The sequence below is a fragment of the Homo sapiens genome, chromosome 16, assembly GCF_000001405.40.
Source record: "Homo sapiens chromosome 16, GRCh38.p14 Primary Assembly".
NCBI classification, from domain to species: Eukaryota; Metazoa; Chordata; class Mammalia; order Primates; family Hominidae; genus Homo; species Homo sapiens.
The window spans coordinates 24,600,515-24,842,991 of NC_000016.10; the positions used below are offsets into that span (position 1 = coordinate 24,600,515).

Here is a 242,477-nt window from a genome sequence, read left to right on the forward strand (position 1 = left end):
GTTGTATGAAGCGTTCCATAAATCTCAATTAGGTCAAATTTGTTCAAGTGTTGTTCAAGTCGTCTGTATCCTTGCTTATTTTCTGTCTAGTTGTTCTATTAATTATCAAAAGAGGGATGTTGAAATATCTGCTTATAATAGTAGATTTGTCTGTTTCTCCTTGCTGTTCAATCAATTCTGCTTCCTGTATTTCAAAGCTTTCTTATTTGATGAATATGTTTTATATTTAAAGTGGGTTTCTTGTAGCATATAGTTGATTGTTGCGTTTTCATTCTATCTGACAAACTCTGTTTTTGAGTGGGGTGTTCAAGCCATTTACATTTAATGTGATTATTAATATGAAAGGGTTTAAATGATCTGTTATTTGTTCCACTTTTTTCTTTTTTTCTGCTTTCTTTTGGGTAAAGTGAATATTTTTATTATGCCATTTCATTTTTTATTGGCTTACTAGCTGTCGCTCTTGATTGCATTATTTTAGTGGTTGCTTTAGGGTTTAGAGTATACACCTTTAACCTATCACCGTCTACATTCAAGCAGTAGTATTCCACTACACGTGTACTTAGTATAAGAATCTTATAACAGTATACTTCCATTTCTTTTCTCCTGCTCTTGGTCTTTGTGCTGTTTTTTGTCAAGAAGCTTACTTTATATTATAAACCCCACAAAACATTATCATTTTTGCTTTAATTTTTTTTTTTTCCCCAGACAGAGTCTAGCTCTGTTGCCAGGCTGGAGTGCAGTGGCACGATCTCAGCTCACTGCAACCTCTGCCTCCCAGTTTCAAGCGATTCTCTTGCCTCAGCTTCCCGACTAGCTGTGATTACAGGCATGCGCTGCCATGCCCAGCTAATTTTTTTTTTTTTAAATAGAGACAGGGTTTCACCGTGTTGGCCAGGATGGTCTCGATCTCCTGACCTTGTGATCCACCCACCTCGGCCTCCCAAAGTGCTGGGATTACAGGCATGAGCCACCGCGCCTGGCCCTAAATGGTTTTTTTTTTAAGAGAGTTAAAGAATAAGAAACAAAGTCTGTATATTTACCCATACAGTTGCCATTTCTTGTGCTTGTCATTTTCTTACATAGATCTAGATCTCTGCTTAGTATCATTTTTCTCTGCCTGAACATTTTTTATGGTGTGGATTTGCTGGTGATAAATTCTTTCAACTTTTGTATGGCTAAAAAGTTTTCATTTTTCCTTCATTTTTGAAAAATGTTTTGCTAGTTACAGAATTGTAAGTTGACATTTTTCTTTCTTTTAAAAAAAAATTCTTAAGATACAGGGTCTTGCTCTGTTGCCCAGGCTGGAATGCAGTGGCACAATCATGGCTCACTGCAGCCTCAACCTCCTGGGTTCCAGCAATCCTCCTGCTTCAGCCTCTCCAATAGCTTGGATTACAGGTGCATGCCACCATGTCCAGCTAAATTTTTTTCTTTTGGTACTTTAAAGATGTTCCATTGTCCTCTCTCTTGTGTTGGTTCAAATAAAAATTTTCTGCCATCTTTATCTTTCTTCCTCTGTATGTAAAATGTTTCCCTCCATTGTTTTCTATTTTTCTTTGCTTTTTAATAAAATCTTTATTGAGATATAATTTACATACCATACAATTCAAACATTAAAGTTGTACAGTTGTATGTTGCCCAGGCTCGAGGGCAGTGGTACAATCATAGCTCATTGCAGCCTCAACCTCCTGGACTCAAGTGATCCTCCTACCTCAGTCTCCCAAGTAGCTGGGACTACATTCATGCACCATCACACCGGGCTAATTTTTTTTTTTTTTTTTTTTTTTTTTTTGTAGAGATGGGTTTTCTCTACCATGTTGTCCCGGCTGGTCTCAAACTTTTGAGTTCAAGTGATCCTCCCACCTCAGCCTCCCAAAGTGCTGGGATTACAGGCATGAGCCACTGCACCTGGCCTTTTATTATTATTTTTTTTTCTTTTGATACAGGATCTCACTCTTGTCACCCAGACTGGAATGCAGTGGCGCCAACACAGTTCACTTTCAGTCTCGAACTCCTGGGCTCAAGCAATCCTCCCACCTTAGTCTCCCGAGTAGCTGGGACTATAGGCACATGCTGCCACATCCAGGTAATTTTTAGGTTTTTTGTAGAGACAGGGGTTTTACCATGTTGCGTAGGCTGGCCTCAAACTTCTGAGTTCTAGTGATCCTCCTACCTCAGCCTCCCAAAGTGCTGAGATTACAGGCGGGAGTCACTGCGCCTGGCCAAAGTGTTTTTTGTTTTGTTTTGTTTTGTTTTTGGTTTGAGATGGAGTTTCACTCTTGTTAACCAAGCTGGAGTACAATGGCATGATCTCAGCTCACTGCAACCGCCGCCTCCCGGGTTCAAGAGATTCTCCTGCCTCTGCCTCTTGAATAGCTGGGGTTACAAGTGCGTGCCACCATGCCCGGCTAATTTTTTGTATTTTTAGTAGAAATGGGGTTTCACCATGTTAGCCAGGCTGATCTCGAACTCCTAACCTCAGGTGATCCACCTGCCTTGGCCTCCCAAAGTGCTGGGATTATAGGCATGAGCCACCGCACCTGGCCCAAAGTTTGTTTTTAAAGTTTGTTTGGCTGGACTAGAGTTGGGTTTAGTCTAGGACTATTTTGGTCCCACCACGGAGGTAAAACACTTCTGAGTATCCTACCTGATAGATGCTGTGTGAATTATGAAGCTTTGCATTCTAGGGTAATGGGCAAAAATTACTCCTGGCCATATGTGGCCCTCTAATCCTTTTGGTCAGGTCTTTTTCTAACATGCGTGTCATGATCTGTACTCCACTGAAGACTTGAGGGACATCTCTGCAGATCTTGATCTCTGTGCGGCTCTCTCCTCTCCAGTACCTGCCCTACAAACTCTGTCTTCCTTGGCCTCCCTGGACTCCCTGCTCTGTCTCCTCATCTCAGGGGGAACACCAGCCTCAGTTTGAAGTCCACCTCTCTGCACTGCAATTTGGAAACTTCCTCTAGGCAGTAATATGGGGCAATCATAGAGCTCACCTGGTTTGTTTCCCTTCTCTCATATATCCCTGCCCTTTGTTATCTGATGTCCAATGTCTTAAATACTGTTGTTGTTGTTGTTGTTGTTGTCGTTGTTGTTGTTGTTGTTGTTGTTTTGGGACAAAGTCTCTCTCTGTCGCCCAGGCTGGAGTGCAGTGGCGCAATCTCAGCTCACTGCAGCCTCCGTCTCCCGGGTTTAAGCAATTCTCCTGCCTCAGCCTCCCAAGTAGCTGGGACTGCAGGCAAAGTCACCATACATGGCTAATTTTTTGTATTTTTAATAGAGACGAGGTTTCACCAGGCTGGTCTCGAACTCCTGACCTCAAGTGATCTGCCCGCCTCAGCCTCCCAAAGTGCTGGGATTAGAGGTGTGAGCCACCATGCCCGGCCAAAACTGTTGTTTTATATATTTTATCTTGTTTGTTGTTGTTTCAGGGAAAAGAGTATACCCAGTTTCTGTTATGTCATCTTAATTGGAAGCAAAAGGCACTGCTTCTTTCTAAAAAGTTAAGCATAAAGTTTTATTAATAATCTCCATCCAATTATTTTATTATATGAAATTTATAGGAGTCTAATCCTGCACTTTCTTCTGTCTCCTAGTGCTTTGTAATTTATAACATGTTTTATAATTTTGGATTATAAACTCATCTGCAATGGGAACATAATCTGTGGGAACTCTGTGAGGTCTGGGCTTAGTGAACTTACCTCTAGATCACTTTTATATTTGCCTCTCTGAGGCTCCTCTCTTTCTATGTTATTTCTTATTTTTGGTATTCCAGGGCCATAAAAGTAATGTATGTTCAGACATCAAAACCACTTGAGAACAGGCCTTGGTTATTAATTATCATGGGAGTATTTTTTTTGCCTTGACCCAGAATTCAGGTCAAGTCACACAAGCTTCCGTGTTTCTCTGGGCTTAAAGGTGATCTTTTTTTGTTTGTTTGTTTCACCATGTATTAGTTAGGGTTCTCCAAAGAAGTAGAATCAGCATGAGAGAAAGAGATTGATTTATCCTGAGGAATTGGCTCATGCAATTATAGAGGCTCTGAAGTCTCACAAGTCTGCTCTCTGCAAGCTGGAGATCCAGGGAAACTTGGGGTGTAATTTGGTCCAAGTCTGAAAGCTTAAGAACCAGGGTAGCCAATGGTGTAAATCCCAGTCCAGAGGCTGGACAAGATGAGATGAGGTGTTCCAGCTCAAGAAGGCAGGCAGGAAGCAAAAGGGGAAATTTCCTCCTTCTTCCACCTCCTTCCTCCACCACAGATAACCCTTTTGTTCCATTGAGATTGAATGATTTCCACCCACATTGAAGTGGGCAATGTTCTCTACTGAGTCCATCCACTGAAATGTTAATCTCATCCAGAAACATTCTCACAGACACATCTAGAAATAATGTTTAATCTGGGCACCCCGTGGCTAGTCAATGTGACACATAAAATTTACCACCATGCACATTTTCACTGAGGATACAGCACTTTTAAGAGTCCCAAGCTGATGTGGAAGTTTCCACTCCCAGGCACAAGACTTTGTCTCCTGTACCTGCTTGGAGTTGCAACCCAGCCTCCCAAGGCTGCCATGTCCCTGCCAAGCACTAAATCCCCAGGGTGGATACAGCGTTAACTCGTATGCCTAGCTCTCTAGTTTTCTGGGGTTTTTTCTTCCCTTTTTAAAAATTATTATTATTAATTTTTTTAGATGGTCTCGCTGTGTCTCCCAGGTTGGAGTGCAGCGGCATGATCTCTGCTCACTGCAACCTCTGCCTTCCCCCGTTTCAAGCAATTCTCTTGCCTCAGCCTCCTGAGTAGCTGATATTACAGGCACATGCCATCACACCTGGCATTTTTGTAATTTTAGTAGAGATGGGGTTTTGCCATGTTGGCCAGGCTGGTCTCGAACTCCTGGCCTCAAGTGATCTCCCCACCTTGGCCTCCCAAAGTGCTGGGATTACAGATGTGAGCCACTGTACCTGGCCCTTTTTTTAAATTAATAACCTGTTTTTATTATACCAGTAACACCAACTCCTTGTAGGAGAACAGATGAGCCAAAAGAAGAAATAATTGTTAAAGTCTGTGTACATACTACCAGGGCAAGACTTTCTAAATAGTCAAAAACCAACAGATGTTGGCGAGGATGCGGAAAAAAGGGAACGCTCACACACTATTGGTGGGAATGCAAATCAGTACAACCTCTATGACAAACAGCATGGAGATTTCACAAAGAACGAAAAATAGAACTATCATTCTACCCAGCAATCCCACCACTGGGTATCCACCCAAAGGAAAAGAAATCGTTGTATCCAAAAGATACCTGCACTTGTATGCCTATCACAGCACAGTTCACAATAACAAAGACCTGGAATCAATCCAATGTCCATCCATGGGTGACTGGATAAAGAAAAGATGGTACATGATGGGATACCAGTCAGACATAAAAAAAGAATAAAATCATGTTTGATTTTATTTATTTATTTATTTGATTTTATGTATCCACATGGGTGGAACTGGAGGCCATTATTTTAAGTGCAAATAACTCAGAAACAGAAAGTCAAACACCACCCATTCCCACTTACAAGTGGGAGTTAAACAGTGTGTACACAGGATCATGGAGTGTGGAATAAGAGACACTGAAGACTTGAAAAGGTGGGAGGGTGGGAGGGGCTGAGGAATGAGAAATTACCTTTTGGGTACAATGTACACTATTTGGGTGATGGGCACACTAAAAGCCCAGACTGCCACTATATAATATATCCACGTGACAAAACTACACTTGTACCCCCTAAATCTACAAAAATAAAAAATCAAATACTTTTCTAAAAGAACATTTAAGGACACCTGGTTTAAGCAAGCACAATTTAGTGAACTATGTAGTTTCAGCATACTCCTGTTACTACAATTCTTGCTAATAGCAAATATATACATGATACCTAGAGTGAACAGTGCCTCTCTCCCTCTAAATGTTAGGTCATGAGAGCATTATCAAGGCTTCAAAAGGAAAACTTTCTCATACACTGTATTCTTTTTTGAGACAGAGTCTTGCTTTGTTGCCCAGGCTGGAGTGCAGTGATGCCATCTCGGCTCACTGCAGCCTCCGCGTCCCGGGTTCAAGTGATTCTTGTGCCTCAGCCTCACAAGTAACTGGGATTACGGGCATGCACCATGGCCGGCTAATTTTTATATTTTTGGTAGAGACGGGGTTTCACCATGCTGCCCAGGCTGGTCTCAAACTCGACCTCAAGTGATCCGCCCACTTTGGCCTCCCAAAGTTTTGGGATTACAGGTGTGAGTCACTGCAACTGGCTGGAAAAATTTCTCATACACTGTATTCTAAATGTCCTATTTTTCTATCGGCTCTTTTGCCTTAGAAATAGAGACACTCGTTGCATCTTCCTTTGACAACCTTTTTTGGAGGGTCCATGCTGCGCATTTGGCCTTGCCCTTTAAAGTCCAGCATTCCCAGATACTCAATATTAATGTCTCCAATTATAGCTTGTTTGTAAAGTCCATCGAGTTTTTTCAGTTCTTTATTATCTGCTTTTTTTTTTTTTTTTTTTTTTTTTTTTTTTTTTTTTTTGAGATGGAGTCTCGCTCTGTCCCCCAGGCTGGAGTGCAGTGGCACGATCTCGGCTCACTGCAACTTCTGCCTGCCGGGTTCAAGCGATTCGGCTGCCTCAGCCTCCCGTGTAGCTGGGATTACAGGCGCCCGCCACCACCTGCGGCTAATTTTTGCATTTTCAGTAGAGACGGGGTTTCGCCATGTTGGCCAAGCTCGAACTCCTGACCTCAGATGATCCACCCACCTCAGCCTCCCAAAGTGTTGGGATTACAGGCGTAAGCCACTGCGCCCGACCCCTCATCTGGTCTTGTTGGCAGCTTCCTCACGTCTTCTGCAGCCTTGTCGATCAGCCTGCAGTGCCATGGTGGTGGCGGCCGCACTGCTGCTTCTGTCCCGGCACTCCCTTCTTTCTTTCTGAGGGCTCAGCTACACACTTAAAAGAATGTTGGTTATTTTATCCAGAATTTCTTTATGATTATTTTGTCTTTCATATTTGGTCCCCCATATTGTCAGAAATGGAATGTTTCCAGTTACTTCTTTTTTGTTTTTTGTTTGTTTGTTTGTTTTGGAGAGAGGGTCTCGCTATGCTGCCCAGGCTGATCTGGAACTCCCGGGTCCAAGTGCTCCTTCTGCCTCAGTCTCCTGGAGTAGCTGGGACTATGGGCTTGCACCACTGTGCATGATTAAGATTACTTCTTAACCTATTATCATCAGACTTGCACCTCCACAGCTTTACAGATGCTGTTCTTCAAAAACCATTGGTAACTGGAGCAACTGCCAAATTCCATGGGTGCTGTTTCAGTTAGGATGAGCTCCAATCACAAGTGATGAAATACAAAAAATCAACCATAAAGATGCTTGATTTTTCTAACATAGGTGGTCCCAGGGTCAGTTTGGCAACTCACTTCTATTGAGAACTTATGTTTTTCTGTCCTTCCACTCTGCCATCCCCAGAATGTCAGTGAAGATTTTTCACCTCATCGTCACATGATGGCTGCCTCCCATGACTACATCAGAGGAGCAAAAGGTGGGCCAGGCACAGTGGCTGAGAGAGGTCTGTAAGGAAGAAGTCCTTTTTGCTTGCCACCTTTTGCTACTTTTTGCTACTTTGCTACTTTTTTTTTTTTTTTTTCATCTCATCACTTTCAAATAAACTCAGACACCTGGGTGACTTTTCTCTGCTTCAGATTTACAATAAGTCAAGTTAAAGATTTTTTTTTCTTGTTGCCTTTCTTCTCCCTACCATTGATACTAAGATCTGATGCTCACTCGAATAATCAAAGAAGTAAACAAATTGTGCAGAGTTTGTTTGTTTGTTTTTAGACAGAGTCTTGCTCTGTTGCCCAGGTTGGAGTGCAGCTGCACGATCTCAGCTCACTGCAACCTCTGCCTCCCGAGTTCAAGAGATTCTCCTGCCTCAGCCTCCTGAGTAGCTGGGATTACAGTTAGCCAAGATTGTGCCACTGCACTCCAGCCTGGGCAACAGAGCGAGACTCCGTCAAAACAAAACAAAACAAAAACACCACAATTCTTCTTTGCTCAAAAAGGCCCCCACCTGCAGAGTGCCAGCAAATCATACTATCTATCTACAAAGGAAAGCAGTCTGCACAATTTGTTTACTTGTTTGATTATTCGAGTGAGCATCAGTGCTTAGTATCAATAGTAGGGAGAAGAAAGAAAGGCAACAAGAAAAAAAAATCTTTAACTTGACTTACTGTAAATCTGAAGCAGAGAAAAGTCACCCAGGTGTCTGAGTTTATTTGAAAGTGATGAGATGCAGTTTCCTATATTGGGCAGAATAGGGGAGTGGGGCGGGAGGTAGAAGTGAAGTTCAGGTTTAGACAAATAGAGGATTCACATCTTTGCACACTTGAGTTTGTGTGACTCTGGAATTTTGCATCTGCCAGATCTGTTTATGATTCTGTTGCCTTTAACAGACGACAGGCACCTCAAGAACAGAGATGTGGCTTTATGCATTTCTTTAACATGTCTTCCCTCCCTTCCATCTTTCTCAGTGCCTAGTACGAGACCTGCAGCATGTTAGGTGCTCTACAAAAATATTTGTTTAATAAAAGATCGAGTGAATGAAAACATGAGCAAAGGAGGTTACTACAATGGGAAGAAACAAACTTAACCGATTTTTTTTTTTTTTGAGACAGAATCTTGCTCTGCAACCTCCACCTCTGGGTTCAAGCAATTCTCCTGCCTCAGCCTCTCAAGTAGCTGCGATTACAGGTGTGTGCCACCATGCCCAGCTAATTTTTTATATTTTTAGTAGAGATGGGGTTTCACCATGTTGGCCAGGCTGGTCTTAGAACTCCTGACCTCAGGTGATCCACTCACCTTGGCCTCCCAAAATGCTGGGATTACAGGTGTAAGCCACTGCACCCCGCCAAACCCAGCTGATTTTTCAGTCGATTTAACTGTATCCTCATTAAGGGAAGAAATGGAGAGATGTACATATGTATGAGAGAGAGAGACAGAGAGAGAGAGAGAGAGAGACAGAGAGAGAGAGAGACAGAGAGAGAGAGAGAGAGAGAGACAGAAGGGAAATATCTGCAGAGAGAACAGAGCTATGATCACTAAGTAGAACAGAGGCAGCCTAATCGCCTAATCAGATACCCAGTCGGGGCCCCACCTGACTCCTACTGCAGCTGGGGGGTGGAGGGACTAGAAGGTTCAGCTGGAGTGGTCTCCCCTTCTGCAGCTCCAGTCTCCCCACCTCCAACCCCCACTGCCACTGCCCCGTGAGGAGGCTTGGAAGCTGTGGGGAGGGGAGGCAGCCGAGTTGGGCTTCTAGAACGAGGCGGGATGGTGTGAGCTCAAACGCCCTGCAATTGCTGGAGCAACAGCGGCGACACTTGAGTTATTCACAAAGGCTGGAATTCAAATGAGGCTGGCACCGCTCCAAGTCGCAATAGCTTAGGAGGAGAGAGAAAGGCATATTAACTATTCATCAAGGTCTTCGCGTTGCATGGGCTCTGAGGGTTCTCCATCTGCGTCCCTCCCTCTGTCACTGACTGGGGGTAGGGGGCGGGGGGTCCCCCAGAAGCACTTTATCTGTCAGTCTGTGAGCGGGGGCTGGGGGTGGGGGACTGAAGTTAGGCAGATTTGTCTCATCACATGATGGGGGACCTGTATCATGTGATGGCTCCGGTGATGTTGGAGGCGGCATGTGACTCCCAGGGCTACGTGGGTTCAAAAACAATTTAATACAAAAACACAAGCAGGTTCCCCTCCTCTCCTTTGCCTTTGGTCTGGCTCTCCCCATCGCTGGGTTCAGTGCCTGACTGAATGGAAAACCCGTCGTCTTGCAGCCACTAACCTGTGAGCGCCGGGTACCTGGAGACCAGGCCCCTCTGCTGGGGGCCCCCAGGAGCGGTGCCCCATCATTTTGCAGCCCACTGACTCCCAGCCTGGTAAGTTACTGCACACTTTCAGCAATTATCTGCGAAGCTTTCCTCAACTGCCTCATTAGCATGCGCAGGGCACCCTCGCTGGGCCCGTTGGAAGGGAAGTGCCTGCCGGCTCTGGGGAGCTGCGGCTCTCGGGCCCTGCCAAACAGACGCAGCCTTCCTAAGGAGCAGCGCTGCGCTGGCTCTGCTGGGGTGGAAGGAGCTTCTCCTTCGCTGTCCTCCCTCTCCCTTCCCAGCCCATCTTATTCCGAGCCTCTCCTCTCTCTATCTTACTCCTCCTAACCTCTCTCACCTCTCACCTTCCCCCTTTCCACCCCCTGCCCTCAGATTTATTTATTTATTTATTTATGACAGAATCTCGCTCCGTCGCCCAGGCTGGAGTGCAGTGGCGCAATCTCGGCTCGCTGCAACCTCTGCCTTCCGGGTTCAAGCGATTCTCCTGTCTCAGCCTCCCGAATAGCTGGGATTAGAGGCGCCCACCGCCACACCCGTCTAATTTTTTTGTATTTTTAGTAGAGATGGGGTTTCACCATGTTGGCCAGGCTGGTTTCGAACTCCTGACCTCCGGTGATCTCCCCGCCTTGGCCTCCGAAAGAGCTGGGATTACAGGCATCAACCCCTGAGTCCAGCTGGATTTTCTTTTTTATTCACATACCTTTCTGTCTCCCACTGATTTTTCTTAGGAGTTCCTCTCATCCTCTAACCTCGCTTTTTAAAATTATTTTTCTGGATACCTAGATTTTTGTCCTTTCTGGCCAGAGCCTGAAAGAACAGCTTCTAAGGACTTGGTGATTGGAAATGTACCTTCTAAAAAAAATTCTTTTTTCACTAAGACAGTGTAGAATGCCCAGTTCCCGCTGTGTGTACGTGCGTGCACATATGTGTTAAAGGAGATGGATACATTGCTTGGGGCCATCAGAACTGTTTCCTGGGAGGTGGTTTCTTGGCTCCACACCCCAGCTCAGCAAGGGAATGATCAAGTGATAGGAGGCACAGTTACAGCAGTCAGGAGACAAGGCACTCGGACCCCAAACGTCTGACTCTCTGTGGGAGAAACCAGGGCTCAAAGCAGGAGCAAAAAATCTAGTGCTGGATGCGCTCGGGCATCGAGAGGCATCTCGTAGAGCTGGCTCCGAGTTTGAGGCCACACCTTTGCAGAATGAGGCAGCATGTGAGCGATTTAGTTCAATGTAATTGCAGTGGAGATGGACAGGGAGAGGACAGATTAGAATGATGTTTAAGGGATAGAAATAACAAGTCTTGCAGATATATTACATATATTAGTTGAACCATGGGGAAGCCAAATGTGAATTGTGAAATTATGGCAGTGGCTGGACACAGTGGCTCACACCTGTAATCCCAGCACTTTGGGAGGCTGAGGCAGGCAGATCACCTGAGGTCAGGAGTTCGAGACCAGCCTGGCCAACATAGAGAAAACCCCATCTCTACTAAAAATACAAACAGTAGCCAAGCATCGTGGTGCACATCTGTAATCCCAGCTACTCGAGAGGCTGAGGCACGAGAATCGCTTGAGCCCAGGAGGCAGAAGTTGCAGTGAGCCGAGATCATGCCACTTAACTCCAGCCTGGACAACAGATCAAGACTCCATCTCAATAAAATAAAATGAAATAAAATAAAGTAAAGTAAAATTAAATTAAATCATGGCAGTATCTGTAGCCCCAGAGAAAGGAGATGGTGGCTGTGTCAAAAGCTTTTGGTTCACTGTCATCTGAGCTATACCAACGTCTGTTCGGCAAGAAACTTTTAACAACGACAGAGCAGAATCCGCCGAGTGACTCGATGACAGGGTGCTATTTCTATCTCCATTTCCAAGATGGAGAAACTGAGGCAAGGAGCAGCTCATTAGGTCACTTGCTTAAGGGCACTCAGCTAATAAGTGATAGAGCTAGGATTTAAGCCCAAGCAGTTTTCTCCAGCGTCCACACAGTTAACCACCAGACAGCTTCGAAAGAAAGCTATCCAGGCTGGGCGCAGTGGCTCATATCTGTAATCCCAGCACTTTGTGGGGCCTAGGCGGCTGGATTGCTTGAACCCAGGAGTTCCAGACCAGCCTGGGCAACATGGCAAAACCTCATCTCTACAAAAAATACAAAAAAAAAAAAAAATTAGCTAGGTGTGGTGGCATGCACTTGTAGTTCCAGCTACTCAGGAGGAGGATAGCTTGAGCCCAGGAGGTCGAGGCTGCAGTGAGCCATGATTGCGCCACTGCACTCAGCCTGGGTGACAGAGTGAGACCCTGTCTCAAAGAGAAAAAAAATAGCTGTCCAACAGTTGCCATGTGACAGTTTGTGCAAGTTTGGGGCTACATTTGTGAACGAAACAGAGACACTCTATTCTCATGGGGTTTATAGTCCAGTGGGGAAGGCAGCTATTAAGTCATCACACAAGATGATATATTGTTTCAAAGTGGGGCATTTGCTAAGAAGGAAGGTAATAAGATATGATAAGAATATATAACTGAAGGCCGGGAGTGGTAGTTTACACCTGTAGTCCCAGCTACTCCAGAGACTGAGGCAGGAGAATTGCTTGGACCCAGGAAGGAGGCAGAGTTTGCAGTGAGCCGAGATCGCACCATTGCGCTCTAACCTGGGTGACAGAGTGAGACTCTGTCTCAAAAAAAAAAAAAAAAAAAAAAAAAGGAATCTATAACTGAAGACATACTTCAGTTGCGGGGGCATAAAAGTGGGGACAGAGTTGGTCAAAAGAGGCCTCTCTGATGATGCAATTTTTAAGTTGGGGTGTGAGAGAGGGGTAAGGGTCAACCAGGTGGCGTGTGTGAAGGCCTTGAGGAGGGCAAGGGCTCAAGAATGCTGGTGGACCAAACACATTGCATGTTTCAGACTGTGTTAGATGAGGCCATCCAGATTATGTGGAGCTCCAAAGCCCTGGCTAATGACTTGGATTTCATCCTGGGATCAATGAGCAACTATTAAAGCATTTTATTTTATTTTATTTTATTTTATTTTATTTTATTTTATTTTATTTTATTTTATTTTATTTTATTTTATTTTATTTTATTTTATTTTATTTACTTATTTATTTAGAGATAGAGTCTTGCTCTGTCGCCCAGGCTGGAGTGCAGTTGTTCGATCTCGGGTCACTGCAACCTCCGCCTCCCAGGTTCAAGCAATTCTCCCACCTCAGCCTCCTGAGTAGCTGGGATTACAAGTGTCTGCCACCATGCCCAGCTAATTTTCTTTTTTTTGTATTTTTAGTAGAAACGTGGTTTCGCCATGTTGGCCAGGCTAGTCTCAAAATCCTGACCTCAGGTGATCCGCCTGCCTTGGCTTCCCAAAGTGCTGGGACTACAGGCATGAACTACTGTGCCCAGCCTATTAAAGCATTTTAAGTAGGGAAGGAGCATACTTGGATTTGCAATACGAAAAAATGAACACAAGAGGTATATCAGTTTTTCTTGCATTACAGACCACCTCAAAGCTTAGTGGCTTCAAACAACCATCACTTATAACTCCTAACTCTGTGAGTTGGAAGTGGCAGCTGGGATCATCTGGGCACTGCTGCTGTCCTGGCCTGGGTTCATGGCCAGTATAGATAGTCTGCTGGCAGGTTGGTTCAGAGTTGGTTGTTCGTGGATGATCTCACCCAGGTGTCTGCTGATTGGCAGGGGCAATTGAAATTGACCAGGCCACGTGTCTCCCTAGCTAGAGGGCTAGCCCAGTCTTTCATATGACAGCTGGGTTCCAAACGCAGCAAGAGAAGGGAAGCCCCAGTACACAAGCATTGTTCAAGCATTTGCTTGCATCGTGTTTGCGAGGCCCCGTGGGCCTAGACAAGTTACGTAGTCAAGCCCAGAGTTAGAGGATGGAAAAAGATACCACTTGTTGGGTGGAGGTACAAAATATTGTGTCTCTTTTTCTCAGACTACTACATGAATTCAAAAGGCTAATAAGCTGGACACTGTCTCCCTCTAATATTGGGAGAAACTGAAAGCCAAGAGGAAATTTGAGGCCAATTTTGTGATTAGAGATACCCTCAGAACTATCATCTATCAGACTTTGCTTTTTGCTTGGAACAAGCACGGGTCTGTTTTGGATATGGATTAGAAGGTGGGTGTGGTGAAATAAGATCTCTTCTCACGGGATTTTTTTGGGAATGACTTGGAGTCTTTTGAGATTGTTCCCCGTAATGAAATTTGGGCCATATGGAACTCAATGCCTTCAGTGTTCTAGGCAAGGCAAGAGCACATGCAAAGGCCCCCAGGCAGGAAGCCTGGGGCTTATTTGGGAAACAGAAGGAAGGCAATTTAATTTAAAGTAATTGCAGTGGACCAGCACGGTGGCTTACGCCTGTAATCCCAGCACTTTGGGAGAACGAGGCAGGTGGATCAACTGAGGTCAGGAGTTCGCGACCAGCCTGGCTAACACAGTGAAACCTCGTCTCTACTAAAAATACAAAAATTAGCCAGGCATGGTGACCGGCACCTGTCAGCTACTCAGGAGGCTGAGGCAAGAGAATTGCTTGAACCCAGGAGGCGGAGGTTGCAGTGAGCTGAGATCTCCCCACTGCACTCCAGCCTGGGTGACAGAGTGAGACTCTGTCTCAAAAAAATAAATAAGTAATTTTTAAAATAAATTAATTGCAGGGGAGATGGAAAGGGAGTGGACAGATGAGAATAATGTGTAAGAGGTAGAAATAACAAGTCTTGCTGCTGGATCACATAGAGTAATTGAAGGAAAGGCACATATTAGAGAAGGCTCACAGGTTGATAATTCCATGTACTAAGATGGAAAGAAAGACTAGGAGAGGAGAAGAGTATTTTGTTGGGGGAGAGGGCAGGAAGATGTCAACCATTCCGTGCTGAGCCCAGTAGACTTGAGATCCCGTGAGACATCCAGAAAGATATACCCTAGACAGTGGGATATGCTCAAAGAGGTTTAGACTTCATATGTAAATTTGGAGACCAGCTGAGATCACTTAGAGAGTGTAAAGAGAGAAATCAAAGAGAAGTGAGACTAGAACTCCAGGCTGCCCACCATTTAGAAATCAGATAATGGAGGCATCCATGCAGGAGGTGGAAAGAGGAGGGAAATCGGAGTGTGGGCTCATGAAGCCAAGAGGGCAGAATATTTCAGGAAGGAGAAAGTGACCAACTGGGTTGAATGTTGCTGAGACGCTGAATAAAATCATCATCTTGGAGAGGGGGAATGAACATTCTAAAGTGAGCAGAGGGTTGCTGGGCAGAGTGCTTACTGAGAACCCAGAGCATGTGTTTCAAGTTGTAGCTGGGTGTACTGGCTCATGCCTGTAATCCCAGCTACTCAGGAAGCTGAGGTAAGAGGATCCCTTGAGGCCAGGAGTATGAGACAAGCCTGGGCAACATAAAAAGTAACCCACCCACCCACCCCCCAACACACATACCCCTACATGCTCTAAATTTTTTAATTTAATTAGCCAGGTATGGTAACACAAATGTAATCCCAGCACTTCAGGAGGCCAAGACAGGAGGATTACTTAAGGCCAGAAATTAGAAACAAGCCTGGGCAACGGAGCAAGACCCTATCTCTAAATTTACTTTTTAATTAGCCAGGCATAGTGGCACATGCCTGTAGTCCCAGCTACTCAGTAGACTGAGATGGGAGGATTACCTGAGCCCAGGAGTTCTAGATGAGTCTGGCCAACATGGTGAAACCTGTCTCTACTAAAAATACAAAAATTTGCCAGGCGTGGTGGTGGACACCTGTAATCCCAGCTACTCAGGAGGCTGAGGCACAAGAATCACTTGAACCCGGGAGGCAGAGGTTGCAGTGAGCTGAGGTTGCGCCACTGCACTCCAGCCTGGGAGACACAGCGAGATGCTGTCTCAAAAAAAAAAAAAAAAAAAGAAGAAGAAGAAGAAGAAAAGAAGATTGTTTAAAAGGTATTGTTGCTTAACTCCTAAATACATAAGGGAAGGTAGTTCTCTTTTGCTTATTAATTTTTTAGGAGAAAAAGGCATACAAATTTATTAATGTTCATAAACACAGAAGCCACGCAAAATATGAGATTCTGTTATTTCTATCTTGACAACAGTCAGAAAATATACTCTATATGTTTTTATTCTTTGATATTTGTTAAGAGACTCTTTTTGACCCAGCATATGGTCAGTGTGGGCAAAGCTTCCATATGCACTTGAAAATAATGTGTATGGCCAGATGCGGTGGTTCATGCCTGTAATCCCAGCACTTTGGGAGGCTGAGAGGCGGGTGGATCACCTGAGGTCAGGAGTTCGAGACCAGCCTGGTCAACATGGCGAAACCCCGTCTCTACTAAAAATGCAAAAAATTAGCTGGACATGGTAGTGCATGCTACTCAGGAGCCTGAGGCAGGAGAACCGCTTGAACCCTGATGGCAGAGGTTGCAGTGAGCCGAGATCATGCCATTGCACTCCAGCCTGGGCCACAGAGTGAGACTCCACCTCAAAAAAACAAAATGTGTATTCTGCAATTGTTGGGTATAAAATTTTATATATGTTAGGCCAAACTTGTTAATCATATTGTGCAAGTCTTCTGTAACCTTCTTGATCTTTTGTGTGTGCGCTTGTTTTCTCAGTAAGAGAGAGAAATGTGCCAAAATCTTTAACTGTAATTATAGATTTATCTATTAGTTTTTTTGAGCATCTTTTTTTTTTTTGGCAGGTTGTGGGGATGGAGTCCCACTCTGTTGCCCAGGCTGGAGTGCAGTGGTGCAATCATAGCTCACTCCAGCCTCCCACTCCTGGGCTCAGGTGATCCTCCCACATCAGCCTCCTGAGTAGCTGAGACTACAGGTGTATGTCACCACACTTGGCTAATTTTTAAAATATTTTTTGTAAAGACTGGGTCTCACTACGTTGCCCAGGCTGGTCTTGAACTCCTGGGCAATCCTCCCACCTCAACCTCCCAAAGTGCTGGGGTTACAGGCATGAGCCACCACCCCTGGCCAAGATAATTTAATAATCCTAATGCCTAGTGTGATTGTGTGATTAAGAATTATGCTTCTTTTATTGCTTCTTGGCCTTTTGACTCAGATCAAATATGAAGAAATATGCTTCTTTTATTAATTGTATTATTTATACAACAAACTTATATAGCACTTACCCTGTGTCAAGTATGTTATTACTAAAAGCTCATGTAATCCTCATAACAACCCCAGGAGGTAGGTATTGATATTATACCCATTGCAGAGATGAGGAAACTGAGGCATGGAGAGACTAAATAACTCACCCAGAGTCATGTGCCTTGTAAGTGGTCAAGCCAGGCTGTGTTATCTCTCCTCTGTTCTTCAGCTACGCCTGCTGAGAATGAAACAGTTCATATCCACGGATGAGGAGGGCATCCTATCCCCTGCACAGTTCTGGAGATGTGTAGAAGACATTTGATTTTATCTATGCCTCTTAATTTGAATTAATTTTTTTATTTTATTTTATTTATTTATTTTGAGACAGAGTCTCACTCTATCGCCCAGGCTGGAATGCAGTGGCATGATCTCAGCTCGTAACCTCTGCCTCCCAGGTCCAAGCGATTCTCGTGCCTCAGCCATCTTAGTAGCTGGAATTACAGGCGTGCGGCACCACACCCGGCTAATTTTTGTGTTTTTTTATTTGTTTATTTGTTTGTTTTGTAGAGATGGGGTTTCGCCATGTTGCCCAGACTGGGTCTTGAACTCTCAGCCTCAAGTGATCTGCCCGCATCAGCTTCCTAAAGTGCTGGGGTTACTGGCGTGAGCCACTGCGCCCAGCCCATGCTTTTTTCAAGGCTGTGACTGAGCCACCTTCTGTTAGGAGTAATTACAGAAAACATCAATTGAACACTTTGCATGTGCCAGCCACTGAGCTAGGTATTTTACCTAGTGGTATATCCTATTTTCTAAACAGTACCCTACTCCTGGTAGGCTCTCAGCAACTATTTGTCAAATAAATGTGGAATGACTTTAATCCCCATAGCTTTATGGTGTAAATATAATTATGATTCCCATTTTACCGGTGAAACAACTGAGGCCCCAAGTAGTTGACTTGCCTAGTGAATGATCTGTAGACAACAGCAGTGTGATTATATCACCCAGCAAGTACACAAGATGATCTATTAGGGTGAAGAAGGAAAACAATGGGACCTCTATTTATATGTATTCCTTATATCATTCCTTTTACTTTCCATTTCATGAATTTTTTTTTTTTTTTTTTTTTTTTTTGAGACAAGGTCTCACTCTGGCATCCCGGCTGGAGTACACTGGCGCAACCATGGCTCACTGCAGCAAGCCTCCCACCTCAGCCTCCTTGAGTAGCTGGAACCACAGGCACATGCCACCACACCTGGCTATTTTTTTTTTTTAAGTAGAGATGGGGTTTCACCATGTTAGCCAGGCTAGTCTCAAACTCCGGGCCTCAAGTGATCCACCCACCTCGGCCTCCCGAAGTGCTAGGATTACAGGTGTGAGCTACGGTTCCTGGCCAATGTTTTTGTAATATACTGAATAGTACAGTAGTTCATATATAAAAGCTATAAATAATAAGTAAATACACACATTTGCAGAGATACAGGCTTAAAATGCATACCACTGAAGTGAATTTTCGAAAGAATTTTAAAACCATTGCTCTAAACCACTACTCTGTACTTTTTCTTCAAAGAGAATGTAACAGATTGATTTATAGCTTTCTTAATTGCCATGAGAACTAAAGATACATTCTTGCTGCCTTGATTGGGCTGTTTTCTGAGTATCCATAGACAATATCCCCAGCATCGCTTGGAGTTAGTGAATTTAGAAAATTCACCTATTATCATCGTGGGTCTCACTCTCAGAGATTAAATTGGAGAAGGGAAAATAGAGAATGTATTCTCTTTGTGTCATGAATTTAAGTAGCTGCTATTATAGATGCAATAAGAATTAATTCTGTTCCCCTACTGCCTGAGAATAACATTTGAAGGTAAGAAATTGCCTGTTCATTGAGGCATAAGTCAATAAGTAGAGTCAACTAATGATAGAGCAGGGAACAATCAGATACAATGTAGTAAATTATGTTCTGTCATAGTGTAATTCTTAATAACTGAGCTGTCACTCTAGACATGTTCACATTTTTGTCTGGAGAATGGAAAGAAATAAAATTTTAGCTACATTACAGACAAGGTAAAAATCCTGGGATGTAGGTGGAAGGAAAAACTTCACAGAAAATACTCTTGCACTGGAAGATGAAGGGTGAGTGAAAGTTCATCAGGATGACAAGGAGAGGAACGTCAGAGAATGTCCCTGACACGGGGAACAAGACAGCCACGGGTACAGGGAGGAAAGGTCAGTTGTACAGGGTGTGTGTGTGAGAGACCGCAGGAGCAGATGTCAGAGAAGCTGGGCAGGAATCATGGTATGGACATTCAGAACTAGACAATAGGCCAGGTGCCGTGGCTCACACCTGTAATCTCAGCACTTTGGGAGGCCAAGGTGGGCAGATCATTTGAGCCCAGGAGTTTGAGACCAGCCTGGGCAACAAAGCAAGACCCAGGCTGTATAAAAAATTAAAAACTTAGCCAGGTGTGATGGTGCATACCTGTAGTGCCAGCTTCTTGGGAGGTTGAGGTGGGAGGATCACTTGAGCCCGGGAATTTGAGGCTGCACTGAGCTATGATTGTACCACTGCATTCCAGCCTGGGAGACAGAGCAAGACCCAGTTTCAAAAAAAAAAAGAACTATATGAGCTTAGGATCATCAGATCCCTGCTTGTCCTTGAATTATCATACTAGCTTCGTGGCATTGAGCAAGTACTTCTGCAAGCCTCAATTTCCCTATCTATAAATTCATAATAACAATCATTGTACCCACCTGTTAGGGTTATTGTGAGTTTGAAATAAGAGTATCCGTTTGCAATGCTACCTGACCACATGGGAAGGTCTCAGTAGAGGGAGGTGGTATTGTTGGTAGTGTCGTTATAATGCTAGTCAAGGAAGTAGATTATGGAATGCCTTATATACCAAGTCAAAGAGTTTAGGCTTTCTTGGGTCACTGTTTCTAAAATGTGATGTTTGTTCATAAGTGGCTCAGGCTGGGTGTTCTGGCTCAGGCCAGGAGGGGTGGCTCATGCCTGTAATTCCAGCAATTTGGGAGGCCGACGCGGGCAGATTACCTGAAATCAGGAGTTCGAGACCAGCTTGACCAATATAATGAAACCCTGTCTCTACTAAAAATGCAAAAATTAGCCGGGCGTGTTGGCGTGCCCCTGTAATTCCAGCTACTCGGGAGGCTGAGACAGGATAATCACTTGAACCGGGGAGGCAGATGTTGCAGTGAGCCGAGATCGTGCCATTGCATTCCAGCCTGGGCAAAAAGAGTGAAACTCCGGTCAGGCGCAGTGGCTCACGCCTGTAATCCCAGCACTTTGGGAGGCCGAGGCGGGTGGATCACGATGTCAAGAGATCGAGACCATCCTGGCCAACATGGTGAAACCCCGTCTCTATTAAAAATATAAAAATTAGCTGGGCATGGTGGTGGGTGCCTGTAGTCCCAGCTACTTGGGAGGCTGAGGCAGGAGAATTGCTTGAACCCAGGAGGTGGAGGTTGCAGTGAGCCGAGATCACACCATTGCACTCCAGCCTGGGTGACAGAGCAAGACGCCGTCTCAAAAAAAAAAAAAAAAAAAAAAAGTGAAACTCCATCTCAAAGAAAGAAAGAAAGAAAAATAGTATTCAAGTTGTTTAGCAGTTTCTGTTTCTATAAAAATAATTTTAAAAAAAACATGTGCTTAAGCATTTCACAAATTTGAAATAGAAGAAAGATTACCAAATACTGTTATGGTCTCAATAATGGTTCAAGGGTGCAGATGGTTCAAATTGGTCACATTCTTAACAATGTATAGTCAAAATTCAGTTACTAGAATATGGTCTTTTTTTTTTTTTTTTTTTTTTTTAGACAGAGAGACAGAGTCTCTCTCTGTCGCCCAGGCTGGAGGGCAATGGTGCGATCTCGGCTCACTGCAAACTCCGCCTCCCAGGTTCAAGCGGTTCTTGTGCCTCGGCCTCCCGAGTGGCTGGAATTCAGGCGTGCGGCACCACACCCAACTAATTTTTGTATTTTTAGTAAAGGCGGGGTTTCATCGTGTTGTCCAGGCTGGTCTCGAACTCCTGACCTCAGATGATCCACCCACCTTGGCCTCCCAAAGTGCTGGGATTACAGATGTGAGCCACCGTGCCTGGCCAACCTTTCTTAGCTAGATCATTGGTATATTATTGTTTATATGTGTAACGTGTGCATTTTTTCCTGTTACTATTATGTTATGGCTCTGATTAACAAAAATAGCTTAATCACTAAAAAGTGTTTCATTAGAGTATAAAAGCAATAGTAAAAATAGTACTACAAACACTGCGACTCGGAAGCATAATTAGTGAACAGGACTTCAGGATCTGCCAAGACAGAGCATCTGTGAATATGATGATTTCACCCCAGCAGCTGAAAGAGAAAGTGTGGATGGAAAGCAAGGCTATGAGTATCTGAAAATTGGATTTTTATTGAACAAGGGATTTATCTTCCTAGTGTCTCCAATGTATATTGTATTAGAAAACTTTATCAGATAGCTTCCTGATGCTGTAGGACATTTCACATCACTTCCAAAATAGAATAACCTGTCTGGCCAACCAGTGTTTTTTCCCGAACCAAGTACAAAAGAATATTTTTTAGTGGCCAGCCATGGTGGCTCATGTCTATAATCCCAACACTTTGAGAGGCCAAGGTGGGAGGATCTCTAGAGCCTAGGAACTCAAGACCAACATAGCAAGACTCTATCCCTAAGAAAAAAATAAAAAAAAGATAGAACATTTTCTAGTATGCAATTGATTAATTTTATTTCTAATTGCAAAGAAGGCCAGGTGCTGTGGCTCACACCTGTAATCGTGGCACTTTGGGAGGCCAAGGCAGGTGGATCACCTGAGGTCAGGAGTTCGAGACCAGCCTGGCCAACATGGTGAAACCCTGTTTCTGGTAAAAGCACAAAAATAAGCAGGGTGTGGTGGTGCGTGCCTGTAATCCCTGGGAGGCTGAGGCAGAAGAATTGCTGGAACCCAGGAGGCAGAGGTTGCAGTGAGCCGAGATCGCACTACTGCACTCCAGCCTGGGTGACAGAGAGAGACTGCATCTCAAAGAAGAAAAAATCATCATAATAATTGCAAAGAGGACAAAACAGCAAAAGCAGATGCAAGCCATGCTGTTTTCAACATGCCTCCAAAACCAGCCCCAAATTTAGGACAAACAGAACGCTAGGAGAGAAAGCAAAACTAGCCAGAAGCAAACCTGGTGACAGGGTTGTATGTGACATAGCACAAATGGCAATAACAGTTCTATTATATGGTGGAACTACCATTATTATCATGATGCCGGCCAATATTATATTTTACAGTTGAGTGAAACTACTGGCGGAAAAGGTAAGAACCAGCTCTTTTTATCTGTGCGGTACATAGGTGAATGAGAAAGACACAGTTGATCATTTCGAGTTCCAATTATCACTGAAAACCAAAATACAAAAGCAATTTTGTGTTTCACCTAACGTTGTTGTGTAAGATGGTGCAGTTTGGAAGTGTATTTGACATCATGCTAACAGAGGAACCGCTGTGCGTACAGCAAAGAAAATTTGGTGCATCAGTATCTACTGCTACAATAATGCAAAGCAACCACCCAACCCAGTCAGTTAAGTGATAAGAATTTATTTATTTATTTATTTATTTATTTATTTATTTATTTACTTATTTTATTTATTTTTTTTTTGAGACGGAGTCTCCTTCTGTCGCCCAGGCTGGAGTGCCGTGGTGCGATCTCGGCTCACTGCAAGCTCCGCCTCCCGGGCTCACGCCATTCTCCTGCCTCAGCCTGCCGAGTAGCTGGGACTACAGGCGCCCGCTGCCACGCCCAGAGAATTTTTTGTATTTTTAGTGGAGACAGGATTTCACCGTGTTAGCCAGGATGGTCTCGATCTCCTGACCTTGTGATAAGAATTTATTTGTCTCATGAGTCTGCAGATCAGGCTGGGTCATTCTTCATGTATCAGCTGGGCTCACTCAGGTGTCAGTGCTCAGATGTCGGCAGGGCCCACTACAGAATTTGTGGAGCCCAGTACAAAATGAAAACACAGGGTCCCTTATTTAAAAATTATGAAGAATTTCAAGGCTGGACATGGTGGCGCACACCTGTAATCCTAGCACTTTGGGAGGCTGAGGTGGGTGCTTGAGTCCAGGAGTTCAAGATCAGCCCGGGCAATATAGTGAGACCTCGTCTCTAAAAAAATTAAAATAAAATAAAATAAAATCAGCAGAGCATGGTGGCGTGTACCTGTAGTCCCAGCTATCGGGAGGGTAAGGTGGGAGGATTGGTTGAGCCCAGGAGTTGGAGGCTGCAGTGAGCTATGATCGCACCACTGCACTCCAGCATGGGTAAAGGAGCAAGACCCTGTCTCAAAAAAAAAAAAAAAAAAAAAAAAAAAAAGAATTTCAAGAGGATGGCAACAGCATTAGCATTAAAGCAAATGGTTCTTTTCTTAGCACTGGGCTCTATGCAATTGCAAAGGTCATGCAGTGATGAAGCCAGCACTGGCTGTAGGTCACATACGCGGCTCTGCTGCTCTTGGCTGGGTTCTTTCACCTGTCTGGGCATCAGCTGGCTGTTGGCTAGCTGGGACAACTCGGGGTAAGTCCACTCCATTCCATGGGTCACATCCGTCAGCAGGCTCGCCCACACGTTTCTTACCACACAGACAGAGGAGCAAGAGCACGCAAACCCAAATGTGCACGTGGATTCCAAATCTCTGCTCTCGTCACATTTGCTGACATCCCATTGGGTCACAGCAGGACACGTGGCCATCTCAGAGCAAAAGTGGGAGGTGCTACAGCATTATACAGCAGAGGGCATGAATACAAGGAGGGCTGAAGAAGGAGGGCCATTTTTGTCATCTACCTTCCTTGACTACTCAAAAATAGTTGCATCTGAGTGCTGAATTGCCCACTGCTTTACTTGCTAAGGACCGTTTGTTTGTTTGTTTGTTTGTTTGTTTTGAGACAGGATCCCACTCTGTTGCCCAGGCTGGAATGCACTGGTGCAATCATGGCTCACTGCAGCCTTGAACTCCCAGACCCAAGTGATCCTCCCACCTCAGCCTTCCAAGTAGCTGGAACCACAGGCACACATCACCACATCTGGCTAATTTCTTATTATATTTTTTCTAGAGGTGGGAGCTTCCCTATGTTGCCCAGGCTGGCCTCAAACTTCCGGGCTCAAGTGATCCTCCTGCCTCGGCCTCCCAAAGTGCTGGGATTACAGGCATGAGCCACTGCACTCAGCAAAGGACAGTTGTTCAACAGCATACATCCTGACCTTAAGTGCTGACGAAGTAATACAAATTGTTATCACAATCAAACATCAGTCACCGAACAGAGGTCTTTTCTGAGTGTTTTGGGAAGAAATGGTTGATGTGTGCTAAAACTGTTTTTCCACCCCAGAGCATACTAGCTCTCCCAGGGGAAGGTGCTCATGTGAATAATTGAAGGAGGTGATGAGATTTCTTTATATAATACTAATAAGGCCATAAAAGACCAGAAATCATAGACCTGCTCCCTGTCATCCTTGTCATTATCTGTTTGGTGGAGAAATGTTATCTCTATGATTTCAAGTAGTGTGTCAACACATTATGGCCAGTAGCTTGAAAAACTTGAACCCCTCATTTTAGGCCCAACATAATAGAAGATTCAGAGCTAAGGATAAAGTATCAGGAAATTGAACTGTGATGCACGAGGCTTTGTTGGCAGGCATTGACTCTTCCCTAACAGTTGATTTTCTTCATTCCATGGAGAAAGAAATCAATTATTGAGCATATTTTAAAACCCCATGCCAGGCCGGGTGCGGCAGCTCACGCCTGTAATCCCAGCACTTTGGGAGGCCAAGGCGGGCGGATCACAAGGTCAGGAGTTCGAGACCAGCCTGACCAACATGGTGAAACCCCGTCTCTACTAAAAGTATAAAAATTAGCTCGATCCCAGCACTTTGGGAGGCCGAGGCGGGTGGATCATGAGGTCAGGAGATCGAGACCATCCTGGCTAACAAGGTGAAACCCCGTCTCTACTAAAAAATACAAAAAATTAGCCGGGCGCGGTGGCGGGCGCCTGTAGTCCCAGCTACTCGGGAGGCTGAGGCAGGAGAATGGCGTGAACCCGGGAGGCGGAGCTTGCAGTGAGCCGAGATTGCGCCACTGCAGTCCGCAGTCCGGCCTGGGCGACAGAGCGAGACTCCGTCTCAAAACAAAAAAAAAAAAAAAAAAAAAAAAATTAGCTCGGGGTGGTGGCGGGCGCTTGTAATCCCAGCTACTCAGGAGGCTGAGGCAGGAGAATTGCTTGAACCTAGGAGGCGGAAGTTGCAGTGAGCCGAGATCGCACCATTACACTCTAGCCTGAGCTAGAGTGTTAAGTTTGTTTATTTTTATTCTTCCAGTACAGTGGCTCTCAGATACATATCTCTGACCCCATCTAAGAGATTCTAATTTATATGGTCTGCACTGTACTCTGGACACCAATAGTTTCTTTTCAACTTTTATTATAGATTCAGGGGTTACATGTGCAGGTTTGTTACAAAGGTATATTGCATGATGCTGAGGTTTGGAGTAAGAATGCCCTGGTAGTGAGCATAGCACACATTCAGTTTTTTTTTCTCTTGCCCCAATTCCTCCCTCTCCCATCTTGTCCTCCCCAGGGGACACCAATATTTTTTAAACCCTCTTCAGATTGCTCCAATGTGCCACCAGGTTTCAGAATCGCAAATCTAGTGGTCACTCTTGGTTTTTATTTGTTTTTAAAATGTTTTATATGTACAGAAATATAACACACACAGGAAAAAAAGAACATAAAGCAAACAAAGCTAAACATTTTTACATTGAGAAATGAAATATTGCCAGCACCCCAGAAGCTGCCCGCATGACTCATTGCAATGTATCTGAAATTTCATAACAGATATCTTTCTATGAGAATCTAGACTTATTCTGCCTCTGTAGCCTTCCTTGGAGCAATTCAAGCCATAGCATACTTTCAAGCCTTTTCCTGCTTGAACAACACTGAAATCTGATGAAATCGTAGCTCCAGATTTAAAAAATTTTTTTACATATACACATTCACATTTATGTAAAGCATATGTTTTACCAAGTTTTTTTAGATACTATTTCTTTTTTTTTTTTTTTTTTGAGACGGAGTCTCACTGTGTCGCCCAGGCTGGAATGCAGTGGCACTATCTCCGCTCACTGCAAGCTCCGCCTCCCGGGTTCACGCCATTCTCTTGCCTCAGCCTCCTGAGTAGCTGGGATTACAGGCACCCACCACCACGCCCGGCTAATTTTTTTGTACTTTTTAGTAGAGAGGGGGGTTTCACCATGTTAGCCAGGAAGGTCTCGATCTCCTGACCTCGTGATCCACCCGCCTTGGCCTCCCAAAGTGCTGGGATTACAGGCGTGAGCCACCGCGCCCAGCCTGTTTTTTTTTTTTTTTTTTAATCTACAAATTCCTTTCTCTAGGATTTGCAGTGGTGTCAGAAGCTAAAGCATCAGTCCAGATGAGAATTCCATAAAGTTCAGGAGTAAATGTATGGCCCAACCAGGTAGTTTATATTCTAGAGATGGGACCCTGTATCCTTCTTGGTAGCTAAATATTATCTGGGGTACTGCTCACCTGCCGCAGCTTCTGTGGCTAACCCGAAGTGTCCTAGCTTGGAGGGCTACACATGTGGCTGTGACCTGGAGCAGTCACTGGTGACAGCCTCTCCTTCTCCTCCCCTACATCAGCCTCGATTGTTTCGGAGGCCCTATTAAGAAAGGCTGTGCTTCACAATCCGGGTCAGCTTTCAAGTTCAGTGCCTTCCCCAAGCAAATTATTTATTCCCGTGTTCAAAAAGTAGCTCTGGGGTCTTCATCCTCAGAGCTTGATCATCCTGGAGCTACCAGGCAGAAGGGCGGCTTCTGACCCAGCTGGGGCCCTGTAAAATTAATTAATTATCTTAATGACTGCCCCGGGAGACCTCTCTCGCTCTTAATATTTGTTTACTCTGATCTTGGATTTCCCGCAGGCTTCCTTGGGAAGAACTGCCTTCCCTCAGGAGTGTTTAGCATTGAATTTCTCTACCCTGGTTCTGCCATTGATTTGACCCCTGATGTGTTCTTATAGGATTTCCTCACAACTTCTGATCTGCTAACAGGTCTCTTTCATGTTTTCTTTTCTTGCTTTTTTTTTTTTTTTTTTTTTTGACAGTCTCGCTCTGTTGCCCAGGCTGGAGGGCAGTGGCGTGATCTTGGCTCACTGCAACCTCTGCCTCCTGGGTTCAAGTGATTCTCCTGCCTCAGCCTCCTGAGTAGCTGGGATTACAGGCGCCTGCCCCCATGCCCGGCTAATTATTTGCATTTTTAGTAGAGATGGGGTTTCATCGTGTTGGCCAGGCTGGTCTCGAACTCCTGACCTCGTGATCTGCCCGCCTCGGCCTCCCAAAGTGCTGGGATTACAGGCATGAGCCACGGCACTTGGCCATCTTTCTTGTTTTCTAGCAATTTTGGATTTATATGTAAAATTTGTATGTATGTATAAATATAAAATATAGTTGATGCTTAAACAACATGGGTTTGAACTGCACAGTTTACTTATACATGGATTGTTTTCAATAAAAGTCACACTAAGGGCCAGGCTCATGCCTGTAATCCCAGCACTTTGGGAGGCCAAGGCGGGTGGATCACCTGAGGTCAGGAGTTGGAGACTAGCCTGACCAACATGGTGAAACCCCGTCTCTACTAAAAATACAAAAAATTAGCTGGGTGTGGTGGTGGGCGCCTGTAATCCCAGCTACTTGGGGGACTGAGGCAGAAGAATCGCTTGAACCTAGGAGGCGGAGGTTGCAGTGAGCTGAGATCGCTCCATTGCACTCCAGCCTGGGTGAAGGAGTGAGACTCCATCTCAAAAAAAAGAAAAAAGAAAAAAAAAAGTTATACCAAGTGTGCCTGCCTCTTCTGTCTCCCTTTCTACCTTCTCCACCTCTGCCACATCTGAGACAGCAAGAGTAACCCCTCTTCTTCCTCCTCCCCATTAACCTACTCAAACTGAAGATGACGAAGATGAAGACCTTTATGATGAACCACTTCTACTTAATGAATAGTAAATCTATTTTTATTTCCTTGTGATTTTCTTAATATTGAAGACAGTATATAATACATATAATATACAAAATACGTGTTAACCGACTGTTTATGCTATCCATAAGGCTTGCAGTCAATAGTAGTCTATTAGTAGTTCAGTTTTTGGGGAGTCAAAAGTTACATGCAGATTTTCAATGTCGGTGCCCCTAACTCCCACATTGTTCAAAGGTCCACTGTATTTTTTTTTTCTGTCATTTTCATCGGATTTGGAGTTATCATGGGAGACAGACACCCAGGCTCAAAAAATAAAATGGTGAGACTGGCATATAATGGCATTTCACAGGGAACAGCTATAACTTTAGCACCTGAATTTGAGCTTTAGTGCATAGACAAGTATATTTACAGTTACTTGTATTTTAACTAACATGCAATTTATTAAAGTTGTAAATCTAAAAACCTAGTTTTCCCGAGGCCTTTAACGTAACTCATGAATCATATTATTATACTTATAAATCTAGTATATCTTATCTAAAGTTATGTATATTTTTTATTTGTTCTTGTATCATTGCTAAATTGTAAATGTGACATAATAAATTCCCCTAAATATTTAACATCACTTAAAAGCCTGCTTAATAAATTTTCCTTCAGCTTTGTCATTTTTAACCACAATTACAAATTTGAATCTCCTAAGTGCTTCAAACATCTGACAAGGCTGACTTATAAATCCAACAAACAGAATCGCTAAGTGCTTAAACACTATTTACAAACCTAGGAAGTCTGAAATTATTTATTAATCCAGAAATTTTTAAACATTCAGTTTCAGCCTAAATAAATCAAATTCTCTTAAATATTTTTAATTAAAGTTACAAATCTTATATCAATCAAACTGTTAACTCACCATTCCGCTTAGAGCAATAGTTGTGCTTGTTGGTTTTGCTTTAAATTTGTGTCCATAAATCTCCAGTTGACCGCCCAGTACTGCCCCCTAATATATTCACTTTTCTGTTTTCCCAGGTAACTATTATTTTGGGGGGAGGAGAAAGATAGTCATTTATTAGCCTTTTTTAAAAATTTATTTTAATTGTAGTAAAATACACATAGACCGGGCACAGTGGTTCACGCCTGTAATCTCACTGCTTTGGGAGGCCGAGGCAGGTGAATTGTTTGAGTCCAGGAGTTTGAGACCAGGCTGCAAAATCCTGACTCTATAAAAAAGTACAAAAAGTAAGCTAGGTGTGCTGGTGCGTGCCTGTTATTCCCAGCTACTCAGGAGGCAGAGCCAGGAGGATCACCTGAGCCCAGGGAGATCAAGGCTGCAGTGAGCTATGATCACACCACTGCACTCCAGCCTGGGTGACAGAGTGAGACCCTGTCTCAAAAAAAAAAATGCACATAACATAATATTTGCCATCTTAACCATTTTTAAGTGTCCTACATAACTTTTCATAACTTATTCCTCCCTAATTCTCACTTACTATTTAATTGTGAATATTAGAAGCAATTAGAAAAGAATGTTATATTTTTTCTTCCCACTACCAGATCTACCAACCTAATTATACCTGGGCCAATCTAATCTGCTTTCTCTCCTTTTATAGTAGAGGAATTCTCCATAGACCTCCTTAGGCCAATTCCTGCATTCAAGCCTTGGATGTGATCCTATCTCTCACCTGCTCAGGGACTCTGCTCCTAACACCACCCCCATTCACTTCTCATCATCAACATTTCCCTCTACTGGATCATTTCCATCAGCATCTGGAAGTGCTATCTTTAAAAACACAAAGCAAGGACCAGGCACAGTGGCTAACATGTGTAATCCCAGCACTTTGGGAGGCAGAGGCAGGAGGATCATTTGAAGCCAGGAGTTAGAGACCAGCCTGGGCAACGTAGTGAGAACTTGTTTCTACAAAAACAAACAACAACAACAAAAAACATAAAACAAAGCTTTCTCTGGCTCTCCTTCTCCCTCTAGCTACTACCTCTTTATAGGAAAAATATTTTCAAAGAGCTGTCTACCTTTGCTTCCCTCCCACCTCACGTCCTATTCTCCTATTCTCTCTTTAACCCACTCGAATACAGCCCTAAGGCCTCATGCTGTAGGGAGCCCCACACTGGTCATCCTACAGCTATGCTCTCCCCTTTAGGCAAGGGATTCACAGGGCCAAACAAACATGGCTAGTCAGAAGTTGTCCCTTCACGGACTCTACTCAGAGTACCTAAAACCCTGGGATTCCCTGTCTAAATGGCCCCAAGCCAGTTCCCAGTGCCTGGGAGAGGCTGCTGCCCAGATCCAAGGGATGTGGTATGTGCCTCTCTATACCTAAGAGATGGCTGTTTGCTGGGGTGGAGGTGGGAAGGAGTGTGTTGGTGGAGCTTAGACATTCAGCCTGGAGGGTCCATGCTTGTACATACAGATGAAGGGAAGAAAGAAAAAAAAAAAAGGGACCAGCCCTCCCTGCGCCAATTCATTCTGGAGAAGAACTCTTGGAATCAGAGAATTCTAAATTTGAAACTTGCCTTCCAAACACATATGGTGAATATGCATTTGTCAAGGTAGGAGGATAACATCTATTTTATTTAGCAGCTTGCTTGGCTGATAGCATTTAGTATTTAAACATATGGTGTGTAGATCTCCACTTGTACTTTTGGCCCATGCCCTACAACTGCTTGAGAAACCTGTATGGTGAAGGCCACAGATTCTCTTCAGTTTGCCTATCCAGTGGCCAAGTCTCAGATGTCATCTTTCTCAACCCCTCAGCAACATTCGACACAACATATTACTTTCTTCTCTCGAGTTCCAGGACACCCCACTCTTGGTTTGCCCCTATTCTTTCTCAGTCCTTTTGTTTGTTCCTAATTCTCTTCCCACTTATTGTAAATATTAGAACATCCTAGGGGCTGGGTGTGGTGACTCACACCTGTAATCCCAGCACTTTGGGAAGCTGAGGTGGGTGGATCACTTGAGGTTAAGAGTTCGAGACCAGCCTGGCCAACACGGCAAAACTGCATCTCCACTAAAAATGCAAAAATTAGCCTGGCGTGGTGGCGCACGCCTGTAGTCCTAGCTGCTTGGGAGGCTGAGGCATAAGAATCACTTGAACCCAGGAGGTGGAGGTTGCAGTGAGCCAAGATTGTGCCACTGCACTCCAGCTTGGGTGACAGAGCAAGATTCCACCTCAAAAAAAAAAAACAACAAAAAAAGAAAAACAGAACATCCTAGGGTTCAGTCTTCAGACTTGGACTCCACTTAAGTTCTTTTCTTGTTTGTTTGAGTTTTTTTTTTGGAACAGGGTCTCACTCTGTTGCCCAGGCTGTAGTGCAGTGACTAGATCATAGATCACTGCAGCCACAGCCTCCTGGGCTCAAGGGATCCTCCTATCTCAGCCTCCTGAGTAGCTGGAACCACAGGTGTGCACCACCACACCCAGCTACTTTTTTTAATAGACAGGGTCCTGCTATATTGCCCAGGCTGGTCTCGAACTCCTGGGCTTAAATGATTCTCCTGCCTCTGCCTCCCAAAGTGCTGGGATTACAGGTGTGAGCCACCACGCCCAGGCTCTTTCCTTGTTTGAAAGTCTCATATCTGTAAATATCATCTACAAGCTGACAACACACTTCTCGTCTCCCATAACCAGCTACCTGCTGATCATCCCCCTGTGGTTTATTGAACAGACATCTCAAAATTTACAGGTCCAAACCAGAATTCTTGATTTCCCCTCAAAACAAACCTGTCTCCCAACCTCCAATATCTTTCCCAACTGAAGAAATTCCACCACCGTCCACCTAGTTCTTTAATCCCAAACTCTAGAAGTCTTTGATTCCTTATTGTCGCCACACCCCACACACAATCCATAGTCAAGTTCCTCTGGCCCTGCCTTCCAAACATATTGCCTGGCTATTCATTTCTCTCTGTTTACACTTTCACCATCCTCTTCCAGGCCAATATCGTTTTCACCTGGACTGGGTAAGACTCCCAACTGGCCCCTCAGCTTTCATTCATTCATACCTTCCTCACTACAGACTTTTCATCTTACAGCCACCCCCAGAGTCTTCTAAAATCATAAATCTGATCCCACGATACCCCTACTCAAAATCTACCAATGAGTTGTCTTCACATTAAAAATAAAATCTGGGGCCAGACACAGTGGCTTTCGCTGGTAATCCCAGCACTTTGGGAGGCCGAGGCGGGCAGATCACCTGAGGTCAGGAGTTCAAGACCAGCTTGGCCAACATGGTGAAACCCTGTCTCTACTAAAAATACAAAAATTAGCTGGGTGCGGTGGTGCATGCATGTAATCCCAGCTACTTAGGAGGCTGAGGCAGGAGACTCACTTGAATCTGGGAGGCGGAGGTTGCAGTGAGTCGAGATTGCGCCATTGCACTCCAGCCTGGGTGACAAGAGCAAAACTCAGTCTCGAAAAAAAAAAAAAAAAATCCAGACTTCTCAACATAGTCTGCAAGGCCCTACATCACCAGGCACTTGCTTTATTCTAGAACTTCCTCTCACTTGCTCTGTTGCAGCCACAGTGGCTGCTTTGCAGGTACTTGAACCTACCAAGCTTGCTCTGGCCTCAGAGCCTTTATATGCTCTATTTACCATATATGCAGCTGCTTGACTTATTCATGGTTTACTCCTTTGTAGGTTTAAGATCTCAGCTCAGAGTATTATCTCTTCAGAGAGGCCTTCAATTTAAAGTACAGTGCTTTGATCTAAAGTGCAATCTATCACCTTAACCAGGCTTATTTCCTTACAGCATCACTTACTTTCAAAAATTATACTCATGGTGTATTTATTTTTTTTTCTTTTTCTTTTTTTCTTGAGACAGAGTCTCACTCTGTTGCCCAGGCTGGAGTGCAGTGGTGCAATCTCGGCTCACTGCAATCTCCACCTCCCGGGTTCAAGCGATGCTCCTGCCTCTGCCTCCCAAGTAGCTGGGATTACAGGCGTGTGCCACCACACCCAGCTAATTTTTGTATTGTTAGTAGAGTTGGGGTTTCACCATATTGGCCAGGCAGACCTCGAACTCCTGACCTCGTGACCCACCCACCTCGGCTTCCCAAAGTGCTGGGATTACAGGCGTGAGCCACTGTGCCCGGCTTTTATTTCTTTCCTTGTTTGTTTTCTGTGCCTCCACACACACACATTCCTCCCAATAGAATTTAAGCTCCATTAAGGTATAGAATTTATCTCTCTTTTTTTTTTTTTCGAGACGAAGTCTCGCTTTGATGCCCAGCCTGGAGTGCAGTGGCATGGTCTCAGCTCCCTGCAACCTCTGCCTCCCGGTTCCAGGGATTCTCATGTCAGCCTCCTGAGTAGCTGGGATTACAGTCATGCACCACCACACCTGGCTAATTTTTGTATCTTTATTAGAGACATGGTTTTGCCATGTTGACCAGGCTGGTCTCTTGAACTCCTGGCCTCAAGTGATCCTCCCGCTTCAGCCCCCCAAAGTGCTAGCATGACAGGCGTGAGCCACTGGGCCAGACCAAATTTATCTTTTTTATCACTGTATATGCCCAGTGCCTAAATAGTGTGATCATTTGATCAATAAATTTCAAAATTGGGCTGGGCGCAGTGGTTCAGGCCTGTAATCCCAGCACTTTGGGAGGTTTGCTTGAGCTCAGGAGTTGAAGGCCAGCCTAAACTACATGGCAAAACCCCATCTCTACAAAAAAATACAAAACAGATAGCCAGGCATGGTGGTGCATGCCCGTAGTCCCAGCTACTTGGGAGGCTGAGGCAGGTGGATCCTTTAAGCCCAGGAGGCAGAGGTTGCAGTGAGCCGAGATCATGCCACTACACTCCAGCCTGGGCGACAGAGAGAGACCCTGTCTCAGATAAATAAATAAATAAATGCACATTGAATATACCAGATTCTCTTAAGTGTTTCACACACCTTAAATATTGTAACATGCAAAATCTACACATTATCACTAGGACTATAAAAACGAATTGCTGAACCTAATACAAGAGTATTAATATACCACAGGTATGACTTATTCGGCCATCGTCTCTATATTTGTTTTTACACTTTTCTGTGTTTGTCACATCGCTTCCCTACTAAGAAAACAGAATTGTTATCCCAGGTCAGCTGAGGTTACAAGTCCAGGAACTTCATTCGGGGATTCCAGATTACAACAAGGGATCCAGAATGTGCTCTCCAGGGTGGGGCAGCATCAGCCCCCACCTTACCAATCTTAGCCCTTTCTCATGGTTCAGTGGCACCTGGCCTGTCCATGGAAGATATCAAGCCTGTGTCTTGCCCTAGAATTTAATGTAAATTTCACAATGTAAGAATCATTTACATTTCACATTTAGCAAGTTGGAAAAAAAATCTTATTCTCCATACACTTTTTTCTTTCTTCATTTGTTTTGTTGTTGTTGAGACAGGGTCTTGCTATGTTGCCCAGGCTGGTCTTGAACTCCTGCCTCAGCCTCCCAGAGCACTGGGATTACAGAAGTGAGTCACCTTTCTTTCTTTTTCTTTCTTTCTTTTCTTTCTTTCTTTCTTTCTTTATTTCTTTTCTTTCTTTTTCTTTCTTTTTCTTTTCTTTCCTTCTTTCCTTCCTTCCTTCCTTCCTTCTTTCCTTCCTTCCTTCTTTCTTTCTTTGTAATGCTGGAACTCTATACCCTTCATCTGGATTGTTTTACTTCTTATTCATAAGATTCTGCACGTTTATTTATTTATTTACTTATATATTTATTTGTTTATTTTTGGAGACCTGTCACCCAGGCTTGAGTGCAGTGGCTCGATCTTGGCTCACTGCAACCTCTGCCTCCCAGGTTCAAGCCATTCTTCCGCCTCAGCCTCCTGAGTAGCTGAGATTACAGGAGCCCACCACCACGCCCAGCTAATTTTTGTATTTTTAGTACAGACAGGGTTTCACCATGTTGGCCAGGCTGGTCTCAAACTCCTGACCTCAAGTAATTCGCCTGCCTTGGCCTCCCAAAGTGCTGGGATTGCAGGCACGAGCCACCACACCTGGCCAGATTCTGCACCTTTTTAAAAAATTTTACTTTCTCAATTGTCTCAGCACCCATCATAGACATCACATTTGTTGGTATTCAGGGAAAACAATTACCATTTGTGTATCTGTAAACTCCCAGAACTCTCTTATTATTTCTGAGAGTTTTTGCATAATTCTCTGAGGTTTTACACAAAGAAAGATGATTTTGTCACCTTGTTGCCAGTAGCTGTACCTTATATTTTGGTCTCCATGGTTTTTTGTTTTATTTTTGCCTGAGCTTCCAGAAACATCATCAAATGATAGCAGTAGCTCACATCCTGCATTTTATTTCTGACTTTAAAGAGACAATGCTGGTGTTTTATTGTTAAGGATGATGCCGTTGATCTGAGATTCTTTTATCATCCATTCCTTAATTCATTACATATTTATTGGTACCCATCCAAGTGCATTGGATTTGGCAATATGCAGGGCACTGATCGCCTTGGGGAAAGCAGTTCCAATGGCAGGGTGCCAGCAAAAGCCAGATTGCAGTGGTTTGCAGGGAGGCATGTGACGGAAACCGTCTTCTTTACTGCCTGCCAAGGATTTTCATCAGGAATGTGTGCTGGATTCTTTCTTAATGCCTTTTCAGCATTTATTAGTAACATTGTGGGTTGTTTTTTATACTTGACCTATTGGAATGATTTAACATATTAATATATTTTCATTCATTCATTCAAGAATTACCTAAGTGCCTATGATAAGCCAGACACTCTTCTATTATTGTAATGTTAGATTTGTGATTTTATAAAATATTGTAGGACTTTGTGATTTTTTTTTTTTTTTTGAGACAGGATCTTGCTCTGTTACTCAGGCTGGATTGCAGTGGGATGATCACAGCTCCCTGCAGCCTCAAACTCCTGGGCTCAAGAGATCCTCCCATCTTATGCTCTCGAGTATTTAGGACTACAGGCACATGCCACTGCGCCTGGTTTATTTTTTAACTTTTTTTTGACAGGGTCTCACTATGTTGTCCAGGGTGGTCTTGAATTCCTGGCCTCAAGTGATCTTCTCACCTCAGCTGAGATTACAGGTAGAGCCACTAAGCCTGGCTCTTTGTTTTATTTTTATATCAATTCATAAATATTGAACTGTTTTGACAGTAGTAAGATAAATTTGACTCAGTTATGGCATTTTGTTCCTTAATTTTTAATTACTAAATCAATGGATGCTTATTATTAAAAATTCAAGATGCAAAAGCATGTAAATCCAGAAAGTTCAGATATTCCCTATTAATAGATATTTCTGAACCTTTTTAACTTTTAATTGTCATAAGCTTGAAAAAGTTATTTGTAAGCATTTTATGTAGAATTTTCACATCTATATTCATGGCTGTGGTATAGATATTACAGTAAGAGAGCCATACCTGGGGCCCCATCAGATTGGCCTCTCCTGCTAAATGACACTTTGTTGCAGGGGTTTTTTTTGTTTGTTTTTCTTTTTGTTTTTGAGACAGGGTCTCACTCCCTGGCCCAGGCTAGAGTGTAGTGGTGGGATGATGGCTGACTGCAACCTCAACCTCCCAGGCTCAGGTGATCCTCCCGTCTCAGCCTCCCTAGTAGCTGGGACTTCAGGTGCATACCACCATACCTGGCTAGTTTTAAAATTTTTTGTAGAGATGGGGTTTCACCATGTTGCTCAGGCTGGTCTCGAACTCCTGGCCTCAAGCGATCTGCCCATCCCAGTCTCCCAAAGTGCTGGGATTACAAGCGTGAGCCATCGTGCCCAGCCTGTTGCAGTTCTTGACCCATCTGTGGTCTGGGCAGCCTGGCGTTCCCTCCACCCATGGGCATGCTGGATGCCATGCGGAGGTCACTGAGGTTTACTTGTTCAAAGAGTACGAGCATTGATCTGACTATGACTCCATAGTTCTAGGCAAGGGGAAAATAATACAATAAATAGATTAAATGTACAATATATTAGATGGTGATCAGACCTATGGAGGGAAAGTAAGGAAGGAGGAAGGGAAATGTTATTGGAAGTGAGGGAACCACAGTTACTGTGGGAAGGAAGGTCCCATGTGGGGAGGTGCAGAGCTTTCTTAAAAGAGGACTCAGGCAGCAGTGAGAATGAGGGCGCCACAACCACACAACACAATACCAAGGAATCTCACAAATATCACATCCAATGAAAGAAGCAAGGCACGTAGAGTACATTCCATATGATGCCATTTTTTAATTTATTTATTATTTATTTATTTTTGAGATGGAGTCTGGCTCTGTTGCCCAGGCTGGAGTGCAGTGGCCTGATCTTGGCTCACTGCACCCTCCACCTCCTGGTTCAAGCGATTCTCCTGTCTCAGCCTCTCAAGTATCTGGGACTACCAGCTCGCGCCACCACACCCAGCTAACTTTTGTATTTTTAGTAGAGACAGGGCTTTACCATGTTGGCCAGGCTGGTCTCAAACTCCTGACCTCAAGTGATCCACCCGCCTCAGTCTCCCAAAGTGCTGGCATTACAGGCGTGAGCCACCATGCCTGACTGTGATGCCATTTATACAAAGTACAAAAACAGGCAGCAAAAATCAGTATAGCGGCCAGGCGCAGTGGCTCGCCACTATAATCCCAGCATTTTGGGAGGCCGAGGCAGGAGGATCACTTAAGCCTAGGAGTCCAAGACCAGCCTGGGTGACATAGTGAGACCCCATCTCTACCAAAAATACAAAAATTAGCCCAGCGTGATGGCACATGCCTGTAGTCTCAGCCACTCATGAGGCTGAGGTGGGAGGATTGCTTGAACCTGGGAGGTTCTTTTGAAGTGAGCTGAGATCACACCACTGCACTCCAACCTGGGTGACAAAGCAAGACCCTGTCTCAAAAAACAGAAACAGGATGGGCACGGTGGCTCATGACTGTAATCCCAGGACTTTGGGAGGCCGAGGCAGGCGGATCGCTTGAGGCCAGGAGTTCAAGACCAGCCTGGCCAACATGGTGAAACCCTGTCTTTACTAAAAATACAAAAAGTAGCTGGGTGTGGTGGCATGTGCCGGTAGTCCCAGCTACTCGGGAGGCTGAGGCAGGAGAATCACTTGAACCCAGGAGGCGGAGGTTGCAGTGAGCTGAGACCGCACCATTGCACTCCAGCCTGGGCAACAGAGCAAGGTTGTCTCAAAAAAAAAAACAAAAAACAAAAAACAAAACCTCAGATGAATCCCTGTAATCTCTAAATGGTGTTGTATTTAGTCTCCCTTAAACTGACTGCCTTGGGAAAACTAAAGCAATAACTATTTCTACTGTCATTTTCCTGTTTTAAAAAATCATTTCTGTCTCCCCTCTGGTTATATAAGAATAATAAACTCAGCAGACATCAAAATACTGTTAGGACTTAGGAGGTCAAGTAAAACAAGGATAGAAATCTGTTGCCATTGGATTGGGCAACATGTAAGATCTTGATGATGTTGGTGCAAATACCTTCACTGGGGTGGAGGCAACTGATCCCAGAGTGCAGAGATTTTGGAGAAATAGGATATGAGGAACTGGAAACAGTCAATCCTCACAAATATTTCAAGTACTTTGACTCTTAAAGTTAAGAGAGGACGTACATAGGGTTGATAATTGTTTAAGTGTTTGTGTGAATGTTTGTCATAGAAGATGAGAAAGACGGCTGCGTGTGGTAGCTCATGCCTGTGATTCCAAAACTTTAGGAGGCCGAGGCAGGAGAATTATGTGAAGCCAGGAGTTCGAGGCCAGCCTGGATGACATATCAAAAAACTTGTCTCTATAAAAAATTTAAAAAAAGAAAATTAGCCAGGCATAGTGGCACACACCTGTAATCCCAGCCACTTAGGAAGCTGACGTAGGAGGATCTCTTGAACCCAGGAGTTGGAGGCTGCAGTGAGCTATGATCACACCACTGCACTCCAACCTGGGCAACAGAGCAAGACCCTCTCTCAAAAAACATGAGAAAGACTAAGATATGAGTATGTGCTAAAGGAGAAAATCAGTAGACAGAAATAGATTCATTCACTGATTTCTGCTTTCAATCTTTTCATCATTCACTTATTCACCAACTACTTACTAAATACCTGTTGTACCAGCCGCTTTTTTTGTTTTCTTTCTGAGACAGGGTCTCGCTCTATCGCCCAGGCTTGAGTACATGGTGTGATCATAGCTCACTGTAGCCTCCATCTCCTTGGACTCACTCAAGTGATCCTCCTGCCTTAGCCTCCTGAGTAGCTGGGACTTACAGACATGCACCACCACATTTGGTTAATTTTTGTTTGTTTGTCTGTTTTTTGTAGAAATGAGGCTTCACTATGTTGCCCAGACTGGTCTCAAACTCCTGAGCTCAAACAGTCCTCCCACTTCGGCTTCCCAAAGCTCTGGGATCACATGCATAAGCCATGGCACTTGGCCCAGTCACTGTTTTTTTGACAGTGATAATAGAGAAATGATAGGTGCAATCTCATGTAATTTATGGTCTAACTGAGAAGAGAGAAGTTGCAGACATAGATGAGAGCAAGAATGATAGTTGGGTGGGGGAGTCTTGAATAAAAGTACAAGATAATAGACCAGCCAGCCAGGCATAGTGGCTCACGCCTATAATCCCAGCACTTTGGGAGGCCAAGGCAGGTGGATCCCTAGAGCTCAGGACTTCAAGACCAGCCTGAGCAACATAGGGAGACTCTGCCTCTGCAAAAAATACAAAAATTAGCTGGGCATGGTGGTGTGCACTTCTAGTCCTAGCTACTCAGGAGGCTGAGACAGGAGGATCACTTGAGCCTGGGAGGCCAAGGCTGCAGTGGGCTGTGATTGCACAGCTGCACTCCAACCTGGGTGACAAAGTAAAATCCTGTCCAAAAAAAAAGAAAGAAAAAAAAAAAAGGAAGAAAAAGAAGGGCATGAGGCTGGTCACAGTGGCTCACACCTGTAATCCCAGCACTTTGGGAAGCTGAGGCGGGTGGATTGCTTGAGCTCAGGAGTTCGAGACCAGCCTGGGCAACATGGCAAAGCCCCATCTCTACCAAAAATACAAAAAATTATCTGGGCATGGTGGTGCACGCCTTTGGTCCCAGCTACTTGGGAGGCTGTGGCAGGAGGATCGCCTGAGCCCGGGAGGCGGAAGTTGCAGTGAACCAAGATCAAGCCACTGCACTCTGGCCTGGGCGACAAAAAAAAAAAAAAGAAAGAAAAAAAAGAAAGGGATGAAATTAAAGTTTGTGCCCAGGAGTTGCACATGGGTTTGTGTCTCATAGGCAAATAGGCATCACTGGTTGTGTCTGGGAGGGGAATGAAGTAAAAAGTGGAGAATCACTAATCTAATGCAACCTCTTCCTTTCTCAGGTGTGAAAACTGAGGCCCGGAGAGGTGATGTGATTTGCCTAAAGTCATGCAACTAGTGGCAGAGCCAGGCCTAGACGCCAGGTGTCCTGGCTCTCAAGACATTCCGCTGCCCGAGGAATGGAACAGGTAGTATCACTCACACTGGGGGCCATGGGTCAGTCCATTCAGCCCAGAGCTGCCTGAGGTTCCAACTAAGGAAACCAGAGGAAACATCCACTCAAAATTCTGACAAGTTGAACGGGGTTGAAATCAGAACTGGGCAAGAGAAAGGGGGCAAGGTTTGAAACTCAGACCTCACGATCCTGGGACAGAGGCCAATGTACCATCACCCCACGTCACCTTCTGAAGGTGGATTGAGCTCTGGCCCTATCATGTCCATCTCTAAACAGCTTGGTGGTGAGTCCTCTTCCAGCCATTCTGCGACCCATGCTCTTTCTGATATGATTCACAGTGTTAGGAAAATCAATGGCCACTTGCAGAGGATGTGTGGGAGGATGGAGAAGAAGGGACACGGGGAGACCAGTTAGGAGGCCTTTGGAGAGATCCAGGAGGAAAATGAAGAGGAAGAGCTGGTAGGAGGGGTCTGCTGGATCCGTATGGCATCACCTGGGTTAGTGGTTGGTAAAGTTGGTCAGCAGTGATGGTGGAAAAGCTAGAGTAGAAATGAAATCTGCATCAAAGTGGGAAGGAAAAGAGTTTCTGCTTTTATATATGTCTACTTGCTATTTCTACTGAAGGATGTTCTTAAGCCCAGTATTGATAAAACAAAATCTACCTTTGGTACTACAAGTAAGATATACCCTATGAATTATTTGTAAACATGAGTACTAGTCATTGGTAATGTGTATTAACCCCTCTGAATATTCTGGGTTATGGTTTCTTTTTCATTCATTCGATGATTTTTTATTGAGCATCTACCATGTACCATGCATTGGTCTGGGCATTTGGAATACATCAAGTGAATTAAACAAACAAATGCCATTGAACTCCTAAAACTCAATCAGTGGCAGGTGGCCAGAGAAGCTAGTCTTTGGGAAAAACAATGGGAGAAAAAGCTAAGGAGAAAATTCTCAATTGACACGGTATTAATCAAAGTAAAAGCTGGAAAGATGTATATTGATAGGTTGGGTTTGACTGGATCCCATGGGGAAGGATTTTTCCAGGCAGGGAGAGCTGAGATAGCAGACTGATCATTTCAGAGGATCTACCTGAATCAGTGGCTATGATCGTGTGTCTCCTGACAGGACCAGATTCCTGGGGGTAAACGGCAACAAAAGAGGCTCCATAGGGAGGGGCTCTCAGCAAAGGCGGTGTGAGGAGGCTCAGATCTGGAACAGTTAAGCAGGTCATCAGACTCCAAGAAACTGAGCAATGTTGTCCGAAGGTTATCCAAAGTGGTGGTGTGGGGAGAAAGCCATGGAAAATCTGAGAGCATCTGACGCCTGTCGAGTTGTCAGGCAGGGATTGAGTAGTGGTCAGTGGGCGGAAAGCAGGGCTGTGGTCACTAAGCTGAGGTTCAAGGGACATTTCCAGCCTCTGGGAGGAGTAGGTTATATCCCATGCAAGGCATCAAATAGGGACAAAGGCACAGGAGGGGAAAAGGAAAATGACCTCAGAAGTAGAGGATAAGGAATAGCTTAAGAACAGAATCAGGCCGAGCGCAGTGGCTCACACCTGTAATCCCAGCACTTTGGGAGGCCGAGGTGGGAGGATCACTTGAGCCCAGGAGTTCCAGACCAGCCTCGCCAACATGGCGAAACCCAGTCTCTACTAAAAATACAAAAAAATTAGCCAGGCATGGTGGCACGTGCCTGTAATTCCAGCTACCTGGGAGGCTGAGGCAGGAGAATCTCTTGAACCCGGAAGGTGGAGGTTGCGGTGAGCTGAGATAGTGCCACTGCACTACAGCCGGGCGACACAGTGAGACTCCATCTCACTGGCTTGAGGCCAGGTGTTCAAGACCAGCCTAGGCAATGTAGTGAGACCCTGTCTCTACAAAAAATTTTTAAACTTAGCTGGGCATGGTTGTGTGTGTCTGTAATCCCAGCTACTTGGGAGATTGAGGTGGAAGGATGGCTGGAGCCCAGGAGTTCAAGGCTGCAATGAGCTATGATTGCTCCACTGCACTCCAGCCTAGGCAACAGAGTGAGACCCTGTATCTTTAATATATATATAACATATATATTATATATATATTATATATATATATTTTATATATATATATAAAATATATATATATAAAATATATATATATAAAAAATCCATCCCATTCATGGGAACCCCATGGCCTGGGCTATAGAGGAAGTAGGATGCTGAGACAGGAAACAGGCAGGGCCCATCATTCCTGCCCCATGCAGAAGGAAGGAAGGAAGAAATCATGCCTATTGCTTCTTTCCTTTTGTCATCAGGAATCCCCAGGAGTGCCGTGACACTGAGGTTTCCAGAGGGTGCTTTTTCTTTAATTAACCCAGGTATTCATTCCAAAACTCAGAGAATGGTTTTCTTAGGGCGGCGGATTAGGGCAGGCATAGGGTCCTAACCTATGTCTTAATCTTTTGCTTTATGTGGTTTCTTTCAGCTGTGACCACCCCGATCCACCATTCATTCTTAATCCAGACACCTCTTTGTACAGCTCACTCTCCACTGCACGCTCTATTTTCTTCCATCTTCCTGGCTTCCAGCCGTACTGCTTATTCTTCTGTTCGGAGGCTAACCTAACCCATCAGACTTGAGGCTTGGCCCCGTCTTCCCTTGAGTCAACATCTTCCTCTAATAATACTTCTGTAGTGGACATTCTATCTGATTCTGTACTGTCCCTTCCACCACCCCTCCCCGCCGCCCCATTAGTAGCAACAATACAGTGGGGAAGAATTTACAAGTCTAGGCCACACACGGACACTGATCCTATGCCGAATTTGACTTCCAAATAATGTTTCTGTCTCTGCACCACTTACTCCAGAATCTAAGTCCTGGGAGGAAGGATCTAATTGCTCAGCTTCACAGCTAACTTCTTGAACTTGGCTCCTTCAGCTTCCATAGTGGATGATGAGATGAGAGGGGCGACAAGTGACTTAGACAGCCCTCTTGTCAGACCTAATCACAGTACATAATTCTCCCAGCAGGAACACTGGTGCAAATAAGAGGGCAGGCAATTCTAGATCATCGCTGGGTTTTGTTTGTTTTGTTTCTTATCTTTAATTTTTTTTTTTTTTTTTTTTTTTGAGACAGAGTCTCGCTCTGTCGCCCAGGCTGGAGTGCAGTGGCGCGATCTTGGCTCACTGCAAGCTCTGCCTTCCGGATTCACGCCATTCTCCTCCCTCAACCTCCCCAGTAGCTGGGACTACAGGCGCCCGCCACCACGCCCAGCTAATTTTTTTTTGTATTTTTAGTAGAGACAGGGTTTCACCGTGTTAGCTTGTTTTGTTTTTTGAGACAGGGTCTCACTCTGTCCACCAGGCTGGAGTGCAGTGGTGCAATCACAGCTCACTGCATCCTTAACCTCCTGGGCTCAAGTAATCCTCCCGCCCCGGCCAAGAAGAAGCTGGGACTACAGGTGCATACTGCCACACCCAGCTAATTTTTAAATATTTTGTAGAGATAGGGTTTCACTACGTTGCCCAGGCTGGTCTTAAACTCCTAGGCTCAAGCGATCCTCCCGCATCAGCCTCCAAAGTAGCTAGGACTACAGGTTCATGACACTACACCAGGCTAATTTGGTTTTTTTTTGTGGGTTTTTTTTGTTTGTTTTTTGTAGAGTCAAGGTCTCACTATGCTGCCCAGGCTGGTCTCAAACTCCTAGTCTCAAGCAATCTGCCTGCCTTGGCCTCCCAAACTGCTGGGATTACAGGCATGAGCCACCACACCCAGCCCATCACTATTGAATAGAATAATAACACAAACCACACACGTAATTGTAAATATTCTAGTTGCCACACTTTTAAAAGGTAAAAAGAAACAGATGAAATTAATTTTAACATTACAATTTATTGAACCTAACATTTCTAAAATATCTTCATGTCAACCTGAAATCAATATAAAAATTTGTAATGAGATATATTCCTTACTTCCTGTTGTTATTCTAAATCTTTGACATCCAGGGTGTATTTTACACTTACAGTACAGCTGTCATTGAAAACATTTGATCTGTATTTATAGTTACAGTTGAAAAAGTAGAACAGCATATGCAGGTTGTTCCAAAGATACTTAAATATTTTCCAAGTATCAAAAAATCACTTTCCTGTATTATTCACTTCCACATTGGTGAAGCTAGTTCATCTTTATTGGAATAGTGGTTTGACTTTGAAGCAAAAGCATATCAGTTTTAAAACTACTTCTGTCCAGGCTGGGCACAGTGGCTCATGCCTATAATCCCAGCACTTTAGGAGGCTGAGGCGGATGGATCATTTGAGGTCAGGAGTTCAAGACCAGCCTGGCCAACATGGTGAAACCCCATCTCTATTAAAAATACAAAAATTAGTCCGGTGGTAGTGGTGCATGCCTGTAATCCCAGCTACTCAGGAAGCTTGAGCCTGGGAGGCAGAGGTTGCAGTGAGCCAAGATCACGCCACTGCACTCCAGCCTGGGCAACAGAGTGAGACCCTGTCTCAAAAAAAAAACAAAAAACAAAAAACAAAAACCTACTTCTGTCCGAGTTATAGCAATTCACCAATCCTCATGTCAACTCAGTATTAACATGGAATGTAAAAGGATGCTGTATAAATTGAAAAGTAACTCTAAAGTTTGTCAATATCAACAATATTCTTCAAATTTTTCTTGTAAGTTTTGCAGATAATTTACATAATACTGGTGATTACCATTAAAAATATTTTGCAGCCAGGCGCGGTGGCTCATGCCTGTAATCCCAGCACTTTGGGAGGCCGAGGTGGGGAAGATCACTTGAGCTCAGGAGTTCGAGACCAACCTGGGAAACATGACAAGACCCTGTATCTACAAAAAAAAAAAAAAAAAAAAAAAAAAAAAAAAATTAGCAGGCCATGATGGTGCGTGCATCTGTAGTCCCAGCTACTTGAGGGGCTGAGGTGGGAGGATCACTTGAGTCTGGGAGGCAGAGGTTGCCGTGAGCCAAGATAATGCCACTGCACTTCAGCCTGGGCAACAGAGCAAAACCCTGTCTTAAAAAATATATATTTTGCATATTGATTCATGTTAAAAATATGCAGAATCATTACTATTGATTTGTATTATGAAATGTTTTCATTTCAATGTAAATTCTTATACTTTTCCAGCTAGGTCACAGGTTTTTCTTTCTTTAGAGCTTGGAATTTATCTCATTTCATATACACTATGATATTGCTGAGAAAACTTAAGTCACACTGCCATGTTTATCTTTGATTATTAAATATTTGGCAAGCATTCCCTTTGTTTCAAGAAAATCTTGAATTGGAATTGACAGTACAGTAAATCTTTGTAAAACTCTTCCATGACTCAACCAATGAACATTGGCGAAGACCCAAGATCACCCCATTCATTGCCTTCTATTTCTTTCAAAAATCCCATGCACTGGTGGTGATTCACAGCATTTGTATGTATACACTGAACAGTTTTAACAACTGTACCCATGACACTTTCCATGGAGCCTGCTTCCAAAAGCAGCACAAATATTTTCAGTATTTATCATACAGTGGGATGAAGCAATAAGGGAAACATCAGTCTCTTGTTTTGAAACTCCAATAAAACCAGATTTTTGACCAAACATAGCTGGAGGACCATCTGGCATGATAGAAACTAATTTTTTCATATCTAAGTGAAATTTTTTTGGTCAGATGTAAAAGATGTTTTTAAAATCTATGCTACACTTTGGTAAGCCATGAATTGACAAGGTTTTTTCATAAATTTGGAAGACCTTTTTGAATAAATATACCCAGGCTATTAGTTGGGTGGTATCTCATGGCATGACTCAGCTAAATTGTGCAATTTTCCAAAATTTGAATCCATTTAGCTTTAATACGTTCTTTCATTCTATGGGCAATTGTTTGGTGGCTTAATTGCAGATTATTCACTTTCTGTAAAATCTTTATTTTTATTTATTTATTCATTTATTTTGAGACAGAGTTTCCCTCTATTTCCCAGGCTGGAGTGTGGTGGTGCGGATTGACCCCACTCCAGTTTTGACCTCCTGGGCTCAGTGATCCTCCCACCTCAGCCTCCTCCCCAGTAGCTGGGACTACAGGGGTGCACCACCACACTCAGCCATTTTTTTCTATTTTTCGTAGAGACAGGGGTTCACCATGTTGCCCAGGATGATCTCACACTCCGGTGCTCAAGCAATCTGCCCACCTTGGCCTCCCAAAGTGCTGGGATTACAGGTGTGAGCCACCACGCCAGCCTAAAATATCTTTTTAGTCTTTTCCTCATAATTTTCTAACAAAATTTTTACAACTTAAATAATTTTTTTACCATCTTTCCATTAAAAATTGTGTACATGTGTATACGCGCATGCATGCAAGAATCCTAGTCATTTTTATAGCTGGCCAAAGTTATAATCTCTAATCCTGATAAAATAAAATCTATTTAAAAGGTTTTTGCTCAACATTTTATTCTGATTTCAACTAACTAATTTCATTGGGTTTTCTCATTGTGGTAAAATATACACAACATAAAATTTACTATTTTAATCATCTGTAGGTATACATCTCCATGGCATTAAGTACATTCACACTGCTGTGAACCATCACCACCGTCCATCTCTACAACTTTATCTTCCCACACTGAAATTCTGACCCCATTAAACACTAACTCCCCCTTTCGCCCAGGCTGGAGTGCAGTGGTGTGATCTTGGCTCACTGCAACCTCTGCCTCCTGGGTTCAAGGGATTCTTCTGCCTCAGCCTCCTGAGTAGCTGAGATTACAGGCACGCGCCACCATGCCTGGCTAATTTTTGTATTTTTAGTAGAGATGTGTTTTCACCATGTTGGCCAGGCTGGTCTCGAACTCCTGACCTCAAATGATCAGCTGTCTCAGCCTCCCAAAGTGCTGGGATTGCAGGCGTGAGCCACTGCACCCAGCCTATTTTCTATATCTATGAGTTTGACTACTCTAGGAAATTCATATGTGTAGAACCATACAGTATTTATCCTCTTTTGTTGGGCTTATTTCACTTAGCATAATGTCTTCACGGTTCATCCATATTGTAACAAGTGTCAGAATTTCCTTCTTTCTTAAGACCATATACTATCCATTCATCTGTTGATGACCATTGGGGTAATTTTCACCTTTTGGCTATTGGGAATAATGCTGCCATGAACTTGAGTGTACAAGCATCTATTTGAGTTCCTGCTTTCAGTTCTTCTTGATATATACTAAGAAGTGAAATTGCTGGATCCATGGTATTTCTTTAATTTTTGAGCAATTGTACCACTTTCCACAGCAACTTTTTTTTTTTTTTTGAGATGGAGTCTCGCTCTGTCGCCCAGGCTGGAGTGCAGTGGCACAATCTTGGCTCACTGCAACCTCCAACCCCCAGTTCAAGCGATTCTCCTGCCTCAGCCTCCCAAGTAGCTAGGACTACAGGTGCCCACCACCACGCCTGGCTAATTTTTTGTATTTTTAGTAGAGACGGGGTTTCACCGTGTTAGCCAGGATGGTCTCGATCTCCTGACCTCATGATTCACCCGCCTTGGCCTCCCAAAGTGCTGGGATTACAGGCGTGAGCCACCGCGCCCGGCCCACAGCAACCATTTTACAGTCCCACCAGCAAGGCACAAGGGTGGAAGTTTTCTAGTTTGTCTGCATCTTCACCAACACTTGTTTCCTGTGCCGTTTTGTTTTGTTGGTAATCGCCATCCTAATGGGTATGAAGTGGTATTCTGAGGTTTGGATTTGCAGTCTCCTAGTGTCAAGGGATGTTGAGCATCTTTTCATGTGCTTCGTTAGTTCTTTCTTGAATGTGGAGAAAAACTTATCAAACTCACTATGTATTTGCTGAAAATGTCTCAATAGTTTCCACCTTATTCTCATAAAATTTTTTTTCACAACCAACATGCAGCTTTTTTGTTTCACTCTACCACAGCAAGTTGCAACTGTCATCCATCATGAAATCGGTGGCACATCTTCCTACAGTTTCTTAAGCGTTTCCCTTTTTAAAATTGACAAGCAGGCCGGGTGCGGTGGCTCACGGCTGTAATCTCAACACTTTGGGGGACTGAGGCGGGAGGATCGCTTGAGCCCAGGAGTTTGAAATCAGCCTGGGCAACATAGTGAGACCCTGTCTCTACTGAAAAAAAAAATTAGCCTACTCTGCCTCAAAATAAATAAATAATTGACAAGTAAAAATTGTATATATTTATGATGCACAATTGGTGTTTTTATATATGTATAAATTGTGGAATGGCTAAATCAAACTATTTAACATATGCATGTTACCTCACATACTTCTTTTTGTTTTCTTTGTTTTTTGTTTTGTTTTGTTTTGTTTTGTTTTTTTGAGACAGGGTCTCACTCTGTGGCCCAGGCTGGAGTGCAGTGGCACAATCATAGCTCACTGAAACCTCGAACTCCTGGGCTCAAGCCATCTTCCCACCCCAGCCTTCTGAGTATCTGGGACCACAGATGTGCACCACCACACCCAGCTAATTTTTTTATTTTTTGTAGAGACAGGATCTCCCTATGTTGCCCAGGTTGGTTTCAAACTCCTGGGCTCAAGAAATCCTCCCACCTCTGCCTCTCAAAGTGCTGGGATTACAGGCATGAGCCACTTCATCCAGCCCTCACATACTTCTTTGTGTGTGTGTGGTAAGAACACTTAATATCTACTCTCTTAGCAATTTTCAAATATACAATATGTTATTAACCATACTCACCATGTTGTACAATACATCTCTTGAACTTATTCCTCCAGTCTAACTGAATTTTTGTATCCTTTCACCAACATCTCCCCAATTTCCCCATCCCCCAGCTTCCAGTCTCTCTCTCTCTTTTTTTTTTTTTTTTTTTTTTTTTTTGGAGATGGAACCTAGCTCTGTCACCCAGGCATGACAGTGGCACAATTTTGGTTCACTGCAAACTTCACCTCCTGGGTTCAAGTGATTCTCCCACCTCAGTCTCCTGAGTAGCTGGTATTACAGGCATGCGCAACCAAGCCCAGCTAATTTTTGTATTTTTAGTAGAGATGGAGTTTCACCATGTTGGCCAGGCTGGTCTCGAACTCCTGACCTCAAATGATCTGCCTGCCTTGGCCTTCCAAAGTGCTGGGATTACAGGTGTGAGCCACCACACCCAGCCTCCAGTCTCTTAATTTACTATTCTTGTCATAGCACTAACATTTGCATCTCCATTTAATTCTACATCAGTTGCCTGCCTTTATTTTAAATTGGAAATTTTGTTCATGTATAGAAAAATAATTGAATTATAATTAAAATATTATGTATTTTTCTTTAGTGAACAATGTGATGCAAAGGTAACATGCAATTCATACTGTCTGGATAAAACATTCAGGTAAACACATTACAATGTTGTATCAATGCACAGAAAAAAAGGGTTTGGCCAGGTGCAGTGGCTCACGCCTGTAATCCCAGCACTTTGGGAGGCGGAGGCGGGTGGATCACTTGAGGACAGGAGTTTGAGACCAGCCTGGCCAACATGGCAAAACCTTGTCTCTACTAAAAATACAAACATTAGCCTGGCACGGTGGCAGGTGCCTGTAAGCCTAGCTACTTGGGTGGCTGAGGCAGGAGAATCGCTTGAACCTGGGAGGCAGAGGTTGCAGTGAGCCAAGATTATGCCACTATACTTGAGCCTGGGCGATAGAGTGAGACTCTGACTCAAAAAAAAAAAAAGAAAGAAAGAAAAAAAGGATTCAAACCAAACGAATTGACACCTGTTAGATGAGTGATAGGTTCACATGTGATCTGAGAAAACACGCACACGCCTGCCATGTGCACTGGCAATATAAGAATATTTTATGTGATGCACTTAGGAGAGAGAAATATAATCCTACCAAAGCAAAATTAAACTTAATAGAAAAATATTTTATACTGGTTCAGTTTTAAAATTTTAAAAATTAAGGAAACCTAAAAAGTTGGGCTCCCCATTCACATTAGCTACATTGCTAGTGCTCATTTGCCACACGTGGCCAGTGGCCAGTGGCTACTGGATTGAACAGTGTAGCTCCGTGTAGATCTATCAAACAACGATAAATTGTCTACGCAATTCCACTGCTCAGTATCTTCTCTAAAGAAACTCTGTCCAGGTGCACAGAAGGTATGTAGGAAGATGTTTCCCGCAACATTGTTTATAACAGTCACTAAGGAGAACAACCCACATATCCACCAACTGGGTATGGCAAAAAAAAAAAAAAAAAATTGTGGTGTATCTATTCTAAGGAATCGTATGCCACAATTTAAAATAGACACATTCGCCAGGCGCCGTGCCTCACGCCTGTAATCCCAGCACTTTGGGAGGCTGAGTCAGGCAGATCACCTGAGGTTGGGAGTTCGAGACCAGCCTGACCAACATGGAGAAACCCTGTCTCTACTAAAAATACAAAATCAGCCACACATGGTGGCCTGTGCCTGTAATCCCAGCTACTCAGGAGGCTGAGGCAGGAGAATCGCCTGAACCTGGGAGGCGGAGGTTGCGGTGAGCTGAGATCGTGCCATTTCACTCCAACCTGGGCAACAAGAGGAAAACTCCATCTCAAAAAAAAAAAAAAAAAAAAAAAAAACATAAAATAGACACATTGGCACGGTGACTCACCCCTGTAATCCCAGCACTTTGGGAGGCCATAGTGGGAAGATCACTTGAGCCCAGGAGTTTGAGACCAGCCTGGGCAACATAGTGAGACACCCCCTCCCCCCGCCATCTTAACAAAAGAAAAAGAAATTTAAAAATAAAAAATAAAATAAAATAAAAATAGGCACATGGTTAGATTGCTAAGACATATTACTAGGTGGGGAGGAAAAAAGAAAGTTGTACAATGTGATGTCATTTTAAAAATTGATGATAGATGCCAGGTCTGATGGCTCCCAAGGGAGGATCGCTTGAGGTCAGGAGTTTGAGACCAGTCTGGGCAACATAGCAAGACCCCCTCTCTAAAAAAAAAAAAAAATTAATTAAAAAAACTTTTTGATGATGGATAGATAGAGACACAGAAAGATACCAGAGAATGGTTCTCTCTGTGCCTCTATGAAAGGAGAGAGGGAACTTAGATGAACTTGGATTTAATAAGAAGAATGCATGTATGTATTACTCATATAATTAAAATTAATTTAGAATAAAAGAACTTGGAGAGAGGAAACTTAGATGAACTTGGATTTAATAAGAAGAACGCATGTATGTATTACTCATATAATTAAAATTAATTTAGAATAAAAGAACTTAAGAAAGGAAACTCTTGATCAAAATGAAAAGATGAACAAAAAACCAATTAAGTAGAATTCACTGCAATCCCGATTATATGGTGGCTAGATAAGTGTTATCCCATGGCGTAATATTTAATGCAAATGTCAAAAGTAATTCTCCAAAAAGAAGATACAGAAATTATATGGTGGCCTTTCTGTAAACTGAAACTGGGAAATGCTAGTAATCAAAACTAATTTATGAGGCTTTTCTCCACCAGTGTTTTGGCTAATATCCAGGTTACCCATCCCAAGCTGCTATTACATTAAAACCTCCAGACCTCAGCACCGATTGGCATCCAACCCACTGACTGCAACATTTTCCAGCATACCAATTGTTCTTATAGCCCTTGTTTTCATAATCACTGTCCTTTTTCTTTGGTGTTCTTCATCTATCCCATAAATACATATGTTGATTAAGTGGTAATTATTAGGCAACTGGACCCAAACAGCATATGAAAGACGGAATAAGAGGGGGAAAGATCTAAGAGTGTTTTGGGATCCTCAACGTGCCTGTCTTTACATTAGAGAAACCCAGTTTTAAATTAATAGTGCTAGTTCTCTACCTCCCTGTAGATTAAGTTTACCCCAGGGAAAACAGGACATGGATTGATCGTTTAATCCTTATCCCAAACTCAAAATTACCCTTGCACTATCTGACATTGATTGAGTAAATAGATTAGCCAAGAAAGACAATTCAATCAGCAGAGAGGCCTGAGAATTCTCTTGAACTTTGTTTAAAAGCACCCTGAAATTTGAGCTTCTTGGGAGCATTTGCTTCCAACCATTTTCTAAATTGAAATTGCATTCCACTTCCCTAAGACCACAGCCTTTTTCTAAGACAGGATTATGGGAACTCTGAACTATCTAAGCAGAAGTTGTGTGTCTGAGAATAAAACTGGAATGAACAAATCTATAAAGCAATAGAACAATAACCCCAACAAAGACAGCATGATTCACATTGCAAATGACAGGAAGAAAAAATAAACAAGGGAGCGTTCACCTCAGAAAAGACAACCACGATGACAATGATGAGACCTGAGATGACAAAAATAAAAGGACAGCAAGCCCTGTGGAAAACAAAGCCCTTCGGAATCGATTTTTAAAATCTAGCTACATCCTGTTTCCAAGAGACAAGCCTAATGCAAAGTGAATCAAAAGCATTAAGTGGAAAAAAGTGGGGGTGATCTAAAATACATCAGAAATACAAAGGAAATAGAAGAGTAATACTAATTTTAAAAAATACTTCTATTAACTGCCAGGCGCGGTGGCTCATGCCTGTAATCCCAGCACTTTGGGAGGCTGAGGCGGGCAGATCACCTGATGTCAGGAGTTCGAGACCAGCCTGGCCAACATGGTGAAACCCTGTCTCTACTAAAAATACAAAAATTAGGCAGGCAGGCATGGTGGCGCACACCTGTAATCCCAGCTACTTGGGAGGCTGAAGCACGAGAATCACTGGATCCCAGGATGTGCAGGTTGCAGTGAACAGAGATGGCACCACTGTATTCCAGCCTAGAGTGAGAGAGCGAGACTCTATCAAAAAAAAAAAAAAGAAGCCTAGTTAACGTGATAGGCATTACTTTAGACTAAAGGACTGTACTTTAGATTGAAGACCTCTCTGAAGAGATAATACTTTGAGCTGAGATCTTAGAAAGAAAATTATTAACTTTTTTTGGCAGGGGCAGACCAAGACTTTCTCTGTGGCCCAGGCCGGGGTGCAGTGGCGCAATCATAGCCCACTGCAGCATCCACCTCCCAGGATCAAGTGATCCTTTCACCTCAGCCTCCCAAGTAGCTGGAACCACAGGCATAGCCACCACACCCAGCTAATTTTTTAATGTTTTGCAGAGATGGGGTCTCAATATGTTACCCAGGCTGCCATGTGCACTCAAATTTGGTGCACTCAAATTCCTGGCCTCAAGCAATCCTCCTGCCTTGAACTCCTAAAATGCTGGGATTACAGGTGTGACCCACTGCACTTGGCTTATTAGCCAATGTTAACATATTAAATGAATCTATATATTGCTAGGCAGAGCAGCTTACAAAATGCCAGAATGCATAATCAAACTGGACAGGCTCAATGAATGATTACACTGTGCTTAATGGCTAAGCTCAACACCTTGATATAGCTTTATGATTTGCAGAAAATTTTTAGTAATAGTCCCTATAAGAATCACCTGTAGACCAGGTACGGTGACTCACGCCTGTAATCCCAGCACTTTGGGAAGCCAAGGCGGGCGGATCACCTGACATCAGGAATTCGAGACCAGTCTGACCAACATGGTGAAACCCCGTCTATACTTTAAAAATACAAAAATTCGCCAAGCATGGTGCTAATGTCTGTGGCATGCACCTGTAGTACCAGCTACTCCAGAGGCTGAGGCAGGAGAATCACTTAAACCCAGGAGGCGGAGGTTGCAATGAGATGAGATCGCACCACTGCACTCCAGCCTGGGTGACAGAGTGAGACTTCTTCTCAAAAAAAAATTAATAAAAAATAAAAAATAAAAAAACACACAACAACAGAAAAGAATCACCTGTAATTTAAAGTAAATTTCAGTAATTTTACTAAATTACTAATTTTAACCTAAAACTCACCAATTTTGGACAAAATCAGACACATAACCAAAAACATTCTGGACAGAATATTATTTCACGGTAGATGGTATAATTTCTCCCAAAGATAAAAACATTTATGATCATCTATGAGGTAAAGAAAAGGCTGGGCACAGTGTCTCACGCTTGTAATCCCAGCACTTTGGGAGCCCAAGGTGGGTGGATCACTTGAGCCCAGGAGTTCAAGACTAGCCCGGGCAACATGACAGAACCCCATCGCTACAAAAAATACAAAAATTTAGCTGGGCATGGTGGCAGACGCCTGTGTTCCCAGCTACTCAGGAGGCTGAGATGGGAGGAACACCTGAGCCCAGGAGGTAGAGGCTATAGTGAGAAGTGATCGTGCCACTGCACTCTAGTCTAGGTGACACAACAAGATCCTGTCTCAAAAAAAAAATTTGAAAGGCGGGGGGGAACACTGATAGAAAAAAAGATTTTGTCAAAAAACATGAAATTCTGCTTTGTGGTTTTAAAGTATTTTCACTATAATCGCCATTTATTTTTATTATAGGCCTTAGATAAGGGGAACAGTCTTTTAAGAGTTATTCCTGGCCAAGCATGGTGGCTCATGCCTGTAATCCCAGCACTTTGGGAGGCCAAGGCGTGTGGATCACCTGAGGTCAGGAGTTCGAGACCATCCTGGCCAACATGGTGAAACCCCGTCTCTACTAAAAATACAAAAGTTAGCCAGGCGTGGTGGCACATGTCTGTAATCCCAGCTACTCGGGAGGCTGAAGTAGAAGAATTGCTTGAACCTGGGAGGCGGAGGTTGCGGTGAGCCAAGATCGTGCCACTGCACTCCAGCCTGGGCGACAAGAGTGAAATTCTGTCTCAAAAAAAAAAGAGTATTTCGGTAGAAATATAAGAATTGTTGACAAAACTAAAATTGAGCTAAAGATTAACAAACTATTCTCAGTCTGAACGAACAAAATACAAAAGAAACAGGATTTAAATAACAGAATTAATAAATGTTAGATAATAGATACATAGCAAGAAATATAGGCCTGGTGCCCTGGCTCACACCTGTAATCCCAACAGTTTGAGAGGCCAAGGCAGGAGGATCACTTGAGGCCAGGAGTTTGAGACCAGCCTGGGCAACCTACGGAGACCCTTGTCTTTACAAAAAATTTTTAAAAATTAGCCAGGCATGGTGGTGAGTGCCTGTGGTCCCAGCTACTCAGGAGGCTGAGGCAGGAGGATCACCTGAGCCTGGGAAATGGAGGCTGCAGTGAGCCATGCACTACCACTGCACTCTAGCCAGGGTGACAGAACAAGACCTTGTCTCAAAAAAAAAAAAAAAGAAAAGAAAAGAAAAGAAAAATGAGGCCGGGCGTGGTGGCTCAGGCCTGTAATCCCAGCACTTTGGGAGGCCAAGGCAGGTGGATCACCTGAGGTCAGGAGTTCGAAACCAGCCTGGCCAACATGGCAAAACCCCGTCTCTACTAAAAATACAAAAAAAAATTAGCTGGGCATGGTGGCGCATGCCTGTAATCCCAGCTACACAGGAGGCTGAGGAAGGAGAATCGCTTGAACCCGGGAGGCGGAGGTTGCAGTGAGCCAAGATCGTGCCACTGCACTCCAGCCTGGGCAACAGAGCGAGACTCCATCTCAAAAAAAAAAAAAAAGAGAGAGAGAGAGAAAAAGAAGTACATATGCTTTTCAAAAATACATAGAACATATATTTAAAATGATAATATATCAGGCCAAATAAAAACTTAAAAAAATTCCAAAGGCAGAAATTGCACAAGTCAAATTATCTGTTAAAAACAAACTATAAATAAATAACACCAGGTTAACAAAAAGGGCAAAATATTTAGAACTTTTAAAAATCATTTATAGAAATTATTTTGGGGGAAAGAGGAAATTAAAATGGCAGCTTCTGTTTATGTACAAAACAACAAAAGGAACCCTACCTTTCAAAACTGATAAGATGTAAACAACCCTGTAATCAGAGGCAAAATTGTTATGTTAAGTGTTTCTATTAAGAAAGAATTTTAAAAATAAAATGTTTCACATAAAAGAAGTATGAAAAAGAACAAAATGACCCAAAGTAGCAGGTAGACAGAATCAAACCTAATAAAAGCAGACATTACTGAAACAAATAATAGAAATAAATGTTAAATAAAACCATGACCTGGGTCTTTGATAAGATCAATAAAATAAAACTCTAGAGAGGCGGGGCATGGTGGCTTACACCTGTAATCCCAGCACTTTGGGAGGCCAAGGCAAAAGAATCACTTGACCCCAGAAGTTGGAGAACGGCCTGGGAGACATAGCAAGACGCTATCTTCTACAAAAAATACAAAAATTAGCCAGGCATGGTGGTGCATGACTGTGTTCCCAGCTACTTACTTGGGAGACTGAGGCAGAAGGATTGATTGAGCCTGGGAGGTCAAGGCTACAGTGAGCAATGGTCACACCACTGCACTACAGCCTGGGTAACAGAGTGAGACCCTATCTCAAAAAAAAAAAAAAAAAAAAAAAAACAAACAAACAAAGAAACAAACAAACAAAACCTCTAGAGAGACTTATCAAGGAAAATAGAGCACATATTTCAAAGTTTGGAAATAAAGGCCGGGCAGGCGGCTCATGCCTGTAATCCCAGCACTTTGGGAGGCCGAGGCGGGTGGATCACTTCAGGTCAGGAGTTCAAGACCAGCCTGGCCAACATGGTGAAACCCCGTTTCCATTAAAATACAAAAAGTAACCAGCCATGATGGCACGCACCTGTAATCCCAGCTATTTGGAAGGCTGAGGCAGGAGAATCGTTTGAACCCAGGAGGCAGAGGTTGCAGTGAGCTGAGATCGTGCCACTGCACTCCAGCTTGGGCGACAGAGCAAAGCTCCATCTCAAAAAAAAAAAAAAAATGGAAATAAAAAATGGAGTTTAGCCAAAAATGCAGTGGAGACTTAGAAAGCTGTAAGAGAATATTTTGTCAATTCTATGCTAATAACATTGCATTTTTGAGATAATTTTATGCCACTTTTTTTTTTAAGCCAAGTTATATGGTGAATGTTGCTTACTAGTAGATTTCCTAAAACAGCATTTCCTACATTCCTAAAATATGCTGGGTTTTCTTTGGTACTATCTTATTTAAGATAAGATATTCATAAGTGAGTTTTGTTATATAGTTGTTCTTTGTGACATGATTTTCAGGTTTTGATGTGGCTTTGACAAAAAGTATGAACATCTTTTATTTCTCCGTGCCTGGATACAATTTATATAGAAGCAGAATTGCTTATTTCTTGGCTATTTGGAAGACTTTATCTAAAACTCCTGTGGGTCTGGTGAATTTGGGGTGGGAAGCTGGTTAACATTTACAGTTTTGTTTCTGCTTGCTGTTTTATTTCAGAGTTCTAAAACTGTGGACAATTAGTTACATTTTTCTAGAAAATAATCTACTTCATTCAGATTTTCAAATTTCATTGCACAGTTTTGCAAGGTACAAAGCCATTTCATTTCCTCTTTGTTATGATATTTCCTCCACTCTGTTTCTTTGTGTTTGTTTGTTTGTTTTTGAGGCAGAGTCTCACTCACTCTGTCCCCTAGACTGGGGTGCAGTGGCACGGTCTTGGCTCACTGCAACCTCTGCCTTCCCAATTCGAGCAATTCTCCTGCCTCTACCTCCCAAGTAGCTGGGATTACAGGCATGTGCCACCATAACCAGCTAATTTTTGTATTTTTAGTAGAGACAGGGTTTCACCATGTTGGCCAGGCTGGTCTTGAACTCCTGACCTCAAGTGATCTACCTCGGCCTCCCAAAGTGCTGGGATTACAGGTATGAGCCACAGAGCCCCACCCACCCTGTTTCTAATGTTGTGTTTTTGAGCTTTCTTCCTCTTTTTTTCCTGATTAGTTGACTTTTCAATTATTTATTTTACTCTAACCAACTCACCCCAAAGAGTTTGCTCTTACATTAATTAATTCTATTTTTTTGTGTATTTTCTTTTCTTTTTCTTTTTTTTTGTTTTGAGTCAGGGTCTCACTCTGTCACTCAGGCTGGAGTGCAGTGCAGATCATTGCTCACTGCAACCTCTGCCTCCCTTACTCAAGCGATCCTCCCACCTCAGCCTCCCAAGTAGCTGGGACTATAGGCGTGCGCTACCACACCCGGCTAATTTTTGTATTTTTTGTAGAGTTGGAGTTTTGCCATGTTGCCCAGGCTGGTCTTGAACTCCTGAGCTCAAGCAATCCACCCGCCTCAGTCTCCCAAAGTGCTGGGATTACAGGCACTTTGCAGTAGGACCCATTGCACCCCACCATTATTTTATTTTCTAATTCGCCCATTTATTATTTTATTCCTTCTTATTTCTTAGAATAATTTGTTGTTTTTCTAACTTCTTTGAGTGAATACTAAACTCACTTACTTTCTTTGTCCTTCTCTACTTATGCCTTTGTTTAGGGCTCTGTTCTACTTAACAATCCAGTTTTAGTCATAGGACAGAGGTTTTGCTATGTATTAATTTCATTTTGTTATTCAAGATGTTGAGAAATTTGGGTTTAAATTTTTTCTTTGATCTGTCTGTCTCTGTGTCTCTCTCCTCGTGCCCTCAAAAAACGCTCCCTTTTACCAAGTGGTGGGTGGTAGAATTTTCCCCTTCCAATTTTGTTGGTCTTGCTCTGTTACCCAGACTGGCTGCAGTGGTACAAACATGGCTCACGGCAGCCTCTGTCCCCTGGGCTCAAGCAATCCTCCTCCTTCAGCCTCCCAAGTAGCTGGAACTACAGGTGTGCACCACTATGCCAGGATAATGTTTGTATTATTTGTAGAGACAGGGTCTTGCTATGTTGTCCAGGCTGGTCTCAAACTCCTGGGCTCAAGCAATCCTCCTGTCTTGGCCTCCCAAAATGCTGGGATTACAGGCATGAGCTATCACACCCAGCCCTATCTTTCTTGTACTGTGACTAGAAAGTGGTCTCTACTCTTTCTCCATTTTGAATTTTGTTAAGATTTTCTTCATGGCCTGATACATCATCTATTACCATGAAAATTCCATAGGCACATAAAAGATGTATCCTCTATTATTAGTGCATAGTATTCGACATAAACTACAAAGTCGGCCTTATTAAATATACATTGAGATCCTCTAAATTTTTATTTTTAATTTTTTTATCTACTGCAAGCTGGGAGAGGTGAGCTATAGTCATATGTTAGTCTTGGTGTCTGTTGGAAGCTGATGCTGTAATTATTTTGATGCCATTTTATTTTATTTTATTTTTTTAACTTTTTATTTCTGTAGGTTTTGGGGGGAACAGGTAGTGTTTGGTTACATGAGTAAGTTCTTTAGTGGTGATGCGTGAGATTTTGGTGCAGCCATCACCCAAGCAGTATACACTGAACCCAGTTTGTAGACCTTTATCCCTCACCCCCTTCCTACCCTGTCCCCCTGAGTCCCCAAAGTCCCTTGTGTCATTCTTATGCCTTTGCATCCTCATAGCTTAGCTCCCACTTATGAGTGAGAACATACGATGTTTGGTTTTCCATTCCTGAGTTACTTCACTTCGACTAATAGTCTCCAATCCCATTCAGGTTGCTGCGAATGCCATTAGTTCATTCCTTTTTATGGCTGAGTAGTATTCCATCATTCATATATATATATATCAGATTTTTAATCCACTCGTTGATTGATGGGCATTTGGGTTGATTCCACATTTTTGCAGTTGTGAATAGTGTGAATTGTGCTGCTATAAACATGCGTGTGCAAGTTTGATGCCATTTTCTGTTGTGTTCTCACATTGAAGCTTTAGCCTAACTCTTAGTGCCCTTTGTCATTATAAAATGCCCCCATTTGTCTAGGTTGCCTCCCTTAACCTTAGATTCAACATTGTCTGATATTAATATCATGAATTCAGCTTTCTTTTTCTTTTTTCTTTTTTTTTTCTTTTTTTTTTTTTTTTTTTTGAGACGGAGTCTCGCTCTGTCGCCCAGGCTGGAGTGTAGTGGAGCGATCTCGGCTCACTGCAAGCTCCGCCTCCCGGGTTCACGCCATTCTCCTGCCTCAGCCTCCCGAGTAGCTGGGACTACAGGTGCCCGCCACCACGCCAGGCTAATTTTTTGTATTTTTAGTAGAGACGGGGTTTCACCGTGTAAGCCAGGATGGTCTCGATCTCCTGACCTCGTGATCCACCCATCTCGGCCTCCCAAAGTGCTGGGATTACAGGCGTGAGCCACCACGCCCTGCCCAGCTTTCTTCTTCTTAACCTTTATCTGGTATGTCTTTAAGAAAAATTTTTTTTCAATAGCTTTAGGGGTACAGGTGGCTTTTTGTTATGTGGATGAATTATGTAGCGATGAATTCTGAGATTTTAGTGCGCCTGTCAAAGGAGGAGTGTACATTGTACCTAATGTTCAGTTTTTTACCCTTAGCCTCCCTCCCACCCTTCCCCTTCTGAGTCTCTCAAGTCCATAATATCACTGGGTAAGGTATGTCTTTGCTTATACTTTTAATTTCAGTTTTCCTAAGAAACTGTATGGCATATTTTTTTTGTTTTCAACCAAAGTCAGGTTTTGCCTTTTTGACCTCACCTAAAAGTCTTTCTCTTTAAATTGCTTTGTTTTGTTTTGTTTTGTTTTGGAGACAGAGTCTCACTCTGTCCCCGGTCTGGAGTGCAGTAGCGCCATTTTGGCTCACTGCAACCTCCGCCTCCCAGGTTCAAGCGATTCTTCTGCCTCAGCCTCCCGAGTAGCTGGAATTACAGGCACCTGCCACCACACCCAGCTAATTTTTGTACTGTTAGTAGAGACGGGGTTTCAACATGTTGGCCAGGATGGTCTCGATCTCTTCACATCGTCATCCGCCCGCCTCGGCCTCCCAAAGTGCTGGGATTACAGGCATGAGCCACCTCACCTGGCCTACATCCTTATTCTTTACAGCATAATATTCTGTAGTGTAAATGTGTCACACTTTACCATACTCTTATTGAGGGTGCAATTAACTCATTAATGGATCAAGTAATTAATGCCCAGTGTGGCAAGGAAACAGAGACACGATCATGTTTCTACAGTACTGGTAGAGTTTTTAACTGATACAGTCCCCAAAAGGTATAAGATATCAAAGATCTTAAAAACATATGTACTCTGTAGTCCTAGTTGCTTAGGAGGCTGAGGAAGGAGGACTCCTAGAGCCCAGGAATTCAGTGGTGCGGTGAGCTATGATTGCACCACTGCACTCCAACCTGGGCAATGGAGTGAGATACTGCCTCTAAAAACCAAGCAACCAACATACAAAAATCTGTGCTCTTTAATTCATGTATAGAAATTCCACGTATAAAAATTCCATGTATAGAAATTTATCTTAAGATAATTATATGGCTGGGCACGGTGGCTCATGCCTATAGTCTCAGCACCTTGGGAGGCTGAGGCAGGAGGATTACTGGAGTCCAGAAGTTCCAGAACAGCCTAAGCAACATGGTGAGACATCGTCTCTATTTAAAAAAATACAAAAAAACTCCCCGTCTCTATAAAAAGTACAAAAAGTTAGCCAGGCGTGGTGGCGCACACCTGTGATCCCAGCTACACAGGAGGCTGAGACTGTGGAATCACTTGAGCGTGGGAGGCTGAGGCTGCAGTGAGCCATGATCGTGCCGCTGTACTCCAGCCTGGGTGTCAGAGCAAGACCCTGCCTCAGAAAAAAACAAAAAAAAAAGGATAATTAGATAATTATAGAAGAGCCTAATGATTACTCTGCAAGAATCATTATGGGTGCCTTATTTGGAAGCGTAAAAATGTTGGAAATAACCCAAATATCCAGCATTAGGGGAAATGGTTGAGAAAATTACAAATCCATCCAGTGGAATCTACAGGGCCATTAGCAGTGCAAGCAGGTGGTGAAGGGACCTTCATCTTATTTGCAGAGAGGCCATGCATAGGCATGCTAGCAGGTGTATTTTTCATTGTACTTTCACTGACCTTACAATATGTGGAAATGGTTCTTCAATTCTGGCAATAGAATAACTCCTCGTCCTGGTTCTGGTGAAGGCATGACAGCTGTGGGCATGCATGTGTGTGCTGGTGTATATGCACACACACATACATGCTCAAACTCTTAAACAGGAGCTTCTGCAAACGTGTAATAAGCTGGAGAAAGTCATTTTCATCAGCATCACCTCCATGAAGAGCACTGGGTTTATTTGAAAGAAATTTCTTGATGAATTGCTTAGAAGAGGATATGAGATCACAAATGATCTCAGTGTGTTCAGAACTGCCTTGCAAGAGGCAAGCAGGGGCCTCTTTCAGTTTACTCCAGAGGAAGTGAGAAAACAGAAGAGGGAGTGGGAAGATGTGTCGGGGAGTCCCCAAGACACGCTCAGGTATGACGATTTGCTGCAAAGAATCGCAGAACTCAAAAAAGCTGTTGTATTCACAGTTACAGCTTAACACAGTGGAAGGATGCGGATTAAAAATCAGCAAAGGGGCCAGGCGCGGTGGCTCATGCCTGTAATCCCAGCACTTTGGGAGGTCGAGGCCGGCGGCCTTGTCACTTGAGCTCAGGAGTTCGAGACCAGCCTGGCCAACATGGCAAAACCCCGTCTCTACTAACATATAAGAATTAGCCAGGCATGGTGGTTGGCACCTGTAATCCCAGCTCCTTGGGAGGCTGAAGCAGAAGAATCACGTGAACCTGGGAGGTGGAGGTTGCAATGAGCCGAGATCCAGCCACCGCACTCCAACCTTGGTGACAGAGTGAGACTCCATCTCAAAAATAAATAAATAGATAAACAAAATCAGCAAAGGAAAAAGGTGCTCAGGGCAGAATCCAGGCAGGAGCTTGCAGCTGTACCCTCCTAGATAGTCATATGTGCAGTGCTTAAGTCTCCCAGCAATGATGTGTGACAACACACGCAAAACACTGCCAACCAGGGGAACTCACCTGAGCCTTAGTGTCCATGGCTTTTCTTGGGGATCAGTTACCCAGTGTCCAGCCCCTCCAGAGGTCAGGCTGATACAGCATGACCGCAGGCACCCACCATAAATCATGTTGTTAGCATCAACTACCCGGCATGGCCCAAGGCCCCAGATATACAGAAGCCCTCTTATCAGGCAGAATATTTTAAGCCGTTAGCAGTTATCCTGCAGGAACAGGTGAAGAGCCAGTCCTTCCTCTGAGATGTGCAGGGTTTAACCATCCCAAGCCTCTTGAGATAACCCTGTAGTGAACAGAAGAGAAGGGGAAATGAAGGTAAGGAGGCTGGGAGTGGTGGCTCATACCTGTAATCCCAGCACTTTGGGAGGTGGAAGCAGAGGCGGGTGGATCACCTGAGATCAGGAGTTTGAGACCAGCCTGGCCAACACGGCGAAACCCCATCTCTACTAAAAATACAAAAATTAGCTGAGCATGGTGGCGCTCACCTGTGATCCCAGCTATTCGGGAGGCTGAGGCAGGAGAATCGTTGCACCTTGGAGACGGAGATTGCAGTGAGCTGAGATCATGCCACTGCACTCCAGTGTGGGGGACAGAGTGTGACCCAAATAATAATAAAATTCCAAATAATAAATAAATAACAATATTTATTATGTATTATTAATTTAATAAATTCATATTATAAATTTATTAAATTTATAAATTTAATAAATATGAATATAATAAAAATAATATATTTTATTTTTAAATATAATAAATATAAATATAAATATAATAAAAATAAATATAATAATATATAATAAATATAATATATATATTTTTAAAATATAATATATTTTTAATAATATATTTTAATTTATTTAAATATTTTAAATATATTTATTTTAAAATATAATAAATATAAATATATATTATTAATAAATATATTTATTAATAATAAATTTATTATTTATTATTTATTATTTATGTCTCCAAATAATAAAATAAAAAATAAAGTAGGGAGAGATCAGAAGACTCTTGTGTATAGGGTGCCTTGCAGTAATCCCCAAATCACACACACACACACACACACACACACACACACACACACACACAAAACCTATAAGAAATCCCAGAAACCTTTCTGTAAATGAAGGTCGAGTTTTGCATCAGAGAAAACGTGTTTGATTGAGGCCAGGGTGGTGGAGAACGGAAGTGACGACAGACAGAAGCCAGCAGAAGTAAGGCACGAGGCTCCACAGAATCACGGGATGGTTGCAGCCAGATTCTAACATCAGAGGGGCAGGATTTGAAGTGGAGAGGCTGATCTGATGAGGAGGAAGGACAAACTAACTTATTTATTTATTTGTTTGTTTATTTATGTTAGAGACAAGGTCTCACTCTGTTGCCTAGCCTGGAGTGCAGTGGTTCGTGCAATCATAGCTCACTGCAGCCTTGAACTCCTGGGCTCAAGCCATCCTCCCACCTCAGCCTCTCGAGTAGCTGGGACTACAAGCTCATGTTTTTAAAACTGGCTAATTTTTTTTTAATTTTTCTTATAGACACGGGATCTTGCTATGTTGCCCAGGCTGGTCTTAAACTCCTGACCTCAAGCAGTCTTCCTGCCTTTGTCTCCTAAAGCGCTGGGATTACAGGCATGAGCCACCACATTCAGCCTGGAAAGAATTGGTAAATGGCCCCATCCCAGTTGAGTCAAAGACTCAGAGAATCAGGGCAGAGCATTAGGTTTTCATTGCCTTTTAACTCATTGGGTGAATCTAATGTGTAGCCAGGGTCAAGACCCACTGCTCCAAGGTGTTTTCTTCACAGTCATAACAATAGTCTTGTTCCATATTACCTTAAAATAGTTTCTCAACCTCAGCACTATTCACATTTTGGGTAGGATAATTCTTTGTTCTGAGAGGCTGTTTGGTAGATTGTAGGATGTTTCTTTGGCAGTATCCCTGGCCTTTACCCCACTATAGTCTAGTAGCACTCCCTTCCCAGTTATGACAATAAAAAATGTCTCCAGACATTGTCAATTGACCAGTCCTAGCTGGTCAAAATCTCCTCTGGTTGAGAACTACTGCCTTGCAAGAATTATTGAAGTTGTCACTTGTGGAAAATTTGCTTGCAGGGACAAATCTTTCCCTGCAACTCGTCTGTCTATGCTCTGCTAGCATATCAATCAAATCTTTGTGAGGTGTTGGTGGTGGTGCGGGGCAGCTGATTGAGGTTCCTTTTCAGTGGAAAGTTGTGAGTGGTTGTACTGAAGAAATGGTACATGCCAGCATAAATGGGAAACCTTCTGAGTGTTTGTGAGAAATGATGTTCAAGAGAATAAGTGTGCCAGGAGCGGTGGATCACGCCTGTAATCTCAGCACTTTGGGAGGCTGAGGTGGAAGGATGGCTTAAAGTCAGAAGTTTGAGACCAGCTGGGGCAGCATAGCAAGACCCCATCTCTACAAAATTTTAAAAATTAGATGGGCAGCCAGGAGCAGTGGCTCATGCCTGTAATCCCAGTACTTTGGGAGGCCAAGGCGGGTGGATCACGAGGTCAGGAGATTGAAACCATCCTGGCTAACACAGTGAAACCCCATCTCTACTAAAAATACAAAAGAAAAAATTAGCCAGGCGTGGTGGCAGGTGCCTGTAGTCCCAGCTACTTGGGAGGCTGAAGCAGGAGAATGGCATGAACCCGGGAGGCAGAGCTTGCAGTGAGTCGAGATCGCGCCACTGCACTCCAGCCTGGGAACAGAGCAAGACTCCGTCTCAAAAAAAAAAAAAAAAAAATTAGATGGGCATTGTGACACATGCCTGTGGTCCCAGCTACTCAGGAGGTTGAGGTGGAAAGATCACTTGAGCCCCAGAGGTCAAGGCTGCCAATGAGCTATTGGCACTGCACTCCAGCCCAGATGACAGAGCAAGACCCTGTCTTAGAGAAAAAAAAAAAAAAAAAAAAAAAAAAAAAATATATATATATATATATATACATATGGCAGGGGCAGGGGCAGTGGTGACAGCTGGAAAAAATCTCAACTCCAACATTTACTCACTGGCTTATCTTGGTTGTCTAGTTAGTTTTTACTAACCGAAGGCACTCCAAAACTTAATTGCTTAAAAAAACACCACTCTTGGCTGGGCATGGTGGCTCACACCTGTAATCCCAGCATTTTGGGAGGCTGAGGCGGGTGGATCATTTGGGATCAGGAGTTCGAGAGCAGCCTGGCCGATATGACGAAACACCATCTCTACTAAAAATACAAAAATTAGCAGGGCGCAGTGGCACGTGCCTGTAGCCCCAGCTACTCAGGAGGCTGAAACAGGAGAATTGCTTGAACCCAGGAGGTGGAAGTTACAGTGAGCCAAGATCATGCCACTGCACTCCAGCCTGGGTGACAGAGCAAGACTCCATCTCAAATAAATAAGTAAAAATAAAAAGAACACCACTCTTTACTGCTTATGAGTCCATTGGTCAGTGAGGGTGGTTTTTCTGGTCTCATCTGGACTTTTTGATGTATCTGTGATCAGCTGCTGGCTGGAGTGGTGGCTCTGCTGACCTTGGCTGGGCTCTGTCCCGTGCCTGGGCCTCAGCTAGGACAAATGGACTCCTCTCATCCTGCAGAAGACAGGCCTGGCCCCCTGCACATGGCAACAACAGGGATCCCAAAGTATTCCCAGGAAACTGACAAGGCCTCTTGAGGCCCAGACTCAGAACTGACCCATCATGCCATCTGCTGCACTATTGTGGTCCAAGTAGATCATAAGGCCAGTAGGCAGGAAAACGGATTTCTCTCTTAATAAGAGGAGCTGCAAAGTCACTTAGTAAAGTGACCACAATGTGACAGACAGGGAGGGGAGGAGAACTGTGGTCAATCTACCACATCTGGGAAAAGTACTGAACCTCATTAAGCCTCAGTTTTCTCATCTGTAGAATAGAAATAGTATTACCTACCCCCCAGTTGTTATGAAGATTCAATGACTAGCGCATAGTTAGTGCACTACTAATGATAGCTATTATTGTTGTCATATCGTTCCACTGTTTAATATATTTCAGTATGTTGGGCATGGTAGCTCACACCTGTAATCCCAGCACTTTGGGAGGCTGAGGCAGGAGGATGACTTGAGGCCAGGAGTTCAAGACCAGCCTGGGCAACATACCAAGAAAATTTTTTGAGTTAGCTGGGCGTGATGGCACATGCCCATAGTCCCAGGTACTCAGAAGGCTGAGGCAGCAGAATCTCTTGGGCCCAGAATTTTGAGGCTGCAGGGAGCTAGGATTGCACCACTGCACTCCAGTCATGGCAACAGAGCAAGACCCTGTGTCTTAAAACATTACATATATATAGGCTGGGTATGGTGGCTCACGCCTGTAATCCCAGCATTTTGGGAGGCTGAGGCTGGAGTATCACCTGAGGTCGGGAGTTCAAGACCAGCCTGACCAACATGGTGAAACCCCCTCTCTACTAAAAGTACAAAAATTAGCCAGGCGTGGTGGCGCATGCCTGTAATCCCAGCTACTTGAGAGGCTGAGGCAGGAGAATTGATTGAACCCAGGAGGTGGAGGTTGCGGTGAGCCAAGATTGTGCCAAGCCAAGATCATGCCATTGCACTCCAGTCTGGGCAACAAAAGCAAAACTCCATCTCAAAAAAAAAAGAAAAAGAAAAAAAGAAAAGAAAAGAAAAATAAATTACATATATATATGTATATGTATATTTCAGCGCTTGCACTTTACTCAGTGAATAAGTGCAATTTACAAAGCCTTCATGATCTGGGCCAGTCCCTCGGCTCTACCCGACTTCCCCCACTGGGCTTCAGTGCCTCTGAACTACTTAAGCAGTCTGAAACTGGCATCACGCTTGCCTCCATTTTTATCACCAAGGCCATGCTTTCCACCTGGCATTGGCCACCGGAACAATTAGACTCAGCAGAGATGCAGTCTGCTCTAGGGCCTACTTCTTACCCTGCCTTTCCCGCCCCCTCTGAGAAGAGGTAATTATTCACCCTTAATTAAGGCCAGCCATGACCTTAGATGGGAAAGAACATGGAACATTTGATGTCATTGAATTACTCAGTGAGAAAGTCATTCTTCCTTTGGTTGCTTTGCAGCACTTCTGATTAAAAAGGAAAAAGTTTCATTTTGTGCTAGTGTGCCTTTAACACCTCTCTGAGCCTTGCCAACCTCCCTTTGAACAGAGTGAGCCTGAGTCTCTGAAAGTTCAACAGGAAAAGGGTATTAGCTGGAATGCGACGACACAATTAGTCTCGTTGTTTTTATTTTTATGGGTTTTTTTTTTCATGGCAAGTGATGCTAATTTCACATTTTCCACAGTGCGATCCAGATTTCTTCAAACCACATTTATTTGACCAATGAAAGGGGGATCAATTTAAAGAGAAATAAAGCCTTAAATAAATAACAATGTGAGTGGTACTCAGGACTAAAATAGAGAGGGGAAACTTGAGGGATGAGTTTGGGAAAATCCTGAAATAGATCATCTGTACAATCTCTTCTAATAAAAATCCTGGCGGGGCATTCACACTTATAATCCCAGCAGTTTGGGAGACTGAGTTGGGTGGACTGCTTCAGCCCAGGAATTCGAGACCAGCCTGAGCAACATAGTCTCTACAAAAAATTTAAATATTAGCTGAGTGTGGCAGCGTGCCCCTGTAGTCCCAGCTACTCAGGAGGCTGAGGTGGGAGGATCACTTGAGCCCAGGAGGCAGAGGCTGCAGTGAGCTCAGATTGCAACACTGCACTCCAGCCTGGGCAACAAGCAAGACTCTGTCTCAAAAAAAAAAAAATCCTATAGCTCCCATAGGATTCCCTGGTTGTTTGTTGAGTCATGCCTTTGTTGGACACTAGATTCACAGTCTATGAGGGCAGTGACTGTGTCTGGGCAGTGACTGTGTCTTCTCAGCCTTTGCTCCCAGCTCCTTACAAAAGTGCTGGCAAATTCAAGCACTCCAGTACCATTCGTGGGAGAGGACTGAGTCGCCAGTGATTCATCATCCTGTCCTCAGCTGAATTGTGTAATCCCCATGGTGCTGGCAGGAGGAGGAATAACAGTACTTGTTTTAGTAGTAAGAGTAGTAATAGTAATAGTAGCACCAACAGTAATAGAAGTAGTTGTTATAGTAATAATAGCAACCATTTACTGGGTTCATTATATGAGCCAAGTATTAGGCTTAATGCTATATGCATCCACTCATTTTGTTCTCGTTATGACCCTATGAGGCAGCTACTTTTTTTTTTTTTTTTTTTTTTTTTTTAGACAGAGTCTCACTCTGTCACCCAGGCTGGAGTGCAATGGCGTGATCTTGGCTCACTGCAACCTCTACCTCCCAGGCTCAAGCAATTCCCATGCCTTAGCCTCCCTAGTAGCTGAGACTACAGGTGCATGCCACCATGCCCAGCTAATTTTTGTATTTTAAGAAGGGACGGGGTTTCACCGTGTTGCCCAGGCTGGTCTTGAACTCCTGAGCTCAAGCAATCCACCCACCTCGGCCTCCCAAAGTGCTGGGATTACAGGCGTGAGCCACCACACCCAGCCAGCTGTTCTTATTATCTCCATTTTACAGATGAGGACATTGAGGCTTAATGTGGGAAAATAGTTTGCCCAAAGCCACTTAGCTGGGAAGTGGCAGAGCTGGGAGTCTAAGGTCAGTCTCACTCCCAGGTTGGTGCCCTTCAGGACTGCAGAAACAACCCTTCCCGCAAGGGTCTCCCAGATGCAATGCGTTGCACCTTTCTGGAGGCTACGGGGCTGCTGTTTCAGCAATTCATGTATAATTTAAGGGAATTTGGAAGCAGTCTGGATATTTAAATGATGTCTTAGTAATGTAAAAATCTGCTTCTCTTCAATCTGTATTCTTTTCAAATTCAGTAGACTATCTGAGAACTCTCCTGTCTGTACTCCCTCTCCAAATACCTGCTTGGCCCCACCTGTGCCCTGCCCAGCCTCCGATCTCTCTCATTTCACTGAAGAAATGAGATTCGGATGGAAAAATACTGGTACAAGCTTGACCGAGCTTCTCTAACAGACACTGTGCATCACGCATCAGCTGCTGCTGTTGCTATGGTGACAGCCACAATTTCTCCCAGACAGCTTGGGTCTGAAGGGAGGGTGGACCCTTGGGGAACAAGTGGATCTCTCCAACCTGTCAGTCCCTCTCACCTTGCCCGTTTCTCTCACCTCCCCCACTCCCGCCAGCCCCCACACTTCCTTACATGATGCTGACAGGGGGTACCAGCACCCCCAGGCCATCGTAATTAGCATCTGGCCGTGATCCCAGTCTCCTGGCAGCACATTCCTCATCTTCCTCGCCAGCCAATCTCCTTTCCCCAGCAACCCTCCGACAGCACTGCAGCAGCTGCCGCACCGACAGCCTCCGCGCCAAGGTCACCCACCACCAGCACCAGCAATGACGAAGCACCCGCCTGCTCCCTGGGTGGACATGACACCGTTAATGCCTCACTGTGTCTAAACCATTTGGGGTCAGAAAATTGTGATTCTAAAAAAAAGAGAGGTTGTCCTTAGGAAGATGGGTGAGGCTAAACTCCAGTTGCTGGAGGGGCTAAGAGATTCATACGGCTTAAGTTTCATCGCTTAAGGTCTCCAGGAGAGAGGGAACTGAGCAGGAGGGGCATAAGACATTCCAGAAGGGTGAGGAAAGAATGAGACAAGTTTGCGCATTGACGCGGCTTGGACTCTGGGGTGCTGAAGATGCTGGTGGTGATGAGGTGGAGGATGCTGGTTGGAATGATGGTGATGGCAATGGCTCATTTATTCAGCATCCGTGATGTGCCAGACACTGCACTAGGCGCTGTGCAGGCACTATGCCCTGCAGTTCTCGCACTGCCTGGGGAGTAGAATGTGGTACCCATGTGGTGGCTACTGTCACTGCGCCCATTTCACAGATGGGGAAATCGAGCCTAGAAAACACCCCGAGGAAACAATCACACGAATCCAAAATGTGAGATGTTTCCATGACAACTAGCCTGGATGAGCTCTTAAAAATATCAATGTCAGGCCAGGTGCAGTGGCTCACGCCTGTAATCCCAGCGCTTTGGGAGGCCGAGGTGGGAGGATTGCTTGAGCCAAGGACTTCAAGACCAGCCTGGGCAACATAGTGAGACCCTGTCTTAATAAAATTAAAAAATAAAAATCAGTGTCACTTACAAAAGGGTAGAAATCTTTTCTAGAAAAAAAGAGTAAAGAGACAAAAACCAAATGCAATTTCTGATCCTACATTGGATCCTGACCAGAAAAATTAAAACAGTCATAAAAAGACATTTGAGGGACAGTTGGTGAAATTTTAATATGGACAGCATGTGAGATTGTGTTAGGAAATCATTTTTAATTCTCTTCAAGAGTGATTCGGGAGTTGTGTTTGTGTAGGAAAGTGTTCTTTGTTTATTTTATTTTATTTATTTATTTTTTGAGACGGAGTCTTGCTATGTCACCCAGGCTAGAGTGCAGTGGCGTGATCTCGGCTCACTGCAAGCTCCGCCTCCCGGGTTCACGCCATTCTGCTGCCTCAGCCTCCCCAGCAGCTGGGACTACAGGCGCACGCCGCCACGCCTGGCTAATTTTTTTTTCTTTGTATTTTTAGTAGAGATGGGGTTTCACCGTGTTAGCCAGGATGGTCTCAATTTCCTGACCTCGTGATCCGCCCTCCTCGGCCTCCCAAAGTGCTGGGATTACAGGCGTGAGCCACCGCGCCTGGCCCTTTGTTTATTTTTTACTTGTTTATTTTTTTTGAGACAGGGTCTCACGAAGTCACCCAGGCTGGAGTGCAGTGGTGTGATCACGGCTCACTGCAACCTCAACCTCCTGGGCTCAGGCGATTTTCCCATCTCAGCCTCCTGAGTAGCTGGGACTACAAGCATGCACCACCATGCCTGGCTAATTTTTGCTATTTTTTGTAGAGACAGGAGACTTGCCATATAGCTGAAGCTGGTCTCCAACTCCTGGGCTCAAGTGATCCTTCCACTTCAACCTCCCAAAGTGCTAGGATTACAGGCATCATGAGCCGCTGTGCCTGGCCTGTTCTTCTTAGATGATACAGGCTGAAGTATTTAGAGAAGTGTCATGATGCCTGTAACTTACTTGTAGATATACTTACATACATATGCATGTATTTACATATAAATACAGCAAAATATTAACAATTTTTGAACCTAGATAGTTCATCATTGTGTCATCAATAGTACTATTCTGGCTGGGCACAGTGGCTCATACCTGTAATCCCAGCACTTTGGGAGGCCAAGGCAGGAGGATTGCTTGAGCCCAGGAGTTCAAGATCAGCCTGGACAACATAGTGAGACCCTCATCTCTACAAAAAATATTTTAAAACTTAGCCAGGTGTGATGGCACACACCTGTAGTCCCAGCTACTCAGGAGGCAGATGTGGAAGAATTGCTCGAGGCCAGGAGTTTGAGACCAGCCTGGGCAACAAAGCAAGACTCCCTCTCTACAAAAATTTTTTAAAAATTAAAAATAAAAATAAAAAAAGATAGTACTATTCTTTCAACTTTTCTGTGTGTGTACAAACTTTGATAATGAGAGTCCTGAGGGTAAGTAGAAAAGTAAGTAACTTGACCAAGATTGAAGGTCACACAGCTATCAAATTTCAAAGTGAACTCAAATCTGGTCCACTGGGCTTCAAAGCTATGTTCTGGAACTGTGTTCCACAGCCTTCCCAGAGACAGGGCTTCGCTCACCGAGGGATGCCTGTAGGTCCACTTTGCAAGGGGCCATGTCCCAGGCAAAGATAAGGAAGTAGATTCTGGCAGGGTGTGAGAATCCCACCAGCTCGAGCAGTGAAACAATCTTCCAACAACTCATTCAGGAAATTTATTTTATTTATTTATGTTTTTGAGACAGGGTCTCACTCTGTCACCCAGGCTGGAGTGCAGTGGTGCAATCACGGCTCACTGCAGCCTCAACCTCCCTGGTTTAGGTAACCCTCCCACCTCAGCCTCCCAAGAAGGTGGGACTACAGGCCTACGCCACTGTGCCCAGCTAATTTTTCTAATTTTTGTAGAGACAGACTTTTGCCAGCCCAGGGCTGGTCTTGAACTCCTGGGCTCAAGCGAACTACCCACTTCGGCCTCCCAGAATGCTGGGATTACAGGCATAAGCCACCATGTCCGGCCTCAAGAAATATTTTCGTGAGAACCGTGTAATGGGCACTAGCTGAAGTGATACAGTTGTCAATGACAAAAGTCCTCACCCTCGTGCAGCTTGGTGCATCCACGTCAGGTAACATTCTCAGAAGAGCTTGGCATCAGATACCATCCAAAACATTTCCATCATAGTTGCAGCAGAGGAAAGGGAGCTGGGAACCATTGTCTCTAATCTATGATCTTTTTTATTTTTCTTTTTTTGAGACAGGGTTTGGCTGTGTCGCCCAGGCTGGAATACGGTGGTGTGATCATAGCTCACTGTAGCCTTGACCTCCTCAGCTCAAGTGATCCTCCACCTCAGCCTCCTGAGTAGCTGGAACTACAGGCTTGTGCCACCACGCCAGCTATTTTTTTATTTTTAGTAGCAACAAGGTCTCGATGTGTTGCCCAGGCTGGTCTCAGTTAAATTAAGTTTAAATTCAATAGAGGATCACTTGAGCCCAGGAATTCAAAGCTACGGTGAGCTATGATCATGCCACTGCACTCCAGCCTGGGTGACAGAGCGAGATTCTGTCTCAAACTATATATAGATATATAAATAAAATAAAATAGTATGAAATGATTCAGCGTGCCCTAAACAGTGAGTTATCAGTTTGCCAGGATGGCATTAATAATCTGGAACTAATTGGAAAGAGACTTTGCAAGTTATAGAATCTGGATTTTAGGTGAAAGTGGGCCATCCTTTCCTCTCCGTTGCAACGGAGTTCCACATAAAAGCAGGCAAATTCAATGTATTGTGACAGAAGCTGAGACTCTGTAAAGTAATTCTTTTAAATATTATTTATTCTCTTACAACACTGCCCCCACCACACACACACACACACACACACACACACACACACACACACACATCTTTGTCTAAGTCTGAACAATCATGTGACGTAAACTTTTCTTAAAGGGATCACAAGAGAGATTATGGAAAGACTGCCAAAGTAACCATCTCTGTCAAGCCATCCAAATTCTCCACCCACCAGGCAGTGGTAGCTCACACCTGTAATCCCAGCACTTTGGGAGGCCAAGGCAGGAGGATCACTTGAACCCAGGAGTTCAAGACTAGCTTGGGCAACGTATTGAGACCACTGTCTCTACAAAAACAAAAATTTTTTTAATTAGCCAGTTGTGGTGGCATGCGTCTGTAGTCCCAGCTACTCAGGAGGCTGAGGTGGGAGGATTGCTTGAGCCCAGGAGTTCAAGGTCGCAGTCAGCTATGATGACACCGCTGCACTCCAGCCTGAGTGACAGATCGAGACCCTGTTCAAAAAACCAAAAACATTCTCCAACCAACACCAATTTTATGTAATTTTATAATCCCAACATGGGGGGAAATAATCAAAGAAACACAAGCTGTGTTGTGGACAGACAGAACACATTGGAATGAATTGCAAGAGAAGTACAAAAAGATATTTTGCATGAGAAATGCTGTGATTCTTAGATAGTACGTGCCTGAATTTCCTAAGATTTCAGGCTGCCGAAGGATACAGATGCATTTTAGCTTTAAAAGAGGCTCTCCAAGCCAGGCACTGTGGTTCATATGTGTAATCCCAGCACTTTGGGAGGCCGAGGCAGGTGGATCACCTGAAGTCAGGAGTTCAAGACCAGCCTGACCAACATGGTGAAACCCATCTCTACTATAAATACAAAAAATTAGCTGGGCATGGTGGTGCACAACTGTAATCCCAGCTACTCGGGAGGCTGAGACAGGAGAATTGCTTGGACCCAGGAGGCAGAGGTTGCAGTGAGGTGAGATCACACCACTGCACTCCAGCCAGAGACTCTCTCTCTCTCTCTCTCTCTCTCTCTCTCTCTCTCTCTCTCTATATATATATATATATATATATATATATATATATATATGCACACAACACACACAGAGGCTATTCAGTATCTAAATGGGGACTCATTTTTGATATGGGAGTACCCACATAGGGTCTAGGAATTCATACCACCTCTTCCTTTGCATTCCTGGAGACCTTTGCTGCTCTGTCTGCTGGAGGTTACACAAGTTCATCATCACAGAGTCCAGGATGTCCCACCCTTGGTTTTTCTTCCTACTCTTTTCCCACTTGTCCCAAGCAATCCTGCTTATCTTGCCTATTAGAACTATTCCCCACCAATGCATTAGGGCTAAATGGAAAAGGAAGGGCTGGCAGCCTCCCAGAGACTGAAATAACCTCAAGAATGGACATTTAATTCTGATAATGCCTCAGAATTCATATATGTGCCAATAAGATAAAAAGAATCAAAAATGATTTACACCCACTTATCTCCATTTGCTCACCTCTCAATCACTCCTCAACCTTCTCCCCTGCCCACTCCCTGCTTCTAAAATTCTTCTCATCAAGGTCACTGATGGCCTCCTTTTTGCACCAATGGAGACTTCTCAATTTCTTTCATTTTTTATTTTATTGTATGTATTTATTTATTTAAGATGGAGTCTCTTGCTCTGTTGCCCAGGCTGGAGTGCAGTGGCATGCTCTTGGCTCACTGCAACCTCCACCACCCACATTCAAGCAATTCTTCTGCCTCAGCCTCTCAAGTAGCTGGGATTACAGGCATGCACCGCCATGCCCAGCTGATTTTATTTTTAAGACAAGTTCTCACTCTTTCACCCAGGCTGGAGTGCAATGGCATGATCATGGCACATTGCAACCTCAACTTCCCAGGCTTAAGTGATCTTCCCACCTCAGCCTCCTGAGTAGCTGGGACTCAGGCACACGCCACCACGCTTGGCTAATTTTTTATTTTTTGTAGAGACAAGGTCTTGCCATGTTGCTCAGGCTAGTTTTGAACTCCTGGGCTCAAGCAATCCACCCCCGTCAGCCTCCCAAAGTGCTAGGATTATAGGCGTGAGCTACTGCACCCGGCCAAGACTTCTTGATTTCTTGACTGCATTTGATCACTCTCCTTCCTTCCAATTCTCTTCTCTGAAGACTCTATGACATCCCACTCCTATCTCTCTGAGTGCTCTTTCACCTTTTATTTTTGCTTGTTCCTTTTACTTTCTGTTTTCTTTTCCCCATGCGTTAGAAATTCCTATTCTTCAAGGTTCCTCTAGCCTTCTTTTCTCTCTGCTTTCACTGGTATGGCTTTAAATATCATTGCGTGCCACTAACTTTTTATTGTCTGTCGCCAATTCAGGCATCACTTCTGGGCTGATGTCCAGTTACCACCTGAACATCATCTGGTTGTCCTACAGACTCCTTAAATTCAACATGTCCAACTCTGGCCTTCTCATCCTTCCTTAAATCTATTTCCTGTCCCGTTTCCTTTTTTTTTCTTTTTTTTTTTTTTCCCTGACAGAGTCTCGCTCTGTTGCCCAGGCTGGAATGCAGTGGTGCAATCCCGGCTCACTGCAACCTCCACCTCCCGCGTTCAAGTGATTCTCATGCCTCAGCCTCCTGAGTAGCTGGGATTACAGGCACCCACCACCACACCCAGCTAATTTTTGTATTTTTAGTAGAGACGGGGTTTTGCCAGGTTGGCCAGGCTGGTCTAAAACTCCTGACCTCAAGTGATCCGCCCACCTTGGCCTCCCAAAGTCCTGGGATTACAGACGTAAGCCACAGTGCCCGGCCCCATGTTCATTTTTCTTTTGCTCATGGAAAGGCATCAGAATCTACCAGTTGCCCAAACTTGAAACATGGGAGTTCATCCCGAGCTCCTCCCATCCGCTCACTCACCGCCTGCAATCAGTCACAGACCATGTGAGTCTCCCTGTGAAACAGTGCGTGAATTACATAGCAACTGTCTTGTTTCTTATGCTCATGATCTCTCTAGTGGCCTTGTCTTGTCTCTGCTCTTCAGTAAACTCCATGAGGGTTTGAGCTTTGTCTGTCTTGTTCCCCCTTTTATCCTCAGTACCTAAAATAGTGCCTGGTGCAAAGTAGGTAGTCAGTACATATCTGTTGGACGAATGAATAATCGTCTATCACCTCTTCCCTTGAACTGTTTGTTTCCTCTGTTCCCTCCTTTCATATCCATTGCCCGCGTGGTTGCTGGATGATCTTTGTTTTGGTAGGTGTCCTGCAAGATGGTGCCAGGGATTCTTGCCTTTTGATATTCATACGCTTGTACAATCCCCTCCCCATGACGTGAGTGTGGGCTGGATGTAGTGTAACACTTCTAATAAATAGAATATGGGGCTGAGCGCAGTGACTCATGCCTGTAATCCTAACACTTTGGGAGGCCGAGGTGGGTGAATTGCCTGAGCTCAGGAGTTCAAGACCAGCCTGGGCAACATGGCAAAACCCCATCTCTACTAAAAATACAAAAGATTAGCCAGAGGTAGTGGTGCACACCTGTAATCCCAGCTACTCCGGAGGCTGAGGCATGAGAATCACTTAAGCCCTGGAGGCAGAGGTTGCAGTGAGTTGAGATCGTGCCACTACACTCCAGCCTAGGCAATAGAGTGAGACCCTGTCTCAAAAAAAAAAAAAAAAAATAGGCTATGGCAAAAGTGATGGAATGCCGCTTCCAGTATTAGGTGATAAAAAGCTTCTGTCATGCATGTCTTTGCTTCCTTGTCCCTCTCTGAGAGAAGACAGCTATTATGCTGTGAGCTGTCCCATGGAAAGGCCCACCTGGCAAGGATCTGAAGAGAAATCTCCAGCCAACAGCCATCAGGGAGATCTGCTGATGACCAGTGCATGAGCTTAGAAGCGGATTCTCCCAGCCAGGCATGGTGGCGCATGCCTGTAGCCCCAGCTACTTGAGAGGCTGAGCTGGGAGGATCACTTGAGCCTGGGAGGTCAAAGCTGCAGTGAGCCAAGATTATACCACTGCACTTCAGCCTGGGTGACAGAGTGAGACCCTGCCTCAAAAAAGATTCTCCCAACTTGAGCTATCACATGAGACCATAGTCCTGGCCAACACCTGATTGCAACCTGCGAGAGACTGTGAGATAATATTTGTCGTTTCAAGGTGCTGAGTTCTGGGGAAAATTGTTATGCAAATATAGATAACTAATACATGACCCAGGCTCCATTTCAAACTGTGAACTCTAAACCCTCTAATGACCCGAATTAACTTGTATATACACACTAGTGGTTCAGAGAGAGACTAAGTCAATCTAAAAGTACTAATATGAAAAGACCTTTAAAACATTGAATTTTTTTTTTTTTTTTTTTTGGATATAGAGTTTCGCTCTTGTTGCCCAGGCTGGAGTGCAATGGCACAATCTCCGCTCACCGCAACCTCCGCCTCCCAGATTGAAGCAATTCTCCTGCCTCAGCCTCCCGAGTAGCTGGGATTACAGGCAAGCGCCACCACGCCTAGCTAATTTTGTATTTTTAATAGAGACGGGGTTTCTCCATGTTAGTCAGGCTGGTCTCAAACTCCCAACCTCAGGTGATCCACCCACCTTGGCCTCCCAAAGTGCTGGGATTACAGGCTGAGCCACTGCGCCCGGCCAAGACATTGAATTTTTTTTTCTCTTGAGACAGGGTCTCTCTCTGTTGCCCAGGCTGGAATGTAGTGGCACAATCTTGGCTCAAGGCAGCCTCGACGTCCAGGGCTCAAGCGATCTTCCCACCTGAGCCTACTAAATAGCTGAGACTACAGGCACATACCACCATACCTGACTAATTTTGTTTTTTTTGTTTTTTTTCAAAGACGGAGTCTTGCTCTGTCGCCCAGGCTGGAGTGCAGTGGTGTGATCTCAGCTCACTGCAACCTCTGCCTCCTGAGTTCTAGCAATTCTCCAGCCTCAGCCTCCCAAGTAGCTGGGACTACAGGCACACGCTGCCACATCTGGCTAATTTTTTGTATTTTAATAGAGACAAGGTTTTACCACGTTGCCCAGGCTGGTCTCGAACTCCTGAGCTCAGGCAATCCACCCGCCTCGGCCTCCCAAAGTGCTAGGATTACAGGCGTGAGCCACCCCACCTGGCAATTTTATTTTTTTTTAGAGACAAGGTCTCACTATGTTGCCCAGGCTGGTCTTAAACTCCTGTACTCAAGCAATCCTCCCGCTTCAGCCTCCCAAAGTGCTGAGATTACAGGTGTGAGCCACTGTACCTGGCCCACTGGATCTTTAAACAAGATTCAGAACAATATTCACTCCAGGATATCATCCATGTAAAATAAAATACAACTTAACACATTACATGTCTTCTGTAGCTACACATAAATGTATATAAATGCATTTAAATAAATCTGGAGGTAAACATATCACCTGATAGCTAGTGATTTCCTGGGGGTGCTTAAGAAGGAATTAGCTTTTGTCCACAGTTTTTAAAAATTTTATATGAAGAATATATTTGGCCAGGTACAGTGGTTCTTTCCTGTTACCCTAGCACTTTGGGAGGCTGAAGGCGGGAGGATGACTTATCCAAGACCAGCCTGGGCAACATAGCAAGACCCTGTCTTTATGCAGAAAAAAAAAAAGTATCTGGGCATGGTAGCATGTGCCTGTAGTCCTAGCTACTCTGGAGGCTGAGGAGGGAGGATTGCTTGACTCTGAGAGGTCCAGGCTATGGTGAGCCATGATCACACCACTGTACTCTAGCCTGGGTGACAGAGTCAGACACTGTCTCTTAAAAAAAAAAAAGGAGGCCCGGTGCGGTGGCTCACACCTGTAATCCCAACAGTTTGGGAGGTCGAGGCAGGCAGATCATGAGGTCAGAGTTCAAGACCAGCCTCACCAACATAGTGAAACCTCATCTCTACTAAAAATACAAAAATTAGCTGGGTGTGGTGGCACGCACCTGTAGTCCCAGATACTTGGGAGGCTGAGGCGGAAGAATCACTTGAACCTGGAGGCAGAGGTTGTGGTGAGCCAGTATCCTGCCACTGCACTCCAGCCTGGGCAACAGAGCAAGACTCCATCAAAAAAAAAAAAAAAAGGAACTATTATTTATTAGGAAGCGTTTTTTTGTTTGTTTGTTTGTTTTTTGACAGGGTCTTGCTCTGTCACCCATGCTGGACTGCAATGGCACGATTTCAGCTCACTGCAACCAACCTCTGCCTTCCATGCTCAAGCAATCCTCCTCAGCCTCCCGAGTAGCTGAGACTACAGGCGTGCACAACCACACTCGGCTAATTAAAAAAAAAAAATTTTTTTTTTGAGAGACTAGGTCTCACTGTATTGCCCAGGCTGATCTCAAACTTCTGGGCTCAAACAATCTTCCTGCCTCAGCCTCCCAAAGTGCTTAGACAGTAAAGCTTTTTATAATAAAACCAAAATAACTCAGAACCATATCAAACAGAAAGTAAAAGTCCATGTTAGCCCCATCTCTCCAATTAATAATTATTAACAATTTGTTTTATATTCTTCCATACCTTTTTTCTAAATCTAATAGATAAAAAGGATCCTATTTTATTTACCATTTTTTAACTTGGTGTTTTTTGTTTGTTTGTTTGAGACCGAGTCTTGCTTTGTTGCCCAGGCTGGAGAGCAGTGGCGTGATCTCGGCTCACTGCAGCCTACACCTCCTGGATTCAAGTGATTCTCCTGCCTCAGCCTCCCGGGTAGCTGGGATTACAGGCATGCGCCACCATGCCCAGCTAATTTTTGTATTTTTAGTAGAGACAGGGTTTTCCCATGTTGGCCAGGCTAGTCTCAAACTCCTGACCTCAAGTGATCCGCCTGCCTCAGCCTCCCAGAATGCTAGGATTGCAGGCGTGAGCCATCGCACCTGACCTAACCTGTTTTTTTTCTATTAGTAATATATTGTGGACATATTTTCATAATCATTCATAGTGAGCTACTAATTTTTTCTGCCTAGTTGCATGTCATTCCATTGTATACATGTGTTGTAATTAGTCCAACTGTTAAAATATAAGCTCCATGAAAACAGGGCTTTTTCAGATTTATTTGCTGCTCTATCCTTAGGGGCTAGAACAGTGCTTGATGCTTAATAGGCACCCAACAAATGGGAATTAATTAATTAGTCAACTACTGATAGACAACTGGTTTGATTGTACCCCAGTACATTACTATTTTCACACTACCATAATTATTTCCTTGAGATAAATTCCTAAAGATGAAACTGCTGAGTCAAAAGGGATGCATATTTTAAAATGTTGCAACGTGTTGCCAAACTCCTCTGTATTTAGCTTGTACTATATTATATTCCCGCCCATCTGTCGATGAAAGCACCTCTGTTCCCCACGGCCTCGCCAGTATAAGTATCATTCATCTCTGATGTAAGTTGTGATAGGATAGTCAACTGTCTGTAAATGTTGTACGGGGGAATTGGAGAGTGGCTATTTTGTGAAACTGGGCAGAATGCACACAGTCTACCAGATCTACTTGAGTAATTAATGTAAACAAAGAATGCATCAGTCAAGGGAAGGAAAGAGAAGACATGTTCAAATTAGGTCATGAAAGGAGGACTTGTTTGATTTTTTTTTTTTTAAAGGCAGGGTCTTGCTCTGTTGCTCAGGCTGGAGTGCAGTGGTGTGATCTCAGCTCACCGCAGCCTCAACCTCTCAAGGTCAAGCGATACTCTCACCTCGCCTCCCAAGTAGCTGGGACTACAGGCGTGCACCACCACGCCCAGCTTTTTTTTTTTTTTTTTCAGTAGAGATGGGGTTTTGCCATATGGTCCAGGCTGGTCTCAAACTCCTGGACTCAAGCGGTCTGCCTGCCTCGGCCTCCCTAAGTGCTGGGATGACAGGCATGAGCTACCACACGCAGCTGAAGGAAGATTGAATAGAGGAACTCTACAAACGGAGGGCAGAAAACCGCAAGGATCCACAGGACTAATTAGGCTGGCTTCTGTTACCACCCCTATGCCTGAAAGGCCAAGGGGAAGAATGACCACTGTACCCTAGAGACTGAGAAGCCTATAGAGAGAGGGCCACCGAGGTGGGAAATGTGACTTTAAGGCAGCCAGCACGCAGAATGACCGCAGAGAAGCAGCCAGAGAATAAATGCCCCAAGCCCCGTCTCCTCCCTTCCTCAATCATCTTCTGGGGCTCCCTATTGGTCAAAACCAATGGGAAGCCAGAAGACAAGGGAGCCCATCGAACAGTGTATACACTTAGCCTCCCAAGACACAAGGCGTACACCAAGTGTTCGATAAATGCATCATTGAATTTAACCCTCACAATAATCCTTCAAGATAGTTGTTTACATTCTAATGGAAAACTGAGGCTCAGAGAGATTCATTAACTTGTCCAAGGTCACCAGCTAGTTTTGGAGGCTCCAATGCCCTGGGCTCATATGTGCTATGAAGCTTGGAACTGAGAGCAAGGAGACCCCATGACGAGCACAAACTCTTATCAGATACTGGAAGCCCCCAAAACAGCTCTAGTGGCAGGAAAAGGCTCTCCTGCAGTTTTTTGGGTTTTGGTGTTTTTTTGTTGTTGTTACTATTGTTGTTTTTGAGACAAGTTCTCACTCTATCACTCACTGGAGTGCAGTGGCACAATCATAGTTTACTTCAGCCTCAACCTCCTGGGCTCAAGCAATCCTCCCACCTCAGCCTCCCAAGTAGGTGGGACTACAGGCATACACCACCATGCCCAGCAATTTTTTAAATTATTTTGTAGAGACGGAGTCTTGCTATGTTGCCCAGGCTGGTTTTAAACACCTGTGCTCAAGCGATCCTCCCACTTGGCCTCCCAAAGTGCTTGGATTACAGGCATGAGCCACCGTGCCCAGCCCCTATCCTGCAGTTTTTATGACATGTGAGATGGTAGCTCAGGCAAGGCTCAGCAGACAAGCCACAGCTGTGTTCATCACCAACATCAGCCACCCTCTTCCCCATGGGAGGTGGTAGAGTGCCGTGCTAACAGCCCAGATTCTGGAGGTAAACTGCCCGAGTTCAAGTCCTGTTTCTGCCACCGACTAGCTGTGCAACCTTGGGCAATTTCCTTAGCTCTTCTCGCTGTCCTCAGTTTCCTCATCTGTAAAGTAAGGACAACCACAGGCCTCAGGACTTAATGAGGTAAAATAAGGAGAGTGCCCTGCACCTAGTGAGCCCTAGCAGGTATAAAGGTATTATAGGCATCGACACTAACTCACAGTGAACTGTTGCTTCCCAGTCTCTCTTCCCCTTCAAAGGTACTGATGTGTGAGCTCTCCCTAATTAGACTCTGCACCCTAAAGCCAGGAGTGTCTTGTCCAAGCCTCAGTGAGCTTCTTAACAGAGTAGTAGTAAATAGTTTAGTCTTTGTGAATCAAACATCTTTGTCACCACTATTCAACTCTGCCATTGTAGTGCAAAAGCACCCATGACAATCCTTAATGAATGGGTGTGACTGTATGTCAATAAAACTTTATTTATATGGCTGGGCACAATGGCTTATGCCTGTAATCCATTTGGGAGACTGAGGTGGGAGGATTGCTTGAGCCCAGGAGTTTGAGACCAGCCTGGGCAACACAATGAGACCTCAACTCTACAAAAAAATAAAATAAACAAGATTAGCTAGGTGTGGTGGTGGCACGTGGGGTCCCAGCTACTTGGGGGGCTGAGGTGGGAGGATCACTTGGCCCCCAGGAGGTAGACGCTGCAGTGAGCTGAGATCGAGCCACCGCATTCCAGCCTGGGCAACAGAGCGAGGCCCTGTCTTAAAACAAAAACATAACACAATTTTATTTATAGATGCTGAAATTTGAATTTTACCTAATTTTTACATGTCACAAAATAGTATTCTTCTTTGGATTCTTTTTCAGTGTTTTAAAATGTAGGGCTGGGCACAGCAGCTCACACCTGTAATCCCAGTGCTTTGGGAAACCAAGATGGGAGGATCACTTGAGGCCAGGAGTGCAAGACCAACCTGGGCAATAGAGTGAGACCCCATCTCTACAAAAAATTTAAAAATCGGCTGAGTGAAGTGACAGTTGTCTTTAGTCCCACTTACTCAGGAGGCTGAGGTGGGAGGATAACCAGAGCCCAAGAGTTCGAGGTTACCGTGAGCTGTGATCACATTACTGCACTCCAGCCTGGGCAACAGAGCGAGACTGTGTCTCTAATAAAAATAAAAACTAAAACCATTTTTAGTTCAAGGCCCACACAAAAGCAGCCGGTGTCAGGCAGGACAGACCCTCTAACAATGCACATGAAACTTCACTTTCTTCTAAACTCACTCTGAGTCAGGCCTGGGAAGCCCTTTTAGAGATAAAAGCTACCCTGGTCCCTACGGAATCCAGCTTCTGACACTTGCCTCCATGCTCTTGGGAACTTCAGCCCCTCTGGCCTTCTTGCAGTTCTTCCAAGAGGCCAAATCCTTCCAAACTCAGGGCTTCCAGAGGGGTCTCTCTCTCTCTCTGAACTGGAAGCACCTGCCCATCCACAGGCTGTGTGATCCTAGAATTGCGTTTGTCTTCTTTTCTATGATACTTCCGGGGCCCGACATAGTGCTTAGCTTAGAGTAAGTGCTCAAAAAATGTACAGGAAATTTAACCTCACAACAATCTTTCAAGGTAGTGGCGTATACACCGGTAGGGAAACTGAGGCTCAGAAAGACTAATTAACTTACCCAAGGTCATATTGTATTCTTTTTTGGCAGAAAGGGGAGAGACAAGACCTTACTCTCTGTGGCCCAGGTTGGAGTACAGTGGCACCATCTTGGCTCACTGCAACCTCCGCCTCCCAGGCTCAAGTGATCCTACCACCTCAGCCTCCCAAGTAGCTGGGATTACAGGCACGCACCACAATGCCCGGTGAATTTTGTTTATTTTTTAGTAGAGATGAAGTCTCACTTTATTGCCCAAGCTGGTCTCAAACTCCTGGACTCAAGCGATCTGCCTGCCTTGGCCTCCCAAAGTGCTGGGATTCTGGGTGTGAACCACCGTGCGCAGCCACATTGTATTATTCAGCACAATGATCTATTGCCCAAGCACTCTGAAAATGTCTTAAATTCTGGTGCCACTACCAACTATCTGGTGCCCTTGGGCGAGTCACTCCATCTCTCTGTGCCTCGGTTTGCTCATCAGTAAAATGGGTATGATAGTAATAACTAGGTTTTCTCTGTTGAGTTGTCATGAGGATTAAATGAGTTCTAGATCCAAAATGTGTAGAAATGTGCCTGACACAACAGTTGTCTATCCAGTTCCCAGTTCTGAAGGAGACAGAGGTCTTAGGTCTGGGCACAAAATGGATTCATCCTTCAGCCCTGGGTTGGCATGACCCCTAGAACTCTTTGTGGGCTAGCATTGCCATTCAGCCCTTAGTGCTGAGGATGTTGAGGGGCCTTGGAGGAGAGCCCACTGGACATTTCTAGTGAAAACCAGGACCTCTTGGACCTGGCTTCGTGGGGGTTAAGTCCAACCAGAACGTGTTTATTTTCCCCTGTGTCTGGAAGGGCCTCTCCGGTCTCCATGGCAACGCGATTTCCTGTCCTGGTTTTCTCTTGGATGAGATACCTGCTGAATGCAGAGGCGTCTGGGCAAAAGCCTGGGGTGGAGACGGGCTCTGGGGCAGTTCACTTTAACCACTTCCCTCACGCGAGCCGAGAGGCCAGCCTGGCCAGGACCCATGTCACCAGAGCCTTTGTTCACCAAGTCCAGACATCCAATTTAGGATGACATCATGGAATCCAGCCTGGAATCCTTGTTATGCCCCATTTTCTTTCTTTCTTCCTTTCCAAGGGTTTTGTTTCTTCTTGAGGCTGCAGAAACAGAGGCTCACACACATCCCCAATTTGCTAAGAATATTTCTAAACCCTTCTCATCACAGGCCATCCCCTGCGTCTGGGCACTTCATAAATAATTATTTACTCATTCTTTCTTTCATTTGTCAGTCATTTGATTCATTCAACAAACATTTGCATAGTAGATTAAGCGCCAAAATGATGTTGGAGCTGAAGAAGCAGAGAATAGATCTGGTCTTTTCTCTCAAAGAGCCTCTACTTGGTAAATGGAGACAGGCATGTAAATAAGCACTACACAATAGGATCGGTGCCGCGACAGAGGCCTCTGCAGGGGTGGTATGGCGTCACCGTGGGAAGCCCGAGCTCTGCTTTCTGCCTGCGTTTGGATTCCCCTCCTAAACCCCCTGGCCTTAGATAAATCTCACCCTGAGCCTCAGTATTCTCATCTGTAAAATGGGAATAACGATGGCACCTACTTGGATGGTTCGGAGTCTGCATTTGGAGTGGGACAGACATTCAGATTTCAGCTCTACCACTTACTAGCTCTGTGTCCTTGGGCAAGTTACTTATCCTGTCTGTTAAATGGGGACTGTCCTAGTGCCCACTTCACAGAGCTTTTTGAGGTTTAAATAAGTGAATGCATGCACTTAGAACAATGCTTTTAGTCTTGCCTGTCTTAAATACCGCTAACTCACGGAACCCTGTGAGTCCATAGGAGGGAGATACTAGGTCTCCCTAGGGAATTAGGGGATGGGCCCTACCAGAGGAGGCAGCATCTAGATAATTAGCTACTTATATAATATCCATTCAATGTCTACATCTCCCCTACTTGAGTGATGTTAGAGATCATGTGTGCCTCCTTTCTCCATCTTATCTCCACCTCCTACTAAAGCCCAAGGAGGTGGAACTCAGTGGATGTGTGGATGATGAATGACTAAAGGATGAATTCTAGCCTCTTTATCATGGCACGTAAGGTCTTTTACAATTTGGGTAAGATCCTCTTAGTCTAATTTCTGGAAATTCTTCTTGGCCCTATCACCTTGGGCTCTAATGGCAACAAACCTTAATAAGCCATGCATGGCCAGGTGCAATGGCTCATGCCTGTAATCCCAACACTTTGGGAGGCCAAAGCAGGAGGATGTCTTGAGTCCAGAGGTTCAACATTAGCCTGAGCAACATAGTGAGATGCCCTTTCCCATCTCTACAAAAATATTTTAAAAATTAGCTGGGTGAGGTGATGTGCACCTGTAGTCCCAGCTAGTCTAGGGGCTGAGGCAGGAAGATCACTTGAGCCCTGAGGAATCCAGGCTACAATGAGCTATGATCATGTTACTACACTCCCGTCTGGGTGACAGAGCAAGAGAAGGAGAAGGAGAAGGAGAGGAAGAGGAAGAGGAAGAAGAGGAAGAGGAAGAGGAAGAAGAAGAAGAAGAAGAAGAAGAAGAAGAAGAAGAAGCAGCTTATTCCAACTTTCTTGGACATGCTTCTTTTCTTTTCTTTTCTTTTCTTTTCTTTTCTTTTCTTTTCTTTTTTTTTTTTTTGTCGCCCAGGCTAGAGTGCAATGGCGCGATCTCTGCTCACTGCAAGCTCCGCCTCCTGGGTTCACGCCATTCTCCTGCCTCAGCCTCCCGAGTAGCTGGGACTACAGGTGTCCACCACCATGCCCTGCTAATTTTTTTTTTTTTGTATTTTTAGTAGAGACGGGGTTTTACCATGTTAGCCGGGATGGTCTCGATCTCCTGACCTCGTGATCTGCTGATCTTGGCCTCCCAAAGTGCTGGGATTACAGGTGTGAGCCACCATGCCCAGCCTGGACATGCTTCTTTTCTTAGCTAGTAGGTGAAACCCTACTCATTCTTGTATTCATACACTCACATTGTTTCAAAGTAACAAGTGTGATAATTGAAGGGATGGTGTACAGGCTTCTACAAGCTACACTGTGAATGAGATGGTGTCCTCTCACCACGGCCCTTTCCACCTCCTCTCCACCCTTCTGGAGCCACTTGAGGCATTGACCCTCACCTCCAGGGAAGCAGGAAAAGTGTGGAGTCTGATAGATAAAAACCAATTCTATTTCATCCTCTGTGTCAGTGATTGATTCAGAAATCCAGGCCTAAGTCAATCAGGACATGGCATTTGCCTAGAGATAAAGAATGATTTTAAGACTGGGCAATGACCCAACTAAGTCCAGTGAGGTCCAGAGGGAAGTCAGACAAGGGGCTCATGATCCTTAAGAGCGAGCCTCAGGATGCACACATCTCTCCCCTTCTGGAGATTCCTGAGTGTAGAAGCTAGGCCAGCACTGTAGCTGCTTTCTCTCTATGAGCCTAGGAATGAAACCTATATAGGAATGAACCAAGGGAAATGCACCCAGAGTCACTGGGTCAAATCAGACTTGAACTCTATTCAGAATCAGGACTTTATGGATACAATGAATTTCCACATTGGTTAAACCAGTTAGAGGTACGTTTTGGTTTAAAACAAATTGCCATGGCCAGGCACAGTGGCTCATGCCTGTAACCCAGCATTTTGGGAGGCCGACGCGGGAGGATCTCTTGAGCCCAGGAGTTCGGGGCTGTCATGGTCTATAATCATGCAACTGCACTCTAGCCTGTGCAACAGAGCCAAGGCCCTATTTCCAAAAGACAAAATAAACAAACAAAAAACACAAACAAAAAGCCAGGAACATCCTAACTATGCTAACTGGTGTAAACGTAACGAACTATTGTAACTGATATAAACGTGGGAATCTGACCTGGACAGAGGGTTGGCATCCAACCACTTGGAGATACTAACCATCAAGCTGCAACATAGACACAAACAAACAAGCAACACATGTTCTTCCAGAGAAGAGTGACATGATCACAGCCAACGCTTTAGGAAGAGCCCTCTGGTGGCAGCGAGGAAGGTGGGCAGGATTTGAGACCGGAGGCTTGGCCATGCAGCAAGAGGATGTCTGATATGGACATGGATCAAGAACAGATTGAAGAAGACATTTAGGAGTGAAGGCTGAAATCCGCACATTGATGAGAATTCTTCCTCAGACTCCAAATGTTCATAGTCCATGAGACCACATGATGGGCCTGGAGAAAATTTAGGAATATTCATTCATTTGCTCATTCATTCATTTATTCATTCATTTATCCATTCAGTACATTTTTCGGAGCTCCTATGTACCAGCACTGGGCTAGCCACTAGGGATAGAGCAATGAACAAGGCAGATACAAATTGCTGCCCTTATAGAGTGCACGTTTTAGTGGAGGAACAGACAATAAACAAAATGAATAAGTACACATATAAAGTCAGTTATATGGTGACACATGCTATGAGAAAAAAAAATTTGAGACAGGGTCTCACTTGTTGCCTAGGCTAAAATGCAGTGGTGCAATCATAGCTCACTGAAGCCTCGAACCCCTGGGCTCAAGCGATCACCTGCCTCAACTTCCCAGTTAGCTAGGACTATAGGTACCTACCACCAAGGCTGGCTAATTTTAAAAAATTTTTGTAGAGACTGGGTCTCATTATGTTGCCTAGGCTGGTCTCAAACTCCTAGGCTTAAAGTAAAAAAAAAAAAAAAAAAAAAAAAAAAAAAAAAAAAAATTTTTTTTTTTTGAGATAGGGTCTCATTCTGTCACCCAGGCTGGAACACATGGCTCACTCAAGTCTCAAACTCCTGGGCTCAAACAATCTTCTTGTCTCAGCCTCTTGAGTAGCTGAAACTACAGGCACATGCCACCATGCCCAGCTAATTTTTGTATTCTTTGTAGAGATGGGATCTCACCATGTTGCCCAAGCTGGTCTCAAACTCCTGACCTTAAGTGATCCTCCCATCTCAGTGTCCCAAAGTGCTGAGATTACAGGCATAAGCCACCGTGCCTGGACAAGAAAAAAAAATTTTAATGGAAAATGAATAGGAAATAACAAGGAAGGGAAATTATTTGGCCAGGAGTTCCCAATATATGGTCTTCAAAAGTGGAGGTTTTTTTCCTCAACAAAAAGCTTCAAGGGATGGTATCTTTCTGTATTCTATGGCAAACCAGGTGCACAGAAATAATTTCTATTATAATAAAATAGCCTTAATATTCATTGGGTGCCTACTACATGAAAACATCTGTTCACAAGTATTATTTTACTTCATCTCCATTTCATAGATAAGGGAAACAAAAGTCAGTGATGTGAAGAAAGTCACCCAAAATGGCACAGTGGCAGTAGTTCTGAACCCAAATCTATTCAACAACAAAGCAAAATACTTTGCTTTGCTTTTTAACTGTATGCCAAACCAGTAGGGTAATGCCTCTTAAATCCAAATTCAAGCAACTATAATCACTAGTACTTAATATGACAACTAAAGAGAAAATAAGTGAAAATAAGTTCTTTTCTTTCTTTTTTTTTTTTTTTGAGACGGAGTCTTGCTCTGTCGCCCAGGCTGGAGTGTAGTGGCGAGATCTCAGCTCACTGCAAGCTCCGCCTCCTGGGTTCACGCCATTCTCCTGCCTCAGCCTCCCAAGTAGCTGGGACTACTGGCGCCCGCCACCACGCCCGGCTAATTTTTTTTGTATTTTTGGTAGAGACGGGGTTTCACCGTGTTAGCCAGGATTCGTCTCGATCTCCTGACCTCGTGATCCACCCGCCTCGGCCTCCCAAAGTGCTGGGATTACAGGCCTGAGCCACCGCACCTGGCCCCTGATGAAATATTTCAAATGTGTTCCATGGGAAGAAATATAAGGTCTTTGGAGGGTAAAGATAGTTAAGCCTGCTCTCAAGCCCTGACTAGTCTTTTCTCTAATTAGTATTCTTTTCCTTTTTTAGAAACAGAGTCTTCCTCTATCACCCAGGCTGGGGTGCAGTGGTGCAGTCATAGCTCACTGCAACCTCGAACTCCTGGCCTCAAGTGATCCTCCCACTTTGGCTTTTCAGAGTGCTGGGATAACAGGCATGAGCCACTGCGCCCAACCCATTTTACATTTTTAAATAAAGCATCAAGCTCATAGACAACAATACAATGTAGATTCTGGAGAAAAAGGAAACATTTAGAAAAACATCTGAAAGGGGCTGAAAGGGCCAGACGCGGTGGCTCACACCTGTAATCCCAGCACTTTGGGAAGCCAAAGTGGGCAGATCAGTTGAGGCCAGGAGTTCGAGAACAGCCTGGCCAACATGACGAAACTCATCTCTACTAAAAATACAAAAATCAGCCAGGCGTGGTGGTGCATGCCTGTAGTCCCAGCTGCTCAGGAGGCTGAGGTGGGAGGATCACTTGAACCCGGGAGGCAGAAGTTGCAGTGAGCTGAGATTGTGCCACAGTACTCCTGCCTGGGCAACAGAGTGAGACTCTGTCTCAAGAAAGAAAAAGAAATAAAAGAAGGAAGGGAGGGAGGGAGGGAAGGAAAGAAGGACAGACATCTGGAAGGATACACTATAAACTCAGTGAACTGAGCAGAAAAGAGAAGCCCAGGACTGACAGCGGCAATTAAAGGACCCATCACCCTTAACTGCTAGGTTTTACCTTTTTTCAAAGGAGGATATATTCATATATTATGTGTGCAACTAAAATAATTTTCTAGCAAGTTAACTTACAATTTAAAAAAAAGAATGAGTGAATAGGAGAGGAGCGAGGCAACACAAGTCAGGGTGTCCACAAAGTATACTTTGCTTTCCTTTTTGACCATTGGGTCTCTAACATGGGGTTTCCATGCTACAGGGTTTCTTTTGTACAAGAAATAGACAGGGAGTCCGTTCTCTGAAATCTAGTTGAGTCGTGGCTCTAAGCAGCAAAGATCTTCATCCTTCTTGGTCTATTTCTGGCCTCCAACAAACCTTAGGGAACCTCTGGAGATTGTAATTTTAAAATACAAAAGGGAGGCCGGGAGTGGTGGCTCACACCTGTAATCCCAACATTTTGGGAGGCTGAGGCAGGCGGATCACTTGAGGCCAGGAGTTCGAAACCAGCCTGGTCAACATGGTGAAACCCGTCTCTACTAAAACTACAAAAATTAGCTGGGCATGGTGGTGGGCGCCTGTAGTCCCAGCTACTCAGGAGGCTGAGGCAGGAGAATCACTTGAACCCGGGAGATGGAGGTTGCAGTGAGCTGAGATCGCACCACTGCACTCCAGCCTGGGCGACAGCGTGAACCTCCATCTCAAAAAGTAAAATAAAAGAAAATAAAATAGAGGGGATAAATAAAATAAAACAAAGTAAAGTAAAATAAAATAGAAAAGAGGCTGCAGTGAGCCGTGATTGTGCCACTGCATTCCCACCTAGGCAACAGAGCAAGACCCTGTCTTAAAAAAAAATTATATATATATGTGTATATATTATACATATATATATGGTGTCATATTATACATGTAACTCTGAAATTTACACAAGAGGCAGTCAATTCTAGACATCTAACACCTCACCAGGAGCTGTTCTTAGTGAAAACTCAGGGAGGAAAAACAGGGGCACTAATATTTATCACAGTTCCTGTAGGCACTAGACACTGCACTAAACTACTTATCACAAATCTCAGAGGTCTCCGATTTGAGCCAAAGTCATATTTACATTCGGGTAAACCGGTAATATATTCCTCACTGTAGTCTACTTAAAATAATAATTTAATAAGCCGAATAATCCTATGAAAAATAATAATAAACACACTCACACTATTAAGATGATGTAGTGAGATACTGACTCATTTTATTTCCAGCGGATTTCCCTCCCTTGTTCTAAGAAGGACACCAAACTTTGTGTTCTCTCACGAGAAGAGGGTTGCAGTGGCTCACATCTGTAATTCCAGCACTTTGGGAGGCCGAGGTGGGAGGATCACTTGAGTCCAGGAGTTCAAGACCAGCGTAAGCAAAGTGAGATCCAGTCTCTACAAAAAAAAAAAAATTAGGCCAGACGCAGTAGCTCACGCCTGGAATCCCAGCTCTTTTGGAGGCCGAGGCAGGCAGATCACTTGAGGTCAGGAGTTCGAGACCAGCCTGGCCAAGGTGGTGAAACCCCGTCTCTACTAAAAATACAAAAATTAGCCCAGCATGGTGGTTGCACACCTGTAATCCCAGCTACTCGGGAGGCTGAGGCAGGAGAATCGCTTGAATCCGGGAGGCAGAGGTTGCAGTGAGCCGAGATCGCGCCACTGCACTCCAGCCTGGGTGACAGAGCGAGACTCCATCTCAAAATACATAAACAAATAAAATAAAAAATTATCCAGGCATGGTGTCATGCACCTGTCATCCTAGCTACTCAGGAGACTGAGATGGAAGGATTGATGGAGCCCAGGAGGTCAAGACAAGCCTGGGCAACATGGCAAAACCCCATCTCTACAAAAAATACAAAAATTATCTGGATATGGTAGCATGTGCCTATAGTCCTAGCTACTCAGGGGGCTGAGATGGGAAGATCAGTTGAGCCCAGGATGTCACGGCTGCAGTGAGCCAAGACCGCCACTGCACTCCAGCATGGGTGACAGAGTGGGACCCTATCTCAAAAAAAAATGTTTAAAAAGAGGGTTGATTAACATGGAAGAAAGCAGAAGTAACTCCGAAAACAACCCTCATTTCTGGCTTTGTTTTTCAACATATTATTATTCTGGGACATGTATGGGGTCATCCCCAAGGACAAGAGGAGAAACACAAGTATCTCAAAGGGAGGAAGGGCAGAGCAGTGACAGCCAAGGGGAGCAGAAGAGTCCCCAGGACTAGAAATGAGCCAGAGACTGGCAGACCCCACAAGAATAGAAGACTCACGCCTCCCCTCTTACAACACCCAGGGAAAGTGACAGTGCTTAAGAGGGAAAGGACCTCATGGTGGACACTCGGTCTCTTGCCTGAGGCTCCCAGCATAGCCAGGCCCCCGTCTCCGACCTCAGCACAATAGCAGCCAAGCCCCCTGTTTCCAAAACCCCAACACATGGACACAATGACCCTAACTGCAGTGATCCAAGTATAAGACTAGTGAGCCTTGCTGGGCGCGGTGGCTCACGCTTGTAATCCCAGCACTTTGGGAGGCCGAGGCCGGTGGATCACGAGGCCAGGAGATCGACACCATCCTGGCTAACATGGTGAAACCCTGTCTCTACTAAAAGTACAAAAAATTAGCTGGGTGTGGCAGCTTGTGCCTGTAGTCCCAGCTACTCAGGAGGCTGAGGCAGGAGAATCGCTTGAACCCTGGAGGCAGGGTTGCAGTGAGCCGAGATCGCGCCACTGCACTCCAGCCTGGGTGACAGAGCAAGACTCTGTCTCAAAAAAAAAAAAAAAAAAAAAAAAGACTAGTGAGCCAAGGGAAGCCCAGTCAGGAGGATCACTTGAGGCCAGGAGCTCAAGACCAGCCTGGGCAACGTAGCAAGACCCCATCTCTACAAAAATGTAAAAATTAGCTGGGTGTGGTGCTGTACACCTGTAATCCTAGCTACATGGGAGGCTGAGGCAGGAGGATCATTTGAGCCCAGGCGGTCAAGGCTGCAGTGAGCTATGATCACACGACTGCACTCCAGCCTGAGTGACAGAGCGAGACCCTCTTAAAACAAATTTGGAATCACTGTGAGCCATCTCTGGACCACTGCCCTCTGATGGCTGAGCTGAAACTTTCTCCAGACCTGTTGGGCTGTTGGGGCCCTGCAGCTTTAATTTGATTCAGAAAACCCACATCGGATAATGTGACATTGCTTGCTGGCACGGGAGTGTACTGGGCCCTGTGCTAAGTTCTTCACGAGCACCATCTCATTTAACCCCATAATAAAGGCATTTCTGTTTTCCTCCTCTTCTAGCTGAAGAAAACGAAACTCTGGGGAGTGAGGTCAGGCAGCGAGCCAGTGGTGGGAAGGAAACTGTACTCCAAGGGTATCTGATACTGATTGAAGGCTGTGCATAAAATAATCCCAAGTTATGATGTCTACCTGTGTCAACTATGTTTTCCAGCTGCAAGTCACAGAAGCCCAGTGCATAAAAGCCCAGAAGCTCTTATGTTTTTACTTTTTATACATATATATATTTTTTGTTTTGTTTTTTTGAGACAGTCTCGCTCTGTCACCCAGGCTGGAGTACAGTGGCGCAATCTTGGCTCACTGCAACCTCCGCCTCCTGGGTTCAAGTGATTCTCCTGCCTCAGCATCCTCAGTAGCTGGGATTACAGGCGCGCACCACCACGCCCGGCTAATTTTTGTGTTTTTAGTAGAGACGGGGTTTCGCCATTTTGATCAGGCTGGTCTCGAACTCCTGACCTCGTGATCTGCCTGCCTCGGCCTCCCAAAGTGCTGGGATTACAGGCGTGAGCCACCCCGCCTGGCCTTCCAAAAGTTTTTACAGCTGTGGCCGTGTTTGTGGACATTCAGCATGGAAAAGCAAGTCTGTTTCACGGGTGTTTCAAGCAAAACACGGGATTGAGTCTTTTCAGCCCTGGTGGTTAATTTGGCCACGTCACCGTCACCATCCCTGAACCAATCACTGGTTGCCTAGGGAGAAGGAGTGCACTGATTGGCTCAACCTCAGTTCTAGACTCAACCCCCTTGAGCTTGGAATTAATGGGATTCCCACCAGCATTTGGCTGAGATTCTGTCCCTCAAGATAGGATTACGATGTTATTGACTCAAGAAGGGAACAGCTAATGGTGGAGAGGAAAAAACTCCACTGCGCTTTTTATGTGGTTGAAAGTATGAGGGCCGAGAGCGGTGGCTCGCCCCTGTAATCCCAGCACTTTGGGAGGCCGAGGCGGGTGGATCACGAGGTCAGGAGATCAAGACCATCCTGGCTAACACGGTGAAACCCCGTCTCTACTAAAACTACAAAAAATTAGCTGGGCGTGGTGGCGGGCGCCTGTAGTCCCAGCTACTCGGGAGGCTGAGGCAGGAGAATGGCATGGACCCAGGAGGCGGAGCTTGCAGTGAGCCCAGATCGCGCCACTGCACTCCAGCCTGAGCGACAGAGTCAGACTCCATCTCAAAAAAAAAAAAAAAAAAAAGAAAGTATGAGAACTCCCTGGAAAGAATTCATGCTAAAGGTGCTTGTTCAGCTCAAATACAATGGATCAGAAATGAGGGGTGGCCAGGCAAAGCAGCTTACGCCTGTAATCCTAGTACACTGGGAGGCTAAGGTGGGAGGATTGCTTAAGGCCAGGAGTTTGAGACCAGACTGGGCAAAATAGTGAGACTCTGTGTCTACAAAAATTTTAAAAATTAGCCACGCGTGGTGGCTCGCCTGTGGTTCCAGCTACTCAGAAGGCTGAGGTGGGAGGATTGCTTGAGACTAGGAGGTCAAGGCTGCAGTGAGCTACGATTGCACCACTGCAGTACAGCCTGGGCAACAGAGCGAGACCCTGTCTCAAAAAAAAAAAAAAAAAGAAAGGAAAGGAAAGGAAGGGAAGGGAAAGGGGAGGGGGAGGGAGGGAGGGAGGAAGGAAGGAAAGAAGGGCTTTCATATTAGAAGGGCACACTCAGAACTAGCTCTTCCCTTTAGCCATTCCCCTTCTTTTTGCCTTGGTCATGGATGTGATGACCGGAGCTGAAGCAGTCATTTTGTGGCCAAGAATATCACAGAGACACGAGAACTGATAGCATTAAAATGCTTACACCAGCTAGATAGGAAAGATGAGTTCTGTTGTTCCGCAGCACTAGTTAGTGAGTGACTATGGTTCACCGTAGCTTATTGCATATTTTCAGAAAGCTAGGAGGATTTTGAATGTTCACAACACTGAGGCCTGAAAGTTTGAGGTGATGAATATGCTAATTACGCTAATTTGATCATTGCACATTGTATACACATATTGAAATATCACTGTCTTCTATAAATATGTACAATTATTACATGTCAACTAAAAATAAAAGGAAAAACTGCTGAAGCAATGACAGAAACTACCTACGTCTGGGTATCTTTTGATATCTTTCTGTCTAATCCTCTTCTGAATCGTTGTGTCTCTTGTGTCTCTCTTCACTTCAGTACAAAGACTGGTGAGAAAAACAAATTTTTACTGTTTAGGTATTTGTTAAGTACAAATGTGGGCCAGGCACAGTGGCTCACACCTGTAATCCCAGCACTTTGGGAGGTCAAGGTGGGCAGACCATTTGAGGCCAGGAGTTCGAGACCAGCCTGGCCAACATGGTGAAACTCTGTCTCTACTAAAAATACAAAACTTTGCTAGGCATGGTGGCACGCACCTGTAGTCCCAGCTACTTAGGAAGCTGAGGTGGAATGATCACTTGAGCCCAGGAGGTGAAGTTTGCAGTGAGCCAAGATTGCACCACTGTACTCCAGCCTGGGCAACAGAGGGAGACCCTGTCTCAAAAACAAGTAAAAATATGGTCCGTAAACCTTCAACATCAGCATTACCTGGGAGCTTATTAGAAATGCAGACTGGGGCCGGGCATGGTGGCTCACGCCTGTAATCCCAGCACTTTGGGAGGCCAAGGCGGGTGGATCACAAGGTCAAGAGATCGAGACCATCCTGACCAACATGGTGAAACCCTGTCTCTATTAAAAATACAAAAATTAGCTGCATGTGGTGGCAGGCACCTGTAATCCCAGCTATCGGAAGACTGAAGCAGGAGAATCACTTGAACCTGGGAGGCAGAGATTGCACCACTGCACTCCAGCCTGGTGACACAGTGAGGCTCTGTCTCAAAAAAAAAAAAAAAAAAAATGCAGGCCAGGCACTGTAGCTCATGCCTATAATCCCAGCACTTTGAGGGGCCGAGGCAGGAGGACCGCTTGAGCCCAGAAGTTTGAGACCAGCCTGGGCAACATAGCGAGACCCCGACTCTACAAAAAAAATTAAAAAGAAAACAAAAAATGCAGAATCTCAGGCCTGCCCCAGATTCCAAATCAGAATCTACAGGGTCCTCAATGGATTCACAAGCACATTCATGTGGAAGAAGCGGTGGTTTGGGTATTATAAGAGTGTGGTTGAATGCAATCCAAGCAATATACATAGGCTGCCTGAACCCCCCAAGATTGGATTAAATGCCATTTGAGGCACCAGCAGTAGTGGGAAATGATCATAGGCAGTTGGAGTGAGAGACAAGGAACACGGCACAGTAGCCAGGAAGACCGGTGTGTGGTGCGCTTGGAGATATATTAAACACCCGTACATTCTTTACTGTGTTCCAGGGACCATTACAAGCACTGTGCAAATATTAGCATGTTTAGTCTCCTTGGCAGAGTTAGGAATCATTTCACAAGTGCATAAACTGAGGCATGGATAGAGTAAGTCACAGAGCTGGTAAATGCCAGAGCCAAGATGGAAACCCACTCGATTTATTTCCAGAGCCTGTGCTCCCTTCCTTGAGGTTTCCCTAGGGTCTTTGGGGAGGTTTTTTTTGTTTGTTTTTTTGGCAGAGTCTTGCTCTGTCGCCAGGCTGGAGTGCAGTGGCATGATCTCAGCTCACTGCAACCTCTGCCTCCTGGGTTCAAGCGATTCTCCTGCCTCAGCCTCCCAAGTAGCTGGGATTATGGGCATGTGCCATCACACCTGGCTACTTTTGTATTTTTAGTAGAGACGGGGTTTCACTATGTTGGCCAGGCTGGTCTCGAACTCCCAACCTCAGAGATCTGCCCACCTTGGCCTCCTAAAGTGCTGGGATTACAGGGGTGTGCCAACACTCCTGGCCCTTTGGGGAGAATTTTAAGGGAGCTGAAGAACCTACAGAGCGGGTATTGAATGGATAAGTGTTTCATGTTTCTGTTTTTTACCCACCTAGTCAGTGTGATTTGGGAAGCATGGGTTAAACATTGATTATCTCATTTAATCTTCAAAACTTCATTCCATCAAATCATATCTGTTGAGCACCAGTGTGTATGTGCCATGAACTGGGGATACACTGATGAACTAAGTCCTATTCGTGCCTCCACAGACTTAGTGAGGAGAGAGACAGGCAAAGAATTCTCACATGGTGTGAAAGTGGGCAGCACTACAGAGCACAGAAGAGAGACAATCAACCCAGGAGGACTTCCAGGAGGAAGAAAAGAGCCAGATGAGACCAAAAGGATGACTAGGAGATATTCAGGCAAAGCTGGGTTGAGTAAAATGTGCTCTTAGACCAGGCACGATGTCTCACACCTGTAATGCCAGCAGTTTGAGAGGCCAAGGCGGGAGAATTGCTTGAGGCCAGGAGTGCCAGACAAGCCTGGGCAACATAGCAAGATCCCATTTCTACAAAAAATTTTTAAAATGAGCTGGGCATGGTGGCGTGCACCTGTCATCTCAGATACTTGGGAGGCTGAGGTGGGAGAATCGCCTAAGGTTAGGATTCCAAGGCTGCAGTGAGCTATGATTGCGCCACTGCACTCCGGCCCAGGCAACAGAATGGAACCCTGTCTCTACCAAAAAAAAAAAAAAAAGCTTCTGAGAAAATAACAAATACAAAAGCCCAGAGATGGACAAGAGAGCACTGAGCTGAAGGGCCACAGATACCATTTCTTTAACAGTCAACCCTGAGGACTTGAGGGGTAAGAATTATTAATTTCCATTTTACAGATATGGACACCGAAGTTCTAAGAAGCTCAGCAATGTGCCAAGTGCTAGTGTTACACAGGAAATAAGTAGCAGAGACAGGCTTTAAATCTAGCTCTGATGCCAAAGGCTATGTTCCTTCCACCATGCTTGATTCTGCCCCTTCCAGAATCAGGGACCCTTTAGGTTCTGGGTGCCCAAAGTTTTTGACCCACAGTAACTCTAGTATCTGGTAATAGCTGGGATCAAAAGGTGCCCCAGAGGCTGGTCAAGGTGGCTCACACCTGTAATTTTAGCACTTTGGGAAACTGAGACGGGAGGATCACTCAAAGGCCAGGAGGAGTTCAAGACCAGCCTGGGCAACATAGTGAGACCCTGTGTCTGAATTTTTCTTTTTTTTTTTGAGACAGAGTCTCACTCTGTTGCCCAGGCTGGAGTGCAGTGGTGCGATCTTGGCTCACTGCAATCTCTGCTTCCCAAGTTTAAGCAATTCTCCTGCCTCAGCTTCCCAAGTAGCTGGGACTACAGACGCATGCCACCATGCCCGGCTAATTTTTGTATTTTTAGTAGAGACAGGTTTCACCATGTTGGCCAGGCTGGTCTTACGAACTCCTAACCTCAGATGAGCCTCCCCCCTTGACCTCTCAAAGTTTTGGGATTATAGGCATGAGCCACCGTGCCCAGCCTATGTCTGAATATTAAATAAATAAGTAAGTGGTGCTCCAGGGGGTTCCCTCACACTCTTCTCTTTCTCTTGCTGCACCCCTGAACCCTAATGACCTATGGATCTTCGTGGTAGAGGTGCCATATTGGCTGTGCTCAGTAACTAGGCTCAAAGTGCTGACCGCTGTGCCTGTCTGGCTGTCTTAGCCAGTGAGATGCTGTCCTTAGGCAATAGCCTACCTATATGTTTCAGCCGATCCCTGACCCCACACCTCTAGACATTCTCCACTAGCCAGCATGTTGAACATCTTTTCTCTTGCTTCTTTATAGCAAACCACTTGTTCCCTGCCACCCCATGTTCCGCCATGGCTACCACGTGGGCTGACGCCTTCACAGACATGTTTCTCTCGCTCTTTGGAATTGTCTGTCACTGACCCAATGCAATAAGGCTGCCCAATGTGCTCTGGTCATCCCAGGCTGAATTAATCAAAGTATAAGGCCCAGAACCAGGGAGGTGGACTTGGGTCAGCCCTAGCCCGGGAAGAACATTCAGTTCTGGGAGGAAGGGTGCCAAAAGGCAGTTAAGTTCAGAGGCAATTATCCAGAGAGCACGAGGCTCAAAGCCAAAATGTATGAGTAACATTGAAAGAATTGAGGTTGTGTGGACTGAAGCAGAGATGACTCAGGCGGAGACTATTCCCAAATGAGGCTGCAGGGGACTGCAGGGGGAGCTTCAGGAGCTGGGGCTCACTGCCACTAAGAATTCACTCCTCTGCTGGCATCTGGCTCTTCAATGCTCCCAAGCCTCTCTGAGTCTGAGTTCCCTCTCCCACCCACCTTACTAACTTTTTTTTCTTTTTTTTTTTTTTTGAGACGGAGTCTCGCTCTGTCGCCCAGGCTGGAGTGCAATGGCCATGATCTCAGCTCACTGCAACCTCCATCTTCTGGGTTCAAGCAATTCTCCTGCCTCAGCCTCCCGAGTAGCTGGGACTACAGGCGCATGCCACCATGCCTGGCTAATTTTTGTATTTTTAATAGAGATGGGGTTTCACCATGTTGGTCAGGCTAGTCTGAACTCCTGACCTCAGGCGATCTGCCCGTCTCAGCCTCCCAAAGTGCTCGGATTACAGGCGTGAGCCACAGTGCCCAGCCACTTACTAACTTGTCTAACCTCCTGGCTTCCGAAACCCATGGCCCTGCTATCCCTTCTGTCATTTTCACAAATGATTCTGCCTCTTTCCTCAGGAAATTGAGGCCAATAAGAAAAACATTCTCTGCACCATCAACTAATTGGTATCTGAACCCATCCTTTCCTCCTTCCTTCTGGTCTTATGGAAGAGAGACTGGACTCCTTCCAAGGTTAATTCTTCCACATGGACTTTGGAGTCCATCCATCAACTTTGTTCCTATTTCTTCCACATCTCACACTCCTATAAAGAAGCCTAAGTCTTTCCTGTACTGAAAAAAAACAAAAACAAAAAAAACACGCCTCTCAATAACCCCACTGATTGCCTCCTCTTCTATATGCAGGGACCATGTGTCTTCTCTTTCACATTTCACATGTAAACTCTATTTTCTTTTCTTTTCTTTTTTCTTTTTTTTTTTTTTTTTTGAGGCAGTGTCCACATTTCGCGTGTAAACTCTTTTTTCTTTTCTTTTTTCTTTTTTCTTTTTTTTTTTTTGAGGCAGGGTTTCGCTCTGTCACCCAGGCTGGAGTGCAATGGCACAATCTTTCCTCACTGCAGCCTCTGCCTCTGGAGCTCAAGTGATCTTCCCAGCTCAGCCTCCCGAGTAGCTGGGACTTCAGGCACATGCCACCATGCCCAGCTAATTTTTGTATTTTTTGTAGAGATGAGATCTTGCCATGTTGCCTAAGCTTGTCTTGAACTCCTGGGCTAAAACAAGCCACCCACCTCAGCCTCCCAAAGTGCTAGGATTATAGGCATGAGCCACCATGCCTGGCTCTATCAAATCTTCAAACCTTATCATAGTATACCACTGCTATTTAAGCTATTGCAGATTAGATTGGACCATATGAAATTGTCATTTTTTCAGTAACAGCTTTTTTGAGAAATAATTCACATACCCTACAATTCACACACTTAAAATATACAATTTGGCTGGGCACGGTGACACCTCTTGAAACCAGGGGTTCGAGGCTGCAGTGAGCTGTGATCATCCCACCGCACTTTAGCCCGGGTGACACAGTGAGATGCTAACTCTAAAAAAATAAAGCATACAGCCAGGCGCAGTGGCTCACGCCTGTAATCCCAGCACTTTGGGAGGCTGAGGCAGGCAGATCATGAGGTCAGGAGATCGAGACCATCCTGGTTAACATGGTGAAACACCGTCCCTACTAAAAATACAAAAAATTAGCTGAGCGTGGTGGCGGGCACCTGTAGTCCCAGCTACTCAGGAGGCTGAGGCAGGAGAATGATGTGAACCCAGGAGGCAGAGCTTGCAGTGAGCCGAGATCGCGCCACTGCACTCCAGCCTGGGTGACAGTGCGAGACTCTGTGTCAAAAATAAAATAAAATAAAATAAAATAAAATAAAATAAAATAAAGCATCCAATTCAATGGTGTTTAATACATTCACAGAGTTGTGCAACCATCACCACAATCAATTTTAGAATATTTTATTCACCACCTAAAAAACCCACATTCTTTAACTATCACCCCCATCTCCTGATCACTCACTCCCGGCCCCCAGCAACCACTAATCTACTTCCTCTCTCTATGGATTTACCTATTCGAGACATTTCATATAAATGGAATGACATTATATGTTGTTCTTTGTGTCTGGTTTATTTCACTTACCATAATGTTTTCAAGGGCCAACCATGCCATAGCATGTGTCAGTACTCAACTCCTTTTTATGCCAAATATTAGTCCATTGAATGGATGTGCTAAATTTTGTTAGCTAGATATGGTAGTGCACATCTGTAGTCTGTTACTCAGGAGGCCGAGGTAAGAGGATCACTTGAGCCCAGGAGATTGAGGCCAGCCTAGGCAACATAGTAAGATCCCATCTCAAAAAATAAATTAATATATAAAAACAAACATCATCTCTAGAGAGACAATTCCAGTGAAAAAATAAATTTTATTTATACCTTCATTCATTGATGGACATTTGAGTTACTTCTACTTTTTCCCTATTATGAATAAAACTGTTATAAACATTTATATGCAAGTTTTTGTGTGGATATATGCTTTCATTTCTCTTGAGTATACACCTAGAATTAGAGTTGGTGGGTAATATGGTAAACTCTATGTTTAGATTTTTTTTTGGCCGGGCGTGGTGGCTCACGCCTGTAATCCCAGCACTTTGGGAGGCCAAGGTGGACAGATCACCTGAGGTCAGGAGTTCAAGACCAGCCTGGGCAACATGGCGAAACCCCACCTCTACAAAAGATAGAAAGATCAACTGGGCGTGGTGATGCGTACTTGTAGTCCCAGCTACTTGGGAGGCTGAGGCAGGAGGATCACTTGAGCCCAGGAGGTCAAACCTGCAGTGAAATGTGTTCACACCACTGCACCCAGCCTGGGTGATGGAATGAGACCTTGTATCAAAAAAAAAAAAAAAAAAAATTTTTTTTTGGAGACAAAGTCTCCTTCTGTTGCTCAGGCTAGAGTGCAGTGGCACGATCTCAGCTCACTGCAAACTTCGCCTCCTAGGTTCAAGCAATTCTCCTGACTCAGTCTCCAAGTAGCTGGGGCTACAGGTGTGCACCACTGCACCTGGCTAATTTTTGTATTTGGTAGAGACTGGTGGGGGGCGGGAGGGCATTGCATGTGTGTATTCATATTTTTTAACATACATTGTGACATGATTCTGTGGAACAAATGCAGTGATATAAAATGCTTTTGAAAATTATAACATTAAGGCCAGGCATGGTGGCTCACGCCTGTAATCCAGCACTTTGGGAGGCCAAGGCGGGCAGATCACCTGATGTCAGCCTGGCCAACATGGTGAAACCCCATCTCTACTAAAAATACAAAAAGTAGCTGGGTGTGGTGGCACACACCTGTAATCCCAGCTACTCAGGAGGCTGAAGCAGGAGAATCACTTGAATCTGGGAGGTGGAGGTTACAGTGAGCCAACATCACACCACAGCACTCCAGCCTGGGTGACAGAACAAGACTCCGTCTCAAAAAAAAAAAAAAAAAAAAAAAAAAAAAAGAAAGAAAAAAATTATGACATTAAGTGAGTATAAGGGGGTATATTATTTACGTACTCACTTTTGTAGCAAATCCCCCAGCTGTGCACTTTTCTGGGTGCATGCAATACTTTCACAAGTAAATAAATATCTTTATTTAAAACAGTAATAACAGAAAATCTCAGCACACTAGGGCACGATGGTTCACACCTGTCCCAGCACTTTGGGAGGCTGAGGCAAGAGGATCACTTGAGGCCAGGAGTTTAAGACCAGCATGGGCAACATAACGAGACCCTGTCTCTACAAAAAAATTTAAAATGAACTTAAATTTTTTTTAATTTTTAAAAAGCTTAGCGCAAGTGGAGTCATTCTAGAAAGGTGATGCTAATGATTAGTACCTATATGGTATTTACTATGAACCAATCACTGTTCAAAACACCTTATTTATATTTATTCACTTAAATCCAGCAACAACCCTTTGAGCTAGATGCTATTATTAATTTTGTTTTACAGAGGCAGCAACCAAGGCACAGAGAGGCTAAGAAACTTGCCCAGATCACACAGTTAATGCATGGCACATCTAGAATTTCTAGAGTCTAGAACCAGCCAGGATGGCCTCTCAAACTCTATCTTATACAGACTATCTATTGATATTAGATGAATTTTTTTTTTTTTTTTGAGACAGAATCTCACTGTGTCACCCAGGCTGGAGTGCAGTGGCACGATCTCAGCTCACTGCAGCCTCCAACTCCCGGGTTCCAGTGATTCTCCTGCCTCAGCCTCCCAAGTAGCTGGGATTACAGGCACATGCCACCATGCCCAACTAATTTTTGTAATTTTAGTAGAGATGGCGTTTCGCCATGTTGGCCAGGCTGGTCTCGAACTCCTGACTTCTGGTGATCCGCCTGCCTTGGCCTCCTAAAGTGCTGGGATTACAGGCATGAGTCACCGCACCCAGCCTTAGGTGAATTCTTAATACTGGTTAAATGAGAATAACTACATGACCTTTCTTAGAGACTACAAGAATATTTAACAAAATTCAATATCCAGTATTGATATGATAAAAACATATTTAAGTTTAAAAATAGCATCTTGTTTAATGTTGCACACTAGAAGCATTTTCCATTAAAGTCAGGAACAGGGTAAGAGAAATAATATTTCCACTTATTTAATATTATTCTAGGTATATAAAGATAAAAAATACAAATTTTAAGAATTACAAAGTGGAGACAACATAATGACTATTTGCAGGTAATATGATTGCATATCTAGCCAATCCAAGAGTACTCCTGGAAAGTCTCTCATAAACAATGAGTTAAGTCAGTAATGTAGTTGGTTACACAATCAACAGCACTTCTATGTTTCAGGGAAAAAGCTAGGAAACAAAATGGAAGAAAACCTTGTACTTAAAATAGCACCAACGCTCACACTTACAACATCAGCAACAACAAAAATGTAGGAAAATGAAAGAAGAAATAAATGAAAATACACACTTTGTTCATCAATTAGAAGATTTCATGATGTAAAGATGCACATTCTCCCTAAATTAAACTTAACCTTTAATTTTATATCAATAAAAATACATTATGAGGTTTTTTTGGAAGTAGCCTCATTGAGTCTAAAGTTCAAATGGAAAAATAAACAAGTGAGGCTAGCCAGGAAAATTTTGAAAAAGGAAAGTAATAAAAAAGAATTAACCCTCCTAGGTATTGAAGCACATTATAAAGCTACATTTATATTTTTAAAAGTTTAGTACTTGGCCGGGCGCAGTGGCTCACGCCTATAATCCCAGCACTTTGGGAGGCCGAGGTGGGTGGATCACGAGGTCAGGAGATCGAGACTATCCTGTCTAACACGGTGAAACCCCATCTCCACTAAAAATACAAAAAATAAAATTAGCCGGGCGTAGTGGCGGGCGCCTGAAGCAGGAGAATGGCGTGAACCCAGGAGACGGAGCTTGCAGTGAGCCCAGATCGCGCTACTGCACTCCAGCCTGGGTGACAGAGCGAGACTCTGTCTCAAAAAAAAAAAAAAAAAAAAAGTTTCGTACTTGTGCATGAAAAGAAAAGCAGATTAATGAAGCAGATTAGAATCTAGAAATAGACCCAAATACATTTGAGAAGCTACTAAATGGTAAAACCATATTTGAAATCAGAGAGAAAAAAATAAAATTAGGCAGTGCAGTAATTGCTGTTAGAGTAATTGGCTAGCCATTTGAAAAACTTAAGTTAAAGCTGGATGCCTGTCTGATTCCTTACGCCAAATAAATTCCAGACAGATAAACGATGTATTTATTTATTTATCTATTTTTATTTATGTATTTATTTATTTATTTATTTATTTTGAGACAGGGTTACTCTGTCACCCAGGCTGGAGTGCAGTAGCACGATCTCAACTCATTGCGGTCTCTGTCTCCAGGGTGCAAGAGATCCTCCTTCCTCACCCTCCTGAGTAGCTAGGGCCACAGGTGCATGCCACCACACTTGGCTAATTTTTGTATTTTTAGTAGAGACAGGGTTTCAACATATTGGCCAGGCTGGTCTCAAACTCCTGACCTCAAGTGATCCACCTGCTTTGGCCTACCAAAGTGCTAGGATTACAGGCATGTGCCACCGCATCCAGCCAGATAAACAATTTAAATGTAAATAAATAAAACAGGATGAAAGGGGAACATGGGCGCACACACACACACACACACACACACACACATCTTAAATAAGAGAAAATCTTTCTAAGCCAGACACAAAACTCAGATGCTAAAAAGAAAAAATTAGCTACATAAAATTCAAAATAGCTGCACAGTATAAAAATACCATAGGCTAAATTAAAAGGTAGGTAACAAGCTAGGAGAAATGTTTCTACAATTCATGCAACAGACGAAGAATAAATGTCCTTAATAAACAAAGAGCTCTTATAATTAAAAAGAAAAAATATGAATAGTTTTTAAATTGGGCAAAGAATGATGTAGCTCACAAAAAAAGAAATATAAATTGCTCATAAATACATAAAAACACACAAAAAATTTCTCAACCTTACTAGTGACTAAAGACATACAAATTAAAGTGAGATGAGTTGGCAAAGATAGTGTTAAATAATGGCCACAATGGGCCAGTGCGGTGGCTCACGCCTGTAATCCCAGCACTCTGGGAGGCCAAGGTGGGTAGACGTCTTGAGGCCAGGAGTTCAAGACCAGCCTGGCCAACATGTCAAAACCCTGTCTCTACAAAAAATACAAACATTAGCCCGGTGTGATGACACGTGCCTGTAATCTCAACTGCTCAGAAGGCTGAGGTGGGAGGACTGCTTGAGTCTGGGAGGTGGAGATTGTAGTGAGCTGAGATCGTGCCACTGCACTGCAGCCTGGGTGACAGAGTGAGACTCTGTCAAAAAAAAAAAAACACACACACACACAATGAGTGAGAGCAGAACAAGCAGGTGCTTTCATAAATTGCTGGTGAGGATGAAAACTGACATGCTCTTCGTTTTTGTTTGGTTGGTTTTTGGGGGTTTTGGTTACTGTAACTTTTTCCAGTAGTTTTTGGGGTACAGGTGGTTTTTGATTACATGGATGAGTTTTTTTTTTTTTTGAGACGGAGTCTCGCTCTGTCGCCCAGGCTGGGGTGCGGTGGCGCGATGTCAGCTCACTGCAAGCTCCACCTCCCAGGTTCACGCCATTCTCAGGCCTCAGCCTCCTGAATAGCTGGGTCTACAGGCACCCGCCACCACGCCCGGCTAATTTTTTTGTATTTTTAGTAGAGACGGGGTTTCACCATGTTAGCCAGGATGGTCTCGATCTCCTGACTTGGTGATCCGCCAGTCTCGGCCTCTCAAAGTGCTGGGATTATAAGCGTGAGCCACCGCCCCCAGCCATGGATGAGTTCTTTAGTGGTGAATTCTGAGACTTTGGTGCACCCGTCACCCTAGCAGTGTACAGTGTACACTGTCTCCAATATGTAGTCTTTTGTCTCTCACCCACCTTCCAACCTCCCCCTTCGAGTCCCCAGAGTCCATTATATGGCTCTGTATGTTTTTGCATCCTCATAGCTTAGCTCCCATTTATAATTGAGAACATACCGTATTTGGTTTTCCATTTCTGACTTACTTCACTTAGAATAATGGCCTTCGGTTCCAACCAAGTTGCTGCAAAAGACATTATTTTGTTTCTCTTCGTGGCTCAGTAGTATTCCATGATACACATATGCCATATTTTCTTTATCCGCTGATTGGTCAGTGGGCATTTAGGTTGGTTCCATAGCCTTGCAATTGTGAATTGTGCTGCCATAAACGTAAGTGTGCATGTGTCAGCCAAGCACAGTGGCTCACGCCTGTAATCCCAGCACTTTGGGAGGCTGAGGCAGGCAGATTGCCTGAGGTCGGGAGTTCGAGACCAGCCTGATCAACATGGAGAAACCCCGTCTCTACTAAAAATACAACAATTAGCCGGGCGTGGTGGTGCATGCCTGTAATTCCAGCTACTCGGGAGGCTGAGGCAGGAGAATTGCTTGAACCCAGGAGGTGGAGGTTGCGGTGAACCGAGATCATACCATTGCACTCCAGCCTGGGCAACAAGAGTGAAACTCTGTCTCAAAAAAAAAAAAATGTTTGGGTGTGACTTTTTCATATAATGACTTCTTTTCCTTTGGGTAGATACCCAGTATTGAGATTGCTGGATTAAATGGTTGATCTACTTTTAGTTCTAAATTTAAGGAATCTCCATACTGTTTTCCATTGTGGTTTTACTAATTTACATTCCCACCAGCAGTGACGCACTCTCCTTGAAAGGCAAATTAACATTTTTGATCACATTTTAAAATGTTCATTGAGTTTCAGGTCAAGGCTAAGTGAGGAAAAATAAATAAAATGTTTATATTGGCCAGGCCTGGTGGCTCACACTGTAATCTTAGCACTTTGGGAGGCTGAGGTAGGTGGATCGCTTAGAGGCCAGGAGTTCCAGTCCAGCCTGGGCAACATAGAAAGACCCCATCTCTACCAAAAATACAAAAATTAGCTGGGCATGGTGGCACAAGCCTGTAGTCCCTGCTATGCGGGAGGCTGAGGCAGGAGGATCACTTGAGCCCAGGAGGTCGAGACTGCAGTGAGCTATGATTACACTATTGCGTGCCAGCCTGGGCAACAGAACAAGACCCTGTCTCAAAAAAAAAAAAAAAAAGAAGTTTATATTCTTTGACTCGGCTATTCCACTTCGATGATTCTCTGTCACAGGTGTCTTAAATACATGAACAAAGGTATAAATTTTTTTTAAATTTGTAAATATGCTGGGCGCAGTGGTTCACACCTGTAATCCCAGCACTTTGAGAGCCCAAGGCAGGCAGAGCACCTGAGGTTGGGCGTTCAAGACCAGCCTGACCAACATGGAAAAACCGTCTCTACTCAAAATACAAAATTAGCCAGGCGCAGTGGCACATGCCTGTAATCCCAGCTACTCAGGAGGCTGACTCAGGAGAATCCCTTGAACCCAGGAGGTGGAGGTTGCAGTGAGCCGAGATCGCGCCATTGCACTCCAGCCTGGGCAACAAGAGCGGAACTTCATCTCAAAAAAAAAAAAAAAATTGTAAACACAAACTAACATAAAAGTTCAAAGCACAGAAAAAATAACTTTTTTCCTCAACAAAATAAGAGTTCATTGTTGGCCAGGCATGGCATGGTGGCTCACACCTGTAGTCCCAGCACTTCGAGAGGCTGAGGCAGGAGGATCACTGGAGCCCAGGAGTTCAAGACCAGCCTGGGCAACATAGAAAGGTGCCATCCCTACAAAAAACAGAAAAATTGGCTAGATGTGGTGGTGCACGCCTGTAGTCCTGCAGTGTAGTTTATGTGAGAATTCTTCATCTTTGACAGGAGCAGCACAGGGCTAATGCTGTGCTCTTCTTATTGCATCCTACTAAGCAGTGCTAGATTTCATTTGTTCCAATCCTGATGACATTCACTTTGATCACTCAATTAGGGTGGTATCTGTTTTTCCTTTTTAATTTAGAAGCATTTTGTTGGAGGTGTTTTGCAATTACTTAAATATTATTTTTGTTTCTCATCAAACTTTTTTTTTTTTTGAGATGAAGTCTCACTCTGTCGCCCAGGCTGGTGCGATCGTGGCTCACTGCAACCTCCGCCTCCCGAGTTCAAGTGATTCTCCCTGCTTCAGTCTCCTTAGTAGCTGGGATTACAGGCACCCACCACCATGCCCGGCTAATTTTTTTTTTTTTTTAGATGGAATCTCGCTCTGCCGCCCAGGCTGGAGTGCAGTGGTGCGATCTCAGCTCACTGCAACCTCCACCTCCCGGGTTCAAGGGATTCTCCTGCCTTAGCCTCCCGAGTAGCTGGGACTACACGCATGTGCCACCACACCGGGCAAATTTTTTGTATTTTTAGTAGAGACTGGGTTTCACCGTGTTAGCCAGGATGGTCTCAATCTCCTGACCTCGTGATCCACCTGCCTCGGCCTCCCAAACTGCTGGGATTACAGGCGCGCATTGCACCTGGCCAAATTTTTGTGTTTTTAGTAGAGATAGGGTTTCACCAGGTTGGCCAGGCTGGTCTCGAACTCCTGACCTCAAATGATCATCCCGCCTCGGCCTCCCAAATTGCTGGGATTACAGGCGTGAGCCACCGCGCCTGGCCCTCATCAGACTTTTTTTGAGGCAGCTTTATTGAGTCACATATTTAAAGTGTGTAATTTAATAAATTTTGACATATATAGAGAGAGCTGTGAAATGATCGTCACAATAAAGAAAACAAACATATCCATCATCCCCAAAAGTATTTTCCTCCGTTTTTGTAATCTTTTCCTCTCACCCTTCCCCTGCAATCTCCCCATCCCCAGGCACCACTGACATTCTTTCTATGACTATAGAATAATTTGCATTTTCTAGACTTTTGTATAAATTAAATCATGCAATCTGTCCTTTTGGGGGAGTCTGGGTTCTTTCTCTCAGTATTATTATTTTGAAATTCATCCATGTTATGTATTTAAATAGTTCCTTTTTATTGCTGAGTAGTATTCCATTATATGGACCTTTCATTTTATGTGACTTAGCTGACTTTAAACTTACATTCTGGCTATTGTTGTCTATTTGTCCCATTTGTTCTTCATTTCTGTTTTCCTTTTTTTGTTTTTGCATACTTTTTATTTATTTTATTTTATCATTTTTAAAAATAGAGATGGAATCACACTATGTTGCCCGGGCTAGTCTCAAACTCCTGGGCTCAAGCGATCCTCCTGCCTCAGCCTCCCAAATTGCTGGGATTACAGGGATGAGCTGCTATGCCTGGCTTCTTTCTTAATATTTTTAGTTCAGTAATTTTTATGATTCAATTTTATTCCTTTGAAGACTGCCAAGACCATTCAATGGGGGGAAACATCTTTCAGCAAATGGTCCTGCGAAAACTAAATATGCACATGCAGGAGAATGAAGTTGGATCCTTACCTAATACCATTTTATTCCTTTGTTAGTTTATGAACTGTAACTTTTTTTGTTTTTAAGAGAGACTCGGTGTTCCTGTGTCTCCAAGGCTGGAGTGCAGTAGCATGATCATAGACCACTGCAACCTCAAGCGATCCTCCTGCCTTGGCCTCCCAAAGGGCTGAGATTACAGGCATGAGCCACCACACCCGGCTGCTGTAACACATATTGTGTTATTTTGCTGGTTGGGGTGGGGCTTATATATACATTCTTAGCTTATCATAGTCTACCCTTAAACAATAGCATACCCCTTGGTAAATAGATCATATGACAAGATTTCTATTTCTCTCGTTCTAGTTTTTTGTGCTGTTATTGTCTTACATTTTAACTCTGTATATGTTGTAAACGCCTCAGTACATTTGTATTATTTTTGTTTAAAACAGTCAATTCTCTTTAATGACATTTAGATAATAAGAAAAATGTTTCATATTTACCTGTGTAGATAACATTCTTTCATGTATACTTAGATTTCCGTCTCATATCATTTTCCTTCTCTCTGAAGAAGTTTATTTTACGAAGTTAATTTTACCCTTTTTGTTGGTAATACAATCTGCTGGTGACCATTCCTTCAGATTCTCTATGCTTGAAGAATCTTTATTTCTGTTCTGTTTTATTTTGTTTCGAGACAGGGTCTCGCTCTGTCACCCAGGCTAGAGTGCAGTGGCACAAACACGGCTAACTGCAGCCTCAATCTCCTGGGCTCAAGGGCTCCTCCCAGCTCAGCCTCTTGAGAATTTGGGGCCATAGTTATGTGCCACTGTGTGTGTGTGTGTGTGTGTGTGTGTGTGTGTGTGTGTGTGTGTGTGTGTATAGAGGTGAGGGTCTCACTATGTTGCCCAGGTTGGTCTTGAACTCCTGGGTTCAAGCAGTCCTCCCATTTCAGCCTCCCAAAGAGTTGGGATTACAGGTGTATGCCACTGTGCCAGCCCAAGAGTCTACATTTCATTTTCAATTTTGAAAGTACTTTTGCAGGTAATAAAAAATCTCAGCTGGATGCAGTGGCTCTTGCCTGTAGTCCCAGCACTTTGGGAGGCCAAGTGGCTGGATCACTTGAGGCCAGGAGTTCGAGACCAGCCTGGGTAACATGGCAAAACCCCGCCTCTACTAAAAATACAAAAATCAGCTGAGCATGATGGCAGGCACCTGTAGTTCCAGCTACTCAGACAACTGAAGCACAAGAATTGCCTGAACCTGGGAGGCAGAGGTTGCAGTGAGCAGAGATCATGCCAGTGCACTCCAGCCTGGCTGACAGAGTAAAACTCTGTCTAAAACAAACAAACAAACAAACAAACAAACAAACAAAAAAATATATATATATATATGTTACCTTTTTTCTTTTAATGCTTGAAATATGTTGCTCTATTGTTTACTCACTTGCAGTGTTTCTAATGGGAAGTCTGCTGTCATCCTTACCTTTACTCTTGGGTCTATAACATGCCTTGTCTCTGGCTACTTTTAAGATTTTCTCTTAATCATTGTTTTTATTTTAGTTTAGTTTAGTTTTATTTTTTTTTTGAGACAAAGTCTCACTCTGTCACCCATCTTGGAGTGCAGTGGCATGATCTTGGCTTACTGCAACCTCTGCTTCCCAGGTTCAAGTGATTCTCCTGCCTCAGCCTCCTGAGTAGCTGGGACTACAGGTGTGTGCTACAACTCTGTTCAATCTTTGTATTTTCAGTAGAGATGGGGTTTCGCCATGTTGGCCAGGCTGGTCTTTAATGCCTGACCTCAGGTGATCCACCCGCCTCAGCCTCCCAAAGTGCTGGGATTACAGGCGTGAGGCAGCGCACTTGGCCATTAATCATTGTTTTTAAACGATTCAATTATGATTTGCCTTGGTGTCATTTTCTTCACATTGTGTGGGTATGTGTGTGTCTGTTTGGGGCTTGCTGACATTGTTGGATCTGTGGTTTATAGTTTTCATGAAACTTGGAGAAAATTGTACTATTATTTCTTTAAATCCTTCTTTTAGTCCCTTGTTCTCTCATTTAGGGTCTCCTATAACCCATATAGGTTGTTCCACAGCTCACTGGTGATCTGTTCATTTCACATTGGGGCTTTTTTTCCTGTCTTCTTCGCTTTAGATAGTTTCTTCTGCTATGTCATCAGATTCACTGATCTTTTCTTCTGCAGTGCCTGATTTGCTGTTAATCTTTTTTTTTTTTTTTTTTTTTTTTGAGATGGAGTCTCACTCTGTCGCCCAGGCTGGAGTGCAGTGGCGCAGTCTTGACTCACTGCAAGCTCCGCCTCCCAGGTTCACACCATTCTCCTGCCTCAGCCTCCCGAGTAGCTGGGACTACAGGTGCCCACCACCAAACCCGGCTAATTTTTTTTTAGTAGAGATGGGGGGTTTCACTGTGTTAGCCAGGATGGTCTCGATCTCCTGACCTGGTGATCTACCTGCCTTGGCCTCCCAAAGTGCTGGGATTACAGGCATAAGCCACTGCGCCCAGCCTGCTGTTAATCTTATCCAATTCTGTGCTTTTTTCTTCTCAGACATTGTAGTTTTTACCTCCAGAAGTTTAAGTCTTTCTTTCTAAAATATCTTTCAGGGCTTTGCTTAACTTTTAGGATATATGAAATACAGCTCTAATAACTGTCTTGATGTCCTTTTCTTCTAATTTTAGCACCTGTGTCATTTCTGGGTCAGTTTCAAAGAGCAAAATTTTCTCCTCATTTCAATAATATTTTCCTACTTTTTTGCTTATCTGGTACATTGTAGTTTTTTTGTTTTTTTTTTTTTCTGGGATGGAGTCTTGCTCTGTCACCCAGGCTGGAGTGCAGTGGCGTGATCTCGGCTCACTGCAAGCTCCACCTCCCGGGTTCACGCCATTCTCCTGCCTCAGCCTCCCGAGTAGCTGTGACTACAGGCACCTGCCACCACACCCGGCTAAGTTTTTGTATTTTTAGTAGAGACGGGGTTTCACCGTGTTAGCCAGGATGGTCTCGATCTCCTGACCTCATGATCTGCCTGCCTCAGCCTCTGTAGTTTTTATATTTATATAAATGTTCTACAGATTTGTTCTGGAATACACTTAATTACTTGAATGCAGCTTGAATCTTTTAGAAATCCCTTCCTTTTAAAACTTTTATTTTTTAATTTTTTGTAGAGACAAGATCTCACTTTATTGTCCAGGATGGTCTTGAACTTCTGAGCTCAGGTGATGCTCCTGCCTCAGCCTCCCAAATTGCTGTGATTACAGGCATGAGCCACCATACCTGGCCAGAAATTCCTTTTAAGCCTTGTTGGGCACAACCAGAGCAGCATCTGTTAAGAGTTAACTTTGTCCCACCACTGATGCAAAACCCTCCTAAGTACCATACCTAATGTCTGTGAATTACAAGGTTTTCTACTCTGCCTGATGGGATCAGAAATTATTCCAAGCTCTCTGTGAGTCCCAGATACTGTTCCTTCTAATCATTTTGGGTGGTTCTTTTCCATTCTTGAGTAGTTTCTTTTTTTTTTTTTTTTCTTTTTTTTTAATTAAGACGGAGTCTCACTCTGTCTCTCAGGCTGGAGTGCAGTGGCATGATCTTGGCTCACTGCAACCTCCGCCTCCCAGATTCAAGTGATTCTTCTGCTTCTGCCTCCCAAGTAGCTGGGACTACAGGTGCATGCCACCAAGCCTGGCTAAATTTTTTCATATTTTTAGTAGAGACGGGGTTTCCCTATGTTGGCCAGGCTGGTCTCAAACTCTTGGCCTCAAGTGATCTGCCCACCTTGGCCTCCCAAAGTGCCGGGATTACAGGCATGAGCCACTGTGCCTGGCCCATTCTTGAGTAGTTTTATGGCATGCATGTACTACACAGTTTTTAGCTAAAGACCCAAGCATGACCATCCATAGATCTCTGGAATTCTCTATCTGTGTGGTTCTCTCCTCTTTGGTACTCTGACCTGCAAACTAGCCACTTTGGTCTCTACAGACACCGAGATACATTGCTTCAACTCAAGAAGTCCACTGTGCTTGGGTTTTCCCTTCCTGTGCCACTGTACCAGTACCTGGAAACTCTCCTCAAGCAGTAATCTAGGGCAACCATTAGGTCCACCTCATTTCTTTCCCATCTCTTGGGGCTCACTGTCCTCCTTTGCTTGATGTCTAATGTTTTGAAAACAGTTGTTTTATAAATTTTGTCTGCATTTTTAGCCGTTTCAGGAGGGAGGGGTAAATACAGTTCCAGTTACTTCATGTTGGCTGGAAACAGAAACTGTTATTCCTCATCAAACATATAATGAATGGGCTGGGTGCAGTGGCTCACGCCTGGAATCCCAGCACTTTGGGAGTCCAAGGCGGGTAGATTACTTGAGGCCAGGAGTTTGAGACAAGCCTGAGCAACATGGTGAAAACCCACCTCTACAAAAAATACAAAAATTAGCCGAGCGTGATGGTGCACGCCTGTAGTCCCAGCTACTTGGGGAGCTGAGGCAGAAGGGCCATTTGCACCTGGGAGGTAGTCAAGGCTACCATGTTCACGCCACTGCATTCCAGCTTGGGTGACAAAGTGAGACCGTCTCTCAAAAGAAAAAAAAGTCTGGGCATGGTGGCTCGCACCTGTAATCCTAGCACTTTGGGAGGCTGAGGCGGGCAGATCACAAGGTCAAGAGATAGAGACCATCCTGGCCAACATGGTGAAACCCCGTCTCTACGAAAAATACCAAAAATTAACTGGGCATGGTGGTGCACACCTGTAGTCCAGCTACTCGGGAGGCTGAGGCGGGAGGATCACTTGAACCTGGGGGCAGAGGTTGCGGTGAGCCAAGATCGTGCCACTGCACTCCAGCCTGACAACAGAGTGAGACTCCATCTCAAAAAAAAAAAAAGAAAAAAAAAAAAAAGAAAACTTGAATGAATGAATAGATGAACTGATTAATAAATGAATACATTTATTTCTGTCTGTATAGATACACAGTTTCCTATGTTATTGTGATAATTGCTATTATTTATTTATTTATTGAGACAGGGCCTCACAATGTTGCCCAGAGCTGGAGTGCAGTGGTGCAATCACGGCTCCTTGCAGCCTTGATCTCCTGGACTCAAGTGAACCTCCCTGACCAGCCTCCCAAGTAGCTAGGACTACAGGCATGAGTCACTGTACCTGGCCTCATTATTTATTTTAATGTTCAAGTTATCCTCTACTTAATCAGTAGGTATAAGAATCATTACATATAAGAATGCTTAATGTAGCATTTCTCCAATTCTCCAATGTACATTCTCCAATGTAGCAAAATTCATAGACTGAGAGCAAAGGAGGACAGCCTCTAAGGAAAAGCTGGGCGCCATTATCAGAAAAAGTAGGGAAGCAACCAATGATTATTTTAGCAATGAATATCCAAAGGACCTAATAAGAGGCAGAAGTACCCACTTTATCCTCGGTGAAACAATGAATGTGCCTGTGGTGGATCTGGCGGCAGGCCCGAGCATCATGGAAAGAATGTTATTTGCATTTGTCAGATAAAGCAAAACCCAGGAGATCCCAGAGACCACACAGAAGTCTAGGAGAATCCAATTCTTGCTGACAGTCATGATATTAACAAACAGGGTAAGAAACTGGAGAACAACGATGCTTGTTGTCACGTCATTTAACTCCTTGGAAGAAAGACAAGGTTCATCTTTTTTTTTTTCTTTTTTTTTTTTTTTTTTTGAGAAGGAGTTTTGTTCTGTCACCCAGGCTGGAGTGCAATGGTGCCACCTCGGCTCACTACAACCTCTGCCACCTGGGTTCAAGCAATTCTCCTGCCTCAGCCTCCCAAGTAGCTGGATTATAGGCGCGTGCCACCACCCCCAGCTAATTTTATATTTTTAGTATTTTTAGTAGAGACAGGGTTTCCCATGTTGGCCAGGCTGGTCTCGAACTCCTGATCCCTGGTGATCCACCCACCTCAGCCTCCCAAAGTGCTGGGACTACAGGCATGTGCCCCCACGGCCTGCCTGTTCATTCTTCGTATTCAACAAATATGAATTCCAAACTTAATACTTCCCAGGCACTACTCTAGGTACTGGAGAATACAACACTGAATGCAGCAGACAAGTCTCCACTCCCAGAAGCCTTCTCTGCTGGCAGTGCCTGGATAAAATGAGTTATCTCACGAGAGCATGTGAGATTCCAGCCCTAAATGCTCAAGGCGTTCTTTTCAGAGGACTGTGTTTCCACCTGAATAGGAGGGGGCAGGAATGATAGCTATATTTCTATTGGTACTTGACTCACATCTGTATTCTTATGAGATCCAGAGCATTTCAGGGAAGGCTTACCAAGGGAGGTAGCATTTGAACTGGGCTTTGAAGCAGGAGTTTGTTAGGTAGACATAATAGGAGAGGACTTCCATTCAGAGGAAATAACATGTTCAAGTCATAGAGGCTTTGAAAAACACAATAAACTAGTAATAATTCACTATTGCTGAAGCACAATATAGGGATTGTCAGAAATATGCCAGGTTAGGTAGCAAGAGTTCTTGAAGAATCTTTTACGCTACACAAGGGGTTTCAGGTATAATTCTATAGAATGTAGCCATTCAAGAATTCATAGCACCAGCAGGACCTTATCAGATTAACTAGTTAGAAAGACCTCTTTGGTGGTGATGTGGATTTCTGGATTGAGAGAGATAAGCAGGCTGGGTGCAGTAGCTCACACCTGTAATCCCAGCACTTTGGGAGGCTGAGGCGGGCGGATCACCTGAGGTCAGGAGTTTGAGACCAGCCTGTCCAATATGGTGAAACTGCGTCTCTACTAAAAATACAAAAATTAGCCGGGCATGGTGGTGGGTGTCTGTAATCCCAGCTACTCAAGAGGCTGAGGCAGGAGAATTGCTTGAACCCAGGAGGCGGAGGTTGCAGTGAGCCGAGATCGCACCACTGTACTCCAGCCTGGGTGACAGAGCAAGACTCTGTCTCCAAAAAAAAAAAAAGAAAAGAAAAAGGAAAAAAAGAGATAAGCAGACTATGGAAAATTATTTATTCATTTAATAAGTATTATTGAGGGCCTAATATGTACTAGGCATTGTGCTAGAGGTGGAGATGTACTGATGACTAGGCAGATATGGCCTTTGCTCTCCTGGCGCTTACAAAAAAATCAGGAGTACCAAAGATTAAACAAAGCCAGGGGCAGTGGCAGACACTTGTAATCATAGCACTTTGGGAGGCCAGGGTGAGAGGATCATTTAGGCTCAGGAGTTCAAGAGTTTGAGACTGGGCAACGTAGGGAGATCCTATCTCTACAAAAAATTTTAAAAATCAGTTGGTGCTGGGCTTGCTGGCTCACGCTTGTAATCCCAACACTTTGGGAGGTGGGTAGATCACCTGAGGTCAGGAGTTCAAGACCAGCCTGGCCAACATAGTGAAACCCCATCTATACTAAAAATATAAAAATTATCTGGGTGTGGCGACAGGTCCCTGTAATGCCAGCTACTCAGGAGGCTGAGGGTGAGAATCACTTGAACCTGGGAGGCAGAGGTTGCAGTGAGCTGCAGTCATGCCACTGTACTCTAGCCTGGGTGACAGAATGAGACCCTATCTCAAAAAAATTAAAAAAATAAAAAAAAAATAAAAATTAGTTGAGTGTGGTAGTGTCCGTCTGTAGTCCCAGCAACTCAGGAGGTTGGGGCAGGAGGATCACTTGAGCCCAGGAGTTCAAGGCTGCAGTGAGCTATAATTGCACCATTGCACTCAAGCTCAGGCAACAGAGTGAGACCTTGTCTCAAAAAAAAAAAAAAAAATTTAAACAAGCGACAGTAATATTTCATTAGAAATGTGATGAATGCTATGAAGGTGTAGAGGATGTCTTTAGAATATATAACTGGGAGGGAGACCTTTTGAGTTAAGGCAGGTGCTGGTCAGGAAAGTCCTGAGGAAGTTACATTTGGATTGAGAGGGGAAAGATGAGGAGGAGCAGGCTTGCCTGAGGCATGGTAGGCAAGAGAGAAGGACTATAAGATAACATCAGGGAGATGTTATAGAACATGTTAAAGGTATCAGGCTTTAAATCGAGAGCCCTGGAAATCCTTTCTACTATTTTAAGCAGAAAAGAAGATGATCTCACTTTTCCTTTTCAGAAAAATTACCACTCTGGCCAACATAACAAGGCCCTGTCTACAAATAATAATAATAAACATTAGCCAGGCATGGCAGCTCACACCTGTAGTCCCAGCTACTCAGGAGGCTGAGGCAGGACGATCACTTAAGCCTGGGAATTGGAGGCTGCAGTGAGCTGTGATCACACCCGTCTGGGTGACACAGCTAGACCTTGTCTCAAAAAAAGAAAAAGAGGTCAGGTGTGGGGGCTCAAGCCTGTAATCCCAGCACTTTGGGAGGCCAAGACAGGCAGATCACCTGAGGTCAGGAGTTCGAGACCAGCCTGGCCAACATGGTGAAACCCCGTCTCTACTAAAAATACAAAAAAATTAGCCAAGCATGGTGGCAGGCTCCTGTAATCCCAGCTACTCAGGAGGCTGAGGCAGGAGAATCACTTGTGGCTGGGAGGCAGAGGTTGCAGTGAGCCGAGATCATGCCATTGCACTACAGCCTGGGCGAGAAGAGCAAAACTTCATCTCAAAAAAAAAAAAAAAAGAAAGAAAGAAAAAAAAAAAAGAAAAAAGAAAAAGAATTAAGGCTGGGCTGGGCTCAGTGGCTCACGCCTGTAATCCCAGCACTTTGGGAGGCTGAGGCGGGTGGATCACGAGGTCAGGAGATCGAGACCATCCTAGCTAACACAGTGAAACCCCGTCTCTACTAAAACAAACAAACAGAAAAAAAAAAACAAAAAAATTAGCCAGGCATGGTGGCAGGCACCTGTAGTCCCAGCCACTCGGGAAGCTGAGGCAGGAGAATGGCATGAACCCGGGAGGTGGAGCTTGCAGTGAGCCGAGATCATGCCACCGCACCCTAGCCTGGGTGACAGAGCGAGACTGTCTCAAAAAAATTAAGGCTGCTGTATGGAGAACGGTGTTGATGGGCTAAGAATGAACACCTGCAAAGCTGCTGAGGAGAGGCAGCAACTAGAACTCTTGATGAGGTTGAGATGCAACCGGGTACAACCATTTTAGACATGTTTTCTAGTTTCTTATATAGTCAAATATACACTTACCTTGTGATCCAGTAATTCTATTTCTGGGTATTTATCCAAGAGAAATAGAAACACATGCCCACTGTCCACAAAAATAGACTTGTACAAAAACTGTTCATACCAGATTTACTCATAATAGCCCCAAACTGGAAACAACCCAAATGTCAATTAACACAAGGAAGAGGCTGGGTGCGGTGGCTCATGCCTGTAATCCTGGCACTTTGGGAGGCTGAGGTGTGTGGATCCCTTGAGCCCAGGAGTTTGAGACTAGCCTGGGCAACATGATGAAAACCTGTCTCTACAAACAATAATGATAGTAGGGCCAGGTGCCATGCCTTATGCCTGTAATCCCAGCACTTTGGGAGGCTGAGGCGGGTGGATTGCTTGAGCCCAAAGAGTTTGAGATCAGCCCGGACAACGTGGCAAAACCCCATCTCTACAAATAATACAAAAATTAGCCCGGCCTGGTGGTGCATGCCTTTGGTCCCAGCTACTCGTGAGGCTGAGGTGGGAAGATGGCTTCAGCCCGGGAAGTGGATTATTATTATTTTAAAACAAAAGGATGAGTAAACAAACTGTGGTATATCCATTCAACAGAATACTTGGCAGCAATAAAAAGGAACGAACTTAATACACGCAATCATATGAATGACTCTCACAGGCACGTTTAGCAAGAGGAGTCAAGCCCAAAAGAATATACACAGTATGACTTCATTTTTATGAGGATCTAAAACAGACAGCACTAATTTGTGGTGATGTGAATCAGAAAAGCGGTTTCCTGGTGGTAGGTGTCTGTGGGAGGACAACAGGTGAGTCACTGAGAAGGGGCGCGAGGGAATTTTCTGTAGTGATAAAAGTGTTCTATATAGTGATTGTGGTAGTCGCTACATGGGCATATTTATTGGTCAAAATGCATTACATTTTTCACTTTAAAAGTGTGAGTATGCCTGTAACTCCTGTGCTTTGGGAGGCCAAGGTGGGAGGATCACTAGAGGCCAGGCATTGAAGACCAGCCTGAGCAACACAGCAAGAACCCATCTCTATAAAAAGTAATAAAAAATTTAGCTGAGCATGGTGACACACACCTCTCATTCTTGCTACTTGGGAAGCTGAGACGGGAGGATCAGTTGAGCCCAGGAGTTTGAGGCTGCAACGAGCTATGATTATGCCACTACACCCTAGCCTGGGTGACAGAGCAAGACCCCAACTATTTATTTATTTATTTACTTATTTATTTATTTATTTATTTTGAAACAGAGTCTCACTCTGTCGCCCAGGCTGGAGTGCAGTGGCATGATCTTGGCTCACTGTAACCTCCACTCCCGGGTTCAAGTGATTCTCTACGTCAGCCTCCCAAGTAGCTGGGATTACAGGCACCCGCCACCACACCCGGCTAATTTTTGTATTTTTAGTGGAGACAGGGTCTCACCATGTTGGTCAGGCTGGCCTTGAACTCCTGACCCCAAATGATCCACCTGCCTCGGCCTCCCAAAGTGCTGGGATTACAGGTGTGAGCCACAACTCTTAAATAAAGTGTGACTTTTATTGTATACGAATTATACCACCACAACAAAAAAGAGGCAAAGAGAATGAATCTTTGGAGTTTTAGGGGTGTTCTACGGTATGGCAGTGGAGAAACACAGGAAGAGAAGACAAAGAAAGCAGATTAGAGACCAGACGAGTTGCTTATACATTGCATGAGAGGCAGGGAAGAGTCAGAACTAACACTTAGGTTTCTGGCTGGGGCAGCTAAGTGACTGGTGGTGTTATTACCGACTTGGGGGAAAACTGGGAAAGGGTCAGGTCCATATAGGGTGTTGGTTGGGTCAAGGGAGGAATGAGGAGGCTAAATTTTGACATGTCAGCCTGAAATACCCAGGAGATATTACGTGGGCCCATTATGCCACACTCATCCTGTTTCTCTCTTGCCTTGCTGGTTTCTTCATTACAGTATCAGATTTTCCAGGATTCATTCCTTGGCTCTTCTCATCCTCCACAGCAATGGTTCTCAATAAGTAACACTTCACCTCCACTCCGCAGAGGGTTTGGGGGAAATGACTGCAGTGTTTTTGGTTGAGGGGAGATGTGTGCTATTAAGAGTCCATGGTGGCAGGGCGCAGTGGCTCATGCCTGTAATCCCAGCACTTTGGCAGGCTGAGGCAGGAGGATCACCTGAGGTCAGGGGTTCAAGATGAGCCTGGCCAACATGGTGAAACCCTGTCTCTACTAAAAATACAAAAATCAGCTGGGTGTGGTGGCATGAGTTTGTAATCTCAGCTACCTGGGGGGCTGAGACAGGAGAATTGCTTGAACCCAGGAGGTGAAGGTTGCAGTGAGCCAAGAACGTACCACTGCACTCCAGACTGGGTGACAGAGCAAGACTCTGTCAAAAAAAAAAAAAAAGTCAGTGGCTAGAAGTTGTGGATGCTGGACAGAGTTAATTCCACAAAATGAGGAATTCCTCCCTCACTGGACATTCACACAGGTAAAAGGGATGTTTATAATTATCTGAATACCTAACTTTTTTTTTTGTTCCATTTTAATTATTGCAAAATTTCCAGTAATGCAATTATCACATAAATTGAGAGACAACTGTTTCTATTTGTTCAGAACTTGACTGAGAGTTGTTCTCCATTCCAGAAAAATTATGTCTTCAGCATAACTACAGTTCTTGATGTGTGAGTAATCAATTCATCACTGCTGTGACTATTTATAGTAGTGATAGTACACATAGGTGTCAAGACCTAGCTACCCCACTGCATCTTCTAGTGTAGACCTCTTCCAAACATTTACATAATGAAAGACATTTTATTTTATTATGGTTACTTTTATTTCTCTTTTATATCAGAGATGTCAATATGTATGTATTGTGAAATTATGTCTTAGGTAAATTAAGACATAATTATCCATGATTATCATGTTGGGATAGAAAGAGGTGGTGTTACAAAACATTTGTTATCAAAAGGGGTATAGGATATAATATGGTTAAGAAAAACAGTTCTGTAATGTAGCGGGCTCTGGAAGCAAATCATTTGAGTGTTTGTTTGTTTGTTTGTCTGTTTTATCATTTACTATTTTAATATGACATTGAGCAAGTTAATTACCCCCATCTGCAAAGTGGGGATAATATTTCTACCTCACATGGCTATGTGAAAGCAACAATTAATAATTAATTAATATTTGTGAAGCACTTAGAACAGAGCCTGACTGGCACATATTAACTTTCAAATACATTTTAGTTAAATAAGATAAATACACTTGGCTGTGCGTGGTGGCTCACACCTGTAATCCCAGCACTTTGGGAGGCCGAGGCAGGCGGATCACCTGAGCTCAGGAGTTGGAGACCAGCCTGGGCAACATGGTGAAACCCCATCTCTACAAAAAATACAAAAAGTAGCCAGGTGCAGTGACTTGCGGCTGTAGTCTCAGCTACTTGAGGCTGAGGTGGGAGGATCACTTGAGCCCAGGAGGTGGAGGTTGCAGTGAGCCGAGATCGTGCCACTGCACTCCAGCCAGGGTGACAGAGCAAGACCTTGTTAAAATAAATAATAAATAAATAAATAAATTCTCTCCAGGAACTCATATCCACGTTCATGTTTATACATTACTGTGAAAAAATTTTAAAATTTAAAAATATTATGCATGAGCCTTGCCTAAAAAAAATACCTATATATCTCACAATGCTGTTTGGTAAAGCCTTGGGAGGAAAACAAAATCTTTTCTTCCAAGTACATAATTTCCAAAGTATTAGGCTCATCATTTGCCCTTCTCAGTAAGAGAAGGAGGAGAAGTTAGAGAACATCTTTGTCCTGATAACTTCAAAAGCCACAGGAACAAAGACAAATGGAGAAAAAGGGCTTATTTAAAATTAAATTTGTACAGCGTGTTTCTCTTTACAGGACCTTGTTTCTGGTTCCATTCCTAATGGATTGATGCAAGTAAAATGAAAATGACAACACTAGCAGTTTCATTTATTTATTTATTGAGAAAAGGTCTCACTCTGTCACCCAGACTGGAGTGCAGTAGCATTATCTTGGCTTACTGCAACCTACCCCCTGCCCCAGCCTCAAGCGATCCTCCCACCTCAGCCTCCTGAGTAGCTGGGATTACAGATGCACACCACCACACCTGGCTAACTTTTGTATTTTTAGTAGAGATGGGGTTTTGCCATGTTGCCCAGGCTAGTCTCGAACTCCTGAGCTCCAGCAATCCATTTGCCTCGGTCTGGCAGATTTAAAGCCAAATACAATATGAAGCCTGTTTCCCTCCGCACTGATAACCCACAAATGTAACCATAAATGTAACCCTCCAGCCTGAGACCCCCTCCTCTCCCCCTCCCCAGCTCCTCTCTCCATTCTCAGGTGAAGCTTTACATTTTCAAAGAAACATTCTTTGTTGCATAATCAATGTTGTGTTCCTTTGTTTTACACTTTCTTAGAGCAACATTCCTATCCTTCTGTGCACTTGCCATAGTTTGTAATTATACACTTTTTGTTTGCTTAAGAAAAAAAAAAAATCGGCCAGGCACGGTGGCTCATGCCTAACCCCAGCACTTTGGTAGGCCGAGGCGGGTGATCACTTGAGTCAGGAGTTCGAGACCAGCCTGGCCAACATGGTGAAACCCTGTCTCTACTAAAAATACAAAAATTAGCCAGGTGTAGTGGCACACGTCTGTAATCCTAGCTGCTGGAGAGGCTGAAGCAAGGGAATCGCTTGAACCCGGGAGGCAGAGGTTGCAGTGAGCTGAGATCATGCCACTGCACTCCAGCCTGGGTGACGGAGCAAGACTATGTCTAAAAAAAAAAAAAAACAAATCTGTCTGCCTTGCTAGACTTCATCCACCACTGTAGTTCCTCACAAGAACCAGAGAAGCCAGTCCTAGCACAGTGCCTGGCACATAGTAGGTGCTCAATAAATACTGTGTGAGTGAATTGTCATTTTGGCATTCAGGGGTACACAGGTGAGACAACGGTTAAGGTTTAAATCTGAGAGTAATCTGCATTCAGAGAGTACTTAAATACAAGAGAATAAATGAGATTACCCATCCTAAAGGGAGAGTAGAGAAGGGGGAAGAACAGAAGTCTGGAACAAAGCCTTGGGAGTGGGGAGATCTCCAACATTTATTTGATATAAAACAGAAGATGTTAGCAAAAGATACCAAAAAAAAAAAAAAATGGCTAGAGAGGTAAAAAGAACTCCAGAAGAATATACTGTCAGGATGGCCTAGCAAAGAGATTCTCTTAAGAAGGAGGGAGAGTTAGGTTGTGGCAAATGTAGCTAAGAAGTAAATCAAGATGAGGACAGACATGTTTCCATTGAGTTTGGCACCCTCAAAGTCATTTGCGACCTTCATAAGAGCAGTTTTGCAGGAGGGATGGGGATATCAGGTTAAAGAGAGCTGGGAGAAGGAGGAGAGCCAGTGGAAGGTGCTTGTGTTGAACAGTTTCCCAAGAAAGCATTGTTGGGAACGAGAGCAGAAAAATGGAGCTGGAGAGGAATGACGCATCAAGGGAGTTTTGGGCTTTTTGCTTTTTAATGAAAGTTACTAGAGTTTGTGTGGTGATGGGAAATATTCAGTAGAGAGAATGATTACTTAGTAAAAAGAAAAGATAGTAACAGGAAAAGATCCCTTAGAGGGTCCCACATAAGGAATCAGTGCTGATCTTATATTGTCATTTTTCTTCGATGTATGCACCAAGTTTAAGTAAGAGATAATTTAAAAGTGACTAGCATGACCTCATATAAAACACTCTACATTGCAGCCCAGGAGGGCTCAGATGGGATGTCCAATCACTGTCAACAAACCTTCTGGAAATCACATCTTTTTTTTTTTTTTTTTCCCTAAGGTGGAGTTTCACTGTTGTTGCCCAGGCTGGAGTGCAATGGTGTGATCTCAGCTCACTGCAACCTCTGCCTCCTGGGTTCAAGCGATTCTCCTGCCTCAGCCTCCCAATTAGCTGGGATTACAGGCATGCACCACTATGCCTGGCTAATTTTTTATTTTTACTACAGGCCGGGTTTCCTCATGCTGGCCAGGCTGGTCTCAAACTCCTGACCTCAGATGATCTGCCCACTTCGGCCTCCCAAAGTGCTGGGATTACAGGCATGAGCCACCGCGCCTGGCCAAGAAATCATATCTTATTAGCTTTGCTGGAGCTGGGAATTAGTTCCAGGCTTTCTCAACCTTGGTGCTATTGGCATTTTGGTTCAGATACTCCCGTGTTGTAGGGGACTGTCCTACGCATCGTAGAATATTTAGTAGAATCCCTGGTCTGTAGCTATCAGATACCAATCAGTAGCATCCAGTGTGACAACCAAAAAGTTCATTGCTAAATGTCCCCAGGGGTAGGGATGGGGGCAACATTGTCCCAATTAAGAATCACTGAGTCATTAAAACCTAAAAAAGTCTAATAAAAAAAAAATCAGCCAATCTTAACAGCTGTGCAAATGTTGATAAATATGACTGTTTTCATTGCCTTATGTTGTTGTGAAAAATTATTCCTAAACCTGGTATGAAAGCATATTGTGCCATTACGTATATGTTCATATTTTTAAACTCCTAATGAAACACCATAGTAACTTTTAAACATTTTAAGTAGAAAGGATTATGAAAGAAAAACAAATATGTGTGTAGGTAAATGAACCTCAGGGATGATAGCAGGAAAAGGAAAGTCACTAGCATTTATTCGGTGCCCACTACATTTTATATTTTGTAAACCTGATTTTTTTTTTCAAAAAAGTGTTTTTTATATGCTCATCGCAAAAAAGAAAAAAACAGATACACTAAAAGAAGAAAATGAAAAAAAGTCATAATCAGTTAACGTTTTGGTGCATATGTTTCATGACTTTCTGTGCATTCATTCACTAGCTTAACCTATCGGAGAGGACAGGAACCCAACATGTCTAGGGAAGTTTTGTTTGTTTTTAACGGGAGAGATTCAAGCATGTTGTAAAGCCAGTTGAAGCTGGGCGCGGTGGCTCACGCCTGTAATCCCAACACCTTGGGAGGCCGAGGGGGGCGATCACCTGAGGTCAGGAGTTCAAGACCAGCCTGGCCAACATGACGAAACCCCGTCATTACTAAAAATACAAAAATAGCTAGGCGCAGTGGTGCGTGTCTGTAATCCCAGCTACTTGGGAGGCTAAGGCAGGAGAATTGCTTGAACTCGGGAGGCGGAGGTTGCGGTGAACGGAGATCGCGCCACTGCACTCCAGCCTGGGAGACAGAGCGAGACTCCGCCTAAAAAAAATGATAATATAATAAAAAAATAAAAAAAAAAGCCAGTTGAAGAACTTAGGTTAGAAAAAGGAGAATGGGATGATCCACAGAGTGGGGTTTCTGAGAAAGTAAAGGTTATAGATTTTAAGCACAGAGGAGGAATTATCTTTAAATTAGAAGAAAAAGCTTGATGAGAGGTTGGAAAGAACACACGCAAGTGAAAATATGTATCTTACTGTATCTACATGTATGTGTATTGTTGTATCTACCTGCAGATATGTATGTCTTATTGTATCTACATGTAGGTATGTATGTATACTTTTAATGTACACATATGCATCTGTGTCTACATATATACATATCTTAGTCTATCTACATGTATGTATCTTACTGTGTCTACACTAAGATGTTTCTTACTGTGTGAGCTACGTTGGAACCTGCTTTTTCATTTATTCTATTGCAACCATTTCCTCCATGCCGGGATTATTCCTCCACATCATTTTTACAGTGTCCTAATACATGCCAGTAGCTGTTTTTGAAGCCATCTAGTAGCGCTGGACATTTTGGCTGTTTGCAATTTTTCACCATCATCAATACCACAGCTTAGTATCTCGAAGGTGAAATATTTGCAGATACCCAGAATTATTTCCTGAGCAGAAAATCCGTGCAGGCGGAACTGCTGAGTCAAAGGTCGGTGGATAAAAATCGCTTTTAAGCCTCACAACCCGCCTCAGGTATGCATTCTTTACCTGAGGAGGAACAGAGAAGCAGAGAGGTTAAATAACTGGCCCAAGGTCAAAAATAATTAGAAGTGGCTGAATTCAAAAGCCGCGCGGGCTCATCAGGCTGCAGTTGGGGTAAAATTTGCGTTTTAGGCAATTTTTTTTTTTTTTTTTTTTGGCGTGTGTCAGTGGGGGAGGGGCCGGGCGGCGGGTAGGAAACTTGTGTCGCAGCAAAGAAGGAGGAGGAGGGGAGGGACTCCCCTCCTCGGTCAGACCGGAGCCGGCCGCACCGAAAAAGGTTGGACTCGGGACTCCGCAGGCCCCCCCAGCCACTCCGCGGGGCGCCTCGGAGGCTGTGACCTCCAGGGAGGTCCGGCTGGGTGCAGCGTGACACGCCGGGGCGGTTGCCAAGGACCTGCCCAATCTGCGGGTCCAGTTGCTAGGGCCTCCATCTTGGGGGCCAGTGGCCGTGGCGCCCCCGGAAGGGGTTGCCGAGTGGGGCATTCACTTCCGGTCTGGGGCCTGCGGCGGCGGCGGTGTCGGCGGCGGCGGCGGCGGCGGCGGCGGCGGCGGCAGCGGGTCGGTGTAGAAAATGGCGCTGGTGCAGCGGCTCGGGCCTCTCCCCGCGGCGCTGCGGAGGGCTTGAGGCTCGCGAGCCTCCTTCGCCGCGCCCCACTTGCTCGTGCACTTTACACACATGAGGTGAGCGGAACAAGGGCCTCCCTCCGGGCGGGAGGAGCCGCGGGCGCTGCCGCAGGGCCCGCAACCCGCGGCGGCGGCAGCAGAGGCGGCGGCGCCGGGCGTCCCCGAGACTTCGGGCCTCGGCGGGAGGGCGCAGGCTGCGTTGCTGCGGAGGCCGAGCGGGCGGCCCGGGGGAGCCTCGCTGCGCCGCGCCGCGGGGGCCAGGCCGGGGTTGCGCCTCGCCCGCGCCGCGGGACCGCAGTCCGGGCTGCAGCCCCGCAGCTTTGTGAGTCCCCCTCCCCCCGTCCTCTCCCCTCCCCCATCCGGCCCCGGCGCGAGCCTCTGCCGCAGCAGCTCCGTTTTCACGCGCATCTCGTTTTTGTGTGTGTGTTTTTGTTTTGTTTTTGTTTTTGTTTTTTTGTTTCAGAGAATTGGAAGCTAAAGCTACCAAAGACGTAGAAAGAAATCTTAGCAGGTAAGATGGGCGAGCTTTCCGTCTCCCGCCCCACGATAATCGTATATTTCTACTCCGATTCGCCTTTTCTGGGTTGAGAAGTTCCCCCGTGACATTTTCTTCCGCACCCGGAGAGCAGACATTCGGGAGAAGCGGCCTGGGGGAATACTGGAGGGATTGCGGGGAGATGCGTAATTACGCGTGTGTTTCTTTCTTTAAAAAAAAAAAAAAAAAGCGCAAAGCAATTCTTGTAAACTTAGTTAAAGCATTCTCACCCTTTTAGAATTTAATTAGGGGACTTGTGCATTAATTACTATTGTAAATGGTTGCAGGCATTGTGTGACTCATGATTGAGGCGGCCCTTATGGCGGGCTGTCAAACTGTTTTGGCTTCCCCGTTATTACTTTGTAGCTCAAATTGTTGCTTTTATAAAAAGATACTATGTGTTCGCATTCCCCCCCGCCCCCCCCCCCCCCCCATACATTGTAGTCAGGCGGATTCTGTTGCATTGGACACAGTTTTGTCCTTGAACTTTACCAAGCATAAGCTGCGTTTTGTTTTCCTTCGAAACTCCATTTCTGTCCATGTTCGGTGTGTGCTCTTTTTATCAGCTGGTAAAATAATTAAAAATCTTTTCTCCAGAAGAGGTTATCGTTCCTGTTGGGCCCTGCTGCTTTTGCATCACCGTGAAGGGAGAATTTTTTTTTTTTTTTAAACGATGTCTTTATGGAATGGAAATATTTAGCTTCATTGAGCTGTAATTGCTTAAGCATCAAGGAATTGTACTGTATTTAACTCCTTTTCACATTCATTTTCTTTCCTACCGTCTTTTCCTTTCTTATTCCCCTTTTTCTTTTGCATCATATTGGGACACTCAGGGAAACTTAGCCAATTAACCAAATCCGTGAATAGCTTTCTTTTTTTCTTTTTTTTCACTTGTTGAAAATAAAATGAAATTTCTCCTATCTCAGGTTTTAATGTAGTTTGCTCTTGATGATTGCGGGTTTTAGGTTTACATTGGGGTTTTTAACACTCACATTTCAAATCGTCTGAATATTTTGCACCGCGTAGAATTGTTCCAAATTGCTGGCCTATTGAGTTTCATAAGATACTAATCTGTTCAGGTGATCGTTAAAGAATGTGTTCAGATGGTGAAGGATAGGCATCATTGGTTTACCCAGTAAGGGATTCTCTGTTACTCAAAATAATTATGGGATCATTTAAAGGAAATTAAGTCTGACATCACTGACTATTTGTGGTATATTTACATAAATTTTGTCAAAATCTAGTAAGGAAATGTTAAGATATGAAACCATTAAAGAAAACAGGTTGAGCCATTAAGGTGTAATATCAGCAGAACAGAGCTTAGAGGTCTGTTTCTCCTTCCATTTTTGTTTTATCAGGTAACTATATCAGTATAATTCCTATGAAGGTGCTCTAGTACTTAATTAAAAATTGTCTGTGCCACAGGTATAATTTTAATATTAGGTAGAACTCGAGTCTGGGTTGGCTATTTATCAGAGTTTGAATTCCAGCTCTGCTACTTGCAATATGACCTTGACTCTTGGCAAGTCACTTAGCCTCTCTGTCCAATCTATAAAACGAGCGGCGTGGGCCAGCCAGTTGCTGAGGTCTGTTAGGCCCTTTGGGTTACATAAAAGGAGTAAAGTGCTGTCCGTGTTCACAGAGGGCATGTACAGTCTAGTAGAAAGACTATCATAAATGCATAAATAACAGTAGTACTAGGTAGATGACGTAGGAATCAAAAGATACCATCCCATTCATGTGCTTGAGAATATTCAGTCGGTCAGAAGGCATGAAAGGAAAAACAAATATCAAAGAGATTGTAAGGCAGTGTGTACTAAGGATCCAATGAGAGGGGAGCATTTCTTGCAGGTTAAAAGTGTTCTGAGGAAGGAGAGAGGTGATTAGGTGGGCAGATGCTTCCTTCATCTCCATCTCTAGCTGTGTTTCCTTTTTCACAAAAAAGAATGTATCTGTCTTTACCCATAGTGCTCTCTCCAGGAAATCAAGGCATTGTATTCATTGAGTAACCATTTTTTGAGCATTTTCGATATTTCAACTGTGGGACTGGGCACTAAGCCAGGGAAGAATGTAAGTAGTTAAATTTATTGATTGCTTACTATGTGCCTGGCACACTTTTCCTAAGATTTTACATGGACTCATCTGATCCTTGAAAAACCCTGTGAGGTAGGTAGTATTGTTATCTCCGTTTTACAGATGGAGAATTTGATGTATAAAGAGGTTAAGTAACTTGGAGGAGACCATATCACTGGTAATTGGAGTAACTTTTTAGGCTTCGAACTTGCAAAATTTGAAAATTTCTTTTGGTAGGCGGGACCCACAGATGCATGCAATACTTCTAGATCAGTTTTTTCATCTGGGCACTTGACATTTTGGACCAGATAATTTATTATTTTGAGGGTTGTTCTGTGCATCACAGGATGTTCAGCATCCGCAGTAGCACTCCCCGTCCAGTTGTGACAATCACCAATGCTTCCAGATATTGCTAGATGTCCCTGGGAGTGGCGCAGAATCGACCCTGGCTGAGAACCACTGCTCTAGATCTTCATTAGGAATTGTAACGTGAAAGCCTCCAAACTTTTAGATGTTGAGTTAATTTAAACATCTTTTGGTCGAGTGCTGTGGCTCACACCTATAATCCCAGCACTTTGGGAGGCCAAGGCAGGTGGATTGCTTGAGGTCAGGAGTTCGAGACCAGCCTGGCCAACATAGTGAAACCTCATTTTTACTAAAAATACAAAAATTAGTTGGGCGTGGTGGCATGCGCCTGTATTCCCAGCTACCCGGGAGGCTGAGTCAGGAGAATTACTTGAACCCTGGGAGCGGAGAGCCGAGATTGTGCCACTGCACTCCAGCCTACTTGACAGAGTGAAACTCTGTCTGAAAAAAGAAAAAAAAATCTTTTAATAACATGGAAGCCTAGACCCTATTATGTAGATCCTCAATTTGGAAGCCCTGGTTTCTGAATGTCAAAGATGTGTTGCCATTCTCCTTTTCCTCTGCTAAGCTGCAAATCCTCAAGACAGTGTGCCTGGTAGCCAGTGCCAGTTAAACAACATTGGCACAAATAATAAATTTAGTTTACTATCATAGGTAAACTGTCTTTTAAAATTCACAGTTGGCCATTAAAATTGTCACATTATGTTAGTATCATGGGAGCCATAATATCTACATGAGGGCGATTACCATTAGAACTGAACTTTGAAGAATGGAATCAGTTTTGAAAGGCAGATAAAAGGGCATTGTAAGAACAACAACAGAAGTAAGGACACAAAAATCCAGAAAGTACAGGAGATTTTGATATTGCAGTGGGTAGTTCAGGTTATATAAGGTATTTGTAGCAAACTGGTTAAGGCCAGATATAGAGGTTCTTGAATGTCAGGTTGAGGAACTTGTGCATAAATTTTTAGGTATGGGAGCTATTGCATGCTTTTTGTTGCGTACTGATGTGATAGAATAATCTTCTGGTCTGGGATTACTAACCAGGTGTATTTATGGGAGAAAACTAGCGATCTAGGCAAGAAGCGATGGAGGCCTGAATTGAAGTGGTGGCAAAAAGAGGTGAGTGAGGCTGGACCCAGTGGCTAACGCCTGTAATCCCAGCACTTTGGGAGGCCAAGGCAGGAGGATTGAGCCCAGGAGTTTGAGACCAGCCTGTGCAACATGATAAGACTCTGCCTCTACAAAAGAATTTTAAAAAATTAGCTGGGTGTGGTGGTGTGCACCTGTAGTCCCAGCTACTTGGGAGGCTGAGGTGGGAGGTTTGCTTGAGCCCAGCAGTTTGAGGCTTCAGTGAGCTGAGTTTGTGCCACTGCATTCCAGCCTGGGAAACAGAGTGCAACCCTGTCTCAAAGCAAAAAGAGAGAGAAAGGAAAAAAAAGATGAGTGTATAAGATACTGAGGAAGTTAAGAATCTGGGATTTGACAGCTGATTAGGTGTCAGAGGAGTCAAAAATACATAGGAATCTTCATCATGGGTGAATGAGAGTTTGACCCAACCTCTGAACAGAACAAGTCAGAGCAGAAATAGGAGTTTGGGGAGAGAAGATGCTAAGTTACATTTTGCAGTTGTAAAAAAAAAATCTACCAGTACTGGTCTAGACCAGTAGAACTCAGCTGGTCTAGTCTGAAAAAATATTTTGGAGGCCAGAATCATAGAATCATTGAATATTTAGAGCTGGACTATGACTTTAGATAGAGATCAGCCAGCATTCTGACTTCTTCATTTCTCAAGTGAGAAAGCTGTGGTTGAAACAGATTCAGTAACTTACGCAAGTTTATATTCTCTGTCAAGTGACCCAGCTGGGATTTAAACAGGCCTTTTGACTCTAATTCTAGTATTCCTCCCATGTGCAGTATTTTATTTTATATTGCACAATAGATAAAATATAATTTTGGTTTCTCCTTTTTTATTCTAAAAGAGTAAAAGCAGTTATCTCAATATGTTATGTTCATTCTAGTGATGACTTTACTATCATGTACTAAATGTGTTTTGTTTAAAGTAGAAGTTAACTTCACGTTATACTGATTTGTCCCCCCATAAACCAACTGTATGTCATCATATAACAAAAGTTGTTAAAAGTGCTATATACCATATAATGTTGCATCTAAACTGGGACACTTATCTGAGATGCTTTTGCGTGGGACAAATGCTATATTAGAAATGACTAGGACTGGCCAGGTGCAGTGGCTCACACGGGTAATCCCAGCACTTTGGGAGACTGAGGCACGTGGATCATTTGAGGTCAGGAATTCAAGACCAGCTTGGCCAACATGGTGAGACCCCGTCTCTACTAAAAGTACAAAAATTAGCTGGGTGTGATGGCATGTGCCTGTAATCCCAGCTACTTGGGAGGCTGAGGCAGGAGAATCTGAACCTGGGAGGTGGAGGTTGCAGTGAGCCGAGATTGTGCCACTGCGCTCCAGCCTGGGCAACAGAGTGAAACTCTGTTTCGAAAGAAAGAAAAGAAATGACTAGGACAGCAGGAGTAAAACCCCAAGGCATTAGGTCTCCGTAGCTAAGGTGGATCCCACTCATGCAATTCATCAACCTTTGTCTGAAAAAAAAGAAAGAAAATCTGATTTTGTTAAGCTTTTCTTTTGCTTTGCTGTGATACGGTTTGCAGGCCAACACATGCATATTGCTATAGGTTGGTGCGAAAGTTAATTGTGGTTTTTGCTCATTTTTAATGTACCAACCCAATATGCTTTTTTTCCAGCTTAATTTGGCAATTAGGTGGTAAATCACTTGATAGGATAAATTAATCACAATCTGTAAACTTAATTTAAAAATGTGTAACAACCCTCTGTGGAAAATTTGAATATAAACATCAAAAGAATACCATTCTGTAAGCTCTTTTGATTTTTGGCATCTGAAATGTCTGAAAGTATAAATTGCAAAACATATTTACAATTTTAATGACAACTGCAAAAGTATTGCCCATGATTGGAAAGACTAAAATGGTATGCGTTATATGTATTCTGTTCAGGCTGATGCATGATAAATCTCTCACTGAAAAAACAGAAATCCCTATCTCATTTTAAAATTTTAAAAAATTGGCCGGGCACAGTGGCTCATGCCTGTAATCCCAGCACTTTGGGAGGCCGAGGTGGGCAGATCACTGGAGGTCAGGAGTTCAACACCAGCCTGACCAACATGGTGAAACCCCATCTTTACTAAAAATACCAAAATTAGCCTGGTGTGGTGGCACATGCCTGTAATCCCAGCTACTTGTGAGGGTGAGGGAGGAGAATCGCTTGAACCTGGGAGGCGAGGGTTGCAGTGAGCCGAAATTGCGCCATTGCACTCCAGCCTAGCCTGGGCACAAAAGCAAAACTCTGTCTCAAATAAATAATCAATCATTCTAACCTTAAGCAAAATTGGAAAAATGTTGCAACTAATACCTGTATCTCTTTACCTAGTTTTAGTGATTATTAATATTTTGCCACATTTGTTCTATCGTGACATTGCACACCAAAGTATGGCAGTAGGTATCTCACAGAATAAGGGCATTCTACCTGACAGCAATCAAATGATCACCCACAGGAAGTTTAACTTTACAATTCTGTCTGGTCCCTATTCAGATTTTCCCAATTTTCTCAAAATTTTTTTTAAAGTTGTATTTGTTCTTTCACTCAATTGCTGTATCCTGGGTTGCATTTAGTTGTGTCTGAAGTTTCTCTTACATTAGGAGCATTTTCCTGCCCTTTTCTGCTTCTCTCTTGACAATGACATTTTGAAATAGTCCAGTCTAGTTGTTTTTGCAGACTGAAATTTGCATTTTTTGGGTCTTGTCTGTATGATTAGGTTCAGGTTGACCCTTTTTGGCAGGAGTATCCCATAGGTGATGATGTGTTTGTCTTCAGTATTCCCTCCCCACAGCATTTTGAAGTAAATTAACCGAAAGGTTATCCAATATTCTTACTTCTACACTGACTTGGTGTTTCTTTCATTTTAGGAAATGCCAAACAATTGGTTTAAACCGAGATGTAATTTTAAATATTTGAGGTTACAGTAATTACAGGTCTTTGTATTTAAATCGATCAGCCATAATGATTACTGCTTTTATGAAGATTTATGCCAAAGGTAGCTCCCTTACTGTGGGACATAAAAGTTGCTTGTTTTCAGCTTTGACCAGTGATGAACTGATAACCCTGGTAGGAAAATGAAACATTGGGGCTGGGCTTGTAATACGCTTTCTTAAAAGAATGCCCCATTGAAATTAGAGTGGCACGGTGCCACCAGACCAAGGGTTCTCATCCCGATGCCACAGAGGGACCACAGGTGTTATGAAGTGGTTTGCAAAATTGAATGTATGCCAAAATAAAATAATAAAAATAAAAATAAAACCCCACAACAAAAGCAGATATGGTCTTTAGTGCTCATTAGATCTCAAAGGGTCATTACTCCTCAAAGATTAAGAAACTGCTTCTTTATGAGGAGGTTGTCAGAGGAGCTGAATAGTATCAATAAGAGGAAGATGTTTGAGATTCAAAAGGAAGTAATATTCGACTAAGGCATAGCTTCTTTCCATCTTAAAAAAAAGCCACCCATGAAAATAAATATAGTTTAAATTTCCTATTTAAGATGTCTTATTTTAAAAATGATTTGCATACTCTGTGTGTTTGAGTTGGCTATGAAGGAGAAATCCTAGCATTTCCACTCTTGTAACTAGGGAAAAGCATTTTGAATTTTTAGCAGTAGTATATTATGTGATGATGACTCAGCTGACTTCCCGTTTCAAATGGAATGTTCAAAACAGATTGAAACCTGGTTGAAGAATTTTATACTTTGAACCTTACAAGATATTTTCTGCAAACAGTGACTGATTGGATTTTGTATAATAACAAACAAGATTAAGCCAACTCAGTTGTTTTGCTGTTCTTATTAGTGGTTTTCAGTCAGGGAGCACTTATTGAGCAGTTTGCTGCAATAATATTGAATATTTTTAGAGTTATGACGTCTGTGTTTTGTTGACTTTGGTCCCTTCTTTCTCCCATTCTTTTGAAGTTTCCCTAAAACATGTGTGCACAGACGGGAGAGAATGGTAGTTAAGTGTGTGCTGATTTTAAATGTCCTTTTAAATATCATTTATTCCTTGATAATTGACTGTATAACTGATGTAAGAGAAATATGTTTTATATGTTATTCCACTTGTGAATCTCTTTGCAATGTGAGGCATATAGTGAAAATCTTACAAAGATAGGGTCATAAAATGTGCATTCTCTACACTGCTGCAGGTTAATCGTCCTCGAGCCACGTTTCTGAGGCCTGTCAGTCACTATTTCTTAGAAACCTTTGTTGGCTCCTTCCCAGTGACTCTGGAATTAAAGCCCAGACTCTTGTTTTTTGCTCAGCTTATCAATTTAGCACTGTCCCTTCCACCTTTTGCCCTGTCCCTAACTCTTCCTTCTCTGAATGTACCTTTCAGTTTCTCTCAACTTTTAAATAACAGCTTTATTCAGATAAAATTCCCATATGATAAAATTCACCCTTTTAAAGTCCACAAAGTGTATGATTTAATGGTTTTTAGTATATTCACAGAGTTGTGCAATCAGCACCACTGTCTAATTCTAGAATTTTCACCCCTTCACCCAAAAACCCCATAATAGCAGCCACTCCCCATTTGTCCCTTCCACCCAGCCTCTGGCAACCACTAATCTACTTTCTATTATAACTCTATGGACTTACCTATTTTCGTTTAAGTGGAATCATACTATATGATACTTTTGTACGTGACTTGTCTTATTTAGTGTAGTGTTTTCAAGGTTCGTCCATCATGTCGCATATATCCTTTATTCCTTTTTATGGGCAAATAAATTTCATTGTATGGCTATTGCCCATTTTGTTTGTCCGTTCATCAGTTAATGGGCATTTGGGCTGTTCTAACTTTGGGGCTATTATGAATAATATTGCTATGAACATTCATGTACAAATGTTTGTGTGGACATATATTTTCAATTCTATTGGTTATATACCTAGGGGTGGAATTGCTGGGTTATATGGTAACTTTGTTTAACTTTTGTTTGTGTTGTTTTGTTTTGTTTTTGAGACGGACTCCCTCTGTTGCCCAGGCTGACGTTCAGTGGTGCAATCTCAGCTCACTGCAACCTCCCACCTTCCAGGCTCAAGCCATCCTCTCACCACTGCCTCCCAGGTAGCTGGGACTGCAGGTGCATGCCACCACGCCTGGCTAATTTTTTCTATATTTTGTAGAGATGGGGTTTCACTGTGTTGCTCAGGCTCTGTTTAACTTTTTGAGGAACTGCCCGACTGTTTGCAAAGCAGCTGCACAGTTCTACATTCTCATCAGCAATGTATGGAGGCACTAGGTTCTCCACATCCTTTCCATTGCCAGCATTTGTTAGGGTTCTTGTTTCTGATTTTAGCCATCCTAATAGATGTAAAGTGGTATCTCATTATGGTTTTGATTTACATTTTCCTAATGGCTAATGATGATTAGCATCTTTTCATGTCCTTATTGGCCATTCGTATATCTGATCTGAGAAGTGGCCATTCAGATTCTTCTCCCATCTTTAAATTAGGTGATATTTTTTGTCATTGAAAAAGGTCTTTATATAGCTTAGATACAAGTCCCTTATTAGATATATGATTTACAGGTATTTTTTCCTATTTTGTGGCTTTTCCTTTCACTTTTTTTTTTTTTTTTTTGAGACAGAGTCTTGCTCTGTCGCCCAGGCTGGAGTGCAGTGGCATGATCTCAGCTCACTGCAAACTCCACCTGCCAGGTTCAAGCGTTTCTCCTCCCTCAGCCTCCTGAGTAGCTGGGATTACAGGCACCCACTACTATGCCCAACTAATTTTTGTATTTTTAATAGAGACAGAATTTCACCATGTTGGCCAGGCCAGCCTTGAACTCCTGACCTCAAATGATCCACCCGCCTCTGCCTCCCAAAGTGCTAGGATTACAGGCATGAGCCACCGCATGCAGCCTCTTTTCACTTTCTTGATGAAGTCCCTTGAGCACAAAAATTTAAAATTTTGTAAATCTAGTTTACCAGTATTTTTTTCTGTTACTTGTGTTGTTGGCAACAAATCCAAGGTCACAAAGATTTACTTGTATTCTAATAATTTTATAGTTTTAGTTCTTAATGTTTAGTTCTGTAATTCATTTTGAGTTAAGTTTTGCATATGGCATGAGGGCTCCAATGTCATTCTTGTTATGTAACTATCCAGTAATTCCAGCTTCATTTGTTGAAAAGACTTTCATCTTGGCACCCTGTTGAAGGTCACTTGATCATAAAATGAAGAATTATTTCTGGACTCTCAATTCTATTCTGTTGATACTATGTGTTCATCATTATGCCACTTCCACACTGTCTTGATTACTTCAGCTTTGTTGTAATAAGTTTGGAATCAGTATGAGCCTTCCTTCAAGATTGCATTGGCTGGATAACCAGAGACTAATTATTAAAAAAAAATTTTTTTAAAGATTGCATTGACTATTCTGGTTGCATTTCTATGTGAATTTTTGGATCAGCTTGTCAATTTCAGCAAAAAGGCAGCTGAGATTTTGATAGGAACAGTGTTGAATATGTAGGCCAGTGTGGACAGTATTGCATTTTATAATATTAAGTCTTCCAGTTCACGAACATGGAATCTTTTTCTATTTATTTAGGTCTTTAATTGTTTTCAAAGATGTTGTGTAGTTTTCAGTGTGTAATCATGCTTCTTTTGTGGAATTTATTCCTAAAACTTTTTGATGCTATTGTAGGTGGAATTGTTTTCTTGATTTACTTTTTGGGTTGTCCACTGCTACTGTATAGAAATACAGTAGATTTTTTTTAAAGTTTTTTAAAAATTGTGAAACACGTAAAATTTACCATCTTATCCATTTTAAATGATGTAGTTTGGTGGCATTGTCCATTCACATTGTTGTGCAGCCATCACCACCATCCACCTCTGCAACTCTTCATCTTGTAAAATGGAAACTCTGTACCCGTTAAATCATAACTCCCTATTGCCTTCAGCTCTTGGCAGCCACAATTCCACCTTCTGTCTGTATGCATTTGATTATTCTAGATACCTCATTAGTGGAGTCATAGAGTGTTTGTCCTTTTGTGACTGGCTTATTTCACTTAGCATAGTGTCCTCAAGATTTGTCCATATTGTAGCGTGTGTCAGCCAATTGATTTTTGTATGTTGATACTGTGTTCTGCGGCTGTGCTGAACATGTTCATTAGTTCCAGTAGTCTTTATGTATCTGGATTCATTAGGACTTTCTGTGTACAAGAGCCTGTCATCTGTGAATAGAGACAGTTTTACATCTTCTTTTCCAATTTTCGTGCATGCTTACTCACACACGCACTCTCTTTTTTCTGACTGGAACCTCGAGCTCAGTGTCGAATAGGAAGTGGCAAGATCAGACATCCTTGTCTTGTTCCTAATCTTGAGGAAAAGTATGCAGTCTTTATCATTATGTATGTTGTGAGCTGTGGGCCTTTATCAGGTTAAGGAAGTTTTCTTTTATTCCTGTTTTGAGTGTTTTTGTCTTGTAAAAGGATACTGGATTTTGTCAGATGCTTTTTCTGTGTCTCTTGAAATCATCATGTAGCTTTGTCCTTCATTCTATTAACATGGTGTATTTCGTTGATTTTCATGTTAAACCACCCTTGCATATCTGGGATAAATCCACTTTGTGTAGTCCTGTTTGTTGCTAGATTTGGTTTGTTAGTCTTTTGTTGAGGAGTTTTATGTTTGTATTCATAAGGGTTATTGGCCTATAGATTTATCTTTTGATACCTTGGTTCTCTTTTGGTACCTGGTACCTGATTTGCTCTGGTTTGCAATCTGGGACCTTTAGCTGTTGGTTTTGCGTCCACCTAATTCTGCATTGTACAATAATAATTGTTTTTATGTATTCAGTTTTATTTTCTACTGTATGCACTTCCTCCTTTGGTTGCAACCTTCTTTGCATCCTAACCTTAGCTTAGTGCAGTGCTTTGTGCCTAGTCTCTCATGGCTAGCAATTAGTGTACACTTTTTACATTTTATTTATTTATTTTTTGGGGGACATGGTCTTGCTCTGTTGCCTAGGCTGGAATACAGTGGCGTGATCGTGGCTCACTGTAGCATTGAATTCTTGGGCTCAGGTGATCCTCGTGCTTCAGCCTCCTGAGGAGCTGGGACTACAGGCATGTGCCACTGTACCTGGCTAATTTTTTAATTTTTGTAGAGACAGGGTCTTGCTGTGTTGCCCAGGTTTGTCTCAAACTCCTGGCCTCAAGTGATCCTACCACCTTGGCCTTCCAAAGCACTGGGATTACAGGTATGAGCCACCACACCTAGTCCCACTGTACACTTTTTACATGCATCTGTTAAGTACTTCATCTGCATTACCCAATTAAATCTTCACAACCACCCATTGAGGGAGGTACAGTTTGAGACGTCTCATAAATTAGATGATGAAGGCTTCAGAGAAATAAAATAAATTGCTTAAGGTTACACACGTAGATGGTGGAATTGAGGTTTAAGACCACTTCTATTTGACATTTGGACCCAGGGGTCTTCACTGCATGCTATGCTGCCTAGGAAATGCTTGTTTGAATAGATTGGAATTGAACTGGTCCTTAAAGGAAAAGTAACATATGGATAAGAGTAAGAATTAAAAGAGTGCATTTTTGGCAGTGGTGTTGGTGTTACAGTGTTAGTAAAGGCAAGGAAGCAGGAATTGGAATCTAATTAGAGTGCCCAGTGACAGGGAGTATTGTACAAGTAGGACTGTTTTTTGTCTCCAGAGCAGTAATTAGTCCTATTTGGAAGAGTGAGATTAACATCTAAAATAATTAGAAAATGTCTGGGCGCAGTGGCTCACGCCTGTAATCCCAGCACTTTAGGAGGCCGAGACAGGTGAATCACCTGACGTCAGGAGTTTGAGACCAGCCTGTCCAACATGGTGAAATCTTGTCTCTACTAAAAATTTCAAAAATTACCTGGGTGTGGTGGCAGGTACCTGTAGTCCCAGCTGCTCAGGAGTATTGTACAAGTAGGCAGGAGAATCACTTGAACCAGGGAGGCGGAGGTGGCAGTGAGCCGAGATCGAGCCATTGCACTCCAGCCTGGGTGACAGAGCGAGATGCTGTCTCAAATAAAATAAAATAATTAGAAAATGAGTATTGTTTAATTAGAGGTCAAGGATGAGGTTTGTTTGGATTGGAAAGAATCATGAAGGGACTAGTAATTAAGCCTTAAAAGAAGAGTAGGATTTGGGTGGGTAGATGTAGCAAACTGAGTTTTGGGTCAGCCTTACCACAGCCTTGTACCATCTGACAAGTCATTAGGACTTTCTGATCCTCAATCTCTTTAACTGTCAAAGGGGAATAATACCAGTGCTATGTTTCAGGGTTGTGAGTTCAAAATGGATAATATCTCAGAGTACTTTGTAAATTGTAGGTGTTTCTGTCCTTATGGTGGAGTATCTATTGTTTTCTAAGTTTCTAAACTCACTAACTTTCCTCAATCTGAGCTTTTAATTAATTTTTTATTATTATTTTTGAGAAAGGGCTTTACTCTGTCACCCAGGCTGGAGTGCAGTGTGGAATGATCTTAGCTCACTGTGCGACCTCTGCTTCCCTGGCTCAAGTGATCTTCCCGCCTCATCCTCTCGAGTAGTTGGGACTACAGGCATGCACCACCACACCCAGTTAATTTTTATATATTTGTAGAGACAGGGTTTTGCCATGTTGCCCAGGCTGGTCTCGAACTCCTGGGCCCAAGCAATCTGCCTTGGCCTCCCAAAGTGCTAGAATTGCAGGCATGAGCCACCTGCAGAGCTTTTTATTTTGAGTTAATTTCCGATGTAGAGAAATGCAAGAATAGAACAAAGAACTTCTGAATATCCTTAACCCTTAATCCTCAAACATTAACATTTAATCACATTTACTTTATTCCCTCTTTTTATACATACTGTTTTTTACCATTTAAGAGTAACTTACAGACATGATACCCCTTTACTCCTAAACACTTAGTCAAAGATCTTTTCTTGGTAACTACAGTACCATTATGAAAATGGGCACAGTAACATTGGCACAGTCTTAATAGCAGATCTACAGATCTTACTCAGATTTTGCCAGTTGTCTCAATAATTCCCTTTAGAGCCAAACGAAATCTATTTTTTCTTGGTCAGGTCTTCAATCGAAGATCACAAGTAGCATTTAGTTTTCATGTTTGTTTAGTTGCCTGCATTCTGGAAGTTTCTTAGTTTCTGCTCTTCAGGACCTTGATATTTTTAAAGAATACAGGCTAGTTACTTTGTAGAATGTCCCTCAGTCTGTATTTGTCCGTTATTTCCTTATGACCTGATCAGGTTATGCAGTTTTGGCAGGAATAGTACAGAATTGATGTGGTGTTCTCAGTACATCATGTCAGGAGATGCCTGATATCCTTTTATCCCATTATTGGTGATGGTTAACTTCAACTGCTTGGGTGAGGTGGTCTCTGTCGGGTTTCATCACTGCAAAGTTAGTATTTTTCCCTTTGTAATTAATAACACTATTGTTGGGAGATACTTTGAGAGTACGTAAATGTCTTGTTTTCTCATCAATGTGCTTGCCTTAACCAGTAGGGCCAAGTAGTGATTTTTAAAGTCAACCATTCTTCTTACATTAGTTGATATTTTACTGTAAGATTTGGTACTTCTCTCCATTCACTCACTCAATCATTCATTCATATCAGTATGGACCCATGGGTTCTTATTTTATTCAGTTGTTTGTAATTTTTTATTAGCATAATTTATCGCTCAAATTATGGTGCTAGTGGAAGCCCCTTTCAAGCTCAACTTCCCACTTTTTGAGATCCATACTGTCATCTGGATCCTTACTGCTACCTGTTTGTATGCTATTCTCCTTCCTTCCTAAGGGGAAGACATGCCAGCTAAAGCTAAGCTAAGAAATATACAGCATTGCTGCCACTCTGTCTGTTGTCCTCTTTTGTGCTCATACTCTGTCACAAATATATATTTTTTATTAATTTGTATATGTACACGTCTCCAGAATTTCTTTATGCACGTACAAGGACATGTAAATATATATATATTCATATCCCTCCCAACACAAAAAGATAGCACACTGAGCCTTAGATTTTGTTTTGTTTTTCCAGTTAACTTTAAGCCTTCCTGATCCTTTCACATCAGGGTGTAGAGGAGACCTTTGTTTTGCAGCTGCATAATATTCCATTTTATGGATATATCCATTTTATTTAACTACTGTATTTGCAGATAATTGTCAGTTATTGTAAATAGCATGTTCCCCACCCTTCAATACGATGACCCCTTTCCACTTCCAGATAACTATTAGTTGTCCTTACTTTAAAAAATATGCAAAACTTCATTTTATCCTATTCTCTTCATTTTACAGCTGAAGCTTTTGAAAAACCGATCCAAATCTCCAACTTCCTTACCTATTTTTGCTCCAGTTCAGTTTTCATCTCTACTGTCTGGTGAATTCTATAGTTTTGAAGGTTGCTAGTGACTTCCTGTTGTGTAGTGCTAGACAGGTTTTGGTGATTAATTTAGGTAGGAGGATAAAAATGAGAAAAGGAATGGGGGGTGGCAATCAAATGGGAAAAGAGGAAGACTGGAAGGAAATAGAAGAAGGTGGGATCTGCATGGGAGAAAGTAGGAGAACAGAATGTTTTTTGGCAGAAGATGTAAAGTGTATTTTTATTTCTAGCTTGTAACATACAGCTGGCTTCTATGTGAGGATGAGCTAGCTTGTGGTGTGTTGCTGACTGATAGGCTAGTTGGGCCCTCAGGAAAGTTGCTTCCTGTTTTCTGTCTCCTAAAGCAAAATAGAGACACCTAACCCCTTGTCCCATTATTGTCATTTCTCCCTCTGTTGCCCAGGGTGGCATGCAGTGGCACAATCATAGCTCACTGCAGCCTCCAACTCCTAGGCTCAGTTGATTCTTGGGCCTCAGCCTCCCATGTAGCTGAGACTACAGGTATGTACCATCCCCCCCCCCCCCAGCTAATTGTTAGGATATTTTGAGTTATCTCAGATTTATTCTTTGCTTGCTTTTTTCACTGCCACCATGCTAGTTTGGGGAACTACACATTCACTTAGATTTTCGCAACAGTCTTCTCACCCTTGTTTTTGCCAATTTATTGCCTATTCTTACCCAACATTTTCCCTCCCTTTTTCAATTCCAGTCAGTGCTGGTCCCTGCAATTGTCATGCTGACAAGTCTCCATACTTCGCTTGTGCCCACACCTTTCTGTGCTCCTAAAAAATCTTGCCTCTTTTGCAAGAGCCAGATCAACTTCTTACTGCTCCATAAAGCCTTCCACAGTTGAAACAGCTCTTATACCTGTCTTACTTCACTAATCTTGTTTACAACCTGTACCAAATGTTTGCTTGTTTTCTTATTTCAGATGTGTTCAGTTGTTTCTACAAAATTGTAGGAATTTTTTTCCTATAAAAAAAATCATGTTTCCTAGCTGAGTGCAGTGGCTCACCCCTGTAATCCCAGTACTTTGGTAGGCCGAGGTAGGAGGATTGCTTGAGCCCAGGAGTTTGACACCAGCACCACCTCATTCCAGCTCGGGGCAACTGAGTGAGACTTCGTCTCTAAATAAATAAATAAGAAGTTTAGTGCTTGAGGTTTCTATTGGGAGCTGGTTCTGTACACTATGGAAATCTACTCCCCGCCCCACTTTAAAATTACTGTGTAGTATTCCTTGGTGTGATTACAGGATGATTTAACTTTTCCCTATTGATTGGTTTTTGGTTATGATTTTATGCTGCGGTGTCTATCTTTGTACGGTTCCTTTTTCAGAGGCTTAGATTTGAATTGATGGATCATAAGATAGTGACATTTAAAAATTCATTGTGAATAGATACTTCCAAATTGCTCACCAGAAGCTTAGTGCTAGTCCATACATACTTCTGATAGCAAGTACAAGAGTACCCTTCAGAAGGGATTAATTTTAATGATATTCAGGGCTGGGAATGTAGGAAAAATTGACCATCAAGTGTCAGGAGGCGCAAGAGTAGGAAGGGGCATTCTACCTCCAAGGTGTACCCTGCTCCCTTGATAGGCCCTTGAAATAGAGACAGACTCTCACTATGTTGCCCATTCTGTTCTCAAACTCCTGGCCTCCCAGACTCCTGGGATTACAGGCCTGAGCCACCATACCCGGCCAGAAACGCATTCTTGAACGGTACAAGTAAATCATTTGTAGTGGCTACTGGAAGATACGGGCAAAATTTGAAGCTTAGCTTGATTTGTTGTGTGGAATCCTAATCTTGATCTATTTGTTTTTTCAGATCGAGATATTGCATTTCCCCTAGTCAATGTATGAAACCAACTTTAAAATACAATTTACATACAGTAAAATTCAAACATTGAGTGTGTAGGTGAATGATTTGACAAATGTATACACCCTTGTAATTATCACTCCAATCAAGTTAGAAAACATTTCCATTTTCCTAGAAAGTTCCCTCAGTGGCATTGACTTTTACAGGCCACCTCAAAGCCTTTATACATGAGATGCAGGACATAAGTCAAGTTCTGATAAAAGGGGAGTCTGGTTTTTACAGACAACGAGGTAGATTCATAGAACTTACAGATGTGAGGTATCCTGCAAAGTAGCCTTCAGGGCATGGATGATTGCTAACTGGAGTGTTGTCTTGGTGGCAGGTGCATCAAACAGGGTGGCCCACTTAGGCCTTTCAAATCCATCAGTCCTTGCTCCTCTTGATAGTTGTGGTAAATGATATAGTCAGATGTCTTAAGTGAGTCTCTATGAACATTTAACTCCTGGAAGCTGACGTGTTTGGGCACAGGTGTTGTTGTTGTTTTTCCAGTTGGCTTTCTCTGAAGGAGGAGATATGGGAAAAAGCATGACTGGTTGGCTGTGATGATAGTGTTGAAGAACAAAACTTACTCCCCTCTGTGCTTACAGTATCGGCTGATACTGTGATATTTCCTTGAGAAGAAATGTCTGGTACATCTTTTAAGTACTAAAGGGGATATTTTTGGCCAGGAAAACACTTGCTAGTAACCTCATCAGAAAGTCTTGAAAATGAAGTTTGAGAAAGGAGAAAATACTCCAGATAGAGACCATTACATGGAGTAAAATTATAGTGACATAGAAGATCAGAAAAGGACATGTCTGTAATTCACAGCAGAACATGAAGAACAAATGCTGAAGGTGCTAGATGTTTCTGAATAAGTACCTGTGCTATTTTGACACAAGAAGGGTAAAGACAGCCTTTTGGGTGCCACTGAGGACTGGTGAGTTGGATTCATGGCTAGGCAATTGAGTGCTTACTAGATAAGCTTTGTGCTAAGTAAGCAGTCCTAATTCTTATAAAAATATTAAGACATTGACATGTATGGTCATTTGCCCCCAGTTTTTTCATGAAGAAACAGAGGCTGAAGAAGATTAAGTATTTTTAACTAGTAATCAGCTTTTAATCTTGACTTCTGCATGTCTCAGGGTAGGTAACATGACAGTGGTGTAACCTAGTTGCCGTTGTTTACTGATTTTACTCTGCTGCTCTCATATGCTGTGGCTTTCTTGCTCCTTGACTTCCCTGGGATTGTAGTGTGAGTGAGCTTGTTCAGTCTTACTACCTCCTGCACACAGAATTCAAAAGAGAGTGAGTCATGGCCACAGTTGGCAGGAATCTGTTATGTTACTCCATTAGCCACATGACACTTCTGCTTGTAACAAAATGACAGCGAAGTATAGCAACAGTTATCATACTCTTCTTCCAGTTATCCTTTTAGCTGATTTTAGTAGTCCTATACTTTACTAAGTTTTTATCAATTGTGCATAATGTCATTCATTTCATTTTTCGGTGTCTGCATCTCCTCTCAGTCTGTTCCATCAGCAAAGCCAACTTAAATTTTGTTTAATCTCATTGCAGCGCACCTATAGCAACAACCCCTTCCAGTTTCTTAGGCACTTGTCTTTCTCCTTTTATCTTCTTCAACATCCCTACTGCCATATGCATTCCAGCCTTGATAAATAATGTGCAGCTTCCAAAATGTCTAGTTCATATCTCCAAATCTCTCTTTTTCTGCCTGATATTCCTTTTTTTTGAAACAGAGTCTTGCTCTGTCGCCCAGGCTGGAATGCAGTGGTGCCATCTCAGCTCACTGCAAGCTCCACCTCCCAGTTTCACGCCATTCTCCTGCCTCAGCCTCCCGAGTAGCTGGGACTACAGGTGCCCGCCACCACGCCCCTGCCTGATATTCTTAGTGTCCCCTCTGGAAAGCTTCCTCAGGGCAGAGTTAGGTATTTTCATTTTGTGTGATGCTTTTCTTTGGGTAACTGGTTATTTTGGTTGTTGGTATTATGAATGAAGGTTTAGGGTCTAGACTTTAGGGTGATGACTACAGGTAGCCGGAGTGAGTTTCTTCCGCCTTTGCAAAGGTTTTTTTTGCCCAGTAGACTCCTTCCCTGAATGGGAAGGCTGATCTGTGTGAAGGGTGTTGATTGGCAAGCTTTACTTTACAGTGTGATGGAGGGAGTGGCAGCAGCCTCCAGTAAGATGGGCTTTGTTCTGGGACAACCAAACCCATTCAAGCACCTATCAGACTCCTGTGGAAGGTTTTGTTTCTTTAGAGAGTATTTCTTTGGCTTGAGGCTGCATTTAGAAGCAGCTACTATCTGTGGCTGTGTAGGCATCTGGATGGGAAGTGGGTGGGGTTGAGTAGCTATGGCTTTTCTATTCCTTAGGCAGTCTTTTTGCTTCATGCTCTCTTGCTCTGGTCTTCTGGAACCCTCTCTAGAGCTCCACCAGAAAGGATGGTGCCTAAAACATCTATTTCAGACTGCTCTTATGTTTATTCTTGGGTGGGGTGGCTTTTGCTTTTGCTTATTCATTTGCTTTGAATAGAATAAAAAAGTAATAACCCTTTTTCCTGAAAGGTAATAACCTGTTTCCTGAAACACATTTGCGCAGTCTGTCACTTTGAAATCCTGAACCAGAGGTTCTGTTGACAACTTTAACCATTTGAGATTTTTAAAATTTAAACAAACTAATATGAAGAATACATTATTAGACCAGGCGTGGTGGCTCACACCTGTAATCCCAACACTTTGGGAGGTCAAGGTGGGCAGATCACTTGAGGTCAGGAGTTTGAGACCAGCCTGGCCAACTTGGTGAAACCCCGTCTGTACTAAAAATACAAAAATTAGCCAGGCATGGTGGCAGGTACTTGTAAACCCGGCTACTCGGGAGGCTGAGGCAGGAGAATCACTTGAACTCGGGAGGTGGAGGCTGCAGTGAGCAGAGATCATGCCACTGCATTCCAGCCTGGGTGACAGAGCAAGACTCTGTCTCAGAACAAACAAGAGTACGTTATTGTTTCCCAAGAATTGATAGAATACCTTGGAATGTTGATAGAATATGAAATTGTTGTAATGCTGAAATACAAATCACCTATTTATTAATAAGTTATATTCTAAAAATATTTACAAAGCTTTTTAGAGCAAGGAAAACTAAAGGTAGCTTCCAGAAACCTAGGTGAGAGAGGATTGTGGGGAGGTCTCAGGCATTGCCATTAGCTACTAATTGATACTTGGGGCCAGTAGCAAGGTAACTCCAGCTTAAATGATGAAGTTTACATTCTAGGATTGGAGGAAATTGCTTGTTTCCCAATGTAAAATTTGCTAATTTTAGGTTGTCTTCCTTGATATGATATTGAGATAAAAGCTGTGCTACTTGTGGCTTATTAAAGTGAATTGTACCATATAGTGGCTATATAGTTAGGGTTAGGTTGCAGGTTGTGTTTTATTTCAATGAATGATAAAATAATAATTTGCCATGTCTTCTAATAAGAGTGAAAAAGTGAAAATGAATCTGTATGCAACATTATTTTTATTTCTTAATACATTTTGGGAAACTTAATTGCAACTGTGTGGTTCAGGGATTTAGTGCAAGAAGAAGAACAGTTGATGGAAGAAAAGAAAAAGAAAAAAGACGACAAGAAAAAGAAGGAAGCTGCTCAAAAGAAGGTAGTATGTGTGTAAACTATTTATATTAAGCAGTTTAAACATAGAATTAAAAAAAAATTACTCTTACAGATTTTGAAGGCATTTATTTGATTTAATGTTTTAGCTTTAATGGAGATTCATTTTAATATTTAATGTCTTTGAATATGCATATAAAGTAACTTGCTGAGTTTGTACAATTTAATGCATATTTAATCTTGTCAATAGTTTTTCAAAGGTAAGTACATTTTATGGATCTTTATCTTTCAAATAGCTGTTCCTAGGTGTTTCATAATATATCATTTTATAAGTGGGAAGAGCATGGAATTTGCAGCCAAGTTGAGAGTATTTGAAATCTCACTCTCCCACATAGCACATAGAATGGTGTGACTTTAGATTTTATTTAGCCTCTCTGGGCCTTAGTTTCCTTGTGTTTTGTTAAATGAGGGTTGAATTGAGATGATGTTATTATATGTAATACAGAAATAGAGTATTAAAGGAAAATGTAATAGACATAATAGGAAGTAAAGTGTCAGTTTCTTTTTCCCTCTTTATTTAGTACCTGGGCTGATTTTTAAAGTGTGCAGTGTACATTAGCCTTAAAATAAACCTCGGACATTGTTTACTGCAAGGGAATTCTAAACTAGCTAATTTAGTATAGGAAACTATAATTCAATGCAAAGTAAGTTAAAAAAATCTGTAATTATTAAAAATTTTCCATTTAATTGTTACATACCAAACAATTGTATTAGTATTGTTAATACTAAAAACTGATAATAGTTAGCTAAATGGGCACTCATCTCCTACTATGTCAAGGTTTCAAGACATTAAAATGCTCTAAAAACCTAGTGAAATTACTGTTTCAATTATCTGTTGTAATGAAAAATTATTTTAATTTCTAATATATGCCTTTTTTGAGCCAGGCATTGTGCTAGGAACTGGATGTAGACTATAGCAAGATACTTATGTCCACATTATTTAATAGGGGAAAACACAGGCTGTAAAAATGGCAGGTGAGGCATTTATGGGGAACTGTTGCAGTACAGAGAGAGAGGTGCATAACTCAGGCTGAAATGGGGCAGAGGGACAGAGAAATTTCGTTAGAGTAGAAATTAGGTGAATAAGGAGCAGAATAGAAAAGGATTCCAAACAGTGAAAACTCAGAAATACTTGGTAGCCTGTATGCATTAAAGGATGGGTTTTGCTTGGGGGAAAGGGAGGGAACCAAGGGTAGAACTCTGAAGAGTTGAACTAGGAAAGGCTAGGAGGTTTTCTCAAGGCTTTGGGGAAAATGCTGAAAATGTTTTAGTAGAGTGACATAAAAGTTTGTATTTTAGTATGTTTACCTTGGAAAATTGTGGAATTGGTTTAGAGGGGGTAGATACCAGAGTGTGAAATACTGGTGAAGGGACTATTAAAGTAATCCACAGAATTTGTTTAAAGGATATAGAGGGAGAGTCAGCTTAGATTGACTCGCAGGTTCCAGATGAGTGACTACATTTGAGAGGAGTTAATCAGGCTAGGGGATACAAAGAAAGGAGAAATGATAAATAATTCAGTTCTGCATGTCCTGAGCCTAGGGGTGTCATCAGCAAGTATTAGGGGAGGAGAATTAAGTATGAGATGAGAGGAGATGATGTGGCCCTAGCCACCTGCCTTTTGCTTGCTCTTAGGGGTGCCTGGGAAGGGATGCATAGGTATATGCCATGGTTAGGGTTTTGGTAGGCTTCTCGTGGTTTGGTATTGATGGATGTCTTGGGCCTCTGTCAGAGGCTGTTTATGTAGGACAGTCTTTGCAGTCTGGTCGGTCATTGCTCGAGATTTCTTATGAGAAAGTTGTGTCCTCTGTAAGTCTGAGGTTGGGGTAAAGGCTTATCAGACTCTTGTTCCATGGTGTGAAAGGCCATTTGCCCAATGAAAAGAGCTTCTAAGAAACTTAAGAGGTTTATTGAAAAGGATGGTTGGATATACTTTATGTAGATTCAGTAGTTTGGCAAGCATCTGAGTGTTGAATTAGGCTCTGTTGGTCCCTGTGTCTAAGGAGTTCAAGAATTAGCTGATAAGTCAGAATGTATGTGAAATGGCTAGAGAAGAGGCCTAAGACAATATATAAGCGTATTTGTTTGGAATTTATTCTATTTACTGAGAAATTTTAAGAAAGGGAGGGGTCACTTGAATGATGTCTTTAAATATTGTATTTTTGTGAATATAATTTTAAAGTTGTAACATATACAGCAATGGCTCTAATTGTTACAAGTAAATCTTTACATTCTTGTATAATCAAATCTCTAAATCACCAAGTCAGTATAAGTGGTCACTTATGTGTAGGCAGCTTATAAATAAGCCTGTAACACATGAGTGGTGATTATTGTGCCATTTGACTTCTCACCAAATCTGAAGTGACAGCTTTTCATACTGTTGCCCACTTCATTCCTGTCTCACCCCATGGTTCCAGTCTCTCACCTCAACCATGTCCTTACTAGAACCATCATCAGAAGCTTAGGGATATAAGAAGTTTTTCCTTCTTTTGCCAGATCTTCAGCACTGATAGGGTATTCCTGTGTGTCTCATAGACACATCATAGTATCTACCCACTGAACACAATATAAAGGAAGGTTTAATACCTCTAATAAATGTTAAGTTTAGCAGGCTAGGCCGCTACTGTAAATTAGACTGTTCTCCAAATTTCAAATAATCAGCTTACAACTGAATTTGAATACAACCTGTCGGTGAAGTGAGGACAGCTGGTATTTCCATAGAGTGTTACCAGATAGCTCTTGAAAAGAAAAGAAAACCCCCAAATGACACACTTATAGCCCATATGAGGAATTGTGAGTCACAGGGTTTTTAAGACAGGTTTCCTGGAACTTGTCTTTTGTCGCTAGTAGGAGCCAGCAGGTGTATCCAGGCAGATATCTACATGAGCCAGGTGGGCAGGCCCATTTATATAAATGTTGGCACATAAACTCACTACAGTAAAAAGTATTTTATGTAATTTATATTTTCTTATTTTTGAAAAAGGCCAGATATTATCTGTTCTAATACATTTGTTCATTTTTAATATAAGGAACCTAAGCATCAGAATGAATTAAGTGATTGACCTTGGTTTTATCATGGTGACAGAACCAGGAATATAATTGAAATCTCTCTCCTCCAGCTGGTGCTTTGCCAAAACCCTGTGCCATGACTTTATCCTTTTCATGCAGAACATTATCTTATACTTTGCTTTATTTTTTGTCATTTAAAGGTGAACTTTAAAATTGGAAAATAATATATTGTGATAATTTTTATAATAGGGTATAAAATAGGTTCTTATACCATGAATACAGAAAATGCATACATTTAATGGTCCCCAGTAGCCACTGTGGTTTTTTTAAAATTAACACCATGGGTTATTTTCTATTTTAAATAAAAAGCCAGATAACACAACTTCCTATAAAAACAATTAGACACCGACGAGCCTTACAACGATATTTTCGTTTTGATAGTTTTTATTATCCTATCATTTAAATATTAATTTACATATTTAGATTCTTTAAAGAGCTTTTTCACATTAAAAACAGGGTGATTTGTATTGTATTTCAGCCCCAATACATTTCTAATTAATATGGAGACCGATGACTTTTGTTCTTAAAATTTTTTGAAAAGCCTTTTCATCAAAGATTATGTATAACACTCTTTTCTGTTTCATATCTAAGAACCAGGGCTATTATTTTCTGATTCTTGGGCTTAGAAAATAATTTGACAGAGCATGGAAATGTAGTTTCCATACTTTAAAAAAAGGAGGGGGGTGACAGTAGTAGCAGTAGGTTACCATGGATTTCTCTCCAGGTTCTGTTTTTAGAAGAAATTTCTCCAAGGGATCTTAAGGGAAATGTAATGAGGAGGAAAATAGAGGTTGAGAAATAGGTTAATTATAGAGGGGTAGTTTAGTGTAACCTTTACTTGAAGCATGCAATTGTAGTTCCTAGAAAGCATATAATCGTTGAAGGCCGAGGGGAAGCAACAATACAAGTTGGGATCTCTTGGTGTTGAGAATGTTTCAACATCCATGGGCTTTTTGCTGTTACTGTGTTAAGAGCTGAAGGGATTTTTATAGGTGTTATTGACTTAAATATACCAAATTCAAGTTTAAATGAGACCTAGGTTTTAGAGAGCTTCCAGCTTTATTGCCATTTTTGAGGATCATATTCAGCAGCTTAATTAGTAAATTTTCTCAGTAACCTTGGTGGTAACATGACCAGGCCTGAGTTGTGCTCTCATAGAGGGCAGTTAGGTGTTCTCTTACAGTCTTGCCCCTCATTGCACCTTACACTTCTCTTTTCCTCTTTTATAAAACTCATTTTATTCAACAGATCTGGATTCTAGACTGAGTGCTGATTGCTAAGTCATAGGAAAGCTCTCTGAGCACTAGGTGTCTCATTTAAAATCAGTGAATTGAGCTAGATTAATTCTTTATTCTTAATGTTAGGTTGTAATACTTGGCACTGTTAAGACATTGTAGATGATCAGAAAAAAAGAAAAGCAAGACCTGGAAGGGATGAATGTAGAGTCAGCTTATTTCCAACAGTGAGAGCCAATACTGAGCCAAAGCATGGGCAGATAGGCTGAAGATAGCAGCCGCCAGCGCCACAGCAGCAGCTGATGTCTGCTGAATGCTTTCTATATGTCAGGCTTTGTCCTAAGTGCTTTTATATGAGTTAAATCCCTTTAACCTTACAACTCTGAGGTGGGTGTTTTTGCCACAGTTCTATAGATGAGGAAACTAAGCTTTAGAGAAGTTAACACATTTGACCATGGTCACACAGTGTAAGTGGCAGAGCCAGGTAGGCAGTCAGGCTTTAGATCCTGAGGTCTTAACGAAGTGTGCTTCAGGACCATGTTGTTGGGACAAGCAGTGCAGAGCCTGACAGGCAAAGCAAGTGGAGTGCTGTGCTCTGCCACTGCACTGCTGTCTTCAGTAATGAAGGAGGCAGTTGTGATCATTGCTGGTGGAACCATAGCTCAGATTTTTTTTTTAAAGAATAATGTATTAAAAATGGAAATCATTTTGCTTCTAGATTGGCCAGAATCTTTTAATTATCTGTATGAGAGGATTTACAGTGATACTTCACATTTGAAGTAGTGTTGTATAGTTTTTCAAAAAAAATCTTTCACATTTTATTATTTGACCCTCATAATAACCCTGAAAGGTAAGCAGGACAGTTATTTTGTCCATTTGAGAGATTAGGAAACTGAGACCCAGAGGGTTTAAATGATCAGAGCATTTCAAAGTAAAAATAACCAGATTAATTTTAATATATTTTATATAACCTAATATAGCTAAAATGTTACTATTTTGACATGTCAGTATAAAGTATTTTTAATAAGGCATCTTGTGTTCTTTTAAAAATACCAAATATTAGAAATTTGGTGTGTATTTTGCTCATCTCAGTTCAGACTAGCCACATTTCAGTCAGTGGTCGGTAGCCACATGTGGCAAGTGGCTGTTGTTTTGGATAGTGCAGACAATTACTCTTAAAATGACTGATCCCACCTGGAAAATTCTTTTTAATAATTTGAATAATATACTAGGTCTCCAGACCAGCCCGCAAAAACCTGTTTTAAAAAAGTGGAACTCTTAGTTCCGTTTCTTCCCATTCCATGAGGAGCTCTTGGTTTCTATACTACTACTTTCATTCCTTGTATACATTAAATCCGATTCTTAGGGGCAGACACACCTTAGGTGTCTCCATGGGGCCATTCTCTGTTGATGACAGAATACTGAATGAGGTTGACCGTTGTTTTAAAGCATCTTTTTCCAAAGGAGTTGTATAGCATATATCCTTTATGTTGTAAGGCCTAAAAGAGCAACATGGTATACTTTGTTTTGTTTTGCTTTTTTGTAGAGATGGGGTTTCGCCATATTGGCCAGGCTGGTCTCAAACTCCTGGCCTCAAGCATCTGCCTGTCTTCTGCCTCCCAAAGTGCTGGGATAACAGGCGTGAGCTGCACCTGGCCTACTTTGGGTTTTTATGTGGTCATTGTTTCTATGTTCTGAAACTTAGTTTCCATTGGAAGTAAATTGTGAAAGAGACCAGGAGAGTGTTTTTTGTCTGTTTGTTTTGTTTTTTTTTAAGCCTTTCAACGTGTAAAAGAAATTTTCTGCTAATTCTTTGGCTTCAGAAGATTATGCATCTTATTGTTTGACATGACATTTCTGATACCTAAAAGTGTTCATATACTAACTTCTCTCTAATAAGACTTGTTTTTCTACTCTCAGATTTTAAAAATGATTTTCCCAGAAACAAATGAAGTGTTGTTAGCTAGTTGACTGGTTGTTTGGCATTGTCTTTCCATCAAAATTTTTTTTTTCATTTAAATTTTGATCCATAGAGTAAAAGATGAGCCTCCATTATTTTGTATTTCACTAGTGCTCTAAAACTTAGCAAAGCACTTACGTGGTGGAGCAAGACTCCCTGGCTTTCTGGGGAAAGATTAATGTTTGGTGTGGCTTCAATATTAGGGAGTTACTATAGCTTTTACCCATATATCTATAATAGTATAATTTAAAATGGTATTTTTGATAACAGTAATTTCATATAACTAAGCAAAATGAATTATGCCCCATGGCAGCTAAGAAAAGCTTTATTGCTATTTAGAAACAACAACTGGTTATTCAGTTACTAATTATTCAGTCTTTTCTCACCTCCTTTCCTGTTCTTGTATCTGTTATTTTCAGGATTCCCATAATATTGATCTTGATCAACAGATTGATGTTTTGCTTGGGTTTTTCTGTCTGTGGTTCTTTTTGAAGCCCTTGGGAGTTTGAGCTAGTCACCTCGAGTTAACCCTGCTGTCCTCAAGCCCCTCTCCTCAGTTGTGGTGTCAGAAAATAAAGGAAGAGCAGACATTGGAAGGCAGTGAAAGCAGAGTTCATGTCAGTTCAGCTTCTGATCACAGTAATTTTAACAGATTGTCAGATGTGTCAGAAGTGATAAATCAGTTTGAAATTTTTTTCCACTCAAAAATACTTAGATACTTAAAAGTTGACTAAGTTTAATTGCAATAGCAGCCTAACCTCCAGGAGTTAAATTTATTACTAATTTGGCTAAAGTGATTATATGTACAGCTTTTCTTACAGAAAACCTAATTCGTCTTTTTATCACTTGTAACAATTTTTGAAGCCATTTAAACATGCAAAATATATTAAATCCATTAAATGTAAAGGTGACAGTTTGTATAAAAATCATTTTTAAAGGACATGAGAAAAGTGCAGCTCCCATTTAAAAAATTATATACTGTCATACAGTGATGTCTTCTATGCTTAGTGTCACAAAAATTAGGTATTTTAAATTAATAAACATAGTATCAGGGATAATGGGGCACATCTGTGGGAAAAGCATGCTTTCCTTGCATATCTTTTCCTGTGCAGTTCATCTATTTGAGAAATTCCTTGTTTAATAAAGGTGTATATGTCTTATATTAATATATGAACATTTTATCATAACAGTCCATTTCTTTCAGTTTCATATTTACATTGTTTTTTGTTTGTTTGTTTTTATTTTAGGCCACTGAACAAAAAATCAAAGGTACGTTGTTTAAAGCTATTTTTTATCCCTTTTTTCATTAAAGCAAGGTTGTTTATGTGCATTTTTGTTCACCTCAAGGATGGGAGAGAGAAGAGCATGAAAGAAGCGGTTGGGATTAGCCTTCTTCAGTAACATACCCTGGGGTCGTCCTTTGGAATTTCATGGTTATTGTGGTGTATGTGACCACATTTAGAGTGCACTGCCTCAGACCTGCCTTAAAGCTGTGTCATAGGATAAGAGTAAGCACTGCTTCCTAATGTACTCCCTTGTTTTGACTCTTGGGGCACAGGCACCTTTCCTTCAGTCTTCCTTCTAAAAGTCTTCTTGTGTGGGGTAACCTCTAGGACCCCACTGTATCCCTTAAGAGTTCTGCCTCCTTTATTTCTTGTTCTCTGAAGAATGTCCCCCATTCCTTCTTATAGACAGATAGTGACATCCATCTCTGTATTATCACTTAGAATAGTAGATTGCAAACCTTACACATTGTGTCAGGTTTGAACAGCACCCATTAGACCCCAAGCAAAAGACATCGGAGTGATAAGGAAACAGGACACTAATTCCTCTCAGATCCTGAATCAGGAGTTCTTCACCCTCCCAGGAGCTACTTGGTAATAAAGGTGTAAAGCTCTCAGGTGCTGAACTTATTAAGCCTCAAGATTCTGAATTTTTATTTTAAGCTCTATCAAAAGTATAATCTTACCCCTCAAAAAAAAGATGAATAAAGGAATGAAATGGTTCAAAGAAGGAATGAAATGGTTCAAGCATGATTCAAGACACAGAGATAAGAAATAACATGATGTGGCTTGCAGTGGTGGAATTCCATAACATGATGTAGTATGCAGTGGTGGTATTCCTAGAGCGTTAAATATTCAGTGATAAGTGGGCAGGGTTGAGGCTGAAAAGATAGATAGGGGCCAGGTCAAAGTGGGTTAATTTATGTGCTGTTTGTACCAACAAGCTTGGACTTTGTATGTGACAGGCAGTTAGGAGGCATTCAAGACTTAAGCAGAGTGACATGGTGCTTTGTTTTACGTTGTTTTCCATTTTTTAAAGCTATCAACTACTGTACATGGAAAGTATTGGTTGGAAGACAGGTAGGGATTTGAAAGGTAGAGCTAAGAGAAGAAAGGCATTGTGAGCAGAGGAGGCAGGTAGACAGCATGGGGAATACGACGTGCATCTTTTGTCTCTAGAGTTGGGGGGAAGTGACTGAATATAGGCCTGGAGATAGAGGGAGCCACAGGGCTTCATGCTGGTTAAGCCAGCAAAGGTGTTTGGATTTGGAATGTCATGGTCATAAGCTGTGGAAATTTAACTTTGCCAGTAGTGCCTAAAGTCACCAATAGAAGCAAGATTAGAGAGGGTCATGAGGGTTTGAACTGAGGTCTTGGCAGTAGAGGTAGAAGGTGGGTGACAGATGTGTGAGGGATAATTGACAGGACTGGCAACTGATGAGATCAGAAGAGGAGTTGAAGGCGCATTTGTGGCTTTGAACTTGGAATGTCTAAGACAGTTACAAGGATGCGGAATGTAGGGAGGAACATTGCCAAATTAGTAGGAATGTTACCAAATTAATTTTCCTAAAACTCTATTTTCCCCACCCCTCTCCCCCACATAGCAATGGTAAGTTGTCCCTATTTGTTCTTGCTTCAAGACCAAACTCCTTTGCTTAGCTTTCAAGGCCCTCATTAATCTAACCTCCCTTGACCTAACCAGCCTGTTTCCCATCAGTCCTTATACTTTTTAGAGCATTCTTAGCTCTTTCATGTTCATTCTTGTTTCTTTTTTATTCAATTTATCAGCCAAAGATGTCTTTATCAGGCCTTTCAGCTTTCCTAAACCTCTCAGAGTTCATCCTTGAATGGGTCTCTCCAAGTACCATTGATCTCTCCCTTTCCAGTTTCTTAGGATGTTATAATCTCAAATTTGGGCACTTGGTTATATTCTTACATTTTTGACTGATCCTTGGATATTTGTTTCTTCAACATCTTTGAGTACCTAGTGTTTATATCATTTCTAAATGTAAATAATTTTCTTCTAGCCTTACATAAAATATGAACATATTTAGTCTTCTTGTTTTTAGATTTTTCCACGACTCTGTAGATGATAGGCTGAGTATATGAAGGTCACTTCAGAATACATTTTGTTGTTTTGCCAGTGATTTCACTCATGTCATCCTTCTTTTCACGCTGTCTCTCTTCATAATTGTTCCCATTTTTTCTGATTCATGAAAATGTATTGTTTTATTTCTGTGCTATGTATTTGTCTAGGTAGTATTTATAGTTTGGGGTTCACATAGTGGTTAGAGATTACAAACTGGAGACTTGAGGGGCAGATGTGGCCTACTTGGTGGTGGTGGTGTTTACTAAACTTTGTATTTTGGAATAATTTTAGATTTACAAAAAAGTTGGAAAGATAGTACAGAGACTTCTCATATACGCTTCATTCAGTTTCCCCGATTATTAGCATCTTACATTACCATGGTACATTTGTCAAAACTAAAAAACCAACCATGATACTAACCTCACCAGTTTTTCCATTAACGGCTTTCCATTCTAGGATCCGATGCGAAATGCTGCCTTGCATTTAGTTGTCAGGCCTCCCCAGTTTCTGGTTTCTGCAGTGTTTTTATTGTTATCCTGTACATTTTAAAATGACTGCCAACATTTAAAAATCAGAAGAGTCTGCCTATTCCAGAATTCCTGCTTCTCTTACAGTTCATAATGTCAGTATGATTTTTTTCTCTTTCTGTGTTGTAGAGTCTGTGTAAAGACCAAGTTTAGCCACATGTGGCTGTCAAGTACCAGAAATGGGACTGTGACTGAGGAACTAAATTTTTAATCTTACGGGACAACATAGCTCTAAAGTGTAATGGGCAACGTAATGACGTTCTTGAAAGTTTTATTCTTGTGACTTCAACTTTGAAAAACTGTAAAGAACACAAATATTTGAATATTTAAAAAATCTTTTAAAATATGTCTCTTACGAGTATGTCCTTGAAACAGCAGGAGAGTGAAGTGCTAAAAAACTTCAGGTGAGGTATAGGGATAGATGGATAAATTTTAAGATGCCCTGTGGTATATGTAATGTAAAGGCAAGGAAAGAGCTAATGTTCCTTCTTCAGAGTGTCCTTGGGAACTTGGTTGAGAATAAGAAAATTTTTTAAAAACAGTTTTACAACTCTGGCATTGACTTTTTTTTTTCTTTTTTTTTAAGGAGACAGGGTCTCGCTCTGGAGTGTAGTGCACAATCATAGCTCACTGCGGCCTTGAACTTTTGGGCTCAAGCAATCCTCCTGCCTCCTGAGTAGCTGGGACTGTAGGGGCAGGCTATTTTTTTTTCTTTTTCTTTTTTTAAACGTGATCATGCTACATTACCCAGGCTGGTCTCAAACTCCTAGACTCACACGATCTTCCTGCCTCAGGCTCCTGAGTAGTTGGGACTGTAGGCGTGAGCCACCGCAGCTGGCTGACATTGGGTTTTTTGGGAAGCATGTTGATTGTACATTCATTTCAAAAGAATAAGTAAGCACTGTTGATTTTTGACAGCTAATTTTCTCTCTCTCTCCTGACCTCTTTTTCCTCTGTCTCTTCCCCTTCTTGTCTCACTCCTTCATATCAGTGCCAGTGCCTTTTTTGAGTGATTTCATGAGCAAGGTATCTTCCAAAGAGTAATAAACCCCTGAGCTCCTAAGGGAGTTATGGGAAGCCCGGGGAGATCCTAGTGGGAAACAGCAATGGAGAAAAAAGGATTGAGATTTTATTTTTTGGGTGATAAAATAGCGAAGTTTAGTTTATTACTGCCGCTCTGTTTCTGGGTTAATTAAAAACTCATGAAATTAAGTCAACATTTATACATTTTTTCCTGCCACAATTGGCACAGTTATTTTTTATCAATTCTAGCCTTAATATTTGTTTTTCTGTCAAACACAATGTTACTACATCTGGGTGATAAAAATATTCACTATCTATTAAGTCAGCTGCATGTCAAATCATATTGTAGACATTATTATAGCTGACTTAGAGCACCTTCTATGTGCCAGGCACTGTGCTTTATTTCATTTAATCAAGGAAAATATTCTAAATATTTAACCACTAATAATGAATGGGTATCAGCAGTTCAGAACAGGGTCCTGAAAGCTTCTTAATGTGCTAAGAGTTACTTTAGTTACTGAATTTTGGAAATCTTTGGGATCCAGAGCAGGGGCTGGGTATTCTGGGACTCACGTAGTCTATATTTAAAAATTGATGTGAGAGTAGGCCTTCAGTGTATACTAGCACAAGGTAAGTTTACGTTTAATCCTCTCAGCAGCCCTTTGAAAGTAGATATTAGCACCACTTACAGGTGAAATTAGGCTAGGAAAAATTAACTAACTTGCCCAGGTTATGCAGCTAACGAATGCCTGAGCCAGAATTTGACTACGAACTTGACTGGGCTCTACCGCTTCTGTTTCTTTAAAAACAGCCCCTGCAGTTACATGGAAGACAAGATGTGAAGGACACACCATTGCTCATGCTGCAACAGTAGTCACTGAATAAACTAAAACAACTCATCTTTTAAAAGGAATCCAGAAAGATCTTGGAACAGATTTTACAGTATTTCTCTATTGATTAAGCGTGTAGATTTTTTTTTTTTAAATTGTAGCACCAGTATAATTTTGTGAATCAGAGAATTTGACAGCTTTGTGATGGGTGAGGCATTGGCTCTTAAATTGTTTATTACATCTTTGGTTGTTGATGAAAATGAACAAGAGTTTTGAGAGCCAAGCAAGCAGCTGATTCTAAAATCTCCTGCATGCTTTGATCTCTATGCAGTAAACACTGATCCTTCTGTGGAGCAAAACCAGAGTACTAAATTACGTTCAAAGTGTTTTTTTGCTACACCTGTAAGGGAAATGTAATGACAATTTTGCTAAAAAAGAACCCTTCATTTCATCATTCTTCAAAGGGTGGAGGACCCTTTCTGAAGGGCTTGAATAACAGTTAAATCCTTTTCCAGTATGCCTGTTGACCAGTACATTTGTTAAAATCATAGCACACAGTTTAGCCTCTAGAATGTGACTGAGATGGCTAAGTTTGTGTTGAAGGAAGAAGTTTTTAGTTTGTCCCCTTCTCATTAATAAACAGAGCACCTCTTTACTTTTTCTTTCAGTCATCACTGCCAGTATCATCCATGTTTCACTATCTCATGAGGTCATCTTGAGAAACGAAGGAAATGAAAAATACTTACGTAATAATCCATTATTCTAAACTCAGGTTTCATAAAGTGACATTATTTCCTTCATTCATCATTCATGAAATACTTACTGTTTGCCTACCCTGTTTTATGCAATGTTATGGTCACTGGTAATAAGCATGAACAAAACAACCCCCAGGTTCCTGTTCCCACTGCACTTCCATTCTCATCTTTATTTTGGTAAAGGTAAATATGTGATTAAAGGCCTTTGTCATTTACCTGTGATCTGAACTTATCACTCCATTTTCTCCATAAGATCTTGTTTATTATATATATTTAAGGTGTACAACATAATGTTTTGGTATGCATATGCACAGTGAAATGAATACCACAGTCAAGCAAATTAATATACTTATCACCTCACAGTTAACCCTGTTTTTTTGGTAGAAGCACCTAAAACCTACTCTCAGCGAATTTCCAGTATACAATACAATATTATTAACTATATATCAGATCCCTAGACTTACCCACATACGTGCAACTTTGTACCCTTTGACCTATATCTACCCTCCCTAACCACTATTCTGTTCTCTGTTTCTATGTATTTGACTGTTTTTTTTTTTTAAGATTCCACTTGTAAGTGAGATCTTGGCAGTATTTTTATTTCTGTGTCTGGCTTACATCACTCAATGTCTTCCAGGTTCATCCATGTTGTGGCAAATGGCAGGCTCTCCTGTTTAAAAGCTGAATAATATTCCTTTGTATATATTTGCCACAATTTCTTCTTTTCTTTTCTTTTTTTTTTTTTTGAGACAGAGTCTTGCTCTGTCGCCCAGGCTGGAGTGCAGTGGCATGATCTCAGCTCACTGCAACCTCCACTTGCCGGGTTCAAATGATTCTTGTGCCTTAGCCTCCTGGGTAGCTGGGATTACAGGCGCGTACCACCACACCTAATTTTTGTATTTTTAGTAGAGACGGGGTTTCACCATGTTGTCCAGGCTGGTCTCAAACTCCTGACCTCAAATGATCCGCCCACCTAGCCTCCCAAAGTGCTGGGATTACAGGCTTGAGCCACTGCACCCAGACCACAATTTATTCATCTTTATTTATCCATAGGTTGTTTGTTTCCATATCTTGGCCATTGTGAATAATGCTGGCATGAACATGGGAGTACAGGTATTTCTACATGGTTCTGATTTCATTTCCTTTGGGTATACAGTAATCCCCCTGTATCCACAGAGAATCTGTTCCAAGCCTCCAGTGGATGCTTGAAATCTCGGATAGTACTGAACCTCATATATGCTATTAATAATATGCTTTTTCCTATACAACATACCTATGATAAAGTTCAATTTATAAATTAGGTATAGTAAGAGATTAACAACTAATAATAAAATAAAATAGAACAATTATAATCTGTTGTAATAGTTATCAGAATTTGGTCCCTCTCTCAAAATACTTTATTGTACTGTTCTCGCCTATTTTTGTACTGTGGCTGACCATGGGGTAAGACTTTGGAAAGTGAAATCTTGGAAAAGGAGGGGGACTACTGTATACCTAGAAGAGGAATTGCTGAGTCATATGGTAGTTCCAGTTTTAATTTTTGTGGGAATCCATAAGACCTTAAGTTTCCCAATTACAAGCCTTCTATTATAACGAATTTCAGGAACTTTGATGGCTTCATAGGGGTTACTGTACTGCCTGGATTCTCAGAGGAGAAAACTGAGGCTCAAGTAGTTTGTAACTTCAAGCATGTAACCTAATGATACACAGAGAAAATGATACTTGCAGGGCCATTAGGGTAAACAGAAAAGGCCACTCACAGCTGAAGATGACAATCCCAGAGAGTCAAGTCTAGTCACCCCATCTCCCCATAGCCTGTTTCCATCACACAGGTTGGGTAGTTCTGCTGTTACAGTTGGGGCTTAGTTCACTGTTTTTCTCCACAGTCTACATAGTAGAAATGATTTTTGTGTTGTAGGGTGGTATTAAGTAATAATACCAGGATTTTAAATGTGCTACGGTGGTTTTTTATGAGATATTTAGAAGGCATATGTGCACTAACCTCTTTAAAATAGAAGCATAGGTTCATACCGGTTAAGAATTTACTAATGGCAGGTATTTTTCTTCCTGTGGAAGATGTCTTTGAGCTATGTAACAAATAAGATTTGTAGCTCTGCACTAACAGAATGAAAAAAAAATGGCCTTCCACTTTCATGGGAAATAGTTAATAAAATGATTATTTTTAGGTAGATCATGTAACAAAGTCACTATTTTTTCTTTCCTCCTATTGTGAAAGGAAAATGATTTCCATAGATTTATACATGTAAGTCTAGATTTATGTACTCAGGGAGGCTATGAAGAATGCTAAGGAGACCCGTTTTGGCTTTAGGCAAGGATTATTTCTAACAAACGTAGATTTGTTGCTTTTAAATACTAATACATTTATTAAATTTGGTAGAAATTTATGTCTGATGAGACTGATCTACAGGACAAAGGAAACAGGAAGTAGATATGAAAAAAACATTAATGGCTATGAAATAATTTTTAAAGTGGTTAATCGGTACTTAGCCCTTTATTTTTAGAGAGTTTGTTTTTGCCCTTATAATTAAGATGAAAATAATGTATACTAGAAGGAACACTTGTTTGGGAGTCACATTGGGTTTTAAATTTCACCTCTGCCATTTACTAGACGTTCGAGCATGAATAGCTTTCTGAACTGCATTTGCCTCATCTGTAAAATGGGAATAATATTTCAAATTTATGGACTCACAAAGAGAATAAAGAGATAACAGATACATTGCCTGGCATCTAGCTGATACTTGGTAAATTTTAATATCCACCATTGTGGTTTTGCAATATCCTAGCAACCTTTCAGTCCCTTGAAATGACATGCTAGCAGTTTCTCCAGCTAATTCAGGGTTCCTCCATACCCAGAAGTGATTTGCTTTTGCTTCCCATTAAAGTAGAACCCAGCCCAGCAAAGGTGAATCACAGTGCAGTGCAAGGAATAGGTCTTAAAACATGAGGATGGGATCTATCAACTTCATAAATTTGGCAGGCCAAAATTGGTCTTTTTTCTTTGACTTGTATTTATTTGTTTGCCATGCATAATCACTTGTACTTTTTTCTTTTTATCTTTTTTTTTTTTTTTTTTTTGACGTGTAGTCTCACTCTGTCGCCCACGCTGGAGTGCAATGGCGCGATCTCAGCTCACTGCAACCTCCACCTCCCAGGTTCAAGCGATTCTCCTGCCTCAGCCTCCTGAGTAGCTGGGATTACAGGCGCCTGCCACCACACCCAGCTAATTTTTGTACTTTCAGTAGAGACAGGGTTTCACTGTGTTGACCAGGCTGGTGTCGAACTCCTGACCTCAAGTGATCCACCTGCCTCGGCCTCCCAAAGTGCTGGGATTACAGGCGTGAGCCACTGTGCTCGGCCACACTTTTTTCTTTTTATGAATTTCCCATCCTTACTATTTGCCCATTTAGTTCTTGGACCTAGAGTTTTATTTAGCAGTTTACTTGAGCTCTTTGTATAATAAACTCATTAACATTTCATCAGATGTATTTGATGCAAATATTTCCCACATTGTGGACCATATCGTATATATGAAGTCATTCTGAGGATGAGATACGAGGCAAGAATATCTAAATTTTGCCTAATCCCAGGTGCCCCATTGGGAATACATACGCTGAAGATGCAAATACATGTTCAGAAGGAGGAAAGCACAATTAAATCACATTTGTACTATTAGCTTGGACTTCAGTCCTAAACTCTAGTGTGTTGAATGCTTCTCTGTATTAGATTTAGTATCCTTAAACTAAAACATATCTTTCCTTAGATTAGGGAAAGTCGAGGTGAGGAGGGTTGGGAAGGAACAGAATGGATCCCTTTAATTTGTTCTAAAGGACAGGTATTTTCCAGTTTCCCTTTTAAATTGGAATATACACATTTGAAAAAATACACATCAGTATTTTATCTATTTTATCAAATTTATTTTTTATTCTTAAAGTTCTTGACTAATTGCTATGCTGAGAAAACATACCATTTTTCCAGATTTAGAAAATAGTTTGCCCATGTTTTGCAAAAGCTTTTAAAATCTCTAGCATTTTATAGTATTAATTGTTTAATTTAGCTGAAGTTTATTTTTATACTGTATATTTGGGACTTTTTTCCTAATTTAAAAAATCAACTAACCATTCTGTATTTCTTAACTAATTTATATCTTCAGTGATTTAATGACAGTTTCTTTATTATATAACTTTAGGGAATTAAAAACTCAGTGGGAACTAACTTCTACTTGAATGTTCAGGTATTATGTTTATGTTTTTTCTTATTTTTAAATTTTGAGTCACAAATGGAAGCTGAAGCTCTCTAGAGATTGCTACAGTGTCTTCCAGAACTGTTTTCCAGACTTACTCAGACATGAGAACCCCATGTGATACTTGTTTTTAAATATATGGATTCTGATTAGTAAGTGTAAGGCTGAAGAATCTTTTGCTTCTAAACAGTTCTAATAAGCAAATTTGAAGAGAGCCATTCTGTACTTTTATGTTATGGAAGAGAGATTAATAGGCAATCTGAATTTTTTTCTTTTAAAAAGTGTGCCTGGGCCGGGCGCGGTGGCTCATGCCTGTAATCCCAGCACTTTGGGAGGCTGAGGCGGGCGGACCACGAGGTCAGGAGATTGAGACCATCCTGGCTAACACGGTGAAACCCCGTCTCTACTAAAAACACAAAAAATTAGCCAGGCGTGGTGGCGGGCGCGCCTGTAGTCCCAGCTACTCGGGAGGCTGAGGCAGGAGAATGGCGTGAACCCGGGAGGTGGAGCTTGCAGTGAGCCAAGATCGTGCCACTGCACTCTAGCCTGGGGGACAGAGCGAGACTCTGTCTCAAAAAAAAAAAAAAAAAAAAATCTTAATTGCAATGAAAGATACTTAGGAAAATCCTTTGTTGTTGCTCTTACTTGAGAATAACATTTTCTAACTGAAGAGCTGTCATTGGTACACTCCATCTTGTCTTTTAGGAGCTTAACTTGATGGTTTTTTGTTTTCCTATATAACGACACATATAGAAATAGCAATTTTAGGTAAATTTAAAGTTTGCCAAGAGAAGTATTAAAATGCACTGTATATTTTATAGGTGTTTACTAAGTTATATTTTCTAGAGGTCAACTTAGCACTCCAGTCTCTTAAAGTGACATCATGTGTTAAAGCAGCGTTTTGTGTACTGTATTTCTGCCAGTGTTTTAGAAGATTTACAAAGTAGCCAATGTGAAAACTATTATACAAAGTTAAATAGTAGACTTTGACAGATAGGAATAATGTAAGGGCTTGAGGTATTAAGGCATGGAAATTGATGTTTTGGGGATTGGTAGATGATTGTTGGCTGGTCCACATTTAACTTCTTTCTGTTAAACTTGTAGATAGTCAAAGTGAAGTTCATTAAATATTTTCTGAAATCAGTTTATTAAGGTGACATAAAGTATTTTAAACATTTAAAGAAGTATTAATTAAAATGGTATTACAAATTTAGAACTTGGTATATTTAGAACTTTGGTTATATTGTCTGTTCTTGGGTTTTCATGTGAATATAAGACAATTGCTATTTTTTTTCAATTAAGAGGCTATTTTTTAAAACAGTTTTAGACTTACAGAATGATATGTTTTTATATAAGAAATATCAAGAAAGCTTGTAGAATAGCAAAGCTTAGCAAAAATTAATTTATTTGTCTTATTGGTGCATTTCATTGTTTCACAAAGTGGGGGGTCCTGATTTGGAACACAGACTAGGAAAAGGTAGGGTGAATTCTTTGAATAGATAATTTTTCCATTCTTAAAAGTTTAACTTGTTCATTTTTGGACCAGTTAAAATTTTTTTTCCCATTTCTTTAAAACTGTGAAATAGATGGGTGGGGTCACAGTATGACCAAAAAAAAAAAAAAAAACCCTAAAAATAGAGCTCTTTACTAGATATCTATGTTTTATCCTAGCTAAATGTAACTCTTTTCCATTAAAATCTTTTTTGATATGGACCAGGGCAGTCTCAGGGCTAATTAGAGAACCTTCTCACATTAATGATCTCAGTGGCTGGTCTTGTCCTGCTCTCTCCATGCCAGCTGTAGGTGTTTTTTAGAGCAGAGATTTATTTAAAACTATTGATGCATTCAGCAGCATACTAACCAGTGACCATCATTCTTACTTACTCTTCCTCTTGATCATTCTTTCTCTTTTCTTTACTGGTTCTTCATTATTGCACCTCTTGAATATTGATATTCCACAGTGTTTAATCCTCAGTATTGTTCTATCTTGTTTTGCATAGATCCAGTCACTTTGTGTATGCTTGGCAATTCCTGGATTATTCATTCAACCAGCATTTGCTTTGCTTGGTTCAGGAAATGCTAGTGATAAAGTGAAGGAGAAATAAGAAACCAGCACTTACAGAGCACATTGACTGCATTGTAAGGGATTTGTAAGAGTTTCATCAGAATAGAGGAGGGCAATCTGGTTGTCATAACATAACATGCTTCTAAGATACGCCCAGTCTGGGGGTGGGGGAAATTAGATGTTTTCTAGGCAAAAACGACAAAAATATTTGCAAGAAAGGTATCAAGGCATTTTGAGCAAAAGAAATAGCGTGAAAGAACGTGATACGTTTTGGGGAATTGCAAGTATTTGGTGTGGTAGAAGAGAATGCAGTGAGTGTGGACATAGCAGGATATGAATCTGGAAAAAGGTAGAGAGGGGCCATGCCAAGGAGTTTAGAAAGGAGTTCCAAAAGTGGTTTTATGATACAGATAACTTGGGGCAGGTAGATGATAGATTTCGGGATGCGTGAAAGTGGGTGGGGCAGGGATCAAGACTTGAGCCAGGCCTGCAGTCCCATTAGGAGGTTTTTGTGAGAGTAAATTGTTGAGGGCCTAAATCAAAGAAGTGGCGTTGGAGACACAGGATGCATTTGAATTTGAGGTATTCTGTTGGGCCTGTTGACTGACTAGATACAGGGGAGTAGGGAGAAATTGAGGAAGAAATTCCTGCTTGAGTAACTACATAGATAGTTAAGCCATTACCTAAAATGAAGTTTCTCTCCCGTCACTCTGGCAGTTATGACTTATTCTTGCCTTTACTTCCCTCCTTCTATCTGCTGCTTAAACCCATTCTTAGGTTTTGTCATTTCTTCCTCTACAACTCTTTTCTCACCTGTATGTTGAATCTTAAATCCATATTTTTAATCCAAACTTTTTTGAACTCCAGAACCATATATTCAGTTGCATCCCGTGTGTGCATATTCTGTAGCAATGGTTCTCGAAGTTTACCTGAGGACAGGATCCCTAGGAGGCTCCTCAAAACTCTTTCATGAGATCCATGAGGTCAAATCAATTTTCATAATAACAGGAAGACTTTATTTGCCTGTTTCACTTTTATTATGAGTATATAGTGGAGTTTTCCAGAGGTGACACAGTGTGGGATACCACAACAAATTGGATGCAGGCGCATATGTGATAATCCACCTACCTTCTGTTAAGCCAGATGTTAGAGAGACTTACAGAAATGTTAAACAGTGCCATGCTTCTCACTAATTTTGTTATGGAAAATAGAACAATTTTTTTTAAATGTATGTATGTTCGTATGTAATAAATTTATTTTTAACTCACTTAAAATATTTGTTTAAACTTTTATTATGGTAAATGTATATACAACACACATAAACGAAACCTTTTGGAGTTCTCAGTGTTTCAGAGTATAAAGGACCTTGAGACCAAAACATTCGAGATGTGAGTCAGCAGAGGCAGTGTGGTTAAGTGCCTTGCCCATGGTCATATAGCTAGTAAGTTGCAGAGCTGAGATTTGAATCCATCCAGTCTTTTGAACCTATACTTCTTGTCCTGGGACAGTTTAGGTAAGATTAATATTACATGTTTCTTGAGGATACACACCCATCCACACACGCCCCCTGTAAAGTTATCTGAGCCTGGTGCATGTTATGTTATGTTATGTTATGTTATGTTATGTTATGTTATGTTTTATGTTATGTTATGTTATGTTGTTATGTTATGTTATGTTATGTTATGTTATGTTATGTTATGTTATTCAGGAGTTGGGGCCTTACCATATTGCCCATGCCTGACTTGAACTTTTTGGCTCAAGCGATCCTCCTGCCTCAGGACTACAGACATCTGCTGCTGTGCCTGGCTTTTTTGTTTTTGTATTCCTGGTGTGTTTTGGAGGGATAAATCTTGGGAGACCCTTTCAGAGTTTCTGCTGTTATACTATAGGACCTTCTATTCCTCTGTGAGCCTATTTTGGTAAATTATATTTGATAAAGCAGAGTTTGGAAAACTACAGTCTGCAAGTGAAATCTGGCCCACTGCCTGTTTTTGCATATGCAGTGTTACGAAATATAGTCACATCCATTTGTTTGCATTTACCTGTTGTCTATGACTGCTCTGGTGCTACACTGGCAGAGTTGAGTAGTTGTCACAGATTCTGTGGTCTGCAAAGCCCAAAATATTTACTCTCTCATCTTTACAGAAAGAACTTGCCAACCCCTGTTGTATAACATAGTTCAATTTAGTTGGGTTTTGTTTTACTGGGATAGATTGTACATAGTATTTTCTTGTCTTTTGGTAATCTCCACGTTTGAATTTGTGTCTTTTTCATTCCCAGTGCTATTTATATCTCTTGTTTTTATTCCCATTGTTTGGGATGACCAAAATTTAGCCTGACTTATTGGTAACAGTGTTATGTTGGTGCTCCATCTTTTACTGTGCTCTCCAATAATTTAAATGCGATTAGATTTAGAGATACGTGTTTCTTTTTCTTTTTCTTTTTTCTTTTTTTGAAACAAGGTCTTGTTGTTGCAAGACTTCGGGAGGCAGACAGAGGTTGCAGTGAGCCAAGATCCAAGATCGCGCCATTGCACTCCAGCCTGGGAAACAAGTGCAAAACCCTGCCTAAAAAAAAAAACACTATTAAAGGCCATGTGCAGTGGCTCCCAGCACTTTGGGAGGCCAAGGCAGGAGGATCACCTGAGATCAGGAGTTCGAGACCAGCCTGGCCAATGGCAAAACCCCATCTCTACTAAAAATAGAAAAATTAGCCGGGGCTGGTGGCACACACCTGTAATCCCAGCTTCTCCTCAGGCTGAGGCATGAGAATCACTTGAACCAGGGAGGTGGAGGTTGCAGTAAGCCAAGATTGCACCACAGCACTCCAGCCTGAGCGAGACTCTTGTCTCCAAAAACAAGTATATACTAGTGAAAAAGAAAAAGTATGGTAGTATTCATCAGGGAAATTATCTGATCCTGATGGACACTTTCATAAATTTGTCTTATTTCTTCTATGTAAACTAGCTAATCTGTTTAGATTTCCTGCCTCTTCTATAGTCAGTGTTAAATTACTCCCTCCTCCAGCTTTTCAAACTATTTATAGATTTGAACATAAATATATTAATTGCCGAAGGTTATTTTTTTCCATTTTCATTTTTTTAATAAAGTTTTAACTATTCTTTTTCATAGAAGCATGCCTTGGATTATATAGATTTACTTTAAAAGTCATTGATCTCTCTTTTATATTTACTAATTCCGTCTTTCTATTTCCTTTACTTTAGTATGTGCGGGTGTTTTCCCCCTTCTTGAGTTGGATTATTATGTTCTTGTTGGAAATAAGGCTATGAATTTTTTTGTGTGCACTGGTTTAGCTGGATCTTAAAATGTATTGTATGCAGTGTTTCCAGTATTAATTTCTTGGTAACCCTGTAATTTAGTGTTTATTTCTTCTTCATCTTGAAATGTACTTTTTTCTTCTTTTTCTTTTCTGTTTTTAGCTGCAAAATTTGTGTTATGCAGTTGAAATTTATTTAAGGCAGATTTTTATTTGCTAGTTTTATCATTTTAGTGACATTGTATTGTAATCCAGAAATATCCACTGTATTATTTCTAGCCTTTGCAGTTTATTGATGTTTTCTTTGCTGCTGTATGGCATGCATGTGTGTGTGTTTGTGCACGCGTGTACATGCATGCATGCATGTTAACCTATGATTGTTTCATGGGCATTTGTCAAAAAGATGTTACCTGTTTTCAAGATACATGGTTTTGCTTTTTTCCGGTTTTCTCTGTCTCCATTTATTTTGCATGTTTTGGTATTATGAGGCTTGGCATATGAAAGTGCTTAATTGCTCATATCTTTTTAGTTGTTTTTTTTATTATGAATATGAAATTTGTCTTATCCTTTATAATGCTTTTCTCTTTGAATTTTGTCTGATATCAATATTGTTTTCATTTTAATTTTCTTAGCCTTTCTTGGTTGTATATCTTCCTCTCTACTTTTTTTTTTAACCTTGCTGCATTGTTTTGTTTTAGGAGTGCTTTTTGCGAAGTATATTGTTTTTCCTTTCTTAGTTTAAGAGGCTTTATCTTTTAACAAGTGAACTTAACCCATTCACATTTATTGTGACACAGATAATTGGGGGCTTCTATTTAGCATCCTAGTTTGCATTAACCAGAATTTTGAAATTTTTTAAAATTCCATTTTCCATGTCCGTTGAATAGATGAAGTTTTCTAATTTTCCTTTTTCCCCCCTTCCAGTGGTTTGGGTGATTATGAACATAGTTAACTTAAAATTTTTAACTACACATAAACCATGCCAGTATTAGTCAGTATTGATATTTGTTACCTAGCAACCCCCACCTACGTTCACTGTTTACTCCTTCTGCACTCATTACTTCTATGTCTTATTTTGTATCTAAGATTGTACTTCAGATTAGCTTCATGTAATAATCAGTAGTTACATTGTCTTGATGTCTTTACTGGTTTTAATGAAGCTTTCTGGCCCCGGAAATGAATACCTATCTCAGCTTTGTATTCCACATGGTACTTTACTGATCAGAAGTACAGCAGTTACTTGAGTTCATGCCTTCATATAGATCATTCACAGTTTTTGTATATAGGTTTTCTTCTGGTTCTTTGATAAATAAAAAGCATCTTCCTGCTCCTTTCTCACAGACTTTGTTTGGACCTAAAACTGTCACAATTTTTTTTTTAATGTTTAGATTTTTAAAGTAATGAAGTGGCAACAAACCTGTATTACAGCAGCAGGTAGCTGCCACCTTAAGTTGATGTTCAATTGCCAGATGCCACACTAAGTCCAGTACTAAGCATGTAAAAGCTGAGTAAGCATTTTTATGTTCCTCATAATGTTACATATACAGTTGTCCCTTGGTATCTGTGATGCATTGGTTCCGGGACCCCCAACAGATACCAGAATTCATGGATGTTCAAGTCCCTTATATAAAATGGTGTAGTATTTGCATATAACCTAGACACATTCTTCTATATGCTTTGAATCATCTCTAGATTACTTACAATACCAAATATAATGTAAATGCTGTGTAAATAATTGCATTGGTTTTTATTTATATTTTTATTTTTGGTTTGTTTGTTTGCTTAGTATTTTTGATCCATGGTTGGTTGAATCTGTGGGTGGGGCACACATGGATGTGGAGGGCTGCCTGTACTTTATCTTCCTTAGGTTTCAGAGGTACTTTAGAATATTCTAGTGCCATATGGTCTTCATGAAGTGTTTTTGATAGCCAGTGTCTGCTTATTACTGCATGAGGTACACGAAGGAATATACGTTATTGTTACATATTAGAAGCATTATATTGTCTGGGAGACAAAATTTTCACCCATAATTAGGCCTAGAAAGCACTTTGCCCCAATTATCAGTAAGAGACTCATCAGTGAGCATCAAGAATGGAAAGGATTATAAACAGTAGATGGAATATTTGTAATTATTCACTGTAATTCTTCCTGAACTACAATTTGTATTACTTTAGAAAAATGGAAGTCACATGGAAAAAAAAAAAGAGGCTAAGATCATATATTATATTAAAAAAGTATAAATGACATAGACTAAATTTACCAGATGTTCAGAGAAGAAAGAAAATGGGGAGATCAGTTTGTTAGGTGAAGGGAGGCTAGAGCTGAGAGTGTGGAAGAGGAAGTTGGTGGCTATTGTAAACTCAGGTGACCAAGGCTTTAATGACATTGTCATATATATTGTAGGCATTTGATAAAGATTTCTTTTGGACACAGTAATAACTTCACTTCTGTTTACTGAGTGGTTACAACACACTGGGCACTTGACCAAGACTGTTGCTACTTTATGGAGGAGAAAGACACAGAGGTAACTCAGATGGTGAATAGTGGGCTGTTTTAATTCCAGGGTGGGAGCTCTTAACCCTTGAATGGAGATTTTTCTCTGAGTGCCCTCACCAGTAACATGGGGGTGTTTCACTTCACTTATCTGACAGTGGTATCTGTGAGGATACATTACAGCATTTCATAGAAACATTCAACTGCTACCAAAGTATAAGGTGGTATTGTGTCAGTCATTAACGAATAGCCACTGTTTATATAGCCTTATGTTCTGTGTTTTATAAACATGAAGACATTTAACCTTAGGATAGCTCTGCAAGGTGTAGGTACTATCTCCATTTTACCGAGAAAACAGCAGGCTCAGTTAGGTTTATACAACTTGCCCAAAGACAGAAAGCTTGTAAAGGCAGGGCTGGGGTTGAAACCTGGCACCAAAAGCTCATACACCATGCATCTCTGTACTTCTCCAACTGGGTTTACTTACACTAGCTTAAGGCATTTCCATCCGTTTTATTTCTTTCTTTCCACTCTTTTATGAGTCAAAAATTTCCCTATTTGCAGTTTCCGATTTATTTTTCAGATTTAAGATAGAGCATCCAGATTATTTATCTCATTTTGATTCATCTCATAGATAACGTTATCTTTGTCTTTAGTTCCATGTTCTGAGTTTGTCTTATATGATTCAGATATTACATTTTTAGCAAATACAGACATTGTTAACTTAGCCTTTTTGTAAGAAAACCAGCAGGTTGTTTTCTAACCTTGTGTTGTTCTTGTGTTGTCTTCCAAAGATGAAAAATAGAGACCAAACACATTAACAATGAGGCAGAATAAGAACAGTTGCCAAGGAATAGAGGATTCCCTTAGGACTACTGAAAATTGGTTGGCCACATTTGTTCTTTGAGTCATTGCGAGTTCCCTGGTTTTGTAATGATCCGATGATGATGTCTTTGACCAGAGAGTAATGTGGTAAAAGAGATAGTGAACATGAGTTGTTGTCTTGGCCGAAGGTCCCTGGGCCCTTATTGGGTAGGTAGGTAGCAGAAGTGAAATATGACTCTTGGCAGTGACATCTCCTAACAAAATTTGAGCCTGTAAATGAGGATATCCCTGCTCACAGAAAGCTTCTGTTTTTTTAGGATTATTTTTCTTAGTGCCTTTGAATTTAGATGGCTTACTTTGGAGGTACACTTTACTGGCTAATCTTTTCCACCCCTTTTCTTTTGTTGGGATTAGTGCCAGAACAGATAAAGCCCAGTGTAAGCCAGCCTCAGCCTGCCAACTCTAATAACGGCACTTCCACAGCAACCAGCACTAATAATAATGCCAAGCGAGCTACAGCCAACAATCAGCAGCCACAGCAGCAGCAGCAACAGCAGCAGCCGCAGCAGCAGCAGCCACAGCAGCAGCCACAGCCGCAGCCGCAGCAGCAGCAGCCACAGCAGCAGCCACAGGCCTTGCCTCGGTATCCTCGTGAAGTACCTCCACGATTTCGCCACCAGGAACACAAACAGCTTCTAAAGAGGGGTCAGCATTTTCCTGTTATAGCAGCAAACCTTGGATCTGCTGTTAAGGTGTTAAACAGCCAGTCAGAAAGCAGTGCTTTAACAAATCAACAGCCACAAAATAACGGAGAGGTGCAGAACAGCAAAAACCAGTCAGGTGAGAGAAGGCATTTCTTACGAGACTCACACCTTATCATCATTAGCTGTATAGCAAGTTGATAAATTCGTAGCTTTTTGGTGATGTATTTGTATTCATCAGTATGTGGGCTTTAATGTAAGAGTTCTTTATAGGGAGTTATGAATGGGGAATCTTAGAATATTTCCTGTAAGTTACCTACTTTAAAATGATTATTTTAATTACTGATTCTCCCTTCAGGTTCTGCCCATTTTAATAAGGAGCTTATAGCTAAAGTTGACTATAAGACTGTAGCTAAAATTGAGCACCCTTCCCCCCAGGCCATGTGCTGAGCAGTTATACATATTATTGCATTTAATCTTCAACAACGTTGTGAGACTGAGTTCTTACCTCCACTTTCAGTAGAGGCAGCTGACATACCAAGATGTTAAATAACTTGCCCAGGCTCATTCAGTTACCACATGCCATAAAAAGACTGGCACTCATAGAAATTATATTCAAACAGAGGAAATGCATTCAGTTATTTGTCTCAGAGTGGCTTCTCTGAGCTTGGTAGTGATGGTGAGGCAGAAAATAAATCTGGTATGTGATTACAGGTTTTCTCAAAACCCAGTTTGTTTCAACATGTTCTGGAAAGTTTTGATGGTCTGTTAGTCTGTCCATCCATTCATTTATCCAACTATTTGAAAGCTTTACCACAAGCCAGGTAGAGAATTAGGTGCTAGGGTTGAGGGGGAATGAAGGTGCCCATACAAGAACACACTTCTAGAGGCAGTATAGCATACTGATAAAGAAGGAAGTCTCTAGAATCAGATAGACTAGGGCCTTACATCCCGGTGCCCCCATATCCCAGTGTGTGTGACCTTGGGCAGGTTACTTAATTGCTCTATGTGCCTGAGCAGTCTTTCCTAACTGTGCCAGGTAGTTACTCACTTTCTATACCTGTGCTCTCTTTTATATACCAAGAACTACTCTGTACATTGTAATATATTATGGTATTTCACAGTGAATAAGTAGCAGATCCTGGACTCACATCAAGATCTGTCTGACTCCAAAGATATGCTTGTAACCACCATGCTGTGCTTTGGCAACATACAGGATGTGATTGGTAATGAGGAAGAGGACACAAATGTGAGTTTTCTAGCATAGGCACATTGTTATTGGAAAGGATACAAATTTAAGTCATTGTCCTGAGTTAATATTTACTTGCTAATTTCCCAGCACCTTATTACCTGTGTGAGCTTGGCCATAACACATCTGACCTTCTTTGCTAATCTGTAAAACAGTAGTACCCAACCCTATAAGGCTGCTGTGTAGACTTAATTACATGACATGTTATTAAAGGAACTACCTTAATGCCTGGTATCTAGGTGCCAAATAAATTATCTTCCTAATAACTCTTATAGAAGGACCTGTACTCTTCAAGAAGAGTTTGGTTAATACTAGATCTAATGCCAAGTAGTAGGCAATTAGTCATTTGAAGTTCATCTGGGGAGTCAGATTGGAAGCAAATGTACTGGTCATCAGCATAATGAAAAATGTGGTTAAAAACTTCGGGAGAGGTTAGTTATACAACAGATGATGGAGTACCTGCTGTGAGCTAAGGAAGGTGGAATGGTACTGAACAAGACAGTGAAGTGGGATAGTATATTTAGAAAATATGTCAAATATGCCTTTTCACTTGGGGAAATGAAGAGAACCTGTTTTTGGATGGAAACAACAGGAGTGTAAGAATCTTGCTTCTCAAAAATAACTATGAGTCAAAAATATCAAAAGTGTTACAGGTGTGGGTTCAGATGAGAAGAAGGCCTCAGGTGTGGGCATAGGAAGAAGCTTTCAAAAAATGTCTGAGAAGGAAAAACGTCATGCCTATTTCTAAAAGAATTTTACTAGGGTGGACTGCATTGATGTGGAGGCTAAGGTGGAAGTGAGGAGGGTGCAGCAATCTGACTGAAGCCTGGATTCAATCTCAAAAAACAACTAGAAAATGCAGATGATGAAGCCAAGGCATTCCAAAGAAGAGCCAGATTTGTACTTTTGTCTCTTAAAAAATTTATGAATCCCCACTTAACAGCATATTTTACATATTTACATTAAAACATCTTTCTAAGTGTTACTAGGATTGGTAATAGAAACTTTAGCTTGCAAAATAGACCAGGAGAGTCAGTGAAGGCCTCTTATGAGTTAGGTATCTCCAGCTCCTACCAAGTTATTAATATTAATAACGATACAGTGGCTAATCCTTATGGGGTGCTTACTGTGCCCACACACTACTAACTCATTTAATACTTCTTTTACAGAGTAGATAGTATCATGTTCATTTTACAGATTAGGAAGTAGCCTAGAGGCCAGTGAAGAACAAGGTACTAGTTAGTATAAACAGCGTGCACAGTAGCCCAGAAACACAAACATTCTTTGTTGTGAACTACATGTAGTTCAGAATTGGGAGAACATAGTGTTGGCTTGGTTTTTTGTTTTGTTTTGTTTTGTTTGATCTATTCGTATTTGGCTTTTTTACATTCTCATTTTTAATTTTTTTAGAATCCTGTGCTAGTCAAACTAGACAACTCTGCAGACCAGCCCTGGGCTGCCATTTTGGGGCTGTGCCTCAGACACTTATTGATGGTTTAAATTGAGACTTGAGACCTCTTTTTTGCAGTTGACCACTTAGACCCCAAAGAGGTGAAATAACTGTTTAATATGGGGGCCCACAAACCATGTAATGAAAGTGAAGGCTTTGGGGGGATGACTAGGCTCAACAGGAGCAATATTGTTCTTATAGGCCAAAGTGTTCTATCCTATTTTTTATCCACCTGACATGATCCATACAGAAAAATTAAGAAGACTAACATAGTGAACACTCGTATACCCTCCACCCAAAACTGGTGGTGGTTAACATTGTCCCATCTTGACTTGACACACCTCTCTTTCTCTCTCTCATATATGCATGCATGTGCACATTATTGTTGAACCACTTAAAAGTAAGTATGCAAACATTATGGCACTTCAACTTTAATCCTTCCACAGGTAATTATCCTAAGAATAAGCATAGTCTCCTATACAACCACAATACCATTATCACCCCTAAGTAAAAGAACAACAACAATATCTTCTGATAGTTTATATCCACATTTTTGCTAGTTGTCCCAAGAATGTATTGCTTGCTTGTTTGTTCACAGTATGTTAGTGTTTATATAAAATATAAAGCATATAGAACACTATGTATTGCTTAGGGGATGAATTCAAATGTAGTGAGATATAAAGATTTACATGAGTGATTACCACTGGTATACCTACTGGCGAAGGAAAGAGAGAGAATACCTGCGAGTTTTTTCTGCCATATTAGTAACGCATTTCTTAAGGTGTATGAGTATATTTTATATTACTCTTTTATGGCCTTATCTATTATGTTTGAAGTAGTTTTTTTTTTTTAAAGAAAAAGACATTTGAGGCATAATGGTGAATGACCAATAATTGGGATGTTTTAACCAAAAGTGTTAACATTAAAGTTTCTGGAGATATTTAAAGGTTAAAATGCTGTCCATCCCCATCCATCCGTGCTCTTGCATTGGGCTTTTAGCACGGTGTACCTCCTTGCTGTCTTGCAACTTCTACTACTTGCTTGCAACTTGCACCTTCCCCTTGGACGATAAACAAACTCAGATCTTCTCTATCCTTAAAAAAATTTTCTTAAGCCTCCATACTCTTTTTTTTTTTTTTTTTTTTTTTTTGGAGGAGACAGCGTCTTACTTTGTCACCCAGACTGGAGTGCAGTGGCATGAACACGGCTCACTACAGCCTCAACCTCCCAGCTCAAGTAATCCTCCCACCTCAGTGAGTCTCCCTGAGTAGCTGGGACTACAGGCGTTCACCACCACACCTGGCTAATTTTTGTGTGTTTTGTAGAGATGGGGTTTTGCCATGTTGCCTAGGCCAGTCTTGAACTCCTGAGCTCAAGCTATCTGCCTGCCTTGGCCTCCCAAATTGCTGGGATTACAGGTGTGAGCCACCACACCCGGCAAAATTCCCATACTCTTTTGAGGCTATTACAGAATTTCTCCCTCCCCCCTTTCAGTGTTACTGAAGGAATAGTCTGTACTTGCAGTCTTTAATGTATTACATCAGTCTCTCATAATCTGGCTTCTGCTCACTTGACTAAAATAACTCTATTGCTGAAGTCACTGATCTTCTGAATGTCAAATGCAAACCTTTTTGTTCCCTCCCAAGGCTTTGTTTCAGATCTCGCCACATTTTAGGTCCTCTTCTGGAAGTCTTCAGCTGATGTTGGGCCCCTCAAAACTCAGTATGTCCAAACTTGAACTCTTTGTGTTGCCCCGTACCACTTCCTCCTCCTGCGTTCCTTTGCTCAAATAGTTGCCACCCCCATTCATCCAACCACCCATCTAGAAACCTTGAAATCATGCTTTACTCTTCCCTCTCCTATATGTCTCACAGGCCAGTGGGTTACTGTACTCTGCTGATTTTAACTCTTTTTTTTTTTTTTTGAGATGGAGTCTCGCTGTTGCCCAGGCTGGAGTGCAGTGGCACGATCTCGGCTCACTGCAAGCTCTGCTTCCCAGGTTCACACCATTCTCCTGCCTCAGCCTCCCGAGTAGCTGGGACTACAGGCGCCCGCCACCATGCCCGGCTAATTTTTTGTATTTTTAGTTGAGATGGGGTTTCACCATGTTAGCCAGGGTGGTCTCCATCTCCTGACCTTGTGATCTGCCCGCCTCGGCCTCCCAAAGTGCTGGGATTACAGGCGTGAGCCACCGCGCCCGGCCAATTTTAACTCTTAAATGCCTCCCACTTTTCCCATCTCCCTTTGATACTGCCATCAGTTGCAACAAGTTGCCCTGGTTGAGGTGTTCACCATCTGGTCTAGAGCAACATCCCCAAGGATGTCTTTTATATCCATCTCCCTACCACTTTCACCCCATCTCTCAAACCGGAAGCCAGTCATGATTCATGCATTGCATTTGGTTGTGATATTGCATTTGTCTTTTTTATTCTGGAACAGAGATCTGGGCCTATTTTAGTCCAGCTTTTTTGGGAGGTACCTACACCCATTCATTTACATGTCGTCTGGGCTGCTTTCAAGCTACAATGGCAGAGTTAAATAGTTTTCACAGACCATCTGGCTCGCAAGGCCTAAAATGTTTAACTGGACCTGTATAGAACAAGTTTGCCAACCCCTGAACCAAAGGCAAGAATAACCAGATGAGACATTTTGAATTTTGTACGTAAGAGTGATTTGAGGCCGGGCGTGGTGGCTCATGCCTGTAATCCCAGTGCTTTGGGAGGCTGAGGTGGGCGGATCACAAGGTCAGGAGATCTAGAGCATCCTGGCTAACAGGGTGAAACCCCCTCTCTACTAAAAATACAAAAAACAAAATTAGCCAGGCGTGGTGGCGGGCTCCTGTAGTCCCAGCTACTCGGGAGGCTGAGGCAGGGAACCCGGGAGGCAGAGCTTACAGTGAGCCGAGATCGCGCCACTGCACTCCAGCCTGGGCGACAGAGCAAGACTCCGTCTGACAAAAAAAAGAGTGATTTGAAACTGTACATCTAAGGTTCTCTCGTATTCCCAATGGTACCATCTCTCTCATACTCCTTGGAAACATTGTAAAACATAAATATTATTTACTTTCGAAGCTCTTCCCTTTCTGGCAAAATTGAAAGTCTTTAAGGCAGAAAATAAATATTTAACTGTTTTGTTTGTTAGATGCTGTATATTTAGAAGAAAAATATTTGAAGGTCCATGGATCTAAATTCTTCCTGAATAAGTGATGCTGTTTCTTTTCTTTTTTTTTTCAAACAGTCTCGCTCTGTTGCCCAGGTTGGAGTGCAGTGGTGCGATCTCTGCTCACTGCAACCTCCGCCTCCTGGGTTCAAGCAATTCTCCTGCTTCAGCCTCCTGAGTAGCTGAGATTATAAGCGTCCACCACCATGCCCAGCTAATTTTTGTATTTTTAGTAGAGATGGGATTTCACTATGTTGGCCAGGCTGGTCTCGAACTCCTGACCTCAGGTAATATGCCCACCTCGGCCTCCCAAAGTGCTGGGATTACAGGCATGAGCCACTGCGCCCAGCTGATGCTGTTTTTTTATGTCGCTAGAATTATCACCAGTCTTCGTTCAGCCCCCACATAACCTCTTTGATCTTTTTTGGATAGATGTTCTATTATGTACAATTTTTTTTTTTTTTGAGTGTGGTACTGTAGGTGATCACACTTCTGTGGGCATTTTGTATGAAAGTAGGATGTTAATGATGCTTTAGATTTCAAATATTTCTAAATAACGCGCAACCTTCCAAATCTTAAGTTTGCCTACAGCATTGCAGCGTATAAACATTTTGCATTACACTCAGTAAAACTCAGCCGCTCCCTTTCTTCCTACTAGCACAGAGATTAACTATTTCTCATTATTTCCTGGAAAGCTGAGTGATAATACTCTACTTAATGATGTTCCTCTATGTTTATCTTCCAGATCATTTACAACACTGGGTCTTGTGTGTCTTTAAGTGAAATAAATTATTTGACTTCTTCCAAATCTGAAATAATCTCTGACTCTGAAACATATTAGTTATACCTGAGGAGTCCTGTTCTTTTCATCCTTTCAGTTTTAATAGCGTCTTTTCCCATCCCCTGCAACACATTTTGTTTTTGTTGTTGTTGTTTTGAGATGGAGTTTCGCTCTTACATAATGCCCAGGCTGGAGTGCAGTGGTGCGATCTCGACTCACTGCAACCTCCACCTCCTGGGTTCAAATGATTCTCCTTCCTCAGGCTCCTGAGTAGCTGGGATTATTGGGGCCTGTTACCACACCCGGTTAATTTTTGTATTTTTAGTAGAGATGGTGTTTCACCCTGTTGGCCAGGCTGGCCCCAGGCTCTTGACCTCAGTTGATCCTCCCGCCTCGGCCTCTCAAGGTGCTGAGATTATAGGAGTGAGCCACTGTGCCCAGCCAACACTTTTTATTGATTTTTATTTGTTTATTTATTCATTTTGAGAGAGGCTGTAGCTCTGTCTCCTAGGCTGAGTGCAGTGGTGCAATCACAACTCACTACAGCCTCAACCTCCCAGGCTCAAGTGATCTTTCTGCCTCAGCCTCTTAAGGAGCTGGGACCCCAGGTATATGCTACTACACCCAGCTGATTTTTTTATTTTTTGTAGAGATGGGGTGTTGCAGGGTTGCCCAGGATAGTCTCACTTCTGGACCCAACCAATATTCCCGCCTTGGCCTCCCAAAGTGCTGGGATTACAGGCATGAGCTAGAATGCCAAACGAATTTTTTTTCCTAAACTACAACCTTTTTTACAACCCAGAATACCTTGTAACTCACCATTGGTAACCCAATTTTTAAAATAATCTTTAGGTTTTGATCAAGTGGCTTCTAGATTAAAAATGGGATTTTAGTTAATAATATTTTAAAAGACAAACTTAGCCACCAAACCGGGTCATGACCAGAATCTGAGAACATTTTTCACTAACATTAAAGGTGATAGAACTCATTTGCAGAATATATTCAGGCGTTTGCTTTTTTGCTTTGCTTTTGATGTATTCTAACATTAACAAGTGAAATCTGCCACGTATGGTTTATGTATAAAAATACTTATTCACTGATAGCTTCATGATTTCGTCTTTTACTTTTAATGTTTTAATCATTTGGGATTATTTTTATTTATTATCTCATTTTAAAAAGTTTTCAAGTACTGAATATTCCCTTTCTCCACTGATTTAAAATGCTAATCCTTGAAATAGTATCTTTGACATATACTTGGATCTGTTTCTGGGTTACTTTTTCTGTTCAGTCAAAGTGCTCTCTGGCAATGCAGTGCTGTTCAACTATTTCCTGATAATGCAGATTCCCTTCTTCACAACCTCTTCTTTTTGAAATTTTTTAGAGGGTTACTTCCCCACTTGCTTTACAGAATTTTTAAATCACTTGTAATCATTTTGCAGACTCTTGTTAACAATTTCTTATAACTGAATTAAACTTAGAGCATTGTTACACCTTCATATCCAGGAACAAGTTTCTTCACTTTCAAGTGTCTTCTATAGCCAGCAATAAAATATAATCATATATGACTTTAAATATTTTTGCTAGCTTTATTCCTGTTACTTTATGGCTGTTAATGATTAAGATCTTTTCCCATCAACATTTTCTCCTGGATTATTTTTGGCATATAGAAAGGAAATTGTTTTTTCATGTTGATCTTTTTTGCCTCTATTCTATTATTTTTACCTCTCATTTTTGAGTCATATTTTATCAGTTACTACTTCTAAAACTGGACCAAATAGTAGTATTGATGACAAGTATTTTTGTCTTTTTCTTGTCATTATGGGAATGCTTCTGGTGTTTCCCTCTTGAATTCTGGATCCATTTCTTTATTTTCCATTTGGGTAGTTTTGTTTTCGATGGCCAATCTTGTTTTCTTACTCCTGCCTTGTGAAAGTGGCCACACACACTTAACGCACGCAAATAGTGGCAGCAGAAATACGTTTGTAGTAGTCCAGGAAAAGACAGTGACAAGGGCTGGACTGTCTTAGATTTGGAAAAAAGATGTATGGATTTTGGACTTGATGATGTTTTGGATTTGCTGTGCACAGGGAGGAATAAAAGATAAATTCTAGGTGTTAGGAAACTTACTGAGATGAGAAAAACTTGTAAAGAAGCAGTTTTTGCCCCGTTTGGGAGGAGAGCAATTTATACTCTGTTGGAGTGTAAATCTGGAATCTGAAGATTCTGCTAAAGATATCTAAGTGGAAATTTTAAGTAAGGAAGTTATATGATTTCTCATTTTGTTCTTTATAAGGGAGACATGGTGGAATGAAAAACATGCTTTGGAGATAGGACTAAAAGATGATAATCATTAGCATGCATTTATCAATGATAATAATGGCCCTCATTTATTAAGCACCTAATATGGATCAGATATAGTTCAGAGTCCTTTTTTGTTTTTTTTTGTTGTTGTTGTTGTTTTGTTTTGTTTTGTTTTGTTTTTTTTGAGACGGAGTCTTGCTTTGTTGCCCAGGCTGGAGTGCAGTGGCACGATCTTGGCTCACTGCAAGCTCTGCTTCCCAGGTTCATGCCATTCTGCCTCAGCCTCCCGAGTAGCTGGGACTGCAGGCACCCACCACCACGCCCAGCTAATTTTTTTGTAGAGATGGGCTTTCTCCGTGTTAGCCAGGATGGTCTCGATCTGCTGACTTCGTGATCCTCCCGCCTCGGCTCCCTAAAATGCTGGGATTACAGGCGTGAACCATCACGCCTGGCCAGTACAGAGTACTTTTAATAATCTGCACCACAGTTGTGTGAGATTGGTACTAATACTGTTTCGTTTTTGTTGTTGTTTTTGTGTTTTGAGATGGAGTCTCACTCTGTTGCCAGGCTGGAGTGCAGTGGCGCCATCTCGGCTCACGGCAACAGCCTCTGCCTCCGCGGTTTAAGCAATTCTGCCTCAGCCTCCTGAGTAGCTGGGACTGCAGGCGCCTGCCACCACGTCCGGCTCATTTTTTGTATTTTTAGTAGAGACAGGGTTTCACCATGTTGGCCAGGATGGTCTCAAACTCCAGACCTCGTGATCCCCTCGCCTTGGCCTCCCAAAGTGTTGAGATTACAGGCATAAGCCACGGCGCCCGGCCTGGTACTAATACTGTTTCTACTTTAGAGATGAAACTAGGCACAGAGATTGAGGATCTTGCCATGGTCACACAGCTAGTAAATGGTAGAGTGCCTCTTAAACCCAAGCATTCTGGCTACCCAATCTGTGCTGTTAATCACTACATCAAATTGACCCTAACGAGGCACTTATTTGCAGCCAGCACTGAGCTTAATGCTTTACATATGATGATAAAATTAACAAAAGAACCAGGTTAAGAAGTATTGTTTATCTTCTGGTTTTGCAGATTTGGTCATACAGAGTCCAGACTTGAATCTTGGTGTTTCTAGAGTCCTGTCTACATTCTTAGGCACCTTGCTTTATGAAGGATTCTGACGAATCCTGCCTTTCTCACTTAATTTTCCATAAATTAACCTGTGAACCTCAGTTTTGTCATCTGCAAGTGAAGGTAATACCTATCCTCTAGTGTGGCTCTAAGGATTCAGTGATAAAAGTGCGCACAAAGTTGTCAGACATAGTACTGAATGCCAAACATTTGTTGATGGTGCTGGTGCAGATGTTAGTGTGTTGGTTTGCTTACACCCAATGAGACTGACTTATTGTTACCCTTTATTTCATGAGAAATTCTCCTTATGGGCACTGAAAGATGGCAAATCTTCTTTGGCAGCTTTAGGAATCATTAAAGAAATGATTCTTAAACAGGGAGTGGAAATTAGAGTCACTTATGGAACTTTGAAGTATATTATTTGATGCATTTATATCATTTCCGGTCTCTCTCCAGTCACTTTTCCAGACTGTTTCCAGATCTTCTTTTGCTTCTTAATGATTGTGCTTTGAGAGCAAATGATGCAAATTGAATCTGATTTTCCATTTTAGCAAATCACCTTAATAGTGACTTCTTTTTATCTCCTAGGCCTACAACCCCTGAAGGTTGGCTCATTAGGTCTGGGACACTGCCTTGAAGATATATACTTAAAAGCACTACGTGTGATTCTGATTTGTACTCTAGTAGAAAACTGCAATATAATGTACCTCCTCAAGACAGTCAGAATGCACGTGACTTATGCAGGTTAATGGCCCTGAGGAGTGTCTGCCTACCAGATCCTTAGACCAAGTGAGAGTTAAGAATCTGGGGAACTATTCAGAAGCACTAGAACTGCCCTACCTGTGGTAAAATAACTAAATAGTAATACATAGCAGGAAGTCCAAGATTATAGGATTGTATGACTGGTCATTAAACATCTCCAGTGTCAGCATTTGATTTTTTGAGATCATAATAATTCTGTGATCTTCAACATAACTAACCATTACTTTTCTGTTCTTTTATATAAATGTGGTTAGGAAGGTAAATTAAGAAAATTTTATGAGAGGAAGTTGAACTGAAAATACTGTTACTTGGCTGTAATATTTCAGGTTGAATACGGACACTAATGAAATAGAATGTAATGATAAAAGCTTTCCAATTCTTACCATTCTTATAAATTTTTATAAACTTGTTACAATACTCAAAACAGTTGTGTGGAAAAGCTATACTAGAAAACAGAGGGTGGAAAAATATTTCTGATACATTTTATCAAATTTTGGCTATTCACTTCTCCTTACCTGTCTTTCCATGTCAGGCTTCTATGCCTGGGTTGTTCCGTTATCCTAATGCGTAGCTGCCTCCTAGACCTTCTTGACTCCAAAATTCTTTTTTTTTTTTTTTTTTGAGACGGAGTCTCGCTCTGTCACCCAGGCTGGAGTGCAGTGGCACTATCTCCGCTCACTGCAAGCTCCGCCTCCCGGGTTCATGCCATTCTCCTGCCTCAGCCTCCCGAGTAGCTGGGACTACAGGCGCCCACCACCATGCCCGGCTAATTTTTTGTATTTTTGGTAGAGATGGGGTTTCACCATGTTAGCCAGGATGTTCTTGATCTCCTGACCTCGTGATCCACCCACCTCGGCCTTCCAGAGTGCTGGGATTACAAGCGTGAGCCACCACGCCCGGCCCAAAATTCTTTTATTTACCGATATGTTAACAATGTATTCATTCAGCAAGTATTTATCAAGGGGCTGTTATGTCCTCTAGGATCTTAGGATAGTATCAGTTGAACATAGAAAGTTGGTGGCTAGAAGATAACCAGTGCCCTTGTCACCATTCTGCCAAGGATCATAGCTTGTTAAATTGAGGAGCCACATATATTTATAACATATTCGTCATTTTTCTTAGATTTTAGTATCATTTTGAAATGGCCTAACACTTTATAAATAGTTGTACTTCTCCTTTATCCTAGATATAAACCACAGTACTTCAGGATCCCATTATGAAAATTCCCAGCGGGGACCTGTGTCTTCTACAAGTGATTCTAGCACAAACTGTAAGAATGCTGTTGTAAGTGACTTGTCGGAAAAAGAAGCATGGCCCTCAGCCCCTGGCAGTGATCCGGAGTTGGCTTCAGAATGTATGGATGCTGATTCTGCCTCCAGTTCTGAATCAGAGAGAAACATCACTATCATGGCTTCAGGGAACACAGGTGGTGAAAAAGATGGCCTTCGGAATAGCACTGGACTTGGTTCCCAAAACAAGTTTGTAGTTGGTAGCAGCAGCAATAATGTGGGCCATGGAAGTAGTACTGGGCCATGGGGTTTTTCCCATGGAGCCATAATAAGCACATGTCAGGTCTCTGTGGATGCTCCTGAAAGCAAATCTGAAAGTAGCAACAATAGAATGAATGCTTGGGGCACTGTAAGTTCTTCATCAAATGGAGGGTTAAATCCAAGCACTTTGAATTCAGCTAGCAACCATGGTGCCTGGCCAGTATTAGAGAACAATGGACTTGCCCTAAAAGGGCCTGTAGGGAGTGGTAGTTCTGGCATTAATATTCAGTGCAGTACTATAGGCCAGATGCCTAACAATCAGAGTATTAACTCTAAAGTGAGTGGTGGTTCTACCCATGGTACCTGGGGAAGCCTTCAGGAAACTTGTGAATCTGAAGTAAGTGGTACACAGAAGGTTTCATTCAGTGGTCAACCTCAAAATATTACCACTGAAATGACTGGACCAAATAACACTACTAACTTTATGACCTCTAGTTTACCAAACTCCGGTTCAGTGCAGAATAATGAGCTGCCTAGTAGTAACACAGGGGCCTGGCGTGTGAGCACAATGAATCATCCTCAGATGCAGGCTCCATCAGGTATGAATGGCACTTCCCTTTCTCACCTTAGCAATGGAGAGTCAAAAAGTGGAGGCTCTTATGGTACTACATGGGGTGCCTATGGTTCTAATTACTCTGGAGACAAATGTTCAGGCCCTAATGGCCAAGCTAATGGTGACACTGTGAATGCAACTCTAATGCAGCCTGGCGTAAATGGTCCTATGGGCACTAACTTTCAAGTTAACACAAACAAAGGAGGTGGTGTGTGGGAATCTGGTGCAGCAAACTCCCAGAGTACATCATGGGGAAGTGGAAATGGCGCAAATTCTGGAGGAAGTCGAAGAGGATGGGGAACCCCTGCACAAAACACTGGCACTAATTTACCCAGCGTTGAGTGGAACAAACTGCCTAGCAATCAGCATTCCAATGATAGTGCAAATGGCAATGGTAAGACGTTTACAAATGGATGGAAATCTACTGAGGAAGAGGATCAGGGTTCTGCCACATCTCAGACAAATGAGCAAAGCAGTGTGTGGGCCAAAACAGGAGGTACAGTGGAGAGCGATGGTAGTACAGAAAGCACTGGACGCCTTGAGGAAAAAGGAACTGGGGAAAGTCAGAGTAGAGACAGAAGAAAAATTGATCAGCACACATTACTCCAAAGCATTGTAAACAGAACTGACTTAGATCCACGTGTCCTGTCCAACTCTGGTTGGGGACAGACTCCTATTAAGCAGAATACTGCCTGGGATACAGAAACATCACCTAGAGGGGAACGAAAGACTGACAATGGGACAGAGGCCTGGGGAAGCTCTGCAACACAGACTTTTAACTCAGGGGCATGTATAGATAAGACTAGCCCTAATGGTAATGATACCTCATCTGTATCAGGGTGGGGCGATCCCAAACCTGCTCTGAGGTGGGGAGATTCCAAAGGCTCAAACTGCCAGGGGGGGTGGGAAGATGATTCTGCTGCTACAGGAATGGTCAAGAGCAATCAGTGGGGGAATTGCAAAGAGGAGAAGGCTGCATGGAATGACTCGCAAAAGAATAAACAGGGATGGGGTGATGGACAAAAATCAAGCCAAGGGTGGTCTGTTTCTGCCAGTGATAACTGGGGAGAAACTTCAAGGAATAACCATTGGGGTGAGGCCAATAAGAAATCCAGCTCAGGAGGTAGTGACAGTGACAGGTCCGTTTCCGGTTGGAACGAACTTGGTAAAACTAGTTCTTTCACTTGGGGAAACAACATAAATCCAAATAATTCATCAGGATGGGATGAATCTTCTAAACCTACTCCTTCCCAGGGATGGGGAGACCCTCCAAAGTCTAATCAGTCTCTAGGTTGGGGAGATTCGTCAAAGCCAGTCAGCTCTCCAGACTGGAACAAGCAACAAGACATTGTTGGATCTTGGGGAATCCCACCAGCTACAGGCAAACCTCCTGGTACAGGCTGGCTGGGGGGACCTATACCAGCCCCAGCAAAAGAAGAAGAACCCACAGGCTGGGAGGAACCATCCCCAGAATCTATACGTCGCAAAATGGAGATTGATGATGGAACTTCAGCTTGGGGAGATCCAAGCAAATACAACTACAAAAATGTGAACATGTGGAACAAAAACGTCCCAAATGGCAACAGCCGTTCAGACCAGCAAGCACAGGTACATCAGCTGCTAACGCCTGCAAGTGCCATCTCAAACAAAGAGGCAAGCAGTGGCTCTGGTAAGTTTCTATTTTATGAAATCAAGCCTTGTTTTAACTTACTGTTATTATAAGATTTGTATAACAAAGTACTTGGATATGCACACAAAGGCTGTTCTTACTGTAATCCAGAAGCAGCTTGAAAAAAATTATAGGGGTGATGTTTACCACCAGAGAACAGAACTCCACTTTTGGCAGTGTTGTTTGAGTCCTGCACACTTCATTCTCTATTAGAAATGCAAGAGAAGGCGAATTGGACAAAGGCGGTCAAGTGGGAATGCTGTACACTTCTCCAAGTTGTTTTTGAGTTAGGCCTTAACTTGTGGTTTTATTATTTGACTAAAATATCTCCAGAAATAAAACAAGTATCTCATAAATACAGTACTCTCTAAACATTAGGTTGTATATTTGGCTTTAGAAGGGATTTTTTTTTTTAAGTAGGTGAGAAATCCAACTCTACTTAGATACAGTATATATGTTTGTGTATTTAAAACATTTGACAATACCTTTCTAGTATATCCTTACTTTCCTCTCTAATAATGAACTAATTCCTATCTCTGCAAATTTTCCCAACAACATTTTTGTTAAGTGTGATTGGCTACATTGTCTTTGTTAATAAAAGTTTTATTGACTTAATAGTCTCATTGGAAGTGGATATGGGAGTGCTTTCATGAGCTAACTTTTTGGCACTGAATTTTTTTTTTTTAGTCTAAGTATAGTTTGTTGTATTAATTTAGGTTTGATTCTTAAAAGGAAGAAGTATGTATCTAAGATGAAGCCTGTTGGCTTTGATTTTTTTTAATGAAACATTTATGGCTTTTTTTTTTTTTTTTTTTTTTTTTGCTTTGGACAACCTCAGCCTAATACTTCAGATTTTAAAATAAGCATTGTTCAGCATATGTAAAAAGTAGGTGACCCATTATTGTTAGCTGGGTAGTAAATTGTTTTTCCAGTGTAGGTGGTGTGGAAGGGGTACACTTGTGGCACAATTTTTTTTTTTTTTTTTTTTGGAGATGGAGGCTTTCTCCGTCACCCAGGCTGAAGTGCAGTGGCATGATCTCGGTTCACTGCAGCCTCCACCTCCCAGGTTCAAGCAATTCTCCTGTCTCAGCCTCCTGAGTAGCTGGGACTACAGGTGTGTGCCACCACGCCCAGCTAATCTTTGTATTTTTAGTAGAGACCAGGTTTTGCCATGTTGCCCAGGCTGGTCTCAAAATCCTGACCTCAGGTGATCCACCTGCCTCAGCCTCCCAAAGTGCTGGGATTACAGGCATCAGCCACTGTACCCAGCTGGTACAGATGTTATACATACACTGTCACCCAGCTTATCACCTGCTCCAATTTACAAGGTTTGGTTTAGAATGACTTGACTTTTTCAGGAATTAAACTGATGCTCAAAGGAGAGTGGTTTTCCATAACTATGCAAAAATCAGCTCTAGGTCTAGAGGGTAATTATGAAAAAAGTTAAAAAAATTCTCACCTTATATTAATGGGAAATAGTTTGTCTTTTTTTAACATAAAACAGATGCCATCTTTTTGCCTATCACAGTATCATTATTCAGTACATAAACATGAAGTTCTTCATCCTTGGTCCCTAAGTTTTCTTTATTGTCCCTTATTCCACTGCACCTCCTTACCTTCTATGCTGATGACTTCTTTTCCCACACTTTCTAAAGGCTGGGGTGAGCCCTGGGGGGAGCCTTCTACTCCAGCCACAACTGTGGATAATGGTACTTCAGCATGGGGTAAGCCCATAGACAGTGGTCCCAGCTGGGGGGAACCCATTGCTGCGGCATCCAGCACATCCACGTGGGGCTCCAGCTCTGTTGGTCCACAAGCATTAAGCAAATCTGGTAAGTTATTGACAATGCCTGGTAGCTGTTATGTAGCAGTGGCGAACACTCACTGACTATAATTAAATAATTAGATAAGGTTTCTATGTTATTTATAATATATTCATATAATGTAACATGATAGATGATGTTCAGTATTTTGCTCTTTGATTTTGTAACGTGGTTTATTCTCTTTCTGAATTTTCCTCTTTTCTCATATTTCTTAGAACTGTAACTATTCATTTGCATATACTTCATCAAATCTAAATTATATTTTACCAAATTAGGTTATCTAGGAAGAGTCTACTAGCAACTTTCATGCCATCCAGCCTGAGAGGCCAACTAGTGTAGCCATGAGGACACATATTCAGACTGTCAGATGATTCCCTGAAAGTTACAATTAGCATAGTTCAGAAAAGACCCAAGATTGAAATTAACATTGTCATTATCCCATAGGCTGTGTACAAGATGCCCGGTAGGAATCCCAAGGGCCATGTGTGAAGATAAGATGCTTTCTGCTTAAGGCTTTGAATACTCTCTGGCCATTCTCCCTAAAAATATATATAAAAATTAATTCTTTCAAATTTCATTCATCTTCTTTGTCCTGTGCATCACTATGCAGATTATTAAGTGGGTACAAACAAGAGTGCTACCATTGTCCATGTTCAAGAACTATGATTTGTTAAAGGCATGGAGGAGTTTTATTAAATTTTTAAATAAGAATATATTATTTTTCATGGAAGGTTTAGCTCAGTATAAAACATACTTTCCTTCTGTGCAGATGCAGGAAGGGAAATAAGTGTGCACGTGTGTGTTTTCTTAGGTTCTCTACCCAATTTTTAATATATACTTATTCTCCAGAAGGAATTCTTTTATTAAAGTATGTTTCTCTTTATATCACAAATCCACAATCAGGGCCAAAATCTATGCAAGATGGCTGGTGTGGTGATGATATGCCATTGCCTGGAAATCGCCCCACTGGCTGGGAAGAGGAAGAGGATGTGGAGATTGGAATGTGGAATAGTAATTCATCTCAAGAGCTTAACTCATCTTTAAATTGGCCACCATATACAAAGAAAATGTCATCGAAGGTAAACATTTCAAGGGCAAAGCCCTTGAAACTTTAAATTCCAAAGGTAGTTTACCCACAGAAAATTAACTTTTCGCCTGCCCATTTCTGGCGGTCAGTACAGTCCAGGCAGCCCCCACCTTAGGTATAGCCACTTGTATGGGCAGCCACCTAGAGAAACATAAGAAAGACCACAGGAACTTCCTTTCTCCCCACTGCTACAGCTTGGGATTTCTCTCTTCCTCCCCCTCCACCAGTGCTGCCTGGGACAACCCCTCATCCTAGGGTGGTGCCTGCAGTGGTGAGGATGAAGAGGAGGGCAAATCTCCATGTTGACTCTTTCCATCCCACTGCCAGTTCATCTCCCATTTCATTTCCTCACCTGGAGTCCCCCGCCACCCGCTTACCCAGAGTCACCATCCTCCTTATTCACCTGTCATGTTTGTCCCTATCCCATCCCAAAAGGTCCTGTGACAAAAATCCCTAGGAATGATCTGAGCTTGGTTTTGCTTTTATGTGTGGACAAATCATATTCCTAAAGCTGGCTGTACATCGAAATCCCATGGCATTTGTTAAAAATGCAGCTTCCTGTACCTCAGGTCTACTGAAGTTTTGGAAATTGGACCAAGTTTCTTATCCTAAAGAAACTCCTCAAATGTCTCTGATGCAGAGCCAGGTTTGGGAAGCACTGATTTAGAGCACTGGTTCTTAAGAGGTGGCACTGGGGGCTGCTGTCAGATCCTCCTGGGGACCATTTTCAAAATATGTGCCCAGTCCCCCAGGTGGTTCTAACATAACATCCTAACCCACCCTACTTGAGAATGATTACCTTTTGAGGGACCTTAGAAGTCAGATACCAGTGGATAGCTGGACTAGGTAACTGCCAAGGTTCCTCACTTTTAATCCTGGGATTCTAAGTCTAGGACCTGCCATTTTCATTTTTAAAATTTTTCATTTGGCTGAATTTGCCTATTGCCTTGCCATATAGCTTATGAAGTGCTTTTACATGTTTTACATAAGTCATTTGATCCTCACAACCATCTAAGATAGGACACTGATGAATTTGAGACTGGAAAAGGTGGTGACTTGCCCAAAGTTGCGATAACTAGTAAGCGACAGAGTAAGGACTTAAGTTTAGGTCTTCCAGTTCCAAACCCCATGTTCTTCCCACTGGACCATGCTGTTTTGTGACTTTGTCTTTCCTTACAGGGTCTGAGTGGCAAAAAAAGGAGAAGGGAAAGGGTGTGTAGCCTTTTTACTCTTTCTCCTTTGTTTCTACTAGTAAAAATCTTTAGAAAGCAACTGCAAACATTTATTTAGCCTCTGCTGTGTGCCAGGTACTGTGCTTGGTGCTGGGGATTCAAATACACTAAGATATGAGTTTCACCTTTCGGGAGCTCACAGTCTAGTATGGGGCATTAGGAGAGCTTCATAGAAGTGTCAGCTTGAATTTGGAAGATGCTTGGGATGGGATGTGTTAAGGAAGATAGTAGCCCAACATAACCAAAATGTAGAATTTTTAGGAAGAAGTGACAAGAGATCTGGCTCTGTAGTTGAGGCAGATTGTAGTGTCTTCAGTAGCATGCCAAGGAATTTGAACTTTATTTTGTGTAAAATATGGAACCAACGAAATTGAGTAGAAAACAACATCAGTGGGGTTTTTAAATTACTAATTTTAAAAGAAAGCTAATCAGTGATAGTATGAAATATAAATTGGTGCAGAGGGGAGACCACAGTTAGGGATCTCAGGGAGCATCTGCGTTAATTCAAGCTAGAAAGGACAGCTTGAGTTGGGAAATAAGAATGGATATATAGTGGAAGGGACTAATTTGAGAGGCATTTCAGTCAGAATAGAAAGGACAGAAGAACTTGGCAACTAGTTAGGTATGGGGATGGATGGGGTGAAAGGAAAAGGGATCAAAGCCAACTTCAGAATCTGCGGAGAGAGTTAGATGCTTGCTTCAGAGACCTGCATTTGGGGGGAAGTTGTGAAGCTGTGTTCTGTTCCACAGTCAGAAGGAATGGACAGTAGCAATGGGAAGGGGTAATGAAGTAATGAAGGCAACAGACTGAGAATGGTCCAGTGAGACCATAATGAGAGACATAGATCTCTATGGCTTCCAGCCTCCTTGTCTACCAGACTGCTGATCACAGACCCTCCATCCTCTTAACTCATGTCTCAATGGAGTTTGCGTACCACCCATACCCCAACCAGCCGCAGAGAGCCAGCCCTAAGCAGGAGGAATCCCAGGTTCAACTTCTGCTAGAGATGTTGTGTTCTTGGCAACACAAATTGAAATTTTAAAATACTTTTTCATGTGGAAAACACATGGTGTTTTTTCAGTAGGATGCATATAGCATAATTAAATTAGGGGTTAAGTTGGCTTCTTTGGACTAACCTTAGAACCTAGTCACTATTTTTTTACTTTGGTTTGGAGTGAGAATTCCAGAAATCTAAATTATAACTAATCTTACAGTTCTCCGTTACTCAGAGGCCCTGTTTTCATATTTGTGGGTCATCGAGGCCTTTTGCTTCCGTCTTTTCCTTCTGACTGCTTGCCTTTAGAGATTTCTCTGTACATTACAGCTATACCAGAGGACTGGAGCAAAGGAAGTTGAAAATCAAATAAGTTGATTTTTAATTATTAACAACTCTGATAAGAGTTGATTGGAGGAGAAATTATTGGCTAAAAATGAGAATTGGGGATTGTCTTAAGTTTTATTAATCCGTCACTATACCCAGATAAACAGAGATGGCCATGGCATCTTTTCTACTCTTTTATTTTACAAAGGGAATGATGAAAGGTGGAAACAAACAAGAAGAAGCGTGGATAAATCCATTTGTTAAACAGTTTTCAAACATCAGTTTTTCGGTAAGTATGTTTTCTTAGCAGCTCCTTCCTCTTTTAATGGTGGTCCATGATTTATCTTGATTTCACTCTTTTTAAGAATTATTTTTCATCTTCGAGTCCTTAGGAATGTACTTGATGTTAGAGTAAAATCGGCCTCCAAACCTTCATTTTTATGGTTTTAGCTAAAAACTTCAATCACATGTCTTATTTTAAAACATTTTAAAAATTACATTAGGCAGTGAAAAATGAAGCTTTATGATCCACTTGAATTTCACAGATAATGAAACACAGTAAAATTCTTCATTTTTTATTTGTTTTCATTGATAAATTAAGGTCTGCTAACATGCTGCATTTTCTTTCTTCAGAGAGACTCACCAGAGGAAAATGTACAAAGCAATAAGATGGACCTTTCTGGAGGTAAGAGAAAATTAAATCTGTTTATATTCCTCATTGAGGGACACGCACATCCATGACATGATTCTACTGAAAGAGCCCTGACGTAGATCAGGACAGGGGAGGCTGTGCTCTCCAATAGACGTACACATGCTGTGGTTAAATGAGTGCATGTGCCTTGAAAGTGCAGGACCACTGTGCAGATCAGTGGTGATATTAGTCTGATTACTTTACACATAATCCTGCCAAGAGGGAGTTACTCAGATTGGAGGGTATAGTCTTCTTGATTAGGGAACAGCACGTAGAAGGGCCTAGATGTATGACAGACTCTTAAAACTATACTGGAGGAATGGCAAGTCATTCCATAGAATGAGTCAAGAAAAACAGTTTTGGTGGGGGCAGCCGTGGTGGTGGTAGTGAAAGATCACCTGGATAAAGATGCTAGAAAACAAGGTCGGTGCTGAGTCATGAAGAGCTTGGGAATTTGAACTTTATTCTTAAAATATGGGATTAAAGTGAAGCAAGGGAATGACATGGTTTGGATTTATGTTTTAGAAAAATCATCTTGATTATAGATTGAAAATAGGATAGAAAACATTGGCAGCAGGAGATAGAGAAAAGACACTGAAGATAGCAAAACCAGTAGATAGTTGTTGCAGTAGCCAGTAATTATTTCAAAGCTCCAAACCAAGACAGTAGATGGAAATAATCTAATTCCATGGAGACATAGGACTTGGAATCAACAAAAATTGATAACCAGTTTGAACCAATTTGTTAGGCAGGATGAGGGAGAGAGTGTGATGGAAACTTACCTGGACAGTTTAGTAGATGGTATTGTGTTAATCCGAGTCCAGTCAGGAGAAACTACGCAGTAATTTGCTAACAGGAAAAATGTAGTATACAAGACTTTAACAAGGAATTGGAGTAGCAGTAGCAGATACAAGGGGAAGTAACTCAGTGAGGACTGACATAGCATGCCCAAGAAAGAACCCCCTTCCTCTCACTATGGTGCCATGCCAGTAGGAGTGCAGGAAATCCACCCTCTAAGATACCAGTGAAGGCAGGGCACAGGAGAGGTGTCTCATGGGAGGCACTCGCTACGGAGCTACCAGAGGGCATGCTGGTAGATGCTGCCAACCACTGGCGAGGTGAGCATTGTAGGTGCCTTGTTGCTGGCAAAGCTGCTGTGCTGCAGGAGACAGCAGACCAGAACTAAGAAACCAAACCTCTCCTCTTGCACCTTCTATTTACAAAATGTCAGTGCTAGCTGGCGAAGGAAAAAAACCTATAAAGGGCCTAAGTCCATTTTTTTTCACAGAGCAATCCAAAAGGGTAAAATTGGAGCTAGAGGAAATAAGTCAGTCATCCGCACAGATCATCCCAACCCTTTGACTACTCACCTTCCATATGTACTCTTCTGCACGCATTTGTCCGGTACAATGGCAACGCAACTCTGTATTTCTGCTTAACAAGATACAGCTTTCTTTCTTGCAAGTGAAGAAGTGTTCATCCTCTCTCTAAACTGAGGAGATGAACAGCCCCAAGGGTCATTGTATTCATCACTGGCTATATAATCACCCCAGAAATTCAGTCACAGTTTGTTACCTAAAGACTGAATTATAAAACCTAACATGTAATAACTTGTGAATAAGGTAAAAACAGGAAAAAAAATGCTTGGCCTATACAAATTAACACATCCATATGAGAAACAATAGAAAATATGCAAATCTACTACCATTGTTATTTCTGTAATTGCTCGTAAGCCATCATTGGTATCTGTGCCTTCCTCCCTTCACTGCCTATTCTGTACTTAACTCACTTTCAGGTTGAACCTCAGCTGCTCTTGGTTCTTTAGCTGGTGGAGTTAAGTAACCCAAACCTTCATTCACAAAGGATCTGAGCCCCCAGTTGTCCTTGCCTTTTATGGTTGCCATTGTTTTTCATTGGCCTTCACTACTGGGTATGGAAATACTAAGAAGCATCCCAGAGAATCCCCTGGGTTCCCGACAGTCTTCACTGCCTTCATTTCGTAATCACATCAGTTACCCCAGCCAGTAGACTAGTTTTGTTTGTTTGTTTGTTTGTTTGCCTGCTAGTTCATACCTCAAGGAGTGCAAAATGTCCCTGTAGCAGTCTTCATCTTCCAGGGCAGTGGAGCCATTGTTGCGGTTTTTGTTGGAAGCGTTTTCTCTCTCAAGGACTAAATTCTCTAAATCAGCAGTTGTCAGAACAGAAAGTGAGTGTTCTGTAAGTGGCTCATTAGGTATAATTGTGAGAGAAGCCGCTCGCACTTTCACCTTTTGATTCTCACAACTTACAAATTCTAGTAATTGGAGAGACACATACCGCATCCTCCTACGACAGATGCCCACCTTTTTAGGATGTTGTCTCCCAACTTGCTTTGTAACTGATTCTTTAGTAAGCCTATTAATTTGGTTAGCTACTTTCAGGCAATGGCATATATGGTAAGACCAGTTAATTCCATGGGCATGAACACAGTCCTGTATTTCCTCTGCTGTGACATGAGCTCCTCAGTAAGACATGATGGCTGTGAAGAGTGCCGATAGTGGAGAAGGCATCCTGTGAGGCTGTGGATAACAGAAGCTTTACAGGCAACAAAAATCTGTGTCCAGAATGTGAACCTTTTCCTGTTAGGACAAGTTTCTGCCTCCTTCATGGCTCACTGAATGGCACGGAAGTTGCTATGATGTCGTGCTGGTGGAACCTGTGGGAAATCTGCCCTCTAGAGTCCTGGGAAAAGGCATTCATGGAGAGGTATCTCACCGGAGACACTGCAGCACAACTGTGATGTAAGAGGGAGGGGAATGCTGGGAGAAGCTCCCACAGAGTGCTGCTGACCCACCAGGCAATGGAGAAGCTGCAAGGGCTGCCCATGCCTACCAAGTCCACATGCTGGCCCAGGAAGCAACACCCTTCCTCTTGCCCTGTCTCTCGAGCTCCCTCTTCTGACAAAGCCTCAGTACCAGCTGGCTAAGGAAAAAATGTAAAGAGTCCAGATATATTTTCATAGAGCAGTCAAAAAGGGTGAATTTGGAGCTGAGAGACAATAAATCAATAAATGGTCATTATTTGAGTTAAGAAATACAGGAATAGCAGGCTTGATAGATACTGCGTTTGAAGGTGCTCTGAAAACCACCTGGTCCAGTAAACAGTCGAAAATCTGGATGTGAAGCTCAGAATAGATGGGGCTGGTGATATGAAGTGTAATTAATTAGATGTGGATGATAGTGTAAGCTATAGGAATAGTTTGACTAGAGAGAGTTGGAGGATAATGGACCGAAGACAGTCCTGGGGAATAATGGCATTTAGGGGAGTGATCCTAAGCAGAAGTGGGACAAGTTAGAGTAGAATAATTTTTCAGACGCCAAGTGAGTACAGAGTTTTGAAAAGAAAAAACTGATTGTCAGGGAATGGATTTGACAGTGGGGCTCAGGGGTAGTCATTGGTAACTAATGGACCTTACTGGAGGACTGGTGGACTGAGGGGAGATTGCCACATTTGAGTTTCTTTTTAAAGGGATGCAGAAGTGTTGGAGAATGGTTTGTGGAAAAAATGTAACATGCTACTCTCTTTTTTTTTTTTTTTTTTGAGTTGGAGTCTCACTGAGGCTGGAGTGCAGTGGCGCAATCTCGGCTCACTGCAACCTCTGCCTCCCAGGTTCAAGCGATTCTCCTGCCTCCACGCCCAGCTAATTTTTTGTATTTTTAGTAGAGACAGGGTTTCACCGTGTTGGCCAAACTGGTCGCAAACTCCTGCCTGCCTCGGCCTCCCAAAGCGCTGAGATTACAAGTGTTAGCCACCGTGCTCAGCTGCTACTACTCTTTCAAAAGGTATTTGCATAGGCAAAAATAATGTGAATTATCAAGAAGGAACAGCTTGGAGAGAGAGTTAGGAGAACTGGTTGGAATTGGTTACAGGATTAGATGAAGAGAGTGGGGGAAAGAGTTCACAATGGCTAGCTTAGTTGTTATCAGTGAATTATGACATCTTAACAGGGAGAGAGAACAGAGGAGGGAGCTGTGGTAAGGATTATTGACATTCAAGAGAGGGCTCTTAAACAACTGTGAAAGGTGGATTTTTTAAATACCAGATTCATGACTGGAACAGTACTTCTTAGCTACTTTAAGAATTGTTTTCCTTTTCCACTTACCTGGAATGAGAGTAGTAAAGGTAAGTATTATGGTGGTGGCAGACATCTCAAAGAACAGCAGTTGCAAAGAAATGATGGATGAGATTTGAGGATTGAGAAAACGTCAAGAATGAGGAATAGGGAGATGAAAACCTGTGTTAACAGTGACAATGAGGCCGGGCACAGTGGCTCATGACTGTGATCCCAGCACTTCAGGAGGCCGAGGTGGACAGATGACTTGAGGTCAGGAGTTGGAGACCGCTTGGGCAACATGGTGAAGCCTTGTCTCTACAAAAAAATGCAAAAATTAGCTGGGGGTGGTGGTACATACCTCTGGGCCCAGCTACTCAGGAAGCTGAGGTGAGAGGATTGCTTGGGCCGGGGAGGCACAGGCTGCAGTGAGCCAAGATTGTGCCACTACGCTCCAGCCTGGGCAGCAGAGCCAGACACTGTCTCAAAAAAAAGTGACAATGGGACATCGAAATGGATGTGCTTTAGCAGGCAGGTAAAAATGTGGGACTGAGCTCAGTTGTGAAGTCTAAGCAACATGTTTATATTTGGGCATCACTTGAATGGGAGTGACTGCTGATACCCTGATAGTGAATGAAGTCTAAGGAAAGCAAGTTTACAGAGAGAGTCAAAAGACTGAGACCCTGAGTCTACTTTGTCAGCCGCAGAGTATCCCAGCATTGAAGAAGCACCCGAGGTGAGCTCAGCATGGGTAGAGGAAGAGAAACCAGAATGGACAGATGGTGAGGAGGGGTGGTAGAGAGCATTGTCCACTTTTAAAAGATTTGTTGAAATAGAGCAGTAGCTTTTGGGCCGGAGCTGGCTATATCCAGCAAAGATTTTGCAGGAAAAAAGTTTCCAGGAGAGAAGATCATTTTTTATTGCAGAGCAGTCAGAATGAGGAGAGGAGCAGACAGAGCAAAGCCTAAGAGAGGGGAAGATGTTACCCTGTCTGGTGTCCAGTTTCCTCATCTGCTAAAAGGGCGATAACAGTAGAGTTACAAACATTAAATTAGTACACATAAAGCATTCATAGGCCAGGTGCGGTGGCTCACGTCTGTAAATCCAGCACTTTGGGAGGCCAAGGCAGGCAGATCACCTGAGGTCAGGAGTTTGAGACCAGCCTGGCCAACATGGGGAAACCCTGTCTCTACTGAAAATAAAAAAATTAGCTGGGTGTGGTGGTGGGTGCCTGTAATCCCAGCTGCTCAGGAGGCTGAGGCAGGAGGATTGCTTGAACCCGGGAGGCAGAGGTTCCAGTGAGCCAAGATCACACCACTGCACTCTAGCCTGGGCTACAGAGTGAGACCCCTTCTCAAAAAAAAAAAGAAAAGAAAAAGCACTTATAATGGCGACTGACATAAACCAGGCATTTATTAAATGGTGGTTTATCACAGTGGGTGTTGATTGTTTTTATTACTTGTTAATGGAAACTTACCTGTATTATAAAACTCAGCAGATTAGAGATGGCTAAAGGTGCCTTAAGTTATGTAACCTAAGAGTCCTTTTAAAACGAGGCCGGGCCTGGTGGCTCATACCTGTAATCCTAGCACATTGGGAGGCCGAAGCGGCCGGATCACTTGAGGTCAGGAGTTCAAGACCAGCCGGGCCAACATGGAGAAACCTACATCTCTACTAATAATACAAAAAATAGTCAGGTGTAGTGGTACACTCCTGTAATCCCAGCTACTCGAGAGGCTGAGGCATGAGAATTGCTTGAATCTAGGAGGTGGAGGTTGCAGTGAGCCGAGATCCCACCACTGCACTCCAGCCTGGGCCACAAAGCGAGACTGTCTAAAATAAAAAAGAAAAAAAAAGTGAGGTTATCAGCCAGCCACCTTCTGTTTACTAGTCTATTTCAAGTTAATTATTTCAGTAAAATAACAGTATCTCCTAATTGCGACTTCATTTGTGAGGAATGCAAAATTTATGAAATGGAAGTGTATTTTTCACATACCCTTGTCTTGGCTGAAGTCATTTCAGTTTGGAAAGTGAGTGTTTTGCTTTTGTTGTAAATTTATCTGAAACCAATTGGGTTGTCTTCCTGTTTGATAACAGTCTCCTGCCTTTATTAGGAATGTTACAAGACAAACGAATGGAGATAGATAAACATAGCCTAAATATTGGTGATTACAATCGAACGGTCGGGAAAGGCCCTGGTTCTCGGCCTCAGATTTCCAAAGAGTCTTCCATGGAGCGCAATCCTTATTTTGATAAGGTAAGGTTTTTTACTTTTACCTCTGACTTGATAAACCAGTATACTTCATAGCGTAATTTTCACACTAATATTTTAAAACCTTTTATATAATATAAAGTGTTACAATCCACTACCAAATCTTATTACTGGATTTTGAAGTTCACTGTCTTTTTATGTCTCAATTTATCATAGAGGTTGCATTTATATTTTTCTTCTTAATCCCATGAAATATGTTTGGCTCTTTTTGTGTGCTCTAGAATTAACACTAATCCGATCTCTTCTGTTTTCTACCTGTTTCCTGTTGATGCTGGAATGTCATGTGACTTCTCTTCTGTTCCTGCAATGATTTCTCCCTTCCACTTGTTTGCTTGGCTGGTGTTGCACATCTTTCTGTCTGTCCAATCAGGATGGCATTGTAGCAGATGAATCCCAAAACATGCAGTTTATGTCCAGTCAAAGCATGAAGCTTCCCCCTTCAAATAGTGCACTACCTAACCAGGCCCTTGGCTCCATAGCAGGGCTGGGTATGCAAAACTTGAATTCTGTTAGACAGGTAAGTCCAGATGTGTATTTTAGGCTCTCAGTTGAATGATTTGTATTAGTAATAAGATCTCTCTTACATGTAGTTACTGTGTTTAAATCATAGTACAGTGTGGTAATGAGATGTTTGTCCCTAAAGAATCCCACTGTTACTTGTTGCTGTTTGTTTTTATAGAATGGCAATCCCAGTATGTTTGGTGTTGGAAACACAGCAGCACAACCCCGGGGCATGCAGCAGCCTCCAGCACAACCTCTTAGTTCATCTCAGCCTAATCTCCGTGCTCAAGTGCCTCCTCCATTACTCTCCCCTCAGGTAAATAAGCTTTCCTTACATTCTCCTGTTTACCTGCAAAAAGGATCTTGCATGATTTTGTATTTGAATAAAATGGCTAACTAAGCATTATCATATTTATTGGCATCTTTGAGATTCAGCTAGTTTTGAATTAACTATTAAAAAAGGTTGTAGTAAGGAAAAGTCAAGGATAATTTAAATCCAAAATTTACCATTTTCTTCTTTAAAACATTCTTGAGAGTAGGACAAAAGCAAAGTAAAATTGACTAGTTTAAGATGCACCTCTGTCATCTTTTACTTAACCCACGAAAAAGTGTAAGTGAGTGGTCAGTTAGTAAGACAGAGACAAAGACTATAACCCCCAATGAATAGTCCACAAATTTAACTGCTCTATTGACAACTGAAAACACACAGTACGTGTAGTTAGTGTGAGTTATTTTATCAAGATCATTAACTTACCATTGTGATCCTAAGGTTCCAGTTTCATTGCTGAAGTATGCACCAAACAACGGTGGCCTGAATCCACTCTTTGGCCCTCAACAGGTAGCCATGCTGAACCAGCTATCCCAGCTAAACCAGCTTTCTCAGATCTCCCAGTTACAGGTAAGCAGAGTCATAGTCTTTCTTAGTACACATTTATGGAGCATCTACTGTATGCCAAACACTAGACTCTGTGCGGGACATAGTGCACTAAACAAAACAGGCGTAGTCATAGTCCTCATGGAGCTTACAGTCTATCGGGGGAGACAGATCGTGAACATTTGTGAAGAATGTCTTGAAGAAGTGCAGAATGCTGTGAGAGGAAACCTCAGCCAAGTCCAGGGTGCTAGTGTTAGTAGGATGATTAGGAAAAGTTTCTCTGTTGAAGTGAAAGTTTAGATTGAACTAAAGACTGAATTTCAGCAGTGACTAGAAACCAGAGAGTCCAAGGAAGAGATGGTACTAGATAATGCTAGACATGTTGGCATTGGCTAGATCACGTCGTGCCTCTGTAGGTCCATCTGCTGTCGTCATTTGGAAGCACACACTTTGTAATGGTGTGATAGTAACAACCTTTTCGCTATCTTTCCTCTAGCGATTGTTAGCGCAGCAGCAAAGGGCGCAGAGTCAGAGAAGCGTGCCTTCTGGGAACCGGCCGCAGCAAGACCAGCAGGTAGAGCCCGCCCTGCAACTCGCAATGCTGTCTTTGTGTTAATAAACTCTGCTTATCTCCATTGTAGCAAGAGATTCAGAAATGTCTTTCTTAAAACAATCTTACTAAGATGTAATGCAGTATGTTTTTCATTAAGTCTGCTGGTTGCCCATGAGTTATGTGAACATTATACAGTGATTATTCACCTTTCTGCTGAGACGAAAGTGAATTCAAAAATGGAGAGGAATATGTAGTTTTCTGTAAAGACGTTTTCCCCCAGTAATTTTTTCCAATCATTTCATTGTTTTAAGGGTCGACCTCTTAGTGTGCAGCAGCAAATGATGCAACAATCTCGTCAACTTGATCCAAACCTGTTGGTGAAGCAGCAGACTCCACCATCTCAGCAGCAGCCACTCCATCAGCCAGCCATGAAGTCTTTCCTTGACAATGTCATGCCCCACACTACACCTGAGCTGCAAAAAGGGCCATCACCAATAAATGCTTTCAGCAACTTCCCTATAGGTGGGTTTCTCCTTGGCCCAAGTATTGGACTGATGCTTAGGTATCACAGGCGTGCCTCCTTCACACGTACCCTTACAGCTCTGTTCCTTCATGAAAGCTACATTGATCTCTTAGCTGTTCCCTCTCAGAGAGTTGCCATCCCCTCTCCTAGTTTTAACCTGCTCCACATTCAGGGAAGGTCTCTCTCCTCAAGAAAATCACGATTTTTCTTTTCTTTCCTTTTCTTTTTTTTTTTTTTTAGGACAGAGTCTTGCTCTGTCACCCAGGGTGGAGTGCAGTGGTGAGATCTTGGCTCACTGCAACCTCTGCCTCCCGGGTTCAAGCGATTCTCGCACCTCAGCTTCCCGAGTAGCTGGGATTACAGGCGCGCACCACCACGCCCAGCTAATCTTTGTATTTTAATAGATTTGGGGTTTCACCATGTTGGCCGGGTGGGTCTGGAACTCCTGACCTCAGGTGATCTGCCTGCCTTGGCCTCCCAAAGTGTTGGGATTACAGGCATGAGCCACCATGCCCAGCCTTCAAAATCACACTATTTCAAAAACTCCACACTCGTTTAAAGTGCATTAGAATAAAGGAAACATTTCACTTTTTAAAGGACTAGCTGTCTTAATCTTAAGTAGGATATTAAGGGTGGGAAGGAAGGCTGATGTTCTTATTAGAAACAGTACACCAGAGAATTTTTGAGCAGTGCTGTTTTGGTGAAACAGCTGGGGATGGTCACAGTCACATTTGCTAGCTCTCAGAACTTGAAGTTTTAACTACTGTCTAACTATGTATAAATGATTACTGATATAAATTTAAAAATGGAGGTAAGAAAGGAGATTGCCTTTCTTATACATGCAACTCCCCACCCCCACCCACTCTTTTTTCTCTGTTATCTCCAGGCTTTTATTCACTGGGTAGAGATTTTGAGCTTATATGTTGTTTCTTTCCTAGGTCTCTTTTTTTCTTGTGCCCTTGATTATATTTTAACCATTGATTGTTCATGCCCTGTTTATTTTGCTTTTTTTCTCTCTCTTTTCCTATACAGTGGTTTCTTGTAAACCAGCTTTGCTGGTTGTTAGCCAGAGTGTTTGAAGACCATCAGTTAACTAGTTGTTCTGGGCTGTGGGCAGAGGCTGGGGCATGCTGTTGCCCCTGCTGCTGCCTCACTCTGTGACTGAACTGGTTTGGCTCAGCCTGGTATTACCACAGACTCTCACCTGGGACATAAATTGTACTTTGAGTCCTTAGGATTGTTAGTGATCTCTGCATTTCCAAAAACAGTTCCCTTGTCAGTTACTACTGTGGGTGAATACTGAAGAAGCCATTTAGTGGTGGCCAGGTGATGTCAGAGACAACAGTTAGTAGTAAAAGAATGATACCCAAGTACAGGGAGAAGTTTTTGTCTCATCAGTGAAGGGAGCTGGCTCTTCCTATTTGACTGCACACTTGACATATAAATTGGCCACATAAGTTCTAAGCATAGGATTTCCTGCCCTGGCCAGCTTCTCAGTGAGGGATACTTCTTGATTAAGAAAGTCTGCTTAGCCCATGCAAATACCAATACAGTTATCTAAGTTCGGCAACAGGCTATGGCCTGTTGGCCAAATTTGGCCCACTGCCTGCTGTTGTAAGGTTTTGTTGGACACAGCCACATTTTCTCTAACCTGGGGTCTGTGGCTGCTTTCGTGCTGCACCAGCAGAGTTGCATGGAGACACCGGGACCATGTGGCCCACAGAGCCTGAGATACCGGCTGAACCTCTGCAGAAAAAAATTGTCAACTCCTGATCCGATTGATGGGTCCAAGAGTAGCAAATTTAATTGCTCTCTGCAAAAATACGCATGGTATTAGAGAATTTGTATTATTAAAGTTTTCAGGTTTGACAGACCTTAACATCACATGGACTCATCAGACCAGAGAATTTAAAACAATTTAATTTGGAACTTTAGAATAAGAACCTCTTGGGAATTGTGAAACAAAGATTCTGGCTCCCACTGGAAAGTCTTCATTTTTAAACAAGCGTTTTAGGTGATTCTAATATTAATAGTCCCTAGATTACTCTTTTAAGAAAAACTAGCTTAATAGTTTTCTGACCACTGTATCTAAGGTTGAAATTTCCATTCTTGTTCCAAGAGAATATCCAAGTCTGAGGGGCCTCATCAGCAAAGGTCAAGTAAATTGTGCCTTAAGATATATCTGTCCCCAGCCTAGGTGTAATTGCTAGTACAGGACATTTTTACTTTAGAATTTGCAAGCAAAAGATAGCAACTGAAAGTGACCACAGATCTTCATGCATAGGTACACTTGGGAAATAGCTAAACAGATACATTTTATTCCAAGTAAACTTATACATCTGGCTTCCTTAAAACTTTTCTCCCTCTTATTTTGCCAAGGAGTTTTAAATAAATCATCAAAATTTTATGGAGAAATATTTTCTACGTATAACTAAATTATAGTATTAACAGTTATGTGGTTTGAAAACATTAGTTACATGTTTTTCTAGGAAATAGAAGTTGTGCTACTAGAAAGAAAATGTGCTGTATTTTCTAAGGTTTTGTTTTGTTTTTTAATTTTTCAGGCTTGAACTCAAACTTGAATGTAAATATGGATATGAACAGTATTAAAGAGCCACAGTCAAGACTAAGGAAGTGGACGACAGTGGACAGCATTTCTGTGAACACATCTTTGGATCAAAACTCCAGCAAACATGGTACAAAAGATACATCTTACCAAAAAAAAAAAAAAAACACACACACCTGCAGAATACTAGATTTAGGCCTTTATTTTATTTTAAATGTGTTTTCAAAGCCAAATTATCTTAGAACTTTTCCTCATTTAAAAAAAGTTGTTATTAAGTCTTAGTTACAATAAGAGACTTTCAGATGAAAAGCAGAATTTACCTCTACTCTGTTTTATAAAGGAGAGATCAGATGATACATGTTTAAAAATTATTTTCTCTTTGGCTTTTTACATTTTTCTAAGTGATTTTATTCTTATATTATTACACTTATTAACATTTACTGGATTTAATTTGATATGTTCTTAGGACATTTAAAACTTCTACCAGGGTCCCATTCCGTCACCCAGGCTGGAATGCATTGGCATGATCTCAGCTCACTGAAAACTCTGCTCCCGGGTTCAAGCAGTTCTCCTACCTCAGCCTCCTGAGTAGCTGGGATTACAGGCCTGAGCCACCATGCCCGGCTAATTTTTGTATTTTTAGTAGAGACAGGGTTTCATCATGCTGGCCAGGCTGGTCTCAAACTCCTGACCTCAGGTGATCCATCTGCCTTGGTCTCCCAAAGTGCTGCGATTACAGGTGTGAACTACTGCACCTGGCCCATAATTTTATTTCTATCAATTCCTTATATATGGACACATTTCTTTATATAGCTTATTGCTATGTGTAAGTCATATGGATTTAACAGTATTGTCTTTTCAGCAATTAAATTTTTTTTAGAAATGCCGTTTTCATCTTATTTAGTATTATCCATTCACCCAGCAAATATTAATCGAGTATCTTCTGCTTTCCAAGGCTATGTTAGCACCTGGAATACATAGACACAATGTACATACATGCTTACAGTTGAATGTATGTATGTATGTATATACGTAAAATTACTTGCCCTGGAATTGTTCATTGTGAACGAAAGTATGTCAGCAGCTTTAGTACAATATAATAGGTAATATCAAAGTTAATATTTATAATAGTTTAATAATACCAAGTTCCTTAGGAGCATTGAGTCAGGAATAACTGCAGGTGTGGTGGGTCTAGAAAGGTGAAAAAGACTTACCTTGAGAAGAGTAAGTTTACCACACAAACAGGAAGAGCAACCAAGAAAGAATAGTGCATGCAGGGTTCAAAGAGGACTGCCTGGTGAATTCTGTATCTCGGCATATCTGGGGGTGAAGGTGCAAATGACAGAAAAGAGGTAGATGAAGATGGAATAGTAGGTGTGGTGCAAATCATGGAAAACTTGTGCCAAGAATGATTTTAAACATGAAAATGATGGGTGCCTAGAGGCAGTTAAGACTTAAAGTAGTCTAGGTAAGAGAGAGAAAGGTCAGTGGACATGAGAGGGAGTACACTGCAAGAGAGTTTCAAAAATTAAAAGCAGAAAAGCTTGGTAACTCACTTAACTCATTCTTTCATTCAGCAGTGTAAGCCTGAAACACTTGCATAACTGATCAGCTAGTCAGTCTCCAGCCCTCTCCAGACAGACCCCTCAGAGGTCAGACAAATACAGGACGGACCCGAGTCGCAGGCAGAAAAGAATAGGTGTTCGCCGTAAATCATATCATTAGAGTGGCCTAGGTGTAAGGCATGCAGAGGCACTCTTAGCTGGCAGAGTAGTCCATGGGCTTGGAGGAGCACAGGAGCTGAACAGGCGACGGTCCTGGCACACTTTGGAATGTGCAATCCAGTCTGCCATGCTAACCCTTAGCTGCACACTGCACACCTACAGTAAGAAAAGTCTGATTTGTTAAGGGGAGTGGAGGCAAGGACATTTGACTAGGAAGTTCTGCATTACAGAAGGGTTAAACTGGATGTCTCAGATACTCTATGGGCCTAAGATTCTGTGACTTCCAGGCAGTTTATAAAATCCCTTCATCTCAGCACCCAGACGGATTTGGTGACATGTATAGAAGGAGATTTTTTATTTTAGCCTTGGTTGGAGGCAGTTGGGCAAGGCTTCTAGGAGGCCTGTGATCTCTGAAGCTGAGATATGAAAGATAAACAGAAGTCAGGCAGGCAGAGGTGAAGGGAGGGGAAACGATGAGAGATGGAGCGGGGCTAGAATTTTAAGAGCCTTATAAACTTGAAGAATTTGAACATTGCCTTTTGTATGTTGGAGAGTACTAAGCCAGGAGATGACATGATCAGATTTGCACTTTCGAATGATGCCTCTGGGTGCAGTGTGGAGAATTGGAGTAGATCTAGTATAGTCATTATCCAGGAGCTGTGGAGGAAGTGGAATTGACAGGGCTTGGTGATTCTAGCTTAAGCAGCCTCAAATGTATGATTGCTAGTAAAATGATATTTTTGTGACATTCTTTTTTTTCTATTGAATTTTACTTTGAAAGTTTATTAACTAAACTTTAGGGTCAGATTTCTAGATTGTACACATTGGACTAATGATTTTCAGAAATTAAAATTGTCGTGTAATAGAAGGAACCGCTAGACCATAAACCAAACAGACCTTTGATTCTAAGTTCGTTTGCCGTTCAGGGGAATGTCACTTTGGGATTTTTTTTTTTTTTTTTTTTTTTTTTTTTTTTTTTTTTTTTTTTTTTGAGACAGAGTCTCACTCGGTCACCCAGGCTGGAGTGCAGTGATGCAAATCTCTGCTCACTGCAACCCTCGTCTCTGGGATTCAAGTGGTTCTCGTGCCTCAGCCTCCTGAGTATAGCTGGGATTACAGGTGTGTGTCACCACACCCGGCTAATTTTTGTAATTTTAGTAGAGACAGGGTTTCACCATGTTGGCCAGGCTGGTCTCGTTCTCCTGAACTCAGGTGATCTGCCTGCCTCAGCCTGCCAAAGTGCTGAGATTATAGGCGTTAGCCACCAGGCCCAGCCCGGAATTTTTCTGACCTGAAGAGAGAGAACAGGGAGTTGAGACAATGGGGAAATGGCAAAATAAATATGAATCCTAGGTTCGAGACCTAGCTCTGCTACTAATTGACTCTGTTATTCCAGTCATGCACCACTTAATGGCAATGTTTCAGTAAACAATGGGCCATATATCCAGTAGTGGGTCCATTGAGCTTATAATACCATGTTTTATTGTACCTTTCCTGTTTAGCTATGTTTAGATACACCCTTCTGTTACAGTTGCCTACATTACTCAGTACAGTAACACACTGTAGGTTTGTAGCCTAGGAGCAGTAGGCTAGGCCATAGGGCTCTGCTGTGTAGTGGGCTCTACCATCTAGGTTTGTGTAAGGGCACTCTGATGTTCACACAAAAATGAAATTGCCTAGTTTCTCCAAGTGTAGCCCTGTTAAGTGACACGTGAGTGCAATTAGCTACTTGGCAAGTAACTTAACCTTTCTGAACTTGAGGTCCCTCATCTGCCAAATGGAATTAATAGTACCTCTTGGGCTTTTTTTTTTTTTTTTTTTTTTTTTGAGACCCCAGTTGCCGAGGCTGGAGTGCAGTGGCACAATCTCAGGTCACTGCAGCCTTGACCTCCCAGACTCAGATGACCCCCCCACCTCAGCCTCCCGAGCAGCTGGGATTACAGGCGAGCACTGCCACGCCTGGCTAGTTTTTTGTATTTTTATTAGAGATGGAGTTTTGCCATGTTGCCCAGGCTGGTCTCAAATTCCTGAGCTCAAGTGATCCACCTGCTTCGGCCTCCCAAAGTGCTGGGATTATAGGCGTGAGCCACCATGCCTTGCCTTGTTTTATTTTAGATTCAGGGGGTACAAGTTCATGTTTTTATACAGGTATATTGCATACTGCTAGAGATATATTGCATACTGGTGGAGATTGGGCTTCCAGTAAGCCCATTGCCCAAATAGTGAACATTTTACCCGATAAGTAGTTTTTCAACCCTTGCCACCCTCCCCACTTGTGGAGTCCCAAGAGCCTATTAATAATTTCCATCTTTGGGTATACATTGGTTAGCTCCTACTTAAAAGTGAGAACATACAATATTTGATTTTCTCTTTAGTTCACATAGGGTAATGGCTCCCAGCTCCATCCATGTTGCTGCAAAAGACATGATCGCATTCTTTTTTATGGTGGCCCTCTTGGGATGTTTTGAGGATGAATGAGACGATGCATCTCAGGCACTTAGGTGCTGGAACAGGGTTAGACACATCAGTCAGTGGTCAGCAGATCATAGCCATCATTGCCATTACTGCCTTCATCACTATCTCATCAGATACCCTACCTCCAAGACAAATATTCTCCACTGTACATTTAGCTCTGTTTGCTTAAACTGAACCTGTCACGTAGGTTTTACATTTCATTTTGCTGATGTTCCCCTTGTGTTGATTAATGAAATAAAATTGCACCCTTGCTGCCTCGTTATATCATCTGTTTCTCTTAGATGAAATGAAGTTTTCATAAGTGGAAATTGTTCTTACTAGAAAAAAATATATAATTACGTTTATCATCTCAGGTGTAAGAATTAATCACTTGAAATGTGGCAGTTATGCTTTCCTCATGTATCCTGTACAGCCATTACTTCATTTATGTCCCATTTCACTCCCAAGTGACTTTAATTCTGCTTATAGAACAGATGCATAGTTCACACAGATCAGAGTGACAAGATTGAGGATGCCAGAGCCAGAGGGGAAATGGAAGCAGTGGAGACACACTGAGTCAGGGATAGGTCAGTGCCCACCAGCGAGAGGTGTGAGGCCCTGTCAGGGACCAGCTTCATCATCCCTGAGTTACCCATGTGGATGCTGGCACACTGTGACTTGAAGCCAGAGGAAAGAGTGGGGCTGGAGTGGCATGCAGGGCCCGGCTGTGTGTTATAGATGTTCATAGTGGGAGCCGGCTGGAGTTGCGAGCGAGGTTCTATTTGCATCCACCTCAAATTCAACATGAATGGAGGAGACTTGGTTTTCCCTTCCAAATTTACTCCTTCTGGTGTCATTTTTTTCTTTTCTTTTTTTTTTCTTTTTTTTTTTTTTTTTGGAGACGGAGTCTTGCCCTCTTCCCAGGCTAGAGTGCAGTGGCATGATCTCAGCTCACTGCAACCTCTGCCTCCCGGGTTCAAGCGATTCTCCTGCTTCAGCCTCCCAAGTAGCTGTAGCTGGGACTACAGGTGCGTGCCACCATGCCCAGCTAATTTTTGTATTTTTAGTAGAGACAGGGTTTCACCATGTTGGCCAGGTTGGTCTCGATCTCTTGACCTCGTGATCTGCCTGCCTCAGCCTCCCAAAGTGCTGGGATTACAGGCATGAGCCACCACGCCTGGCCCCATCCTTTCTTTTTTAACAGTTTATTGAGATATAATTTACTTATAATTCGGTGTCTTTTAGTATATTCATGATGTTGTGTAGCCATCACCACAATCCATTTTTAAACATTTCTATTGCCTGAAAAGAACCCCTGAGCTATCATAGCCCTCCACCATACAAGTGTTTTAATGATTTGGAAATAAGTTTGTACTCATATTCTGGTCACTTAATGATGTTTATGCATCTCATAAACTTAAAATGAAATTCACAGTTATCATTTTCAGACATTCTTCAAATGCGATGTTAGAATCTCAATATAAAAGAGTTACTCTAGAGAACACAGCCTAGAGCCCACAGATCTAATAGAAAGTGTTCATGCTACATTTGAAAAGCTATAAGAAATAAATCTGTGTGTATTTTGCTCACATTTCTCTATTATTCTTCCCTTGTTAGGTGCTATTTCAAGTGGTTTCAGGCTGGAAGAGTCTCCATTTGTTCCCTATGACTTTATGAACAGCAGTACTTCACCAGCCAGTCCTCCAGGTTCAATAGGAGATGGCTGGCCACGTGCCAAATCGCCTAACGGCTCTAGCAGTGTTAATTGGCCACCAGGTAAAATTTTTTCTAACACTTTCTTTCATGAGACTGTGTTTCCATTAAGGTTTTGTTACATCTGGACTTACTACTGATGTAGCCCAGATCGGCGTGCTTAGACTGACGTGTGCGGATGAGAAGGAATGCAGAAGTGATTGAGGAAAAGTTAAGCATGAAGTCTTGGGCAAGTGAGTGTGTCAGCCTGTTACCTATGCCTTTATGCTCAAGCAGCAGAGGTAGAAGTGAGCCCCATTGACCAGCATGAAGAATTATATTAAAAACTTTAGGCTGGGCGCAGTGGCACATGCCAGTAATCCCAGCACTTTGGGAGGCCGAGGCGGGCGGATCACGAGGTCAGGAGATCGAGACCATGCTGGCTAACACGGTGAAACCCCGTCTCTACTAAAACTACAAAAAATTAGCCAGGCGTGGTGGCGGGCGCCTGTAGTCCCAGCTACAGGAGGCTGAGGCAGGAGAATGGCGTGAACCCGGGAGGCAGAGCTTGCAGTGAGCCGAAATTGCGCCACTGCACTCCAGCCTGGGCGACAGAGCAAGACAACAACAACAAAAACTTTAATTCGCTGTTTCTCGTAAGTTGTGTCAGGGAGTAACTTGCAGTATTTTCATTCATACATAGGAGTTACCAGAAGTGCTTCTATGGCCTGCTTTCTCCTACCTGAGTTGCAGTAGCTTTGTGATTTGTCTTAAAGCTTAAAGCACTTTTAAATGTTACTGTTTAAAAATAAACATGAATCTGGCGGGTACGGTGGCTCATGCCTGTAATCCTAGCACTTTGGGAGGCTGAGGTGGGCAGGTAACGAGGTCCCAGGAGATGGAGACCGTCCTAGCTAACACGGTGAAACCCCATCTCTACTAAAAATGCAAAAAGAAATTAGCCGGGTATGGCGGTGTGTGCCCGTAGTCCCAGCTACTCGGGAGGCTGAGGCAGGAGAGTGGCGTGAACACAGGAGGCGGAGCTCGCAGTGAGCCAAGATCATGCCACTGCACTCCAGCCTGGGCAACAGAGCGAGACTCTGTCTCAAAAAAAAAAAAAAAAAAATACATGAATCACAGCCAGGCACAGTGGCTTATGCCTGTAATCCCAGCACTTTGGGAGGCTGAGGTGGGAGATCACTTGAGTCCAGGAGTTCAAAGCTGCAGTGAGCTGTGATTGCACCACTACACTCCAACCTGGGTGATAGAGAAAGACCCTGTCTCAAACATACATACATATATATGATTTTTTAACACACACACAAGTACGTATGTGTATATGTTACGTGTGTGTGTGGGTATGTATATTCACATTCAGTGAGATGATTTCAGTTGTAAAAACTTGCAAGTAATTTATAAAGAATAGCTTCTATAATACTAATTGTATTAACTGAACCATCCTCTTAGAGTATTAGTGTAAATTGGAAAGTATTTGAGAGTTGCATAGGATTCAGGAATAAAGGTTTTGGATATTTATTAATGGATTTTAAAATGATGATTAAGCTTTGAACTAATTTTAAATTTCCGTTTCCAGAATTTCGTCCTGGTGAGCCATGGAAAGGTTATCCAAACATTGACCCTGAAACTGACCCTTACGTCACTCCTGGCAGTGTCATAAACAATCTTTCAATTAATACTGTGCGGGAAGTTGACCACCTCAGGGACAGGAACAGTGGTACGTAGGGGGTGCAAATCAATTTCTGAGTGACACTTAACACAGTTTAAGAATGGCTCATGTAGTACCCAGCTACTCTGGGCGACTGAGCCCAGGGTACTCTGGGATCACTTGAGCCCAGGAGCTTGAGGCAAGCCTGGGCAACATAGTTGTGGGACCCTGTCTCTTTAAAAAAGAAAGAAAACGAAGAAGAAGAATGGCAGACAGAATTCTCTCTGTTCCCATAGGTGGCTCTTTAATTTGGCTACTTTTTAAATGGTGAGGATTTTATCATCCCTTAGTATGGCAAATATATATATTAATTTAATAAGTTAACATAAAGGACCAGCAAACCTTTGCTTTCCAGCAGTTGTATTAAAGGAATGAAAAAACAGCAAATGAAGGTTGTTACTAACTTTATACTGAGTTACAAGATTATGGTAGTTTAAAAAATGGGTGTTTCTTGTAAAAGACGTTATATTATTATATATGCTTATATACTCTGAATATTGAAGGACTTTCATCTGGAAGAGCGAATTAGGCTGTCTTTCAGAGAGTAAGAATAAGACCAATTTAAGGATCCCTGCAGTCCAGATGTGCTTTTTAATTGGTTAGCAAATAAAATCCGATTACCTGCCACGGGGTTACTTTTCACCTCAAGGCATTTAGATGTGTTTCATCCATGATTTTGTACCAGAAGAGTGTTAACGAAATTAATTTTTTAAATATTAAAAAGTATTTTCTGTCTTTTTAAAATACCATCTATACCTTTAAACAGTTTATAAAGCACATGTGAAGCAGCCACCATGTTGCGTTAGACGTGTAATTTACAGAGGTAACAAGCAGAGAAGAGTCCTTAGCATTGTGAAATGGCTGGGTTTCACAGACAGCTCTGCCCGCTATGGGAACACTAAGCCAAGCATAAATTCTCATGGCGTGGGAGTTAGTGGAAGAATCCGATGGCTCTGAAAGTCAGTAGAGTTTGAATTTGGTGTTAAAGGAAATAGAACATTGAAGGCTTTGAGTGGAAGAATCTTTAAGATGGGGTAATCTGGCTGTGGTGAGCAGAGTGGATTGGGTTGGGAGACAAGCCAGGGAACTGGTGTAGTAATCCAGATGGTGGTCGGGTCTAGAGCTCAACTAGAGTAGTGGTCGATGGGGTTTTGAAAATGGAAAGCTACACCAGGTTTGGGAGCCTGAATATATCGCGTAATGGAGAAGGCTGAAGGGCCTGTTCACTAGTAGTGTCTGTGACCAGGTGCCTTAGAGAGCAGGATAGCCAGTAAGAAGTCACTGGAGCTCAGGGGCGAGTTAGCACCAAGACTCGAACCTCCTTTTTAGACCCAGTGCTGGGAAGCAGAGCCAAGTGCTGTCTTGGTGGCTGGACCCCATTGCTAGAGCGCATCCTCACAGCCAGTGAGGACAAAATCAGAGGGAAAATGCCTGTGCTGAGCCAAGGCAGAGACAATTGGCGAGCTCGCTCAGCATGCTCTTTTGAAGGCAAGAAGGAAGATGTCTCGGGCACCATCTTACCCTGAGTGGACCTGTTTCCTTTCTTGTGGCATACTGTTAGCTTTGATTTCTCTGGAAGCTTTTGCTTTTTCTGAACCTCCACGTCCCTTGCTCTGGTGGCTGATTGGACTCTTCCCCCACACAGGGTCATCCTCATCCTTGAACACCACGCTGCCTTCAACTAGTGCCTGGTCATCCATTCGTGCCTCCAACTACAACGTTCCCCTCAGCAGTACAGCACAAAGCACTTCAGGTGGGCCTCGCCTTCGCTCAGGAAGGGAGGGTTGGTCACAGCCAGAGCCGCGGCTGTTGTTTTAATGCCCTCTTCTTTCGTCCAGTCTTCTCAGGGAATTAGGAGATTCTGTTTGTGAGCCTGGGAAATTATTTTTAACATCCCTTACTCCTTTTTAAACTTACTGTACCCAGCAGTCATCTACTAAAATCAGTTTTCACTGAACAGCTCTCATCTCATCTCAGAGCCACAGCAGCTCTGTAATTAAATGTAATTTAATCCAAACTAGTTCTCAGACTATCTGCAGCGGAGGATCTTTAAAAAAAAAAAAAAATGCCAATCCTCATAGACTGATACTTTTGTAAAATACGGTAAACATGAATTCTGAATTGCTAGGAAAATGATGGCACACTTGAGAGTTACAGGAATGTCAGGTTGCTGTCTGTCTACATATGCGCACTCTGGATTTCTGGACTCGTCCTGCAGCAGATTAGTATGAAACTGTGTTGTGGTGGTCTCCTGGCCATACCCTGAGTAGCACTGACCTAATGCACACACACTTTGTAAGTGAAGTAAGAAAAAGAGTTGATAGTGATGGAAGACAGGAATTGTTCCACTCCTTGCTGTCCCCTCATGCTTTTAGCATGATAGTTGATGTGGTTTACTGTGTACCTGGTCCCTGCATACCCACTCATGTCTCCATTGCTGCGAGGCAGTGTGTGTCAGGAACTGGGCCTGCTGTCTTTTTCTTTCTTCCTTCCTTTCCTTCTTTCTCTCTCTGTCTTTCCTTCCTTTCCTTTCCTTTCTTCTTCCCTCCCTTTTTCTTTCTTTTTTTTTTGTTTTTTTGTTTTTTTGTTTTTTGTTTTGCCATACAGGCTTAGTTTTGAATCCTGGCTCTGCATTAGACCCATAAGCAAATTACTTACCCACTCTGTCTTCAGTAGACTGTGTCAGGACCACAGACAGCACATGCCAGGTGCCCAGCAGCCAATGCTCAGCACAGAGAGGCAGGCACCCCGTGAAGATCTCCTTTGGCAGCTCCTGAGTTGGGGCTCTTTTGCAGTCCTTTTTTCCCTGAGTAAACAACAAAGTTCTAAAATTCACTTAAATGGCCTTTCTTGAGTGACTCAATTACGGTTATTAAGAATTTCACAATTGCTATTTTAGAGCAATTCAGATTGTTTTCCATTTCAGTTTGAGTACAGTTTTGGACACTGGCCTAAGAATTTCATAGGTCTTACAGCTGTTAGTAACAGATCAATGGCTTGAGTGTTTGGAGGGATGGAAAGCAGTTTCCTTTGGACTGATTTTCTTTTTTGGCAGTTTAGTTGATTTGGGGTTTTAAAGTTTCTTTTGTTTGTTAGATTTGCTTTTTGTGGGAGAATGGATGTCATTATTTAAATTTCCTCCTTTCTTAAACATTATTCCTCCCCTCTCCATTTTTTCCCCCTTTGAGTAGCCAGAAATAGTGATTCCAAATTGACATGGTCTCCTGGTTCAGTTACAAACACCTCTCTGGCTCATGAGCTGTGGAAGGTCCCTTTGCCACCTAAAAACATCACTGCTCCGTCCCGCCCACCTCCGGGACTGACTGGTCAGAAGCCACCCTTGTCTACGTGGGATAATTCTCCCCTTCGTATAGGTGGAGGATGGGGAAATTCTGACGCCAGATATACCCCAGGTAAGATGCAGTCGTAAGGTGGGTTTCTGTGGTTTATTTGCTAAACGCTAACCAGTACTAACAGTCGAGTTTAACAGAGACCTGAACGGTAAACTATTGCCTCACCTCCATCAGGGGGAATGAGAACTTCGGTAAACAAATGATCCACCCAAAGGCACACAACAGGCTGCAATAACATTAATGCATTAGGAAGCTCCATTGTCTCAGAAGTTCCTCAAGACTACATCTTAAAATGTGTAGGAACTTCCTGCTCATGGCAGGCTTAAACCACATCACATGGAGCAGAAGGCAGTATTGGGCAAGTCTGGGGAACATGGGAGCAGGCCATCTGGGCCTTGAAGACTAGGGGGGTAGCTTGGCCTGTATTAAATGGGGACATTTGAGAGTGAAAGAGAGTGCTGTTGATTAATCATACATGGCCAACAGGCATAAGCCAGAAGGCCCCGGCAGTCTGGTTCCTCTGCCTTTCCTCATTCTATAATGACTAACATTGGATTTGTACTGGCATCATTTCCTGCCTGTGCTGTCTCCACACCATACATATACACACACAGCCCCAGATGAGCCTAGCAGTTTCCCCAGTAAATACAGTCTTATCCTTCACTCTACCTTGCCTGCAAACTACCAAACATTCCCATCTTCAAGCTGAAAATGAGTAATAAAACCTCATTAATATTTTCTGATTAAATATGTAATTTCTGATCTTTAGACAGGTGATTGGCTGTAGGAAAACTTGCAGCTTTTCCTTTGAGTGCGGGTTAATTATAGGAAAAGAACACTAAAGTACGTGCCAAGCTGCTGAATGCAAGTTAACATAATTGGTGTGGTGTGAGTGGTTTTTGGTTTGGTGTGAGTGGTTTTTGGAGGCCGCAGACATCTGTCTGGATGCCAGCTAAGAGACTGGCAGCACACAGCGAGGGGCGCTAGTGAAAGTGGCCCAGGAACCCACCCCAGGGAGGCTTGGTGCAGTTGAGTGGAATTAGGAAACCTGTAGGAGTAAGCCAAGCGAACCGAGGGGCAGCCTCTGCCAAGGCCCAGACACCGGAGAAAGCACAAAGGCTCCCGTTGGAGTGATGAGAGGATTGCAGGGAGTGGAGGAGGATTCCGTGAGAGGTGGATAGGCCTGAGCTGTGTCATGGAATGGTCTTTCCCAGCACCTGAAGTGTTTGTGAGGTGCCTTGAGTTGCAGATGGGGTCAGGGATGAGGGCTGTACTCCCAGGGGAAGGGTGGATGCCACAGGGGTCCAGCAGGAAGGCCAGATGGGGAGCCCCTGCAGTAACCCCGGGGAAAACAAGGAGCATCTGTGCGATCGCAAGCTCTGGAATCCCCTTAAAGCTTCATGCCCTGAAGGACACACACGCAGAGTGATCAGACACTACTGAAGTCTTCCCCAGATGGTACCGTTTGAGATTATTTTAGCTCCTATCAATGAGAAGATCTCAAAAAGATGCAGCCTTTTGTGGCTCACTGCCCTCCTCTGTGGTGAACTGGGAGCCATTCTGAGCTCACTGTCGCCAGAGGCAGAGCCCCCTGCCATAGGAGTTAATGCCTGGCCATGGCTAGGGCGAGCTGAAATTCTGGGCCTAGGGAGAAAGCCTCCCATGTAGAAGTGCAAGGAAGTGAAGGAAGTCAAGAGGCCAGGTGATCTGCTAAGTAACTGTAGTTGGGCTCTTTCAGTCCTGGAAAACTGACTTGTCCTTTTTTTCCTTGTTTAGGTTCCAGCTGGGGTGAGAGCAGCTCAGGGAGAATAACAAATTGGCTTGTTCTAAAAAACCTTACACCTCAGGTAAGGATACCAGATACGCTGGTTTATGTGGCTACGCCAGGGAGCATGGGAACAGAGGTTCGGGTCTGTATGTGAGACAAGGGCTGCTAGGTGGTAGTGAAGCCGAGCAGAGGAAACAGCAGAGGAGTGGTCTGTAGACCTCAGGCAGGCTGTGGTCGAATCTGGTGGTTCACGCTGTAATGTGCCTGGGAACCAACCAAGCATACAGATTCCCAGGCCTCACCCAGAGATTGAGTCAGTAGATCTGGGCTAGGGGCTGGGACTCTGCATTTGTATGAGGGCCTGCAGATGAATTTGACACAGGTGGTCCTTGTTGGCACATGGAGAAATCCTGGTCTGCCCCTGAGGTGAGAGCATTTTCTTAGCCCCTGGCCTGCGCCCTCCTCTGGAGGCTGGGTGTTGAGCTCCCACCTCCCTCCTCCCTCAGGGAGCAGAACCTTGATGGATGCTGTCCTCAGGGCAGGGAAGAGAGAAGACATGGAGCCACAGTGGGGATCTGGGGAGTGTCCAGGAGTCTAGAGGCCAGAGCGGTATGGCTCTGGGAGCAGTGGAGGTGGGGAAGATGGCTCTGCACCCCGTCAGAGCAACGTCAGAGTGTCAGTGAAGAGTGGTGCCAGGAGCACAGAGCCTCAGGAAAGAGAGGAGGGGCAGCAGTGCAGCCTGAAACAGCCTCCTGGAGGGCCCGCGGTGACGCCTCTCACTGGCAGTTTCCACACTGTTTCCTAGATCGATGGCTCAACTCTGCGCACTCTGTGCATGCAGCACGGCCCGCTGATCACATTCCACCTGAACCTCCCTCACGGAAATGCTCTGGTCCGCTACAGTTCAAAAGAAGAGGTAGTGAAGGCACAAAAGTCTCTGCACATGTAAGTTGGCTGTTGGGCTCCCAGTTGGAAGAGTCTAGGGGAAGGAGTGTGAGAGCACAGCCTGACCCGGGGCAGTGCACAGGGTCCTGCGTGGGTGGCTCCTGCTGGCTGCAGTAGTGCCCTGATTCCAAGGTCGGCATTCCTAAGCGGGGAATCAGACCTGGCTAGATGGCCCTAGAAAGTCCCTTACGTTGCCCATGGCAGACAGAGGAAGTTCGCTCTGGGCAAGGCACCAGGCCCTGGAGAGCTGTGGGTGCACACTCGGGTGAAGGGAGGGCACGCAGGTTATGTGGTGTAGTCTCTCCCTCTGTGCCTTCTGTGGCTTTTCTAGCAGAGACAAGTTGCACCCTCACTTGTGAGTGAATGAAGCCCTCCTGGTGTGCTGTCCTCACGTGTCCGCGGTGCCTCTCTCCTCTAGGTGTGTACTGGGGAACACTACTATTCTTGCTGAGTTTGCCAGTGAAGAGGAGATCAGTCGTTTCTTTGCACAAAGCCAGTCTCTGACCCCTTCTCCCGGCTGGCAGTCTCTCGGGTCCAGCCAGAGCCGGCTGGGCTCCCTCGACTGTTCCCACTCATTCTCCAGCCGGACCGATCTCAATCACTGGAATGGTGCTGGGCTGTCGGGAACTAACTGTGGAGACCTTCACGGCACTTCACTCTGGGGGACCCCGCATTATTCCACAAGCCTGTGGGGTCCCCCAAGCAGCAGCGACCCCCGAGGAATTAGCAGCCCATCTCCCATTAACGCTTTTCTTTCTGTTGACCACCTGGGTGGGGGTGGAGAGTCCATGTAACAGTGTAGATGCAGACTCACCGACCGGGACCTCAGACGCGAGGGAAAGGAGCACTAAGTGGGGCTCGCCGCCTGCAGCCAGGGGCCGCCTGTGGGAACAGCTATTCTCTGCACATTTTCCACTTTGTTTTCCCCAAAACATATCAGTTTGAATACTTGAATCATGCAGGCCAATATTATAATGTGAAAAGGTATCTACTCTATTTACACTCCCAAATAGCGCCATACATGCTAAACCGTAGAGAATGAGCTCGCTTGTGTCTATTCATCATGTTTAGCCTTTGGATTCTTTTTTTTTTTTTCCTTCTATTCCTCCCCAACCCCCCCCCCCGCCCCTTTTTTTCTCTCTTGCAAAACCATTTTTTGGGCTGATAACGTATGAGCTTTTCCCTTTGCACTGAATGATGTTCTCTCCGTCTCATCGGCAGTATGGGGGGCAGCTGTCCCAGTGTCAATGTTTACTCAAGGGTGTTCTTAGGAGGCGTGCGCTCTCTACTATGCCTTGATGTTGCCTACCTTATTGTGGTATCGTGGAGTTTAAAAGATCAAGTTAGGATGCTGACTTAGGATTATTAATGAAAGTGTTGCACCAGTTTTTTCATGTTGTAAAACTAAAGAATTTCGCTCTGCAGTTTGAAAAACTGTGGCCACAGCTGTGACTTGCAGCCCACCTGCCACCCAGGACGGGCCCTGCACTTTGAATAGGCTTTCCATTTTGTTTTGGAGGTTCTCACTTTGAACCTTCTTGTTTACAGATTTTTTTGTTTGTTTTTTGAGAAAAAAAAATGTTTACTCTTCCATCATTTAAAAAAAATGTAAAAGACAAAAAAAAAATGGAGGATGATTTAAAAGATGCTTTCTATCTCTGGGAAAAAGGAGCAGCATTTGGCCATGTTCTTTTGTTTTTCTATTCCTGTCCCAAATCAAAGAGCATGGTTCTCAGGAAAACCAGTTCCCCAGTTTAAAAAAAAAAAAAAAAATTCCTTGTAGTTTCTTAGAGGAAAAAAAGAAAAACCCCAACTTTTAGCACTGATACTACATATTGCTCTGTTAAAGAATTTTCTCTGCCAAAAAAAAAGAAAAAACAAAAAAACGCTTAAAGCTGGAGTTTGACATTCTGCTTTCAGATGCTGTCTTTTTATTAGTGAGTGATGATGGTTTGCTAATAATCAATAGGTAATAATTTTTTGTAATCCCATCAAGTGGCTCCATATGTTTCTGCTCTCTCGTGACTGTGTTAATGTTTAACTGTTGTACCTTAAAGCCGAAATCAGTAACTATGCATACTGTAACCAAGGTATTGGGCTTACAGAGTTGTTTGTTGTATAAAGAAAATTTTAAATGTTGTTGCAAACTAACGAGTTACACCATTTTAAACTTTCTTTCCTCCCCCCTTTTTTTGCCCACAAATGGTATTATAATGCTTGCTTAGTCAAAGAAGAGAGACTAAACAAGGGTAAAAATTTTAACAGTACAGAATTTGCCATCATATCATTGCCTTGATTCTAACTGTTTGTGTCCTAAGATGCAAAAGAAGTCAGTGGCTTTTAACTGTTTACAAATAGAATGTGATTGTAAAATGTACAGTTTGGTTGTGTTTGAATTATGAAATTTCTTCAGATATAATAAACCATGACTTTTTGGCTGCTCAACATTAATTGTCTCCTTTTTGTGAATTTATTTGTAGGCTCTTTTTTATAATGAAAGTTTCAAAGTTGCTATGTATGAGGGTTCTCATAGAGCAACCGATTAAAAATCTAAGCAAATATTTGAACATTTTATCTGAACTCATCACAATTTCACCCTGAAATAATGTGAGAACAATGGGAAACTGTAGCTTGCTCCTTCCCACCCTCTCTGAGCATCTTTGGGATCTTGTTGCTCAAAACTCTTCTGTGACTTCATCTTCCCCACCATTTGTGCCCATCTCAAGCCTCAGCAAGAAACCATGTGGAACATGAAGCTTAATGACTTGACAGTGTACTAGTGTTAAACTCTCATACCTCTGTTACAAAGCGAGAAACGCCACACCCGGACTGGCCTTTTCTTCCCCCTTCACGGCCCTCGCTTCTCCCTGCAGGAGCTCGGGGGCGAAACCTGTGTATGGATTTCAGTGTATGACTTCAGATCATGCTCCAACTTGCCAGGTGTGAGCTAATGTTGTCGGACACCTTACTATAAGCAAATGTTATTCAGTGCGTTCAATGTATATTGACTTCCATACTGGTTTTTCCAAAAACCAAAGGTAGCTTTGAAAAACCATGTCTGGAAATGTTTGGAGCGTTAAGCTGATTGACCTTCTGACCTTGGGGCTTTGAGTAGTATATAATTCATAACTGCGTTAATTGTATTGTTAAAGTGTTTGGGAGTTTTTTGCGCTTGTTATGTGGAAATAAAGTGTTTGATTTAAAATTTTTTAAAGTGGTTTGGATCTTTGCCTAGTCCTTAAATAAATACAGCTCTATTCCCTAAGCCACCCTTACTTCTCGGTCTTAATCCCGACTGCCAGTGCCTGGATGCTGCCCTTTGTCTGGCACAGACCTGCAGCTGACCATGCTGGGCCCATGGCTCGGGGCTTTCTAGTCACGCAGAGCCACCAAGAGTCAGGGTAAACTTTTTAACACAGGCACTTAACACGTTTTTTCTTTGTTTTCTTTTTTCCTTTTCTCTTTCTACTTTCTTCCTTTTTCTTTTTTCTTTCTTTTTCTTTCTTTTTTTTTTTTTCTTTCGACAGGGTTTCACTCTGGATATCAGTTCACTGTCACCTCTGCCTCCCAGGCTCAAACGGTTCTCGTCCCTCAGCCTCTCAAGTAGCTGGGATTACAGGCACCTATCACCGAATCCGGCTAAGTTTTGTATTTTTAATAGAAATGGGGTTTCACTGTGTTGCTCAGGCTGGTCTCAAATTCCAAAGCTCAAGCGATCTGCCCATCTCAGCCTCCCAAAGTGCTGGGATTACAGGCATGAGCCACTGCGCCTGGCCTCAGGCATTTACACATTTTCAAATATCCCTCCTTGCTCTGCTCCCCTGGGTGTGTTCCCAGCTCTAATGAACCTCAACTTCTCTGCGGTGCTATGCTTTCCACCCTCAAAGACTGGAGGGCAGCTTGCCCTGGACTTCCTTCCCCAGTCAAGAGTAATTAGCTCCTTCCATCATTTCAAGGAACTGTGCTAGGCCACCACATGCTGAATAGGCTCTCTCTAGTCTTTGTAATCCACCTTCTCAGATCGATGATAGTGGCTGAATAAATATTGCAAGGAATAATAGCTGAGCTGTCACCTATTGACACCTGAGGACAGGAGACTGTGGTAGTGCCACACTGTTGGCTTGTGCAGGTGGATGAACCGGGGAATGACGACAAGGTCAAATTGGGGCCCTTGACCCAGAGGATCAAATTCAGGTTGAATGGCATGAAGGTAGGGACTGAGATGAAGGGGGAGTATTTGCATCAAGACTGAGGGATGGCCAAGCATGGTGGCCTCATGCCTGTCATCCTAGCACTTTGGGAGGCCGAGGCAGGAGGATCACTTGAGCTCAGGAGTTCGAGGCCAGCCTGGGCAATATAGTGAGACCCAGTCTCAAAAAGTTGGGGGGATGACAAATTGAGGTTGCACTGAGCAAACCATCTTAACGTTTGGCTAAGGCATCGTTTCCATGCATTGGGACTTAATTGGTTTTTCCTCTTCTCCAAAGTTCAGATCTTTTCCTGCTGACCCTTTGATTTCAAATGTGCAGAGGGGTGTCTCGGAACAAAAGCCAGAACTGGAACCCATATGGACCTTGACAGAGACCAGGCCTTCAGCCCTGGCGGAACTTTGCATGAATAGGTATTTACATGGTCCAACGGGAGGGAGGGTAACGGCATTGGTGTGTTAAGGGTTCTCTACATGCCAGGTGCTTTTTCAAAAGTTTTATTCTGTTTTAAGACAGTGTCACTCTGTCGCCCAGGCTGGAGTGCAGTGGCTCAATCTCAGCTCACTGCAGCCTCAACCTCCCAGGCTCAAGTGATCTACCTCAGCCTCCCAAGTAGCTGGAACTACAGGCGTGCACCACCACGCCCAGCTATTTTTTGTAGAGACAGGGTTTCACCATGTTGCCCAGGCTGGTCTCAAGTGATCCGCCTGCCTCAGCCTCCCAACGTGCTGGGATTACAGGCGTGAGCCACCACGCCCAGCTAAGTTTTTGTTGCTGTTGTTGTTTTTGTTTTTTGTTATTAGAAATGGGGTTTCATCATGTTGCCCAGGCTGGTCTCGAACTGCTGGACTCAAGTGATCCGCCCGCCTCAGCCTCCCAACGTGCTGGGATTACAGGCATGAGCAACCACGCCCAGCTAAGTTGTTGTTGTTGTTAGTAGAGATGGGGTTTCACCAGGTCGCCTAGGCTGGTCTCGAACTCCTGGGCTCAAGTGATCCGCCTGCCTCGGCCTCCTGAAGTGTCGGGATTATAGGTGTGAGCCACCGTGCCTGGCCCTGCCAAGTGCAGTGTTATTTTCAGAGCTTTCCAGCCTGGCCCTAGGAACAGAAAACCACAGTGCCATTTGCACTGGTGGACAGTGTCTCAAGTTGTCCACCAACATACCCCCAAAGCTAGAGGACACAGCATGCGGACCCCCCTGGGATCCAGGGGCAGAGTTTAAAGCTTAAGAATTTTAGGTTAAGCTGAATGTGAATGTTGCATTCTGCTCCACATCTTTTCCTCTAAAAATACGGCTTCAAATAGCCACTTAAATTGCTTTTCTTCAGAAAGTCTGATGCTTCCAGAAGGTGAACCACACCACAGCAGGGTGCAGTCAGGACCCAGTACCACTCTAAGAAGCAGGGCTGAAGAGGTTCCTTAGAGCTGTGCTGACAGATGACAGGTGGCAGGGAGTCCTATTGGCTGAGCCCCGGCAAAGGGGCAAGAGAATGACTCCCACCGGCTGACCCAGCCTTGAATTCAAGGGCCCTGTCGAAGCCCACGGAGACCCCTGTCCTGGCTAACAGTTGACTCCAGGTCGCTCCAGCCTGCAGGGAGAGCAGGACAGCAGTCTGCAATTCCAACCAAGTGATGCCAGGACCTAATCTGCAGACCTGAATCCAGTACATAGACTGTTACAATGTTGCTGCATCCCTGAACCGCCTGGGTTTCTATCGATTTCATAGTGATAAAATCAACTTCTGCGGGGCGTAGAGGCACGAGCCTATAATCCCTGAGGCTGAAGCAGGATTGCTTGAGCCCAGGTGTCTGACACCAACCTGGGCAACATGTTCAACCTGAGACACTCAGATCAAAAATAAATTTTAAAAAAAATTGTTTAATCAACTCCTCCAATTTCTTTATAAAGGAAAGTTGATATCATTACCTTATACAGAAAATCAGTGTCCATATATAAAAGAGAGCTATACAAGAAATAAAAACAAAATGTATTCCATTCTGGGTAGATATACTTATCAAAGGTGAGAAGAGAGGTTAGAAAGGGTTCAGGAGAGGTTAAAGTCGTGCTCTCACCATGTGGAGACTTCCTGCCTGATGGGGTCAGATGTGCTCCAGGGACACTGACACTGCAGAGGGAGAGCTCTACGCATTTGCGATTCTGCCTTATCTAATCAATCCTCTCCTGTACCCGACAGACCCCTCCCTCCCCCAGGAGTGCTGAGCCCGGGCCTTGGGAGGTTTGGGGGTTGGGGGGGCTCTTGCTTTAAGGCTTTGGCTCCATATTCTGTGGAAAGCACCCCTCAACCACTGCCCCCATATCTACAGAGAACTACTGTGAAGACAAGAGGCTGGGAGATGAATGGGGGCAGTGGGACCCCGTGGCACACTGGCAATCCCTGGTCACCCCTGCTCGGAACCCACCAAAGATGGCCTGAGCATTGGCGTAAAATACTCCTTTCTGAGGAGGTGGCGTCCAAGCAGACACCTGAAAGATGGGAAGCAACAGCCCAGCTTGGGGAAAGGACAATTCAGGTAACAGCCCGGAGCCCAGGGTGTCTGAGACAGAGTGGGCAAGGGGGACAGTGAAAGGTGACCACTGGGTCAGGTGCGGTGGCCGTCGGCTGTAATCCAGCACTTTGGGAGGCTGAGAGGAGAATCGCTTGAGCCCAGGAGTTAGAGACCAGCCTGGGCAATAGAGTGAGACCCCCAGAGAAGGAATGAGGGCAGGGCTCCAAGGCTAAGGCCGTGCTACCCAGGCCTGGCTGTCTATTAAAACCACTTGGAAATACCCCAAAGCTCAGGCGCCACCCCAGACAGTCTGATTTAATAGGGCCCCAGCATGTTTTAAAACCTTTACTTTTTTATAGCACGTTACAATTTGCTATCACTTTGTTTTCCTGCTTCATGTCTAAATGCACACGTGCACACGTGTGTGTGCGCACACACACACAATGAATACAAGTAAAACCCGGGACATCTGAATGCAGTCAGTGAACCAGATGACTGTCAGTCTCCTGGTTGTGATATTGTACTATGATAGTTTTTCAAGATGTGACTATTGAGGGGAACTGGGTTGAGAGTACAGGACATCTCTGTATTGTTCCTTATAACCACATGTGAATCTGCAATTATCCCAACACTGTGAACAAAGCTCTTATGTAGTAATGATCATCAAATGATATTTTTGATATAGGAGGTTTTTTTTATTTTTTATTTTTTTGAGACGGAGTCTCACTCTGTCACCCAGGCTGGAGTACAGTGGCTTGATCTCGGCTCACTGCAACCTCCGCCTCCCCGGTTCAAGCTATTCTCCTGCCTCAGCCTCCTGAGTAGCCGGGATTACAAGTGTGCGCCACCACACCCAGCTAATTTTTGTATTTTTAGTAGAGACGGGGTTTCACCATGTTGGCCAGGCTGGTCCCAAACTCCTGACCTCAGGTGATCCGCCCACCTCGGTCTCCCAAAGTGCTGGGATTACAGGCATGAGCCACTGAGCCCAGCCTATCGTAGATATTTTCAATGCTGCTATTCCACAAATGCCAGAGCTCCTGGTTTCCAGGTTTCTAAAAAGTAAAGTAGAACAGATTCTTTGGCCGTTCTAGAGGAATTTTTTTTTTTTTTTTTTTTTTTTTTTTTTGCTGTTTTATGAATGCTTACCTATTTGAATATTGGCAGAGAAGTAAATAAGTTGACAACAAAAAGTTAAAAAAAAAAATCATCTCAGCAAGTGACCCCAAGACCCTTTAGGACCCTGTGCTGTGGTGAGGCCTAGCCATTGATCCCGGGAGGCCCAAGGTGCAGGTTGCGGGGGGTTTTGCCCCAGTTCTGCTGTGGCACCAGAACCCAAGCCCCTTGCCATCATTGCATCTTCTAGAGTCACTGTGATGAAAATGAGATCACGTGATTAAATCTTAAGTGATTAAAATGGACTTTTCAGGCATAAAGTTAAAGGTTATGGGTACTAGCAATGACTACAGGTCGTTATTGCATAAGCAACAAAAGGCCCATTCTTCTCTTTGGGAACTTATTTTTTAGGTACCTGTATTTCATTTTGTTTTTAATTTTTGATTTAATAACATTGTTTGGTTTTATTGGGTTTTTCATCACTCCCTGTTGGATATGGCAAACAATGGTCTGTTAAGGTTTCTTTTTTTTCTTTTTTTTTTTTTTTTTTTGAGATGGAGTCTTCTCTGTTGCCAAGGCTGGAGTGCAATGGTGTGATCTTGGCTCACTGCAACCTCCGCCCCCAGGGTTCAAGCAACTCTCCTGTCTCAGCCTCCCGAGTAGCTGGGATTACGGGTGTCTGCTGCCGCGCCCAGCTAATTTTTGTATTTTTAGTAAAGAGAGGGTTTCACCATCTTGGCCAGGCTGGTCTTGAACTCCTGACCTCGTGATCCACTTGCCTTGGCCTCCCAAAGTGTTGGGATTACAGTCATGAGCCACCATGTCCTGCCAAGTTTTCCTTTTATTTGTTTGTTTGTTTAGAGACAGGGTCTTACTCTGTCCCCCAGGCTGGAGTGCAGTGGCATGATCATGGCTCACTGTAGCTTCGGCCTCCTGGGCTCAAGAGGTCCTGTCACCTCAGCCTCCTGAGTAGCTGGGACCACAGGCACACACCACCATGCCCAGCTAATTTTTTTTTTTCCCTGTAGAAATGAGATCTCACTATGTTTCCCAGGCTGCTCTCGAACTCCTGGGCTCAAGCGATCCTTCCACCTTGGCCTCCCAAAGTGCTGGGATTAGACATGAGCTATCGTGCCCAGCTAGTTTTCCTTTAAATAAATACATTTCTGTTGTATTTTAGAAGAGGGCTAAATTGAAAGAAGCTGTTAGGTAAATAACAGTTGAGGCAACGTGCAGAAACGGCAAAGTTGTGAGTGTCCGAGGTCAGGGAGCATAACAGAGGACGAGATCTTTTCACGTGCTTTTCTTTGCCCTCGGAAGTTGCTACTGGTTATTGGTTAATGTGGTCTTTGGAGTTAGACCAACCTGTTGTCATGGAATGTCTGGCTGTAAGGAGTCCAGGGCTGGTATCCTCGCTCTACTTAAGGACCCAAGACGCCTTCCATCATTGCAACACTGTCTTCATCTGCAGAGGCACAGATATCTCACTTCCACAGTCACATCCCAGCCAGTGGAGAAAGAGAGGGATGGGGAGAGCATGCTCCTCCCCACTAAGGGCATGACCCCCAGCTATGCTCACATGCCATTGGGCAGAAGAAAATCACATGAGCAGGAAGGCTGCAACTCATAGTCTTTATTCTGAATGTCTTGTCCCCAGCTTAGATGTGACACTTCTGCTATTGGGGAAGAAGGAGAGACTGGATATTGGGGAACAACTAGTAGTGCTGGTTCTAAGAAGGGAACAGTTAAATAAACTATACTTCATCCGGAAGCCGGAATGTTTAGCCACTAAGACAATGAGATAGATCTATATAAACGGCTATCAAGAGGTGTCTTTTTTTTTTTTTGAAACAGGGTCTCACTCTGTCACCTAAGCTGGAGTGCAGTGGTGCAATCTCAGCTCACTGCAGCCTCAACCTCCCAGGCTCAAGTGATCCTCCCACCTCAGCCTCCCAAAGGGCTGGGATTACAGGCGTGAGCCACCACGCCCAGCCTGCTTGAACGGTCAAACCTAACTGGATGCCAGGAAGCAAGGAGAGCCGGGTGATATCACCTGAAACCCACAGCAATCAGCTTCATGGAGCACCGAGCACAGTCAGGAGGGGTAGAAAAGGGATCCAAGGTGGGTGACGTGCTTGAAGAGCGAACATTAACCAACCCCTCTAGGAGGGTGTGGAGCAGGAACTGGAAGGGTCTGGGCCTTGAGGCTAGCTGGGAAACTAATTTGGAAGTTGAGACAAGAATTTATAAAAGCCGGAATCAGGGCTGTAGCATAGAGATGCGAGGAAGAGCTAAATGCATGAAGAGCCAATGAGATGGATGCTAGGGTCTGTGGAGAGTGAAGGAGAGGAGTCTAGGACAATCTCACGTTTCTGACTTGGTGAACCACTACTAGCTAAGGGAGAGGACCCTGGAGGATAAGAGTGGGTTTCCTGGTGCAGGGAGTGGCAGGTGGGTGTGCAATATGATGTATCAAGGAGCCTGGGAAACAGCCCAGTGGAGCTGTCCAGTTGACAGCTGCTTTTAAGTGGTGAGGACACTATATTTTTTCACCACTGTATCCTTAGCACCTAGCTCAGAGCACTGAAAATATTTGTTGGATGCATGGATGAATGGATGGATGGACAGACAGATGAACAGACGGATGGACAGATGGACGGATGGATGGATGGATGGTTGGACAGATGGATGGACGGATGGATGGATGGACAGATGCAGGGATGGATGGATGGATGGATGGATGGATGGATGGATGGATGCATGGATGGATGGATGGATGGATGGATGGACGGATGCATGGATGGACGGATGCATGGATGGATGGATGGATGAATGGATAGATGGCTGGATGGTTGGATGGATGCATGGATTGACGGATGGATGGATAAATGGATGGATGGATAAATGGATGGATAGATGCATGTTTAAGGAAGAAACCAATAATAGAGATATCAATTTGGGGTTTGTAAATCACAGGTGATGGCTGAGGCATGGAAATGGGTAAGCATGTAGAATGAGGGCTCAGGAAATATCATAATTTGAGAAGAAGAAAGGAGACTAGAGATCTGAGCAGGAAGAGTCAAAGATTCAAAGAGGCATTGATGAGGTGAGGGTTGGGCATGGACAACATGAGAGAGTGGAGTCTCAGATCTGGGGAGAGGGGAAATTTCAGGGAAGGAGAAAGCCATGGTCTGAAATGCTGCCTGTCAAGAAATCTATGGGGAAAGCCATGCATGGTTCTGTGACAGTGGAGATCATTTTTGGGGTAGAGGCAGACGCCAGGTCCCAGTGGGGTGAGGGGTTAATGGATAATGGAGATGAAGGTGGTGGTGTAGATTGGATTTCCCAAGAATCACATTCTGAGGTGCAGATCTGAGTGGAGGTGGCTTATTGGAAAATATCCTCAGAGTACATTGATAAGGGAGGAAGGGAGGCAGGACAGGGCAGAGGGAGAAGTTGAGCTGCAGTGAGGTCGCAACAGAGGCCTCAGCCAACCTCTCAGGGAGCTGTGCAGCTGGGATGTCCCTCAAATATGCTCTGCACCCAAGGAAGGACAGGGACCACCCCACTGACCAAGCACTGGATTTAGGCTGTGGATTTAGGGGAATTGTCCTTCCTCTGGCTAAGGACAATTCCTTTTGGGGAGACTCAGCTGGGAGCTGGCTGCCACACTCTCCCAGCAGTCAGGCAGTGAATGCCTCCACCCTGCAAGGAGGTCGGGTGCGCCCCACAGGGAGTGGCAAGTGTAAACTGTCAGGAACTGATCAGTGGAGGGAAAGAAGGGAAGCCAGTGCAGCAGCTAGAGGGAGACAGAGGTCAGAAAAGCCTTTGTGTGTAGCTCTAGTTCATAGTTTGAGAAACACTGCAGTGTGATCTTAGGCTGGGAGAAGAAGCCCCTAGAGAGTGAGAATGAAGACCCAAGAGTGAGGATAGACCTGCCACACTTTCTGTTTAACCCCCAGAGCTTAGAACACTGCCTGGCACACATTTGCACTTAAGAAATATCTGCGGAATGGCTGAATCCAGGAGTACATTCCAGACATTTTAACACTGAATAGCAGAAACAGAGTGCCGATATTTAGCTCCATGAAGAAATACATACGCATTTAAATATAGGAATGTACTTGAAGTTGGGCACAGTGGCTCACACCTGTAATTCCAGCACTTTCGGAGGTCAAGGCAGGAGGATTGCTTGAGTCCAGGAGTTAGAGATCAGCCTGGGCAACAGAGTGAGATCCCCATCTCTACAAAAACTACAAAAATTAGCCAGATGTGGTGGTGCACACCTATAGTCCAAGATACTTGGGAGGATGAGGTGGGAGGATGGCTTGAGTCTGGGAGGTCAAGGCTGCAGTGAGCTATGATTTTGCCACTGCACTACAGCCTGGGCAACAGAGCAAGACCCTGACTCTTTCAAAAAAAAAAAAAAAAAGTACTTATAAGGGGAACCAAGACACTCAAATACTGCCACACCACCGTTATAATCTGTAGTGCATTCACAATTTCATGGAAGCCCACAGAAGCCAAGAAATTCCCTCCAGCCCCTAATCCTCCATCTCAACTTCAACCACGGCTTCTTTCATGTAATGTTGGTCCATGTTTTTCCATAAGAACCCATTTATATAAAGACTTTTATGATTCCTTAAAACAACTTTGTTGAGGTAGAAATGACATGATAAACTACACATACATGTACAATTTGAAGAGTTTTGACACAGGCATAACCGATGAAACCATTACAGGAGAACGAACATACCCATCTGTATTAGTCCATTTGCACACTGCTGATAAAGACATACCCGAGACTGGGTAGTTTATAAAGGAAACAGGTTTAATGGACTCACAGTTCCACATGGCTGGGGAGGCCTCACAATCATGGCAGAAGAGCACAGAGACATCTTACATGGCGGCCGGCAAAGAATGAGAACACAGTGAAAGGGGGAACCATATAAAATCATTAGATCTCGTGAGACTTATTCACCACCTCGAGAACAGTATGGAGGAAACTGCCCCTGTGATTCGATTATCTCCCACCAGGTCCCTCCCACAGCACATGGGAGTTATGAGAGCTACAATTCAAGATGAGATTTGGGTGGGGACACAGCCAAACCATATCACCATCGCCCCGAGAAATTTCCTTCTTCCCCTCTGTGACCCCTCCCTCCTGCCTTTCCCATCCCCAGGCAAACATATATCCATCACAAGAAATTTGTTCCCGGATTCTACATTTGTATGTAAATGAATCAGAGTATGTACTTTTTGTGTGTCTGGCTTCTTCCCTTGGCAAAATTATTTTGGAATTTTTTTTTTTTTTTTGAGACAGAGTTTCACTCTTGTTGCCCAGGCTGGAGTGCAATGGTTAATTTTGTATTTTTAGTAGAAATGGGGTTTCTCCATGTTGATCAGGCTGGTCTCGAACTTCCGACCTCAAGCGATCCATCCGCCTTGGCCTCCCAAAGGACTGGGATTACAGGCGTGAGCCACTGCGCCTGGCCTGTTTTTTACGTTTGAAAGTATCTAACAGAGAAAAGCCTCAAGAGAGTGCTTTGTTCACAATTCTGTCCTGTTTGTGCTTTTTCTCAGTAGTTTAGACACACACATAGAAGAATTATATTTATTAGCTGGGCTTGGTGGTGTGCACCTGTAATCCCAGCTACTCGGAGGCTGAGGCATGAGAATCACTTGAACTCGTGAGGCAGAGGTTGCAGTGAGCCGAGATGGTGCCACTGCACTCCAGCCTGGGCAACAGAGTGAGATTCTGTCTCAAAAAAAAAAAAAAAAAGAGAGAGAGAGAAGAAGGATTATATTTAATTGAAATTCTCATAATAACCAGGTTGATGGCAAATGGGCTGTTAGTCAAGCTGGAGGGCTCCAGAGAAGGATTTACCTTTGTTAGCAGACAGTTGCTTTGAATTCACGTTTCTTCCTGGAGGGTTTTAGCAACTTCTGAGTGGGAATGGGAATGGGAGAGTTTGAAGGTTTTTCCTTCCAGTTCCCTGGACTCTGGAGACGGTACCTCACAGGGAGACGCTATGGGTCAAAGGGCAGTATTTTCTGTAAAGGGCCAGGTAGTAAATATTTTAGGCTTTGCAGGCCATGTGGTCTCTGTCACAGGTATTCAGCTCTACCATTGTTGCACAAAAAGAGCCAGAGATGACAGGTAAACAAATGAACATGGATGTGTTCCAATAAAACTTTATTGATAAAAACAAGCAGTGGGCCAGATCCGGCCTGGCAGATGGAGAGAATGGTTTGCTCGCCTTTGCTTTAGTCAATGGAATGTCACTAAAGCCTCCCCTCTACTATTTATTATGGATGTGGGTGATTATGATAATGAAAGTTGTAGAATTTAGACGACATTAGAGACGATGATATAATATGTAACCCATGAAATATTTGAGGTTGGGCATTGTGGCTCAGGCCTGTAATCCCAGCACTTTGGGAGGCCGAGGCGGGTGGATCGTTTAAGCCCAGGAGCTTGAGACCAGCCTACGCAACATAGAACCTGTCTCTACAAAAAAATTAAAAAACTAGTCAAGTGAGTTGGCGCACACCTATAGTCTCAGCTACTCAGGAAGCTAAAGCAGGAGGATCGCTTGAGCCCAGGAGGTCGAGACTGCAGTGAGCTGTGAGCATGCCACTGCACTCCAGCCTGGGTGACAGAGCAAGATCCTGTCTCAAAACAAACAAACAGAAACAATCAGGGCTGGGCGCGGTGGCTCACACCTGTAATCCCAGCACTTTGGGAGGCCTAGGTGGGTGGATTACCTGAGGCCAGAAGTTTGGGACCAGCCTGGCCAACATGGTGAAACCCCATCTCTACTAAAAATACAAAAATTACCCAGGCGTGTTAGGGGGCACCTGTAATTCCAGCTACTCGGGAGGCTGAGGCAGGAGAATCGCTTGAACCCGGGAGGCAGAGATTGCAATGAGCAGAGATCGCGCCACTGCCCTCCATCCTGGGCAACAGAGCAAGACTCCGTCTCAAAAACGAAACAAAAAAAACAAAAAACAAAAAAAAAAACAATCAAGACAATTTGCTTCTTAGAGCCAGGCTTGCATTAAGGTCTAGGCTGTAGCCACATCAACAGACACCATGAGAACAGACATTTCCTAAGGTGTAGCCAACAGGTCCCATATCTGCCTTCTCTGTTTTATTCTAACTCCCCGTGGGCTTTGGCTATGTGGGGACAGGAAGGCCCTGGGACTGAAAACCAGATGCTTTTCACTATCAGGTGATCATCCTGCTGGGCAAAACACCTGCAAGATGCAGCGACCAACCCCGGATTCAGAACAACTTCAACAGGTGGCAATTTATGATCTGCTCCCTACTAGGAATACGGAAGATGGTCATTAAAATAGTAGCACACAGTTATTTAGCACTTACGGAAGAAAGCTCAACAGTTTACAGGTGTTACCTCATTGAAGGCTCGCCACTATTCTGTGAAGGAGGTGTTGTTATTTCTCCCTCGTTTAGCGGATAATGAAGCAGATTTGCAGAGGTGAAGTAACTTGCCCACGTCACACACCTACTGAGCCGTGAAGTCTAAAGACAAAGCGTGTGTCTCTGCAATGCTGCAAAAGAGTCAGAATATGTTCTGTGTGGCTGGGCGTGGTGGTCCATGCCTGTAATCCCAGCACTTTGGGAGGCTGAGGTGGGCAGATCACTTGAGGTCGGGAGTTCGAGACCAGCCTGACCAACATGGTGAAACCCCTGCTCTACTAAAGACACAAATATTAGCCAGTGTGGTGATGTGTACCTGTAATCCCAGCTACTTAGGGGACTGAGGCAGGAGAATTGCTTAACCCAAGAGGCAGAGGTTGCAGTGAGCCAAGATTGTGCCACTGCACTCCAGCCTGGGCTACAGAATGAGACCCTATCTTAAGAAAAAAAAAAAGGTGTTCTGTGTGTCTTTCCTGTGCTGAGACTGGAGTAGCTGTATCCTTCTAGAGCAAGACAGCAGGGTCCTAATAGCAAAGTTTACCCAGCCCTTATCATGAGCAGCCACACTTGGAAACAATGTGCATGAATGTTTTAGGGTGAAAGCCTGCACTGTTGTAACAAGTGACTCAGCAATAACACGGCTAAAATAAGGAAATTCATTCTGTTCCATGTCTCGGTCCACGGGGAGGCTCCAAGTCAGTGGCTTCTCTGTTCCAACAGGAACCCAGGCTGCTAGCAGCTCTACTGTTTTCCTTACACACAGCCTGCAAGGGGACTCAGTCACCATCCTGACCAAAAAGAAGTCAGAAAGGAGGGGAAGACAAGGGCAGGGAGCTCCCTCTTAATCACGGGAGGCAGAAATTGTGTGAATCACAGTCCCTTTCATTCCACTGGCAAGAGTTAGCCACAGCTAGACACAAATCGGGGCTGCCCAGTGCAATCAGCCTTGTGCCCAGGAAGGGAGGAGGGCAGGTTTTGCTGGCCATTTCCCACCCCAGAGCATTATTTTATTTAATCCTTATAGCAGCCCTAATTATTTGACAAATGGGTAGACTGACACACAGGGCAGTGAATGGGGATACTTACCATAAGTCACGAAGTCAGTAGAGCCAGGATTTAGCTAAACACTGAAGGCAGAGCCCAGGTACTTACCTACATGCCATGCAACTGCCCCCGCGCTGGAACTTGCCACAAATGCCCATGACAGTGGGTTATCAGTAAAGTCACCTGCTATAACCCAGATTTGTGCTGCTGGAAGTTTTTGGTCAACAGGCTTCCACGGGATCTTGTTCCACTCCAGTAATCTCCAAGTGTCTTGAAGTCACACTCCAAATTTTAACCTCTCTGCCATGGTTGACCTACTGTTAAAGTGTTTAATGATTAATTTTTAAAGACCTTGTTGATTCATTAACAATCTACTATGTACTATGCACTAACTGGCAAGGTTTATTGAGATATAAACAGCTTGTACCCCAACAGAATCTACTGCCATAAATAGGCTTTCCGGTAAGGGTCTATTTTCATCAGAAGACACCTTTTAACCGATTATGTGGCTTTCGGTTTAGACATAATGTTTACAAGAGTTTTCCTAGGTACACAGGCTCATACAAGTTGGCCATAGAGCACAAGTTCTAAAACTGGTCACAGACCTCTTAACACCAAGGACTCCAAGGACCTTTTGTTATGTGGATGATAGCTATAGATATTTATCATATCAGACATTTAAATTAATAAACAATTATAAATATGTACTGCTTTTTTTTTTTTTTTTTTTTTTTTTGAGATGGAGTCTCCTAATGTTGCCCAGGCTGGAGTGCAGTGGCACGATCTTGGCTCACCGCAACCTCCACCTCCTGGGTTCAAGTGATTTTTCAGCCTCCCAAGTAGCTGGGATTACAGGTGCGCACCACCACGCCTGGCTAATTTTTGTATTTTTAGTAGAGATGGGTTTTCACCATGTTGGCCAGGCTGGTCTTAAACTCCTGACCTCAGGTGGTCTGCCCCCCAAAGTGCTGGGATACAGGCGTGAGCCACCATGCCTGGCCCACGTACTGCTTTTTTAAAGAATAATAAATCCACTGCATGTTAAATAATTTTTTATTTTTTAAAAATCCCATATTTTCCCAAAAGATTTATTGGAAACAGTGGCATCGTTTTATGTTTTTACAAATCTTTTTAATGCCCAGTTTAAGAGAAGACAGCTGGAATCTCATATTTGTTTCTATATTCAGTCTGTTACTACATCTCATGCCACTTAGTCTCTGGAAAACTACACTGGACTTTCATGAATAGAGAAAAAAAAACCTTAGTATTAAGAAGTGGGCTGGCACAGTGGCTCATGCCTGTTATCCCAGCACTTTGGGAGGCCAAGGCGGGCAAATCACCTGAGGTCAGGAGTTTGAGACTAGCCTGGCCAACATGGTGAAACCCTGTCTCTACTAAAAATACAAAAATTAGCAGGGCATGATGGCAGGTGCCTACACTCCCAGCTACTTGGGAGGCTGAGGCAGGAGAATCGCTTGAACCCAGGAGGCGGAGGTTGCAGTGAGCCGAGATTGTGCCACTGCACTCCAGCCTGGAAAAAATAACAAACAAGAAAAGAAGAAGGAGAAGGAGAAGGAAAAGGAGAAGAGAAAAGAGGAGGAGGAGGAGGGGAGGAGGGGGAGGGGGAGGGGGAGGAGCAGCCTCGACCTCCTGGGTTCAAGTGATCCTGCCTCCTCAGCCTCCTGCGTAGCTGGGACTACAGGTGCACACCACCACACCCAGTTTTTTTTTTTTTTTTTTTTTCCTAATTTTTGTAGAGACAGGGTTTCACCATGGTGCCTAGGCTGGTTTCAAACTCGTGGGCCCAAGTGATCTGCCCACCTCGGCCTCCCACAATGCTGGGATTACAGGTGTCAGACACCATGCCCAGCCCCATCTCTGGGTTCTTAACCCACACAGTCTCCTGCAGCTACTGTGGATGAAAAGCAAGCCAGGTTTGTGAGAACCGTGACTCTTGGGAGATAGAAACAAAACCAGAGAGAGAGAGAGAGAGGGAGAGAGAGAGAGAAAAACTGTAGTTTTCCCTCTTTGAAGCCACACTAAAGAGCAAGAATAAGCCTTGAAATCCTCAGAGTCAACTAAATGCCAGGTAGGCAGCTCATGGTTAACTTAGGGGATTTTGGGAGAGCTAGGGAGGAAACTGATTGCTCAGAGAGACTGAGACTTGCCCAAGGGCTCACTGTTGCTAAGTCAACAAATGTATCTTGTCTTAACAGGGACTCTTTCTCCCAGGCTTGCATGTTGCCTAGAAAAGCTTATTTCAGTTTTGAGGATTTGCTCTTTTCAATTCTTGCAACAAATAGCAACATTTGAGTTGTTAGGGATGTGGGTAGGCAAAGGTGTGTTATTAAAAGTCTGCAGAAAATCTAGGAAGAAATCACATCTTGAGCCCTCTAGGAGAACATGCGACCCAGGAATACAGATTCCAAACAGAGCCCCGTGCATCATTTGACACACCCCGCATTTTAGCTATTTTGTTGCTTTTGAATTTACCAAACCTTACAAGTCATCAGAGTTTCTATTAAAAACAAAAACAAAAACAAAAAAAACCCAGACTTAGATTTCTCTTGCAAAAGGAATGCTGGCAACATAAGACCCACGTTCTTACGTGGTGACAATGGGCTGGAACTAAAATCTGGGAGACAGACTCGCAATAACTGTATTTGCTCAGTGTATTTGCTCTGTATGAATTCACTGTTTGTATATTTGCTCTTTTTTTTGAGATGGAGTCTCACTCTGTCACCCAGGCTACAGTGCAATGGCATGATCTCGGCTCACTGCAACCTCCATCTCCTGTGTTCAAGCGATTCTCCTGCCTCAGCCTCCCGAGTAGCTGGGACTACAGGTGCACCCCACCACGCCTGGCTAATTTTTGTATTTTTAGTAGAGACAGGGTTTCACCATGTTGGCCAGGATTGTCTCGATCTCTTGACCTCATGATCCGCCCACCTCGGCCTCCCAAAGTGCTAGGATTACAGGGGTAAGCCACTGTGCCCGGCCATCTGCTCTCATTTTTAAAGATATAATTTACATACAATAAAATGCATGAGTCAGCCAGGCGCGGTGGCTCATGCCTGTAATCCCAGCACTTTGGGAGGGTGAGGCAGGAGAATCACTTGAACCCAGGAGACAGAAGTTTAAGTGAGCTGAGATGGCGCCATTGCACTCCATCCTGGGTGATAGAGTGAGACTTGGTCAAAAAAAAAAAAAAAAGCATAAGTGTTCATCCTTCAATTCACGGGGTTTTACCAATTGTATATACCGTATAATTACCACCCAATTCAAGATAATAGAAATTTCCATCACCTCTGAGAGCACACTCCCACCCTCTTCCAGTTGTTCACTGGGTCCTGTTCTTTGACTTCTGTCACCACAAATCCATCTTTCCTGTTCTTGAGCCTCACATAAATTGAATCATAAGGTCTGTACTCTTTTCATGTCAGCTTTTTTTTTTTTTTTTTTTTTTTTTTTTTGAGATGGAGTCTTGCTCTGTCTCACCCAGGCTGGAGTCCAGTGGCGTGATCCTGGCTTACTGCAGCCTCCACCTCCTGGGTTCAAGCAATTCTCCTGTCTCAGCCTCACGAGTAACTGGGACCACAGGCGCACACCACCACAGCAGGATAATTTAATTTTATATTTTTGGAAGAGACAGCGTTTT

At 42.9% G+C, this 242,477-nt stretch overlaps 1 protein-coding gene, 1 long non-coding RNA gene and 1 pseudogene across 50 annotated transcripts, besides 6 other annotated features; 1 reads left to right on the top strand and 2 right to left on the bottom strand.

Annotated features, from left to right (window-relative positions):
- Nucleotides 1-6,331: 6,331 nt before the first annotated feature.
- LOC107984829 (acyl-CoA-binding domain-containing protein 7-like) lies at nt 6,332-6,914 on the bottom strand (annotated as a pseudogene).
- Nucleotides 6,915-9,690: 2,776 nt separating this feature from the next.
- On the top strand, nt 9,691-225,704 carry TNRC6A (trinucleotide repeat containing adaptor 6A). Of its 49 annotated transcripts, none has more exons than XM_024450231.2 (25): nt 9,691-9,970; nt 40,370-40,495; nt 150,212-150,299; nt 157,825-157,846; nt 176,419-176,844; nt 188,718-191,303; nt 192,959-193,135; nt 194,030-194,205; nt 195,393-195,425; nt 196,976-197,056; nt 197,401-197,452; nt 203,663-203,805; nt 204,191-204,337; nt 204,500-204,637; nt 205,091-205,219; nt 205,692-205,769; nt 206,060-206,270; nt 208,836-208,967; nt 214,633-214,791; nt 216,302-216,442; nt 218,079-218,186; nt 219,625-219,846; nt 221,563-221,633; nt 222,360-222,499; nt 222,918-225,704. In XM_024450231.2, exons 2-25 carry the CDS (start codon nt 40,416-40,418, stop codon nt 223,291-223,293), a joined length of 5,916 nt encoding a protein of 1,971 aa, XP_024305999.1. In that variant the 5' UTR covers nt 9,691-9,970; nt 40,370-40,415; the 3' UTR covers nt 223,294-225,704. The 49 variants fall into 49 exon arrangements, with proteins under 49 accessions (XP_024305999.1, XP_016878634.1, NP_001338779.1 ...); XM_017023145.3 differs by having other exon boundaries at nt 205,160-205,219; NM_014494.4 differs by lacking the exons at nt 9,691-9,970; nt 40,370-40,495 and adding exons at nt 129,137-129,332; nt 129,739-129,786.
- On the bottom strand, nt 60,908-70,548 carry LINC01567 (long intergenic non-protein coding RNA 1567). The gene is made up of 3 exons (NR_122072.1): nt 70,413-70,548; nt 64,324-64,511; nt 60,908-63,490 (listed from the first exon to the last, which is right to left on the bottom strand). It is a non-coding gene; the product is annotated as a long intergenic non-protein coding RNA 1567 (long non-coding RNA).
- Nucleotides 62,290-62,519: an enhancer, noted in NCBI's record as "active region_10600". NCBI's record gives its function as "activates an Ori minimal core promoter by ATAC-STARR-seq in GM12878 lymphoblastoid cells {active_cell/tissue: GM12878}" and the evidence as "EXISTENCE:reporter gene assay evidence [ECO:0000049][PMID:35858748]".
- Nucleotides 83,240-83,830: an enhancer, noted in NCBI's record as "OCT4-NANOG hESC enhancer chr16:24695075-24695665 (GRCh37/hg19 assembly coordinates)". NCBI's record gives its function as "activates a minimal SCP1, AML or CMV promoter by ChIP-STARR-seq in naive H9 embryonic stem cells {active_cell/tissue: H9 hESC(naive)}" and the evidence as "EXISTENCE:reporter gene assay evidence [ECO:0000049][PMID:30033119]".
- Nucleotides 85,726-86,225: an enhancer, noted in NCBI's record as "H3K4me1 hESC enhancer chr16:24697561-24698060 (GRCh37/hg19 assembly coordinates)". NCBI's record gives its function as "activates a minimal SCP1, AML or CMV promoter by ChIP-STARR-seq in primed H9 embryonic stem cells {active_cell/tissue: H9 hESC(primed)}" and the evidence as "EXISTENCE:reporter gene assay evidence [ECO:0000049][PMID:30033119]".
- Nucleotides 129,166-129,475: a silencer, noted in NCBI's record as "silent region_7288". NCBI's record gives its function as "represses an Ori minimal core promoter by ATAC-STARR-seq in GM12878 lymphoblastoid cells {active_cell/tissue: GM12878}" and the evidence as "EXISTENCE:reporter gene assay evidence [ECO:0000049][PMID:35858748]".
- Nucleotides 222,298-222,798: an enhancer, noted in NCBI's record as "H3K4me1 hESC enhancer chr16:24834133-24834633 (GRCh37/hg19 assembly coordinates)". NCBI's record gives its function as "activates a minimal SCP1, AML or CMV promoter by ChIP-STARR-seq in primed H9 embryonic stem cells {active_cell/tissue: H9 hESC(primed)}" and the evidence as "EXISTENCE:reporter gene assay evidence [ECO:0000049][PMID:30033119]".
- Nucleotides 233,994-234,288: an enhancer, noted in NCBI's record as "tiled region #7462; HepG2 Activating DNase unmatched - State 12:CtcfO". NCBI's record gives its function as "activates a minimal TATA promoter and a strong SV40 promoter by Sharpr-MPRA in HepG2 cells {active_cell/tissue: HepG2}" and the evidence as "EXISTENCE:reporter gene assay evidence [ECO:0000049][PMID:27701403]".

What these genes read in the sequence shown, in the direction of transcription:
- TNRC6A (XM_024450231.2), top strand. Translation starts at nt 40,416, where the DNA reads ATGCAACTAGTGGCAGAGCCAGGCCTAGACGCCAGGTGTCCTGGCTCT. An exon ending in GAACAGCAAAAACCAGTCAG is followed by an intron (nt 176,845 to 188,717) that starts GTGAGAGAAGGC and finishes CCTTTATCCTAG; the next exon opens with ATATAAACCACAGTACTTCA. An exon ending in TCAAAACTCCAGCAAACATG is followed by an intron (nt 208,968 to 214,632) that starts GTACAAAAGATA and finishes TTCCCTTGTTAG; the next exon opens with GTGCTATTTCAAGTGGTTTC.